Source organism: Salvelinus alpinus, chromosome 13 (genome assembly GCF_045679555.1).
Source record: "Salvelinus alpinus chromosome 13, SLU_Salpinus.1, whole genome shotgun sequence".
NCBI classification, from domain to species: domain Eukaryota; kingdom Metazoa; phylum Chordata; class Actinopteri; order Salmoniformes; family Salmonidae; genus Salvelinus; species Salvelinus alpinus.
In genome coordinates this window covers 23,251,841-23,498,965 of record NC_092098.1, presented here as the reverse complement: position 1 = coordinate 23,498,965, position 247,125 = coordinate 23,251,841, and the positions used below count along the sequence as shown (strand labels likewise).

The 247,125-nt window shown below is 42.7% G+C and overlaps 3 protein-coding genes and 3 long non-coding RNA genes across 14 annotated transcripts; 2 read left to right on the top strand and 4 right to left on the bottom strand.

Annotated features, from left to right (window-relative positions):
• Positions 1–4,334: 4,334 nt before the first annotated feature.
• On the bottom strand, positions 4,335–7,881 carry LOC139537418 (uncharacterized). 2 transcript variants are annotated; one of them, XR_011667529.1, is made up of 5 exons: positions 7,208–7,881; positions 6,996–7,058; positions 6,641–6,889; positions 6,422–6,486; positions 4,335–4,549 (listed from the first exon to the last, which is right to left on the bottom strand). It is a non-coding gene; the product is annotated as an uncharacterized lncRNA (long non-coding RNA). The 2 variants fall into 2 exon arrangements; XR_011667530.1 differs by having other exon boundaries at positions 4,335–5,385; positions 7,208–7,734.
• Positions 7,882–10,357: 2,476 nt separating this feature from the next.
• On the bottom strand, positions 10,358–77,125 carry LOC139537416 (ubiquitin carboxyl-terminal hydrolase 25-like). 5 transcript variants are annotated; one of them, XM_071338668.1, is made up of 26 exons: positions 76,884–77,125; positions 58,451–58,528; positions 57,873–58,074; positions 56,013–56,136; positions 55,585–55,747; positions 54,858–54,944; positions 53,327–53,464; positions 50,067–50,143; positions 49,696–49,769; positions 48,159–48,313; positions 43,741–43,868; positions 43,367–43,462; positions 42,991–43,155; positions 42,575–42,807; positions 41,224–41,294; positions 40,837–41,065; positions 40,204–40,461; positions 28,596–28,738; positions 28,208–28,363; positions 23,275–23,370; positions 22,691–22,869; positions 21,879–21,957; positions 21,493–21,572; positions 20,687–20,810; positions 15,996–16,188; positions 10,358–11,157 (listed from the first exon to the last, which is right to left on the bottom strand). In XM_071338668.1, exons 1-26 carry the CDS (start codon positions 76,923–76,925, stop codon positions 10,985–10,987), a joined length of 3,543 nt encoding a protein of 1,180 aa, XP_071194769.1. In that variant the 5' UTR covers positions 76,926–77,125; the 3' UTR covers positions 10,358–10,984. The 5 variants fall into 5 exon arrangements, with proteins under 5 accessions (XP_071194769.1, XP_071194770.1, XP_071194771.1 ...); XM_071338669.1 differs by having other exon boundaries at positions 50,067–50,140; XM_071338670.1 differs by lacking the exon at positions 58,451–58,528.
• Positions 77,126–95,876: 18,751 nt separating this feature from the next.
• On the bottom strand, positions 95,877–156,225 carry LOC139537415 (nuclear receptor-interacting protein 1-like). 2 transcript variants are annotated; one of them, XM_071338666.1, is made up of 3 exons: positions 155,952–156,225; positions 146,357–146,467; positions 95,877–102,621 (listed from the first exon to the last, which is right to left on the bottom strand). In XM_071338666.1, exon 3 carries the CDS (start codon positions 102,161–102,163, stop codon positions 98,306–98,308), a length of 3,858 nt encoding a protein of 1,285 aa, XP_071194767.1. In that variant the 5' UTR covers positions 102,164–102,621; positions 146,357–146,467; positions 155,952–156,225; the 3' UTR covers positions 95,877–98,305. The 2 variants fall into 2 exon arrangements, with proteins under 2 accessions (XP_071194767.1, XP_071194768.1); XM_071338667.1 differs by lacking the exon at positions 146,357–146,467.
• A 26,245-nt stretch (positions 156,226–182,470) lies between these two features.
• On the top strand, positions 182,471–201,302 carry LOC139537414 (uncharacterized). Its single transcript, XR_011667527.1, has 3 exons — positions 182,471–182,728; positions 197,735–197,794; positions 199,937–201,302. It is a non-coding gene; the product is annotated as an uncharacterized lncRNA (long non-coding RNA).
• LOC139537413 (uncharacterized) lies at positions 196,869–235,657 on the bottom strand. The gene is made up of 4 exons (XR_011667526.1): positions 235,557–235,657; positions 233,998–234,298; positions 231,603–231,695; positions 196,869–196,997 (listed from the first exon to the last, which is right to left on the bottom strand). It is a non-coding gene; the product is annotated as an uncharacterized lncRNA (long non-coding RNA).
• On the top strand, positions 226,235–246,189 carry samsn1b (SAM domain, SH3 domain and nuclear localisation signals 1b). Of its 3 annotated transcripts, XM_071338661.1 has the most exons (16): positions 226,235–226,336; positions 228,671–228,829; positions 229,257–229,303; positions 230,639–230,682; positions 230,981–231,061; positions 231,630–231,727; positions 232,974–233,036; positions 234,437–234,557; positions 234,773–235,182; positions 237,190–237,270; positions 241,264–241,398; positions 242,390–242,525; positions 243,154–243,311; positions 243,475–243,681; positions 243,940–244,090; positions 245,214–246,189. In XM_071338661.1, exons 1-16 carry the CDS (start codon positions 226,313–226,315, stop codon positions 245,399–245,401), a joined length of 2,103 nt encoding a protein of 700 aa, XP_071194762.1. In that variant the 5' UTR covers positions 226,235–226,312; the 3' UTR covers positions 245,402–246,189. The 3 variants fall into 3 exon arrangements, with proteins under 3 accessions (XP_071194762.1, XP_071194763.1, XP_071194764.1); XM_071338662.1 differs by lacking the exons at positions 226,235–226,336; positions 228,671–228,829; positions 229,257–229,303; ... (4 more) ...; positions 234,437–234,557; positions 234,773–235,182 and adding an exon at positions 235,708–235,933; XM_071338663.1 differs by lacking the exons at positions 226,235–226,336; positions 228,671–228,829; positions 229,257–229,303; ... (5 more) ...; positions 234,773–235,182; positions 237,190–237,270 and adding an exon at positions 235,708–235,933.
• The last annotated feature ends 936 nt before the right edge of the window (positions 246,190–247,125 follow it).

The following is a 247,125-nucleotide window of genomic DNA, read 5'->3' as shown; positions in this document are numbered from 1 at the left end:
ACATTGCCCAATTGTTTTTACAGGCAACATAGTTTGAATCCTGAGTGAAAGAAGTACAAGTCACTCCCTTTCCCCACTCTCTCTCGGTCAATACTCATGAGGGTGAAAGCTGAGGACATTAGAATCAAATCAAAGTTTATTTGTCACGTGCGCTGAATACAAACAGGTGTAGACCTTACAGTGAAATGCTTACTTACAGGCTCTAACCAACAGTGCAAAAAAGGTATTAGGTGAACAATAGGTTCACCTAACAATAGAAGCAGCACAAAGACATCAGTGCCCTTGTCTTCAAGGTTTAAACATGCACATCTACAATACCAAACCAAAAATATGGTGAAGATGGTGCCTAAACCACACATAATTACTGCCAGTAGAACGGTCCTAGTCAGTTAAAATATCAGTTTAAGGCAAGTTCAAATAATGCACTGAACAACAATATAAACTTAAGTGTTGGTCCCATGTTTCATGAGCTGAATTAAATACCCATAAAAAGCTAATTTCTCTTACATTTTGTGCACATCCTTGTTAGTGAGCATTTCTCCTTTGCCAAGATAATCCATCCACTTGACAGGTGTTGCATATCAAGAAGATGATTAAACAGCCTGATCAATACACAGGTGCACCTTGTGCTGGAGACTATAAAAGGCCACTAAAATTTGCAGATGTCTCAAGTTGAGGGAGCGTGCAATTGGCATGCTGACCGTAGGAATGTCCAACAGAGCACTTTCATTTCTCTACCATAAGCCGCCTCCAATGTCGTTTTACAGAATTTGGCAGTAGGTCCAACCAGCCTCAAAACCACAGACCACATGTAACCACGCTAGCCCAGGACCTCCACATCCGGCTTCTTCACCTGAGGGATTGTCTGAGACCAGCCACCTGGACAGCTGATGAAACTGTGGGTTTGCACAGATCTCGGCACAAACTGTACCGGGCAGATGGCAGACAGCGTGTTTGGCATTGTGTGGGTGAGTGGTTTGCTGATGTCAACATTGTGAACAGTGCCCCATGGTGGAGGATGGGTTATGGTAAAAACGAAAATCTTTTGACGAAAAGATTGGTTACATTTTTTAAATTTGTATTTTTTCAGACTTGCTGCGCTGTGCCATCCCCACGGCTTCCACAATGGATCAGTCCACTCAGACAGGCGCAAATCAGACAGGTGTCTTCTTTCTTTTGCTACTGCTCGACTAAAGAAATCTTGGTCGACCAACAGCCTATCGACCAAACAATCAACCAGTCGACTAAATGGGGTTAGCACTACAATGAACACAATTGCATTTTATCGATGGCAATTTGAATGCATAGAGATACTATGATGAGATCCTGAGGCCCATTGTCATGCCATTCCTCCGCCACCATCACTGCATATTTCAGCATGATAATGCACAGCCCCATGTTGCAAGGATCTGTACACAATTCCTGGAAGATGAAAATGGCCCAGTTCTTCCATGGCCTGAATAGTCATTGAGCATGTTTGGGATACTCTGGGTCGGTGTATGACAGCGTTTTCCAGTTTCTGTCAATATCCGCCAACTCCACACAGCCACTGAAGAGGTGTGGGACAATATTCCAAAGGCCACAATCAACAGCTTGATCAACTCAATGCGAAGGAGATGTGTCGCGCTGCATGAGGCAAATAGTGGATACACCAGATAAGGACTGGTTTTCTGATCCACGCCACAATTTTTTTTTTTAAAGGTATCTGTGACTAACAGATGTATATCTCTATTCCCTGGCATGTGAAATCCATAAATTAGGGTCTATCAATTGACTGATTTTCTTATTATGAACTGTAACTCTTTGAAATTGTTGCATGTTGCGTTTATTTTTTGTTCAGTGTATTTTGTTTAACATTGGATCAAACTCTTCACATAGATAGATGCCTAACATATTTCTATGAGATAAAATACATGGAAAGGTGTACACAACACAGTTTGATGATACTGATGAACTCCCCATTAGACTAGAGGTGACCGACTATCATAAACATAGGGGCCCCTGACAATGAGCATCCTCTGGTGCTGCATCCTGTTGCAGGCTTATCTGGGGGACAACCTGCTGCCTCACTTTCTACATAGAATGATTGCATGAACAGTGTGTAGGCAAGCATCCCTGGTAGCACTTTTATACTTTTTATTTTTTCAAGCAAGTTCCCGTAGTTCAGACAGAACGAGAGAGGGTGAAAGATGGTGGAGGAGAGCGCGTGAAAGAGGGAGAGAGTGAAAGAGGGAGGGAGAGTGAGAGCATAACCTCAGAGTACCACTCATTTCCCTCCTTCCTGAAACTGAGAAATAAGGTTGTTACTAATAGTTCACCAACTATGCTGATACACATAAGATACTGAGCCATTTAGAGGATAAAATTAATTCTAAAATGTCAATGATGCAAGAAACAACTCAAAACCAGGGGGCCAGGGAGTGAGAGACAGTTATCGGTTTCGAGACAGATGCAAACAGTCGTGATAGAGCAAGAGATAGAATAGACACAGTACAGAACAGACAGTGCAGATCAGACACAGTGCCGACCACTGCTTTGAAGAACGGCAATGCTGATTTCCCCGATCAACAGGATAACTAATACACACAGTGTAATCTACGTGAGCAAGGTAATATGCTGGACATAATTAATTACCGCAAGATGTAAATGACCTTCTTCCCCAGTAGTCAGTGAATGGCTGGGATGGACGCGGCGCAGCATGTAAGGAGCAGTGTGCCGGCCCGTGTAGCTAGATTGGTTGCCACCAGACTCCCAGTAACGGGGAAGATATAGACAGTGCCGCCTCGCTTCTTGTTTGTCCACTGATGGGAGTCTTGTTTAGCCCAGCTGCATCTCCATGGAAGTGGCACCTTGAGAGGCTCCACCGCCCCCCCCCCCCCATTCCCCCGTTTGCCCATGCAGGTTCCCAGCACACCCTGGTGTGAGGCAGTGTTTGTCAAGATACACCAGCCCCTGGCACAAAGCCCAGATGGCATTTTTCCCCCTGTGCAACTTTTATCCAACGTAAAACAGAAGCCAACAAGGACAGGGCTCTTAGAAAGCATCATTAGGCACTAAGTGAACAGACAGCAATTTGAGCCCCCCCCCCTCCTAGTCTTTTTTTTTTTGGGGGGGGGGGGGGGGGGGGGTTCCTTTCTCAAGCTTTATACCGACCAAAGAGGTGTCCGTTGATTGATATTCAGCTCACGGAAGAAAAAGACGTCCGTGAACAAAAAATGGAAAATATCGGTGCTGAATGGTTTTGAAAAGAATGTCCTCTGCTGCTTTCTATTTATACAATATCTGCAGATTGCCAGCGGCGTGAACCCAGAGTTGTCAATATTTTATTAGCCTTTTGCTCCTACAAAAGAGACCACCACAACTGGTGCTGCTAAGGGCTGAATTAATAAATCTCTTTCTTTGCTAACTTTTTAGCAAAGATGGAGGGTGACTCATGCACAAATATATGCAATAATAAAAAACTATTTTGAATCCTTGTTGAGCGGTTCAGTTTTTTGGGAACTTCAGTGTATGAATAAGAAGTGGTATCAAATTGTCAGACAGACAACAGAATAGAACACCTAAACTGTTTTTTCCTGTAATCTATCAACATCATGAACCATCTGCCTCTGTATGCTCCATTCTCTGGCCAATCAGTGCTTGGCTCACTGCGGCAGGGAGCAGCACAATAGGTAGGTTAGGCGGCAGCCATGATGCAGCCTGTCTGGTGGCCAATGTTTTGGAGCAGGTGGGCGACAGACCAGGGCTTATTACTGCTCATTTACTCAAACAGGAAGTGGTCATTAAAGGCCCAATGCAGCCATGTTTATATTCTGGGTAAAAACGAAGTTACCTTACTGTAATACATGTCCATTAAAATGGGCAAAAATAGTGTTTTATCAAAAACCTTTCTCAAGCAAGGAGACTGTCTGGGAGTGGTCTGAGTGGGGAAGGGAAAATGGAAAACTAGCTGTTATTGGCAGAGAGGTTTGGAACTCTGTTATTGGTATATTAATCAATTTACCGCATGGTGATGTCACCATGGAAAGCCAAAACTCCCCTCCATGCAAACCTGTTGATTAGAAGGTCCTGTGTAGATTGTATTTTCAACCAGCAACTATCAGGAAATAACACTGATCAAACTTTTACATTGTTTGTTTTATATCATATTGTACAACAGCTGATGAAACTAAGGAAAAACATAATTTTGAATACACTGGGCCTTTAAACCATAGCTGCCAAGTAGGGCCGGGACAATGCCAGTATCGCAATACTCTCGTGGCAAGGAAACAAAACACAAAGTGGATTTAACTTCATTAGGAAAACAGCCCTAATGTTGGACAAAAACATAATTATGTTGTCATCCAGTCACATTTATGTATTTATTTTCCAAGCTACAGTACACAATACTTTATATACAGCAGGTTTGCTAAAGGACCAAAGAGTTTGGTCTTCTTCGTGTTTTGTTTTTCTCCACGGACAAAAATATTGCGATACTGCCAAGTCTCTCTGTCTGACGGAGGGTCCTGCTTCATTGCATCAGATGAATTACAACGTGAACGTATTCACTCTGGAAAATAAACAGAAAAACAAGTGGCAGCCAGGAAGCATGCTCCACCCTCCTCCCACACAGTAGGTATTATTATTCAAAAACTCAGCCAGTAATACAAACCAAACATGTAAATGATAACAAAACCCTCAACAACAGGAAGTGTTCCAGGAAGTGTGGTTAATCCCAGACCCCATAAATGCGATACACAATCACTAGCGGCAACAGTGCAAAAATGATCTCTATATAAAACAGAGTAATAATAATGTCAATGTTTAACCACACACATAAAAGCACAACTGAATTGAGATCAAAGTAATTAAACAAAAAATGATTGTTTTTCACTGAAATTAATTATCACTAAATTCACAAAAGTAAAAATGTTTAACCAGCCATTTAGGCTGTTCAGAGAGCAGATAAAATCCCTTTCTGAGGTGGTTACTCACATACGCTCCTAGTGTAGACAAGTCAATCACAAGATAATTCTAAGGGTAACGTGAGTGCTTGGATGGGAGTAGCCTATAGATCCAATAAATATTCTGAGTATCAAGACAAGAATGTGTGTGATGCACGCTGAAATAAGATGAATGATGATTACATCATTATGTCCCTCAACAAATATTAATGGCCTTGTGAATGCACGCACGCACACACACAAAAACCCCTGGTAGGTTATTGTTTGAGGGCAGAGGGTAAAAGAACAGACCGACAGCTTGCATCTCCACCTCATATCAGTATTGGGTCTTATGACAACGGTCGCTGCAAGTCAGAGCCAGAGCAGTAGCTCATTGATTCTGAGACAGATGCCATCCACATCGGCTAGGGGATGGAACAGCGTGTCAGGTGTCACAGGACGTCTAGACGATCAGAACAATAGAATCATTGCCATGGAAACAGCTCTCTTATCAGCATAGTGTGGCGGTAAACAATGGGAGAGAAGTCATTTAACAGATACATTCTGTCTGGCCCTTTGAAACCCAGACCAATTTTAAAGAAAGCGCCCAGAAGGGATTAAAAGGCAATAATTCACTGAATGGCGTGATGGATGCTTCCGTTAACCTAATAGAGTTTAAGCAAGGTTACCCTTTCAGGATTATTTATGTTTTAAGTTTAATTTGAGAAAAACAAAATGTGACTTTGTAAGCTTGACCCTACCTCATGGAGTTGTCATTACAGTAGCCTAGACCTCATTGTTGCCAAAATGTGCTTTTTGGTGTTAATTTAAGGTTAGGCATAAGGTTAGCAGTGTGGTTAATGTTAGGTTTAAAATCACATTTTAAGAAGAGACATTGTAGAAATAGGTGGACTTTACGACTTCGTAGCTGTGGCAACCCTAATTGTAAAACCTTAACATGGTTCAATAAATGTTTTACCTAATATAGATTAGCTTGATAGGTAGGAAATCACATATTTTGTCCTTCCAAACTTCAAATATCAAAGCACTTCTACAAAAAAAGACATGACTTGAGAGATATGGCAGTGTAGCTTGCCCAGTGGCCACAATTACTAGGCCTAGCTAGCCAGGATATTGGTTACCTTGGTTAGTGTGGGGTTTTATAAAGGTTTTTTGACATGCTTAACTAACTATAAGCTAGTAGGGCTTCTTATGCATCAACATTAGCCTGGGCTTGGTTTCCTAAAAGCATCATAGCACTACGATCATCTTTAGTCCATTTAGTTAACGGAATTAAGATGATCTTAGTGCTACAATGCCTTTGAGAAACCCAGCCCTGGTATGTATCAGAGGTCTGTTTAGAAACACTTGAGATATGTAGCCTATTTCTTCCTCAAAATGTTGTTATGAGTCTAAACATTTTGCCACCAATTCAAACCTAGTCTAGAGTAAACTGCCCATAAAAAAAAAGTATGTTGTGTGCAGCCAGTGCTGTTTACCTTTCTCACGACTGTGCTCATGGTTTCAGCTCGTGCCATCTCATCCTCTCCACGTGTTACCACACCTGCACACCAACAACTATTTTTCATACACGAGCCTTTTTTTAATTAGAAAATATTTTGAGTAGTCTCATAATTATTGTTTAAACTATTGTAGCGACCCGTACAGACAGCGGTGTGTTAATGTGGTAGGCTATTAGTGGGTTGTGTTGTACTTACCAGTGTTCGCGGGGTCCGACATGCCAATCAACCTGCTATCTGCCAATCACGGGGATGCCTGGAATGTTCTGATGCCGGGCATCCTGGTGGTTGGCGGAGTGGCGTGGGGCAGGGGGATGGAGCATTGGATGTTAAGACCAGGTTTAGCCATTGTTGTCTCTCTTACGTCTGGGCTTCACAAGAGAAGGTCATGGTTGGCTTGTGGGGTATCTTTCGTTAATTTGGCCTGGGCAACGGTCAAACAGTAGCCTGTGTAAAGTTGGGTTAATAAACCCTCTGTCTGGACAATTGTTCCTTTATGATCTAGTTAGGTCATTACACTACAGTTAAAGCTGTCGACTTAATGCGAACTTACAGTGACCAATGGTCAGGAGAACATCACTGTTTTAGACTCGGCTGGTTGTAGCCATGAGGTGATCTGAAACCCACGCCAAAGAAATCAGTATCATATACAGTACCATAGCTCTGGGACACAAAATTGGGAGATACAGACTCCCAATGTTGTGTCCCAAAACTAACAGTACCACTGCTGCTAGCTGGACATTTCTAAAGTTTGAGTCACATTACCTCCGAATTCTTTGTCAGACAGGCAGTGCTTGACTTGGACTGAAATAGGTGTCGGTAGGCTACTCATTTTCTGCGGTTTACATTGAGGTGCAGAAGCTACACAATACTTATGAGCTTATATTCTATAAGACGAACAGGAGTTTAAGCAGTAGAACATTTAGGTGCTGGTACTCAGCTCTGGTGAGCTCCGGGCCAAGTCAAGCACTGCAGATAGGTAGCTTAAGCAGACGATGTTCTTCATGATTAACCCACAAACGAAGGATTTCTTTTCCCCATCACCCGGAAACTTGCCTCAATTGTATCCTTTAAAAAACATTTTTTTTTCTAAAGCTCAACAGAGTGCGTTCGTAAAAAGAGAGCGGAATAACTGATGAATTGATGAACGCTCAACATCAGTTGAATATGGCCGGTGTCAGTAAACGTAGGCAAAAAAAGCGTAATTAAATGGTGCCATCAGCACAGTCACCAACGCTCCAACATGGAAACAGCTTTACCAGCTCTGCTAGGTGGAGTAACATCGTCAGAGTGAGGTGTTATCTTATTTGTATCTGGAAGTAGCAAGCTAGGCAACATTAGCCACTTAGCTTGGGTGCCTGACTGCTATTGTGAGGTCAGAACACTCGAATCAACCCTACTCCTCGGCCAGAGCGTCGAGTGTGCGCTCTGAACCCCCCGAGAGCGAAACGAGAGTGCTCTGATATCGGAGTTACTAGCCAGAGCGAATTTACGAACGCACCCTTTATTACAACAAATTATGGAAACATTGAGGCACGTGATGTCACCGCAAAACTATAAAGCTCCACTTCACATTTAATTCTAAATGTCTGCTGCTTACAAAATATGTTTTAATCTATAATAATAATACTTTTTCTTTGTCGGACAAGGATTGTCCACACTTTCAAGAATGCCTGAATTGCTTCACCATGCTTTCTTTTCTGGCAAGTTTCACCATCCAATTATTTCAGATCTACAGGAGTGCAAGTTTCAACATGACATGGACCATGGCGATATATTGGCACATGAGAACGATTAGAATATGGCAAATAGGAGTAATTTTACCATGACATTGTTCAATGCTCGTTTCTAACTGGCTTGACGGACATTTTAGTGTGCATTATTTAAGCAATAAGGCCAAGGGGGTGTTGTATATGGTCAATATACCACGGCTAGGGGCTGTTCTTAGCAGGATGGAACGCCCTTAGCAGTGGTATATTGGCTATATATCACAAACCCCTGAGGTGCCTTATTGCTATTATAAACTGGTTATACACGTAATTAGAGCAATAAAAATGTTTGTCATAGGCTTCCAGCCAATCAGCATTCAGAGTTTGAACCACCCAGTTTATAATCCACAAATTGCCACCTGCTAAACCTGATGTTGAAATGCCTATTTACTCTGTTCCATTTCACTGCGCAATCCACTGTATCATCAATCCTGCCAGGCAATTTATAAACTCGATCTCCACTATAAAAAGCATCTAGACATTATTTCCCATTTCTTTGACTAGCATTTGGTTTTCAACAGGGAGATTTGTATAAACCTTGCTGTCTGTCTCTCCAACATTTGCAACATTGAAATTCGATCTCCAGCTGTCCCATAGTAATAAAGCATCAGCAGGACCAGACACAGGCAGGCAGCTGTTCTCAGCCTGTCGAAATCATAATTTGTAAATATATCTACAACGAAATGTCAATAGAAAACAGTTTTCTTTTAAAAAAGTTAACAAAATGCAGATTTGCGGTCATTCCAGCTTCAGTTTGAAGTGATTGTGTTAGCTGTGTTGTTGGCTAGCTCCTCTGAACAATAGTCAGGACGGACCAGAGAGCACTTTTAGTTTATGGATGTATCCAAATAAATGTCACTAGAAAACAGATTAAACAAACGCAAATGCAGTTACTTTGCTGTTATTCTGTCTGCACTGTTTGACGTGACTAAGTTAGCCATAGCTAGCTACCTAGCAAGCAAGGGATAAGAATGTTGCCAGCCAGTAAGGCAATGGAACATCATTATATCAAACATTATTAGAATTCAATGGCTTTAGTTCATTCTTAAATCTAACTAGCAAGTCTATTTGTTTGGTTACCAAGGCAACTACTGTAGCTATCTAGTCAACTTATTTGCTAGCTACTTCAGTGACTGTTGAACACAATCTAGTGGCAAATGACTTAAAATATAGCCATGGTATAATTAAGGCCTGAGGGGGTGTGGTATATGGCTAATATACCAAGGCTAAGGGCTGTTCTTATGTGCGGCGCCTGGACACAGCCCTTAGCCGTGGCATATTGGCCATATGTCAATAAGTGTTTTGTCATACCCATGGTATACGGCCTGATATACCATGGCTTTCAGCCAATCAGCATTCAGGGTTCGAAGCACCCAGTTTATAATTCCTAGCGCGTCGTGGGACACACCTTCCATGTCTTCATTATTTTCCATAGAACGCATAGCCCCTCGTTGATTATCCCTTACCTATTTATGCTGACTTTCACAGACTACCTGAGATATGAAACAGTTGGTGGGAGGGCATACAGGCTGTCGCTAATTTAATAATGCACAACTTGCCTAAATGGGTAATGTAAAACACTTCAACCAATGGAAACACCCTAGCAGGCAATTTCGCCAACTTTCTAAATGTCGAAAAGGAAAAGAAATCACCGGACAAGTTAATGGAAACATAACTATTGACAAGAAGCTACAATGTGGGGAATCGTAGGTGGCTCGTTTCAGCAAGTTTGAGCTTGTTCTTGATACCAGCTAGCTAACCAACAACTGTACCGATGTATTTTAAAAACAAGTCCTAGTTTTGCAAATGTATTTATGTTTTCAATAAACACTGAGACAAAATATTGTTTACATGTTGTCAACAATTTAAGCCAACCCTGTCTGTTTTGCCCCATTGTTCCCCACGCTTCGGTTTTGTTGCTAAATGAAAGACCCCCGTCTAAAGGCAGTTTCTGATGTGTGCAAGTCATGATCCGAGAAACCAAAACACAATAGCTGACAAAACATGAAGTGCATCCAAAAACAAACTCATAGAGATGCACATGATTGCATCATGATTGCATTATGGCACTTTAGGAATAATGGAGGACATTGTGGTGTTTAGTGTTAGTGCAGAAATAAAGACATTGGACATCAGACAAAGGAAATACGTATTTGGCCTAAAAGAGCCATAAATAAAATTGTATTCTCTCGATTTATTAACAAGCCACAGTGTGTCCATGGATGTCTACCACAGCACTCAAAACTTCTCATTTTGGTGCAGTCCCCAGACCCACTTGAGATACCTGAAGCCGCAGATAAATCTCATGGTTCTCATTTCGTCGCTTCCTTTAGAAAAAAAAACAATATGATAATACTGTACCAAACTGATGGCAGAGCAGCTGGGAGAAGGGGAAAAGGGATTTTTAAGAAAGGAGAGGGGACAAACCGAATGACAACAAAAAACAGCTACAAAAAAAACTAACTCAACCTCATTTAACAAAGCTTGGAGCAGCATGCGCTGGCTTTCAATCACTGCAGGATCGCCATTTTCACTACTTTTCCAGCTTCACTTTTTCCTTTTCCAACTGTCCGTTCATTCATACATTTTTCTGTTGCGTTTTGCTTAAAAAATATAATTGAAATTATTATTGTTAAAACCTTTAGCAGCAAAAGAGAAACAGAGGAATAACAGCTAGCGAACCCTGGTTTATAAGGAAGGCATGGGTTAAAAGAGGTCCATGAGTGAGTGCCCGGGGGGCCGTATAGGGCCGTGTGGCTGCTGCCCCCTCAGCTCATCTCCCGTCTGCAGGCACCCGGCTCAGGGAGGCCATGACACGGCCGTAGCGCTCAACCAGCTCTAGGGTGGAGTAGGTGGGCAGCTTGGGAGGGTCGTGGAAGCTTTTGATCTCTGTCGAGCAGTCGAGTAACTTGGGGAGGAAGTCCGTCAGCTTCTCCTGAAGGTTAGCTGCAGCAGGAGGGGGAGAACAATGACGGAGAAATGTCAGAGAAAAAGAAAGAATGATTATTTCAATGTCCTTGCTTGCGTCACTCTCCAGAGTCACATCCAGTTACCAAACAGAAATCATAGGCTAAATAGTTTCACTGTGATAGCACAAGCTCTTGGTAAGCATGCTCCTCTAGGAAAACACAGACTGAGTAAATAAGATGAAAGAGGCCCTAGTCGGTTGTTGTTCAAATCAGTTTTATGAATCCAATCTAACGTTTTCCTGGAGTAGAGGCTAGGACTCCACTGAACCACTTTATCTCAACTAACAATGTGGGTAAAATTCTGCCAACACAAAGTGGGTATATCCCTGGTTCTTATGGCTTGGCTGGTCTGGCTGCTAATATCAACTCATTTGACCATGTCCCTGACCACGCTTCATGTGCCTTCCAAATTAAACTATAGCAGAATAACAACCAAACAGTCAGTAGATCTCCAGTACCACAAATCTATACCCCCTGGCCTCTATGCTCTTGTACCCCTTTCACACTATTGTGCCAAACCATACTGTGCTGCCTCGGATATGTAATTTTCACATTGCAGCATGATTCAAGCAATTCCCAAGGCTGCCTAACCTGGACAGCACAGTACAGCTTGGCTCAGTAGTGTGAAAATGCTCTTAGTTCCTAGACTTTTATGGACTTGGAAGATTAGCCCCTTAAGCGTGTAATATGGGCTAAAAGAGATAAACAAACTAGGGCTGTTCCCAACAAACAAAAAACATCTTGGTCAGTTCTTTTGACCAATCCATGAAATGTTAAAATGTGTGTTTTTCCATATAAACTCAACAAAAAAAGAAATGTCCTCTCACTGTCAACTGCGTTAATTTTCAGCAAACTTAATATGTGTAAATATTTGTATGAACATAAGATTCAACAACTGAGGCATAACCTGAACAAGTTCCACAGACATGTGACTAACAGAAATTGAATAATGTGTCCCTGAACAAAGGGGGGTTCAAAATCAAAAGTAACAGTCAGTATCTGGTGTGGCCACCAGCTGCATTAAGTATTGCAGTGCATCTCCTCCTCATGGACTGCACCAGATTTGCCAGTTCTTGCTGTGAGATGTTACCCCACTCGTCCACCAAGGCACCTGCAAATTCCCAGACATTTCTGGGGGGAATGGCCCAAGCCCTCACCCTCCGATTCAACAGGTCCCAGACGTGCTCAATGGAATTGAGATCCGGGCTCTTCGCTGGCCATGGCAGAACACTGACATTCCTGTCTTGCAAGAAATCACACACAGAACGAGCAGTATGGCTGGTGGCATTGTCATGCTGGAGGGTCATGTCAGGATGAGCCTGCAGGAAGGGTACCACATGAGGGAGGAGGATGTCTTCCTGTACCTGTCCCGCAGGTGTGATGTTCGGACGTACCGATCCTGTGCAGGTGTTGTTATATGTGGTCTTCCACTGCGAGGACGATCAGCTGTCTGTCCTGTCTCCCTGTAGCGCAGTCTTATGCGTCTCACAGTACGAACATTGCAATTTATTGCCCTGGCCACATCTGCAGTCCTCACGCCTCCTTGCAGTATGCCTAAGGCACGTTCACGCAGATGAGCAGGGACCCTGGGCATCTTTCTTTTTCAGAGTCAGCAGAAAGGGGCGGCAGGGTAGCCTAGTGGTTAGAGCGTTGGACTAGTAACCGAAAGGTTGCAAGTTCAAATCCCCGAGCTGACAAGGTACAAATCTGTCGTTCTGCCCCTGAACAAGGCAGTTAACCCACTGTTCCTAGGCCGTCATTGAAAATAAGAATTTGTTCTTAACTGACTTGCCTAGTTAAATAAAGGTAAAAAAAAAAAAAAAAGGCCTATTTGGTGTCCTAAGTTTTCATAACTGTGACCGTAATTGCCTACCACCTGTAAGTTGTTAGAGTCTTAACGACCATTTCACAGGTGCATGTTCATTAATTGTTTATGGTTCATTGAACAAGCATGGGAAAGTGTTTAAACCCTTTATAATGACCCTGTCTTTACAAATTATCTTTGAAAGACAGGGACCTGAAAATAGGGACGTTACTTTTTTTGCTGAGATGTGGATGTATGTATGTATGTACGTATGGATGCACGCACACACACACACTTGAAGTCGGAAGTTTACATACACTTGGAGTCATTAAAACTCATTTTTCAACCACTTGTTAACAAACTATTGTTTTGGCAAGTACGTAAGGACATCTACTTTGCATGACAAGTAATTTTTCCAACATTTGTTTACAGACAGATTATTTCACTGTATCACAATGCCAGTGGGTCAGAAGTTTACATACACTAAGTTGACTGTGCCTTTAAACAGCTTGGAAAATTCCAGAAAATTACGGAATGGCTTTAGAAGCTTCTGATAGGCTAATTGACATCATTTGAATCAATTGGAGGTGTACCTGTGGATGTATTTAAAGGCCTACCTTCAAACTCAGTGCCTCTTTGCTTGACATCATGGGAAAATCAAAAGAAATCAGCCAAGACCTCAGAAAAAAAATAGTGGTTCATCATGGGAGCGATTTCCAAACGCCTGAAGGTACCACGTTATTCTGTACAAACAATAGTATGCAAGTATAAACACCATGGGACCACGCAGCCGTCATACCGCTCAGGAAGGAGACGCGGTCTGTCTCCTAGAGATGAATGTATTTTGGTGAGAAAAGTGCAAATCAATCCCAGAACAGGACCTTGTGAAGATGCTGGAGGAAACGGGTCCAAAAGTATCTACAGTAAAATGAGTCCTATATTGACGTAACCTGAAAGGCCGCTCAGCAAGGAAGAAACCACTGCTCCAAACCCGCCATAAAAAAAGCCAGACTACAGTTTGCAACTGCACATGGGGACAAAGATCGTACTTTTTGGAGAAATGTTCTCTGGTCTGATGAAACAAAAATTGAACTGTTTGGCCATAATGACCATTGTTATGTTTGGAGGAAAAAGGGGGAGGCTTGCAAGCCAAAGAACACCATCCCAACCATGAGGCACAGGGATGGCAGCATCATGTTGTGGGGGTGCTTTGCTGCAGGAGGGACTGGTGCCCTTCACAAAATAGATGGCATCATGAGGAATGAAAATGTTGTGGATATATTGAAGCAACATCTCAAGACATCAGTCAGGAAGTTAAAGCTTGGTCACAAATGGACAATGACCCAAAGCATACTTCCAAAGTTTCTATGGGAGGGCTTTGACCTCAATCCCATAAAGGCCTAAAAACCTGATTCAGTTACACCAGCTCTGTCAGGAGGAATGGGCCAAAATTCACCCAACTTATTGTGGGAAACTTGTGGAAGGCTACCCGAAACGTTTGACCCAAGTTAAACAATTGAAAGGCAATGCTACCAAATACTAATTGAGTGTATGTAAACTTCTGACCCACTGGGAATGTGATGAAAGAAATAAAAGCTGAAATAAATCATTCTCTCTATTATTCTGACATTTCACATTCTTAAAATAAAGTGGGGATCCAAACTGACCTAATTTTACTAGGATTAAATGTCAGGAATTGTGAAAAACAGAGTTTAAATGTATTTGGCTAAGGTGTACGTAAACTTCTGACTTCAACTGTACATACATACATACCCTATGTGTTTGAATAAAATCAACTATATGTAGGCTACTGAGCTTGTCTGATGCTTTAAGACACACAAATTACTTGAGTGAGCCAGAGATCCAGAAAGCCTAACCAGAAGCAAAAAAATCCTGTTCCTGACCCTCTTCCTCCCGCTAATGCTGGCCTTCGCAGATTCTGCTGTTACGCTCCTAATACTGTAGGTACACCAGGGGTCGGCAACCTTTTCCATTTGGAGTGCCAATTTATCTTAACATTTCTACCAATCAGCATGGCAGTTAAGATTTTTATATGCACATTTTCGTGGAATAGTTTCATAGAATTTATAATGAAGGCTTCGTATGGATGTATAACAGACTTTATTTATTTGCCGTTTGAGGTGAAGAAAAAATTACTTTCAGAAGTTACCACAGTGGTGGTGAGTTAAGACAATCAGAAATATTATCAGATCCCCAAATGGGCACATTTATAGGCCTACTTCTATGTATAAATCAGGTGCGTATCCTTACTCAACATTGACAGGAGTGCCACAAACAAACGACAATGAATAAATTGACTTTTACATTTGAGATTCTTCAAAGTAGCCACCCTTTGCCTTGATGGCAGCTTTGAGTCATTGTCCTGTTGAAAAACAAATGATTGCGTTTCGTGGGACTAACATTTGTTTTTCAACAGGACAATGACCCAACACACCTCCAGGCTGTGTAAGGGCTATTTGACCAAGGAGAGTGATGGAGTGCTGCATCAGATGACCTGGCCTCCACAATCACCCGACCTCAACCCAATTGAGATGTTTTGGGATGAATTGGTCCACAGAGTGAAGGAAAAGCAGCCAACAAGTGCTCAGCATATGTGGCAACTCCTTCAAGACTGTTGGGAAAGCATTCCAGGTGAAGCTGGTTGAGAGAATGACAAGTGTGCAAAACTGTCATCAAGGCAACGGGTGGCTACTTTGAAGAATCTTAAATATAAAATAGATTTAGATTTGTTTAACACTTTTTGGGTTAATACATGATTCCATGTGTTATTTCATAGTTTGTCTTTACTATTATTCTACAATGTAGAAAATAGTCAAATGAAAAACCCTTGAATGAGTAGGTGTGTCCAAACTTTTGACTGGTACTGCATATATTTTAGACTGCTCGACTAAAAAAATCTTGGTTGACCAACAGTCTATCAACCAAACAATCGACTAAATTGTGTGTGTGGGGGGGGGGGGGGGGGTCAGCCCTAAAACAAACAAACTCACGCTCCATCTCTTGTCCCAGGTAGGAGCACCAGCGGTTCCTCATGTCCTCCACAGACAGCAGGTCCTTCTCTATGTCGTGGACCAGCAATAGGGGGATGCATGGCACCACCAGCTCATTCATGATGCTCAAGCCGTTGCTCACCTCCGGCTCCTCACCAGACTCAAACATCCCCGCTGCATTCTCGTTCAGTTTCTAATGGGCAAAGCACATAGTGACAAGAAAAAGTATGTGAACCCTTTGGAATTGCCTGGATTTCTGCATAAATTGGTCATCAAATTTGATCTGATCTTCATCTGAGTCACAACAGACAAACAGTGTTCTTAAACTAATAACACACCAATTATTGTACTTTTCTTATCTATATTGAATACATAATTTAAACATTCACAGTGTAGGTTGGAAAAAGTATGTGAATCCCTAGGCTAATGACTTCTCCAAAAGCTAATTGGAGTCAGGAATCAGCTAACCTGGAGTCCAATCAATGAGACGAGATTGGAGATATTGGTTCGAGCTGTCCTATAAAAAACACTTGCAAAATTAAATTTGAGTTTGCTATTCACAAGAAGCATTGCCTGATGTGAACCATGCCTCGAACAAAATATCTCAAAAGACATAAGAATTGTTGACTTGCATAAAGCTGGAAATGGTTTCAAAAGTATCTCTAAAAGCCTTGATGTTCATCAGTCCATAGTAAGACAAATTGTCTATAAATGGAGAAAGTTCAGCACTGTTGCTACTCTCCCTAGAAGTGTCCGTCCTGCAAAGATGACTGCAAGAGCATAGCGCAGAATGCTCAATGAGGTTAAGAAGAATCCTAGAGTGTCAGCTAATGACTTACAGACATCTCTGGAACATGCTAACATCTCTGTTGACGAGTCTACGATACGTAAAACACTAAACAAGAATGGGGTTCATGGGAGGACACCGCGGAATAAGTCACTGCTGTCCAAAAAAAACATTGCTGCACGTCTGAAGTTCACAAAAGAGCAACTGGATGTTCCACAGCACTACTGGCAAAATATTCAGTGGGCAGATTAAACTAAAGTTGAGTTGTTTGGAAGGAACACACAACACTATGTCTTGAGATGAAAAGGCACAGCACACCAACATCAAAACCTCATCCCAACTATAAAGTATGGTGGAGGGAGCATCATGGTTTGGGGCTGCTTTGCTGCCTCAGAGCCTGGACAGCTTGCTATCATCGATGAAAAAATTAAGTTTATCAAGACATTTTGCAGGAGAATGTAAGGCTATCTGTCCGCCAATTGAAGCTCAACAGAAGTTGGTTAATGCAACAGGACAATGACCCAAAACACAGAAGTAAATCAACAACAGAATGGCTTCAACAGAAGAAAATACACCTTCTGGAATGGCCCAGTCAGAGTCCTGACCTCAACCTGATTAAGATGCTGTGGCATGACCTCAAGAGAGCAGTTCACACCAGACATCCCAAGAATATTACTGAACTGAAACAGTTTTGTAAAGAGGAATGGTCCAAAATTCCTGACCGTTGTGCAGGTCTGATCCCCAACTACAGAAAACGTTTGGTTGAGGTTATTGCTGTCAAAAGAAGGGTCAACCAGTTATTAAATCCAAGGGTTCACATACTTTTTCCATCCTGCAATGTGAATGTTTACACGGTGTGTTCAATAAAGACAAGAAAACGTATAATTGTTTGTGTGTTATTAGTTTAAGCAGACTGTGTTTGTCTATTGTTGTGACTTAGATTAAACTCAGATTTGATTACTAATTTATGTAGAACTCCAGGTAATTCCAAAGGGTTTACATACTTTTTCTTGCCACTGTACATATAGATTGACGACTTCGGGATTAGTTTGAAGTGGTATGCTAACAAATTTACCAGTATTAGCTACTCTGTCAAAACAGACTTAAGAGGACAGGCAGGTATTGCTAATGTATATGTATTTACATTCGAGACCACCTCTGTATGAAAGGCTGCAGCCCAGGTAAGTCACAGACCATTTGCATTACCCCTATCTGGTAGTCATCTATCCACACTGTCAATATCAGAGGATGTCAAGGCCTGTGGTACTGACGTGGGCAGTGACGTACTAGATGATGCAGACACTTCGCTCTGTTCTCCTTAGCCAAGTCCTGCTCTGCTGCAGACACAAACTCCCTGACCTTATCTGTGGAAAAGACCTTACACAGAGGCAGGCGGTCACTCAGGAATTAGAGGGACTAGGTGGGGACTCACAAAAAATCCCAGTACATTAACTGTGTCAATGTTAGCAGTGTTTTCAATTAAAACAGGGCAGAAGGTAAACAGCAGGGCTTGAGAGAGCGGGCCCGAGCAGGGAGCCAGGGGATCGTTCTGGCCAGAGATCTGAGATGGCGGCTATAACTCTAACTGTAACAGAGCCCTGACGGAGAGAGCAGAGGTTCGCTCAGGACACAGCCGTGTCTCACGGTAATGTGTTTACACTCGCTGGGCCTCCTGCTTCCTATTCCCACTTGGATGATTACATTAAGAGCACAATGCCGGTGTAAGGTTACTGAGTGCAGGAGCAGCAACAGGGCCGACGAGGAGGAACAGGGTCTCTCCCTCTCTCGGTTCAGACAAGACCAGTCACAGCCTGATCCGACCGACCGGGGAATCAATCCATCTAAGCCCTAACAGATAGAACCAGAACACAGCTTGGAGATGGGATAGTAAACAAAATGAAACTGTAGTCTGATCAGAATATTGAACTGATTTTTCCTCCAAACAAATACAGAGCCTTCAGAAAGTATTCATACCACTTGACTTATTCCACATTCTGTTACAGCCTGAATTCAAAATGGATTAAATATATGTATTTTCTCACACAATACCCCATAATGACAAAGTGAAAAGATGTTTAGACATTTTTGCAAATTTATTGAAAATGAAATATCTAATTTACTTAAGTATTCACACATGTTAGAATCACCTTTGGCAGCGATTACAGCTGTGAGTCTTTCTGGGTAAGTATAAGAGCTTTGCACACCTGGAACGTACAATATTTGTACATTATCCTTTTAAAAACTTGTTAAAACTCTGATCATTGCTAGACAGACATTTTGAAATCTTGCAGAAACTGTAACTAAGCCACTGAGGAACATTCAATGTTGTTTTGGGAAGCAACACCAGTGTATATTTGGCCTTGTGTTTTAGGTTATTATTCTGAAAGGTGAATTTGTCTCCCAGTGTCTGTTGGAAAGCAGACAGAATCAGGTTTTCCTCTGGGATTTTGCCTGTTCTTAGCTCTATTCTGTTTCTTTATACCCTAAAAAGACCTCCCTAGTCCTTGCCAATGACAAGCATACCCATAACCACCATGCTTAAAAATATTAAGAGTGGTACTCATGATATGTTGTGTGGGATTTCCCCCAAACATAACACTTTGTATTCAGGACATTAAGTTAATTTCTTTGCCACATTTTTTGCAGTTTTACTTTAGTTGCAAAGAGGATGCATGTTTTGGAATATTTGAATTCTGTACATGCTTCCTTCTTTTCACTCTGTAGAACTAGTAACTTCACAACACTAACTTAAATTACAATGTTGATCCATCCTCCGTTTTCTCTTATCACAGCCATGTAACTATTTTAAAGTCACCAATGGCCTCATGGTGAAATCCCTGAGCAGTTTCCTTCCTCTCCGGCAACTGAGTTAGGAAGGACGCCTGTATCTTTATAGTGACTGGATGTATTGATACACTAGCCAAAGTGTAATTAATAACTTTACTTTACTATGCCCAAAGGGATATTCAATGTCTGCTTTTTTCTACCAATACTGTAGGTGCCCTTTGTGAGGAATTAGAAAAGGTGCCCTTTGTGGTTGAATCTGTGTTTGAAATTCTCTGCTCGACCTTACAGATAATTGTATGTGTGGGGTACAGAGAGTAAGTAGTCATTCAAAAATCATGTTGAACACTATTATTGCACACAGTCTATGCAAATTATGTGACTTGTTAAGCACATTTTTACTCCTGAACGTATTTAGGCTTGCCATAACAAAGGGGTTGAATACTTTTTGACTCAAGACATTTCAGCTTTTAATTTTTAAATAATTTGTAAACATTTCTAAAAAACATAATTCCATGTTGACATTATGTGTAGGCTAGTGAGAAAATCTCAATTTTATCCATTTTAAATTCAGACTGTAAGACAACATTTTGAAAAAGTCAAGGGGAGTGAATACTTTCTGAAGGCACTGTAGCATCTGCTGAGAAAAGTTCTGTGGGAATCTTTATGGGAAATAAAAAAAGCCAATGTAATATCTCAGCTAGAACAGGAACAAGCCTGCATCAATTCTAGAGATTATGGGGTGGAGGGATAGTCTTGTTCGACATTAGTCACTGTGACCAGCGGGATGGCACAAATGAGTTAGGTGCTCAGAGACAGAGACTTGCTGATGATGAGACAGAGGATAGTGGTGTTCATTTTTCAAAGGGAATGACTTGAACTACTTCCACTGTGACCTATTGATTTGATTGGAAACGTGATGATCTTTAAAATACAATGGACTAACTTTGACCACTTTCCTCACATTTAGGGTGAAACTTTGACTCTTTAAAAATTGTATGTACCAAATGCTAAATCTGCTGAAGCATAAGAAAATCATACCGCATCTTACGTGAACTAACTAAATAAGATCAACTGACAGACTTCCAATAGAACAGTGTCAGGGTGAGGGTTGTCTCACCAGCAGGCACTCTCTGCGGTAGAGCCCTATGAGCTCATCGTCGTGACCTCGGTACAACCCTTTGACCAACAGCTCTCTGTTGTACTGGTATGAGTAGATCAGGTACATCAATGCCTCCACAAAGCTACAGAGAAACAGACACAGTCAGATACATTATAGTAGAATCAGGGTGGAACAAATTTAACCACAAGGGCTGCTTTCACACAGGCGGCCCAATTCTGTTTTTCCACTAATTGGTCTTTTGACCGATCTTTTCACATCTTTTTCAGAGCTGATCTGATTGGTCAAAAAAGTTTTAAAAAAGGTCAGAATTGGGCTGGCTACCTGTGTAAATGCTGCAATAGAGGGGCAGAGGACATATAAAATCAGTTTTAGCTGTGTCTACAAGGGATAGTAGAGCTGTAACAGTCAGGCTTTTTCATTAAGAAGATTTAAAACAGATGTATTGGAGGAAAAATTAACAGAAGAAACAGAGGAAATAACCAAGTACATGAACAACCATCTTGATCTATGCCAGACTGACTGAGCTCCAGATGTAAGGATGGGGGGTGTTAAGGGACCTGCTGCCCTCTACAGGTGACTTTAAGAAGTTCCCATGCTTAACAAAGCTGCACTATCAGGTGCTTCTACTAATAATGCAATAATCTAGAGATCATTTTAATCTACATTTTAAATGTTTTCTATACTGAAATGGTTGGGCAATGTGAGTTCCCATTTGTTTGCAGTAAGATATGGAGGCTGGAAATAAAAGCTCTGGGTCGTGAAGAGAAGAACGTGACAACAGTCCAGCCAATTGGCAGTCTCACCTTTTCTTCTGGAACAGCTCCAAGCCAATCATCAGGAAGATTGTTGTCTCGCGGAAATTCCTGTAGTCCTGATGCCACATCTGTGAACATTGTAGGGAACAGAGTTGACGAGAAAGAGCTTGAAAGGATTTTAAGGATAGATCTATAACATTTGGATCTGTACATAAAAGCTTAAATTGTTTTTTTTTCATTGGATTATCCATAGCAGAGTTTATATTGGGTCAGTTACAATTTAAAGACTGTAATGATTTAAACCTTATACTCAAATGTAAATGACTCTGATACTAGTTTATTCTGTTTCATTTCAACTGTCAAAACATCCTAATAAGATGTTCCAGACAAAACATTGTAAATCAGTCAAAACCAGAGTGTTTCAGAATGCTGACCTCATACTCCTCCATGTTGATCTCCTCTGGCTTAATGAGGTCTAGTTTGGCACGGGCCACCTTCATAATGCTCTTACACCTGAGAGGGGGGGGAATGAGGAGAAAGGGAAAGCAAAAGAGAAAGTAAAAGGAAAGAGAAGAGAAAGGGAGACAGAGTGCTGTTGGTATGATGAATCATACTGGTGAGGAACTAGCTACTCCAGGAGATGAAACAGTACACAGTGGTCCTGAGGCCACGACACACAGGCCCCATGAATGACTGCTTACTGCAGAGAAACACTACTACTGAACCACACACTCCTCTCCAGAGCTTCTGATTGAGGCCACATGCAACAAAGAAATCTTAATATAAACCGGGTAGTTTATATCCTGGATGCTGATTGGCTGAAAGTCGTGGTATATCAGACTGTATATCACGGGTATGACAAAACATTTATTTTTACTGTTACGATTACGTTGGTAACCAGTTTATAATAGCAATGAGGCACCTTTAGGTTTGTGGTATATGGCCAATATACCACGGCTAAGTGATGTATCGTACATAAGAACAGCTCTAAGCATTGGTATATTGGACATATGCCACACCCCCCTGGCTTTATTGCTTAATTATACCTGCTCAGAAGAGGAACATCTATTCACCGATGAAAGTGGATCATGGCTACCCTCTGCTGGTGAATTTGTGAAGTTCAGAGGTAATAAACTGGTGTTTTCTTTTTTGTTTTACCAAAGAATGATAGGACAGACTCATAATTCAAAAATTAACCAAATAGGAGTTACAGGAAACAAGTTTTGGTGGTTTAACCCATAAATACCGTTCATTAAAGCCCAGGTTTCGGTCAGCAAACTGCATGAGGAGGGTTCTCTCCAGGATCTTCTTGGGGGCCTGGTTCTGGATGAAGTAGACGATGACGTGCTGCAATCGGTAGTCATTCCCCGGGGCTGTGTCCTCCTGGGCAAACCTCAGCAGACGGGTGTACTCCACCTTAATGGCCTGACACACATAGATCGAGCATGGGGTGAATGGACTTTGATAGGCCAAACTAACATTAGAACTTCAGAGTAGGCCTAGATTAGAACATAAATAAACATCTGCAGAAGACAAAACCATCGTCTCCATGTAAGAGTTGTCAAGATCATCATCATCCTCCTCATCCTTGTAAACAAAACTCAAAGAGTTGATTCAAGTTCTCTTTGATCAAATGAACCTCATTGTCCAGGTGACACCAAGTCCAATTTCTGTAGGATGCTTTTGATGAGAACAACTGACTCAAAAAGACAGAACTAGTGAAATGCTAGGTAAAACGGGATGGGAGGATGGTTGTTGAGAGGCAGTAGAAGTACAGCATCACAGAAGGAGTGAATAAAGGTGTGAAAGAGAAATGAGATCGGAATGTACCTTGAAGAAGGCCGCTTCAGGCCCAAGCTTTTCAAACACAGTCCTTGCTTTGCCAATGGACATTATAATACCCTGCATGTTTGGAGTCATCATGGCCTGCAGTACCCAAGGAGTGGAAGCATGTTACAATAGTAGAAAGTAGATCCCCTTAGAATTGAACGAGCCCAGCAAACCCCCAAAATAATACACTTTTCTGGTACAGCACTATGTGAGCACTACCATACATCAGTCAGCAGACAATGCATACAGTCAAAAGTTTGGACGCACCTACTCATTCTAGGGTTTTTCTAAAAATGTTACTGTTTTCTACATTGTAGAATAATAGTGAAGACACCAAAACAGTGAAATAACACATATAGAATCATGTAGTAACCAAAAAAAAAAAGTGTTATTTTATATTTGAGATTCCTCAAAGTAGCCACCCTTTGCCTTGATGACAGCTTTGCACACTCTGCATTCTCTCAACCAGCTTCATGAGGTAGTCACCTAAAATGCAATTCAATCAGCAGGTGTGCCTTGTTAAAAGTTAATTTGTGGAATTTCTATCCTTCTTATATGGCCTCGACAACATTCCGCTGAAAAGGCAGAGCGCGAAATTCAAAAATATTTTTTAGAAATATGTAACTTTCATACATTTACAAGTGCAATACACCAAATTAAAGCTTAACTTCTTGTTAATCTACCCATCATGTCCGATTTCAAAAAGGCTTTACAGCGAAATCACACCATATGATTATGTTAGGTCAGAGCCTAGTCACAAAAACACATACAGCCATTTTCCAGCCAAAGAGAGGAGTCACAAAAAGCAGAAATAGAGATAAAATGAATCACTAACCTTTGATGAACTTCATCAGATGGCACTCATAGGACTTCATGTTACACAATAAATGTATGTTTTGTTCGATAAAGTTCATATTATATCCAAAAATCTCAGTTTACATTGGCGCGTTATGGTCAGTAATGTTGTGCCTCGAAAACACCCGGCAAATTTTCAGAGAGCCACATCAATAAAGATATACTTCTCCTTAATGCAACCGATGTGTCAGATTACGGAAAAAGCACACCATGCAATAATCTGAGTACGGCGCTCAGACACAAAAACAAGCCATACAGGTACCTGCCATGTTGTGGAGTCAATAGAAGTCAGAAATAGCATTATAAATATTCACTTACCTTTGATGATCATCAGAATGCACTCCCAGGAATCCCAGTTCCGCAATAAATGTTTGTTTTGTTCGATAAAGTCCATCATTTATGTCCAAATACCTCCATTTTGTTAGCGCGTTCAGTTCACAATCCAAACTCACGAGGCGCGGGCAAGTCCAGGCGAAAGTTCAGACGAAAAGTCCAAAAAGTTATATAACAGTTCGTAGAAACATGTCAAACGATGTATAGAATCAATCTTTAGGATGTTAACATAAATCTTCAATAATGTTTCAACCGGAGAATTCCTTTGTCTTTAGAAATGCAATGGAACGCAGGTCGCTCTCATGGCCATGCGCGTGACCAGCTCATGGCGTTCTGCCAGACACCTGGTTGAAACAGCTCTCATTCCCTCCTCCTTCACAGTAGAAGCCTGAAACAAGGTTCTAAAGAATGTTGACATTAGTGGAAGCCGTAGGAAGTTCAATTATGACCCCATAGACACTGTATATTAGAAAGGCAATGAGTTTGAAAAACTACAAACCTCAGATTTCCCACTTCCTGGTTGAATTTTTCTCAGGTTTTCACCTGCCATATGAGTTCTGTTATACTCACAGACATCATTCAAACAGTTTTAGAAACTTCAGAGTGTTTTCTATCCAAATCTACTAATAATATGCATATATTAGCTTCTGGGCCTGAGTAGCAGGAAGTTTACTCTGGGCACACTTTTCATCCGAACGTGAAATTGCTGCCCACTATCCCAAACAGGTTAATTCATTTGAGCCAATTAGTTGTCTTGTGACAAGGTAGGACTGATATACAGAAGATAGCACTATTTGGTAAAAGACCAAGTCCATATTATGGCAAGAACAGCTCAAATATCAAATACAATTGTACTTGACACATGCGCCGAATACAACAGGTGTAGAGCTTACGGGGGGGGGGGCAATGTGAATAGTCTGGGGAACCATTTGATTATATGTTCAGACGTCTTATGGCTTGGGGGTAGAAGCTGTTTAGAAGCCTCTTGGACCTAGACTTGGTGCTCTGGTACCGCACAGTAGAAGAGACAACAGTATATGACTACGTTGTCTGGAGTCTGACAATTTTTAGGGCCTTCCTCTGACACAACCTGATATAGAGGTCCTGGATGGCAGGAAGCTTGGCCCCGGTGATGTACTGGGCCGTAAGCACTACCCTCTGTAGTGCCTTGTGGTCGGAGGCCGAGCAGTTGCCATATCAGACAGGGATGCAATCATTCAGGATGCTCTCGATGGTGCAGCTGTTAAAAAAATTGAGGATCTGAGGACCCATGCCAAATCTTTTCAGTCTCCTGAGGGGGAATAGGTTTTGTCGTGCCCTCTTCACAACTGTCTTGGTGTGCTTGGACCATGTTATTTTGTTGATGATGTAGACACCAAGGAACTTGAATCTCTCAACCTGCTCCACTGCAGCCCTGTCGATGAGAATGGGGGCGTGCTCGGTCCTCCTTTTCCTGTAGTCCACAATCTTCTCCGTTGTCTTGATCACGTTGAGGGAGAAGTTGTTGTCCTTGCGCCACATGGTCAGTTCTCTGACCTCCTCCTTATCGGCTGTCTCATCATTATCGGTGATCAAGCTTACCACTTGTGTCATCGGCAAACTAAATGGTGTTAGAGTCGTGCAAACAACGTTTCTCTTTGCCAAAGAAGCAAAGAGAAACTGTCCATCATTACTTTAAAACATGAAGGTCAGTCAATACGGAAAATTTCAAGAACTTTGAAAATTTCAAGTGCAGTGACAAAAACCATTAAGTGTTATGAAACGATCTCATAAGGACCGCCACAGGAATGGAAGACCCAGAGTTACCTCTGCTGCAGAGGATAAGTTCAATAGAGTTAACTGCACCTCAGATTGCAGCCCAAATAAACGCTTCAGAGTTCAAGTAACAGACACATCAACATCAACTCTTCAGAGGAGACTGCTTGAATCAGGCCTTCATGGTCAAATTGCTGCAAAGAAACCACTACTAAAGGACACCAATAAGAAGAAGAGACTTGCTTGGGCCAAGAAATATGAGCAATGGACATTAGACCGGTGGAAATCTGTCCTTTGGTCTGATGAGTCCAAATTGGAGATTTTTGGTTCCAACCGCTGTGTCTTTGTGAGATGCAGAGTAGGTGAAGGGATGATCTCCGCATGTGTGGTTCCCACAGTGAAGCATGGAGGAGGAGATGTGATGGTTTGGGGGTGCTTTGCTGGTGACATTGTCTGTGATTTATTTTGAATTCAAGGCACACTTAACCAGCATGGTTACCACAGCATTCTGTAGCGATAAGCCATCCGATCTGGTTTGCACTTAGTTATACATTTGTTTTTCAACAGGACTATGACCCAACACAACTCAAGACTGTATAAGGGCTATTTGACCAAGGAGAGTGATGGAGTGCTGCATCAGATGACCTGGCCTCCACAATCACCCGACCTCAACCCAATTGAGATGTTTTGGGATGAGTTGGTCCGCAGAGTGAAGGAAAAGCAGCAAACAAGTACTCAGCATATGTGGGAACTCCTTCAAGATGGTTGGGAAAAGCATTCCAGGTGAAGCTGGTTGAGAGAATGCCAAGATTGTTCAAAGCCGTCATCAAGGCAAAGGGTGGCTACTTAGAAGAATCTAAAATATATTTTGATTTGTTTAACACTTTTTTGTTTACTACATGAATCCATGTCTGTTATTTCATAGTTTTGATGTCTCCACTATTATTCTACAATGTAGACAATAGTAAAAATAAAGAAAAACCCTTGAATGAGTAGGTGTGTCGAAACTTTTGACTGGTACTGTATGTTAGATTCACTCTACTAATGTGAGGTACACACACAGCTCGTCATGTGAAGGACACAATGGATGCTTTAAAATAAATTGCCATGTGAACGACAGTCTCTGTGAAAGGCAGCCCTGTGAAGGTCGAGGTCCTTATGGTAAAGACAGTCTCTACAGACAGCCCTATACAGTCCTAGTGTGGTACAGCAAGCAGACAGTCTTTGGTCTATTTAAGGGCATAGAAATTAAACATTGATTCTACTACAGCACTTTGACAACATTTTTCACCAGACTCTCTTGTAAATGACAAACCAAGCAAAACCAACTAATTTATTGATAGGAGCAGTGAGACGATGCAGTTACATTAAGCTTGTATTTTTCCATCCCAAAGGGTTTATATATGATACAAACACAGTATGTATGAATCAAAAAGGATGTTAGAAACAGTAAGACATAACTGCGCAAATCACATTTACATTTAACATTTGCTCCTGAGATGCGGTTTATTTCTCAGCAGCAAAAATAAACACTAGGCAATTGAGTCGCTGTTTAGGTGAAGTTTCTGTCCAAATATCTCTGTTGTAGAGTAGAGTGCTTCTGTTGCTAGATGCAAGTAGGCTTGACAGGGATAGGCTTTTCTCACAATATATTATTATAGCTAGCCCAAGGCTAGTTTCATCGTCTAGGATAGTGCACTGGCTGTAGTCTAATATAGCACCCTATCTTGGTCTGCCAAGAGGTTTGGTTGAAAATGTCAACAGTGACTTGCCCTGAGCTAACCATGACTCTGGTTTGAAAACTGCTCTGAATTAAGATTTACTCAGGTGTGAAAAGTCTGTAGGAGAACCAAGAGGAGAACATCTCCTCATCCTAATCACCAACAGGCAAGAGACTTTTTAGCACACCAAATAAGTCAGCTGGGTGAGCTGAGTGTCGAGCGCTACCTCATCACTTGTTACCCCCCCTCCCGACGACAAAGCTTCCCACCTGGGGGATGGCCACCTCTGCCATACGGTGGGCAGAGGGCTTATCCTTCACAGGGGGGTCAGAAGGAGGCGCGAGAGGGGTTTCAGGGTTCACCTTGATTTCAGGCTGGGGGGGAGGGCGTGGGGAGACACTCTCCCCACTGGACTGTGGAGAGAGCTAGAAAGAGAAGAGAAAAGGGGAACGAAAAGGGAACGAAAAGGGAAAGAAAGAAGCATGGAGGGCGAAGTTAAACAGAAAGAGAAAAAAGGATGAAAATAACTTTACTGGGGTTGAGTGGTAGGCCTACGTGGTTCTTTGAAGTGAGCGTAGAAGGAGCAGTTGTATAGCGTGTGTGTGTAAGAGGTGGAGTATGTGTGTGTGTGTTATCTGCTGTGCTATATGGTCTTACTGCAGTAAGCAGTCCCTCAGGGCTCCTCTCCTCCTGCTGCTCGGCTGCAGCCTTGGAGATGGCCCTCTCTGTGTCCTCCTGCAGGTGCCTGGAGAAGTCTGTGGGGGACGGCTGCTCCATGTACTCTGGGTCCTGCTGTGGAGCTGGAGGAACCACACACAAACCAACAACCAACATGAAATACACTACTACAGGCAAGCCAAATCTAGTCTGTCTAATATAATTTTTACACTGTTGTGTCGATCTGCACCACGCCCAAACTATGCTGGTCTGGAAATTTTATTTTTACACTTCCAGAAACTATGGTGGATGTGTAACCAGGCCAGCACTGGTGATGTGCAGTTCGCAAATGATAGGTTCTTATTGAACAACTGTTTTTATTGACTGGTCAGTCATGATTTGTATTTTTCAGGACTCGTTGATTTTAGTTGTTCATTTGACCTGCTGGCCCCCATGAACACAGTAGGATTAATACGTGTTCCTCAGGCTGAGCAGCTCCGGAGACATGCTCCGACCAACTGTCTATCATATGCGCGTGGAAAAAAATAGATCATCCTGCAGACAGCAGAGAGAAGAAAAAGACATTTAGCACTGGCGTAGCACAACCTCCCATAGCCCACACCACCCAAAATGTTCTTCTTTGGGGGGGGTTGGGGTCCCCCTGGATGTCAGGCCTCAATAGATACTATATTAACAAGTCAGAATTACAGGAAATTATCTTTAAAATTTTAAGATTTTCTCTCCACCTCAGGGCAAAATTTGTAGAATAGCAGGAAATTAGCTCAGGGATTCTCAGGAAGTCGGGACAATCCTTGCCCGGCAGGGAAGCTTCATTTTTATAGAATATTGTTTCGGTTTGTTTTCATTATTTGAGCTTAAAAATGTACATTTAAGGGAAAATATTTGTTTTGGATATTCTCAATACTATAAACGTCCATGCCGACTCCATGCCTGGAAATGCCCTTGTCAGGAGCAAAGCATCCCAATTTCCAAAACTCTCCAAAAAATGTTTACAATAAAAAGGCTAAAAATGTATATTAATTGAACAATTATCATATGTAGTTTCTTGCAATAGCCCTCTGTTACTTTAAATATACTTCTCTCAAAACTTCGATTCCTAAAAGATGTGTTCGGAGATTTGGTTTACTCTGTCAAATTTGTCTAAAATCCTAAATAAAAATCAGGAATCATAAAGCAACTGAGGGAAAACTAAATTGCTACTGAATGAAGATTTTACATTTTTTACATTTTAATTGGTCAACTGTGTAAAATAACAACTCCGTAAGACTTAAACTCTGTCAGAATACTGTAAGATTTGATAGAATAGTTGTTTTTATTGTGTATTCTAAAATGAATAATTTTCCATATTTTTCAAATGTTTGTATTGAACTTTTATTTTTAGAGACAAAAATATGTCTGTTTTGAGTGTCGTCAACTCCATCACTGATGGCTAACCCCCTTAAGATAAATGTTTTTGTGAATATTCTGAAAAACATATTGTAATCACTGTTCTGTAACATATGCTTTTGCACAGTATTTGCTGTGCTAGACCTAAGGGATAATGTTTGCATTTTAAATGTTTTATGTTCTAAATGTAGAAAAACATGCCAAAATTCTAACAAAATTAACCCTGGGCTATTAATAATTTAATAGTGAAATAAAAAAAAATTGAGATTTGTATAATATATTTGAATAATCTAAACAATCATTAATTATAAAAATGACTGGATTTATGATGTCTGACGGAGTTGACATAAATCCAGTCATTTACATTTTCTGAAAAAATGATTAGGTTGTTCCTTTATATGGTGTGATAGGTGATACTTTGGTCTATTAAAATATATATTTCAAATTTTGTTAAAAACGCCCACACCAGTAAACCTTTTTATTTAATTTTTATTTGAGCTGAAAGACAATAGCCAGAGCTTACCCATGATGTTGCACAATACATTTACAGTGCCTTCAGAAAGTATTCATACCCCTTGACATATTCCACATTGTGTTACAGCCAGAATTCAAAATGGATTAAAAAAGTATTATTATTATTATACAATGTAGAAAATAGTAAAAATAAAGAAAAACCCTGGAATGAGTAGGTGTCCAAGCTTTTGACTGATACTGTATAACTAAGCAATTTAGATAATTGATATATCGGTAGCTAGCTTACTGAAATGATAAACAGAGAGAACAAAGAATATAGCCATTTAATAATGTCCATGTCCAAATACTAATGATGTCTGGAGTCCGACGCGGTTACCTGGAATTATCATAACGGCAAAAGTCAGACAAAAGTCAATCATCAACATAGCTTGTATAGGCACGGTTTATTTCTATTTTTTTATTTAACTAGGCAAGTCAGTTAAGAACAAATTCTTATTTACAATGACGGCCTACCAAGAGGCAAAAGGCTTCCTGCGGGGGCTGGGATTTAAAAAAAAATATATATAGAACAAAACACAAATCACGACAAGAGAGACACCACAACACTACATAAAGAGAGGCCTAAGACAACACAGCATGGTAGCAACACAACATGAGAACAACATGGTAGCAACAACAGCAGCAGCACAAAACATGGTGCAAACATTATTGGACACAGACAACAGCACACAGAAGGTAGAGACAACAATACATCACGCGAAGCAGCCACAACTGTCAGTAAGAGTGTCCATGATTGAGTCTTTGAATGAAGAGATTGAGATAACTGTCCAGTTTGAGTGTTTGTTGCAGCTCGTTCCAGTCGCTAGCTGCAGCGAACTGAAAAGAAGAGAGACCCAGGGATGTGTGTGCTGTGGGGACCTTTAACAGAATGTGACTGGCAGAGCGGGTGTTGTAAGTGGAGGATGAGGGCTGCAGTAGATATCTCAGATAGGGGGGAGTGAGGCCTAAGAGGGTTTTATAAATAAGCATCAAGCAGTGGGTCTTGCAACGGGTATACAGAGATGACCAGTTTAGAGTTTAGTGTGATGATGTGTCCTATAAGTGACATTGGTGGAAAATCTGACGGCCGAACGGTAAAGAACATCTAGCCGCTCGAGAGCACCCTTACCAGCCGATCTATAAATTACGTCTCCGTAATATAGCATGTGTAGGATGGTCATCTGAATCAGGGTTAGTTTGGCAGCTGGGGTGAAAGAGGAGATTACGATAGAGGAACCAAGTCTAGATTTAACCTTAGCCTGCAGCTTTGATATGTGCTGAGAGAAGGACAGTGTACTGTCTAGCCATACTCCCAAGAACTTGTATGAGGTGACTACCTCAAGCTCTAAACTCTCAGATGTAGTAATCACACCGGTGGGGAGAGGGGCATTCTTACCAAATCACATGATCATTGTTTTAGAGGTGTTCAGAACAAGGTAAGGGCAGAGAAAGCTTGTTGGACACTAAGAAAGCTTTGTTGTAGAGCGTTTAACACACAACCCGGGGAGGGGCCAGCTGAGTATAAGACTATCATCTGCATATAAATGGATGAGAGAGCTTCCTACTGCCTGAGCTATGCTGTTGATGGAAATTGAGAAGAGCGTGGGGCCTAAGACCGAGCCTTGGGGTACTCCCTTGGTGACAGGCAGTGGCTGAGACAGCAGATGTTCTGACTTTATACACTGCACTCTGAGGTAGTTAGCAAACCAGGCCAATGACCCCTCAGAGACACCAACACTCCTTAGCTGGTCCACAAGAATGGAATGTTCTACCGTATCAAAAGCTTTGGCCAAGTCAATAAAAATAGCAGCACAACATTGCTTAGAATCAAGGGCAATTGTGACATAATTTAGGACCTTTAGGGTGGGTTGCACCAACATGGTTTAAATTAATCTAGGATTAGAGCTAATCTAGGTTTTGTAAATCTAGGTTTATAATTAAGCAGAGATGTGCTGCACCACTTAATTTTAAAATCATAGATTTACTGATCCAGATTAACGGTTTTAAACTATGATTAGTGACATGTTACACCAATATATGAGGTATTTCGTGAGTTGAAACGAAGTAGCTAGCCTACTTCACAAATGAGGCCAAAGTTGCTGTCCCTTAGTTATTATTTCATTATGTAGAACTACTGAAACTCCATCGTGAAAGTTGTCACGGTTGGCTGATTTGAAATAAAAATTCGTTATTTGCAAGTACTAAACAGAAAACTAATTAATTAGCTAATGTTAGCTACTGTAGCTAGCTAGTTTATAAACCAAGCATAAAATATAAGTTATTATAGACATTACAAAAACATTATTTATTATTTGTCCACTAGCCACCTGATCATGGCACATCAAAGAAAATTTCTCCCCTTACGAAAAAAAAAACTCCTGTCCGAGCTGATGAAGGAATTTAGTAACGTACATGAGGGGAGGATAAAAAGACAAACACAATTGTCAAAAAGAAGGAAGACACCTGGGCCATATTATGCGACAGATTCAATGGATCGACACGGATTAAAGAGAAGAGGGACCCAAATCGGATGAAGGAGTGCTGGAAAAACTTAAAAGCCAAAGCCAAAAAGGATGTGTCAGAGGAGAGGGGCTATTTCAGACCAGTAGGGGGGCCTCCATCCAGGGGAATTGATCCCATCACCCAGAAGATATGCGAGATAATTCCCCAGCAGTTTGCCCCTCTCCTTAACCCCTATGGTGATGACGAACAACTCGACCCACCAATATTTAGTAAGCATAAGTAACAGGTAAATATCAATGACTATAATGCACATTAAAACTAACGTTAACACTACTTCACTACAATGTTACCGTTATCAGCCCCGTCACAGCATGTTGCATAACATCATCATTCGTACCAAGGCTGGGCATATCATAAGCCCAGCCTTGTTGTACAAAATGGCACGTAAATAGCCTACTAATAATGAGTTAATTTTCTTTCTTTCCTTTAGTTGAGCTGACACCCTGTGTCGTAGAGAAACAGCAGTGCCTGGATCTTGCACCAGCAGCAAAAACACCAGACAAGCCAAGCAAACGCCCCAGAACTGACATGAACCAAGCTCATATTGATGTTTTGGAGCTGGAGAGAGAGAAAAATGTACTGCAAATTGACGTCCTGAATTTACCAAAAGAGCTACTGCAAATAGGAATGTGTGTAGTCTATTTTCCCTAGTACACCTGGGAATCTAGCTCTCCAGTAAAATCCAGCTGGTGTTTCCTCTGTAGGGTTGAACCTCATGTACTGATTCTTCAGACCGGCAATAGCACTGGACACTGACTAAAATCCTGCCGACGGTTGACTTGTGGAGTCCAAAGAGACCATCCACCATCTGGAAACATCTAGTTGCATAGAACCGTAGGGCCACCAGAAGCTGAAGTAGTGGGGGTACAGCCTCGTTCCTATCACTCCCAAGCTTAATTAATGGTTGGTCCAATCTTTCTTTCCAGTTGCATTACAGAGTCGTTGGAGAAGCGGTATCTCCTTGAAAACTCATCGTTATCATAAAACTCAACAGGATTCAACCTGTCTCAAATTATTCTGAGGAATTATGTTGTTCTGGTCTCTCCACAGTAGATATGCTGCCATTTTAATCAGTTAAACCATCTCAAGAGGCAGTTCAGAATTTCTTTTTAAAAAGGAGGAGCACTGGGGCTAGTTGCATTAGAAGGGGTGGGAGATGAGGAAATGTTGGACGGGCAAGGAGGCATGGCTGAGTCAAATAGGAATCCTGACTTAATGAAGTGGTGATAAAAGAGCTCAGTCATGTGCTCCTTGTCAGTAACAACCACATCATCAACATTAGGGGACATGGGCAGCTGTGGGGAGGAGGGTTATTCTCTAGGTCTTTAACCTTTTTCCAGAAATTCTTAGGGTTAGACCCACAGAGAGAGAGAACTGCTCTCTTTAAAGAAACTAACTTTGTTAGGCCTTCCGGATTGCCTGAGTGCACTTAATTCTAATTTATCTGAACGAGAGCCAGTCAGCCTGAGCATGCGTGTACCGAGCCTTTCGCCAAATGGAATTCTTGAGGTGGAGTAACTCTGCCAGATCACAGTCGAACCAGGGGCTGAACCTGTTTCTAATTCTCATTTTCTTTATTGGGGCGTGTGTGTTAACAATATAAAAAAAGAAAGCCCAAGCATATTCGACAGAGGGGATCATGCTGATTCTATACCAACTTACAAAGGAAAGGTCATGAAGGAGGGCTTGTTCATCAGTTAGTTTCCCGAAATATGCAGTCTACAAAAAAACAAGACAGTTGGCGCAGATCTATCATTCAGGCCATGTGCTTGCATTCATGATGAGATACGATTGTTAGCTTGATAGTTAGAACGTTTGTGACTAAAACCCATTGAGGCAATTGTTAATTCGAAATGACACAACGACAAGGTTCCAGTTTAACAAAGTTTACTATACTATATGAACACACTACAAGTAGCCATTACACTCGAGGCTAGGTCCAACAACCACCAGCCTTCCTGCGCATGCGCCCTCTTGACTTAGTGATAGCCCCGTAATAACAGGAATATAGGGATACTTAAAACATGAACTTAACAATCTCCCCCTTTTCTTTAAAGACAAATAAAACATCAACAACATAATTAAATGTCCAAGTATTATTCAAGATCCCCATTACAAATGGGTTGTGTGACAGTTCTTATTTGTATTACTCAAGCTGCCACTTTCCATTACTGAGAGCCTGTAGGAGCGAGAGCCTGTAGGAGCACAAGACCGGATGCTCCTTTTTTAGTCAGACAGTCAGCAAGCTGTTCCTTTGTGGTCTACCACAGAATCCGCTGGATTCTCTGTGCTTGAATAAGTTCCTTGATGCTGAGTCTTTTCTCTGTGACAGACTTGGTTGACTTCACAGCATCAACTAATAAGTAGTTGTCAGCGACACAAACTACAGGTAGAAAGTGCTGTTTTGTCTCACCAGTGGTAAGCTCTGAGAACAGAGTTGCAAGAAAGATAGCATTGTCAACTCCATCCCCAAGACCAAGGGTTTCTCCAGCAAGTCCGCTTCGGACAACCCTTGTGATCCTTTTTTTGACTGCCAACAGATAGGTGAGAATCTTCCTCCTTCACCCATTAACACGATTAGATGTCCACCTTGTGTGCCTCCATCTGTAAGGTTCCCTAGCGAAGCATCTCTGAAGACAACTAGTTTGAAAGAGTCATCTTATCCAACATGCTGAAACTTTAATATCACTTGTTGTGATTTCAGATTACCAACAACTTTGTTTGCCTCATGAATGGTTTGTACAGTGGCGTGTTTTGTGTTAGATGCCAAGTTGCAAACATCAAACATTACATCAGGTCTACTCTGTCTATCAACCCATAAAATTTGTCCTATCTTTGACCTCAATTTATCAGCTTCAATTCCACAGAGGGGAATTCCTTTGTACGGCTCTTGAAGAATCCATGTGGATGGGTTGAAGATTCTTGATATAGCTCTCCTGTTGCATCAGTATTTTGCCATCAACTGTAATAAACTCTATGCCAATATAACAAAAATGTATGATCATGCTCCTCACGGCCAACCTAGAAAACAGCTTTGAGGTGTGGAATCACAGTTGAAGCAAAGGTCTCTGAGCCACCCCAGATAAAGTCATCAACATGACAGGCAAGTACTCCAGTCACATTGCAGTCTTGATCAAGCCAATAGAAGACTGCAGGATCCACTTGTGACATTTTTCCACCTGTATTCAGCATTGTTGCCTTGACTTTGTTGTACCAGTAGAGTGATCCATCTGCCAGTCCATACACACACTTTTTTAGTTTCCACAGTGTTCCTTCGCTTTTAGCTTCAGGCGGAGGTCGGATGTGAATGTCCCTTGACAGCTCTGTTCCCTGCAAAAATCCAGATTTGATGTCTATGGAATTAAGTTTCCATTTTTTATGGCAGATCATTGACATCAGCCATCTGAGTGACTCTGAGGCGCATGTCGGTGAGTCTTTTGGGAGTTCTTTAGCAGCCAGCTCCTCAAAACCTCTAGCCACTAGACGTGCTTTAGGCACTATTCCAGTTAAGGATTCTTTAAGGGTACACACCCACCTTGTTGAGACGCATTTATGGCCAATGTCTTTGACTTCCTCAAACACTCAATTTTTCCTCCAATTACTGAGCTCATCTAGCTTAGCTGAGCCAAATGACACGTCCTTTGTTTCAAGTACATCATCATTTTGAATGTCATTCTGTTTTTCTCGATATTCCATTGATTAAATTCTGATATTATCTACAAGTGACAGGTCAGCTGACCCTGTTGTACCAGAAAGTGTAGCTGGTTCAGAGTACTGCAAGTTGTACCAGTTCTTGTGTTTTACTTTTCCTGCTCGTCCAATGACGGTTGCTGTATGTGGAATACCACTTTCTCTGTCCATGTATTTAACAGTTTGTCCTGTTTTCAGATTGGAATAACCATGTTCTCTTAACACATATGGCTGTTGTTGAATGTTTTCCTCATTTGAACGCTCAATAGTATTACCTGTGGCATGGTTAAAGGTCTCTGCTCCATTTCCTGTGTCAGTTTCAGTGTCCATATCATTGGATGTGACATCTGGTAGGTTTGTGTCTGTTACTGTGCCCTTTTTGTCATTTTCATTAGGAGACTGATTCTCAGCTACAGCCCCTCTATCTTGTTGATCATTTACTTTCCGCAATCTTGAGTGATGCACCCTGACAATCATGCCTTCGTGCCTCACAAATATCACCACACCATCTTGACCAATGACTACTCCCGGTCCTTTCCACTCTTGACAGTCAACTCGTTTGTAGTACACTTTGTTTCCAGTTTTGTACTTATCATCATCATTATTCCCTGAACTGCTGAGTAACTTCTGAAGTCTGTCAACTGTATCATGTCCAAACTGTTTGTAAAGCTTTTGCAATACTTTGTGTTTTTCTTTAGTGCTCATGTTCTCTGTGACTGTCAGAATCTCCATGTGCTCTGTGTCAGTCAGAATCTCATTTTTGCATGGACTCTGTGAGATGTCTTTGTCTAAAATGTTTACACAATAGTGACCTGAGGTAGTATGTTCAAGAGTCACTGGTTGTTTAAACATCACTGCCTTGTCATTTTCTATGTCTAGTACAGCCTCTGCCTTCTTGAGGGAAGCTTTGCTTAATAGTAAGGGGATATCTGTAGGGACCACCTCTGTTTCAATGTGACACTTAGTCTGACCAATTTTTGCTGGTATCTTAACTCTCTTGGTAGAATGGACAATTCTCCCATCTCCAAATTTGAAAGCTCTTTTGCTTGGTGTGTCAATCATATTTTGTACTTCTTTCATATTTAGTTCACTGACATAGCTATCAAGCCATTTTGCACCACACACTGTCCGTGTACATGCAGTATCAATCACAGCAGATCCTAAGGATTCAACTATAAAAATCTCAGTATCAGATTCATTTGAAAACAGTGTAATGTTACACTGCTCTATCTCTGTGTTTACATTTTCCTCTGTTAGTTTAACTTGTTCATTTTTATGAGGACAGTCTTTAACCCAATGGTAAGTGCTTTGACAAATTGCACATTTCGATCTCCTTCCATATTTGTCCAGTGGATTTGTGCCGGGAAATGGCGCCCTCTTCTGGTTGTCTTGAGAACGTGACTTGTTGGCGCCTTTTCTGTGCTGCTCGGTGTAATATGCTGCGTCACTCACTTGCATTCCATCTGTTATTGGCGCGACAGACGTCTTCTCACCAAATATTCTTTTTAGTGCCGACTTCATAGATGCAAAAGTCAGCACAGTACAAGCAGTCAAAGCCAACTGTTTCTCCCTACCATCTAGACAAGCAGTGTCTAGCAACTTGAACCCTAACACTGCATCTGGGAGAACCATGTCGTACTTGCGCATTCTATTGTACCTCTGTTCGAAATCAATGATGTAGTCCGCCATTGCAACCGAAATATCTCTCGTAACACTGTCAAAGTTTGAATATGCCTCGTAGGCACGGTCTTTCTCTTCTTTAAGAAATACAGAATCCAGTGCTGTGTTCAAAGTTCCCATACCGTCATCCTTGTTCAAATCCTCAACGGATATTTCCAGTGCTGTATCTCTCGCTCTTCCCTCGAGCGATAATACCACCGCAAGTGCTTGCTTTTTCGCGTCCAGATTAGTAACGCGTGTCCAGATTCCCAGTTCATTTTTCCAACTTTCGTACGACCTCTTCTCGTCGAAGCGAGGTGGCACGTTGTAGTTAGAAACCATCCTCTGCTACCAATGTTAACTCGAAATGACACAACGACAAGGTTCCAGTTTAACAAAGTTTACTATACTATATGAACACACTACAAGTAGCCATTACACTCGAGGCTAGGTCCAACAACCACCAGCCTTCCTGCGCATGCGCACTCTTGACTTAGTGATAGCCCCGTAATAACAGGAATATAGGGATACTTAAAACATGAACTTAACAGCAATTGTATTTTCCTGCATGAACATTTTCAGTCCCCAGCGCATGCCATTTGCAGTTAAAATATATAGCCAATACATTTTGTACTGCATAACAGTGTAATTTAGATTATGGGTTCAGTAACAAAACATTTTCATAATAAACAGCTAGCAAGTGCTTGCATAAGCATGCTTGCCATAAAGTGTTTTATGTGACTGTTATAAAGCACAATATTGAATCTACTCAATACAAGTGCTGCCATCTAGTGGTGTCTTTGCGAACTGCACGCTACTGCATTTCCCTACAGAGTTTGTGAACTTGTGAAACGTACAGTTTCATATTTACTCTGAGCTAAAGTTTAATTCATTCAGCCCTTCTGGTTTATTAGTGTGCTTGTGGTGTTTCAGCACAGACACTTCTGCATTTTTATCCACTGCCATAGATAGACAAATCTTTAAAGCTGCAATATGTCACTTTTTGGGCGAACAACTAAATTCACATAGAAAAGTGAGTTATAGATCTGTCACTAATTGAAAGCAACTCTAAGAAGTGGTAGATCTGCACTATTTCTATGCTTCCACTGCTGAAGTATTTTTGCATCTTTTACATTCGGTAAAAGATGCAACTACAAACAGCTGAAAACACAATATTTTTGGTTATGGAAAATATATATCACAGCGGTTTAGATGGTACAATGATTCTCCACACTATACTTGCTTGGTCACACTGAAATTAGGCAAACTATTATAATTTTAGCAACCAGGAAATGACGGAGTAATTTCTGTATAAGTTGTACCTAAGAAGGTAAACTGAATAAGGGTTTTGTATATACTTTCTTATTTATAGCGGATAAAGTTGCTTTTTGGTGGTTATAATGTAAACTACCAATAAAATGTTAATTCATGTTGTATAAAATAATGATCATTTTAATATTTAGTTAATAGCTCAATTTGGAGCACAACACCTCTAAACAAAAACATATCGGTAATCGGTGACTGTTGCCTCTCTAAAATTGGTATCGGACCCAAAAATCCTATATCAGTCAGTTCCTACATAGAATCATGATTCTTTTGAGTTTTTAGTTAATTGTTTGCTTGTAGGGGGGGGGATCCTGCGTGCTCAGAGCATTACTGAATCAAATGAACAAAAGGAGTCGAAGGATTCGTTCTTTTGACTGAAAGAGTTGAAAAAATCTGAGTCAGTAAAAAGAGCCGACCTTCCCATCACTAGTCAGCACTGCTCAGCTCAGAAGTGTTTAAATGGAATAGGTGACCATGCCTTGGCCCTCACCTGAGTTGTCTGGTGTACTGGGCTCTGTACTCATAGGCTGAAGGGATGTTGTTGTTGCTGTTTCTGCTACTGCAGCTGTTGCGGCGGCGGCCACAGCCAGGGCCAGCTTCTCTTGCTGGGCCTTGCGTGCCAGCAGTGTGTTCCACTCCTCCATCTCCTTGTCAAACAGGCCGTTGTCCTCCTTCACGTAGGCCTTCAGGTCCGGGGGGAGCTTATCCAGACCACTCAGCATCTGGCCCGTCTCCTTATCAAACTCCTCTGCACACACAACCAGGCAAACAGATCGTCAATATGGGAATTTATAAACTGGGTGGTTCGAGCACTGAATGCTGATTGGCTGACAGGTATGACTAAATATTTATTTTTACTGCTCTAATTACATTGGTAACCAGTTTATAATAGTGGTTTGTGGTATATGAACATCCTGTCCAAGTTGCAGCACAAACAGAGCCTAACAATAACTAACTACCTTGCACATGGCATGTCCTCATCATATACTCTGAGGACAGTGGTCATAATTAATGATGATCACAAGAAAGAAGAAAACAAAGCTGAAGTATACCACAAGAAAAGCAAGGTCAAAATAAAGATATGGGATAATGCTGATTGAGGAGCAGAAGAAGCAGTATCTACCTTCTATGAGGAAAGGCTTCTTGTCGTTGATGTACATGAGGCAGTAGGCGCTGGCGTTGCGGTAGCCTCCGAACGAGTCCCTGACCAGCTCCTCCCAGGAGGACTTGGTGACTGAGATGTCGTTGTACTTCATCCAGCACCGCTGGTGGGGGTCATAGATGTAGGCCCAGTAGTGTCCGGCATTGGCCTGGCCCTCATGCACCAACACCGCATGCAGCCGGTACGGAACCTGGGAGAGGGCAGGAGACAATGAGTGACCATCCGTAGTGAACACTGGTCATGGAAAAATGTGAGCGTTCTCAAATGGTATTTTTGTATTACAGCCAATGACAATGTATGGTATTTGTGTGAAGGTGTATTGTCAGGTTTAGGAAGGGAATCTTTTACCTGCATCATGGACTTGTCAGAGTACATAAGCTCAATGGTCCTGTGGATTCTGGATATACTGCCCTGAAGATCTGGAGAAGAAAAATCCACCCATCACTAGAATTCATACATTTTTGTGCATGAGATCATAAGAGACAGAGGTATAATACAGCATATTGGGTTTACAAGGCTGGATGAGGTCAGAGGTGATAAACAGTACCAGTCAAAAGTTTGGACACACCCCATTCAAAGGGTTTTCTTTATTTCTTTACTATTTTCAACATTGTAGAATAATAGTGAAGACATCAAAATTATGAAATAACACATATGGAATCATGTAGTATCCCAAAACAGTTTTACATCAAAATATATTTTCTAATCTTTCTAATCTTCCTCATAGTCTTGGCATTCTCTCAACCAGCTTCATGAGGTAGTCCCCTGAAATGATGTGCCTTGTTAAAAGTTAATTTGTGGAATTTCTTTCCTTCTTAAATGTTTTCGAGCCAATCAGTTGTGTTGTGACAAGGTAGGGGTGGTATACAGAAGATAGCTCTATTTAGATCAAGTCCATAGTATGACAAGAACAGCTCAAATAAGCAAAGAGAAAAGGCAGTCCATCATTACTTTACGACATGAGGCAATTAACTGCACCTCAGATTGCAGCCCAAATAAATGCTTCATGTTCAAGTAACAGACACATCTCAACATCAACTCTTCAGAGGAGACTGCTTGAATCAGGCCTTCATGGTCAAATTGCTGCATAGAAATCACTACAAAAGGACATCAATAAGAAGAAGAGACTTGCTTGGGCCAAGAAACATGAGCAATGGACATTAGACCGGTGGAAATCTGTCCTTTGGTCTGATGAGTCCAAATTGGAGATTTTTGGTTCCAACCGCTGTGTCTTTGTGAGAGGCAGGGTAGGTGAATGGATGATCTCCGCATGTGTGGTTCCCACCGTAAAGCATGAAGGAGGTGTGATGGTGCTTTTCTGGTGACACTGTCAGTGATTTATTTAGAATTCAAGGCACACTTAACCAGCATGGTTACCACAGCCTTCTGCAGCGATACGCCATCCCATCTGGTTTGCGCTTAGTGGGACTATCATTTGTTTTACAACAGGAAAATAACCCAAAACAGAGAATGCCAAGTGTGCAAATCTGTCATCAAGGCAAATGGTGGATACTTTGAAGAATTTCAAATATAAAATATATTTTGATTTGTTAACACTTTTTTGGTTACGACATGATTCCATGTGCTATTTCATAGTTTTGATGTCTTCACTATTATTCTACAATGTAGAAAATAGTAAAAATAAAGAAAACCCTTGAATGAGTAGGTGTGTTTGACGTTTGACTGGTACTGTACGTACCGCGGGTGTCGTTCTCCACCTCACTCCTCCAGCGGTGCAGGCAGCCCTCCAGCACCCTGAGCTCTTCCTCAGTGATGTGGCGTGGCGCCGGGTGCATGGGCAGGTCAGGGGGCAGTCGGGACTGGGTGAAGGGCTTGTGGATAGGCACTCTCTGCTGGGTGGAGGGGGCTGGGCTGGGAGCCAGGGCGGGGGCCAAACCCTCTGGAGGGGTAGAGGGACCCTGTTCGGCTGTGCTGTAATGTCGGGCGAGTGTGAATAAGTCAAAACCACAACTCAATACTTCTGAACCACACTAATTCAACAGCTTAATCAGACTGATTTGCTGACAAAAGCAAAGTCAGAAACATGCACACATGAAGACTTAAATCCTGACACAGGGAGACAGAGTGTGGCATGCTCTGTGTTTCATGACTTGCCTTGAAGCGAGCAGCAGCTGCCCTGTTGTGCCACCAGGGGGTGCTGATGTATCAATGTCCCCCACAGGAGAGGTGCAGACTGGCTTACTGGATGTAAACTCCATGGCGTACTGCAGGACATCTGCCAGAGGAAACCTCTTGGGGCCGGAGCCATAGCTCAGATACCTTGGGGACACAGAGAGAGAGAGCAGAACAGAGAGAGGATGACAAACCGTACTGAGAATGAGGACGCATCTTTCAGTGAAAGAGTAAAAGCAAAGCAAGATACTTGGTTAGAAGCATAACAGATATGGTATCTATGAACACCATCCCTTTGATAGTTGATCAACCTACGATAGTAAATAGAGGTGTGTGTGTGTGTAGCAGACCAGCCCACCTTTCCAGACGCTGTTGGAGTAGAGTCAGGTGCTCTTTCAGTCTCCTGATCTCCTCCCGTTTAATCCTGGTGATCTCTCGGTTCCTGTCCATATACCTGACAAAACAACAGAAATCATATAAGTTCCTTGGAAAACTATGGGTCTGAATCCCAGATTAAAGTACCACAACCCATGCTCAATGTAAAATCTCAATAATGTTTATTTTCTTTTTTCAAGCCCTTTAATTTGGAAGGGGCCTAGGAAATCCCAAATAATATGTTATTTAGGCTATGTGATGTGAATAACAGTTCATCTTAGCTGCTTACACCTGTTGAATTGAAACATTTTCCCTTAGGTACAGCTGGACTGGTAGGTGTGTTGGAGGTTTCCTTACCTGTCCATGTACAGCATGGAGGGGAACTCCAGCTTGCTGTGGATCTTCTCAGGTCGACCCAAAGCTTGGTTGAACTCAAATCTTGACAGTTCAAAGGTCAAGACAGGAGGTAGTTCGGTAAACCAGTGCTGAAAGGAATTCCAAAATGTTTCTAATGGGTCATATGAGTCATGCGGTATCCATAAACACATTTTTAATTGGGCACTAAGGAATCAGTAGTCTTGAGCAGCGTGTTTTGAAAGCATTCCTACATGACTCATGCCTGTTCCACTAATATTGTTGTGCCTTTAGTAGTGCCGAGTGACAAACCGAAATGTTATTTTTTGTATTTTAAACAACTAATTGACCAATGTCGGTTCAATTATTTGAATTTCATTTCGTTCCGTTTCTTTCTGTGAGCTCAATGCACAAATTGCGCAATTTCCCTAGAGATAAATCAGATCAAGATCAGGGTTGGGTTATAAAAAAAGATCAGAAACTTTGAACATCCCATGGAGCACCATTACAAAATTGAAAGAATATGGCACCACAACAAACCTGCCAAGAGAGGGCTGTCCACCAAAACTCACGGACCAGGAAAGGAGGGCATTAATCAGAGAGGCAACAAAGAGACCAAAGAAAACCCTGAAGGAGCTGCAAAGTTCCATAGCGGAGATTAGAGTATCTGTCCATAGGACCACCTCAGGCCGAACACTCCACAGAACTGGGCTTTATGGAAGAGTGGCCAGAAAAAGCCATTGCTTAAAGAAACAAATTGGTGTTCACAAAAAGGCATGTGTGAGACTCCCCAAACATATGGAAGAAGGTACTCTGGTCAGATGAGACAAATTGAGCTTTTTGGCCATCAAGGAAAAGGCTATGTCTGGCGCAAACCCAACACCTCCCATCACCCCGAGAACACCATCCCCACAGTGAAGCATGGTGGTGGCAGCATCATGCTGTGGGGATGTTTTTCCATCGCAGGGACTGGGAAACTGGTCAGAATTGAAGGAATGATGATGGCGCTAAATACAGGGAAATTCTTGAGGGAAACCTGTTTCAGCCTTCCAGAGATTTGAGACTGGGATGGAGGTTCACCTTCCAGCAGGACAATGACCCTAAGCATACTGCTAAAGCAACACTCGAGTGGTTTAAGGGAAACATTTAAATGTCGTGGAATGGCCTAGTCAAAGCCCTGACCTCAATCCAATTGAGAATCTGTGCTATGACTTAAAGATTTCTGTACACCAGCGGAACCAATCCAACTTGAAGAAGCTGGAGCAGTTTTGCCTTGAAGAATGGGCAAAAATCCCAGTGGCTAGATGTGCCAAGCTTATAGAGAAATACCCCAAGAGACTTGCAGCTGTAATTGCTGCAAAAGGTGGCTCTACAAAGTATTGACTTTGGGAGGGTGAATAGTTATGAACACTCAAGTTCTGTTTTTTTGTCTTATTTGTTTCACAATAAAAAACATTTTGCATCTTCAAAGTGGTAGTCATGTTGTGTAAATCAAATGATACACACCCCCCCAAAAATCTATTTTAATATCAGGTTGTAAGGCAACAAAATAGAAAAAATGCCAAAGGGGTGAATACTTTTGCAAGCCACTGTAGTAAGGAGCTGTACTTTCCAACAGGCCAACTTTCAACATGTTTTCTGCGCTAAACTATGCTCATTAAGTATAATGACCATAATCCATTGCGAGCCTACTTGTCCGTTCTGTGTTTCTTTTACGCCTGCTATGTTAGGCTACTGTGGGACAGACACCGAGAGGGAGAAAAGAAAACGCGATGGAGAGGGATAGAGAGCAGATGCTTCATGAAGTATCTCTACCTGAAAATACATGATCTGAGTGACAATAGTTGGTATTCAGCAGTCATAAATGTATGTGTTATTTACTTTGAAGTACTAGGCATGCTAAAATTGTGATTTTGTCACAGCAAAGGCAACAGCTCTATAGAGATGAGATGACTTGCAATGAAATAAAGTAATCAAATAAAACAATATCCGGCAGGGATATCCTTGTCTCATCGCGAACTAGCGACTCCTGTGTTTCCTCCGACACATTGGTGCGGCTGGGTTGGATGGGCATTGTGTCAAGAAGCAGTGAGGCTTGGTTGGGTTGTCTTTCGGAGGACGCATGGCTCTCGACCTTCACCTCTCCTGAGTCCGTACAGGAGTTGCAGCGATGAGACAAGACTAACTACTACCAATTGGATACCACAAAATTGGGGAGAAAAAAGGTAAAAAAATAATAATTTAATTTTTAAAAAAGCACTAAATAGCTCAGCTGTAGCCTCTATTCTATATTATTTTTGTCATTATTCCAAGCAGGCATTGATGGTGTTTGTTAGACAGATAGGTTGGATGGGGAGATCTAACAGAGCTTGAGAGGATCTGCAGAGAATGGGAGAAACTCCCCAAATAAAGGTGTGCCAAGCTTATAGCGTCATACCCAAAAAGACTTGAAGCTGTAATCGCTGCCAAAGTGCCTCAACAAAGTACTGAGTAAAGTGTCTGAATACTTATGTAAATGTGATATTTCAGTATTATTTTTCTTAAATTTGAAAAAAAATCTAAAAAGCTGTTTTTGTCATTATGGGGTACTGTGTGTAGACTGATGAGGGAAAAAACGATTTAATCAATTTTAGAATAAGTCTGTAACGTAACAAAAAGTCAACTGGTCTGAATACTTTCTGAATGCACGCACACACAAAGAAGTATGTTTCCCTCTTCAAATTAGTGGATTTGGCCATTTCAGCCACACCAATTGCTGACAGGTGTATAAAATCCAGCACACAGCCATGCAATCTCCATAGACAAACATTGGCAGTAGAATGGCCTTACTGAAGAGCTCAGTGACTTTCAATGTGGCGCAGTCATAGGATGCCACCTTTCCAACAAGTCAGTTCATCAAACTTCTGTCCAGCAATTTACAGTCAACTGTAAGTGCTGGTATTGTGCAGTGGAAACGTCTAGGAGCAACAACGGCTCAGCCACGAAGAGGTAGGCCACACAAGCTCACAGAACGGGACCATCGAGTACTTAAGAGCGTAAAAAAATTGTCTGCCCTTGTTTGCAACACTCACTACTGAGTTCCAAACTGCCTCTGGAAGCAACGTCAGCACAAAAACTGTTGGTTGGGAACGTCATAAAATGGGTTTCCATGGCCGAGCAGCCACACACAAGCCTAAAATCACCATGAGCAATGCCAAGCATCGGCTGGAGTAGTGTAAAGCCTGCCGGCATGGGACTCTGGAGCAGCGGAAATGCGAACTCCGGAGTGATGAATCACGCTTCTCAATCTGGCAGTCCGACAGACGAATCTGGGTTTGGCGGATTCCAGGAGAACACCATCTGCTCCAACGCGTAGTGTCAACTGTAAAGTTTGGTGGAGGGGGAATAATGGTCTTGGGCTGGTTTTCATGGACACTTTTGACTTAGGCGACCTGAAAAAACACTTATGGATTTCAATGGCTGAAAAATCCCTGAATACATTTTTTTTACAGATTCTTGAACCGACTCTTTTAAAATTGTTCACAAAATAAGTTAAGGATTATTTAGTATCTAATGGCAGCCTGCAGCACCCTTGTCGGCCTTCATTTTGAAATACTCAGTGAGGGGGGACAGCAATGAGCTAGCCTGCAACGTCACTTCCTGGATTAGTTTAAACTGCGAATGTTGCTTCCATGAGATGCCATCTTAACCCAACTTCCTTGGCTTCAAATGCGCTTTTGCGTCTAAGCATACGAATGAATGGTGTTACGTTATCGATGCATTAATGAGGTCGGGCACTGATGAAGGGGGATTAGGCCTGGCTCACAGTCTGCGTTCCAATTCATCCCAAAGGTGTTCGATGGGGTTGAGGTCAGGGCTCTGTGCACGCCAGTCAAGTTCTTCCACACCGATCTCGACAAACCATTTTTGTATGGACCTCACTTTGTGCACGGGGGCAGTGTCATACTGACACAGGAAAGGACCTTCCCCAAACTATTGGCACAAAGTTGGAAGCACATAATCATCTAGAATGTCATTGTAAGCTGTAGAGTTAAGATTTCCCTTCACTGGAACGAAGGGGCCTAGCCCGAAACATGAAAACCAGCCAAAGACCATTATTCCATGTCCACCAAACTTTACAGTTGGCACTATGCGTTGGGGCAGGTAGTCAGTCAGTCCCCCACATCTCCTGAATTATTCAAGCACCGTCTATTTTTAAATAGGCCTAGATGGGCTGTTTTAGTGGGTTACTGGTAACATTTGGTTGTCGAACAGAAATGTAATGGTACTTCCAGTATAATTCTGTTGCCTGTACATTTTGTGTGTGTCTAACTATAGGTTTGGAACATGTTTTGGAGTTTCATTATCCCTATTACACATGAATTACAGTTAAAACTCCAAACTCCAGTGTTAGTTGGTTTTTAATGAGCAGCAGCACTGACCTCTTGTCCAGACTTGGCAGAGTTCTCTGCTGATGAGTGCAGGGACTCGATCTCCCCCTCAATCATGGCCGCCTCCAGACACTCATGCAGGTCCTTAAAGCCGTTCACCTGCAGAGGGTACTGCCCAAACATCTCGGTGTTCTCAAACTTCTTTCCTGTGGGGAAAGGGAGCAGCAGCACAGAAACGTAAACAACATTTATGCACCAACACAAGCATTCCTCACACACCCACACATAACCACAGTTGGGGCCGCATTACCAACAACAACTAATTGAAGAAGCACTGGGATTTGGTAGAGGCAGTTGTGCCCTATTATGCAGTATTATTCCTCAGAGGTGCGGACCTAGCCTGTGTGTACCATATGGCGAGGAAGTGGGTCAAGTGTGTGTGAGAGAAGACCCATTTCACACTAATTTACAGCCAGGTTGAGTTCAGCATCAGTCATCATAGCCAGGCCTGAGTTCAAATAGGATTTGTTTGATTGAGCCTATTCGGTATGCCAGATGGGCAGGGTTTATACTTTCTGGGACTTCACCATTGGTTCCATTGCACCAAGCAAGCTCAATTAAACTCAGAAAACAAATACTTGAACCCAGGGGAAGATCACATCCACTAACTGACTGTAAATACAGCACAGCTTGCTCCCCTGCAGAGCCTTAAGACTGCTGTATGCTTCAGTTTGGCTGGCGCCTAGCCGAGTGTGCTCGCATACCTTTGACCATACCTGGGGCAATAGTACTGTTCGGCCATCTTGAGACATCTTAGCCAGTATACACCTTCTCAAAATAGTCAGAATTAATCTAAGATAACTCAAGAATTACATTTTTACGTTTTGGCCGAGGATATCTTAGTTTTACATCTAAGAGCATTTCTCAAGTAAAAAAATATGCAAAAAAATTAGTCGTCTCATAGCTGAATGACGAATACTACATTGAAGATGTCCTACTGCTGACCAATCACCAATGAAGGGGCTTAGACTTCAGCTTCCGAACTTCAGCTAGCCTCGAGAAAAAAATGTTGTGTGCAAGAACAGCCGAAATGAACAAAAATGTCTCAAAATGTCATCATAATATACGCACAAACTGTTCCGGATGGGAAGCATGCGGATGCCTTTAGCCAACCCACTGCACTGACTACAGCAGCTGAGTACTGACTGACAACAACAAAAAACAGAACCCAGAGAGGGGAAGATAGCGGTCATGCAAATGTGGCATTAAGGTCATTTAAGGATGAGAGGAGCAAAAGCTGCCTTGCTGGCCCAGCTTTGTGTCTGGCGGGCCTGGTCCAGTATTGTCATGCATAATAAGCAAAATTCCAATCAGACGTCAAGGTCCTCAAGGATCAATGCTCTGCAGCCCTGTGCTTTTACATGCGCCACATCTCATTAAAACAAGGTCACCTTTCATTATCGGGGGCAAGGACTCTCCCTCTCCTTGCTGCTGCTTCAAAGCAGGAAACTGACGGCTGAGCCTTAACTCTCACGTTACCTCTCCTCCTACCCAGGGACGTTCTAACATGCTTGCTTCCCTCTCTTACCTTCGAGAACACCAACAGCCAGGAACCGGCCATAGAACAGCTCCACCATCGGGTTTTTTGGCTTCTCACCCTCTCTGGGAACGGAGAGAGATCAGAGCCAAAACACACACACTCATTGGGGTGAGTCACAGTGTGCGACATACACAATGGGTGGAAGAGGACGCTTTGTCCTCTAAGCCATGTGAATAATGCTCCTAGCTTCTTTTTTTACATGGACTTTCATAAAATGCTTACTAAATTCACTACGATGCATATTCTGTATGAAAACACAGAAGGCATGATGTGTCCAGTCTCCTAAGGGGATGAATTACACAGTGTGTGTGTGTGTGTGTGTGTGTGTGTGTTGACGTTAGCAAGGTGTGTTGTCGTACCGGTCCTCCTCTGCCTTCATCTGGAAGGCATCCTCCAGCCAGTCCAGCAGCTTGTGTGTGAACTCACTCACATCCTGCTGTTCAGGCAACACACAGCGAAACAGACCAATTACAACAATACTTACAGGCAACACACAGAGACAGAGCAATTAGAACATTGCCTTCACTGTAGAACAGAAAGCCTAGATCTCAGATGTACAGAACATAACCTCCTTTCTATGTTTTAAACCTTGGTTAAGTGGGCTTATACTGAGGGACTTGGTAATTGTTGAGGTAGATTTGTATACACCAGAGTCAAGTCAAATGTAATTGTTATGCTTCAAAAGCAACCATCAGGACCAGAGGGTGCCTTACAGACGTCAGTTGTGCCCTCTAATTGGGGTCAACGCTTCTCTAACCTCAGACACACAAAGTGACCAGAGTAGAGTGGACTACGGACATGACTGATGAGTACAGTGGTCAGACGGGCAAACTCGCAGGACCTTAACAGAAATATAAGCTCAGCATTATCGGGTTTTCGGGGGGCGGACACCGAATGTTTTACAGCTTATTAGCGTACACCTAATATGTTCCCCCTGTTGATAATGTTCATTATATATTAAGCTTGAACCAAAAGATTACATGTAACAAAAATGAAATACGAAATTATTTGAAATAATAATGTATGTTGATGCTAATATGATGCACAATATTCCATTATGTTTCTATATGATAACAATAGAGTAATATATTTAATATGCCATATACAATTTTCTTAAGGTTCACTAATTAATTTTAATTAACTTACTCATTATAACACACCCCTCACTACTGTCATTGGTTACACTAATTGCACTGTTTGTCTACATAACCTGGTTCAAGTATTCATGACATTACCCCGAGGAAGGCACAGTGAGCCGAAACGTTGGTAAATACCCATTACATTTCTTGGAGATTATACATGGTGTGTGCGACATTCTTTATTTTGATAGTTAATAGTTTATTCGCCGTTAGTCAGCACCTCCACACAAACTATTATTCTGGGTGTGCGCCAGCTCATGTTTTTTTTCTTTTCTACTATTCGTCATATTAACATTACAGCATATTAGCATACAGGAGCTGATCCCCATCCGACATCTACAGTGGCTTACAAAACTATTCACCCCCCTTGGCATTTTTCCTATTTTGTTGCCTTACAACCTGGAATGAAAATAGATTTTTGGGGGGTTTGTATCATTTGATTTACACAACATGCCTACCACTTTGAAGATGCAAAATATTTTTTGGGGTGAAACAAACAAGAAATAAGACAAAAAAAAACAGAACTTGAGCGTGCATAACTATTCACCCCCCAAAAGTCAATAATTTGTGGAGCCACCTTTTGCAGCAATTACAGCTGCAAGTCTCTTAGGGTATGTCTCTATAAGCTTGGCACATCTAGCCACTGGGATTTTTGCACATTCTTCAAGGCAAAACTGCTCCAGCTCCTTCAAGTTGGATGGGTTCCGCTGGTGTACAGAGATCTTAAGTCATAGCACAGATTCTCAATTGGATTGAGGACTGGGCTTTGACCAGAGTACCTTCTTCCATATGTTTGGGGAGTCTCCCACATGCCTTCTGGCGAACACCAAACGTGTTTGCTTATTTTTTTCTTTAAGCAATGGCTTTTTTCTGGCCACTCTTCCGTAAAGCCCAGCTCTGTGGAGTGTACAGCTTAAAGTGGTGCTGTGGACAGATACTCCAATCTCCACTGTGGAGCTTTGCAGCTCCTTCAGGGTTATCTTTGGTCTCTGTTGCCTCTCTGATTAATGCCCTCCTTGCCTGGTCCGTGAGTTTTGGTGGGCGGCCCTCACTTGGCAGGTTTGTGGTGGTGCCATATTCTTTCCATTTTTTAAATAATGGATTTAAATGGTACTCCGTGGGATGTTCAAAGTTTGATATTTTTTATAACCAAACATTGATCTGTACTTCACAACTTTGTCCCTGACCTGTTTGGAGAGTTCCTTGGTCTTCATGGTGCCACTTGCTTGATGGTGCCCCTTGCTTAGTGGTGTTGCAGACTCTGGGGCCTTTCAGAACAGATATATATATATACACACACACACACACACTAGGATCATGTGACGTATCATGTAAAAAAAAAAAAGTTAAGTCCACCTGTGTGCCATCTAATTAATTATGTGACTTCTGAAGGTAATTGGTTGCACCAGATCTTATTTAGGGGCTTCATAACAAAGAGGGTGAATACATATGCACGCACCACTTTTCCGTTTAAATTATTATTATTTTTTTTTCATTTCACTTCACCAATTTGGACTATTTTGTGCATGTCTATTACATGAAATCCAAATAAAAATATATTTAAATTATAGGTTGTAATGCAACAAAATAGGAAAAACGCCAAGGGGGATGAATACTTTTGCAAGGCATTGTATATTTGTAGCAGAGTTCAGCGCAATAGCGCAAGAGGCGGAAGGGGGGGGGGGGGGCATGGCTGTTGCACAAGAGGGAGGAGCAGTGGACCAGCCACCTGGTTGGGACTGATCAACCCTTCAGAAGGTGTCATGAGAAGCACCAAAACACCTGATGAAGGGACTAAAATCCATCAGATGTAGGTAAATAAAACACTGAAGGACCCCTAATTACACTTCACATTTAGCAGATGCTCTTATTCAGAACAACTTAGATGCATTCATCTTCAGATATCTAGGTGGATCAACCACATAACACAGATGTAGTCCAATTTCTCCTCAAAGAAATGATGAGCAAAGTCAGTGCTAGTAGGAAAAGTCACTGCTAAGTTTTGGGGGATAAGAAACTCTTCAGAGGTAGGGTGTCATATATTCAGTAGAAGGGCAGGAACTCTGCTGTCCTAGAATCAGGGGGAAGCTGGTTCCACCATTGGGGTGCCAGGACAGAGAACAGCTTTGACTGACTTCCTGTATGGGTGGGACAGCCAAGAGACCAGAGGTGGCAGAACAGAGTGCTCTGGTTAGGATGTAGGGTTTGAGCATAGCCTGAAGGTAGGGAGGGACAGTTCCCCTTGCTGCTCCGTAGGCAAGCACCATGGTATTGTAGTGCAGGGTTTCCCAAACTTTAGAATTCATTTAGAATTTCTATTTCCACTTTACTGTTGGTTGCATTTTTTGGGGTCTAGGCCAGACTACTGTAAAGCCCTTTGTGACATCTGTTGATGTAAAAATGGCTTTACAAAGACATTTGAAGGAAAGGTTGATTGGTTTACCATAGCAGATTTTACAGAGTGATAGCTAGGATGTTACCTGCTGAGACTCGCTGGACTTGAAGGCGTCCTTGAGGATCTCCACGGCACACGACGGGTCCACGTACTTCCTCTTAGAACCCACCATGAGGGAGAACAAGTTCCTAAGCTCCTGCATGAAGGGTAGGTTTCTGTGCTCCTACGGAACGACAACCGGGAACCACACCCAGACACAAACACACACAGGGACGTTAGTTAACATAATAACCTGCCTTCTAAAGGAAGGGAATACGGGTTCCCAAATCGCAGTCATATTTCAGGGTTTTAATGTCAACCATCTTTCAGACCATAGAGACCGAATTCAAATTCGGGGCTTTATGATGGTGATGGTGTGCCCATCAAAATATGAGAGATGAGTATTTCCCCAGTTTATGCAAGGGAATGTGCTTTTCTATTGGAGCCTAGTGATGCTGAGCTGACCCAGTAAATCTGTGAGCTGGAGCGAGATGTGACAACCAGAGGGAGTTCTCCACTGCTCTACATACAGCAGGACACTGACTGGCTGCACCACAACTACTACCACTGAATGAACGAGTTCTAATTACACTATGGTGCAGGTTGAGAGCACAGAGGACTCATTGCTCAAGCCCATATGTGTGACAAAAAAAGGGACACTTATGTGACACTGGCAAAGGAAAAGCCTTGCTTTGAAGACGAGCCTCGTTGACAAACAGAGCAATTAAAATAAACTCTTGGATTAGTGCTCTCACTTCGAGCGTAAGGGTCACGGCTATTGACGACAGATCAGAGCCTAAGCCCTAGAAGAGTCCCTCCTCCGTTGGTTCTGGATATTAGACAGTGGGACTAGAGACTAAAACCCCAAAATGACTGGCGCTACATGGCAACAGCAGCAGAGGCATAGCCCAGATTAGCGGATGTGCGCTAACCATTGACCCTTAGGAGGGCTCCATGGGAAGCGGTTGGGAGAAATGTGCTGTCAAGATTTCAGTTGCAGCAACGGACGAGGAAGAGACTGCAGCTGCTGCAGAAAGACAGGGAGGAGAGGCTAAGCTGAGCTGGTGTGAGTCACGGGTCATGGTCACTGTCGGGTGTGTCAGAGGGAGAACCACTAGGGCTACAGTGTGCTTCATCACATCCTCTTCATCCACCCTCCTTGTGGCTAGGTGTAGAGGTAGTGAATCAACTGGGCAGTCGGGGGGCAGTGTGAACCAATGGAACCCGAGGGCAAGAGCAGATCACACTGCAACCAAATAGAGCTGTTGCTTGGTGAGGGCACTGATTTACAACCCAGAATGTCGAGTCTCTCATCAGAGGGCCAGGACCTCAGGGCCCAGCTCAGAGGCTAACAGGAAGGACAGCTGTCCAGCTGAGGAGCCATGGGTCTCAAAGGACACAAGTCAAATACTCAGGGGAGAGAGCTAATCGGACCTTTCCCTGGCTGTCGCCTATAAAACGGTTTAACCTGTGTTCCAGTGCCACTATCTCTGGAACGTATTGGTCAGGGGGATTTGGGCCTAAGCCCCCTAGCTGAGTGTTGATATGGATTGTTTGGATGGGTGGTGGTGGTTCACCTTCTGGTTGCGAGGCAGGTCCTGGACTCTGGCAGGAGGAGAGTAGTGTAGCACCAGCCTCTGGAACTCCAGCAGGTTGAACAGAGACTGGAAACAAGGAGACAGAAAGAGAAACGAGTCCGTTTTACCGAGTGACATTCATTTAGCTTTCAACCAGCATTAAACATTTTTGCAATATCAAAAGAGATCATGGAAGTTCCTATATAGTGAGGTAGTCAACATCGGTTTTACTATGGCTATCACCCTGTTACTGGTGGCTGTATTGATATGACGAATTACAAAAGAATGTTAGCAGAATGATGTGACTAAGTTCGAAGTTACAAACCAAACTTCCATTCCTTTTGATAAAAGGATTAAATAATTACAAAAGAAGAAAGATTAGTGGAGTTGTCACTTGATTTCATCATCTGCTTTTAGTAAATCTCTAATACTGGGATCAGAAGGAGCAGAAACGTGGGACTGTGCTGTCTCCTTAAGGAGGCCCAATACACACAGGGGCAGGGACCATGTGACAATGTATCCAGTGCTCATCCAGCTCACTTAACCCTCTACCAGGGAGTCTTTAGAGTAACAACAACGTAATCCCTACCTTATGACAGGCAGGGCTGGAGTCTCCAAGAGCTGTAGCACACTGTCATTATAAATACAGGGCCTATATATCTAATGAATTACATTGACATAGGATGCTTTGCGTTGTATGAGGGGTGTGTTTGTGTTGAGTCTCCACCTGGATGACGGCGCTGAACCAGCAGGTGTTGCCCACGTTCTTCAGACCCACAGGGCAGTTCTCCATCCTCTTCCTGTCATGGGGATTGGGCGAGTCACTCCACACTTCCGTGTGTGTCCGCTTTAGGCTTGCCTTGTTCTCTGCAATGCTGGCCTCCAGAACTCTGCAAAGAGCACAACATAACACGTTTAAAAATACACACACTTTAATCAAAGGACATTTATTATGTGCAAAACCCCCAAAAACCATAATGTTGACATTTAGCAACTCAACAAAACAAAGATTAGTAAGTCTGCACAGTGCCTTGTTCAACCTAATTCGAAAGAGCATTATGTTGACATGTCACCACTCAAACCTTCCAGCTCCCAGTATGCTCCTCCTCTCCCCTCAGCCCAGCCAATAACATTGTGGTGTTGAGCCCAGTCTACCTGCTGATGGCCTGCTCCTCATCAGTGATGCCCGTCTCCCTGAAGGCCCGGCTGGACTCCTCCAGGCTGAGAGCGATGGCCCTCTGGAGGTCATCCTTGTCATCGCCAGTCAGGTCAATCACGTCTGAAACAACACACACGTAGTCCTTTAATTCGTTCAAAAGTTTGGGGTCACTTAGAAATGTTGTTGTTTTTGAAAGAAAAGCATATTTGTTGTCCATTAAAATAACATCAAATTGATCAGAAATATAGTGTAGACGTTGTTAATGTTGTAAATGACTATTGTAGCTGGTTACGGTGGGAGGCCCCGGTGCACTGGCAGCTTCATTAAATAGTACCCGCAAAACACCAGTCTCAACGTCAACAGTGAAAGGCGACTCCGGGACGCTGGCCTTCTAGGCAGAGTTGCAAAGAAAAAGCAATATCTGAGACTGGCCAATAAAAAGAAAAGATTAGATGGGCAAAAGAATGCAGACAATAACAGAGGAACTCTGCCAAGGCCAGCATCCCGGAGTCACCTCTTCACTGTTGACGTTGAGACTGGTGTTTTGCGGATACTATTTAATTAAGCTGTCAGTGAGGTGTCTTTCTCAAACTAGACACTCTAATGTACTTGTCCTCTTGCTCAGTTGTGCACCCGGGCCTCCCACTCTTTCTATTCTAGTTAGAGACAGTTTGTGCTGGTCTGTGAAGGGAGTAGTACACAGCGTTGTACGAGATCTTCAGTCGCTTGGCAATTTCTCACATGGAATAGCCTTCATGTCTCAGAACAAGAATAGACTGATGAGTTTCAGAAGAAAGTCTTTGTTTCTGGCCATTTTGAGCGTGTAATCGAACCCACAAATGCTGATGCTCCAGATACTCAACTAGTCGAAAGAAGGCCAGTTTTATTTCTTCTTTAAATCAGAACAACAGTTTTCAGCTGTGCTAACATAATTGCAAAAGGGTTTTCTTATGATCAATTAGGCTTTTAAAATTATAAACTTGAATCAGCTAACAACGTGCCATTGGAACACAGGAGTGATGGTTGCTGATAATGGGCCTCTGTAGATATTCCATTAAAAAGAATCTGCCATTTCCAGCTACAAGTCATTTACAACATTAACAATGTCTGCACTGTATTTCTAAGTGACCCCAAACTTTTGAACGTTAATGTACATACAAGTCCTAATTCTATGCTGAAATCGAGTTAAGTGCACACATTACAAGTTAAGATTCAGGCCTTACTGACTTAATAATCCCTCTCGCATAAGTGTCAGGGGAAAGGGCAAACCAACAATATCCTTTTCATCACCGCTTAAAAAGACACAAAGGGAAGAGGAGAGCCTAAGTGTACAGTAGCCTTTAATGTTAGAAAAGCCTATAAAAAGATGAAGGTTAGTCATCAGAGTAGTTAATGGAGCACCATGGTTTTCCCCTCCTCCCAGACTACTCTATACCCCTTAGACTGGGTTAACTAGGTTGTTTTCCTTATTTGACATGTATCCGAGGAAGCGTGTAAGTTCATTAAATCAGGCCACTCCCGCATTAAAGTCAAAGGGGAGTGTCAGGATATATGACCTTCTCTGGTGGTCCTGAACAGAGAAGGATATGCCTCTGCACAATTTATCGTGCCATCTCAGAAAATTCCCCTGAAATGACACCATGTAATTTCAACAAAATAACCCCTTGTATTGCATGAGAGCCAGGAGGCATCCTGCTAACAGACATCCCACTCAGACCTTAATACTACGTTAACTGCTCACTTAAAGCTTCAATACCAAAATGAATGGGAACAACTGGAAAAATGTGATAGAAATGGAATCAGTGGAGATGTTTTCTTATGCATACACATGAGATGAGGTAGGTAGCGGTACTCACTAGTATCTCCCTGGCTAGGGACTGCCCCGGGCAGCGCTGGGTGAGGTAGGTACTCACTGGTGTCTGCCTGGCTGCCCACGCTGATGTATCTGTCGTTGCCCACCTGGGTGGTCTGGTAGTAGGTGGCCTCATCCTGCTGGGGCACCTTGGCATTCTTCTCCGTCAGAAAGGCCACCGCCTCCGCCAGGTCTCCATGACTGACCTGCAGGGACAGCAGGGTCACAGCTAGACAGTCAGAGATGGGTTGACTGTCAACATACCTCTTCTGGGAGATCAATAAAGCTTATGGGCTGATGAATTGGTTGAATATAAATAAATGTGCAGAACTCCCACTGGAGATTATAGAACATAAACACTAAACAGTAACATTTTAAACCGTGTCAAACCATTTAGAAATGCATCCCTGAAAATCAGTATCAGCTAGGGGAAAGATTGACTATTTTAAACAACCTTGTGTCGGACTAAATATCAACACAATCAGACATTGCAAATTGAGAGATTTTAAAAGAGGTGAATTAGACAGGGGAGATGTGTGAGTCACTAACATCACTGCATCCGCACCGCACTGTGTTTGTTACCTGCAGGGCCTGCTGAAGTAGCTGTACGTCTGTGGTGCCTGTGACCTCCCTCAGCTGGTTCAGCAGAGTCTGCTGATGCTGTCAGGAGACACACAGGTCATCAGTGAGACAGGTAGAGAGAGCGAGAGGGGCGCAGAGAGAGAGAGAGCGAGAGGGGCGCAGAGAGAGAGAGGCAGAGAGAGAGAGGCAGAGAGAGAGACAGAGAGACAGAGAGAGAGAGAGAGAGACAGACAGAGAGAGAGAGGCAGAGAGAGAAAGGCAGGCAGGCAGGCAGAGAAAGAGAGAGAGAGAAAGGCAGGCAGGCAGAGAAAGAGAGAGAGAGAAAGGCAGGCAGGCAGAGAAAGAGAGAGAGAGAGAAAGGCAGGCAGGCAGAGAAAGAGAGAGAGAGAAAGGCAGGCAGGCAGAGAAAGAGAGAGAGAGAAAGGCAGGGAGGCAGAGAAAGAGAGAGAGAGAGAAAGGCAGGCAGGCAGAGAAAGAGAGAGAGAGAAAGGCAGGCAGGCAGAGAAAGACAGAGAGAGAAAGGCAGGCAGAGAGAGAAAGACAGAGAGAAAGAGAGAGAGAAAGAAAGAGAGAGAAAGAGAGAGCGAAAGAAAGAGAGAGAGCGAGAGAGAGAAAGAAAGAGAGAGAGCGAGAGAGAGAGAGAGAGAGAGCGAGCGAGCGGGGCGCAGAGAGAGAGAGAGCGAGCGAGCGGGGCGCAGAGAGAGAGAGAGAGAGCGAGCGAGCGGGGCGCAGAGAGAGAGAGAGCGAGCGAGCGGGGCGCAGAGAGAGAGAGAGAGCGAGCAAGCGGGGCGCAGAGAGAGAGAGAGAGCGAGCGAGCGGGGCGCAGAGAGAGAGAGAGAGCGAGCGAGCGGGGCGCAGAGAGAGAGAGAGAGCGAGCGAGCGGGGCGCAGAGAGAGAGAGAGAGCGAGCGGGGCGCAGAGAGAGAGAGAGAGCGAGCGGGGCGCAGAGAGAGAGAGCGAGCGAGCGGGGCGCAGAGAGAGAGAGCGAGCGAGCGGGGCGCAGAGAGAGAGAGAGAGAGAGAGAGAGAGAGAGCGGGGCGCAGAGAGAGAGAGAGCGAGCGGGGCGCAGAGAGAGAGAGAGCGAGCGGGGCGCAGAGAGAGAGAGAGCGAGCGGGGCGCAGAGAGAGAGAAAGCGAGCGGGGCGCAGAGAGAGAAAGCGAGCGGGGCGCAGAGAGAGAGAGAGCGAGCGGGGCGCAGAGAGAGAGCGAGCGGGGAGCAGAGAGAGAGCGAGCGGGGAGCAGAGAGAGAGCGAGAGGCAGAGAGAGAGGCAGAGAGAGGGCAAGGCAGAGAGAGAGAGAGAGGCACAGAGAGAGAGAGAGCGAGAGGCAGAGAGAGAGCAAGAGGCAGAGAGAGAGCAAGAGGCAGAGAGAGAGCGCGAGAGGCAGAGAGAGAGAGCACAGTACAACAGCAAGCAGCTGACACTAATTGAGGAGTCCATAAACACAAACTTTTGGCAAAATTGGAAAAAACTGAAAAAATCTAAACAAGAGGAATTAGCGATACAAAATGGTGACATATGGACAACCCATTTTAAAACACTCTACAACACCGTTCAAATTGACACCAACGCAGAACAACGCCAAATTCATGAGAAGTTGAATGGATTAGAAAAAGCTATAAAGGACAATCAAAATCCATTGGACTCCCCAATTACTGACCAGGAGTTCTATAAGAAACTTCAGGCCCTCAAATTTAAAAAGCATACGGACCTGATGGCATCCTAAATGAGATCCTCAAAATCACTAGTGCAAAATTTCAATTGGCTATATTAAAACTGTTTAATTTGATCCTGAGTGTAGGTTATTTCAGTGACATCTGGAATCAAGGACTCATAACCCCAATCTTTAAAAACGGAGACAAATTGACCCTAACAATTACAGAGGCATTTGTGTGAACAGTAACCTGGGGAAGGTTTTCTGTAGTATTATAAATGTAAGAGTTCTAAACTTCCTTAATAAGCACAATGTCTTGAGTAAAAGCCACATTGGATTTATACCAAAACGTCGCACAACTGATCATATTTACAACCCTACACATCCTGATAGATAAACATGTCCACCAAAATAATACCAAAATATACGCTTGCTTTATCGACTTCCAAAAAGCATTTGATTCTATTTGGCATACAGGACTGTTCTACAAAGTTATTGAAAGTGGTGTAGGGGGTAAAACATATGACATAATTAAATCAATGTATACTGGCAATACGTGCAGCATTAAAATTGTCAAGAAAAGAACAGAATTCTTTAACCAGGGGCGGGGCCTTCGTCAGGGTTGTAAACGGAGCACTGCACTCTTCAATATTTACATCAACGAATTGGCCACTATTCTAGAAAAATCCTCAGCCCCTGGTGTTAGTCTCCACAATTCAGAGGCTAAATGCCTACTCTCCGCAGATGACCTATGCCTGCTGTCACCCACAGCACATGGCCTACAGCAGAGCCCTGGCAGTAAATCCCAAAAATACTAAAATAATGATTTTCCAGAGAAGATCCAGATCTCAGGGAATTAGACCAAAGTTCTCAATTGGTACAAAATATATAGAGTACTGCACACACTACAATTACTTAGGCTTAAAAATAATGAGGCAGTGAATGAACTGAGAGAGAAAGCACGCAGTGCATTCTACGCCATTAAAAAGCTAATTCAAATTGAAATACCTATTAAAATTTGGCTAAAACTAATTGAATATGTCATTGAACCAACTGCACTTTATGGCAGCGAGGTGTGGGGTCCACTTGCAAAACAAGATTTCCTCAAATGGGACAAACACCCCATTGAAACCCTGCATGCAGAGTTCTGTAAGATTATCCTACGTGTCCAGAGGAAAACTACAAACAATGCATGCAGGGCACAATTAGGCCAATATCCACTAATAATAAAAACTCAAAAAAGAGCAATTAAGTTTTGGAAACATCTAAAATACACTGACCCCCTCTCATATCACTACCAAGCCCTGCAATGCCAAGAGCTGAGCAAAAAAAAGAGTCCCCTCATCCAGCTGGTCCTGGGGCTGAGTTCACAAACCTGTTCTACTAACACACTGAAGCCTCGGGACCAGAACATCCAATCAATCAGGATAAACCAAATTACAACACAGTCAAAACAAAACTATATTGCTTACTGGGAAACACAAGCACAAACACAAAGCAAAATGCTGTGCTATCTGGCCCTAAATCGACAGTACACTGTGGCTAAATATTTGACCATGGTTACTGATCAAAACCTTAGAAAAACCTTGACAAAGTACAGGCTCAATGAGCACAGCATTGCCATCGAGAAGGGTAGACACAGGAAAACCTGCTTCCCTGTAGAGGAAAGGCTGTGCAACCACTGCACAACAGCAGAACCTGAGACGGAGCTGCATTTCCTGACAAAATGTCAAAAATATAAAACAATTAGAGAGTGTCATTTCCCTAAATTTGAAACCCGTATTCAATGTTTCAAAGACCTCTCTGATGAGAGTAGGCTACCAGTCCTGTTGGGGGAGGCAGAGAGAGCGAGAGAGGCAGGCAGAGAGAGCGAGAGAGGCAGGCAGAGAGAGCGAGAGAGGCAGGCAGAGAGAGCGAGAGGCAGGCAGAGAGAGCGAGAGGCAGGCAAAGAGAGAGAGAGAGAGAGAGAGAGAGAGAGAGCGAGAGGCAGGCAAAGAGAGAGAGAGGCAGAGAGAGTGAGAGGCAGGCAAAGAGAGAGAGAGAGAGAGAGACATGCTCAACATGAGCTCCTGATAAATTTCATATTTTTTCGTTTTTAGAATGAGATAAACACTCTAATCGAAAAAGAATTCCAGACAAGAAGTGATGAACAACAACTCTATTCATTCAGAATAGGAGAAAAACTTTGCGCCTCAAGTTAAGAAGTTTTCAGTCTAGCTAGCTAGCTACACAACAAAGACCTAGCCAGCAGACTAACAAGGTAGCCAGAAAAAACGAGCTAGAACAAACCTAGCAAGTGTGAGGATCTGTGTTTATTGCGCTATAACCCAATACTATATCACATGTGATTGAATATTAGCAACTGTTGGCTTGAGTGCCTGTGTGTGCTGGAAGTAACATTTTGCCCCAGATAGTGTGCTGAGAAGCTGTGGTTAACCTTGAGCGGGAACAGTATGCTTTCTATGCAGGTGCAAATAGCTCAAACAGTGTTACAGAACTGTCTGACCTCAGTCTCTAGGGTGTGGGAGCGTAATCTACACAGCAACAGCGCCGGACATCTGAAGCGCTGTGAGGCTGGGACCAGTCTGGGCGCCAACGCCAATGATAGGCCAGTAAGTCTAAAACCACACTGAGCCTCTACTGTGATAGAAGTAGTTCCAACCCGTCTGTTGGCCTATCACAGTATAATAACTGTTCTTTGTACACATTTTAGCAGTTCCCTGCTTTACCCTGCGTGGTGATACAGTGAACCCGTATATACGAAAATTGCATTTACCATTTATCGCTTTAGTTTAATAAAAATACTTAAAGTATATTCGGTGACTCTGAATCACATTTTATCCTGATACCAAATTTGAATTGACGCAACCATTGACACAAGGGGAGTTAATACAACTACATCAAACGACCAAACTGAGTGAGTAAACCACAAAGGAGCACGGACTAACTTTAAACATATCTTTTGTTTTTTGTGTAAAGATTTGTCACTCTTTTTTCTGGTTTTTGAACTAAATTAGAGCTAGCTAGCAACAGCAGCAGACAAACAAACCGGTTGCTATGGCAATGGGGCAGCGGAACAGAGCAGCAGCAGCAGTAGTAGCAGAGCCCACAGGCACCATGTTCCCACTCCCCCTCAGTGCTGAATCCATTCTCTACCCTCCAGAAGCCAAAAATGACACAACGAGGAAAGCTTTTAAACAGAAACTACTAAAGGGGAGGCCAGAAACCCTTTTCACAGACCTCTACAAAAACGGTGATGTGAGTAATCTCATCTTTCTCACTGACCAGCCAAATGCATGGCACTCAGCAGTCTGCTCTCACTACCCATCCATAAAGAAAGAGGGAATCTGTAATTGGTGGAACTGAAAGTCAAAGAGACAGACGACCCTGACAGCACCATGATAATAATCAACCTCTACAAGACTGGGACTGTCATGGTGCGTAAGGTAATATTAGGCTGTTTGAAACAGACTTTCAGACCATTAAGGAGAGAGCGGAGAAGGACACCACCAATGACATGCCCTCCCACAAGACAAACTCCACCAGCACCACCCTCACCCCTACTATCCCCACCCAAAAAGGCACATCCAGCACCTCTCTTCCCACCATAGTGGAGGACACGCCCCAGGAGGAGAGCGACCCCCTCAGTGCAGAGCAGGCTCAGGCCCTCCTCACCACCATGGCTGCCATGAGGGATGAGTTCACCAAACTGGAGGGGGAGGTGGTCCTGCTGAGGGAGAGCGTGAGCAAACAGCAACCAGACAACCACACCTTAGAGGAGCTCCTAACCAAGGTGAGGACAGAGCAGGACAGCAGCCTTGCAACACAGCTAAAAGAGGTTCAGCAAGAGAGAGACAGACTCAAGAGAGAGCTGGCTGATCTAACAAAGGAGGTGAGAGAGCTCCAAAAAGACAGGCAGAGCAGTAATAACGATCTGACCACACTAAGAGAGGAGCTACAGGAGAGAAAGAGAACAGAGGACAGGCTGAAGGAGCAGCTCTATGACCTTCCCTCACACAGCAGAGGAGCCCACCTCAACCAGCCAGGGTTCCCCAGCCCTGCCTGCTGCGCACCTCCTCCCCAGCCCACAGAACAGCCTCCCACTGACAGCGGCACCGGCACAGACCAGCACACCCCAGCTCCAACACCCACCAGCCCCCCCTCTGCCTCCTCCAGTCCAGAATAAACACTGGCTGACATCGTCCTGTTGATGGACTCAAATGGGAAGTTTGTTCAGGCGAATACATTTTTCCCTAGACACAAAACGAGAAAGGTGTGGTGCCCAACAACGCAGAGTGCCATGGAGCTGCTTGATAAGGCCCATCTTGGGTCGCCAAGCCACATAACCATACACACGGGAAGCAACGACCTGCGTGCTCAGGAGAGGGTGGCGACTTCACTACGGGGAGTGATTGAGAAGGCCTCCTAATCTTCCCCAACTCAAGAATCGTGGTATTAACCCTTCTACAGAGGACGGACTTCCACCCTGCCACAATCCAAAGGATAAACGCCAGCCTCTCCCGGGACTGTGCCCTGCGACCCAATGTACACCTGGCCCACCATCCCACCCTTTGATGGACTGTCTTTATGACCATGCTCACCTGTACAGGGAGACAGTCACCATCCTTGCCAAGACTCTCAAGGACGTCGCTTTAAACCGCAGCCCGACCTCTCCACCCAGGAACAGCAGAGCAATCTCCACCCCGCCGAGATCACCAGTCTCTAAAGACTGTTGACATCTAGTGGAAGCCATAGGCTTGTTTTCTGAAAAACGACGAAGAAAAATACCTTTTGGTAAGTGGTCTATGGAATCATGCAGTACTGTTTTGCGCGCGTGACTGTGTGCTCGCTCTTCGTTCTTTTTCCTTTCTATTGAATACGCTATTGTCCGGTTGAAATATTATCGATTATTTAGATAATTGACAACCTGAGGATTAATAATAAACATCGTTTGACATGTTTCGACAAACTTTACCGGTACTATTAGGATGTATTCGTCTGCATGTTTTGACCGCCTTTGAGCCAGTGGATTACTGAACAAAATGCGCCAACAAAATGAGTTTTTTGGGATATAAAGAGGGACTTTATCGAACAAAACAACCATTTATTGTGTAGCTGGGACACTTTGGATTGCCAACAGAGGAAGATCTTCAAAGGTAAGTGATTTATTTTATCGCTATTTCTGACTTTCGTGATGCCTCTTCTTGGTTGGAAAATGTTTGTATGCCGTAAAGCCTTTTTGAAATCTGACAAAGCGGCTGGATTAACAAGAAGTTAATCTTTTAACCGATGTATAACACTTGTATTTTCATGAATGTTTATTATTACTATTTTTGTCATTTGAATTTGGCGCTCTGCAATTTCACCGGATGTTGTCGAGGTGGGACGCTAGTGTCCCAATGAGCCCAAAAAAGTTAAACAAATGCTGAGTCTACTATGCTCACATTTGATAGGCCGAGGGTCATGGTAAGATGAGCACAAGACCTCCACCATCCTCACACTACATCCACCCAAGTGGCATGACACAAATCTTATCTTAAATGATAAACAAATTACATTTGCATAATAAGAGTTTACGTTAATTGAAAAATCCTATTTTAATAGTTCTTGTTGGATTGTGAGTGTTTGTCTCATTTTGAAGGTAAAGGAAAGAAAAGTGATGAAATATTTTTATGTTGCATGTTGGAATTTACAAGGCTTGAAGTCCTCTGCTTTTGGGCTAAAGACCAGAAACCCAATCTTCCTGAAAGAAATTGATGATGTTGATATTGTAGTACTACAGGAAACATGGTGCAGAGGTTATGTTTCCACTAGCTGTCCACTAGGTTATAGGGAGATAATCGTACCATCCACTAAATTAAAAGGAATCAGACAGGGCAGAGACTCAGGGGGAATGCTAATATGGTATAAATCTTATCTAATTAATTCAATCGAATTGATCAAAACAGGAGAATTCTTTATCTGGTTAAAAATCAACAAGGAGGCTATCTTGACAGATAAACACGTCTTCCTCTGTGCCACATACATTCCCCCCTCAGAATCACCCTACTTCAAAGAAGAGAGTTTCTCCATTCTAGAGGGGGGAGACTAGTCACTTTCAGGCCCAAGGCAACGTACTGGTCTGTGGAGACCTGAATGCTAGAACAGCAGAAGAACAAGACACTATTAACAGTCATGGGGATAAACACCTACCAGGAAGCACCAACCTTTCCCTCCCCACATACCCCCACAGAAACAACTATGACAAAGTGAAAAACAAAAATGGAGTACAGCTCGTGAAGCTCTGTCGAAAACTGGGTCTGTACATAGTCAATGGTAGGCTGAGGGGGGACTCTTTTGGTAGGTACACCTACAGCTCATCCCTTGGCAGCAGCACTGTAGACTACTTCCTCACCGACCTCAACCCAGAGTCTCTCAGAGCCTATCACAGTCAGCCCATTAACACCTCTCTCAGACCACAGTAAAATCACAGTGTATCTGAGAAGAGCAGAACCCAACCATGAAGCATCACAGCCCAACAAATTACATGGTACCAGACAGGCCTAAAGATGGAATGGAAACAGTACAGACATCTACCAAAAAAGCAATTAGTAGCTGAAAAATACAATCTCTCCTGGACAACTTTTTAGCCTTAACATTCTCCTACAGCAATGAAGGTGTAATTTGGCCGTTTGGAACATAAACTTTATATTTGACAAATTAGCCTCCTTGGCTAATCTAAAGAAGCATATGAGCAAACTGAAAATAACAGATAGGGAAAAATGGTTTGATAATGATTGCAAAAATCTAAGAAAGTCATTGAGAAACATATCTAATCAAAAACAGAACCAGACAAAAATATACGCCTTCAATATGGGGAAACACTGAAGCAATACAAACACACCCTAAGAACAAAAAAGGAACAGCACATTAGAAATCAGCTGGATGGAATTGAGAAATCCATAGAATCAAACCATTTCTGGGAGAATTTGAATAAATTCAACAAACCTTATCAGGAGGAATTGGCTATCCAAAATGGGGATATGTGGAGAAATCCCTTTGCAAACCTCTACAGCAATATAACAAAGAGCCCAGAACAAAAAGATATAAAAGAAAAATTACAAATCCTTGAATCAGCAGTCAAATACTATCAGAATCCTGTGGATACCCCAATTACAGAAGAAGAATTATTGGAAAAACTATGCACTCTCCAAACCAAAAAGGCCTGTGGTGCCGATGGTATTTTAAATGAAGTGATCAAATATACAGACCACAAATTCAAATTGGCTATACTCAAACTCTTCAACATTATCATCACTGCAGGTATTTTCCCCGATATTTGGAACCAGGGATTGATCACACCAATCTATAAAGATTTACAAATTTGACCCAAATAATTAGAGGAATTTGCGTTAACAGCAACTTGAAAATTCTCTGCAGTATTATAAATAGCAGACTACATAATTTCCTTGATGAACACAACGTCCTGAGCAGAAGCCAGATTGGATTTCAAAAAAATTATCGTACAACAGACCACATTTACACCCTCCACAGTCTAATTGACAAACAAGTAAACCAAAACAAAGGCAAAATCTACTCATGTTTTGTAGATTTCAAGAAAGCATTTGATTCAATTTGGCAAGAAGGTATTTTTTATAAACTAATAGAAAGTAGTATTGGAGGGAAAAAATATGTTATTAAATCAATGTACACTAAAAACAAATGTGCGGTTAAAATTGGCAACAAGCAAACAGACTTCTCTCAGGGAAGGGGAGTGAAACAGGGCTGCCCAATAAGTCTAACACTATTTAGCATCTACATTAATGAATTAGCAAAAACATTAGAAGAATCAGCAGCACCTGGTATCACCCTACACAACACTGAAATCAAGTGTCTGTCTGCTGTACGCAGATGACCTGGTGCTGCTGTCTCCCACTAAAGAGGAGTTACAGCAGCACCTAGATTGTCTTCACAGGTTCTGTCAGACCTGGGCTCTGACTGTTAACCTAAAAAAATATATAATGATATTCAAAAAAAAGCTCCAGAAATCAGGATGACACAAATATAAACACAAATATAAATTATATTTGGACACCAAAAACTACACATATCTAGGACTAAATATCAGCAACACATGTAGCTTTCACATGGTTGTGAATGAGCTGAGAGACAAAGCAGGAAGAGCATTCTATTCTATAGAATCTGGCTCAAAATTTTCCAATCAGTTATAGAACCAATTGCTCTATATGGCAGTGAAGTATGGGGTCCAATCTCTAAAAATGAATTTACCAAAAATGGGACAAAGATCCAATCAAAATACTGCATGCAGAGTTTTGCAAGTGCAAAGAAAAACTCCAAATAACGCATGTAGAGTAGAATTGGGCCAATACCCCCTCATTCAAATAGAAAAAAAGAGCCATCAAATTTTACAATCATCTAAAAACAAGTGACCCCAAAACATTCCATCACACAGCTCTACAGTGTCAAGAGATGAAACAAGAGATGAGTCCCCTCAGCCAGCTGGTTCTGAGGCTCAGTTCACTAACCCAAACCAACCCCATAGAGCCTCAGGACAGCAATCAGAAAATCTGTTCCAACCAAATCATCACAAAACAAAAAGAAAATATATCAACCTATTGGAAAGACACCACAAAAAATCAAAGTAAACTTCAATGCTATTTGGCTCTAAACAGACAGTACATGGTGGCAGACTATCTGACCACTGTGACTGATAGAAAACTGAGGAAAACATTGACTAGGTACAGACTCAGTGAGCACAGTCTGGCTATAGAGACCGGTCGTCAGAGACAAACCTGGCTGCCCAGAGGACAGGCTGTGCTCACTCTGCTCCAGGGGAGAGTTAGAGACAGGGATGCATTTCCTATTACACTGTGACAAATACTCAGACCTAAGAGAATATTTCTTTCCCAAAATTATAATTCAATACAAAGAATTTGAAACTATAAAAGATGAAGAAAAAATCTAATATTTATTGGGTGAAAAGCCTAAATGTGCAGTTTTGGCAGCCAAATGTGTGTCCTCCTGGCACAACCTGAGGGACAGCCAGTGAAAAGTGCAATGTAATGTCGATAATATTTCCCGTTTTGTTTTGTCTTTCATGTCATGTGTCTTCCCAGTCATGTTGACACTGGTCTACTACCATTGCTTTAATGTATTGTTGTTCTGATTAATATTGTTGTTGTAGTTGTTGTTAATGGTAATCCCATGTCCACTACTACTATTATTATTGCAGTTGGTCCCACCATTTGTTTGTTTATATATACAGTGGGGAGAACAAGTATTTGATACACTGCCGATTTTGCAGGTTTTCCTACTTACAAAGCATGTAGAGGTCTAATTTTTATCATAGGTACACTTCAACTGTGAGAGACGGAATCTAAAACAAAAATCCAGAAAATCACATTGTATGATTTTTAAGTAATTAATTTGCATTTTATTGCATGACATAAGTATTTGATACATCAGAAAAGCAGAACTTAATATTTGGTATAGGGAAAAAAGTATTTGATCCCCTGCTGATTTTGTACGTTTGCCCACTGACAAAGAAATGATCAGTCTATAATTTTAATGGTAGGTTTATTTGAACAGTGAGAGACAGAATATCAACAAAAAAATCCAGAAAAACGCATGTCAAAAATGTTATGAATTGATTTGCATTTTAATGAGGGAAATAAGTATTTGACCCCTCTGCAAAACATGACTTAGTACTTGGTGGCAAAACCCTTGTTGGCAATCACAGAGGTCAGACGTTTCTTGTAGTTGGCCACCAGGTTTGCACACATCTCAGGAGGGATTTTGTCCCACTCCTCTTTGCAGATCTTCTTCAAGTCATTAAGGTTTCGAGGCTGACGTTTGGCAACTCGAACCTTCAGCTCCCTCCACAGATTTTCTATGGGATTAAGGTCTGGAGACTGGCTAGGCCACTCCAGGACCTTAATGTGCTTCTTCTTGAGCCACTCCTTTGTTGCCTTGGCTGTGTGTTTTGGGTCATTGTCATGCTGGAATACCCATCCACGACCCATTTTCAATACCCTGGCTGAGGGAAGGAGGTTTTCACCCAAGATTTGACGGTACATGGCCCCGTCCATCGTCCCTTTGATGCGGTGAAGTTGTCCTGTCCCTTTGGCAGAAAAACACCCCCAAAGCATAATGTTTCCACCTCCATGTTTGACGGTGGGGATGGTTTCTTGGGGTCATAGGCAGCATTCCTCCTCCTCCAAACACGGCAAGTTGGGTTGATGCCAAAGAACTCAATTTTGGTCTCATCTGACCACAACACGTTCACCCAGTTGTCCTCTGAATCATTCAGATGTTCATTGGCAAACTTCAGACGGGCATGTATATGTGCTTTCTTGAGCAGGGGGACCTTGCGGGCGCTGCAGGATTTCAGTCCTTCACGGCATAGTGTGTTACCAATTGTTTTCTTGATGACTATGGTCCCAGCTGCCTTGAGATCATTGACAAGATCCTCCTGTGTAGTTCTGGGCTGATTCCTCACCGTTCTCATGATCATTGCAACTCCACGAGGTGAGATCTTGCATGGAGCCCCAGGCTGAGGGAGATTGACAGTTCTTTTGTGTTTCTCCCATTTGCGAATAATCACAGAAACTGTTGTCACCTTCTCACCAAGCTGCTTGGCGATGGTCTTGTAGCCCATTCCAGCCTTGTGTAGGTCTACAATCTTGTCCCTGACATCCTTGGAGAGCTCTTTGGTCTTGGCCATGGTGGAGAGTTTGGAATCTGATTGATTGATTGCTTCTGTGGACAGGTATCTTTTATACAGGTAAGAAACTGAGATTAGGAGCACTCCCTTTAAGAGTGTGCTCCTAATCTCCGTTCGTTACCTGTATGAAAGACACCTGGGAGCCAGAAATCTTTTTGATTGAGAAGGGGTCAAATACTTATTTCCCTCATTAAAATGCAAATCAATTTATAACATTTTTGACATGCATTTTTCTGGATATTTTTGTTGTTATTCTGTCTCTCACTGTTCAAATAAACCTACCATTAAAATTATAGACTGATAATTTCTTTGTCAGTGGGCAAACGTACAAAATCAGCAGGGGATCAAATACTTTTTTCCCTCACTGTAACTAGGGATGTACAATATATCAGTAAACATATCGGGATCGGACAATATTAGCTAAAAATGCCAACATCAGTATTGGCCCGATGTCTAGTTTAACGCAAATGTGCAAAACCGGTGTCAAAGCTGACGTGCATACCTATATAACGTAATGACGCCACGTAGAATTTTGCGCTACACGTGCAACACAGCATTCCTAACCTAGCCCACAATGTCTGCTGTGTGGATCGAGCAGTCAACGAGTCGAGCAGTCATTTGAAAGAGTAAGAACATTTCAGCGAGACAACTCACAGGCGAAATCCTTTGAAGCCAAGATAATGGATAATGCCCTTGACAATCAACCAGTCTCTGTCATGGGTGATGTTGGCTTTCGCGACTGGTCGAGCACCGGTACACACTACCAAGTGAGCTATTTTTCAGATGTTTTCCTACCGGAGTTACACAGTAATAGCGTCACTGCTATTAGCTTCACGACATACTATGGAACGCCGTTTGGGTCTTTGCGTGTCAAAAAAAGATACACGTCAAATTACACTATTGACAATAACACTATTTGACACGTTAAATAAGCTTTAAATTTGACAAGTCAAATAACAGTTGTACTATAGAGTGTGTTATTATAGTGTGTTCTGAATTTGCAAGTGCAAGCCAAGCGCCACCACTACTATCAGTAGCACTGTCAAAGCAGTAAAAAAAAAAATCTGCAAACACCGGCCACGAACGATGTGTTCACAATACCGCATTGGTAATAAAGCATTATTTGTTCGACCGCAACTTCTGGGGTAGCTAGCTTGGTACCTAGCTAGCACCAATACAACCAGCCTGAAAACAACGACCAGTAGAAACGGCAGTCATTTTCATTATTCTTAGCAATGATTTAGGAATCCTTGTGAGTAAGTATTAACTAGGTAGCCACTTGTTGTTCGCCTAATGAAATTTAATTTCAGTTCATGAAAATAAGTAGCGAGCCAGCTACTTACCCCTGTTGCCCAAAGCTAACGTTATCAGCAGCCAGCTAGCTTCATCTGGCTAGTGGGGCTCAACCGGACCCGGTTGTGTTGTGAAGCTAGCCACAATAAGGATTAGGCATTAGGAATTTGCAGTTTGTCTCTAAAATAAAAGTACATCTTTGAAAGTGACGCAGAAGGTTACAATTGGTGGAATCATGCCATATTTAGACTAGATAATGTTAAACAAGGTTGGATTGTGAAGCAATGAAATGGGGTATCAGTCTACTCGGTGACACCCACAGAACACAACTGTGAAGAGTTTACGCAAATATTAGCATTGTAGCTCTTATCGCGGGACTGTGACTGTGTGAAATCGCCTCCCCAGTCAGCCTATTGTGTGTATTGACATTGATATTGCACTGTACAGCTTTACCTAAGGATTGGGCATCAATGAAATGGGGTATCAATCTACTCAATAACCAAGATATTGTTTTTTAACGTCCTCCTCAGTGTTATCAGACTCAAACATCCATGCAGTGTTAATCCTCGGGAATAGTGTTCAATATACATAGGTTGACAATAAATGTGGTTCAATTCACAGTTTTTTCAGAGTCCCGCAATAAGAGCTACGACACTAATGTTCTCTCGGTGTCACTGAGTAGACTGATACTCAAAGCCATTGATCCACAATCCAAGGTTAAGGCTGTACAGTGAAATAAGTATGCCCCGAATTCAATTCAAAGGTATAATACATCCAGTGTGATTTCAGATTTGTCAAATTAACAAATTATTGTCTTTTGTTGATTTATATAACAACATTCCAACCTCATTGAGCATGATCTATTCAATTATGGCATAATTCTACTATTTCTATTCATTTGCATCACTGTCAATTATATACTTTTATTTTGAAGGCTAACCACAAAGTCCACCATTGTGGCAAATCCTTATTGTGGCTAGCTTCACAGATGGATCCAACCAACATTAATCAAATAAGAACTGTCTTATAAATGAGGGTTATTTTAGATAATGACACCTAACTATATAGTTAGCTAGCTAGCTATAACTACTGAAACAGATTGTCGTTTTGCTATGTTTATGGGGAAGAACATCTATTGCATCCATGAGCTAGCTTGTTTTTTTAATGACCAGCACTGTAGGTGCGTTAGACAACTTTACCAGCATCATAGCATACGTATCGATGAATCGTTGTGACATATGAAATACGAGTGATAGTGTAATAACTACGTAAAAAACTTATGAACGCATTAAATTATGTGACGTGCAGTCATATTCAGGTCCTGATTGGTCAACAAGCTTATTTGACACAAATAGTGTTACTTGACGAGTATCTTTTTTGACACGCAAAGACCCAAAGGCGTTCCACAGAAATCCTGGTTGAGAATGAAACGACTGAACAACGAAACAGCACAGCAAGTAAGTGAAAGAAATAGGTTTTGATTATGTTTTACTGGTAATGGGGACATACAGTTGAAGTTGTAAATTTACATACACTTAGGTTGGAGTCATTAAAACTTGTTTTTCAACCACTCCACAAATTTGTTGTTAAGGCAAGTCGGAAAGGACATCTACTTTGTGCATGACAAGTAATTTTTCCAACAATTGTTTACAGACAGATTATTTCACTTATACTTCACTGCATCACAATTCCAGTGAGTCAGAAGTTTAAATACACTAAGTTGACTGTGCCTTTAAACAGCTTGGAAAATTCCAGAAAATGATGTCATGGCTTTAGAAGCTTCTGATAGGCTAATTGACATAATTTGAGTCAATTGGAGGTGTACCTGTGGATGTATTTAAAGGCCTACCTTCAAACTCAGTGCCTCTTTGCTTGACATCATGGGAAAATCAAAAGAAATCAGCCAAGAAAAAAAATTGTAGACCTGCACAAGTCTGGTTCATCCTTGGGAGCAATTTCCAAACGCCTGAAGGTACCACGTTCATCTGTACAAACAATAGTACACAAGTATAAACACCATGGGACCACACAGCCGTCATACCGCTGAGGAAGGAGACGCGGTCTGTCTCCTAGAGATTAATGTACTTTGGTGCGAAAAGTGCAAATCAATCCCAGAACAACAGCAAAGGACCTTGTGAAGATGCTGGAGGAAACAGGTACAAAAGTATCTATATCCACAGTAAAAACGAGTCCTATATCGACATAACCTGAAAGGCCGCTCAGTAAGGAAGAAGCCACTGCTCCAAACCGCCATAAAAAAACCAGACTATGGTTTGCAACTGCACATGGGGACAAAGATCGCACTTTTTGGAGAAATGTCCTCTGGTCTGATGAAACAAAAATAGAGTTGTTTGGCCATAATGACCATCGTTATGTTTGGAGGAAAAAAGGGGGCGGCCTGCAAGCCTTAGAATACCATCACAACCGTGAAGCACGGGGGTGGCATCATCATGTTGTGGGGGTGCTTTGCTGCAGGGAAGCTTGCGGAAGCATGTGGAAGGCTACCCGAAACGTTTGACCCAAGTTAAACAATTTAAAGGCAATGCTGACAAATACTATTTGAGCGCATGTAAACTTTACCCACTGGGAATGTGATGAAAGAAATAAAATCTGAAATAAATCATTCTCTCTACTATTATTCTGACATTTCACATTCTTAAAATAAATTGGTGATCCTAACTGACCTAAGACAGGGAATTTTTACTCTGATTAAATGCCAGGACTTGTGAAAAACTGAGTTTAAATGTATATTTGGCTAAGGTGTATGTAAACTTCCGACTTCAACTGTACGTAAATGCCAACAAAATACATTTTTGGTCAGTGTGGTGTGTACGTGTAACCTATATTTAACTAGGCAAGTCAGTTAAGAACAAATTATTATTTACAATGACGGCCTACCCTGGCCAAACCCGGACGACGCTGGGCCAATTGTGCGCCACCCTATGGGACTCCCAATCACGGCCAGATGTGACACAGCCTGGATTCGAACCAGGGACTGTATTGATGCCTCTTGCACTGAGATGCATGCCTCTTGCACTGAGATGCAGTACCTTAGACCACTGCGTCCATGTGTGTGTGTTAACTATTTAACTGTAAAAGGCCGCTAAAATGTTAAATATCAGAAAGGAAAATGGCGCAGGAAAATATCGAATATCGGACAAAAGTGTCATATCGGTGCATCACTAAACATGACCATAACATACCTCCTGCTGTTCTGAACTAAGACAATAGAGAGTACGGTCTCTAATGTTGCCAAATCATATCATCAACACTAATCAAAGGATGTGGTGCTGGATGGTAATCTGAGGGATAGTAACACCCTCAGACAAATCCCATGACTGTAATACAGCAGCTAGGTAGCCATCTTACCTAAATAATTGAGTTAAGTAAACAGCTGCTATGGTATGAGGACTATACCGTCAGCAGCCAGCTCACTAAATCATTGTATCGTTTGCTTCATATAGCTAATGTTTGTGAACAACCGAACCTATGACTCAATCTGGACCTGTAACAACCTAATTAAAACGTTGAAGTAATGTTGGACTTCTTCCCCCAAATCAGATTGTGGTGTGGCTATGATGTGTATACCATTTTAAAATCCCGAGAATGATTCATAGCTATCTGCATAGTTGTACTAGATACGTGTTTGACAAATATATATTCGTCAACGTAACCGGTCAAAATTAGCCAACCCACTGCCTCTCTCAGCAAGTTTACAGTAATGCAGTTGCATTCAGACTCATCGTTGCCACTCCTGCCTGGCAGTCACAGCACGTAAACAAACATATCACAACAGTAATTTTAGTAACATTAGCAAACCACCTCAGGCACACAGACAGATCATGTGCTGGGTCAAGTGTGGCTGACTTGTATGACGAAACCAACAGTGACTTGCTATCTTATAACCCATCAACAGTCAACTAACCCAATGATTTCTAACGTTCGCTAGCTACCCCACAAAACGAGAAGATCACATTGGCCTAAAACTGTCTGAACTTGACCTAGCTAACATTTAGGCACCCAGTAACGACCTTGGTTATGTTAAATTGACGACATTAGCTAGCTACCCAGCAAGCTAACTGTTCCCCTCAAATAGGCGTGTCACTGTTTGTAAACTTACGTTAGTGGGGCTACCTGTAACTTTAGCGCGCTAGCTAACTTGTTGGCAATGTACCAAGCTAGACAACGTTAGATACGTTAGCAATCTGCCCTCATGACTTGTTTGACAAGGGGAATATTTAACGATGCATGTTTGTAAATACTAAGAGATCGTGCACTCGATTGGGAAAAGATCCAACAATCTGACACCACACTTGGAAAACAACAATTCACTTTAATAATGTTTACATACTATTTTACCCACTTCATAAGTTATATACTATTCTAGTCGAGGCCTATCCTAGCAATATAACTATTGTTGTACACACCTTTTCTATTAATATAACTACTGCCCATAACGTGTCTACACACCAGCATGCACATAGTATATATTGTTGTTATATCCTTATATCCTAGACTTTGACATTGCTCGTTCTAATACTTGTATATTTCTTCATTCCTTTCGTTTTACCTTTGGGATTTGTTGGTATTGTTAGGTTGGCGCTAGGAACATAACATAAGCATTTCGCTACACCCGCGATAACGTCTCCAAAATATGTGTACGCGACCAATTACATTTGGTTTGATAAGCTAGCTAGCCATCTTTCCCTGCCAGATTTGCTAGCAAGCAGACGGAGAACGAAAACATTGCCACTATGTAGACATACCTTCTGAGAATGCTGTTGGAGGACATTCTGCTCCACGGTCATGGCCGGTTGAGAATGCAAGGAAAATAAATTAAAACCTAAGCTAAAAAAACGAGTTATAGCCAAGTAAAATAACAGTTAAGATGTCCCCCAGTTATTCAGCGCGATAGCGGGCGCCATGGGAAATGCAGGCATGGAGGAAAACATAGGCAAGACCGTGACAAAACCTATGGAGTTGCTACCACACGATCGCTTTTCTGTTTTCGATTTGTACTGCCTTGTTGAACTGCATTTACGTCACGGATCTAGCTTTAGAATGACGCAATGAACAACTTTCAGTTCTGCAATGTTGAATACTTTCCATTTCCATTTCTTCCAATTCGAAAACAATCATTTCAAACCAGCTATTCTGATTTAGGCAACATGTCAGCTTCACTATTAAAGGTTTTAACATATTTGTGTCTTGTGTGATTACAAATTACTATAAATAGGGGTAATATTATGTGTGTTATTAATGAATAGAGCAGAATATAATAATTGTATTTTTCCCAGAGAGAGGAAGACAGCCTTGATAAGATTGATGTATTTGTTAGAATACATGTTAAATGCCCTAAATGTGTGGCTTAAGGTTAGGGACCAAACTCATAATCCGTTTCTATTATCAATTTGTTAACAACTTAACAGAGCCCACATGTGATATATTTGCAGATCACAACAAATACAAGGACAAAATGTTGGTAACGAATTCACTGGTATGTAAATTATATTAATTTTCATGAAAAAAACAGTATCACTGTTCAATTGGTTGTGTCATACTTTTCTGGCTTTGAAGTAGGGAGGGGCTTTAAGGTGGCAGCTCCGAAAAGCACTTAGAGAGACCCACAATGGAATATATTATTTTTGTTTTGTTTCAATAGGTACAGTAGGTGGCGGCAACACACCAATAGGTGTCGTCTGCCATAAAACGTTAAAGAAGAAGAAGAAGAGCCAGAGGAGCCACTGTAAGAGGTTTTCATTGGGCTGGAAATGGTGGCGAGTAGTGCGGACGAAATGGAGGAAATTGAGATAAAGTTGGTGAAGCAACAGTTGTGCTGGAATTCGAACAATGTGAGTGTCAGTTCTGATGGTATGAAGCGGGAGGACAAGGGTCAAGGACCGGAATGGCCGGTAGTGGAAAGACATAGGAAGTAGAGAGATCATTATACAGAAAGCAGTGGAGTGTCTAGTAAAGAAGCATAAAGAGGGCCAAGGTAGGAAGCAAGAGTAATATGTGTTGGAGTGGAAAGTGGTGATAGTGTTTGATGAGACCACAGGGCCTCACTTACACCCTATCTGACGATATAATGCAGTAAAGAAAGAGGTAAGGGAAGTGAAATTAGCTTGGTTCATTGGAAATGGTAGATTGTTAATATTTTGTGGTTGCCAGGCTCAGCAAGAGAAGATTCTGAAAATGGAAAAGCTTAATGGGAAGAAGATTAAAAGCCATGCCCCTGGTGCTTATGCTAGATTGAGGGGAGTCATCACTCGGGGTCCCAATATCTATGTCCACAGATGATATTAAAGAAAATGTGATTGGAGGAAGAGTGATTGAGGCCAAAAGGTTGATCAGTAGGAAAGGAGGTCAAAGAAGTGAAAGCCTATCAGTGCTGCTGAGGGTTGACAAGGTTATGCCTGGAAAGTACAGATAGGATTCCTTAGTTTCAATGTCAGAGAATTTGCCCCATCCCCATTGAGGTGTTTTAAATGCCAAAGAATGGGATATGTAGCTGTTCTTTATAAAGGAAGGACAAGATGTGCCAAGTGTGGAGGGGAACATGATTACGGTGAATGTGGGAGCAATGTGAAGATTAAGTTTTGTAATTGTTGGGGGGAACATAGTGCAGCATTTGGTGGCTGCCAGGTCCAGAGAGAGGCTAGAGAGGCTCAGAGATATAGAATTAGTCATGATGTATCGTATGCAGAGACCCTAAGACAGATTGGTGGAACTACAGTGTGGAATGATGGAGCTTCCATGGCAGCTCCTGTAGTAAGTGGACCTAATGTCGGGGCTGGTGTTTCTGCTGGTCCTGGCATTGTTTGGAAGCCTGTTCAGAAATCTTGCACTCATGAATGTGCAGTGTCAAAGGACACTTTGATAATTAATAAAGTTGACTTCATAGCTTTTATTGGTAAGGCGGCAAAAGAGGTATTGGGGTAACAGATGTTACTGTTGAAATGTTTGTTGAGATGCTGAACAATCCTAAGGGTGGAGTGTTTCAGCATGATATAGATCAAGTTTAATGGGGTAGGGGGGTTGGGGAGGTTTTTTGGGGGGAGGGTGTGGTAGAAGTTAGTAGGGATTATTATTATTATTTAAAAATTGGGCAGATCATGATTGATCGTACATTCCAGCACAGTAGGTGGCGGGCATGCACTTAAACGATTGGTTGTGGACCGCCATGATATCAAAGAAGAAGAAGAAACCCAGCAAGAGAGAGAGAGAGAGAGAGAGATTTAGCTACAGGTGATTGCAGATGAATGCATATATCTATCTATTCGACAGTAGGGCTTTTTAGACACTGAGTGGGCTGAGCTGTGTGGATAGCCTCCTGCTCAAAATGATGCTGTGACCTTCTGAGTTGTGTAAAGGTGCCGAACAGTACTGTACTATGCTACTTCATAACAGAGAAGTCCTTCCAGATACAAGACCATAGGATAAACGTATGAGGATTTATTAATTACACTGATAAGAATTTCTGACTGGAATTGCTTTGTCTTTCTCTATATGTAATGTATCACATAATGGTATGGTCTATATGTAGTGTGGTGGAAAAATATACAAATGCATGATAGTTTTTGGATAGCCCCTCAGGTGAGATACTAGAGTGTTTACCTAGGGGCCACATTTAGGTCTTGGTGCAGTTTTGCCTGAGCTTTGGATGGAGAATCGGGAATGCTGAAGCATGGCTGCCATTTCTGCATCCACTTTGACCTCTATGTCTGTCTGTAGGAATCAAGCAGAAACACAAAACACAGCCCTTCAGAGGCAGGTATGGAGTACTGAAGCCCACCTCGGGTACTAGAAAGATCAGGTCTCGTCAGTAGAGGGCACCACTTAAAACCTTCTCCTGTTACAACACACAGAAAACATGACATTAGATAAACAATTCCAAACCAATTCCAACCCCCCTCCACTGCTATGTTGTTGATAATTTAATGTATCTAGGACAGTGTGTTATTGGGTCTCGCATTGGCTCAACATCATAGAGTGTGGCATTGGTGGAATAAAGGCTCTTTAACATGTGCTATAGTCCCACTTCTGTCATAATTGTTCCTGTCAGATAGAATACATTATACTTTCAGCTCGGTCAATTGTTCCTCATAAATCAAGGCTTCTTACCTCAGAGAACTGGATCATGTTTCAAATGTTCCAGAACAGACTTGCTGGAATAGTCAAGTTCAGACTTGCTGAATGTACAAAATATTATGAACACCTGCTCTTTCCGTGACAGACTGACCAGGTGAATCCAGGTGAAAGCTATGATCCCTTATATTATCAGGAAGGTGTTCTTAATGTTTTGTACACTCAGTGTAAAGTTTCCCACCCTCCTGTAAGTCCATACGATTTGACATGAATTATCAGAGTCCTGACAAGATGGCTCAAGAGACAAAATATTATATTACATGATCAGGGAATATACAGGATTATATTATTTTTGTGATCTGCATGGAAAACTCTTTTACAATTGAATTAGAAATCATAGAACAAATATTGTTTTATTTGGGTCATTTATTTTGGTCCTAATCTTCACAAAAATATATGTTTTACAATGTTGTAAGTGAAGGCAAATCAAACCATACCCCCATAAACAAAAGTTTAAAAAGGTTGTCCAGCAGATGGCGATAGAGTATCTGATTTCACACTGCGGGTTGCGTAACGATATTTTGACATACCACCAAAGATAAATGAGGAAAAGGAAATGGTTAATGAAAATGATGCCACTTTGTAAATCAATTAGCATTATAAAACACGTAGTCTTGTTTCCAATTTTGAGCACCACTAAATCAATATTTGATATTTTTAGGTGCGGCATGCCGGATGCTACTGAAATATTGGCTGACCACCAGAGTGTGAAGGTTACTTAGAGCACTCTGAAGGCCTCCCTGAGAACAGCCTTTTTGTCAGGATACAGACACATGGCACAGTTTGACCTACAGACATGCATGCAGGAAGGAGGCAGAGACATCAGTCAGTCAGGGTATCTGGGAACTGATTAGGTCACCAATCAGTGATTAATTAATCTGTGAGTCAATCAGTGAATAAATGGTAAATAGATAAGGCCTTTCCCTTAACATACTATTAGCTGAAAGGAGATGGAGAGGAGGGAGTGTCACTGGATATGTGTTGTGTGTGATCTGCTTCAGTAAGACACTCAAATAGATCCCCAGCAGAAAGCAAGCCTGAGGGTGCAGAACGAAGGAACAGCTTTACACCAGGACATCCAGGGGACCATTCTGTATGCCCGTCTCATCCAGTTTCGGCATCTAGCCCTGCAAAATGTACATGACTGTCAGAGTTGCTTTTGTAATAACATATTAGATAGGAAATTGTGGGGGAACATTGTAAATGTCTTGTGTGACTGTAGGCCTACCAGTTCTGCTGTCCTGTCAGTACCGAGGGTATGGCCAGTCTGGCTCACTAGCTAAATGAGGATGAAGCGGTATCTGTCAGAGCCACTGTCCAGATCCAGCACATTACAGCCTTGTAGCTTCTCAGGAACCACCAGCCCACAACCAGAGTACCTACAGAACAGCATAGTAGCACCCATGATGGTAGACACTGATGCATTGATGGAAATAACCAATCAACCAATAGATCAATCCTGACTTCTACTGACACTGAGTGCAGTTTGGAATTGAATGGTAATGCATTTACAAAAAGTGTATTAGGGGCTCAGGTATTTTGATTGTTATTGTTATCATTACTGTTCAATTACTCAGTTACAACATCAGTTATGAAAATTAATTGCCAAATAGGATCAGGCATTAGGAACTGACAGTATTGAGTTGCAGTGTATAGACAATAGAGAGATACATTTTGGTGGTGAACTTGTCGAAGTGCATCAAAAGTGCTCTGGGGTATTGGGGTGGATGGTGACATGCATAATGCACTGGTCTTTAGACAACCACAGATCTCGGGTCGAGAGCCGTAGTATCGCTACAGTGAGGAGGATATTACCATAGTATTACAAATTAATCTTAATAATGTCTAACTCAGTCACTGATTTAACAGCAGATACAGTGCCTTGCAAAAGTTTTCATCCCCCTTGGTGTTTTTCCTATTTTGTTGCATTACAACCTGTAATTTAAATATTTTTATTTGTATTTCATGTAATGGACATACACAAAATAGTCCAAATTGGTGAAGTGAAATGAAAAAAATTACTTGTTTCAAAAAATAAAAATAAAAAAACAACGGAAAAGTGATATGTGCATGTGTACTCACCCCCTTTACTATGAAGCCCCTAAATAAGATCTGGTGCAACCAATTACCTTCAGAAGTCACATAATTAGTTAAATAAAGTCCACCTGTGTGCAATATGTGTCACATGATCTGTCACATGATCTCAGTATATATACACCTGTTCTGAAAGGCCCCAGAGTCTGCAACACCACTAAGCAAGGGGCACCACCAAGCAAGCGGCACCATGAAGACCAAGGAGCTCTCCAAACAGGACAGGGACAAAGTTGTGGAGAAGTACAGATCAGGGTTGAGTTATAAAAAAATATCAGAAACTTTGAACATCCCACAGAGCACCATTAAATCCATTATTAAAAAATGGAAAGAATATGGCACCACAACAAACCTGCCAAGAGAGGGCCGCCCACCAAAACTCACGGACCAGGCAAGTAAGGCATTAATCAGAGAGGCAACAAAGAGACCAAAGAAAACCCTGAAGGAGCTGCAAAGCTCCACAGCGGAGATTGGAGTATCTGTCCATAGCACCAATTTAAGTCGTACGCTCCACAGAGCTGGGCTTTACGGAAGAGTGGCCAGAAAAAAGCCATTGCTTAAAGAAAAAAATAAGCAAACACGTTTGGTGTTCGCCAAAAGGCATGTGGGAGACTCCCCAAACATATGGAAGAAGGTGCTCTGGTCAGATGAGACTAAAATTGAGCTTTTTGGCCATCAAGGAAAACGCTATGTCTGGCGCAAACCCAACATCACCCCAAGAACATCATCCGCACAGTGAAGCATGGTGGTGGCAACATCATGCTGTGGGGATGTTTTTCATCGGCAGGGACTGGGTAACTGGTCAGAATTGAAGGAATGATGGATGGCGCTAAATACAGGGAAATTCTTGAGGGAAACCTGTTTCAGTCTTCCAGAGATTTGAGCCTGGGACGAAGGTTCACCTTCCAGCAGGACAATGACCCTAAGCATACTGCTAAAGCAACACTCGAGTGGTTTAAGGGGAAACATTTACATGTCTTGGAATGGCCTAGTCAAAGCCCAGACCTCAATCCAATTGAGAATCTGTGGTATGACTTAAGATTGCTGTACACCAGCGGAACCCATCCAACTTGAAGGAGCTGGAGCAGTTTTGCCTTGAAGAATGGGCACAAATCCCAGTGGCTGGATGTGCCAAGCTTATAGAGACATACTCCAAGAGACTTGCAGCTGTAATAGCTGCAAAAGGTGGCTCCACACAGTATTGACTTAGGGGGGTGAGTAGTTATGCACGCTCAAGTTTTCTGTTTTGTTGTCTTATTTCTTGTTTGTTTCACAAGAAAAAATATTTTGCATCGTAAAAGTAGTAGGCATGTTGTGTAAATCAAATGATAACCCCCCCCCCAAAAAAAAAATTCATTCCAGGTTGTAAGGCAACAAAATAGGAAAAATGCCAAGGGGGTGAATATTTTTCCAAGCCACAGTACAGTGGCAAATATCAATTAAATTACTGTATTATAAAACAAATGGTATACCTGACCAAGTTCATGGTATTCCAAAGATTCCATGTTGTAGGCTATGGCTAGCTGGTTTACTTCAACTGTCGCAAAAACATCTTGCAAGTCAGCCTCAGTCTGACAGTCTGCTACTACTGTGTAACAGAGATACTAAACTGCACACCTCCTTTCATTTATGTTATTCCCTGCACATTTTTATTGACATAACAGTGAATTTTTCATCAAAATATAGGCTCCCGAGTGGCGCTGCGGTCTAAGGCACTGCATCTCAGTGGTAGAGGCTTCACTACAGACCCTGGTTTGATCCCAGGCTGTATCACAACCGGCCATGATCGAGTGTCCCAAAGGGCGGCACACAATTGGCCCAGCGTCGTCTGGGTTAGGGGAGGGTTTGGCCGGGGTAGGCCGTCATTGTACAATAAGGAATTGGTCTTACCTGACTTGCCTAGTTAAATAAAGGTTAAATAAAAATATAACGGGGAGTAGGACTGACAAAAATGACAGAGCTTAGCTGGCAAGAAAGATCTCTTCAGAGTTGACATTCCCCTTACCCTCTCCACATTTATTGAGATCTGACAGCAAGGTGGGTATTGATTTTATGACAACAGAATGAATTAACTAGTTAAAGCTATCTGGGTTTGGTAAAGGACACAGCTGAGGTTTATGTCCTGTAAAATCCTACAAAACTTGCAACTACCAGATTTAGACTGTTTGTTGAAACCTTCACTTACTCTCACTCAAGGCAACAAACTACAGTTTATGTTTTTCATGAATGATATCCTATGTTGGTATTTTTCTGTGTTATTTATATTTTTACTTTCAGGCACTTTTCTATGAAATGAACGGAACATTGTTTTCTGAATATTATGTTAGTCTTGAAGTATTGCTCGCCTGAGGTAGAGTACCTCCTGATAAGCTTCCGACCACACTATCTACCAAGAGAGTTTTCATCTATATTTCTCGTAGCCGTCTATTTACCACCACAAACCGAAACATGGCACTAAGACCGCACTCAACGAGCTGTATAAGGGCATGAGCAAACAAGAAAATGCTCATCCAGAAGCGGCGCTCTTAGTGGCCGGGGACTTTAATAAAGTCAAACTCAAATCTGTTTTACCAGAGGAAAACAACCTCTAGACCACCTTTACCGCATACAAAGCTCTCCCTCGCCCTCCATTTGGAAAATCTGACCATAATTCCATCTTCCTGATTCCTGCTTACAAGCAAAATCTAAAGCAGGAAGTACCAGTGACTCGCTCAAATACGGAAGTGGTCAGATGACGCGGATGGTACGCTACAGGACTGTTTTGTTCATCAGACTGGAATATGTTCCAGGATTCATCCAATGGCATTGAGGAGTACACCACCTCAGTCAAAGGCTTCATCAATAAGTGCATTGACGACGTTGTCCCCACAGTGACCGTACATACACATCCCAACCAGAAGCCATGGATTACAGCAACCGAGCTAAAGGCTAGAGCTGCCACCTTCAAGGAGTGGGACACTCATCCAGACGCTTATTAGAAATCTCGCTATGCCCTCAGACGATTCATCAAACAGGCAAAGCGTCAATACAGGACTAAGATTGAATCCTACTACACCGGCTCTGATGCTCATCGGATGTGGCAGGGCTTGAAAACTATTAGGGCCTACAAAGGGAAACCCAGCCGCGAGCTGCCCAGTGATGCAAGTCTACCAGTTGAGCTAAATGCCTTTTACCTTCGCTTCGAGGCAAGCAACACTGAAGCATGCATGAGAGCGCCAGCTGTTCCGGATGACTGTGTGATCACGCTCTCTGTAGCCGATGTGAGCTAGACCTTTAATTTAACAGGTCAACATTCACAAGGCCCCTGGCAAGTGTCTTCACTGACATTTTCAACCTCTCCCTGACCCAGTCTGGAATCCCTACATGTTTCAAGCAGACCACGATAGTCCCTGTGCCCAAGAAAGCGAATGTAACCTGCCTAGATGACTACCGCTCTGTAGCCATGAAGTGCTTTGAAAGGCTGGTTATAGATCACTTCAAAACCATCATCCCGGAAATCCTAGACCCACTCCAATTCGCATACCGCCCCAACAGATCCACAGCTGACACAATCTAAATCGCACTCCACACTGCCCTTTCCCACCTGGACAAAAGGAACACCAATGTGAGAATGCTGTTCATTGACTACAGCTCAGCGTTCAACACCATAGTGCCCACAAAGCTCATCACTAAGCTAAGGACCCTGGGACTAAACGCTTCCCTCTGCAACTGGATCCTGGACTTCCTGATGGGCCGCCCAGGTGGTAAGGGTAGGCAACAATACATCTGCCATGCTGATTCTCAATACGAGGGCCCCTCAGGGGTGCATGCTTAGTCCTCTCATGTACTCCCTGTTCACCCACGACTCCGTGGCCAAGCAACACCATCATTAAGTTTGCTGACTACACAACAGTGGTAGGCCTGATCACCGACAACGATGAGACAGCCTATAGGGAGGAGGTCAGAGACCTGGCATTGTGGTGCCAGGACAACAACTTCTCCCTCAACGTGAACAAGACAAAGGAGATGATCATGGACTACAGGAAAGGAGGTCCGAACACGCCCACATTCACATCGATGAGGCTGTAGTGGAGCAGGTCGAGAGTTTCAAGTTCCTTGGTGTCCACATCACCAACAAACTATCATGGTCTAAGCACACCAAGAAAGTCGTGAAGAGGGCACGACAATGACTTTTCCCCATCGGGAGACTGAAATTATTTGGCATGGGTCCCCAGATCTTCAAAACGTTCTACAGCTGCACCATCAAGAGCATCCTGACCGGTTGCATCACCGCCTGGTATGGCAACTGCTCGGGATCTGACCGTAAGGCGCTACAGAGGATAGTGCGTACAGCCCAGTACATCACTGGTGCCAAGCTTCCTGCCATCCAGGACCTACAGTGGCAAGAAAAATAATGTGAATCCTTTGGAATTACTAGGATTTCTGCATAAATTGGTCATAAAATGTGATCTGATCTTCATCTTAGTCACAACAGTAGACAAACACAGTGTGCTTAAACTAATAACACACCAATTATTGTTTTTTTGAATACATAATTTAAACATTCACAGTGTAGGTTGGAAAAAATATGTGAACCCCTAGGCTCATGACTTTTCCCAAATCTAATTGGAGTCAGGAGGCAGCTAACCTGGAGTCCAATCAATGAGATGAGATTGGAGATGTTGGTTAGAACAAACCTGCCCTATAAAAAACACTCACAAAATTTGAGTTTGCTATTCACAAGAAGCATTGCCTGATGTGAACCACGCCTCGAACAAAAGAGATCTCAGAAGATCAACATAAAGCTGGAAATTGTTTCAAAAGTATCTCTAAAAGCCTTGATGTTCATCAGTCCACGGTAAGACAAATTGTCTATAAATGGAGAAAGTTCAGCACTGTTGCTACTCTCCCTAGGAGTGGCTACTCTCCCTAGGAGTGGCAAAGATGACTGCAAGAGCACAGTGCAGAATGTTCAATGAGGTTAAGTAGAATCCTAGAGTGTCAGCTAAAGACTTACAGAAATCTCTGGAACATGCTAATATCTCTGTTTGTCACGTTCCTGACCTTATTTCCTTTGTTTAGTCTTTGTTTAGTTGGTCAGGACGTGAGCTGGGTGGGTGTAGTCTATGTTATGTGTCTCATTGGTTTAGGTGTGTCTGATTTGCCTGATATGGTTCTCAATCAGAGGCAGGTGTTTTACGTTGTCTCTGATTGGGAACCATATTTAGGTAGGCTGTGTTCACTGTTTGTTTGTGGGTGATTGTTCCTGTTCCTGCGTTCATGTTTTATATGTTCTCAAGTTCAGGACTGTAGCGTCGTTGGTTTCTTTCTGTTTATTGTTTTTGTTTGTGTTTAAAACTATTCAAATAAATATGGATACATACAACGCTGCGTTTTGGTCCGATCCTTGCTCCTCCTCAGACGAGGAGGATTACGACGTTCGTTACACTGTTGACGAGTCTACGATGCGTAAAACACTAAACAAGAATGGGGTTCATGGGAGGACACCGCGGAAGAAGCCACTGCTGTCTAAAAAAAATATTGCTGCACGTCTGAAGTTCACAAAAGAGCACCTGGATGTGCACCAGCGCTTCTGGCAAAATATTCTGCGGACAGATTAAACTAAAGTTGAGTTGTTTGGAAGGAACACACAACACTATGTGTGGAGAAGAAAAAGGCACAGCACCCCAACATCAAAACCTCATCCCAACTATAAAGTATGGTGGAGGGAGCATCATGGTTTGGGGCTGCTTTGCTGCCTCAGAGCCTGGACAGCTTGCTATGGAAAAATGAAGTTTATCAAGACATTTTGCAGGAGAATGTAAGGCTATCTGTCCGCCAATTGAAGCTTAACAGAAGTTGGGTGATGCACCAGGACAGCGACCCAAAACACAGAGGTAAATCAACAACAGAATGGCCTCAACAGAAGAAAATACCCCTTCTGGAGTGGCCCAGTCAGAATTCTGACCTTAACCCAATTTAAAATGCTGTGGCATGACCTCGAGAGCGGTTCACACCAGACACCCCAAGAATATTGTTGAACTGAAACAGCTTTGTAAAGATGAATGGTCCAAAATATCATCCTGACCGTTGTGCAGGTCTGATCTGCAACTACAGAAAACGTTTGGTTGAGTTTATCGCTGCCAAAGGATGGTCAACCAGTTATTAAATACAAGGGCTCACATACTTTTTCCACCCTACACTGTGAATGTTTACACGGTGTGTTCAATAAAGACATGAAAACGTATAATTGTTTGCGTGTTATTAGTTTAAGCAGACTATGTTTGTCTATTGTTGTGACTTAGATGAAGATCAGATCAAATTGTAAGACCAGTTTATGCAGAAATCCAGGTAATTCCAAAGGGTTCACATACTTTTTCTTGCCACTGTATATACTAGGCAGTGTCAGAGCAAGCCCCCAAAAATTGTCAAAGACACCAGTCACCCAAGTCATAGAATTTTCTCTCTGCTACCGCATGGCAAGCGATACCGGAGTGCCAAGGCTGGGTCAAAAAGGCTCCTTAACAGCTTTTACCCCCAATCCATAAGACTGCTGAACAATTAATCAAATGGCCACCTGGACTACCTGCATTGACCCCCCCCCCCCCCCCCTTGTTTTTACACTGCTGCTACTCACTGTTTATTATCAATGCATAGTCACTTTACACCTCGTACATGTACAAATTACCTTGACTAACCTGTACCCCTGCACATTAATTCGGTACTGATACCCCGTGTATACAGCCTCATTATTGTAATTTTATTGTTACTTTTTAAAAATGTTTTTTTTTTAAACTTTAGTTTATTTAGTAAATATTTTCTTAACTCTATTTTCTTAAAACTGTATTGTTGGTTAAGGGCTTGTAAGTAAGCATTTCACGGTAAGGTCTACTTCTGCGCATGTGACAAATAAAATGTGATTTGATTTGAATCACGTATAGCAGTGTGTTCTCCTATCCTCCAATGTTCCACACAGTTGTCGCTGACTCCACATCTTTACAGTTCAACAATAACCTATAAATATGCGAGCTATGTATGGTGGAGATTAATCAAGATCCCCTCTGAATACCAGATGCATTAAATAAAGTTGAGGCTCTGTCCCTCCCCTCAACCCTAACAACAGAGTTACATTTTGCATGTTTCCCCTAAATGGCAATTGGACTCCACCTGCACAAAATTCACATCTCAATCTGGTCTCAGCAAGACCGGCTGACACTGAACCGCCCTTTCTCATTCGACTGGGGTTTTTGATACATTTTTATTTGTGAAGTTCATGAGCCCATAGATCGGCACAGTGTTGTCATATGTGGTTGAACTACACAGCCAGTCACAAGAAAACCGTCTCCTTGAAAATGCTTAGAGAATGCTTTAAGAATTGGAGGTTACATAGGTCAAATCAATGTAATCTTACTTTTTTACAAGTGTTTCATTAGAATAATGGGGACACATAGCCACAATCAAGCACTGTGCAGTTTCCATTCTGGACAATTTTGAACTTTACAATTTGGTTAAGATAATTGTGGATTACCTAGCATAAACAATCTTTAGATGTTATTGAGTGCTTTTTCTAGGAATATACTCACACCGGAGAGCATAAATAGCAGTAAAGGGTTTGGTTGAGGAAATAATTCGATTTGAGTACTTTCCTGTGAGGAAGACATTAACAGACAGTAGAGTGACACCACTAGCTCTCCCCATCCAGTTTGTAAAACATTTACCCTTGTGCTTGTCTGACACTGCAGATGTCAGACATACTATTCAATGTCAGCCAAGATCCCTCAAACGGACAGGCAGGCAGGCTGCTACACTGAGGCTTTGACTGCTCTTAGGGATCATTCATATTTCACTCCCTCAGTTTACATGTATTCATTTGACCATCAATATGCAGGCTATACAAAATGTGTTATTTTTAACCTCATCAATAATGAACCAAATGTTAACTCTGTGTGTCTTTGAGACTGGTTTCATTGACACAGTAAACAGACTGTCTTAGTAAACAGAGTATTTATCCAGTAGTACTAATAGACCATTAGATGTTCAGTCGGCTCCACTATCACAATAATCACGGAACTCATCTTAAAACTCCACTCCACACATCAGGATAATTACTCATTTATGACATTAAGTAATTACCCAAACGTTTATGCGCCCCCACAGAGAGGCCTGGGGAGCAGAGAAGGTCAAAGGGTCAAAAGGCTATCAGGTGTGATTAAAAGAAAGAACTGAAATCATGCTGCCAGTTGTCATATTTACAGAGGCCCTTTGAAAAACGGGGTCATAAAGCCGATGGGGGGCCGGCTCACAGCTGCAGGGCAACACATGATCCTCGGCTGCCGAGAAACAGAGGGCTGTCAGGCCGAGGGGAGGTTCAGAGGTCATGACCTTTAGCGTTTAAGGCTCCAGACTTCACAAGAGGTACATCTTCAAAAGCCAAGGCCCCATTGGGGAAACTGGTTAGCGATGGAAAATGAACAGGATTTTCCTCGCTCAGTTGTTTGATTCTACTTTTTGTATTATTATTTATGTTGGTTCACTTCAAGTTTTACTTTCCAATTACATCCATTCATTGAAGTATTAAAACCATATAATTTAAAAGAGATTATCTATTATATCAAATTAAATACTTTTTATTTATTATACAAGAGACAAAATTCACAAATAGCAGAGTAATGTCTTAAGCGTAAAACTAATAATTACTCAATAATACATGCTTTCTGGGAATGCTATAAACTCCGGAAGTTTGCTGTCAGAAGTATTACATTGTAAATGTACTTTTAATCCGCCTGTCTGCATATTTCAAGACATGACATATGGGGGTGTAGTGAGATACCCGATGGGTTGGATAATTCTCTTATCACTCATCTTGAAAAAAAAGTATACTAAAAACATGGAAACCAATCAATCAGCCATCATTAACACAATGGAAAAATCTAAAGATGTATTATTTAAATATTGAAAGTGTGTGGGCTACGGAGAGAAACAAAATGGTGCAGTTTCAGGCCATGTGGCGGAAAGTGATGCGGACGCTGGAGATGGGGGTTGTGTGCTAATGGGTCTGGGCAGCTGTGATGTAGTTGATGTTTGTATGATGTTGTTGTTTGTATGTGTATGTTTTGTATTGTTTATTAAAGAGAAAACGTTAAAATATATATATATATTTTAAGGTATCTTGTTATGTTTACTCTTTTTTTCTTATTTACTTCTAATTGTAAACTTCTCATCAGGAGGAGCACCTGACACCCTTGGTCTAAATGATGTCACATGACACATACAATGTTAATTGCTGTGTGTGTTCACATAACATGGGAGGTCAAACCATGTGCTCAAAGTTCAAACACTAGTAGAGCTGCAAAGCTAACAGTAATTTACCAAAGTTACAGGAATCTTCTGTAATTTTGGTAATAAAACAGGTAATCTATGGCCGGGGTTCCCAAACCTTTTGGCTTCGTGACCCACCAATTGAGGTGTCTTTTATGTCGCAACCCACCATAAGGGTTGAGCGGTGAAAAAACAGAGCTCTGTTACCCGACCCGAGCCCAACGGGCCAGACACTATACATCGGGTTAGGGCCGGGTAAAATAAAGAATAATGAGTGTACGGCAGGGCTCGGGTATCACTAAATTGATCAATAACATTTTGAAGCTGAGCCAGTTGCTTGTGCTCTTCTGCACAGTACAGTCATATCTGACTAAGATCACAACATGGTGTCAGAAGTGCTTCATCCTCATCAAATATAAAACAGGAGAGATTATCTCACAGAAAATAATGTTCCTTGAGTTTTGACGGAGATGAGTGAAGAAAAGTAGCTGACAGCTAACTGCTCTCTCCATGTCTCTTCATTGAGCAGAGCAGCTCAAGCGGAGCTGTTTCTATGGATACTCACAGAATCAGAGATGCCATGAGCAGAGCACATGCACAGCGAGCTGCACCCAGGGAGCGAGTGACAGACAGAGAGCAGCTAATGGATTTACTAACGGAGGAAATTATTTCAGGCAATGCCGGGCCTTAAATTTGGCAGACGTAATCGGGCCTGGGTAGGGTAGGGCCTGAACGTTGCCGGCATGGGTGGGACCCAGGCTTAAAATGAATGCCTGTGTAGGGCTCTAAAAAAACATACACAGACCAAATCATATTTATTTTTTTATCTTTGCAGCGTAGCGAAAATGTTGCCGTTTCAAAGCTAATCTCCTGCAATTCCACACGTCCTGCCATGAAGCTGAAAGAACATTTTGCAGTTTTAAAGCCAATTTCCTGAAATTCTATAAATGTCACCATGGATCTGAGAGAAGTTTTTTTAACTAATTTCCCATAATTCTATGCATTTTTGCATGGCTAATGCTGTGTTCTTATGCTAAAACATGATAACAAAATCAATGGGGGCCTGATTGTCTAGCTTTTACTTTGTTGCTTGTAAATTCCCAAAGATTATATGCTATTATTGAAAAATACAGTCCATTGGAAAGTATTCAAACCTCCTGACTTTTTCCACATTTTGTTTATGTTGCAGCCTTATTCTAAAATGCATTAAATCGTTTTCCCCCTCATCAATCTACACACAATATCTCATGACAAAGCAAAAACTGGGTTTTATCAATTTTAGCAAGTTTATAAAAAACAAAAAATGGAAATATCACATTTACATAAGTATTCAGACCCTTTACCCAGTACTTTGAGTCTTCTTGGGTTTGACGCTTCAAGCTTGGCACACATGTATTTGGGGAGTTTCTCCCATTCTTCTCTGCAGATCCTCTCAAGGTCTGTCAGGTTGGATGGGGAGCGTTGCTGCACAGGTATTTTCAGGTCTCTCCAGAGATTGGGTTCAGGTCTGGGCTCTGGCTGGGCCACTCAAGGACATTCAGAGACTTGTCCCGAAGCCACTCCTGCGTTGTCTGTGTGCTTAGGGTCATTGTCCTGTTGGAAGGTGAACCTTCGCCCCAGTGTGAGGTCCTGAGCGCTCTGGAGCAGGTTTTCATCAAGGATCTCTCTGTACTTTGCTCCATTCATCTTTGCCTCGATCCTGACTAGTCTCCCAGTCCCTGCTGGTGAAAAACATCCCCACAGCATGATGCTGCCACCACCATGCTTCACCGTAGGGATGGTGCCAGGCTTCCTCCAGATGTGACACTTGGCATTCAGGCCAAAGAGTTCAATCTTGGTTTCATCAGACCAGAGAATCTTGTTTCTCTTGGTCTGAGAGTCTTCAGGTGCCTTTTGACAAACTCCAAGCAGGCTGTCATGTGCTTTTTACTGAGGAATGGCTTCCGTCTGGCCACTCTACCATAAAGGCCTGATTGGTAGAGTGCTGCAGAGATGGTTGTCCTTCTGGAAGGTTCTCCCATCTCCACAGAGGAACTCTAGAGCTCTGTCAGAGAGACCATCGGGTTCTTGGTCAACTCCCTGACCAAAGCCATTTCCCCCGATTGCTCGGTTTGGCTGGGCGGCCAGCCAGCCGCCCAGTGGTTCCAAACTTCCTCCATTTAAGAATGATGGAGCCACTGAGTTCTTGGGGACCTCCAATGCATCAGACATTTTTTGGTACCCTTCCCCAGATCTGTGCCTCGACACAATCCTGTCTCAGAGCTCTACGGACAATTCCTTCAACATCATGGCTTGATTTTTGCTCTGACATGCACTGTCAACTGTAGGACCTTATGTAGACAGGTGTGTGCTTTTACAAATCATGTCCAATCAAATGAATTTACCACAGGTGGACTAATTAATGAAAAAAGCATCTAATCAACAATTGCATTATTTTCAGTTAACTCTGCAACTCTTCAACAATTGACTTTTTTTTTGTCCCCAAAATATTTACAGCATAGACATAGTAAAATAAATAAAAGTAAAAGAGCATATTTCATGCTGAAACCCTTCAATTAAAGACAAGTGGTATTCACTAAGTTGATGGTTTATGTTTAGGATAATGTTTTACAGCTTCGTCATTCAATTTTTTTTTTAATCATCTTATTTGATTATTTTATATATTTCACGTGATAAGAACACACTGAGGGCGAGAGATAAAAACAGACACCTGTGATAATTTGAAGTACCCAAAGGGGACACTAGACGTCTTGTGAAAGATTAACATAAAATCCTTGAAAGTTACAAAAATTCTCGTAGTTTACTGGTAGACTTCGAAAGTTTCCAGTAATATACCCTCCCTTTGCAACCCTAAACACTAGCATGAGCGGGGTGACTGAACATCTGTGGGGAGATTCATCAGAACAATCACCATGACAACTAAAGACACATGTTGGTCCTGCATGGTCCCCATGTGAGTAAACAAAACCATTTGATAAATCAAAATAATACAGAAAATAAAAACAACAGTTTTAATGAGCATCATCCCAATAAAAGCATCATCCCAACAAAAACCATTTGTGAACTTTTGTACAGATGAAGTACCCTCTTGTAGTGGGAAGCTGTGCAGATCCTTGACAAAGTTTAGAATTTCATGTGAACAATGCTCTGGACCGAGTTTTGACCAAATATACACTACTGAAACAACCAATGCCTGGAACTTGTTTTTGAGGCTTCTGACTAGCCTATGAGAAATGCCAAGTTGTTTGACTCAATTTGAATCACTGGTGACCTGCTGTGCTGCATGCATCCTTCTGGCCCCATGTCGAGGTCAGGGAATCAAAGGGTGAAGCACAGACAAACAGCTGATTGTCAAGTTTTACACCTTGACCTCGGTTTAAACTTGTGCCTCCTTTATGCTCACTGCTGTTTTGGCAGTGGGATGACATTGAGGGGTTATTGGCCATTCAGGGCTTGATAAGGATCTTGGGAAGTAGAAGTTCACCCAGGGGAAAGGCTACTGAAAGTTTAAAGAGAGTGCAGCCAGTCATGGGAGGATTAAATAAAGGGAAAGCTAGTCAGGCTTGGACTGCTGCGGAACCGAGCAGGATTTCAAAAGTGCACTGTCTGCAGACGGACAAAAACCCGACTGTTCACCCACTGGACTTCAACGTTCAGAAAGTTTGGGTTGAACTTCCTTTCACCTTTAAAAAGCCCCTCTCCTCTTTCTCTTCCTCTCTAAGTACAGGCTGTTTTCTGTCCCTGAGCAGAGCTGTTGCTTCATGAAAGGGATCATCAGGATGTCTGAAAACAGGACTTCAGGTGTTTTATGGCGATAATATAATGTGATCTATTTTAGTCTGAGGGAGAGATGTGATGTGGATTCAGCTTCAAAGGGTATACCATGGTGCATGCATCCAGGGCACATCTACTGACCTCCACTCCTGTCCTCCTTCCTTTTAATGCCTTTCCTGCCTTTGTTAAGATCTGGCAGAGAAGTGGCCAACAGAGAACTCAGAATCAAAGTTATCTGAACTAGATGACGTCCTCAGGGCTTAGAATGCACCATGAATGAGGAAGCTGAACAGGAACTGACTCACACTGACAATATGTGTACGGGAATATAGACCAATTTAGGGAATAAACAATGAAATCAATCATATCAAATACCGTAGTATATATAATAAGTTATTATAGTTAGGTAAGGTGAATATCGTAAATGAAACAGGAGCATAACTCAGTCAAGCATTTTAGTACTTTATTTTGGAGATATCAGTGCAAATGAACACCCAAAAAAATGCAAACATAAAAAATGAAATAATGTTTCAGGTTGTCACATGGAAAAATGAAACAAAAACTTTCTTTTGCTACAAATGTATGTTTCAGATGCACAATGCCAGTAGGTCTATGATTGTACTTCATACCTCCGCTCTGTCATCAACCAGTAACAGAAAATAAAATCACAAAAATATTCAATGCACGTTTATTTTCACACGTTTTCTCCACTTGCTCAACAGTCTGTGGTTATTTAGGGACTGTTCATGTTCTAAATGACCGTCTCTCTCTCTGTGATAAAAATACCTATTTTAAGACTTGACATTTTACCCCATCACCAGTAGGGATACACAGGTAGTTCCCATGCGTCTGCATGCAACAGGCAGCAGTGAGGAGAGTCAGACAGTATTACACAACACAGCGCAGGATAGATTATCATTTTACCACATAGAGACACATGCAAAGAACAAACCAACCAAAAAATGGGCATAGCATCCTCTGTCATTTGTATGTATGTACACTATTACGCATAGAATTCATATTTACATTTTTCCGGGCATTAAAAACTAGGGTCATATATTTTTCTTCACCAATACAAAATAGTTATCTTTCATAATGAAAGTACTATTTACACAAATATATTTAACCATTGTGAAAATCTATTAATAATAGAAGAAACGTACTGAATATGTACTTCATATGTGTATGTATTAAAAAAGATCACATGTAAGACTAAATGGATGACAGCAGTGTGGGAAACTGAAACCAGAAACTGATCAAATACAGTACAATCCAAATAACGAGCTAGAGATCAGATAAGCCCTCAAAACACCAACAATGTCTCAATGATTATTGGGTGACAGGTTCACGTCATATCCAGCTGCTTTAAAATGTACCTGTGGTTTCCTCTTTATTTCCATGCAATTATTTTTACATTTTAATATGAGCTAAGAAACCTCCAAGAAAGTAAAAGGTGTCTATAAAGCACGAGAATCAAGAAACACAAGATAAGCTTTACAAACTGTCAAATTCTCAATGGATAACAACACTGACATTTTTTCATTACATGCCATAAACATATTATTTTTAAGGACACCAACAGCTCAACTTTGACAGTGCAAACTCAGGGGTACAATATCAAATTAGACTGCATTTTTTAAATTTCAGAATATGCATTTATATTTCAAAACCATTCATTTTGAATTCATTGGGAACAAATAGTTATGCAGATGCTGCAGTATTTTAACTGTTGCCCAGAACCTGTATACAACACAGGAGGTTGGTGGCACCTTAATTGGGGAGGACGGGCACGTGGTAATGGCTGGAGAGGAATATGTGGAAAGGCATCAACAACATCAAACACATGGTTTCCATGTGTTTGATCCCATTCCATTTGCGCTGTTCCAGCCATTATTATGAGCCGTCCTCCCCTCAGCAGCCTCCACTGGTATACAACTACTACTGCCACCCACAACTCACTGTCCTACAGGTAGGCTCGTCAAAGGTTTTTTAAATAAATAATAGCTGTATTACCATCTATTAAGACGTCACCCCGCATCTGCACTGTCAAAACGTAGCCCCAACAAGTTCATTACATATCAAAGCAAAATGCAATGCATTGTGACCACATGAGCCCTGTCTGTCAGTCGACATAGTCGACTCACTGATGATCATATAATAAATCAGTCTTGAGGAAAAGGTGCAGGAGCAACCAATACAGAGCCCTCTAACAGAATTGAACTGTAGGTACCTTTAGTAGATTTGATTATGAACATTGTTCACAGGGTCTTCCTTTAAACATGTCTCTATCGTGTATGTTTTAATGTACTGCTGTGCTTGCCCTGGTATGACTATATTTAGGGTTTGACCAAAAATGTATGCTCTCTGTCTATCTGAAAACTTCCTGTTGGGAAAATAAATAAAGATGCAGTGATTTTTGGAGTCATCAATAATAAAGGTAGCTGGAAATGTTCTTGATCAATGTTTTACAGGTGCCAACAAAGAGGACACAGAATAGTGATATGTGTGCAATACAGACACAGATCATTGGAGTAAAACCAGACAACTTCTTTGAAAGGTGCTTTCTTTCATTCATTTAAGAATGTGAAATACATACTGTATGGAAATCACCAGTGGGCATGTTCAAATTTGACAATTACCTAATTTTGGTGCAAGTGATTTGACATTCTGTTGAAGTAGAGCTACATCGTACCACCCATTCCGTAAACCGAGCCATCGATAATTATGATACAGTAATGAAAAGAATGCCTTGAATTCATTTGCTCGGTTCTTTTCATTCAAAATCCTCACTCTTGCATTCCTTGTTGTTATTTCTTCTCATCTAACTACAAATGAATTTGGCAATTTTTTATGTTTTAGTTAATGAAAGTCATTAAAACTACCATTTGTCAGATGAGTCGCTCAGCCTGTCGTTTTTGTGGCTGTGCTTGTTGTTATTGTAGGGAGGGGACAGGGAGGAGTGCTGGGTGGTGGTGGCAGAGCTCACTTTGTGTTCATAGGCATCATGGCCATCATTACCTGGCTCCTCCTTCACCTTCACTCCCCCTGGCCCTGACCCCTGGGTCCCCTCCGCCTGGTCCCTCCCCTCCCTCCTCAGCTGAGCGCTACCCTTTTGCAGCATGTAGTACAGGATGGGGTTGGAGCGGGTGAGCCGGGGGGAGTCTGGGCGCAAGTCACAGCCCTCCTCCTCCTGGTCTCGACCTGCCCACTGCACCGGGCTCTCCGGCTCCCGTTTCACCGGGGTGTGGTACCGTTTGGGCGAGTCCTGACGGGGTGGGGGGGCTGTGTGTCGCCCCCAGGGGGAGCGTTGACTGATGTCCCCTGTCTGGGGGGTGGGCAGGGGTCTGAGGTGGCTGGGTGGCCCTGAGTTGAGGGAGCTATGGGGGTGGTGCCAGGGCAGGGTAGGCAGGTTGAGGAGGTCGTGTTGATTGTAGCCTGACTGATTGAGGTTGAGGACGCTCCCGTTGGCTTTACCATTTGTCTGCAACACAGAGGGGACAGAGGGGCTGGGGACTCCCCGGGGCTGCTGGGACAGCTCCTTCAGACAATTGTCAGACAGGAGCAGTTGTTTGAGCACGTTGAAGCCCCGGCTCTCCCTGGGGAGGAGAGCTTCACTGCTGGGGCTCCTGGCTGGGGCCTCCTCCTCATTAGGGCTCCTGAGGCCCCTGTGGTAATCAGGCTCCTCCTGTATCTGGCTTTGGACCAGGCTGTTGTGGCTGTGGCTGCTTCCAATGTCCACCACGGCCCTATGAAGGCTGCCATTGTTCAGGCTCATAGCCAGCTCTGAGCAGAGCCGTCTCTTTTTAGGGCTGGGCCCCTGTTGGTGGTAGTCTCTCTGCTCCTCCTTCACAGGGACAGGGCTGGGCCAGCGATCTGTGTGTGGCTGTGTAGCGCTGGTGTAGTAGGTAGCGCTCTGCTGTTTTAGGAGCTGGCTGAGGAGGCCATATTTAGCAATGACCTCTGTGGGCCGGGGCTCTTTTTTTAGGTCCTGCTGGGGTTCAGAGAGCGGGCTGTGCCTGTCGTCATACCCTCCTTCTCCTCCTCCTCCCCTTCTCTTTCTGCTCGTCACATCCTGACACACTGTAGAGGACAACAGGCCTAGGACCTCTTCCCCTGGTTCAGTTTTAACCTTGAATTCTGCTGCCGAGGGCCCCTTGGATCTGTCACAGATGACAGAGGTGCCAGGGGGCTTCTCATAGCAGCTCCCCGCTGCCATCTCCACACTGCACCTCCCACCGGACCTGTCTCTGTCTCTGTGGGTGGCTGAGGCCACGGAGGAGGCAGAGGAGGAGCTCGCTCCCAGCAGGAGCTGCAGTACTGTGCGACGCTCCAAAAGGTTCTCGATCTGGGACGAGGTGGGCGACACCTCCCCACGGCGACCGAACGAAGGTGTGCCGCTGCCCGAGGGCCTGTCTGAGAGGGGGATAATTGTTGTGTTCCTCTGGATGGGGGCATTGAGCCTCTCCAGCAGAGCCAGAGGCCTGCCACCACCCACCTCCAGCTCCCGTCTGGGTACTTTGCTGGGAACCATGGGTGGGGAGGGCGAGGCGGTGCCGCACTGGGCCAGGTTCTGTAACAGTTTACTGGCGCTGAACGCCGGCTCATCTGCAGCTTTCTCAGCAGGGAAGGGTTTAGACTTACACAGATCCAGAGGGCTGGACTGGACATGGGGAGAGGGGTAGGGGGATGGGGTGCTGCTGGGGTCTCGGCTGAGAGAGTACAATGGAAGGCCTGATCTGTCCAGAGGGCTCTGTGTCCTTACTTCCTCCCAGGGGGCCAGTGATTTAAGTGGGCCCCGTGACAGACTGGACAGGGTTGCGTCATGCTGCAAATCTGGATCAACCACAATTTTGTTTACCTTGTCGTTATTCCTGCGCTCCAGAAGGAGCTGCATGAGAGTGACCCTGGGGTGGGACTTAAGGTCTGGGCTCATTTCAATCTCCTTCTTAACCTGGGGGACCTTCGGACCGGAGGGATCTGGCTTCCACTTGTTTAGCAGGGACTCAGTGAGTTTGTCTAAGGAGGAGGAAGAGGAGGAAGAGAAAGCAGTGGAGGAAGAGGAGAGAACGGTAGAGGAGGGAGAGAAAGTAGTGGAGGAAGAGAAAACAGTAGGGGCAGAGGAAAAGATAGCAGAAGAAGAGCTGGAGGAGAAAGCAGTAGAAGAGGAAGAGTAGGAAACAGAGGTGGAGGGGGAGGTGGCTTTAGGCCTGGTCTCTGGAGCTCTGGTGCTGGCCCTACTCCTCATAGAGAGGTCAATGGGAGAACAGGTGGAGTAGGAGCTCTCTGCGTCGCTGCAGCTCTCCTCTCTCTTGACCAGGCTCTTCTCCTGGACGGAGCACTCGCTGTCAGAGGTGACTGAGGAGCCGCGGCTAGGGGGCAGGACCCCACAGTCGTCCTCCAGGTGCCCGTTCTTAGTCAGCTGCTTCTGGTTGTTGTGGTTGTTGAGGAGCAGCAGGAGCAGGCTGCTACAGGTCTGGGGGGGCCTGGCGGGGCGTGAGTCAAAGCCACGTTTCTCAGTAGTGGGGGTTTGGGGTTGGGTCTGGGTGTCGGTGTGGGGGGTGAGGGGCAGAGGAAGAGGGGTGGGGCAGGGTGAGCTGTGAGCTGGCAGCAGGGAGGAGGGGCTCCGCTGCCTTGAGCTGGAGTTTAGTGCCAGTCGGGGGAGTGTTGTTGTCGCTGTTCTGTTTTGGGCAGTTAAGGAGCTTAGCGCGTCTGGGGTAACGGTGGTGGTGCTGGTGGGCGGAGCCTCTCCCACACTGGGCGGCCTCTTGTCCTGGGTCTGCTGCGTTGCCATGGCGGCCAGTCTCTCGCTGGCCGAGTGGCCCGAGTGCTGGACCTTGAGTGCATGCTCCCTACTGTACTGCTGCAGGTGGGCCTCACTGGACAGCAGCAGGGCCAACTGACTGCAGGCCACACTGGGCTTGGGCGAGGGGGCGGGGCTGGAGCGGATCTTTACCAGGTTGGCCACAGCCTTGAGCCGTTCTGCACAGGACTGAGCATCAGTGGAAGCAGCAGCAGCGGTAGGGGTAGAAGGAGGGGTGCTGCTCTGTACCGAGCAGGGGGACTCAGAGGGCCTGTCCTGGCTATGGCCGTGGCCTCGCCGGCTGTAAGGCGTGCTACTGTGGTTCTGCATCTTGCTCTTCCTCATCAGGCCCTTAAGGCGGCTGGAGGCCATGCCGTAGCAGGCGAGCCGCTCCTTGTCTGCAGCAGGAGGGGGCTCGGTGGGTGGGGAGCACTCGCTGGGGGGTTTGGTGGACTGCTGCGACATGGCTACATTCTGCAGTCTGGAGCTGAAGGACTGGAGCAGGGAAGCCAGCAGGGTGCTCTCCCCAGCGTGAGGAGAGCCCTCCAAGGCCCCGTTTTGCAGGTCTCCTCCACCCCCCTGGCTGGGCAGCTCCACAGGGGGGGAGCTCAGCCTCTGGGCTCCAGGCTCATTCCAGGCCCCTGAGCGGAGTAGCCGGGCCTTCTTCAGGTTCTGGGAGACCCCATGGTGCAGGGCAGGGCCGTTCCCGGCCTTCTGAACAGTGACGATGGCGGGACCGTGGCTGGGCAGCTGGAAGGGCCGGGCCATCTTGTTGACTTGCTCCACCTGGTTGCCGTGCCCTCGGTCAGCCTCTGATCTCCGGGTTGCCGTGGCCCCAGGCCCAGACGCCACGGGATGCATCAGTAAACCTTCCAGATAAGTTAAAACAGCTGAATCCGTGTGTGTCTCAGGGCCAGGCTCCTCCCCATGAGTCATGTTCAATACTAGGATCCCCTCGTATGGTTCAGCACTGCTACTGGGAATAATAAGGTCCACTAGGTCATCAGGTACTGTACTTTCAGATATTGATAAGAGGTAAGTATGCACAATGGCAGGTTCTAGTCTTTACAGATACTGGAATCCATGGGCTCAATGTAAAGTCATCCCTTATCCACAGTGTAAAAAGTCACTAATACACAGAAACTGTGGCCATGACGGGAGCCATTTGTGGGCTCTCACCCGGCCCTCGCTGCCATTCCTGTGTGCCTGTGAACACCGGATGCTCCCAGAATGCCCTGTATAGGCTTATTCAGTGAGCTGCGAGGAGTGAGTAGTCAGCGAGATTTCACCACCACAGTGATGTTGACGCATTCCGTGGCTGTTTGGGATGTGTGTCTGTCGGCAGGCCTGGGGGAGGTTCTCTCTGTGGCGCCTTTCCGCTCTCAGACGGGGACCTATGGGAGCAGAGAGAGAGAGAGAGAGCGAGATAGAGAGCGAGATAGAGAGAGAGAGAGAGAGGGATAGAGAGAGAGAGAGAGAGGCAGAGAGAGAGGCAGAGAGAGAGAGAGAGAGAGAGAGAGAGAGAGAGAGAGAGAGAGAGAGAGAGAGAGAGAGAGAGAGAGGCAGAGAGAGAGGCAGAGAGAGAGAGAGGCAGAGAGAGAGAGAGAGAGAGAGAGAGAGAGGAGAAACAGCGTGAGCACGGCAGTACTACATCACATTAATTTCAACACCTTGTCCACCATCCCTGTTACTTAGCAACATTTCAGTTTGACTGCACACATTTCTTTTTTCTTTCAACCGAACCGACAACGACAAATGTAGATTAGGGTCTGATTTTATTCAAATGGGAAATTCAAGCCCACCACCTCGAAAACATTCAGGTCTTCAAGCCGTAAACCCCTCGTGGCAATGTGTCTGCGCTGTCGTTCAAGAGTGAAGGGCCTGTGAGAGTTGTGCATCATTTCTTTTGCAGCTTGTCATTTCAGTGGATTATCCCCCTCCCTCCCTACTACCACTCCTCCTGTTCTTGAGCATATCACACTACCACTCCTCCTGCTCTTGAGCATATCACACTACCATGTCTCCGTTCTCACACAGCACCTGGGTACTCAGTGCACACACACACACACACACACACACACACACACACACACACACACACACACACACACACACACACACACACACACACACACACACACACACACACACACACACACACACACACACACACACACACACACACACCAGTGCCACAGAGGGTATAATGACTGAATGCTCTCCCACTGGGTACAGTCCTGGCTGCCCTGGTGCCTATAGAGAGCTCTGGCATTATCACCACCTGCCCAGCTAGATCCCTCTCCTGCCCCAGTTGATCCCTGTCTGGACAATATATAGACCACGCACTTCCATTCTAAGTGTCAGTGATATTTTTTAAAAAGCCCTGAAGGTATTCTAAAAACCAGAACTGCATTGACTTGACATGAGCCTGGTTATTATGTACAACGGCAGCACAGGTTCCCTCAGTACTGACATTGGCCTCCACAGAGAAGAGACAGGATATGGCTCGGTTGATCTGCCAAATGTGTGTGTGTCTGTGTGTATGTGTGTGTGTGTGTGGATCCGGTGCACCTGTCACATTGTGGCTGTGCCATGGTCAGGAGGGCAAGACACTAACACTCAGGCAACTGACCGCCGTTGCCGGTTGCCATGACAGTGGCCCTGAGAGACCAGCGGTATGAACCCTGTCATGCTGGTCTCTGTGGTTACGGGACACGTACCATAGTCAGGGCTCAGCCCATAAAGGTTAATTAATACAGAGATTTTCCAACGCCACCTCACCTCAGCTGCCTGATTGACCCCCAAAGTCTCTCCCTGAAGCGGTCTGCCTGTTCCACCTTTGGCGTGAGTGGACCTACAGGGCCACCGCGACAGGACAGCCCTTCATTATGATGACTGGAGGTCAGTGATGATGCAGTCTAACCTAAAATATGTGGGACAGGACAGAGTAGGGTCGCAACGAATGGACAGATAGGATTTAGCCTTATCCCTTAATTATGGAGGTCAGTGATGATGCAGACTAACATTGGTACAGGACAGTATAACCCATTATAATGACTGGAGGTCAGTGATTATGCAGTCAGTCTAACCTATATAATAATATGTGGAATGAAGCAGCCAGGGCTGACAACCACAATACAGTTGGCTGTCTATAATCTGAGTGAAATCCATCTCCTGGGATGGCCCCACAGGTTGGCACGACCGTAAAGGCCACCAAAGTGGCACCTTTAATGGCACCTTAAAAATGATCAAGGATTAGTTGTGGGATTACAGTTGATCAGATAGCCGAACTGAGAGCCTGCGATGAAATCCTGGGATGGAACAGGAAAAGGAATAAGAAGTGTCATTTCAAGTTGTCTGAGTCAAAGCCTTCTTGATGAGCCATCCAACCCCCAGCCCGTAACTCAAGGTTTAGAAGGACCACATCTGGCCAAGATAAGAAATGACTTAATTGGGGTTGGCCCATCAGCGTAGAATACAGTTCAAGGCCAGATTTAAACTGACCCAAATCTGACAACAACAACAAAAGCCAACCTGGTCACCTCAACCTGGACTGGAGCGACGGACAAGCTGACGTCTGCTGTCATGCTAATCTTAGATGGCAGGATTAGGGCTATTTTCCCGCCGTGCTGGCCGACCCAAGGGCTTAACTCAATTAAAAAAGGAACGTAGTGTTTGGAAGGGGCAGTAAACACGTAAACAAATGTTTACCATCAATATTGTTTAGTCACTTAGCTAGTGACCTGTGTGTGTCATAACATTGGGTTCAAGAACGAGACCATGGAAAAAATGTCCACAAATGTGGAAGTACCTGAAAATGAACTGGAATTTACTCAAAACAGAATCTAGTCTTGGCTGGTGACACTGTATTTTAGGCTTGACTCTGACCTTAGCTTTAAACCATCAAAATATTTTAATCAACTAAAAATATGTAATATAGGGTTATAAGGCCCATAAAGTGGAAAGTATAAAAAATGTAAATCTAAGTGTAGGTAGTGGCCCTGTCCTGTCTGCGGATAGGCAGGGTTAGCTGGGACTTTATGAAGGACAGGGCCCTTGACAGCAGCCATGACAGAGCTGAGGTCAAAAAGCCCTGGAATTTCAGTGGCAGCAGCAAGAGAAAGCGTGTGCTGTAGGGCTGGGCAGTAAACTGTAAAAAACGATATACCGGTATTCATTCATGGACTGGTTTGGATTTTTACTTTACTTTCTATAACGGTGTTTTAATGTTTGATTTGTTACATTAAATAATTCAGTAATTCAGTATCACTAGTAAGATACTGCTAACTTCACTGAGGTATAATAAGAACTAGAGACTGTGTCCAAGATGTTTGACCATTGTTTTCAACATAATTTACTCACGTTCGCATATGCTGATTCATGGACGTCTATATCCGGGTTGCATTCAGTTTACAGGGCCCAACTTCACATGCACACTACCACCCAAAAAACATGCCAGACATTGGATGAATATATCATTTTAATATCTTCGGCTGTGAGTGATGGAAAAAAAATTGGCTTCAGCGACAATTATTTGAATAATTCAATAGATGTTTTGTGCACGAAGGTGATGACTAAAGTGTGTTATTAGGAATTGTCTACTCTGATTTCTGTATGTGGCCATCTATGGAAATTGTCTTTCTGGGGAGGGCGTCAGTTAAAACTGCAGTAACGAAGCAAGACTGTAGGAGCAGTCGAAACCGCGCTTCTATACCGCAGCCCTGGCTCCTTGGCTAACTTGCTAGTGCAAGTCAACAACTTCAGTAGGGCAACCTTGCCAAATAGAGAAGAACTGCAATTGAAGTAAAAAAAAAATGCACAGTCAAAGAGGACAATAATTATTCTGTCAAGGAATTTTTGGGGGGCGAAATAGAGGCAAACTAAGACAAAAGAAAAGTGTGACCAAAAATAACTTCTGGACATCAGGACTGCGATTACTCACCACGGACTGGCAGAATCCTTTGTTTCCTTTCACGAGTCTGACGAGCTTGACGCAAACGATATACTGCTTTCTCGAGAACAGGCCCAGATCCCCGTGATTTGCGTGAAGAGGAGAAAAAGGAGCCGGAGGGTGGGTTGCCTCCGGCCCTTTTTCGTAGGCGATCGAATAAACCCCCACTTCCTTCCATTCTGCTAGCAAACGTGCAATCTTTGGAGAATAAAATCGATGACCTACGCGCATGATTAAACTACGAACATGACATTCAAAACTGTAACATCTTATGCTTCACGGAGTCGTGACTATCAACATACAGCTGGCTGGTTATATGCTGTACCGGCAGGATAGAACAGCAGCGTCTGGTAAGACAAGGGGCAGAGGACTATGTATTTTTGTAAATAACAGCTGGTGCACGATATCTAAGGAAGTCTCGAGCTATTGTATCTCATGATAAGCTGTAGACCACACTTGTCACGATCGTCTTGCGATGAGAGAGAGGACCAAGGCGCAGCGTGAGAAAAATACATCTTCTTTTATTAGACGAAGATGAAACACGAACTAAACACTTACAAACTAAACAAAACAACAAACGACCGTGAAGCTAGCGACGTAAGTGCATACGCAAGCATCAAACGTACAACATAGACAATTACCCACAAAACCCAAATGCCTATGGCTGCCTTAAATATGGCTCTCAATCAGAGACAATAAACCACAGCTGCCTCTAATTGAGAACCAATCTAAGCAGCCATAGACATACAAACACCTAGACAAGACACTGACCCATTAAACTTACAAACCCCTAGACAAACCAAAACACATACATTCCCCATGTCACACCCTGACCTACCTAAAATAATAATGAAAACAAAGATAACTAAGGCCAGGGTGTGACAACACTATCTACCGAGAGAGTTTTCATCTGTATTTTTCGTAGCTGTTTACATACCATCACAGTCAGACGCTGGCACTAAGACAGCATTGAATGAGCTGTATTCCGCCATAAGAAAAAAAGAAAACACTTACCCAGAGGCGGCGCTCCTAGTAGCCGGGGACTTGAATGCAGGGAAACTTAAATCCGTTTTACCAAATTTCTATCAGCATGTTAAATGTGCAACCAGAGAGAAAAAACTCTGGACCACCTTTACTTCATACACAGAGACGCAGAAAAAGCTCTCCCTTGTCCTCCATTTGGCAAATCTGACCATAATTATATCCTCTTGATTCCTGCTTACAAGCAAAAATTTAAGCAGAAAACACCAATGACTAGATCAATAAAAAAGTGATGAAGTAGATGCTAAGCTACAGGACTGTTTTGCTAGCACAGACTGGAATATGTTCCGGGATTCCTCCGATGGCATTGAGGAGTATACCACATCAGTCATTGGCTTCATCAATATGTGCATCGATGACGTCATTCCCACAGTGACCGTACGTATATACCCCAACCAGAAGCCATGGATTACAGGCAGCATCCGCACTGAGCTAAAGGCTAGAGCTGCTGCTTTCAACGAGCGGGACTCTAACCAGGAAGCTTATAAGAAATCCCACTATGCCCTCCGACAAACCATCAAACAGGCAAAGTGTCAATACAGGACTAAGATCGAATAGTACTACACCGGCTCTGACGCTTGTTCGATGTGGCAGGGCTTGCAAACCATTACAGACTACAAAGGGAGGCACAGCCGCAAGCTGCCCAGTGACACGACAATACCAGACGAGCTAAGCTACTTCTATGCTCGCTTCGAGGCAAATAACACTGAAACATGCATGAGAGCATCAGCTGTTCCGGAAGACTGTGTGATCACGCTCTCCGCAGCCGATGTGAGTAAGATTTTTAAACAGGTCAACATTCACAAGGCCGCAGGGCCAGACGGATTACCAGGACGTGTGCTGCGAGCATGCACTGACCAACTGGCAAGTGTTTTCACTGACATTTTCAACCTCTCCATGTCCGAGTCTGTAATATCAACATGTTATAAGCAGACCACCATAGTGCCTGTGCCTAAGAACACTAAGGTAACCTGCCTAAATGACTACCGACCCATAGCACTCACGTCTGTAGCCATGAAGTGCTTTGAAAGGCTGGTCATAGTTCACATTAACATCATTATTCCAGAAACCCTAGACTCACTCCAATTTGCATACCGCCCAAACAGATCCACAGATGATACAATCTCTACTGCACTCCACACTGCCCTTTCCCACCTGGACAAAAGGAACACCTATGTGAGAATGCTATTCATTGACTATAGCTCAACGTTCAACACCAGAGTGCCCTCAAAGCTCATCAATAAGCTAAGGACCCTGGGACTAAACCCCTCTCTCCGCAACTAGATCCTGGACTTCATGACATCCGCCATGCTGATCCTCAACACAGGGGCCCCTCAGGGGTGCGTGCTCAGTCCCCTCCTGTTCTCCCTGCTCACTCATGACTGCACGGCCAGGCATGACTCCAACACAATCATTAAGTTTGCCGATAACACAACAGTGGTAGGCCTGATCACCGACAACGGCGAGACAGCCTATAGGGAGGAGGTCATAGACCTGGCCGTGTGGTGCCATTGTCAAATACTCCAGCCACCCTAGTCACAGACTGTTCTCTCTGCTACCTCACGGCAAGCAGTACCTGAGCCCCAAGACTAGGTCCAAGAGGCTTCTAAACAGTTTCTACTCCCAAGCCATAAGACTCCTGAACACCTCATCAACTGGCTACCTAGACTATTTGTATTGCCCCCCCCCCCCCCCTCTTTTACACCGCTGCTACTCTCTGTTGTTATCATCTATGCATAGTCACTTTAATAACTCTACCTACATGTACATATTACCTCAACTAACCTGTGCCCCTGCACATTGACTCTGTACCGGTACCCCCCTGTATATAGTCTCGCTATTGTTATTTTACTGCTGCTCTTTAATTACTTGTTACTTTTATTTCTTATTCTTATCCGTATTTTTTTTAACTGCATTCTTGGTTAGGGGCTCGTAAGTAAGCATTTCACTGTAAGTTGTATTCGGCGCATGTGACTAATACAATTTGATTTGATTTGACAGTATGTAAATGATACGTTAGTGCAGGAAATTAAGAAATTAATTAAAATGCTGGAAGTGAATGCTGGAATTCAGCAAATAACTATGCAAATGGAAATCATTGGTCAAGCACAAGAGTAGAGTCTACAAAAGAGGATTTAGATTCCTATGCAATGTTCTACAAATATAACTACTTCACTGTCAGTTTTGTCCAGGTTTGTCCTCCTTGTCACGCCCTGACAAGGCGTGATTTCGGGTGGGCATTCTATGTTTTGTTATCTATGATTTTGGCCGGGTATGGTTCTCAATCAGGGACAGCTGTCTATCGTTGTCTCTGATTGGGAACCATACTTAGGTAGCCCTTTTTCCCTCCTTTCAGTGTGGGTAGTTGTCTTTGTTTGTGGCACTATAGCCCTTAAGCGTCACAGTCGTTTTGTATGGTTTATTGTTTTGTTGGCGTCATTTTAAATAAAGGGAAAATGTACGCTTACCATGCTGCGCTTTGGTCCAGTTCTTTCATCGGCCGTGACACTCCTATTATTTTAGATTTAAATGTGTTATACTTTCCACTTCATGGGCCTTATAACCCTGTATTACTTCTTAATTTCCAGTTGATTATAGTATTTTGATGGGTTAAAGTCAAGGTCAGAGTCAAGCCTAAAATCCTCTGGCCCTATCACGCAGCCCTAGTGTGCTGTAAATGAGCGTGCATATTGGACTGTGAACAAATAAATGACCTTAATAAATGGAGCCTGTCCTCTAAGTCTAATCCTTAAAGCCCAGACCCCCCTCTCTGCTTTCAGGAGCAGCACAGGTGATACAGGCGTGTGTATTACTATTACATTATCTCGCCTGTTGTACATATTGAAAATGATCTTACACATCTGTTAACATGTCATCTCATTCCTGGCCCCCAAAAGCCTGACCCCTCCCCCATCTCCATGGTGAGACACCAAAGGGCCAATGAGCCGCTCTCCATCGACTCCAGTTACCACGGTGATTGATTATCCATTATCTTTGACAATGTCACGCAATGACATCCAAACGTATTTTAAAGAGATTTTTTCTACAGTGGCCACGGGCAAAAGGGAGGCCAGCTGTGGAGACGAGAGCTTTATCATTCCCCGACCGACCGGTTTCTCTCCTCCTTTCTTATTTCCTCTCCTCCTTCCTCTCTTTCTGCTCTTTTCTTCTCCTCTCCTCTCTCTCCCCTCTCCTCCCTCTCCTCTCACCTACCTCTCTACTCTCCTCCTCTCCAGAGCCACTAGGAACAGGAAGGTTAGTGACCTTTCAGCCATTTCCTCTGTGGAATTACCTGAAAACTGTTGTGAATACAACCCAATGCAGATGTCAGGGATTAGATATCCAAGTCTGACCTTCAATCCCCCTCATTCACGTAGGGCGTCAGATTAATTGCAACATCCCCCAACCCCCCCCCCCCTTCCTAAATGACCTTCATTGTCAGGATTGGTAATCCATTTAACCCATTTAAAATGTAAGAGTCAAAACAAAAGAATGAACAAGGGGAAGAGCCACAGGAGCAGGCAGTTAAAGTCAAGGTCATTCATACCGCCCAGGCTTTCCACTTGACGCAACAGCTGGTGTCCATGCAAAGCTCTGGGCGTTAATAAAAAGTGACAATGCAGCCCAAGCGGTGTGTATCACTAATGTCTGACACCAGCCTGGCAGATGTGTTCTCCCTGCATTAAAGTGGAGTCAAGGTTAAAGGAATTGAAAAGGAGAGGCAGTGCCTAAACACCATTATATCATGTAATCTGCAGGCTAGCCTGCTGCACATACTCAACAGGGTACCTCACTTACACATGCAGTGTGACCGCCATTTGTAAATTCAATATGGCCAGGCCTGACATGATTAAATAAGACAAAAAAACAAGCTACAAACATGACAAAATGCAATCGTTTAAACCGAGAATACAAGTGAACTTACACGCGGTAGGAAAGTCAAATTAAAAGCTCTGTCTCACCTTGGCAGAGGTAAACAAGAGCATAAAAGGCCACTGAACAGTGTGAGATCACAACCAAAGAAGAGGGTTAGAGATAAGTCATTCAGGACCAAGTTACATTGAAAACGCACAAGCACACACAAACTAGGGCACTCTGACCCAATTCTAAGGATGCATTGACCAAACAACTCATGCATAGTGCACAGACTCCCCCATGCCCGCTCGCTCTCACACACACACACACACACACACACACACACACACACACACACACACACACACACACACACACACACACACACACACACACACACACACACACACACACACACACACACACACACACACACACACACACACACACACACACAAAAAAGGGATATTAAAATACCACAAAGCTGTACCTCATCCACACTCTACACACACCATCCTGCTGGAACAGTCATACTCCCCAGTCAGTCTGACACGTGAACATGAACATTGCGTGGTGACCTAACACTAACATCACTGGCTCTGACAAACAAACGTGAACAGAACAGAGTTCCCCAGTTACAGTTCGTGGCCTGTGTCAGGCCTTCACGGGAGGAGAGGAAAGGGAGGTTTAACTTCTGTACTCATCAGTACAAAGAGTTCTCGGGGGGAGAACAGAAAATAATTCATGCACATTGATGAGTCATCTAAGCGATTCAGAGCCTAGCAAAGGGATGAAGAGAGGCGGGATGAAGAGAGGAGGGGAGAGGAAAGGGGAGGACACAGCCGAACCCAGATGACCCTGGATGATATCACTTTTCCCCCCTGTGCCCTGGCCTGCATGGGAGCCAGACCTGAAATGGAGTGGCTGCCCCGGGCCCTGGGTCTACAACAGAACAGCTAAGCTTTCAAAATGTTTGTGTCCATAGTAAATATTTGTGCGGCGGTAGAAGACCCACCCAAGGGCTATTTCCTGAGAGAGAAAGAGAGCTGGAGAATTAGTGTGTTGATTAAAACACACACACAAGACATTCCTTTATCTTAATGAGCTGTGGCCACTATCAATCTAGACTAATTCATTCCTATTGGGCCTCCATGCTAATCTTATGCTAACGTTGTCTATTCAACATACATACTTTATTTTTATCGCCCCCCAAAGGAACAAGCCATTTTTCATGTGAAGCAGCCTCAGCATGAGGTTGGAGGAACTGGAAGCCATAACAGCTGATTAGTCCAGGGCCATGAAGCCAAAGGACACATCTAGTCATCTAGAAGCCCTTTGAAGGTATTTGAACCAGACCACTCTGGGCTGGCGATCATGATGATGGCTGAAGGAAATTGGCCACTTTCCTATTGAAATCATCTGTCCCTCCCTCTGACAGGCTGCTGCTGCCCAGAACATTGGCTACTAAACCATGTTAAAAAACCCTGTCCTTTAATGAACTATTTCCATAATATCCTTGGCTTCTATCCTAAACAGCTTCACTCTCTCTCTCTCTGTGTGTGTGAGTCAGCAGGATGGATCTTTATTGGGTTAAAGGAGTAGTCTGCTGATTATAGGATGAGTAATTCTGGGATGCTTTGTGAATAAGATGGCCAACTTGGGACAGAGGACTAAGTGACAGAAAAAGAGGGGACATCTCTGCCTACTCGCCAATCATTTTACCATTCATAATGCCTCCATTGACCTACTTCATCAGTAGTTTTTAAATCATTCTAATGCTTCTGCCCACAGTGAGCTCTGAAAAAGGCATGGGCGGGGAACGATTTGGGTACAATGTGCTATACCAGGACATTTTCTTTAGACTCACTCATCGGAATAGGCTCTGTTTTTTCCCTCTCTTTCTGCTCTTCTCCCTGTTCTGTTTCTTGACATAACTAAGAATACCATCTCATTCAAAGTCACACAATTAAAGGAATCTCTTTAATCAATTAAGTGCACTTAACCCACTAAAGGATAAAACGATTAAGTGTAACCTTTTGGGAGAAACTCTCAGGCAGGCAGCACAGTAACAGCACCAATCCTGTTGGCAGGCCAGAAGCCAGCATATGCCAATAAACATCCCAGGACACCTCAACAAGATTAGGACTACACCCTCCCCTAGAGCTCCAAGCTTGACCCAGTACTCCTTGTGCTCCAACTCGAGCTGAACCACATACTCTTTACTGCTATTATACTACAGTGCTTCTGCTAGCTAGCATCCCTTCATACTGTCCTGACCAGGGTTAGGGATCAATTCCATTTCAATTCGGGAAGTAAATGGGAAATTACAGTTCAAGAATGTGAAAAATCCTAATTGAAAATGAATAGCACAATTCAGCTGTTGAATTGGGAATTTCACAGAATCTCCTGAATTGAAATGGGATTGATGCCAACCCTGGACCTGAATCAGTTCTAATAATGCCAGTAAATGTCAGTCCTCCATGTTAACCAGGATCACCTTGAAATGTCCTCGTCCTCCTGCTGAGTCCTTCATCTAACTAGATCTGGATTACATGGGCCAGGGGGCAAGGCTGTAGGCTAGAACACCATAAGAACAAGTCCCCCCCCCCCCAACAATGTCCGCAGTGTCTTAATTGGCTCACACACCGACACACACATACACACGCATGCATGCACCCACACACTCAGTCCAGTAACTAGCAACGAGTAAGCAACCATTGAAGCACTGCAGTTGCAGGACAGCACAATTAAAAATGTGAAGGCTTGTTTGTTTGTTTGTCCTGAGCCTTTGAGATCAGGAAGTCACTAGGGATGTGTAAGTAGCAGGACTGTTGTCGTTTCCCGACCATTAGGATAGACAGAAGGAAAAGAACTGAACACCAAACACTGCAACCCACCCACCATGAGGCCTATTACTTTGTATTAATAGAAGGGGATGAGGGAGGAGAAATAGCAGACTAGGCTATGAGGTATTAAATAGGCCTTCAGTAGAAATAGCAACAGGATGATTCATTCAGTAGCAGTCTGTAGTGAATGCTACACTAAACAGTGCTCTACACTAGCTAACACAAGTCTTCTCTGATTGCGACGCGAACAGACATGCATCATGCTCCCCTACCTTGTCATCCTTAGCTGTGGAGGCTGATACAGGTAAAGTGCAGTAATCCATTTGCTCTACTGGCAGGAGCACTCCTGCAGAATAATAATCAGACCCTCTACCTCCTCCCCTCCCTCTCTCTGTTCGCCCTCTCTCCTCCCCCCCCCTCACTCACCTTTCTCATAACATGACACCTCCCTGCGCCCCAGATCTGACCAAATGCTAAAGAAGGGTGTCTTCTGCACAGATAGCTGCTGCCACTAATCAAGCCTACGTGCACCGGGCCGTGGGATTAAAGAGCTCACACAGCTTGACTCAGGGACTAAATAGCTGAGCCACACACACAACAGCACACACAGACAGAAACACCCACTCACCAACTCACACAATGAGGTGAAAATAAAACCTGTAGCAACCCAGAAGTGTCTCACGCTTCAAACACACACACAACCACAGACACACAAACACACACACAACCACAGACACGCAAACACACACACAACCACAGACACGCAAACACACAAGGAGGTCAAATGAAAAAGCTGCAGCAGGAGAACACTCTCTCGTTATAAAATAACTCACTCACCGCCCAACAACATTAGATCTACATTTACACCTTTAAACCATCTCTCTATTTCTCTCTCTTTCTCCCTCTGAACACATTTCACAAACACTGCTGCATGGTGTTGTATGTATTTCAAATGAAGGGGCACAAACTCAACAACCATGAATTGACATGAACAATCATTCTAATTCGTTTTCCTTTACAGAGATAGTTTATGAAGGTGTCTCACTCTTTTTCTCTGTCTGACTCCACAGTATCAAAGTTCCTAGTCTAGTGTGTCTCTCTCTATCTGACTCCACAGTATCAAAGTTCCTAGTCTAGTGTGTCTGTCTCTCTATCTGACTCCACAGTATCAAAGTTCCTGGTCTAGTGTGTCTGTCTCTCTATCTGACTCCACAGTATCAAAGTTCCTGGTCTAGTGTGTCTCTCTCTATCTGACTCCACAGTATCAAAGTTCCTAGTCTAGTGTGTCTGTCTCTCTATCTGACTCCACAGTATCACAGTTCCTAGTCTAGTGTGTCTCTCTCTATCTGACTCCACAGTATCAAAGTTCCTAGTCTAGTGTGTCTGTCTCTCTATCTGACTCCACAGTATCAAAGTTCCTGGTCTAGTGTGTCTGTCTCTCTGTCTGACTCCACAGTATCACAGTTCCTAGTCTAGTGTGTCTCTCTCTATCTGACTCCACAGTATCAAAGTTCCTAGTCTAGTGTGTCTGTCTCTCTGTCTGACTCCACAGTATCACAGTTCCTAGTCTAGTGTGTCTGTCTCTCTATCTGACTCCACAGTATCAAAGTTCCTAGTCTAGTGTGTCTCTCTCTATCTGACTCCACAGTATCAAAGTTCCTAGTCTAGTGTGTCTGTCTGTCTGTCTGTCTGTCTGACTCCACAGTATCAAAGTTCCTAGTCTAGTGTGTCTGTCTCTCTATCTGACTCCACAGTATCAAAGTTCCTAGTCTAGTGTGTCTCTCTCTATCTGACTCCACAGTATCAAAGTTCCTAGTCTAGTGTGTCTGTCTGACTCCACAGTATCAAAGTTCCTAGTCTAGTGTGTCTGTCTCTCTGTCTGACTCCACAGTATCGAAGTTCCTCTAGTGCGTCTGTCTGTCTGTCTGTCTGTCTGTCTGTCTGTCTGTCTGTCTGTCTGTCTGTCTGTCTGTCTGTCTGTCTGTCTGTCTGTCTGTCTGTCTCCACAGTATCAAAGTTCCTCTAGTGCGTCTGTCTGTCTGTCTGACTCCACAGTATAGAAGTTCCTCTAGTGTGTCTGTCTGTCTGACTCCACAGTATCAAAGTTCCTAGTCTAGTGTGTCTCTCTGTCTGACTCCACAGTATCGAAGTTCCTCTAGTGCGTCTGTCTGTCTGTCTGTCTGTCTGTCTGTCTGTCTGTCTGTCTGTCTCCACAGTATCAAAGTTCCTCTAGTGCGTCTGTCTGTCTGTCTGACTCCACAGTATAGAAGTTCCTCTAGTGTGTCTGTCTGTCTGACTCCACAGTATCAAAGTTCCTAGTCTAGTGTGTCTGTCTCTCTGTCTAGTCTAGTGTGTCTGTCTGTCTCTGTCTGACTCCACAGTATCAAAGTTCCTTTAGTCTGTCTGTCTGTCTGCCTGGAGGCAGGAGCAGTGCGTCCTCAGTCCCAGTGATGTGTGCACACAGAGACAGGCCATCTGTAGAGCACAGATAGGAGAGAGAGAACGCCACCCTATGCATCAGCAGGGATATTTCATTATGTACATAACGAGTGCCATTAATCGCTCTTAACAAGAGGACGCAACCTCACCTTGACAGTCTCACACGCACAGCAGCAGGGGAGGGGTGGAAGGGAGAGGGTGGATGGGGGAGGGGGCAGGAGGGAGGGGACAGGCGTAGAAATTAAAATTCAACACACTCAGGGATCTGGCATCTCCTGTGCTGCTGCCGCCTAACCGACTAATACCCCAGCCGAACAGAGCCGGAAGCCAGGCGCACCCGTAGTGAAAGAGAGGGAAATAGATAAATATATAAAGGAAATGAACGAGAGAGAGAGAGAGATAGAGGGGGGAGTAGGTAAATAAATAAATAAAAGAAGGGGAAAATGCTGCAGTGGTCGTGCCAGCGGGGCTCGTGCCCTTGACATAGTGACATGGGGCCACTGTCATGTGACACTCTGTCATCCGCAGCGCGGCCACCTGGCAGAGTCCCCACCTTCCCCCGACCTCATCCTCCGGTGACCCGACGCCGTTCGCTCGGCCCTCCCCGTTTGCTCGGCCCTCCCCCGCAGCAAGGTCGGGCGGGTCACCGTGTCCTCATCTGTAATTCACTGCCATTCGTCAGCAGCCCAGGCTGGAGGAGAGAAGAGAGGCAGCCGCTCCGACGAGTGGAGAATTCCCAATTAGGCAGCCGTCACACATGCACAGACAGACAGACAGACAGGCAGGCAGGCAGGCAGGCAGACAGACAGACAGACAGACAGACAGAGCACAGCACAGCACAGCAGAGCGGGGGAGAGCAGGGGAGAGAGATAGGGCTGGAGGGAGGCTGCAGGATCAGCCCACAGTCCACAAACATGGGGATTTGAGTTTGGTTGGGTAGGGAACTACAGGACAGCCATGTTTGTTTGTCTACATGTAATGTGAGAAGAGGCAGGCATGGGGCAGGGAGGGTTCTGAACAACTATTTGTGTTTAATGGCGTTTACTATCAAATCACCACCTATTCCATTCCCTCTTACAAACACTGGGCATTCTCAGAGCTCACTGACAGCCTTTCCACTGGGATTGAGTTTGACATTTCAACCAGTTCCCCCTCTCTGTTTCTCTCTCCCCCCAGGAGATGTGTCAATGACAATGTCTCCTCTCTATCAATAGCCTGCAGATGTGATGACATGATAAAGGAGAGGTAGAAGGAGACTAGTCTAGAGAGAAGAGCAAGTTACCCCAGGCTTTCTCCCTTGGTTGTAAGTTGATCGTAGGTTGTTCTTTATATCCCTAAAAACACCATTTAATGGTAGCTATCGCATAATGTATCCCCACTAAAACATCTTCCTAACAAGCCATGCTAGTGTGTATACGCCCATGGAGTGAGGAGAAAGTCTGAGGAAGACCCAACAGACAGACTGACTGACATAGGACTTTTCTGTGTGTTTTGAAGCCAGCCAGATATCAAATGGCTGACAAACAGCCCCTAATGGATAATTTATCATCCTCCCAACACATCTGTTTTGAGTAATGGGAAAAGTAATCAGCAGAAATGATACAGAGGACTGCCTGCCAGACAGGAAGCAGCAAGATTTATTCCCCGGCCAATCACCTCTCACCACTGCTCCTTATTGATTGTTTAGTCTAAATGTTTTTCCGCTTCATTAGAAGAAAGAGTTAAAGTGGTTCTATGCCACTTGGATGGGGAACAGGTGAGTCGGACTGAGAGGGGGGTGGGGTTCGGTTGCAGCACAAACGGTTTGCTAGTATGAAAAGTAGCTACGTTTGTTGACCTGTAGTTGAACATCTATAAACCTATTGGCGACTATTTTAATTAAGTATTACCAAATACTTTTTTTCTGCTTCTTGTCTAAGTAAGTAGCCTTGTTCGAGCCAGAACAGCCCATAGGGCAGGAGCTTATCTCCTGTTTCTGTATAGCTTGATGCAGCTTGATGTACAAGTAGACCCCCTGGACAGGATGCTAGTCTATCGCAGGGCCCTACCCCCAATCTCCTTAATGCTGAGTGCCAAGTAGAGAGGCATCGAGTCCCATTTTCTGTCTTTGGTATGACTCAACCGGGGATCAAACCTTCCAATCTCAGGGCGGATTTTAACCATAAAGCCACTGAGATGGTTATTTTTGTCTAAAGCCCTGCACAATGTGTCAAAGGTCGCTAAGGCTCAGTTGAACTTTAAATCCAGCTTTGAGGGGTTAGTGTTCAAACGGGTTGCATCACAAGATCTAGAGACATTTATCCAATAAATCCTGTCTGAGATGAAAGTTAAGGTGAGAAAAATCAAGTCCTGCTGATTGACAGGAGTGGTTGGGTTCACAACCTCTGATGGGGAACCTTTTAATTTCCCTCTTGGGCTCCACAGGTGGTATAGCTCATCCTATACACTCAACACAAGGTAGATTGTTGTACATATAAGAGTTGATTCTGTCTGGGTAGGCAAGGTTAATTTACTCTGTTTTGGTATAATGCTTCTTAATAATGGAGCTGCTTAAAAGAGAAAGAGCCTAGTCTTACTTCAGAAACATCAAGGTTTTTTGAAGCAAGAATAGGCACCCCGTTGAAGAAAGAATAGGCACCCCGTTGAAGCAGGGATAGGCACCCCGTTGAAGAAAGAATAGGCACCCTGTTGAAGCAGGGATAGGCACCCTGTCTTGTCAGCAGCTTCAGTCTGTACAGAGTGCAATGGATGGGTTATCTCTTCAACAATCTGACTCCTACCAGCCATAAAAAAGTTAACAGATGAGGATTTGAGGCCACCGCTGCTGGTCCCCTGTCTCATTAAATAACTTACTTTCCTATCCCTCACCTGATTTATCACACTAACATGGCTCTGTCTGTGTGTGTGGCTGGCAACAACAACAGTTGGATAAGTAGTCATCCAAGAATCTCTGGGCTCTGAGGCTCTGTGAGAAAAAGACACTCATTACAGCCCTTAAAACGCCCCGTGACCAACAAGGTTCACACCTGGGTCTCCTGTAGTGTATGCCAGAAGAGTGTATTAGGCCGCCAAGTCAACACCTTGGTTAATGACTCAGGGTGCCAATGCAACTGTTCAGGTCTCAGGCAAGGCTACTCATGGTGACCAAACCACCTCAGTCACACCCCAACCAAATCCACTCTAGACCCAAATGTTGTGATGTTAACTCAATGGAAAGATGGAGGGAGTTTATTTACTTTATTTTATTGAATATTTAAAACATACAATATACTTGCAGTGAAGCCGCTCAACAACTACATCACATTAGTCATCTAACAGACTCCCATCCAGAGCGACACACAGAAGCAACCAGGGTCAACGCCCTGCTCAAGGGCAGGTCCATAGATCTCCCACAAGGTCAAAAACAGGGACCCGAACCAGCGATCCATCAGCCACCGGCCCAAGCTTCCAACCACCAGGCCCCTAAGATCCCCCCCACGGTTACCCAATATCTGCCCCTCAACCATCTGAGACCCCCCCCTGCCCAAAAAATAATAATAATTCCATTCCCCACCACCAAGCCCTCGTCCCCAAGCCCTCGTCCCCAATGCACAACCAACAAAATGAACAAAAGAGAAAAAAGAGAAAGACAATAACAAAAAACAATAATGCAAAAAACAAAAAAGATCAAGGACAACAAAAATCATAACAGCAAAGGCCAACTGAATATGTTTGAGTGCATGTATGACACTATTTACATGCGTGTGTGTCTGTGTATGTGCACACGTGTGCATTTGAATGAGAGTGTGTGTATATGCATGTGTACAAACACCTGCACGGCATCAGCCTCAGACAAACAGGCATTAGCTGTAAAAAAACTAACACTGCCCCTCAGTGTCGTTCAAACATACTTTTTGTTATGTTTATTTTTACTATATTTTTTTTACTTTAATCTTTGACAGTAATTTTACTCACCAACTCAACTCCCACTTGTCTCCAATTCCACATCCCAACCCTCAGCTTCCCTCAGTCCATCCCACCTCTCTCTGCCGGCCAACCTCTTCAGATTTCTACTCACTATATAGCTTTCAACCTTGCTGTGATGTTTAACATACAATTTCAATGTATCTAATCGAATAGAATCCACAGATTACAAGTTGAAGACAAATACATTTACTAAGAGTATAGGTATATTAGTAATTGACTGACCCGGTCTCTCCAGATCTCCCAACAGTACTATTTCTAGGGTCCATTTTAGATCAACGTTATGACATTTTCAGCCATTCCTGAACCTGAGACCAGAAACAGGCTACCTGAGGGCAATACCAAAATAAATGGTCTATTGATTCTGTGTCCTCACAACAAAATCTGTAGAGATGCGATGATTGTATGCCCCAAATATTCAACATTTTGTTGGGAGCAAGAATTCTATATAATAATTTTAGCTGAAAAGTCTTAAATCTTGCGTCGTTATATACATCAACTCATACACCCTGTACCATGGAATCGGTACATCAAAAATCTCTTCCCAGATATTTTGCAATCTGTATGGCACAGTTGTCAACATCCTGGTCCTCAAATGAAACTGATATACTTTCCTATTTATGCTATGTTTATTCCTCTGCCAGTTTTGATCCTTTATATTGGGCAGACAGACCAGTTCCCTACCTCCTCCCGCTGCCACCCGCCTCCTCCATTTTGGGGCAATGCTGTAATCAGTTGGTTGTCATTTTGGATTGAGCAGACCTTTCCGTATAATTCTGATAACTCCATGAAATACATAACTCTACCATTCCAATTTACAATATAATTTAAAAACAAAATACCCTTTTCAAACATCTTTACCATAAATACAGGTATTTTATCAACCAGCACATTTGAGTTCAGCCATAATTGTCACGTTCCTGACCTGTTTTATGTTATTTTTTGTATGTGTTTAGTTGGTCAGGGCGTGAGTTGGGGTGGGCATTATATGTTTTGTGTTTCTTGTTTAGGTCACTTGAAATTAGCCTTATATGGTTCTCAATCAGAGACAGGTGTTTGACGTTTTCCTCTGATTGAGAACCATATATAGGTTGGCTGTTTCACACTGTTTGTTGGTGGGTGATTGTCGCTGTGTCTGTGTTTATTGCACCACACGGTACTGTCTCGTCTCGTTCGTTCATTCATTCATTCATTTTCGTTCGTTCTTTCCTGTTCGTGCGTTCATTGTTTGTCATGTTCACAAGTTCAGGTCTGTTTAACGTCGTTTGTTGTTTTGTAGTTTATGCAAGTATTAGTTTTTTTCGTGTTCGTCTTCGTCAGTAAATAAATCAATATGTATTCACAACCCGCTGCATTTTGGTCGAATCCTTGCTCCTCCTCTTCGGATGAAGAGGAGGAGAAGAGCCGTTACAATAATATTTGTTGTACTATTTGTTCTATCATTTCAGGGGGGTGAATTTGAAATTGTAGTCAGCTTGTTACATTTTCAATTAATCGAAAATGAGACATGGCAATCTGCATAAAGGCAAAAAAACAATTTTTAAACAATGGATGAGCTTTTCTTAGCAATCTACTTGAGAACCATTTAGGGTACATGTACACCTTATGAATAAGTGAAACTTTTAGAGAGAGGTTTAGTGCTTTTATATTTAATCATCACAATCCACCCAATTCATATTCATTATATAGATAGATTATATTATCTTGCCTGGTTTAGCGTCCCAGATAAAGTGAAATATTTTTTGCTCATATGATTTGAAAAACAAATATTCAGGAGTAGGCAGGGCCATAAGTAAGTGAGTAAACTGAGATATGACTAAGGAGTTAATCAGGGCAATTTTTCCATAAATAGACAGGTATTTACCTCTCCATGGTTGCAGAATCTTGTCTATTTTTACAAGTTTTCTAGTGAAATTCATTGTGGAGAGCTCATTTATATATTTTGTGATATGAATACCAAGTATGTCTACTTCACTGTCAGCCCATTTTATAGGTAAACTGCAGGGTAATGTAAAAGTTATATTTTTTAAAGAGCCAATACGTAATATTGTACACTATCATAATTAGGTTTTAGTCCAGAGTCCAGAAAAGTGACATGAGACATTGCAGGGATCTAGCTTGCGGGCTTAATATGAAACTTGAGTCATCGGCATACATGGACACTTTTGTTTTTAAGCTTTGTATTTCTAATCCTCTAATGTTGTTATTTGATCTGATTTTAATAGCTAGCATTTCGATGGCCATAACGAATAGATATGGTGACAACAGACAGCCTTGTTTTACTCCTCTTGACAATTCAAACTCTCTGAGAAGTAGCCGATATTTACCATTTTACACCTGGGATTGCTATACATTACTTTTACCCATTTTATACGAAAATCACTGAAATTGAAAAAAATCTAGGCATTTATAAATTAAATTAAGTCTTACTTTATCAAAAGGCCTTTTCAAAATCCACTTTTTAGATGTTTCATGATGTTCTATTATTTCTAGTAGTTGTCGTATATTATCTCCAATGTATCGTCCATGTAAAAAACCTGGTAAAACCTTTTTAATTCTGAGTGCTATGCATTTCGCTAGTATTTTTGCATCACAACATTGAAGTGTAAGAGGCCTCCAGTTTTTAAGATAGACTGGATCTTTATATTTGCCATCTGGGTCGTGTTTTAATAATAGTGAAATCAGACCTTACTGCTGAGTACCTGACAGACTACCATTTCTATGGGAGTAGTTAAAACAAGTTAACAATGGAGCTTTGAGTATAGCAAAAAAGGCCTCTACCGGTATGCCATCAAGCCCTGGGGGTTTTCCAGACTGAAAGGATTTTTAATAGCCTCAAAAAGTTATTCCTCTGTAATTTGGCCTTAGCACTGATCTTTCTGTATATTTGTTAATTTTCCATTTTTTTAATTATTTGGGAAGAATTCCTTACAGTAATCGTCATTCAGTGGGTGAAAATGAGATGGAAAAGAGAACATCTGCTTAAAATATTTAGTTTCCTCTAATATCATTCGGAGAATCATAGATGACTCTGTCTTCAGTAACGAGTTTCTGCAAATAATTTTTGTTAGCGTTCCTGTATGAGATTCAGAAAGAATTTTGTGCATTTTTATCCGTATTCCATCCAGTTTGCTTTATTTTTGTAATAGATTACAGTAGATTGTTCATGAATATGTTCCTCAAGTTCTTTTTGTTTTTCCTCTAACTTATTTTGTATCTCTTTAGTATCGTTTTCATTGCTATCTACCTGTACTATTAGTTCATGTATTTCCCTTGTTAGGAGTTTAAGGTTGTTTTCATTGTGTGGGTGGCTGTGTAAGTGATGATTTTCTATGCCCCCCCATTTGCTGTCATCCCTCCTCCTTCCTGTTTAATGTCACAGGGCTGGCTCATATGACCTTGAGAGGCATTGTTGGCACGGCGAGAGATCTGCCGCGGCCTCGCCTGAGGGCGTCCTTGAACTGGATCTGCAAGACCAAAAAAACTTCACGCTGCAGCCTGATAGACATCTCAGATCTCCTCCGTCCCTCTCTCTTCCCTCCCTCTCTCCCCAGCTCTTTTTTATTCAATCTGTGCTGCTCTTATCTGTCCCCCGAGGGGAAGATAGTTATCAGGATGCTGTATCTTTAACCTCCATATCAGACCAAGATAGAGACAGAATTTCAAAATGTCTGACTGGCCTGGTCATGTGGATGTATTTTTAATCCTCCCTCCACCTCCTCCTCATTCTTCTGGCTGGAGCACCCATGTAATTTCAGGAGAGTGTGTGTGTGTGTGTGTGTGCGCGCAGTGGGATAGCTGGCTGGCTGACCCACAACAAAGCAGCAGTCCACTTGAGGTGTTATTTACATACCAGGAAATCCCAGACTGTTTTCCCCCTTCCCTTCCAGGCTGTTGGCACAAAGGGCTCTGTACTGGAGCTCCAAACATGCCATTTGTCTCTATTTAAGAGATCTGACAGCCTTGTGTTGAATCATCACCTGAAGAGGCGGCCTCTCTAACTAACTTAGAAAGGGGAGGAGCCTCTTAACATTTAGCATTTTAACCAATAGAAGTAGGTTTTAACAGGCTGCTCATGGTGACTGACAGGAATGCTAGGTCATGGTGAAAATATGTGACATTTACATGGGTAAAAAACACCATGGTTCACTGTACAAAGTCCTTCTCTCATTCTTTACTATCATACTAGCCAATCATTACTTCTACTTTCACCTGAGCTTGGAACTCAACATAAGCCACAGTAAAGCACACAGATGCTTTTATCAACATGCAAATAAATAGTGCAGAGCATCGCTCCCTTTCAACATGATGCAAGAGCAGGTCAACCAGCTAATATTTACACTGCACCAAGAGACTGCTGGTTCAATATATGAACTGAAAGGAAATGCAGTGTTCTTTTTGCCTTTAATGCAAATACGACTTCCAGGAATCATGGTAGTGACTGTGTGTGTGTATCGGTGTGTGTCAGTGTTTGTGTTGAAGAGCAGCAGAAAGAGGCCTAGCCCTTCTCCTCACCACTGGCCCAGCCCCCTCCCCTGCAGCTCCCTTCATGCCTGACCTTTCATGACTGTAATGTTATCACATGTCCTATGCAGGCAGGGCTGCTGGAAACCATCTGCTAGCAGCGCCATGGCGGCCAGGCCCCTTCACTAAAACACTGCTCTGGTACTGGCTGGAGAGACCGGGTCTGGCCCTGTTCTGGATCTAACTGGTTTACTGCTCAGCATGTCTCACCTTCACACACATATACACACACACAAATATAGAAACACACACAGACTAGGGCTGGACGAAATGGTCAAAATATCATATCACAATATTTTCCAAATTTTGGACAGTATGACGGTATTTTATGTTTTTAAATAATAAAAGTTATACATTGGCTTTATGAGTTGTCCATGACCCTAGTACATACATTTGAAGTGATTTCAATAGGGCTTTCTACATTCTGAAGGTTTTATATTGTTCAATCAAACTTCAACTAAAAGTTGATTTCCACACTGGGCGGCATGATATTGACAAAACATCTAGGACTTATTTTTAAATGAACAGTGCAGTTAAAAACTTGATTTTCCTGTTTTCTTAATAATATTTCCACACTGAGGTTGAAATAACACTGAAATTGTGAAAATAATGATAATCTTTGTATAAGAGCTGTATTTTTTATTTATTTTTTAAGCCTGGAATTTCAGCCTGTTCTGGTGGGATGGAACTTTTGGCTCACATAATGATGTCACAATGTGATCTGATTACAATAGACCAATGACTGGTCATCTGGGTGAAGGGGTGGGCTCTAGACCCAGGCTGGTCACTAGAAATAGACGCGATTTAGGACATTTGAAAAGGTCTTGAGAACATCGATATATGCCTTCCTTGGGGCTCACAAAAAAAAGAAAAACAATCACCCAGCGCGAACCCATAAGGATCTGAGCCAGAGCGTGCTGCTTAGACTACGTGCTGCTTAGACTACGTGCTGCTTAGACTACGTGCTGCTTAGACTACTATTTTCTACAATGTAGAAAATAGTAAAAATAAAGAAAACCCCTTGAATGAGTAGGTGTTCTAAAACTTTTGACTGGTAGTGTATGTAGTATACATTATGTTAGTATGGGTATTCGAACACAGCTTATGAGATCTTGTTGATAGAGCTAGACCATCCTATCAGACAATCAGGGTTGTGTATGTAAATATATTTACATTTGTTTTTAAATGCACACATGATCAGACTGAGCATTTCTATGGCCAAAGGAGGCTCAGGGAAATATATGATAAAAACATATTTTGGTGTTATTTTCATTAAATAAACACACACAGTGATTTATTAGACAAACAGTGATGCTTTAAAAAAACTTCAAAATTAAAGACTACAGGGGGGCTTTAACCAAATATTGCAATTGCGATTTGACTATAGTTAGAATGTAATAGTGGGCACTTTGAAAACAGTGTTGTTTGACATGACAACTAAATGTAAAAGCCAGGGTGGCGTTCATAGAATTAGGAATTTAAATACTAATAGGATCTCTATGGAGGCATTATTGTGACATGGTGGTTAGTGTTTCCCAGGGGAGTGGGACCCTATAATCTTTTGCTACATTAAATGTTTTCTCTTACTTCATGTAGCTAACATATTCATGCTTTGCCAATTCCTCTCTGATTTAGAAGATACTGTTGCACAAACAACATGCTGATTTCAACCTCATTTTCAATATCTCCAGCACAATACCAGTGTCTACATATGTGAAAAGGGCACATTTCTATGTTTTGTAAAAAACAAATATGAATTTAAAAAGTTCTACCCGATGAAATCATCAAAAGTTTCAACATTTTAAAAACACTATGAGATTCGTGGTAACGTGGGGAGCATGAAAATACCCTCCCTAAAAGTTGTTTCACTTTGAAAATCACAGTGTTTTTTATTTTGAATCTTACCCTGTGATGTCTTAGAGAAGCAGAGACATCCCAAATCTCCGATCATTTTTTAGGAACATTTGATGTATTTTTCTAACCAAAGATAATAGAAACACGCTGTTTTCACATCATGTAGACACTGGTTTGGTGCTGGAGATAATGAATACGAGGTTGAAAAGTGATGGAATTGAACTTTAAACACTGTTAAACAGTTATAATAAACAGTGGAAAACAAGCACTGCTACTATATTCATCACGTTTCAACACAACACTTTAATACAAGATTCTCCTCAGACCTGGTGGCCAGCCTACTATAGATCCCCCTGTGGAGGCCCAGACTAAAATCAGACTACAGTGTAGAACCTATCCTCTACAATGCCTAAAATATTCATTACAAGCAGACCTGTTCCACATAGCGAAATATGACTGAGAGCTGCTGGACTGTCTGAATATTGAATTGGTTCAAAAACCCAATAAATGGATAAGCCCTGATTTCAAGTTCCAAGGTCCCAGCTCAGCTCAGCTCCCTACAAAGTCAGACAATTATTTTGCCTGGGCTTTTTGGAGACATAAAAGATGCCAAGTAAATTAATAACAGTGTGTTGAAATCAATACCAATAAGACCTATAGCGAATGTAGCACATATTTTACACGGTTTAAATGGGGATATGACAGGAATCAGTATGGGCTGGAATTGCTAACTAGTCAATCTCACATAACATTAAGGGCCTTCTTAATTAAGCCCCTCAATATAGAAATGGAGTTGGGGGGATTGCCTTGGATGTAAGATGATGACATCAGATGAAAGCTTACACACTACCTGTCTGTGTACATACTGTAGATACTGTAAATTCCATCATTCGTCACCAGCCAATTAGGACACTAAGTGCATTCTTGCAATTGGGTCATTTCAGCAAGACATGACACCCACCATCTCAGATTGTTCTGAAAATCGTTTCTGTAGTTAGAAACAGATAATATTATTTTCTTTAAATTCAATGTGATCTCTGAGAAGTTAATTGATTGCACAAAAATGGGCCATTTTCATTTGTAGAACTCATATAATATTCCAAAAATATAGTACCTAACTTTCAATTTAGACAATTTTTTTTTTTAAATGAGTAAGAAAAGAAGTGGTCAAAAGCCATCCACGGACCCTCCACCCTCCACCTCAACCCCAACAACGAGTATATAGTAACAGTTCTCTATGTTTGACAAGTAAACTCAGCAAAAAAAGAAACGTCCCTTTTTCAGGACCCTGTCTTTCAAAGATCATTTGTAAAAATCCGAATAACTTCACAGATCTTCATTGTAAAGGGTTTAAACACTGCTTCCCATGCTTGTTCAATGAACCATAAACAATTAACCTGTGGAACTGTCGTTAAGACGCTAACAGCTTTTAGATGGTAGGCAATTAAGGTCACAGTTATGAAAACTTAGGACACTAAAGAGGCCTTTCTACTGACTCTGAAAAACACCAAAAGAAAGATGCCCAGGGTCCCTGCTCATCTGCGTGAACGTACCTTAGGCATGCTGCAAGGAGGCATGAGGACTGCAGATGTGACCAGGGCCGTAAATTGCATTGTCCGTACTGTGAGACGCCTAAGACAGCGCTACAGGGAGACAGGATGGACAGCTGATCGTCCTCGCAGTGGCAGACCACGTGTAACAACACCTGCACAGGATCGGTACATCTGAACATCACACAGGTACAGGATGGCAACAACAACTTACACCAGGAATGCACAATCCATCAGTGCTCAGACTGTCCGCAATAGGCTGAGAGAGGCTGGACTGAGGACTTGTAGGCCTGTTGTAAGGCAGGTCCTCACCAGACATCACCAACAACAACGTCGCCTATGGGCACAAACCCACCGTCGCTGGAACAGATAGGACTGGCAAAAAGTGCTCTTCACTGACGAGTCGCGGTTTTGTCACACCAGAGGGGATGGTCGGATTCGCGTTTATCGTCGAAGGAATGAGCGGGATTGATTTTGAGGTGGAGGGTCCGTCATGGTCTGGGGCGGTGTGTCACAGCATCATCGGACTGAGCTTGTTGTCATTGCAGGTATTCTCAACGCTGTGCGTTACAGGGAAGACATCCTCCTCCCTCATGTGGTACCCTTCCTGCAGGCTCATCCTGACATTACCCTCCAGCATGACAATGCCACCAGCCATACTGCTCGTTCTGTGCGTGATTTCTTGCAAGACAGGAATGTCAGTGTTCTGCCATGGCCAGCGAAGAGCCCGGATCTCAATCCCATTGAGCACGTCTGGGACCTGTTGGATCAGAGGGTGAGGGCTAGGGCCATTCCCCCCAGAAATGCTCGGGAACTTGCAGGTGCCTTGGTGGAAGAGTGGGGTAACATCTCACATCAAGAACTGGCAAATCTGGTGCAGTCCATGAGGAGGAGATGCACTGCAGTACTTAATGCAGCTGGTGGCCACACCAGATACTGACTGTTACTTTTGATTTTGACCCCCCCTTTGTTCAGAGACACATTATTCCTTTTCTGTTAGTCACATGTCTGTGGAACTTGTTTAGTTTATGTCTCAATTGTTGAATCTTGTTATGTTCATACAAATATTTACACATGTTAAGTTTCCTGAAAATAAACGCAGTTGACAGTGAGAGGACGTTTCTTTTTTTGCTGAGTTTAGTATGGAGCTGCGGCTCAGAGTATTGTTTCTTTATTCTTATTGAATTTGGTTATGTTTTTCCCCCCCCTGTTCAGAGAAATTTGTCTTTGAAGTTGTTGGGTTTAGGTCCAATCTTGCATCCTGACATTCTGCTATCCCAGGGGGAGTGAGCATCTATCTGCCTTGGACCATCACCTATCCATCAGGAGCTTACTAGGGCTAGCAGTGAACATGGCCAACTGCACTGTAAATACCCTGACCTGAATGTGACGAGGGAGAGAGGAGATCTGGGAGAAATCTGTGTTATATTTAGAAAAATAACAATCTGAGGTCAGATGAAGAAAATGTAGAGAGCTTAATTTCTTCTGAGTGTGTGTAGCTTGGCTGGCTTGTCTGTGAGCTTGTCAGTTGTGATTGCAGTAATCAAACGCTATAACTGGAGACGGAGGGGGGAACAGAGGCGCTTATAGGTGGTAGTACTTCACAGACTCCCACTACTGTAGGCCCTCCCTCTGTGTGTGTGTGTGTGTGTGTGTGTGTGTGTGTGTGTGTGTGTGTGTGTGTGTGTGTGTGTGTGTGTGTGTGTGTGTGTGTGTGTGTGTGTGTGTGTGTGTGTGTGTGTGTATTTTTCTCTCTGTGTGATGTAGGGCTAAGGAGTGGTGAGGAGAGTTCCTCAGCGCTTAGCTCGGGGCGTATAATCTATGGTTCATTTGCAGCTTTTCTCCTCAGTTTGACAAGCCGTTTACAAAACGGAGCCTCTGCCGCTGACCCAGTTCTGAGTGGCTGCCTCTGCCTGCATCTCGCAACAGCCAGGGCCCTGCCTCCCCATCATGCCTTGCTCTGCTCTGCTCCCTCTTCTACAGTCTAACTGACGATCAATCCGCCATCCTCTGCCTTCATGAACTGTGGGAAAAAATAGGTCGCCCTGACCCACTTTTCTTCCTTTTTTTCTTCTCTCCCTGAGACCGTGCTAGGACTTCTGCAGCATACGATCAAGGGAGACAGAGAGAAAGAGTGGGGGCTAGGGCTGTGGTGGTCATGAAATTTTGTCAGCCGGTGATTGTCAAGCAAATAATTTCAGAAGAACAGAATAGAATACTCTGAGTTGTCCTTATGTTAGGCCCTGATCTGGCTATGCCACATGGCTGTGGGCTACACTAGTTCATTTAGCGGACAAGATTTTCTTAGAATTACGTGGCATTATTTTATAGTATGAAGAATACAACTGAACAAAGCTGAATAAAATAGAAAGGATATTTTCTCCAAAGATTTGAGGGAGTGCACATGCAGCTATTCTGTGTTGAGCGGTTAACAAAGAAACAGGTACTCCTATATGCCTAATTTATTTATTATTTATGTAGTTATTTATGTAACTTTAATTGTGATACAAATGTTGGGCTATATGTTTTTTGATTTTTAATATATTTTAAGGCTGCATGATGCCACTCTAATGGTGATTTGAAAAAAGTTGCATGAAAGGCATGAGCTCTGCTTTGTTTTTTGCACAGGCGGTACACACTTTATCAGTCTCTCACTTACAATTTGACAAGCACTTAATAATGCCTCGAATTTCCCTGCTGCATCCCCTTTGTGTGGCCGTAATGCCCCCTAAAAAATCCATGCCTTTTGCGGCCAGTGGCCGTTGTGCCCTTGGGCTGAAAATAATAATTAGAATTCCCTTCTTCCGGTTGCGTGCCGAAGCATCTCTCACTCACATGGCTCTCAGTCTTTTGACAAGTGACACATTGGGGTTGCAACTGCACGCGTTCCTTATCCAATTTCGAGGCGCATATTGAAGATATTGGAAGAACTGTCCACATTTACTTTTCGAAGGCCAACAAGATGAGTAGGCCTAATGAACAGCAAAAGCACTAGCCAATATCAATCTTCTATCCCCCATAGTACAAACGTTTACCTTTTCTATTCTGTGAAATAAATAAATATTCCAAACATAGTCTGGGACAGTTGTGGGATGCGATAGATCCCAAATTAATACAACCACCAGCATCAAAAAACCTGTTTTAAGCAATGAGCCTGACACAATTGATGAGAAAGTTTAGCTTAAAATATTGTTAAACTATTAGGCTATTTCTTCACTTCATAAGCGCAGCAATGCTCACACTGCAGTAGGCTATAAGCGCAAATGTTCCATTAGCAGGAAAACACCATTCTCAAAAGTGAACACAAATGCATGTAATGGTTTTATTATAAAATGTGCATTTTTGCATTTTTATGGTGAAAAGTATCTTCCCCAAACTTGAAATTCACATGCAGTTTATGTTCAACAGTTAAGCTCTACACCCGTTGTAACGTGGATAAATGTGCTTCATTTTAAGACGTTATTTGGCCACTTTAGATACAAACCATATCAGAAAAAAAGGCCTATAGGCTAGGTTATATGAGATGTGCGATTATGATTTGAAAAGTTGCAAAGAAAAGCATGAACTATTTCTTGCCTTAAGCTGGGCATCATTCACAAGTAATAATATATAATTCACAAATGATAAGCTAATATTGTCACCCATCACACTATTCTTGATTTAATCTTGTCTTTACATATACTAAATAATATATATGTGTGAAATTAGTTCAGATTTAGAATGGACCATTATCATGCACCTGTCTCAAAACAGGGGCAGAGGGAAAAAATACATGTCATCTATGCACTTAGCGAATGGAGGACGCTTTTCCCCTGATTTATTTCCATGCCAGCCAGGTAGGCTATACTCCTGTTGTAAAAATAAGCAATGTGATTAATTTTAGGAAAGTTGAGAAATAAATATAGTAGCCTATGGAAAGTTGATGGGATTCTCCTCTTTTTAATAGAGGCCATCACTCTGTTTTATCATGCAATTGTATAGCCTATAAAAATGTTGCGTAACATGAGCTCATGGGCTCTCATGAAGTTTGATTACATTTTCAAATCACATTTGCATTGATGTCAGAGTGATTAGAGGGACAATAGAGTGCTGTGTACCAGGCAGTTAGCAAGTTTGGTAGGCTACTAATGACCATCAGCAGCATCAGAGCTTGGGGAAGCCTAATTACCGTGACTAAACGGTCACATGGAATTTGACTGCCGGCATGACTCGTGACCGCCGGTGTGGTGGTAATACGGTCACCGTAACAGCCCTAGAAGGGACAGAGTGGGAGAGAGAGAAAGAAAGAGAGACAAAGAAAGAGACTACCCTCCTGAGGCACAGTGGTTGTGAGATCCCACTCCTGTGGCCTTTGAAACAGAGTTGACCCTTATCAGCTTGGCCTGGCCTGTATGTACAGTAGGCAGAGCAATCCTCCCACGCCTTCATTAAACAACTAGCTACTGCTCCTAAGGCACAAACATTAGCCAATCTACCGTGTTCACCAACACACACAATCACAAACACACAAGCAGACGCACGCACGCACGCACGCACGCACGCACACACACACACACAGGCACACACACAGACACACTCACGTACTCACCCATCCCACCCCTCCTCAGCTAAGAGGTGAACATTAGCTCATCTATTACTCAGAATGTTAAATGGGATCCTTTGCCTTATTTAAACACATGCTGTTTTTTTACTCATTTATCAACAGCCATTAAGGTAGCTATGGAAAATGTGTTGTAGGTGCAACATAAGACAAAGAAATGACAAGGGTTTGAGTGATAGGACTAACTTGTGCCTCCAAGTGGCCACACACCTCCTCAAAGTGTGCACATTTCCTAAGTAATTTCAATGCACTTTAATGACTCAAAGAAGAGTCTTCAACCAACTAGGGCTGGGCGATATGTCCCAAATATCATGTCACAGTATAAAAAAAAACTAGGGTGGCAACACATACACTACCGTTCAAAAGTTTGGGTTCACTTAGAAATGTCCTTGTTTTTGAAAGAAAAGCACATTTTTTGTACATTAAAATAACATCAAATTGATCAGAAATACAGTGTAGACGTTGTTAATGTTGTAAATGACTATTGTAGCTGGAAACGGCAGATTTGTTACGGAATATCTACATAGGCGTACAGAGGCCCATTATCAGCAACCATCACTCCTGTGTTCCAATGGCACGTTGTGTTTGCTAATCCAAGTGTATCATTTTAAAAGGCTAATTGATCATTAGAAAACCCTTTTGCAATTATGTTAGCACAGCTGAAAACTGTTGTTCTGATTAACGAAGCAATAAAACAGGTCTTTAGACTAGTTGAGTATCTGGAGCATCAGCATGTGTGGGTTCAAGTACAGGCTCAAAATGTCAAGGAACAACAAATGCGCTCCTTGAGTGAAAGGGGGCGGGGCTATGTCTGTGCGGAAAGCGGCATGAGAGAGAGTGAGAGCGGAGAGAGATGAGTAAACTATAAAAATGTACTTTACACACGGCATATCACATTTAACAAACCAAACATTCAAATACCATTATAGAAGGTAAAGTTTAAAGCCCAAACCGGTCCGTGCATCAATACTGGCACATCGTAAAGTACGGTATACCGCCCAGCCCTAACTATAAGGTGATTTTTTGAGCTCTCCTAGCTGTGCTGTTGAGGAACTAGAGCAAGCACTTGTAGTTATTTTGTTTGGGACACAACCCTGCATCTCTGCCATCACACAATTAATGTTGTTGTTTACGTAATCCAAACATGGTCCATTATAAATCAGAATCTTGGTCAGGTGGGCATCATTTGAAAGCTTGTTCTATTGTCAACATGACTAGGTAATTATAAAATACAATATTGCAGTGTTAGGCTTTCACAATGCAATTCAGGGAACAATATCATCATTTTGGTGCGCATGAGTGCCAGGGTCAAATTAAGAAATCGTAACCCAGGGTATGGCTCCTGAGTGCCGCAGTGATTACAGAAATTATTGCAGTTGATATGCAGCCATTGTCAATGGCCTACTTGAGTTGCGAGGTAATTTGCTAAATGAAGGACTGCAACCGCCATGCAAATGTGTAGAATTCAGGAAAATTAGCTTTAAAACTGCAAAATGTTCTCTTCGCCAACAGGAGGGGTGTGACCAGTTTGGGGTCGCATGGATTGCGAGGTGGGGGTTTGTTACTACGCCTTTAGTACATTATCCATCCATACTTTTGCCACCTAGGAAATTTGTGTGATCGGACCTTCTCAAATAGTACTTAAGTACCCCTATATAGCAGTTTGCAAAAAAAAACTAAAATAGATGAGAAGCATCTATTCCAAAGCTGCAGCTTGTGGTTAGAACACAAATTTCCATTTAATCAACCAGTCCATTTTGAATTTGTGATAAAGCGGTCGTGATTTGGCAAGGAATGTAGCTTGTCTATATCCCATCAGTTAGATACATTTTTATAGGCAGTAACTTGTGTAGGCCTAATGGAAGCTTGGGTGCGCAGCACGCGTGTCTGTAGCGGGAGCGGTCGGATAGAAATTGAGTGAGAGACATGTAATGGAGGGAAAAGAATGTAGGGAGAAGAACTGTAATCACTTGACTAGGTTTATTTTTTGTTGTGAATTGATAATACACATAACAAATGGAAGGAACACTAGAGTCAACATGAATTAACAGTTGTTTTAGGCACAAAATGTAACCTGCTACAAAGCAGATTCCAGATGCCTAAGCCTACTCTATGACTGTGGTATAACTTTATTGTCCCCTAACGGTCATTCCACACAATAGGATTTCACGTGGAATTTTATGCTATTTTCTTATGGTTTTAAGGGAAAACTGATTTAAATACCAAGAACATCTTTCTATTTGTTACATTCCTACCTGACACTGTCACACCAATGTCACTGTGGGTCGCGACAGCTCATGATATCTCCACCCACGCACACACGCAAACACACATACAATGCCCTTCAGAAAGTATTCATACCCCTTGACTTATTCCACATTTTGTTGTGTTACAGCCTGAATTCAAAATGGATTACAATTATTATTTTTTATCACCCATCTACACACATCCCATAATGACAAAGTGAAAACATGTTTTATAAAAAAGAAATACAGAAATATCTAATTTACATAAGTATTTACACCCCCGAGTCAATACATGTTAGTGTCACCTTTGGCAGCGATTAGAGCTGGGAGTCTTTCTGGGTAAGTCTCTAAGAGCTTTGCACACCTCGATTGTACAATATTTGCATACGATTCTTTTTTAATTTTGTTCAAGCTCTGTCAAGTTGGTTGTTGATCAGTTTAAAGTCTTGTTATAGATTATCAAGCCGATTTAAGTAAAAACTGTAACTAGGCCATTCAGGAGCATTCAATGTCATCTTGGTAAGCAACTTTAATGTATATATGGCCTTGTGCTTTAGGTTTAAAAAACCACCCTAGTCCTTGCCTATGACAAGCATACCCATAACATGATGCAGCCATCACCATGCTTGAAAATATGAAGAGTGGTACTCAGTGATGTGTTGTGTTGGATTTACCTCAAACATAATGCTTTGTATTCAGGACATAAAGTACATTTCTTTGCCAAATTTTACATTAGTACCTTTTGCAAACAGGATGCATGCTTTGGAATATTTGTAATCTGTACAGGCTTTCTTCTTTTCACGCTGTCAGTTAGGTTAGTATTGTGGAGTAACTACAATGTTGTTAATCCATTGGGTGGCAGGTAGCCTAGTGGTCAGAGCGTTGGTTTGAATCCCTGCGCTGACAAGAAAAATCTGTCGTTCTACCCCTGAACAAGGCAATTAACCCACCTGTAGGCTGTCATTGTAAATAAGAATTTGTTCTTAACTGACTTAGTGAAATAAAAAATCCATCCTCAGTTTTCTCCTATCACAGCCATTAATGAACTCTGTAACTGTTTTAAAGTCCCCATTGGCCTCATAGTGACATCTCTGAGCATTTTCCTTCCTCTCTGGCAACTGAGTTAGGAAGGACGTCTGTATCGTTGTAGTGACTAGGTGTATTGATACACCATCCAAAGTGTCATTAATAACTTCACCATGCTCAAAGGGATATTCAATGTCTGTTTTTATTATTACCCATCTACCAATAGGTGACCTTCACTGCTCGACTGAGGGACCTTACAGATAATTGTATGTGTGGGGTACAGAGATGAGGTTGTCATTCAAAAATCATGTTAAACACTATTATTGCACACAGAGTGAGTCCATGCAATGTATTATGTGACTTGTTAAGCAATGTTACCTCCTGAACTTATTTAGGCATGCCATAACAAAGGGATTGAATACTTACTGGCTCAAGACATTTAAGCATTACATTTTTCAATTCATTTGTAAAAATGTCTAAAAACATAATTCCACTTTCACATTATGTGGTATTGTGTGTAGGCCAGTGACACAAAATGTCAATTTAATACATTTTAAATTCAGGCTTTAACACAACAAAATGTGGAAGAAGTCATGGGGGTGTGAATACTTTCTGAAGGCACTGTAATTCTTCAATCTTCATTAAGCTGCATTCAGTCATAGCTGGGTTCTTTAATATTCCCCATGCATTAGCCATTTTCCTCAGTTAGCAGTAGTCACAACAGCAACAGACTCCTCTTGTTCCTTATTGTGACCCTCAGTTTTATCTCTGCTAACGTGATAATTTGTTTTCACAAAGCACTAATCGATACATTGCCAAACCTATTGATTCCACTCAGAGATGGAATAGCTAGCTATATGTTAGCATATCTTTGCCTATGTCTCGCCCCATGTTTCATGCAGTGAGTAGGCAAGCATACTGTATATAGAGACAAGAGTGATACCGGTGGATGCAGCAGCGCGGTTGCTATGCCATGTGGTTGCATACATACTGAATAGCATTAACCGTTACCTGACATCCTACTTTAAAAGCAGAGAGAGGAGGTTGACCTGGTGCTTAACTTTCAGCAGAAGTGCTAAGCCTCTGCATGCTAATGGTTACCTACTGTGCTGCTGCATAGACCTGTTGGGTAGCCTCAGAGACACAGTCATCAGAATGAAGCATGCTGCTGTTCCACTTTTCCCTATGCTTGGCCTAGCCAAAAACACAACAAGACACTTCCTCTCCAGAAAAAAAACATGAAATGTATCACTAATGTGAATGTGCAACATCAGCAGGTGAAAACTGAGGAGCATGGCCTTATTCTCTTGTGGGTTGAATGTGTGTCAGATGTGTTCATGGGGCCTGTGAGGGTTGAGGGGAGGTTTCCTAGGAAAGGCCAGTAAGTGGAACAGTCTAAACCTTTTTGGGGTGTATGTAGGTCAGGCCTGGTCTCCTCATAACCACCAAGGTCAATGCTGCTAAATGGAACAGCAGGTGTCTTACACAGAGCGAGACAAGAGAGCAAGAGGGAGAGAGAGGGAGATGGACAGACCTGGCTGGGCTAAACCACATCTCTCTCTCTCTTTGCCGAGTCGTTCCACCTAAAAAAGCACAAGAAAGAGGATTTCGACACCCACCATCTCAGATTGTTCTGAAATGGTTTCTGTAGTTAGAAACAGATAAGATAAGCATTCCTGCAACATTATTTTGTTGAAATATCATTTCAACGGTGAAAAATGTAAGTAATTGATTGCACCCAAATTGGCTAATTCAATTTATTAGATTTGTATAATATTAAATAAATATAATACCCAACGTCCAAATTTGAACCAAATCTTTTCTTAACAATGATTAAGATGTGAGGAATCCAAATAAAATGGTCAAAGGTTTTTCGGAGAAATTAACCATTGGAGTCGCTTGCATTTTCCCCCATAAATTAATGTGAAAGTACCAGGTTTTGCCCACTAGATGCACTGTTCCCTCTATTGCCACACACGTATACATTTTGCTGGTCTGTTGTGTTTATTAAATTGATCACAACATTTTTCTCTGGACAGGGAAAAAAATATCACCAAATTCACAAAAAAGACATTACAGAGTATGAATAAACAGATGAATGCGCACACAAACATAGAGAACTGATATTGTATACTGGCCATTGGGGTGGAATTGATTTGGGGTTTGGGAGGGTCCGTGCGTGGCGGTTGACCATTTATTTGGATTCCTCACGTCTTAATCATTGTCAAGTAGAGGTTTGGTCCAAATCGGATGTTGGCTACTTTATTGATTGAATATTATATGAATCTTATAAATTGTTTCATTTCTCAGAGTTCAAATTGTCTTTCAACAAGATAATGTTACTGGAATGCTTATCTTATCTGTTTTTAATTACAAAAACCATCTCAGAACAGTCTGAGATGGTGGGTGTCATGGCTTGTTGAAATTAAATGGAATGACTCAGCCCGGTCTGTTCCATCTCTATACATGTAAACACAGTGGCACAAGGACTGTTAGGCTGCTACAGCTCTCTCGTGCTAGCTAACAACCACAGGTGTGTGTGTGTGTGTGTGTGTGTGTGTGTGTGTGTGTGTGTGTGTGTGTGTGTGTGTGTGTGTGTGTGTGTGTGTGTGTGTGTGTGTGTGTGTGTGTGCGCATGCCTGTCTGTGTACGTGTATACAAAGCATGTTACACAAGCTGTACATTGGCATCAGTTTGTTAGCTACTCTAGCGCTAGCCCCATTCCCTGACATGTAAATACAGTTACACAAGCTGCTGTGTGTTTGTGCAACGCTAATGCTAAACCTTGACGGGAAACAAGGTTATACAAGCTAAGGGTTCCTCATGGCCTGCGAACCCTACATGTAAACACTTCTATTAAAATGTCTTTCTGTCTGTCTGAAAAATACTTAGGTTACATTCTGAAAATACCCCTGTACACACATCTGTTATAACTCAAGTATTACCTTAGGAAACACAGACGTTCCGCCAACTCTGTTTTTGTTTTGAACTCTTCATAAAGCTTCCCTTATTCCACAAAAAAGACTTCTAAATAAAAATCCAACCCTTGATACAAAGTCCAATAACCTCAAACCATCGCCTGCATATGTGGAGGTAAAGAAAAGGGAAGAGGTAAAGAAAAGGGAAGAGGAGAAAGAGAGGGAGGCAGAGAGAGAGAGAGACAAAATACTGAGAGTGAGAGATTCCTGCCTAATGTATCATTACACACTTCGTGGAAATCATGGAGTTTCATTGGGATGTGTTAATGTGGTGTTAACACAGAGATAAGGTTGATCCATTCACTAGGCAGAACATATATTAAATACATCAGAGGTGGGGAAAAACTATAATGACGATTAAAAATACTCTGAAAAGCAGTCAGCTCTATTAAAGAAAGACAGAGTATGGCAGGAGCAGGTACATTTTTATGAGTGGGACAGCTGCTGCTGCTGTAGCCGAGAAGAGGACTGACTCAAGGCAACTGCAATAACATGAATCCCCCCAGCCAGCTCATTGAGGACATGAATCACTTTAGTCACAGACTGACCTTCAAACTGACACATCCTGGGATCGGTGATCGAGAGTCGAGACGATGACTAATCCTGCCTGACCTGCCATTGGCTGCCATTACAATGAAGCATGCAGGCCCCTGGGCTCAGGGGGACTAGTGGGGCTGCTGTTTGTTTGCTCCAGCTCAGATCATGACAGGAGTCATCCGAGGGGTAGATACTAGGGGAAGCCATGTATCTGCCTGGCTCTGACACATTGGCCTCCAACCTGTTTGACCTTGGACTGGCGTGATTAGCCAATAGGACAACAACCCCTGCAGCTGCATGCTCTGCTTACATGCTACAGTCAGTCAGTCACCCCCTGCCCCCTCTTAGTCACATAAGGACTGTTAATGTTGGGAGGGGAGGTTGGGGTGAGGTTCGGTGAAGGATGTCACATGATTGGATCTCCTTCTGGAGAGTTACTTAAAAAGCCTCTTCAGCAATCAGGTCAAGGTCTTAATGCCAGAGGGAGAAAAAGAGAGAGGGGGGAGGGGGAGAGAGAGAGAGGGAGAAAGAAAGGAGAGAGAGGAGGAGGAGCGCTACAGTACACTACTCCTCTGCATTCACAGCGCCTGAAGAGGGAAGGAAGGAAGATCACTAATACACAGCAGCAGTGGTTATATTAACAATATTCATCTCTCTGCTTAGTGGACACTTTTATTCAAAGTCAGTTCCATGGTTATCAGTCTCACACATCTTTTTTACATTTCTATGGCTGCTGGATATTTACTGGCCAAATCCAGGTTAATTGCCTTTACTCAAGGGCAGAGGAGAACAGCAGAGTATGAGCCAGCAATCTTCTAGTCACCAGTCCATTCTCCCTAAGTAATAGGTCATAGCGCTCCCTACAGACATCTTTTCTACTCTCTCAAATGGCCTCTCTTTCTCTCACGCTGCAGAGGGCAGGCAGAAAGGCTTAGCCCTGGGTGTGTACCACAGCTCTCTCCCTGTCTGTTTACCAAGGCAGCCCCCTCACCAGGATGCCCACAATGACATTAGTATGTTAACATTAGTATCACTACTTTACTAATCAATGTAAAAGCCCAGATCAGAGGTAAAGCTCAGGATGAGGGGGGAGGGAACACGCCGGTGAAATTAAAGAATGCTATTCATCAGTGTGTGAGAGCCTATGCAGTCTGAATATTGTAATGTCATATGAACTCTTGTCTGAAAAGCAAGGGACAACATGTTATATATGTAATTTATCAATTATCACTACAAAATGTGTAATAACACATTTACTGGTTTGTAGTCAGTAGGCGAAGAACCTGTTTGGATAATTTTTTTAAACACCAAGAAACTGAAATTCTCCCTGGTTTTATATCATAGTACATGTATCTCTCAGTAGCATATCTGTGCGGTAGGCTATACTGTATCTCTTCTCCTAAACCCCGCTCCAGTCACCACACTCAAAAAAATGGTGCGTTGTTTGAATGGCCCAAGTGCTGGGTTGCAGTCATTGGGCCACTTAGTTGGGTCGTTTTCTTTAAAAAAATCTAGGTTGGGTTCTTGATGCTGGGTTATTGCAATATGACACAGCGGGTCAGATAAGAAAACTGTAGGAGTGGCTTAGTAGGGGTGTGGCGTTCAGATAGTTATTTTTGGCCATCCATGAGAGTAAATGTCATTCCGGTTAATCTGTTCTGTTGTATTGTTATCATATATTAAGGTTAAACACTGACACGTTTGTAGCTTTAACCCCACCTAGAGTTGACTGAAGCACTAAGTAACATAATAAAAAAATCCCCAGTTTTGCATTGCATCCGCCGACGTCGCACTTACGCATTTGTGGTGAAAGGATGAGACATTCCGAAAATCGGTCTACTTACGAAAACGTCTGTAGCATCAAAAGGGGAGACTCTCACGAACACGATGGTGTTCTCCGTTTTGCTCTACGACCCCCACAAGTGTCACTGGACTCGTCTGAAGGTAACCAGAACCAGTTTAAAATAATGAATGGAAGTATGAAGGTAGTTTTGTACCTACCCCAAACAGGGTTCAATATGTGTAAAAAAAGTATACAGTATATGTTTCCTGAGCTTTCTTATACCTCCTAGATATAGGACAAACACTGCAAAACCTTGTTTCTTCTTATTTATTTTTTGACTGTCTTTTTTGCCATTTATGAATGTGTTATTCAATGCGTTTCTCTGGTCTATTAGTAAAGGTCAAATTCAATATTTTATCAAATACTTTTTAAAATATCTTTTTTTATACCTAAAGGAGTCCTAAAATTCAAAATGAAATAGCTAAATTATCCATAGTATTGTAAGGGCTGTTGTCCTCCTCTTCCTCAGATGAGGAGAGGAGAGAAGGATCAGTGGACCAATACGCAGCAGTAGGGAAATAAGCCATCTCTTTATTTGAATACGACGGCAACACGAAAACAAAACACTTACAAAATTACAAAACAAGAAAACGACGTAGACGAAACCTGAACATGAACTTACATAACTAAACGTAGAACTCACGGACAGGAACAGACTACATCAAAACGAACGAACAGCCAAACAGTCCCGTATGGTACAGACATGGACGAAACAGGAGACAATCACCCACAAACAAACAGTGAGAACACCCTACCTAAATATGACTCTTAATTAGAGGAGAACGCAAAACACCTGCCTCTAATTAAGAGCCATACCAGGCAACCACAACCAACATAGAAACAGATAACATAGACTGCCCACCCAAAACACATGCCCTGACCTAAACACATACAAAAACAACATAAAACAGGTCAGGACCGTTACAGAACCCCCCCCCTCAAGGTGCGAACGCCGGGCGCACCAGCACAAAGTCCAGGGGAGGGTCTGGGTGGGCAGTTGACCACGGTGGTGGCTCCGGCTCTGGACGCTGTCCCCACACCACCATAGTCACTCCCCGCTTCTGTCTTCCCCTCCCAATGACCACCCTAAAACTAACATCCCCTAAATGAACGGCCAGCACCGGGAGAAGGGGCAGCACCGGGACAAGGGGCAGCACCGGGACAAGGGGCAGCACCGGGACAAGGGGCAGCACCGGGACAAGGGGCAGCACCGGGACAAGGGGCAGCACCGGGACAAGGGGCAGCACCGGGACAAGGGGCAGCACCGGGATAAGGGGCAGCACCGGGATAAGGACCAGCACCGGGATAAGGGGCAGCACCGGGATAAGGGGCAGCACCGGGACAAGGGGCAGCACCGGGACAAGGGGCAGGTCCCGGCTGAGGGACTCTGGCAGATCCCGGCTGAGGGACTCTGGCAGATCCCGGCTGAGGGACTCTGGCAGATCCCGGCTGAGGGACTCTGGCAGATCCCGGCTGAGGGACTCTGGCAGATCCCGGCTGAGGGACTCTGGCAGATCCCGGCTGAGGGACTCTGGCAGATCCTGGCTGAGGGACTCTGGCAGATCCTGGCTGAGGAACTCTGGCAGATCCTGGCTGAGGGACTCTGGCAGATCCTGGCTGAGGGACTCTGGCAGATCCTGGCTGAGGGACTCTGGCAGATCCTGGCTGAGGGACTCTGGCAGATCCTGGCTGAGGGACTCTGGCAGGTCCTGGCTGAGGGACTCTGGCAGGTCCTGGCTGAGGGACTCTGGCAGGTCCTGGCTGAGGGACTCTGGCAGGTCCTGGCTGAGGGACTCTGGCAGGTCCTGGCTGAGGGACTCTGGCAGGTCCTGGCTGAGGGATGGACGGCTCTGGCAGGTCCTGGCTGGACGGCTCTGGCAGGTCCTGGCTGGACGGCTCTGGCAGGTCCTGGCTGGACGGCTCTGGCAGGTCCTGGCTGGACGGCTCTGGCAGGTCATAGCAGGACGGCTCTGGCAGGTCATAGCAGGACGGCTCTGTAGGGAGGAGAAGGAGAGACAGCCTGGTGCGTGGTCTAGGCACTGGCTGCGCTGGAGAGGAGGAAACAGCTGGAGAGAGAACCCGGAGAGACAGCCTGGTACGGGGGGCTGCCACCGGAGGACTGGTACATGGAGGTGGCACCGGGTATACCGGACCGTGAAGGAGGACACGTGCTCTTGAGCACCGAGCCTGCCCAACCTTACCAGGTTGAATGGTGCCCGTAGCCCTGCCAGTGCGGCGAGGTGGAATAGCCCGCACTGGGCTATACTGGCAAACCGGGGACACCATTCGTAAGGCTGGTGCCATGTATGCCGGCCCGAGGAGACGCACTGGTGGCCAGATGCGTTGGGCCGGCTTCATGACATCCAGCTCGATGCCCAACTTAGCCCTCCCAGTGCGGCAAGGTGGAATAGCCCGCACTGGGCTAAGCACGCGTACTGGGGACACCGTGCGCTTTACCGCATAACACGGTGTCTTACCAGTACGACGCCTTCTACCTCCACGGTAAGCACGGGGAGTTGGCTCAGGTATCCTACCCGGCTTTGCCACACTCCTCGTGTGCCCCCCCCCAAGAAATTTTTGGGTCTGACTCACGGGCCCCCAACCGCGTCGCCGCGCTGCCTCCTCATACCAGCGCCTCTCAGCCTTCGCTGCTTCCAACTCCGCCTTGGGACGGCGATATTCCCCTGGCTGAGCCCAGGGTCCTCTACCGTCCAGGATCTCCTCCCAAGTCCAGAAGTCCTGGTTGCTCTGTTGAGCATTCCCTTGCCGCTTGGTCCTAGGTTGGTGGGTGATTCTGTAAGGGCTGTTGTCCTCCTCTTCCTCAGATGAGGAGAGGAGAGAAGGATCAGTGGACCAATACGCAGCAGTAGGGAAATAAGCCATCTCTTTATTTGAATACGACGGCAACACGAAAACAAAACACTTACAAAATTACAAAACAAGAAAACGACGTAGACGAAACCTGAACATGAACTTACATAACTAAACGTAGAACTCACGGACAGGAACAGACTACATCAAAACGAACGAACAGCCAAACAGTCCCGTATGGTACAGACATGGACGAAACAGGAGACAATCACCCACAAACAAACAGTGAGAACACCCTACCTAAATATGACTCTTAATTAGAGGAGAACGCAAAACACCTGCCTCTAATTAAGAGCCATACCAGGCAACCACAACCAACATAGAAACAGATAACATAGACTGCCCACCCAAAACACATGCCCTGACCTAAACACATACAAAAACAACATAAAACAGGTCAGGACCGTTACAAGTATGACCATCTTAAAACAATTCCACACTGTATGTCAGTTTAGACTTTTAAGAATGAATGAGTCTTACACAAGTATATGAGATCTAAAAGAGCCTATGCATATCCCAATGTTGGGAGAGTTACCATTTGTTACAATATGTACATAATAATGTCATTCATTGTATATTAAATATGTAATGTGAAAGCCACGCCCCCTAATAGGCCATGCCCCCTGAAAATAACCTATGGATTACATTAAATAAGACCAAGCATGAAAAGTCAACCAGGCATGAAAGTGAATAAAAAACCAACTGATGGTTAAATTAACCCGCGTTTAGGTAATCCAAATAACCCAACATAACCCAAATGCCTGCTCAAAATAACCAAGCGTGTGTTCTGTCCAATATTTACCCAGCGCTAGGTGACCAAATAACCCAAATTGGGTTGTTTTTAACCCAGCATTTTTTTTGGTGCACTCTCCACAGCACAGCCACCCGCACAAGGTGCCCTGTTGCCTGGCAACAGCCCGCCTCATCACTAAAATCCCCAAATCTCCCAAAAGTTATACAATTACAGTTGGTGGTGTGGAGGTGTTGGGGAGTACAGTACATAATAGGGATCGGGTTATAAAGGATGTGTGTCTAAAACAAGCAGTGAGTGAGTGACTGACTGAATGGGGAAATCCCAGCTAGCAGCTCCTACTACCACAAACAGACACACAGTCACTGTGATGTCATCAGGATCCTGCTCCATTTGAATTTGGCCCTAGCTCTGTTTTTCCACTCCCTTGGAAAGCCATATGACTCAGATTTCAGTCTGCCCATAGATTAAGACAACAGGGTGTGAGTCTGTGTACGTGTGAGCGTGTGTTAACATGAACGATAATCAAAATATTGACCGCCACACTGTGCACTATGAACTCTCTGGTCGGTGCGCCTGGTCTTGGAGCATTACAGCTACCTACTCTAAGGACAATGTTTTACACCATAAATATTTCCCGAACACGCCCCTTCTTGAGGTAAATAAATCTCTCAGTCACAATCCCACAGCACCTACTGTATAGCATATGCACCCCTTCACCTACCCTCCTCCCTCCTTCCCTCTACTGTCTTCCTGTGCAATATATCCATCATTTATTAATACATTCTGAAAATTCCTCTTTAGCTAATTGACTGGGAAATGTTCTTTCAAACAAAAGCTTTTAAAAGAGAAAGATATAATTAAGTTGCCGGGATCTCTCTGCCCCCTCCTTGTCCAGGGGGCCGGGCTGGGGGCCTGGGGGACGTGTGCTGCTCTTCGCTACTATATGTGGTGTCAGGGAGTCACATACACCCATGTTTAAAGCAAAGGTGAGCTGGGTAGGCAGGCAAGCAGGCAGCGTTACGTAAAGCCTCCCTCTGCACAGGCTTTTTGCAGCAGACGCTGTGTCCTTGGTTGGGCTGCTTCAAGGTTCCCATAAGGACAGGCTGTTAAGAAGTTGGGAAGGACAGGGCCCCTGTAATATGCTGGCTGGGAGGGAGCGCTGTGATGAGACTGCGCCTGCCTTGGAATTTGAATTCTCCGATAGACAGGCTCATGCATCAATCCCTCAGCTTACAAAGACAAACCACTAACCTTCACCAGGCCGGGGACTCGTCAGGAATGAGTGGCATTTTCACTTAGCCTGGACGGCTTCTCTCTCCCCCAGATCTAAGCTCTGCTCTGCTCTCAGTCCCTCCACATAACCTGGTTAAAATAAGACACAGTTAAGTAACACTCCCCTTAGTCCGCAAAAATCCTCTGGTGTTTCTGACATCCTAATCGGACTTTAACCTTTAACCCCCTAGCTGTGCTCTTCAGGACTGACCCTGATGACCAGGACACAGACAAAAACAGGTAGCCTAATGCATTAGCAGCTAACTAACTAGTAACTACACAAGACTAAGTAGCTAACTAGAAGACTTTGGGATAGTCATTATCAAATTCTGTAATTATCAAATGGTGCCATATTGTAAGTCATACTGTAAGTTGTTGAACAATGTGGCTTTGCTTACAATAACATTATCTTTCCTTTCTGAAGGCCATGTATTGGTCTCCTATTTTCATCCTCTTATTGTGATTTCAAACTGATTGTAAACACACCAGTAGCCTATTTGTTGTATCTACTTTGTAAAGCAATGTGAGTCATGTTTTGAGGTATCGTAGCCTATAACTACTTCAGTTAGAAACAATATATTTTTCTGTTTCATTTACAGTGCACCCACACACTACCATGCCAGTGGCATTAGCCTGCTTGTGATAAAGAAAGGAAGAGAAGAGACCTTCTCCCTGCCCAACTGGCAGTGCTGCAGAAGCCACACACAGTAGGAGAAGCCATCTGCAGCACCTCCACAGCCTGAGGCCACCATCTTAACTTCAGGAGCAGGGAGGGAAAGTCAACTCTGCTCTGCTCCTCTGTTGTGACCACCCCAACCAACCCAAGGAGACAGTCAGGTCTACTCACATCAGCCTGTAGGTTTGGGCTTCTTCAGACTACAACAAAACATGGCCTTTATATCTGAATATCATCAGTAGTAAGGAAAGACAGAACAATGGCCACTCACATTATGTTTGGCCTGTGTATGTAACAGTACAAGGTAACTGTGTTCTTCTCTCTTGTTGCCCCTGCTTCATTGATCATCACAGTTAGGTTCCACAGCTGTTGTTTCTGAAATGGGGTGCCATGCTTTCATGTGGGTGACATGCTTCATTTATCTGACCTGCATCTCTCCCCTCTCTCCGTGGATCACTTTGGGAGTCATTTCAGCAAAGTATAAATCATTTACAGCAATCGCAAACGGTAAGAATCAATGTGTGTGGATAATTGAGCGGCCCTGTCAGTGCTCCAAGGCCAGGGTGCAGGAGGGTGAGGTGGGGAGGGGAGGGGAGTAAGGTGGGAGGGGGGATGGGGAGGTGAGGTGGGTGAGGTGGGAGAGGAAGAGTTATCCAACAGATGAGCCAGACAGCCAGGGCCAGTCAGTATCTCAGAGGGCTGCCTGCCTGCTCCAGCCTCCCTCCAACTTTCATCCCTCCATTTCGTAATTCCACCCTGCCTGCCTCCAGGAGCCAGAGCAATAAAAAAGCATTTAGCTGCTCCTGCCATGTCATCAAAATGAGTCCCATTGACTTTGGTTCCATCCCTCCCTTTCACCCCACTCCCGGATTGGAGTAGATAGCCTAGGAGAGTTGGTGTGATGGGTTGAAAGCATGACCGACATGACATTGTATTTCTACATCACTAATTCAACATCTAGGCCTATTGTTAGCAGGGGTTGGAACCGGTTCAGGGAACAGTACCAAAAAACGGAAAATAACAACATTTTTAGAGGAACAGAATCAGAACCGGAAGTGAAAGTGATCTATACTATTCCGGAACAGAGCCGTCATTTTAAAAGCATGGGGACCAGACTTTCAGTCCCACAAAAAACGCAACAAAGCACCTATGCAAAGCCCTCACTCTGTCACTCAGAAACGTATTCCAGTGTCTGCCTGCCAGATGAAAATATTTGCCTGTGCGTGTGTAGGCTACCTGCCCCTCCCCCTCTGAAGCATAGGCTACTGTAGCCTATTGACGTTACAAGCGTGATCCAGAAATTAGGAAGAGAGATTTTACATTTTTACTTTTAAAACCTTTATTTAACTAGGCAAGTCAGTTAAGAACAAATTCTTATTTGCAATGACGGCTTACCCTGGCCAAACCCTCCCCTAACCCGGACGACGCTGGGCCAATTGTGCGCCGCCCTATGGAACTCCTGATCACAGCCGGTTGTGATACAGCCCGGGATTAAACCAGGGTCTGTAGTGACACCTCTAGCACTGAGATGCAGTGCCTTAGACCGCTGCACCACTTGGGAGAGAAGAATGGATTCACTTTTTCAATGCTAATTAAGGATACTATAGTTATCATGTTTCACATTGGATTTATAGACTACAAAAAGGTAAGACGTGTTTTTAAATCTGGTGTCACTCTTCATACACAAGCTTGTTAGCTAGCTAGCTAGCTCTGGGCCAACCTTAAGCCAAATCTCAGAAGTTCAAAGACATCGAAGGTTCCTCCATAGAAGTTGTTCCTTCGTACATAGATATAATTCTGAGGGCCTAATTCAGATAATGCATGTCATAACAAGATTCCCAGCGCTTCAAGCCAAGCCTCCTCCTCCACCCTCTCTTCCACCCACAAAATGTCCCTATATTTGTCTGTCCATCGTGTATGTAAACTATAGCTTGCCCGCTCCATAGCAAGCTGCTCTATCCGCACTGATTGCTGAAGTAATTTCATGTTGAGCTAAATGTAAAAAAAAAAGGTTTAACCTTTTAAGGCTGTGGGCTAAATCAGGGCCACACAGTGTTTCTTGCTAGTCTTAAACAAATCTACTTTGAAACAAAAGTATACACCTCAAACACATGGTTATGGGCTTTAAAAAAATAATACACCTGTACCATATCAGATATAGAGATGAAATGTATTACATTTTGAGTTTGCATCCCAATATTACAGTTTATATACATCATAGATGTCACGATCGTTATATGGTGGAAGAGAGGAGGACCAAAGTGCAGCGTGGTTTGAATACATCTTCTATTTTTAATGAAGACGAAAACGAAGAACACTTTACAAACTACAAAAAAAAAAAAAACGAACGAACGTGACGCTATAATCCAAAATAGTGCTGACACTAAACACTACACATAGACATAGACAATAACCCACGAAATACCCAATGAATATGGCTGCCTAAATATGGTTCCCAATCAGAGACAATGATAGACAGCTGTCTCTAATTGAGAACCAATCTAGGCAACCATAGACATACATAGACCTAGACTAGACACTGCCCCATAAACATACAAAACCCCTAGACAATACAAAACACATACATCCCCTATGTCACACCCTGACCTAACTAAAATAATAAAGAAAACAAAGATAACTAAGGCCAGGGCGTGACAATAGAAGACTGAAATATAACGAAACCATTTGACATAGAAACACCGGATTTTCTGCGTAATTTTAAACTTTATTTAATTCATTATAAAAAATATCAATAACAGTCCACCCATGTGCCACTAAGTCATTTGACTGCAGGAAAGGGCTACAAAGGAACAGAAAGGAATGATATAAACAGGTATTTTCTGGGGGATTCGAACTGGTTCAGTGGAACTGAACGAAAAACATTAACGGTTCTGTTCAGAACTAAACTAATTTCAGTTCCAACCCCTGATTGTTCGAGATATATTTTAACCCAAGCACATTTCTAAAGAGTAGCCAACTGTTGTAAGTTAAGAGGCTGGTCATTACAACACAATCAGCATTCTGATTCCATCTACAACAACCTTAAAGCCTGATACTCCGACCACATGTTCGCAATGTCCGAACAGAGCTATTGTGGACACATCATGACACCTGTCATATACAGTAGTTTACAGTATGCAGATTGTTGACAAACAACCTTACACTGTCCTGACACATGAGATTGGGTGTAATCCAAACACAGCTAGCTCGTTTCAGTAGCTCAGCATTCATGAAAACACAACTTAAGCGCACACACTCAAAGGCATGCATGTATGCACACACACACACACGCATATGCACACTCTCACAGTATAGGCTACACACACCTTCCTCTACAATTGACCCTTAATATACCTACAGGGGTATTTTATACTGTGTTATTTTAATTAGGGCTGTCCCGAGAAAATGAGTCATCCTGTTCTTTCGACCAATCGATCGGTCGAAATGTTTAAACATATTTTTCCATATATAGACAGACACACCATGTGTTTGAATAAAATCAACTACATATGCAGTGAGATTGTCTGATGCTTTAAGCACACTGTTTGATTAAATAATTAAGACACATAAATGACTAAAGATAGAGCCTGATAGTCACACTGCTCTGTTCGCGCTGAAGTTGCAACACCATTTCAGCCCTTTAGTTTCTTACTTGTATCTGACTGAAAAGTTCTGTCACCGAAATCCCTCATTTGTTTACGAAAAACATTCCCTATTCCCTCAACCCTTGCTCTCTTTATGTGAAACATGTAAGCATCGCATGCATGTGACCAATAGGGTCTGACCTCAAGCCTATCATAATCACATCAATAAACTAGTTATAACAAACTCCGAAACACAGTAACATGTGACAGCAAAATGTATGCGGAGGACGTGAAAAAGAAACTCAAAATGGGCAAATGTTTACTGGCTGCTCTGGAGGGAAAGGGGAAGTCAGATCTGTGGAAGACATTTGACTTAGTTGTAGACACTACTGGAGCTCAAGAAAATGGAGAGTATAGGAGCAAGCTTTACGTGAGTATTATGTGTGCCAAACAGTTGCTGTTAGATTACAATATTATATATTTTTCTGACCATTTGGAACAGTGTAAACAACACTAAATAAATAAGTGTACCAGAGAGTCTGTCCTAACGAAAAACAAAAGATATATAGAGTACAAGTCAAACGTTTGGACACACCTACTCATTCAAGGGTATTTCTTTATTTTTACTATTTTCTACATTGTAGAATTGTAGTGAAGACATCACAACTTTTAAATAACACATATGGAATCATGTAATAACCAAAAAAGTGTTAAACTAATCTAAATATATTTTATATTTGAGATTCTTCAAAGTAGCCAACCTTTGCCTTGATGACAGCTTTACACACTCTTGGCATTCTCTCAACCAGCTTCATGAGGTAGTCACCTGGAATGATTTCAATTAACAGGTGTGCCTTATTAAAAGTTAATTTGTCGTATTTCTTTCCTTAATGCATTTGAGCCAATCAGTTGTGTTGTGACAAGGTAGGGGTGTTATACAGCCCTATTTGGTAAAATACCAAGTCCATATTATGGCAAGAACCGCTCAAATAAGCAAAGAGAAACAACAGTCCATCATTACTTTAAGACATGAAGGTCAGTCAGTTCAGAGGAGACCGCATGAATCAGGCCTTCATAGTCTAATTGCTGCATTGAAACCACTACTAGAGGACACTAATAATAAGAAGAGACTTGCTTGGGCCAAGAAACACGAGAAATGGACATTAGACCGGTGGAAATCTGAGATTTTTGGTTCCAACCGCCGTGTCATTGTGAGATGCAGAGTAGGTGAACGGATGATCTCCACATGTGTGGTTCCCACCGTGAAGCATGGAGGAGGAGGTGTGATGGTGTGGGTGTGCTTTGCTGGTGACACTGTCTGTGATTTATTTAGAATTCAAGGCACACTTTAACAGCATGGCTACCACAGCATTCTACAGCGATACGCCCTCCCATCTGGTTGGCACTTTGTGGGAATGCCATTTGTTTTTCAACAGGACCATGACCCAACACACCTCCAGGCTGTATAAGGGCTATTTGACCATAAGGAGAGTGATGGAGTGTTGCATCAGTAGACCTGGCCTCCACAATCACCCGACCTCAACCCAACTGAGATGGTTTGGGATAAGTTGGACCGCAGAGTGAAGGAAAAGCAGCCAACAAGGGCTCAGCATATGTGGTAACTCTTTCAAGACTGTTGGGAAAGCATTCCAGGTGAAGCTGGTTGAGAGAATGACAAGCATGTGCAAAGCTGTCATCAAGGCAAAGGGTGTCTACTTTGAAGAATCAAAATCTAAACTTCACTATTATTCTACAATGTAGAAAATAGTCAAAATAAAGAAAAACCCTTGAATGAGTAGGTGTGTCCAAACTTTTGACTGGTACTGTATAAAGCCTTTATTACAGAAGACTAAAAACTGCTGCATGCATTCGTGAATTGCGATTGATTCATTGTTTAGCATAACTATCCAAAGCTCCCCTTGTAATTTAATTTTAAAACTAAAATGCTTGATTGAATTTAAATCATGAATGACTCATAATGCTGTGTGATGACATGAATGAATGATTGATACATTAGCATATAGAAGTATTGAAATAAAGGGCTAAGCAATGAAAATTACACTTATTGATGACGATCATAATAATAATTTTTATAATGACAATAAGAAGTAGATCAAGAAAAAGGAGGGTATAAGAGCATGAGCTACATGCATATTATGTGTGACAAACAGATGCTGTTAGATTACAATATTATTTTTCTGCCTGATTGGAACAGTGAAAACAACACTAAATAAATTATAAGCAATACCAGTCTGTTATAATGAAATACAATTGTAAAGCCTTTATTTCAGCATAGCAAAGATTAAAAACAGGCGAATCTGTGAAATTGCTTTATCTGCCATTTTGCCGTTGCATGAGGCTTGGTGCTCACGGAATCAGTAGACTATTAAACAATCACTCAAACAGGCAACATAAGCAAGATATGTCTTATTTCTGTACATTTTTATGGATGATTTATAAAGCCAGGCACATTTAAGAGTTAAGCTATTGATTATAGACCTAATTAAGTTGGGGTTTTCTCTCTCAATTTTCTTAGACAATTAGGCAAGGGCTGTTTCCTCTTCTCGGCTGCTGCTGCATCCACCGCATTGTTCTCAATCCCAATATGCTGGTTAACTTTCCTATTATGCACATAGCAACATAGGGAAAGGCGGCAATTTTCCACGCATTGAAGATTATGTTTCAGAACCGCGGACAGCGACCATATCCAACGCGGGAAAAAACGCATTTGTTATAAAATATGAGATATATTTGTGTTGCACCATTATTTTTTCATAATATAACCATATACAATTTCAGTATCACGTCTTAGAGTGATGGACTGTGCCATCCCTGTGGCCTCCGCAATGGATTAGTCCACTGAGACAGGGGTGAATCAGACAGGTGTCTCGTGCACCATGAAAAAACTAATTTGCGACTGCTCGACTTAAGAAATCTCGGTCAACCAACAGCCTATCGACCAAACAATCAACCAGTCAACCAAATTGGGTTAGCACTAATTTTAATACATACACTACAGCAAAGATAGTGCATTAATTGCAAAAACTGTAACAACACTGTTACAACACTGTAACATCCATTTTCGGGGAAGACAGATGGTTTGTTGTCCTGGGAAGACAGAACCTTGATCTGTTAGACCAGGGTCCAGAGTCCAGTCTTGTGAGCATTCAGTAGACGTAACATCATTTGCATATATATAATTTAAATATCCTATGATTCTGTGGCGGGATACTGCACATCAATCATTATCAGTGGCTCCCTAGACAACAACCCACGGCTACAGCAAAACAAGTTGTGTAGAGTACAGTACACTAGCTCAGTGTAGGAGGAATATGGCTGGCATGTGCACCAGATTAGCCTATTCAAGAGCAAGAACATGTTAAATGTGGAGGTTTTAGTTATCTATGGCTCCAGTACAGAGGACTATACGCAGCTACCGTTGAACATCCTGTACAAGATCAGGTCAAATAATTAAGTAGCTGAAACACTCCACAAAGGGAGGGCTAAAAGCCAGACCCCCAGACAGGCTGAGTATTTAAACTTTTCAAAAGTCAGCCAAGTTCACTTCAACAACGCTCAGGCCTATATTTGACTAATCCACCCAAGTTTGCTGCAAAAGTAGGCCTAGTACACAATTGAATGTGTTGATGTGTTCCAAATGATGAAAAGTAAACAGGTTTGTTGTTGGAAGGGAAGTTTTGCCAGGGTGGCTAAGCACACCTGAAATAACAGTGAGGTCATGCCCTCTCTCTCCCCTGTGACTCAGCTGGCCAACCTTCAACCCCTGACTTTTTGCCTCTCCAACGATCCCATGGTCAAATAGCCTCTGCAGAGTCCCCAACAATCGGATGTTCCGGTTTTCAGGGGAAATGGAAAGAGAGCCTGTGACAGGCCTTCCGCATTTGGAAGTTAACAAGGCGGCACTCCATATTAACTCCTCCTCCACATTTGCTGGATTTGTTGAACAGTGCAGAAGAGAACGTTCCCTGACATAATTTTTCTAATCAAGACAAGTATGTGGGGGATCTAGTTTAAGGTGTTTCTTTCATGCCTGCTACATTAGGTTAATGGTCAAATGCAGCGAGAGGACATCTGGTGATGACTACTCCAAACAGTGGAATAGTTCAAATCCATTCTGCCTGTCAATTGTCAGTAGCCTACTGCTGAAATAGTGAATTAAACCATAGCAAACTAAAGAATATATAAGATGTAACTCAATAACAATAATAATAACAATAATAATGCAGTAGTAATACAATGTCACCAGTACTTTCTGTGTAGAAATCCACAAGGCTAATTTACAATCTGTTTTATGAACTGAATAGTGAAAACTCGAGAAATGAAGTGACTAAACTTAGCTACTTGGGCCTACATTATTCCAGACACTGTGCCAATGATGAATGAACATTTGAGGCGTGCAAAGCCAAACATTTTGTCACCTTTGACAAGGAACAAGGAAGCACAACAGATTAATTGAAAATCATCAGCATCCAGTTTTAACTATGAAGCATTATAATGCATTTATAATGTTAAACTACACCAAACAAAACTCTGAAATTATGACTTATTTGGCTACAATGGAGCAGCCTACGAAAGAGCCAAATTGATGTTGACAGTCATAATATCAATACCGGGCCTATTTGCTAATGCTCATACTCATTATCTGTATTAGTAGGCAGTGTCTATGCGCCTTTTACTTAGTACTAGTCCTATGCAGCATTTTAATGCAGGTTAAACTGAACATATGTATTTGTGGCCTATCATTTTGTAGGCTATAATTTTTACACGTAGGCTAGACTACAGCGAGGACAGTGCAACAATTGTAACAACAAACACTATAACAACAAATTAACAGTGTCACAACAATGAATGGACAATGTGAGAAAAATACGGAATAACAAAGTAGCCAGCACGAACAATCTACATGATTCGTATTTGAGTCATTAGATTTAGGCGACATAACATTGGCGCTTTCTATGGCAAATAGATATTACATGTCTACGTGCGGTAATGCGTTTTTATAAGGTCGACAAGGAAATCATCTCAAACAGGCTATAATGTAATCCCGATGCCATTTAACAAAATGGAAACGACATTACCACAGCACTGGCTGGTTTATTACGACTTCTTTACGCAGCGTTCTCACACCGCTATGAGCCCAGAAACTAAGGCTCGAGACACAAACATCATTCAATCCTCAAAAACATGCTGTAAACATGTTAAATCCATGACACACACCCCGTTTGTGCCCTCGCGGATTTTCACAGAGTCATTCATTTCACAGCCTATTCTGTACATTTAGCTCGGCACGTACCTGCTTGGGTTTGTCTACCCCGCGCTGACAGTGGACCCCACTCAAGCGAAAAGGTGCATTATCATTCGAAAGGAGGAAATCCTTCGGGTAGTCTCGGTGAAAAAGTCGGATTTCTCGAACGCGGGTTAATTATGAAAAATTGATGATTTATTCCAAAATGCCTCGGGTTTTGATCGAAGTGATCAGGCTCTGCGACCTGTAGTCGAATCTGACGGAATTGCTTATTCTCGGAATCCCCTTGCTCTCGAGCACTCAGCAGAGGCGACACTCCTCCTCTCTGCCACTGACACCACCCTTAAAGGAGCAGTTTAAAGGAGCAGTGGCATTATCAACCTATCCCTGCCCCTCTCCATATGTATCGTTAGACTTCGTGAAAACGTTTGCGGTTTATTGTGTTTAAAAGTAGTATACAATCAGTTTTAGCCTATGGTTTATAGACACTTAAATAATGTGTTTATTAATGTTGTATACATAATTATCAAATAATTAACTGTCTATAAATTGGGCCTACTTACAAACTCTTTGCAACCTCTGAAAGACAGCAAGGATGAGATCAAGTGAAATAGAATGAAAATGTAACAATCAACAACAAAAAACTTGTTGCCTTTTAAAAATGAGCACAATCAGGTTTTTACATGAATGGTTGTATTACATTATACTGATAGTCTGGGCAGTTTAGTATGTTATAAATTTCCACTATTACTTAGCCGTAGCTCTTTTTTTCTGTGACATAATCTCTGTGGTATCTACTATGATGGCCCACAGACAGTCTTCTATCTCATTTGGCCTTGAACAAAATGTCTCAGAGGACCCGGGGAACATCTCTGTTTTCTGTCATGAATAAAAACACAACATAACCTACTTCTCTTCTGCACAGCCCTTCTTCCAGAGAAACTCTTTTATTTTTAGACTGGGGGCCTGGAGGGTGAGAGTGTGGGTGTGTAGGGGGGCAATGCAGTTCTCCCACCACACTGATTTTCACTATTGTTTTAATTCCATGTTATTGGTTAGACAGATTTTTAACAGGACACATACATACATGCACACAGGTGCACACGCAAACACACACACAGGTGCACACGCAAACACACACACACGCAAACACACACACACACACACACACACACACACACACACACACACACACACACACACACACACACACACACACACACACACACACACACACACACACACACACACACACACACACACACACACACCCACACCCACCCACCCACACCATTTAGGTTAACCAATGGATAATGTGCCTCATAACTGAATGTAACCTCGCCATAATGGTTAAACAGTCATTTAATTCAATGTCAGTTTAATAAACAGAACTGACACTCAACTTGTCACTGAGATAAATTGTATAGCACTTTAGAAGGTCATTGTTCACAGCATGTCTTACCTTTAATTAGCATTTTACAGTGTAACTGAGGTTAATGTAGGACTCAGAGACTAAAGTTCAGTCCAAATTGGCACTCATATCAACCTTGTATTGTCTAAATTGATGGCTTTATATTGTCACTGTCTGACTAGATACTACACATGAAAACAGGCTTAACTTTGATATCCTTTTGTGCTATTTATTTTGTCTAACTAAATGTGCACCATACATCTAGAATGTTCTTCTTGACCACTGAGATGTCAGCCTTTAGGTCCGGGGGAGCAAACGGCCTCAGCAATTTACGGTATCTACCCTCGTAACCTCTGAACTTAAGTGACCTTTCATCTTTGAACTTTGACCTCAAATGCCACATGAATGGAGATACAATATCCTCCCTTTTATTCCTTCCCCCACCAGAACTCCCCTGACCTCTGCCCCCAAGCTTTTCACAGAAATGTGGTTCACAGAACTTCCACCTTTGACCCTAAGGGAAGGACAGCCTGTGGCTGTTTTTGTGGCTGTATTAAGAAGTCTGCATGTAACACAGTAATCCTGAAAAGGATCACACACACACAAAACAAAGTCTCTGGTAACAGACACGATGCTTTGTGTGTTACATTCTACGGTGGAAGTGGTAAGGGTAAAGTCTGTCAGGGCAGCCATGAGGATAACTGTGAAGTTAGTAGAAGTGTGGCGATTCTGACAAACAACAAAAGACAGAAAAGAGGAGAATGCATGGCGCATTTAAGAGGGTTGGTTAACAAGGCGTTTAAGGGCCTTTTGTAAATGCACTCCAATGTTTTACTGGACACACTAGTTAAAATGTTGTTAACACCCAAGATTACTTACTCTGTCATGCAGAATAACCAAAAGTAGTAGGTTTGGATGTTGTATCATGAGACATTACCAGAATAACCGTGGTACCAAAGAAAGCAATACAAGAATGCTGAATAGCCGGTGTGATGCTGAACAATAATAGATTAATACAAAATTAAATAAATTCCCCAACAAATGTGGAAATCACATAAAGATTGGTATCCTCGTGTAGAATTGTATCAGTTTTTCTCTCATTAACAAACTGCCTGCTCATCAATGAATTAAAACTTGAAGAAAGTAGCCAAGCTACCAATGTCAAAAAGACAAATTCCTTCAGAAAATGAACTAGCCTGGTTGTTTTCCAAGTCTAAGCTGTGGAATTTCTCATCCATAAAATACTTGAAAATAGCCATTCAACTGTGATTCACCTTACACATGAGCAAGGGTTCAGTGAGCAGTTACTGGGGCAGATTATTATCAGAATCTGTTTCTCTTTCATCCAGGAATTAAATAATCCAATCAACCTCCCAGTCCCTCAAATGTTTTTATGCAATTTAATTCCAGCTGAACATTTCAATGAAAAGACAAAAAGAGACATAGAATGATATGAATCCCAGTGCAAAGTTCTATGGTGCTCCACGGCTGTTCTCCTGAACCCAGTAGTGCAAATAGAGGAGAGTTTAGATTCAGACGCCTGATTGTCTCTGAGGGAGAGAGCCAGAGTGTCAGCAGACATTAACCCATAACCTTTAACCTCTACTCCCCAATTTCATCCGGAACGTCTCCTAAGGTTTGGAGTGGAGGGAGGGGCTTTGGAAGGGCAGGCAGGTGCGAACTGGGATAGGAGCAGGACTGTTGGAAGTCACACTATACTGTAACCTTTGGACTCAAATGAGTAAATAATGGTTGTTAGGGTCTCATGTATAGAAATAGAATGGATAGAGCTGTACTTTGACCTTTGTACCTGAGTTAGAAAAAGCCTGGGTATGGAAATATAATATATTGAGGTACTGTTTAAAAAAAAAATAATTAAACAGAACCTATTTAAATTTGACTGGAATTCAATCTTACTGAGTGACTGACTGTATCAATTTCAAACCATTAAAAAAAAATTGTCACCCTATTTCTACAGTTCCAGATCCCACAAGGAGAGGATTACTCATTAACAAGTTAAACTGACTTTATTGGTGCAACAAACAAAGGACAGGAAAGGCTAGCCTCTGCTCAGAGTAAACACACAAAGATGATATAACACTGACTAGCAGAGATGCTTCACATTCATCTAGAATTTAGATGATCTGAATTTTTGACTTCTCCCTCATTGAAGTAAAAATGTTTTCATAGATACACTGACCAGCGTCCGATGAAGCAGATGCTACGCTACAGGACTGTTTTGCTAGCACAGACTGGAATATGTTCCGGGATTCATCCGATAAAATTGAGAAGTTTACCACATCAGTCACTGTTCATTAATAAGTGTATCAACGACGTCGTCCCACAATGACCATACTTTACATACAATTCCCAACCAGAAGCCATGGATTACAGACAACACCCACACTGAGCTAAAGGCCAGAGCTGCCGCTTTCAAGGAGCGGGACACTAATCCAGACGCTTATAAGAAATCCCGCTACGACCTCCAAAGAGCCATCAAACAGGCAAAGCGTCAATAGAGGACTAAGATCAAATCCTACTACGTCGGCTCTTACGCTCGTTAGATGTGGCAGGGCTTGCAAACTATCACAGATTACAAAGGGAAACCCAGCCGTGAGCTGCCCTCCGACGCGAGCCTACCAAACGAGCCAAATGCCTTCTAGGCTCGCTTCGAGGCAAGCAATACTGAACCATGCATGAGAGCACCAGCTGTTCTGGACGACGGTGTGATTTTTCTCTCCATAGCCGATGTGAGTAAGACCTTTAAACAGGTTAACATTCACAAGGCCCCGGGACCAAACGGATTACCAGGACGCGTACTCAGAGCATGCGCTGTGAAGTGCCTTCACTGACATTTTCAACCTCTCCCTGACCCAGTCTGTAATACCTACATTTCAATCAGACGACCATAGTTCCTGTGCCCAAGAACACCAAAGTAAAGATATATCAAATGAATTTGATTTATTCGAATGTATGTTTTAGCACAATATTTATTTTGAGTTTTTATGACTGTTTATGTCCGCTTGTTCTCATGTTGTCTTTTTGGTCTCGTCTCCTTCACTCCTTCTGTGCTGTATGCACCTTTCCATTTACTCACACACACCAAGCCCCTCTCCCTGCCACTCACAACTACAAAGATGAGAGCTCTGACAAGCGGTATCAAACCGCTATTTGCATTTGAGGTTTGGTCCAACATAATTGGTCATATGGACACCGAAACACATTGAGACGTTATTTTACTGTAATAGAGGAGAAGTAAAACTTTCTAACGATACCGTTTTTATGTCTCAACTACTCAAATTGCGAGCAGAGCAGACACTACTAAAAGAGGAGTATCAATGAACATTGATTCTGGAAAATTAATTCTCAGTTTGTCGTGTGTGTTACCACGTACCGCTTGCAGCATTTTAGCCAAAGACTGATATACCAGCTGTCTAGTTGTCACTCCCTGACCATAGAGAGCTTTTATTCTCTATGTTGGTAAGGTCGGGTGTGATTTAAGGGTGGGTTATCTAGGTGAATTATATGTCTATGTTGGCCTAGTATGGTTCCCAATCAGAGGCAGCTGTTTATCGTTGTCTCTGATTGGGGATCATATTTAGGTAGCCATTTTCCCATTGTGCTTTGTGGGATCTTGTCTATGTATAGTTGCCTGTGAGCATTATTCTGGCTTCACGTTTCGTTTGTTCGTTTTGTTGTTTTTGTTCTTTGAAGTTTTCTATTCCGAAATAAAGGATTGAAACATACCACGCTGCATCTTGGTCTACTCCTTATGACGAACGTGACACTAGTCTGTGTTTTATAAATGTGCAATATGCATAAATCACAATAATATAAGGAATTGGAAATTTGTTCTCATTTTGAGAAATAAGGTAGGCCACTTGATTTCAACATCTGAACAAAGTGGACAGGCTAGCATAGTGTTCCAACAGTTAGCGACAGACAGAAGGGTGTGTTAATAACAATTAAACTGTGCTACCTTGTTAGCTAACAAAAATATCCAAGTTGGCTAAACTTGAAATGTAAAGATAAGCTGGCTACTCACTAGCATATGGGCTTGTGCTTGATAAATTGTTTATGTGACTGGTGTTAATTTTCTATAATGCTGCTACAAGAAGTTAGTCATTATTAGTGAATGTGCATTATGCATGGCTCTGGTTAAATAACAAAAAGGGCATTTTCATAGACAGACTTGAAAGCCAGATCATTGATTATTGCAAAAAAAGCAGGTTAAACTATTTTGATAAAATAACTACATTATTAGTGGGTCTTATGGTTGTGGAAGGCTTATATTTAGCCTAGGTATAATTTCACAAGCCCTGAATTCATTAGATTATTGCTGCTGTTTGAAATGCAGTGTATTTGACCTTTAATTGTACAAGAAAGCTTATTTAGAGAAAACATATGTCACGCTGGTATAAAGGACTTGGAGACAGGCGCAGAAATACACAATATGGGTTTTTAATACACCCAAAACTGTCACGGCCGATGCTGGAAGAAGCGGACCAAGGTGCAGCGTGGAGAGCGTACATTACTTTTATTTTACTTTTATTTTAGAATGACGCCAACAAAAACAATAAACCATACAAAACCGACCGTGAAGCTGAAGGGCTATAGTGCCACAAACAAAGACAACTACCCACAACGAAAGGAGGGAAAAAGGGCTACCTAAGTATGGTTCCCAATCAGAGACAACGATAGACAGCTGTCCCTGATTGAGAAGCATACCCGGCCAAAACATAGAAACACAACATCATAGAAAACAAAACATAGAATGCCCACCCCAAATCACACCCTGACCAAACCAAATAGAGACATAAAAAGGCTCTCTAAGGTCAGGGCGTGACAAAAACAAACACGTATACAAGAACACAGGGCATTACCCAAACAAAAGTGCAAGGGGAAACCTCGTTGAACGACAAGGGACGATACCCGTAATACACAATATATAAAGCACGCAGGATAACAGCTGCACCAACGCATAGGTACTCACACGACCAACGGACATGGGAACAATAACAGACAAAGACAGAGGGAACAGAGGGCACATAAATAACATACTAATCAGGGGAAATGGGAACCAGGTGTGTGTAATCAGACAAGACAGTCCGGGGTTGATGATAATGAATCCCGTTCAGTGAAGCCTAGAAAGCCGGTGATGTAGACCTCCGGAACTGGTGAACAGAATGAGCAGCAGTACCGGGGGGGATCCATGACAACATAAAAATATAAAGATACAGTATATATCGGGAATCGCCCATAATTTTGAAAAAAATCGAGATATGATTTTTAGTCCATATTGCCCAGCCCTATCGCCCAGTAGCACTCACATATGTAGCCATGAAATGCTTTGAAAGGCTGGTCATGGTTAACATCAACACCATCATCCCAAACATCCTGGACCCACTTCAATTCGTATACCGCCCCAACAGATCCACATACGACGCAATCTCTATTGCACTCCACACTGCCCTCTCCTACCTGGACAAGAGGAACACCTATGTTAGAATGCTGTTCATTGACTACAGCTCAGCATTCAACACCATAGTGCCCTCGAAGCTCATCACTAAGCTCAGGACCCTGGGACTGAACTCCTCCCTCTGAAACGGGATCCTGGACTTCCTGATGGGCCGCCCCCAGATGGTGAGGGTAGGCAACACATCCGCCACGCTGACCCTCAACACAGGGCCCCTCAGGGGTGCGTTCTTAGTCCCCACCAGTACTCCCTGTTCAACTACAACTGCATGGCCGTGCACGTCTCCAACACCATCATAAAGTTTGCTGACGACCCGACGGTGTAAGGCGTGATCACTGATGACGATGAGAAAGTTTATAGGGAGGAGGTCAGTGTCCTGGCAGTGTGGTGCCAGGACAACAACCTCTCTCTCAACATCAGCAACACAAAGGAGCTGATTGTGGACTACAGGAAACGGAGGGCTGCATTCCCTGTCCTCCATATCATCTATTCCAGGTGATGTCACAGGAAGGCCCTAAAAATGGTCAAAGACTCCAGCCACCCAAGTGATAGACTGTTCTCTCTGCTACCGCAAGGTAAGCAGTACCGATGCACTGAGTCTGGAACCAACAAGACCCTGAGCAGCTTCTAGCCCCAAGCCAAAAGACGGTTAAATAGTTAACCAAAAGCTACCCAGACTATTTGCATTGACCCTTTTTGCGCTAACTCTTTTGACTCATCACATTAGCTTCTGCTACTATTTATTATCTATCCATTTGCCTAGTCACGTTACCCCTACCTACACTGAGTGTACAAAACATTAGGAACACCTTCCTAATATGGATTACACCTGTTTTTGCCTTCAACTCGTCGAGGCATGGACTACAAGGTGACGAAAGCGTTCCACAGGGATGCTGACCCATGTTGACTACAATGCTTCCCACAGTTCTTGACACACACAGGAAACTGCTGAGCGTATAAACCCAGCAGCGTTGCCGTTGTTGACACACACAAACCAGTGCACCTGGCACCTACTACCATACCCCGTTCAAAGGCACTTAAAACTTTTGTCTTGCCCATTCACCTTCGGAATGGCACACAAACACAATCCATGTCTCAAATGTAAAAAATCCTTCTTTAACCTGTCTTCTCTTCACTGCAGATCCTCTGTCCGGTTGGATGGGGAGGGTTGCTGTACAGCTATTTCTAGGTCTCTCCAGAGCTGTTCGATCGGGTGGCTGGGCCACTCAAGGACATTCAGCGACTTGTTCCGAAGGCACTCCTGCATTTTCTTGGCTGTGTGCTTAGGGTCGTTGTCCTGTTGGAAGGTGAACCTTCGCCCCAGTCTGAGGTTTTGAGCGCTCTGGAACAGGTTTTCATCAAGGTTCTCTCTGTACTTTGTCCCTGTCACATAGAGTAGGCCAGAAGGCTTAACTGAAAAACCTAACCTCTATGAAATAAAAAGATGGCGGAGCCGCAAAAGTACTTCTGTGCAAGGGTGTTTATTTACATAGTGAATCCGGGAAGAAAAACAACAGTACTGCCATCCAAAGTATACATTATGGGGACAGCATTAAAACAATGCTGCCCCATCAACAGATCAATCCAAAATGGTCCCCCCCTTGAACTGAAAGAGAGGCTCCTTTTGTAGTGAAAGCCCCTCCCATCAGAACATACCCAGCATTAATTCATTAAGAAATTACCTTCATCAATGCCTACATTTTCCACTCAGCTAAACATAATGAATTATATACATTGCAACACGTTTCTCATGATACAATATACCAATATAATATTTACAAAATCCCATCCATACTGACATGGAGTCTTCCAATATGCCCAATTCACACAAATGAGCCATTCAGGACAGGCACTACAAAGCCAACCCGATTACCGTAGCTCTGGTCCTTATCCCAGCATACCCAGAAGCTACAGAGATTGAGAGAGAGGAACAGAACCAAGCAAACAACGCACTCATCCATAACATTGATAAGTACAATAAACGTTGCTTAAATTAAACAGGAAGGCTTTTCTGTATATTCTTTATACCATAAACTGTTACTGACGGGAGGTAAGAATAAAGTGTGAAATGTATGTACTAAGATAGGGAAGTTAACTTGTGTGTCGACCCACATTGTTAACGTAGCTGATAACGGAGCTGGGAGGCGTGATGAATGTGTGTGTGTGTTCGTGTACCAAATGCTGCCCGCGACCAGTGATGGACTTCTCTGTCACATTACCTTCCTCCTCTCCTGAAGCGACCAGGTTCGGGAGCCGGGATAGGTAGTCCGCCGTGACGTTTTCTTTTCCTGCCTTGTGACGGACACAGAACCTGAGGGGCTGGAGCTCCAGATACCACCTGGTCACACAATAATTTCGGTCCTTCATGGTCTGGATCCAGGTCAGGGCTCTGTGGTCCGTGTGCAGATCAAATTCCCTCCCAAGAAGGTAGTACCGGAGGCTATCTAGTGCCCACTTTATAGCCAAGCACTCGTTCTCGATTGTTAAATACCTGATTTCTCTGGGCAACAGCTTCCGACTCAGGTACAGCACGGGGAGCTCTTTTCCTGTCTCCCCTTGAGCCAGTACAGCTCCAATTCCCACAGCCAAAGCGTCCACCTGTACGAGAAACCGCTTCTGAAAATCAGGGCTCTGGAGAACAGTTAATGAGCACATGCATTTTTTCAGCATCATGAAAGCTTCCTCACACTCCTCAGTCCACCTCACAGGGTTGCCGGCCACCTTTGAAGTGAGGTTAGTCAGAGGGACCGCGATGGTCGAGAACTGTGGAATGAATCTCCGGTACCACCCTGCCAGACCTAGGAAGGACTTCCCCTGTGTCTTGGTTCTGGGTTGAGGGCTGTTCCCGATGGACTCCACTTTGTCCACCTGAGGTCGAACTTCACCCTTACTCAGCTGGTAACCCAGGTACTTTGTCTCCTGTTTAGCACACTCACACTTCAGGAGGTTAAGTGTGAGGCCTGCATCATGGATCTTCCCCAGGACTCTGCTAAGATGCTGTCTGTGCTCCTCCTAAGAGTGGCTGTAGATCACCACGTTGTCCAAGTAAGCAGCACATCAATCGTCACAGTCCTGGAGGACCTTGTTCATCAGCCTCTGGAAAGTCGCAGGGGCCCCATGAAGGCCAAATGGCATAACCTTGAACTGGATCAGACCCATCAGCGTCCGGAAGGCAGTGTAGGCCTTGGATTGTTCGTCCAGGGGCACCTGCCAGTACCCTTTGCAGAGATCCAATGTGGTGATGTAATGAGCTCTACCTATTCTCTTCAGTAAGTCGTCAATATGGGGCATGGGGTAGGCATCAAACTGGGAGATGGCATTCACCTTACGGAAGTCCATGCAGATGCGCAAAGAGCCATCCTTCTTTGGGACAATGACAATGGGGCTGCTCCATTCACTTGAAGATGGCTCGACAACATCCATCTCTATCATGGTGGGGACCTCTTCCTTGAGGGCTACCACCAGCCTCTCAGGCACAAGGTAAGGATGCTGGCGGACAGGGTCTGGTCAGGCCTCAAACAGACTTTGGTTCTTCCTGGCCTCTGACTGAAGATGGCCGGATAATTGCCAAACAGCTGCTTCATCTCATCTTGCTTGTCTTCTTCCAGGTGAGCCAGTATGACCTCTGCTCATCCTTTCCATGCCTCTGTTACCCCCTCCGACTCGTCCTCCTCTTCTACTCTGTGGACCAGAAAGGACTTCCCCTTGGAGAGTTCCTCTCTCTCCTCCCAGGCCTTGAGGAGGTTCACATGGTAGGTTTGCTTCTCCTTACCCTTGTCAGGGTGCAGCAACTCGTAGGTTACCGGGCCCATCTTCCTCCCGATTAGGTATGGCCCTTGCCACTGCGCAACGAGGTTACTGGTAGACGAGAGAAGGAGGAGCAGGACTTTCTGTCCACTCTCTGTGGCGAGCTTGCTGGTCATACCCTCTCTTCTGGGCCTTCTGGGCTTGCGGAAGGTTTTCCCTAGCTTCCTCTCGGTAACGTAACGAAACAAAATGTGGAAAAAGTCAAGGGGTCTGAATACTTTCTGAAGACACTGCAGCTTTCACCTGGTCAGTCTATGACATGTCTATGTCCTAATGTTTTGTACACTCAATGTATATGGCCATATCTACCTCAATTCCCTTGTACCCCTGCACATGGACTCGGTACTGGTACCCTAGTATATGGCCAAGTTATTGTAACTCATTGTTTATTAATTATTTGTGGAACTAATGGATTATAGGCACTCTTGCAAACATGCTGTATTTTCCAGTTTGGACAAGGTAATCCTAGTTGCTGTACAGCTATTTTACACTTATGTCACCTCCTTTATCTGCCTCTGAAAAGGGGAAGGGGATGCATGTGAAGACATGAGATATTTCTCCTCCAGTTGACTGCGTATCTGAAAGGGAAAATATACCATCTACAGTGCATTCCGAATGTGTTCAGACCCCTTGACTTTTTTCACATTTTGTTACGTTACAGCCTTATCCTCTTTGGGCTGCAGGCGCAGTATTGAGTAGCCTGGATAAAAGGTGCCCATTTCAAACGGCCTCGTACTCAATTCTTGCTCGTACAATATGCATTTTATTATTACTATTGGATAGAAAACACTCTCTAGTTTCTAAAACCGTTTGAATTATATCTGTGAGTAAAACAGAACTCATTTTGCAGCAAACTTCCTGACAGGAAGTGGAAAATCTGAAATCGATGCTCTGTTCTAGGGCCTGCCTATAAATGTGCTTGATATGTATTAGTATACATGCACTTCATACGCCTTCCACTAGATGTCAACAGGCAGTGAGAGAAGAAATGGAGTGTATAACATGATCTGAGGTCGAATAAAAGCTCTTGGCATGACGTGACACCAATTTCCTGTTTTCTGGAACGCGCGAGAAGGGACCTGGTATTGCCTTCTGAAAAGCTGCCGTTATAGACGACTAATATCTCCGGCTTTGATTTTATTTGATAAATGTGACAATATCATCGTAAAGTATGTTTTTTCAATATAGTTTTATTAGATTATTGAATTTTTTTCGGGACATTAGGCGTGTTGCTTTTTCTGCGTTTGTTCACGAAGGAGAGCTTCGCGCCACTTTGCTAGCTTTCCGTGCTAATTGACTGGAGAAGAGGACATTCTAAAACCAAACAACGATTGTTCCCGACAAAGGACCCCTTGTACAACATTCTGATGGAAGATCATCAAAAGTAGGACCCATTTTATGATGCTATTTCATATATCTGTCGAACATGTGTACTAGTAGTTTGCGCCCAGATTTTGGGCACTCTCTCGCTATAACTAAGCTGGATGTCGTAATGAAGTTATTTTTAGAATTCTAACACGGCGATTGCATTAAGAACTAGTGTATCTATCATTTCCTATACAACATGTATTTTTTAGTAACGTTTATGAATAGTTATTTGGTCAGAATAGTTGAGTGTCATAAAAATATCCGGACATTCTGGGAAAAAGATGCTACGTTAGCACAATGTATAACCACTGATTTCAGCTCTAAATATGCACATTTTCGAACAAAACATAAGTGTATGTATAACCTGATGTTATAGGACTGTCATCTGATGAAGCTTATCAAGGTTAGTCAAAAATTATATATCTTTTGCTGGTTTGTTACGATCGCTAACTTTTGCTGCTGGTAAATGGCTTGTGTTTCTGGCTATTGTGGTACGCTAATATAATGCTACATTGTGTTTTCGCTGTAAAACACTTAAGAAATCGGAAATATTGGCCGGATTCACAAGATGCTTGTCTTTCATTTGCTGTACACCATGTATTTTTCAGAAATGTTTTATGATGAGTATTTAGGTATTTCACGTTGGTGTCTGTAATTACTCTGGCTGCTTCGGTGCTATTTCTGACGGTAGCTGTGATGGTAGCTGCAACGTAAAACTGATTTATACCTCAAATATGCACATTTTTCGAACAAAACATAGATTTATTGTATAACATGTTATAAGACTGTCATCTGATGAAGTTGTTTCTTGGTTAGTTTGGTTGGTTCTTGGTTAGTTTTGTGCATGCTACCTGTGCTGTGAAAAATGTCTGTCCTTTTTTGTATTTGGTGGTGAGCTAACATAAATGTACGTGGTGTTTTCGCTGTAAAACATTTAAAAAATCGGGACATGTTGGCTGGATTCACAAGATGTTTATCTTTCATTTGCTGTATTGGACTTGTTAATGTGTGAAAGTTAAATATTTCTAAAAAATATATTTTGAATTTCGCGCCCTGCACTTGAAGTGGCTGTTGTCATATTGTGCCCGGCTTCGGGCTTGCAGCCCAAAGAAGTTATTCTAAAATTGATTAAATAAAAATAATTCCTCATCAATCTATACACAAACCACCATAATGACGAAGCAAAACCAGATTTTTATAAACTTTGCAAATCTATTAAAAATATAAACAGAAATACCGTATTTATGTGAGTATTCAGACCCTTTGCTATGAGACTCAAAATTTTGCTCAGGTGCATCCTGTTTCCACTGATCATCCTTGAAATGTTTCTACAACTTGATTGGAGTCCACCTATGGTAAATTCAATTGATTGGACATGATTTAGAAAGTCACACACCTCTCTATATAAGGTCCCATTGTTGACAGTGCATGTCACAGCAAAAACCAATCTATGACTTTGAAGGAATTGTCCGTAGAGCTCAAAGAGAGGATTGTGTCGAGGCACAAATCTGGGGAAGGGTATCAAAACATTTCTGCAGCATTGAAAATCCCCAAGAACACAGTGGCCTCCATCATTCTTAAATGAAAGAAGTTTGGAACCACCAAGACTCTTCCTAGAGCTGGCCGCCCGGCCAAACTGAGCAATCGGGGGAGAAGGGCATTAGTCAGGGAGGTGACCAAGAACCCGATGGTCACGCTGACGGAGCTCCAGAGATCCTCTGTGGTGATGGGTGAACATTCCAGAAGGACAACCATCTCTGCAGCACTCTACCAATCAGACATTTTTGGTAAAGTGGCCAGACAGAAGCCACTCCTCAGTAAAAGACACATAACAGACCACTTGGAGTTTGCCAAAGGGCACCTAAAGACTCTCAGACCATGAGAAACAGGATTCTCTGGTCTGATGAAACCAAGATTTAACTTTTTGGCCTGAATGCCAAGTGTCACGCCTGGAGGAAACCTGACACCATCTGTACTGTGAAGCATGGTGGTGGCAACATAATGCTGACAGGATCTTGTTCAATGGCAGGGACTGGGACACTAGTCAGGATCGAGGGAAAGATGAACAAAGTACAGAGCGATCCTTGAGGAAAACCTGCTCCAGAGCACACAGGACCTCAGACTGGGGTGAAGGTTTACCTTCAAACAGGCAATGACCCTAAGCACACAGCCAAGACAATGCAGGAGTGGCTTCGGGACAAGTCGCTGAATGTCCTTGTGTGGCCCAGCCAGAGCCTGGTCTTGAACCTGATTGAACATCTCTGGAGAGACCTGAAAATAACTGTGCAGCGACGCTCCCCATCCAACCTGACAGAGCTTGACAGGATCTGCAGAGTTCAATAGGAGAAACTCCCCAAATACAGGTGTGCCAAGCTTGTAGCGTCATACCCAAGAAGACTAAAGGCTGTAATCGCTGCCGAAGGTGCTTCAACATTATACTGAGTAAAGGGTCTGAATATTTATGTAAATGCTATGTTAATTTTTTTTTTATACATTAGAATATTTTTCTAAAAACTTATTTTTGCTTTGTCATTATGGGGTATTGTGTGGAGATTGTTGAGGTAAAAGAAACAATGTAATCAATTTTATAATATGGCTGTAACATAACAAAATGTGGAAAAAGTGAAGGGGTCTGAATACTTTCCGAATGCACTGTATGCTAGACTAAGGAGATGATTGTGGACTACAGGAAAAGGCGGACCGAGCACGCCCCCATTCTCATCGACAGGGCTGTAGTGGAGCAGGTTGAGAGCGTCAATTACCTTGGTGTCCATATCACCAACAAACTAGAATGGTCCAAACACACCAAGACAGTCGTGAAGAGGGCACGACAAAACCTATTCCCCCTCAGGAGACTGAAAAAGATTTGGCATGGGTCCTCAGATCCTCAAAAGGTTCTACAGCTGCAACATCGAGAGCATCCTGACTGGTTGCATCACTGCCTGGTACGGCAACTACTCAGCCTCCGACCGCAAGGCACTAAAGAGGGTAGTGCAACATAGTCCCACTTCTCCCTCATCATACATGACAAATAGACCATCTAGGTTGATTCATGACTTAATATGACGCAATATGTTTCAATAGGCATTTACCATCACGAATTTGACATGCTCAAAAATACTGTAGAAATGCAAAATTGACTGGCCCGATGAACTCGGGATGGCCGGGCAGTGATAGTGGTTCCTCTCCATCGTTCGATGTGTTGATTTCATCATGTCCATTTGGTGATGTTATTTCACTGTTGAATCTTATTGAAAATGGACATCACGAATTTGACATGATCAAAAAACCTGCAGGAATGCAAAATTGACTGGCCCGATGAACTCGGGATGGCCGCGCAGTGATTCTGGTTCCTCTCCATCGCTCGTTGGTGTTGATTTCAGAATGTCAATTTGGTGATGGTCTATCACTGTTTAAACATATTGCAAATGGACAAAAGTCAGCCAGCAAGTCACCGTCCATCAGTCAATTAGATATCATTCTGACACCAAACTGATATCATCTGACACCACACCCACTTTTCCCAACTCGTTTAGAAGCCTACTATCACATATTTCAGAGCATGCCCAAAATTCACAGTGCCTTCAGTTTAAACCATAATAAAAACATAAAACACATAGTTATGTTCTAGCTGCGGGTCCAATTCTGACATTATGTGTAGGCCTAGCTAAGGCTCGATAGGTCATTTGGAGCCCGAGCAGTGACCTTAATTGGTGCTGAAAATCCACATTTTCCGGGCGTTGCTACGGGGTCATTGAATGAGCTATCGGACAGAAACGTTTGGGTCCGTCTCTATGGGCCGAGGCGGTTTCAATGCACCTAGTCTTGCGACTGGGACTTTTCTAAATGTCGTCATTTTTGTGATGGTCAAAATTAATTGAAGTTATTGCAAAGGTACAAGGCTGTTTCTCGGTCTGAGAACCTTCTAAAGCCACATAACTCACCGTGCACTATTGACTTGAGCTCTAGAACAGGTTTCTAAAGTTTCAGAGCGCTAGGTCTGACGGTTCTTTGATAGTTCGAACGAAGGTAACTATTGCAGGCTCTGTGTGTCTCTAAGCCCTACACTGTGTCACTCGGAAATCTGATGGGAGAAATAACTGATTTACAGTTCATGAGGGTTGCCTAATAACACATATGAAGTTTTGGAAAGATCTGACTTTTTTAACCCTTCGAAACAGCCCCTATGACCCCAATTTAAGGGACTTAATTGGGGTCATAATTAGTTAGGGCCATAATTAGTTAATTAGGGCCGATTTCAAGTTTTCATAACAATCGGAAATCGGTATTTTTGGGCGCCAATTTGTTTAATCCCAGAAAAATGGCCTTAACTCAAAAAGCGTTGAGGCCTCGACGCCATCTTGTTTCTGGGCAAACAGCCCATTAGTCCAAACCTATGCTCACCAAGTTTCGTCTTCGAAGTCTTTTCCGTTTAGGAGAAATGGCCATGTCGTGATTGGTGATGTTTTGTACATTTGCAATAAGATTCCATTCGCCATCTGGTGGAATTTACCGGGACAGCGGAAAAAGTACCAAAATGTGAAAATTTTATAAAACGGAAACCGAATGTCCGAGAGACTTCGTTCGATGACTTCCCGGAAGATCTGGCCCCGGTGCACGGCCCGCCGCCGTCACCAAATTTTACAAACATTCGCGGACGTCTAGTAAGGGACCGTACATTTGCAATATGGAGATTCTCATCGATCATACAGCAAATGCCAAAAAGTGCCCTTCATGTACAGTGGGGAGAACAAGTATTTGATACACTGCCGATTTTGCAGGTTTTCCTACTTACAAAGCATGTAGAGGTCTGTAATTTTTATCATAGGTACACTTCAACTGTGAGAGACGGAATCTAAAACAAAAATCCAGAAAATCACATTGTATGATTTTTAAGTAATTAATTTGCATTTTATTGCAAGACATAAGTATTTGATCACCTTCCAACCAGTAAGAATTCCGGCTCTCACAGACCTGTTAGTTTTTCTTTAAGAAGCCCTCCTGTTCTCCACTCATTACCTGTATTAACTGCACCTGTTTGAACTCGTTACCTGTATAAAAGACACCTGTCCACACACTCAATCAAACAGACTCCAACCTCTCCACAATGGCCAAGACCAGAGAGCTGTGTAAGGACATCAGGGATAAAATTGTAGACCTGCACAAGGCTGGGATGGGCTACAGGACAATAGGCAAGCAGCTTGGTGAGAAGGCAACAACTGTTGGCGCAATTATTAGAAAATGAAAGAAGTTCAAGATGACGGTCAATCATCCTCGGTCTGGGGCTCCATGCAAGATCTCACCTCGTGGGGCATCAATGATCATGAGGAAGGTGAGGGATCAGCCCAGAACTACACGGCAGGACCTGGTCAATGACCTGAAGAGAGCTGGGACCACAGTCTCAAAGAAAACCATTAGTAACACACTATGCCGTCATGGATTAAAATACTGCAGCGCACGCAAGGTCCCCCTGCTCAAGCCAGGGCATGTCCAGGCCCGTCTGAAGTTTGCCAATGACCATCTGGATGATCCAGAGGAAGAATGGGAGAAGGTCATGTGGTCTGATGAGACAAAAATTGAGCTTTTTGGTCTAAACTCCACTCGACGTGTTTGGAGGAAGAAGAAGGATGAGTACAACCCCAAGAACACCATCCCAACCGTGAAGCGTGGAGGTGGAAACATAATTCTTTGGGGATGCTTTTCTGCAAAGGGGACAGGACGACTGCACCGTATTGAGGGGAGGATGGATGGGGCCATGTATCGCGAGATCTTGGCCAACGACCTCCTTCCCTCAGTAAGAGCATTGAAGATGGGTCGTGGCTGGGTCTTCCAGCATGACAACGACCCGAAACACACAGCCAGGGAAACTAAGGAGTGGCTCCGTAAGAAGCATCTCAAGGTCCTGGAGTGGCCTAGCCAGTCTCCAGACCTGAACCCAATAGAAAATCTTTGGAGGGAGCTGAAAGTCCGTATTGCCCAGCGACAGCCCCGAAACCTGAAGGATCTGGAGAAGGTCTGTATGGAGGAGTGGGACAAAATCCCTGCTGCAGTGTGTGCAAACCTGGTCAAGAACTCCAGGAAACGTATGATCTCTGTAATTGCAAACAAAGGTTTCTGTACCAAATATTAAGTTCTGCTTTTCTGATGTATCAAATACTTATGTCATGCAATAAAATGCAAATTAATTACTTAAAAATCATACAATGTGATTTTCTGGATTTTTGTTTTAGATTCCGTGTCTCACAGTTGAAGTGTACCTATGATAAATATTACAGACCTCTACATGCTTTGTAAGTAGGAAAACCTGCAAAATCGGCAGTGTATCAAATACTTGTTCTCCCCACTGTATGTACGTGCAGTGGCCTTGCATCTTGTTGACCTACTTGGTGCTCTTTGACACTTTCCTGGCGGTTCTGCAGGTGGTGTGGGGAGGAGCTCTGCTCCGGGTTCCCCCGCATTTGAATATCAGATGGAAAAGGTGGGGCCTCACAGAAAAATTCTCTGAACTGCCAAGGGATTTGACTGGAACTCCTGCCAACACAACATGTAATGTTTTTCTGGCTCTTTCCCTACCAATCTCTCTTTCCCTCTTTCTACCCCTTTCCTCTCTCTTTTTCCCTCCCTCTCTCTCTCTCTCTCTCTCCTTTGTGGCAGCCAGCCCTTGTCTTGTGATCTCAACACCTATACTTCTTTTCCACCTATTTGTTAGGCTTGAATTGCAGCCATCTTATTAGCTGAGTTAGGTCTGATTCTGACACCACAGCTCACTACGGGAACTATATAACTAATACCATGGCATGTTTCCTATTGTGTTTATTCCCTCCCTTTTTCCCTGGCCTTGTTTACCAAAGGGTCACATGGCCCTCTCTCTCTCCTCGTGGGTGCTGTGTGTGTGTGTGTGTGTTAACGTGTTGGGTGTGTGTGTAGGTTGGCCACTGTGAGAGCGGTATGTACTGTAAATATTATATCCCACATGAACCAGCGTCTACCTAACCCTCAACACAGATAACCCAGCTACAAATGCTACCCTATCATCTTGCATGTAAAATGGGAGTTTTCTCAGTGACACACAGTGACCTGCTGTCTTGTGTGTGTGTGTGAGGTTTAATTACTTATGTTTGGGTGATTCAATTACTCTTTCACCTTGTGCTTTATGGCCTTCAACCTACTCACTCACCAGAGACCATTTGCAAGTATAATGAGCTATAGATATACTATTAACGGAAACATTGCCAAATCTGTCTTAAAGTCAATTGGATGACGCCTACTGTAGGTTAGCAACAATGAGTGAAAGAAAACGTTTAAAACATCCTTGTAGCTGTTTTCAAATAATGTTTTATTGAACTACTAGATTTGCCAACATAATTTTTTTACTTCAACATATTTTCAACAACAATATGTTATTTAACTTTTCTAAATGTTAACTTTGGAGGGATGTCAGCGTGGAGGGATGTTTAATGAGAGGAAGTGGTGAAGGAGAGGATTTCAGGGAAAGAGGCACCTCCCTCCCTCCCACAGACACAGTAGAGTGAGCACCCAGTGACTAAACTTCCCCAGCCCTGGCTGACTAGCTGGGGCCTCATCTCTCCTCCACCCACCCTCCAATCCATCCACTTCTCCACCCATCCCTCCTCCACCCACCAGCAGCAGTTCCCACGGGGCCATTAACTATTGACCCTGCTCAGTCATTATCAGATCAGCATTGGACACACACACACTGGGGCATTTTAACAACATGCAGTGCAGTGTACACACACACACACCCCATGGAACTTAAACAACACACCACAGTGCAGTGTATACACCCACTGGGTCCAGATAACTAACTGTGCTCCGGGAATGATTTGGCCTCATTGTAAAATAATAATACGTGCTCGTACTGTAATGACTGTAGGACGGACATGCTAATCTCCCTCTGTTGGGTTTTCATTCGAGGCTGAGCGATTCAGAGAGAGAAACAGAGACAGGGAGAGACAGACAAAACAGACAGAGAGACATAGTGAGTGAGAGGAGAAAGAGAGAGAGAGCGAGAGAAAGAGAGAGAGAGAAAGAGAGAGAAAGCCTAAAGGCCATACCACTAGCTCGAGTCTCCTCCACAGACAGTCTCCTTCAGCAGCACCATCTTCAGGCCCTGAGGGAATGCCAGTGCTTAGCAGCACCCCCCCTGATCATCATTACTAAACGTGTTGACAGAAATGTAGTGTGTCTCCTAATGAGCTGCTAGCCAGAATCCACTGTCATCCATCTAATAAGGGACTGACTAGTATAGTCAATATATAGTCAATATTATATTATATTATACTGTATGTGGCACACTTTTTTTTTATGCTCATTCTATTATGATACTAAGATTTTAACAAATGATTTAACAATTCAAGTCAACTGTGTAACAATAATGTAATAATGTGAAAAGAAACACTGAAAATGCTATCAAACACATTCTAATTCAGACAGAGGAATGTATTATGTGTGGTAATCAATTGAAATTCATGGCAGGTGCCATGTACTGCACTGTAATTCTCATGTAGGTCCACAGACTCTGTGTGCAATTCTAATGTTTATAGATACAATACATATTACCAAGGCTGTTATTATTTTAAAACAGTAGGAGACAGGCTTAGTTTCAGCGAGTGTGCGTGTGTTTGTATACAGTGTGTGTGTGTTTGTGTGTGTGCATGGCCTGCTGCATGTGTGTTTGTGTGTGTCAGACAAAAAGCAGATTAGTGAAAACACAGACGTAAAATAAGCAGCCTGACCTTCCTGTGAAACTGAAAGGCAATCCTCTGAATGATCCGCGGGTCACTAGCTTCGTCCTTCAGACAGTTAAAGTACTTCTCATCCCCCTCTCCCTGCCTATCTCTCACTGCTTCTTTATCCAAGCCTTGTGCTGCCTCTCCCTCCTTCTCTTCCCCCTCTATTGTCTGTCCCTTCTCTACAGCATTTGTCTCCCTTAGTATCTGTCCATCTGCATTCCTCTTCTCTCCATTTCTCCACCTACAATACCTATTTTTCTGCCATTCCCCCAATTTTCTCTCTATGCAAAACAGCCAGTGTCTACATGTGCCACTACAGAAAATAACGTTGGAGTAACATTTATTCAACAACTCTTTTGATACCTCTGTCTTCCTTTCATGTCAGGCTCCTTGCACACGCTAGTCTGCTAGTGTAATTTAAAGTTGCATTGCTGCCTGCGTGCGTTCCTCATGACAACACCGGGATGGCACTGATGTGTCTGATACCCCAGCGTGTTCAAAGCCCAGAGAACACTAGAGATACAGAGCAGACATTACAGTGACATTAAACACAACCCCGACTCTTTGAGTTGTGAAATGTCTGACGCTAAAGAAGGAAGCAGCTAAAGGAGTGGTGCCTTGCCAGGTGAGCAGCACATGCCCTTTGATGTATAGGATGCCTCAAAAGTTGCTGCATTCGCTGAAAATTACAAGAGTGTCAGCAAGTTCCTGGTGTCAGTTATGCAATGTCTAATTGCAGAGGTGCATTGCCAGTCCAATACTCACTGTGTGTGTGTGTGTGTGTGTGTGTGTGTGTGTGTGTGTGTGTGTGTGTGTGTGTGTGTGTGTGTGTGTGTGTGTGTGTGTGTGTGTGTGCACGTGAGCGTGAGCGTGAATGTCAGTTCCATGGAGATGAGATTTCAAACGGACATATTTCTGTTTATGGGAAAACATGTCCTGCGGTGTTTGGAATTTGCTTTAACATACTGTAAGTCACCTCTCAGGACAGTGTGTTGTGTGTTGGTCTTACCCTGTGCTGCTAACCAACCGCTGGGATCTCCTTGCTCAAGGGTAGAACAACACCAGCCAGGCAGCTACCATTGTCCTGTGATTCACCTCTACTACCATCTGGACAGCATTGTCCGCCCCTACTAATCTAACCTACCATACCGCTGTAGCTCCTACTGTTTAATCAATAATACCAGTGATTGAATGAGAGCTGAGGAAAACACAACAAGATTGACAAACATAATGTTCTATACAGTATGACAGGATTTGTTAAAGCGTCAGTGGTTAACCGGGGTAAACAAGTCACATGGTTAAGCGCTCTAGAATATTACAACACCTACTGTAGAGAGAGGATTACTATAGAATGTTATATACGGAAGATAAAAAAATCTATATATAGAGTATGAAATCCCATAAATATAGAATACATACAATATGTGGCCGATTTTGCAACTACAGGCTTTTTTTGTGTACCATGGGTGGATTTTTAAGAACATGTTTTATTTATATTTGTTCTTTTACACATATTAAGTAGACACCAAAATAACATTAAACTTTTTTTCAGCTTTAAATTTAGTTTTTTTAAAGTTTATTTTCTAAAGCATTTAACGTCTGGATTTCACTGTTTCGCACAGTTTTTGCCTTGTGTCACACCCAGACTTGATATTCTGCTATGTATAACACTTAAAAATATTAAACACACATGTTAGAAAAAGAGTGCATTTTTTAAATGATATAACTATTTGATGTGCATAAGCCATTTGTTACTTTTCTTTACACAAAATGCAGTCGTCTCACATTATTGTGCCATTACCATTACTCTGAAAAAGATTATAAATGATAGTGTTTTTTTCAACATTTTACACATCAAGTCACACAAGAAATGGGAAGTGACACTGAAAAACAAGGATATGATATTGTATGATATTATATCTCCACCTTCAAGAAAAGTCACTTTGAATATGTCAAGATAAGAGAATATTCTGTATCATTACCGCAATGGCTATAACTAATCTAGATTGTCCTCTATTTTAAATAATACATTTCATTATGTTGTGGTTGGAATTTATCAAATGTTAGCTGATCAGATTAACCAAGTAAACCTTATAACCTGGCAGTTAAATCCCCAAATGTTGCAAATTGTCATTACCAGCACTGTCATAACCATGACAAAATGTGTTGGTAATGACAATTTCCAGGTTATTTCCATCAGAAAGTAGCAACTTTTTGAATAAGTTTTGAATAAAATGGGTATATGCCTGCTCAATACTGCTAATCAAATGATATTTTACTGTTTTTATAGCAATCAATAACATTTTTACTGTCTTTACAGCAATCAATGATATGGTGATATCCATTTCCACCACAATGTACACATATTATTAATAAAAAATATATTTACACATTAGTTATCACACTTCTGTCTGCTTCAAGCGTAAAGCACTTACTTGTTCCCAACATAACTACTGTAAAAAGTATAAATGTATAACAATTTAAACAAGAAATTGCATTGTTGATGGTACTGTAGCTTTATTGTGTTATTTCTTAATGTGGTAGTATCACATCCTATAGACAGATAAACCAAATAATACAATAAAAACATAGTGTTTTTCATTCAGTGTTAAACAAAAATGTTATGTTCTATGATGCGATGGTAATGACATTTGCAGGTGTTTTGGGAGAACTGAGTAAAATCCATGTATTGTTGAATAAATAGTCACAGAAAATACCAGTGCATGGTTCCTGACAAAATTAGAAAAGTATTTCTGCTGATAAAGGTTTATTCAAGAAACCTTTTTGGGGGAAAGGCCAAAAGTGCCCCTCGTTGCAAAATCACCCATATAATACATAAAATGCACTAAAGAGACATTTTAAATGAATTAAAACGATCCACACATACAAGACATGTTTGAGGACATTACAGGACAGAACATGCTGAATAGATGGACAGAACTCATAAAAGTGAAATGTATGTTACATCTATGTTACTTCTTCACCCATCCCTACCAAAACCTTCCCTTTTGATACTTAGTATTTGCACAGGCCCGGCAATTGGTCAAATTTCCAGACAGATTTCCAGTAATTGGGGATTGACGCCACAAGACTTTATCTCAGAATAAATGACTGGCTTGCCGCCCCACCCCCCCTACCTTCCCCCGGCCAGGCACCATTGACACAGTGGACGTTTCTTTTTCTAACCCTGACCTTTATCCATGATGGCTATAGCTCCTGCAAACAGGAATAGACAGGATAACAGGATACAAATACAGCTTTGAAATGGCAAAGGAGATATAAGACGTACATAGATGTACATAGAATGCCTCGGATAGGTGACTACCATCATAAATTGAAGGGGAAAAGAAGATTCAGAACAGTTTTCAAAAGCACAATGTCTGCTCTGGTCCTGTTATGAAAGGCTAATAATGTGATATCTTAATTACATTACTGCAGGTAGCCTCTATAGAGCTATACATACACTACCAGTCAAAAGTTCGGACACACCTACTCATTTATTTATATTTTTTTCATTTTTACTATTGTCTACATTGTATAATAATAGTGAAGATAACACAACTATGAAATAACACATATGGAATCATGTAGTAACAAAAAAAGTGTTACACAAATCAAAATATATTTTATATTTGAGACTCTTCAAAGTAGCCACCCTTTGCCTTGATGACAGCTTTGCACACTCTTGGCACTCTCTCAACCAGCTTCATGAGGTAGTCACCTGGAATGAATTTCAATTAACAAGTGTGCCTTGTTAAAAGTTAAGAAAGAAAAAAAAATCCACTAATTAATGCATTTGAGCCAATCAGTTGTGTTGTGACAAGGTATGGTTGGTATACAGAAAATAGCCCTATTTGGTAAAAGACCAAGTGCATATTATGGCAAGAAGAGCTCAAATAAGCAAAGAGAAATGACAGTCCATCATTACTTTAAGATATGAAGGTAAGTCAATCCGGAACATTTCAAGAACTTTGAAAGTTTCTTCAAGTGAAGATGCAAAACTATCAAGCGCTATGATGAAACTGGCTCTCATGAGTTACCCAGAGTTACCTCTGCTTCGGAGGATAAGTTCATTAGAGTTAAATGCACCTCAGATTGCAGCCCAAATAAACACTTCACAGAGTTCAAGTAACAGACACATCAACTGTTCAGAGGAGACTGAGTGAATCAGGCCTTCATGATCGAATTGCTGCTGAGAAACCACTACTAAACAACATCAATAAGAAGAATAGACTTGCTTGGGCCAAGAAACACGAGCAATGAACATTAGACCGGTGGAAATCTGTCCTTTGAGAATTTTGGTTCCAACCACTGTGTTTTTGTGAGATGCAGAGTAGATGAACAGATGATATCCACATGTGTGGTTCCCACCGTGAAGCATGGAGGAGGAGGTGTGATGATGCGGGGGTGCTTTGCTGGTGACACTGTCAGTGATTTATTTAGAATCCAAGGCACACTTAACCAGCATGGCTACCACAGCATTCTGCAGCGATACGCTATCTCATCTGGTTTGCACTTAGTGGGACTATTATTTGTTTTTCAACAGGACAATGACCCAACACACCTCCAGGCTGTGTAAGGGATATTTGACCAAGAAGGAGAGTGATGGAGTGCTGCATCAGATGACCTGGCCTCCACAATCATCCGACCTCAACCCAATTGAAATGGTTTGGGGTGACCGTAGAGTGAAGGAAAAGCAGCCAACAAGTGCTCAGCATATGTGGGAACTCCTTCAAGACTGTTGGAAAAGCATTCCAGGTGAAGCTGGGTGAGAGAATGCTAAGAGTGTGCAAAGCTGTCATCAAGGTGGCGACTTATTATGATTTGTTTAACACCTTATTGGTTACTACATGATTCCATATGTGTTATTTCAAAGTTTTGATGTCTTCACTATTATTCTACAATGTAGAAAATAGTAAAAATATAGAAAAACCCTTGAATGAGTCGGTGTGTCCAAACTTTTGACTGGTACGGTAGGTGGAGCTGTGTCCTTTTATGTTAAAAAAGGCTCCATTGGAGGACCCCCCCCTCTCTCTCACACACACGAACACACACACACAGACGCTGACGCTGACACAGGGTGATGGATCGATTGCGGAGTGACAGAGGTGAGGAAATAGAGAGAGATTCAGGATTTACATCTTCCTCTGATAAAGCCCCCAATGATAAAGAGACTCCACACTGACAAGGACACACACACGGGCCTCGTTTGGCCGATGAGGAGTTAAAAGATTTGCCATCTTCTTTTCTAGCTCCTTTCGCTCCTTTTTTTTTTTTTAAAGCAGACTTCAACGCAAAACGAATAACCTTTGTGATTGATTTAGTTTATTGACCTCTGCAGAGATGTAATACGAAGGTCGTTTCCTGCTAGCAGACCGAGCGCCGGTGGGGTCCCCAGGTGACATGGGCAAGGTCGCCCATCTCCCTCCAGTTAACAATATATTTGTCACACGCAGTGTGTTAGCCCCCGACACAGTGCTACTCCCTTCCACTAGATTAGCGGGACCAATAAGGGCTGCCAAAGATAATAAAGTAGACATTGGCTTCAGGAGATATGTCAAATGTCTCCAGCATCTCTCCCTATCTCACACACACCAGATACGCACATACAGATACATGTGCACATTCACACTCCCCTCCCTCCCAACCTCCTCCCTGTTCTTGTTTTATTGTTTCCCAGATGAAGGTTAAAGGGAGATGCTGAACAGACAGAACAGCCTGGGGGCCTCGGAGGGCGGCTGAGCCATGGTTCTGGGGTGTGGCTGTGGGCATTATTACTGTCACCAGCTCAGCCCCCTCTCCTCTCTGCGTGGTGGTGTGTGTGTCAGAGAGGTGAGGCTGCTCTGCCACAGGGCCAAGGGGCCACAGCGTCCCACGCACATATGGGGCCAGCAGAGGGGTGCTGGTTCTTGACCGAGCCGTCACTGATAATAATCAAGGAGAGCTATCGAGCCTTTTTAGCCCTGCCATTTTGCCACGATGAAGCACCGCCTCGCAGCAGCAAACACAGGTGAATTATGGGGGAATGGTGAAATGCATTATGGTTCAGGGTAGCAAATAGTTTATGGCACAGTGTCGCAATTAAGTTGGGGCAGATTGTGAGGATAGAGGTGCCGGTAATGGAGGGTTTAAATCTTTGGGGCCGCTCGTGTCTTAAGTGCTACATTATTGATTTGAATGTATGAAAGTCCAGTGATAATGGAGGGTGTGTGTGTGTTTGGGTAGGAGATGACAGATGGATGAGGGTAGCAGGCTGCGCTGCTGCATGTGTGTGTCCTGTTTGTCCTCTGACTGACTGGACTACTTTGCATGACGAGGTCAGAGAAAGGTGGTGTTTACAGCTATATATGGGTAGTCTACATGAGACGGTAGCCTAAATGAGATATCATCAATATAATCACTCTGCAACATTTTACAAAACGCATTAGTATGCTTTAATATTTCATACATAAATAACAGGAGTATAATTTCAGTAAAATTGCTTCACAAATTTGTATCAGAGTAAAGGAATTACTGCATGTTGTTAATGTGTTGTCATGCTTATGTAGGTATTATCATGGGACTGGTGGTAGAGGATCAGAGACATGTTGAATAACCAACATCTGGCTTGATCTAGTGCCATGACATGTGAATGAGATTAAATAACAGGAAAAAGGGACACTGCAAAATGCCCATATACACTGCAAAATGCTCTATATTACAGTATGTCAGTGAAAGCATTTGAACAGTATCGATATCACTCCGAATAAACATATGGAGATGGTATTGCGAGACGGGAAGTGAAATTTGCATTAGCAAGAAGAACATTAGCATGATCTATGATCACACTGAAGAAAGACACAGTACATTCTCATTAAACCAATACATTTGGAGAGTCTATAACGACCTTCTATTCCTGACCTTCTCCCTCAACTGCCCACCATCCATAATGCTGCTGAGTTCTATCTATAAATCATTGTTCCTCTGCGATCATTTCTCTATCACTACAATTAGGCTCTCAATACTGGACATCATGTTTGCTAAATCCAGATTAACTCAGGCCACCAACACTTCCATAGAAAATGTGAAGAGGATTAATGAAGACAATAGTGGCTATCATATTTCAGACTGTGAACACCGCTACAGTAGATCTTAAGTACCACATTACAGTAAGTAGCCTACTGCTCATGGCTATACAATGAATGAATGAATGAATGAATGAATGAATGAATGAATGAATGACATTTTATTTTTGTGTCAAATCGCCAATTGGCAACCCATCTCTTATGGGATTAATTGACACATAAACAAACATTACAATAATTCACCATGGTAATTAAATGATCATTCTTCTTCCGGTGTTCTCTGCAGTGAGCATGGCATAAAGAGTGAAAAAAAAGTAAGGTAAAAATCAATACACGATAGTAAATAAGGTTATCCAAACAATATTTAAATTCCTAGAGCAGTAAAACAATATACACTAAGTTGAAGTCGGAAGTTGACATACACCTTAGCCAAACACATTTAAACTCAGTTTTTCACAATTACTGTCTTAGGTCAGCTAGGATCACCACTTTATTGTAAGAATGTGAAATGTCAGAATAATAGTAGAGAGAATTATTCATTTCAGCTTTTATTTCTTTCATCACATTCACAGAAGTTTACATCACTCAATTAGTATTTGGTAGCATTGCCTTTAAATTGTTTAACTTGGGTCAAACGTTTCGGGTAGCCGAAACTATATAAGTTATATAGTAAAACATGCAAAAGAGCAAATGTAAACCAGGGAAAAAACGCAATACCCTCCCCTGTGCCCAACAAAAAACTACACAAGACTCCCCAAAGCAAAAAGAATGTTTGACAACCCTCTCCTATTTTGGACCACCCCATCAACAAAGAATTGAAGCTTTCAGTTGGCACTGGTCCAGTGTGCCACTGGCACATTTATATGAATGTCAAACCCTGCAAGGGCATGCTAATTTAAAATATGGTTATTAGCCTGTTTCTGTATGGAATGCAGGTACATTATGGGATATAGGTCAGGTCATTATTGTCGCGCAGCGGTGAAAAATTGGTGCGACCAAATCATATGCTGGTGCCATCAACTGAAAAAGTTGTGGAAAGAGTTAGTCTAGAGCCCTGATTATAGAAGAGAAAATCATGACTGTGCCATAGAGCTTCCATAGTAAGATAGTGTTACTGTATATGGTATGTGGATAATACACCAAGGCCAAGGGAATTGACCACTAGCACTCACAATCTAAATCACACTATATGAACAAAGTTTATAAATGGTAGATGTTGTTCAATGTTACAGAGAAACACATATCAACTCTGTTTGCTAAAATATTGAACTATAAGCTGTCAGGCATGCAGGGTGATATTAATCTGATCCCATGCATTGGTCATGCAGCCAATAGCTAAGGTCAAACGCAGTAGTATTATTGGTCCATCATTAGGGCAGGAACCCTGTGAAGGCCACTATCGTAATTAAGACCTGAGACCTGCGCTTAACACTGGCACACTCTGGGTCTCTAGAGTGATAAGTGCTTGATCCTGATCAATAAGACACTGTTGCCACTTGCAAAATCAATATTGTTATATTTGCTGTTACAATAGGCTTGTCTTGTTGCAAATGAGGTCAGAGTCGCAGAGTTACTTTGGAAGTGTGGCCCTTACCCTAGAGGTCTGCCCCAGTCCACTTTAATGAAGAGGTCAATGATTATCTGCACTGGTTGCCTCTCCAGCCTCTATAGTATCTCTAGCCTCACTAGCCCCACTATACTGCTTCACTGGTAGCCTTTATCCTTGCTATGATGCTGGGGTTACCCAGAGGAGAGAGGACCTATGGCTTGACTACAGACTACAGACATGCCCCCAGCCTTCCTCTGTGTTGGTCAGACAACATGTTATTATTCAAGTAAACAATTATGGTAACTCTTATTGTAGGTGGTCAGTCATATTGCCCTTTCATAATAATCATAATAATATGAATGGCACAATCCATGCAATAGTAGGGCTATGCATGCATACCCATAGTAATAATACTTGTTTTACATGTAATACTAGACAACTTTGTTCTAATGCCAGCCAGGGTCAAATAAAGTGTTACCACTATTTTGATTAGCATTTGTAAGAGGAAAGACTATGTAACTATTGTGACCTCAAAGAAATAGAGAATGAAACTAATTGTATCCTCTATTGCCCTTTATACCACTATATACGCTTGCGCTTATTCCAGAAAGTATACCAGATATACCCTGGCATTATGTAGCTGAGTGATGAGGAGAAATTGAAATGTTTTTTTGTTCATTGTGTATTTCCGTTTGTGTCATATTTAGATAAAGCATGGAATAAAAGAAAAAGGGATACCTATAATTAAATTGTAAAAATATTTAGCTTCTATGTGGTAAATGGCATGTGTGTATATAGATTGTGTATAGGCTTGTCTCCCATATGAATCTTCTCTTTGTGCCAGACTGGGTTCAAATGACTTCTGTTTTTTTTCTGTATTTATTTATCTGTATATGTTATGTTATCTATGTATGTACAGTTGAAGTTGGAAGTTTACGTACACTTAGGTTGGAGTCATTAAAACTTGTTCTTCAACCACTCCACAAATTTCTAGTTAACAAACTATAGTTTTGTCAAGTCGGTTAGGACATCTACTTTGTGCATGACACAAGTAATTTTTCCAACAATTGTTTACAGACAGATTATTTAACTTAAAACTCACTGTATCACAATTCCAGTGGGCCAGAAGTTTACATACACTAAGTTGACTGTGCTTTTAAACAGTTTGGAAAATTCAAGAAAATGATGTCATGGCTTTAGAAGCTTCTGATTGGCTAATTGACATCATTTGAGTCAATTGGAGGTGTACCTGTGGATGTATTTCAAGGCCTACCTTCAAACTCAGTGCCTCTTTGCTTGACATCATGGGAAAATCAAAAGAAATCAGCCAAGACCTCAGAAAAAAAAATGTAGACCTCCACAAGTCTGGTTCATCCTTGAGAGCAATTTCCAAATGCCTGAAGGTACCACGTTCATCTGTACAAACAATAGTATGCAAGTATAAACACTATGGGACCACGCAGCCGTCATACCGCTCAGGAAGGAGACGCATTCTGTCTCCTAGAGATGAACGTACTTTGGTGCGAAAAGTGCAAATCAATCCCAGAACAACAGCAAAGGACCTTGTGAAGATGCTGGAGGAAATAGGTACAAAAGTATCTATATCCACAGTAAAACGAGTCCTATATCGACATAACCTGAAAGGCCGCTCAGCAAGGAAGAAGCCGCTGCTCCAAAACCGCCATTTCCCTTAGAAATGTAGAAAGTGTGGGGGGGGGGGGGGGGGGGGGGGTCTAAAGATGCAACAGCTATCATGGGTTGCTAATATGACTAAGATAATGCCTTTGGCTACTACACAATGAAAAAAAGGTTAAAGAAAACCAATAGAACAGGAGAACGCATACGAGGAAGTCTTTGCCACTATGTTTCTATGGTGGGATTTTGGCTATAGGCTACTTTGAAGCAAGGTAAGACATGCCTCATAATATGAAGTAAAAGGTCCAGGTTTTAAACAATTAAGGAACAGGAAAAATATAGCGATGCTAATAACTGTCTTCTGGTAGATGAACTGCTTTCCCAAATACCGATCCCGTAGAGATTAAAGACCAATATGGAATTTATAATTTTACTTCAGTCAGGGTGTATGCCATTGTTTCTAATATAATGTTTCACACAGGGCACCTTTCCTTTGCCGGGCGGCCATTTGGGACGTTTTTGGCAAGAATTGACTTTACCCACTTCTCCTGGCACCACTACACCACTGCCTCCACTGTCCAACATTCATAATGACAATAGCGGTAGGTGGATCGTTTGTCCAGATCTGCAATAGACTAACTAGCAATCATACCACACATAAAAGCATTCACAACTGCATCAATTTCCAATATGAATCCACAAGAACAAATAGGAATAGCTGATAGGCAGCGTAGAGGCCTGGTGCAAGATTGTGCATGAAAGAACAGCGAAGACGAGATATGCAGCTCAAAAAGCTCCCCTATTGATCTTGTTTGGGGACAATAAAACTATCCTACCTAGACTAGCCTACAACACCACAATGCTGTGAATAATTGCATTATTGTTTTAAAGTGAGTACAAAATCCTACTATAACCTGCAGTGAAAATATAATTTGAATACTGGCACAAAAGCCCTGTTATTTGAATGTTTCATCACATTTGGATAAGTTGTGGGTCTAGACTAGAGTGTTGGGCCAGGAACCTAAAGGTCGCTGGTTTGAATCCATGAGCCGGCAAGATGGAAAAATGAGCTGTTCTGTCACTGAATAAGGCAGTTAACCCCGAATAACTGCTCCCTGGGGGCCGATGGTGTCGATTAAGGCAGCCCCTTGCATCTCTCTGATTTAGAGGGGTTGGGTTAAATGTAAAAGACACATTGCATTCAGTTATGCAACTGACTAGGTATCCCTTTTCCCTCAACAGTTTATAAGGTCCAGAAATGCAGAGTAGACAGCCCGTCTGGCTGTATTTTTACTTCTGATACTGAAGTGGCAAAGTCGATTTCGATTTTTTAAATAAAAACAGGATCGCTACAGTTATTGTTATTTGTGGTCATAAACCTTATTTTGAGATAATTCTATGAGGAGGAGGGTGTGCAAAAACATTTTACGTACAAGGGGGCTGTGTCACGAATATCACCAAAGGTGGCTCCCCTTCCTGTTTGGGTGGCGCTCGGCGGTCGTCGTCGCCGGTCTACTAGCTGCTACCGATCCCTTTTTCCCTTTTCGTTGTGTTGGGTCTAATTGGTTTCACCTGTTCCTTGTTTGGGGTTTTGGGTTGGGGTTATTTAAGTTCAGTTAGCCCGCCTGTGTTCGTGCGGGATTGTTTTGCTGTTTTTGGTCAAGGAGTGTTCCTGTTTTTTGGATTGTCCCCTGTACAGCGTATGTGCCTGTGTAGTACATTATTGGAGTGTTGTACGCCTGTGTTCAGCGTCACCCTCTTTGTGTGCGGTGATTGTACGGAAATAAAGAGTTTTTTCCAAATCCTCTGCTCTCTGCGCCTGACTCCACACCCATCACTCTACGCACCGTTTACAGAATCCCGCACCCGCACTATGGAGTCAGCAGGAGCAGCGACCACCCCTCTCCCCACGATGGAGGAGCGTGTCCTTCATCACACGTCCATCCTCCATCGCATCGGATAAGCGATGGATCAGATGATGGAGAGGATGGATCGATGGGAGAGGAGTGGTCTCCCTACTTTCCCTCCAATCCCCCCACCTGCAATGCTACAACCTCCTCCAGCAGTATCCGGAACCAGCGCCCTGCGCATTGCGCCTCCGTGGGAGTACGATGGAGCGGCGGCGGGGTGCCAGCGATTCTTGCTCCAACTCAAGCTTTACCTGGCCACCGTTCGGCCGACTCCCTCGGACGAGGAGAGCGTGAGTGTTCTCGTCTCTTGCTTGACGGGTAGAGCCCTGGAGTGGGCCAATGCCGTCTGGAACGGGCCAGATTCGGCGAGGGGCCACTACCCGGAGTTCAGAGATTGTTCCATCTCAGGCAGGAGGCGAGGAGCGCACAGGACTTCGCGCTGGAGTTCCGGACCTTGGCCGCTGGGGCGGGGTGGAACGACAGGGCCCTAATAGACCATTACAGGTGTAGCCTGAGAGAGGACGTCCGCAGGGAGCTGGCTTGTCGGGACACTACGCTCACTCTGGACGAGCTCATCGACCTGTCGATCAGGCTGGACAATCTTCTGGCTGCTCGCGGATGTTCTGAAAGGGTCCTGTCTGTTCTACCTCCTGGCCCTCCCGCTCCCATACCTATGGAGGTAGGGGGGGCCGCATCGAGGGAGACCGGAGGAGGTGGCTCCTCCTGCACCAGCTGTGGCCGGAGAGGGCACACTTCCGGTCGGTGCTGGAGGAATCCATCTGGGGGTCGAGAGGGCAGGCAGAACACTTCTCGGTCACCCCAGGTGAGTCAGCACCACACTCACCCAGAGCTTCCTGTTGGTCACATGTTTTTATTAATTTGTTTCCTCAAATTTTCTCCTTCTCCCCAGCACAAGGCGCTAGTCTATTCAGGCGCAGCTGGGAACTTTATAGATCGCGGACTCGCCCAGAGGTTGAGGATTCCATTAGTACAGATAGATCCCCCCCTTCCCCGTGCACTCCTTAGATAGCCGACCATTAGGGTCAGGGAGGCCAGCCCTGATTACGCAGGGGGATCATAAGGAGAGGATTAGTCTGTTCCTTATCGATTCACCTGCGTTTCCGGTGGTGCTGGGGGGTTCCCTGTCTGGCTAGTCACAATCCTAGGATTTCGTGGAGACAGGGAGCTCTCCAGGGGTGGTCTGAGGAGTGTTCAGGCAGGTGTGTAGGAGTTTCCATCGGTGCGACGACGGTGGAGAGTCCAGACCAGGTTTCCACCGTGCGCATTCCCGCTGAGTATGCCGATTTGGCTATCGCCTTCTGTAAAAGGAAGGCGACCCAATTACCACCCCATCGACAGGGGGATTGCGTGATAAACCTCCAGGTAAACGCTGCACTGCCCAGGAGTCACGTGTACCCATTGTCCCAGGAGGAGACGTTGGCTATGGAGACATATGTCACGGAAGCTCTGGGACAGGGGTACATTCGGCCCTCCATGTCACCCGTCTCCTCGAGTTTCTTTTTTGTGAAGTAAAAGGAGGGAGGTTTGCGTCCGTGCATTGATTATCGAGGTCTCAATTCCATTACGGTGGGTTTTAGTTACCCACTACCTCTCATCGCTACGGCGGTGGAATCATTTCACGGAGCGCGGTTCTTCACGAAACTGGACCTCAGGAGCGTGTATAATCTGGTGCGTATTCGGGAGGGAGATGAGTGGAAAACCGCGTTTAGTACCACATCTGGCCATTATGAGTACCTCGTCATGCCGTATGGGTTAAAGAATGCTCCAGCCGTCTATCAATCCTTTGTAGACGAGATTCTCAGGGACCTGCACGGACAGGGTGTGGTGGTGTATATTGACGATATCTTGATCTACTCCGCCACACGCGCCGCGCATGTGTCTTTGGTGCGCAAGGTACTTGGGCGACTGCTGGAGCATGACCTGTACGTTAAGGCTGAGAAATGTGAGTTTTCCAAACGAGCCGTTTCCTTCCTGGGTTATCGCATTTCCACCTCGGGGGTGGTGATGGAGTGTGACCGCGTAAAGGCCGTGCGTAATTGGCCAACTCCGACCACGGTAAAGGAGGTGCAGCGGTTCTTAGGGTTTGCCAATTACTACCGAAGGTTTATCCGGGGTTTTGGTCAGGTGGCGGCTCCCATTACCTCACTGCTGAAGGGGGGGGGCGGTGCGTTTGCAGTGGTCGGCAGAGGCGGACAGAGCTTTCCTCCGTTTGAAGGCGCTGTTCACCAAAGCTCCGGTGTTGGCACATCCGGACCCCTCTTTGGCGTTCATAGTGGAGGTGGACGCATCCAAGGCTGGGGTTGGAGCCGTGCCCTCACAGCGCTCGGGTACGCCACCGAAGCTCCGCCCCCGTGCTTTTTTCCCCGAAGAAGCTCGGGCCGGCAGAGCAAAACTATGATGTGGGGGACAGGGAGCTGTTGGCTGTGGTTAAAGCCCTGAAGGTGTGGAGACACTGGCTCGAGGGGGCTAAGCACCCTTTGGACTGACCACCGTAACCTGGAGTATATCCGAGCAGCTAGGAGACTGAATCCTCGTCAGGCAAGGTGGGCCATGTTTTTCACCAGATTCAGATTCACGATCTCGTATAGACCAGGTTCCCTTAACACTATGGCCGACGCGCTGTCCCGTCTCTACGACACTGAGGATCGGTGCATCGATCCTACTCCCATTATTCTGGCAGCTAGGCTGGTGGCACCGGTAGTATGGGAGGTGGACGCGGACATCGAGCGGGCACTAAGGGGGGAACCTGCGCCTCCACAGTGCCCGGAGGGTCGTAGGTACGTGCCGCTTGCTGTCCGTGATCAATTGATTCGGTGGGCTCATAGTCTACCCTCGTTGGGCCACCCGGGGATTTTGAGGACAGTGCGGGGTCTTAGGGGGAAGTACTGGTGGCCCACCTTAGTTAAGGACGTGCGAGTCTATGTTTCCTCCTGTTCGGTGTGCGCCCAGAGCAAGGCTCCTAAGCACTTGCCTAGATTGGTCATCTATCGGTGGACTTTCTCACTGATCTTCCCCCGTCTCAGGGAAACACGGTGATCCTGGTCGTTGTGGATCGGTTCTCTAAGTCCTGCCGTCTTATCCCGTTGCCCGGTCTCCCTACGGCCCTACAGACTGCGGAAGCTCTGTTCACCCACGTCTTCCGGCACTACGGGGTGCCCGAGGACATCGTTTCTGATCGGGGTCCCCAGTTGACATCCCGAGTGTGGAAGGCGTTTATGGAACGTCTGGGGGTCTCGGTCAGCCTGACCTCGGGGTATCACCCGGAGAGTAATGGGCAGGTGGAGAGAGTGAACCAGGAGGCGGGTAGGTTTCTGCGGTCGTATTGCCAGGACCGGCCAGGGGAGTGGGCGAGATACATCCCCTGGGCTGTCTAGGGGTTTTTCTAGTCTAGGTGTTTATATGTCTATGGTTGCCTAGATTGGTTCTCAATCAGAGGCAGCTGTTTATCGTTGTCTCTGATTGGGGACCATATTTAGGTAGCCATATTCCTTGGGTATTTTGTGGGTTGTTATTCTATGTTTAGTTGCCTGTTCTGCACTAGCCATATTGCTTCATGGTTCGTTTTGTTGTTTTGTTTAGTTCTGTTCAGTGTTCTCTCTTTTATTAAAGAGTTATGTTCGCTTACCACGCTGCGCCATGGTCTCCTCGTTACGACGAACGTGACATGTGCAATGATCTGTAAGCTGCTCTGACAGCTGATGCTTAAAGTTAGTGAGGGAGATATGAGTCTCCAGCTTCAATGATTTTTGCAATTCGTTCCAGTCATTGGCAGCAGAGAACTGGAAGGAAAGGCGTCCAAAGGAGGAGTTGGCTTTGGGGGTGACCAGTGAAATATACCTGCTGGAGCGCGTGCTACGGGTGGGTGCTGCTATGGTGACCAGTGAGCTGAGATAAGGCGGTGCTTTACCTAGTAAAGACTTATAGATGACCTGGAACCAGTGGGATTGGCGACGAATATGAAGCGAGGGCCAGCCAACGAGAGCATACAGGTTGCAGTGGTGGGTAGTATATGGGGCTTTGGTGACAAAACGGATGGCACTGTGATAGACTGCATCCAATTGTTTAACCTTTAGTTGGACCAGCCCAAATAATAGTGAATCAGCAATTCAAAACGTTTGAGTTGATTTTCTGACTGATGCATGTTACATTTGGATTGGTTTGGGGTCTGCGGACCGATGCAGTCATATCTTAAACATTTGAATCTGGGGCCAATGCGTATATTGGTATTGCTGTCTAATATAGTACTGTGTTACAGTGGGGGGAAATCAAATAACTTTTCTGTTTGCTAACTTAGCAAGCTATGTAACTAGCTATGTAACTAGCTAAACAACTACCGGTAGCCATATCTATTACTAAAAGTAGAAGAGGTTTTACCATTGGAGATCTTTTGTATCTTGATTGTAAAGCTTATTATCTTTTAGTCCTAGATAGGGCTATCTACTAAACAGCAACCCTTACAAAAACGTACTGTACCATGGTACTACTATGGTACTTTCACTTATACCATGGTATAGATGTGAATCATGGAAATGTACCATGGTTTTAGCTTTGAAGTATGATGATACCGCCATGCACCTAAATAGTGCGTTACCATAGTACAATGGCGGTATAATGCATTACATATAATTACAAATAAACCCCCAAGGTCAAAAGAGGTTGGTTGGTATTATATTGATGAATTCACAGTTGAAGTCGGAAGTTTACATACACTTAGGTTGGAGTCATTAAAACTTGTTTTTCAACCACTCCACAAATTTCTTGTTAACAAACTATAGTTTTGGCAAGTCGGTTAGGACATCTACTTTGTGCATGACACAAGTAATTTTTCCAACAATTGTTTACAGACAGATTATTTAACTTATAATTCACTGTATCACAATTCCATTGGGTCAGAAGTTTACATACACTAAGTTGACTGTTCCTTTAAACTGCTTGGAAAATTCCAGAAAATTATGTCATAGCTTTAGAAGCTTCTGATAGGCTAATTGACATCAGTTGAGTCAATTGGAGGTGTACCTGTGGATGTATTTCAAGGCCTACCTTCAAACTCACTACCTCTTTGCCTTACATCATGGGAAAATCAAAAGAAATCAGCCAAGACCTCACAAAATAAATTGTAGACCTCCACAAGTCTGGTTCATCCTTGGGAGCAATTTCCAAACACCTGAAGATACCATGTTCATCTGTACAAACAATAATACACAAGTATAAACACCATGGGACCAATGTTTGACTCCCCGTACCTGCTTCTCATCCCCGGCATCGGTCCTTACACAATTGTACAGGTTAAAATCTTATTTCCTGCATTTTTATACATTTTGCCATGAGATGGTTACTTTTTGTTGCCATTTTAATGCACATTTTCTGCAATTCTACACATTTTGCCATGGGTGGCAGAGAACAATTTCCAGTTTTAAAGCTAATTTCCTGCAATTCTACACATTTTGCCATGTCTCATGTGTGTTCATGTGATATTTGAGTGACTCGAACATTACAACAAAATCAATGGGCTAAAAAAACTAGCTAAAAAACATTAGCTGACATGGGCTAGCTGATCTGGAAATTTATGACGCGCTATAAATAAATCAAATCAAATTGTATTTGTCACATGCACCGAATACAACAGGTGTAGACCTTACAGTGAAATGCTTACTTACAAGCCCTTAACCAACATTGCAGTTTTAATAAAATTACCTAAAAAATGAAAAAAATTCAAGTAACAAATAATTAAAGAGCTGTAGTAAAATAACAATAGCGAGACTATATACAGGGGGTACCGAGTCAATGTGTGGGGGCACCGGTTAGTCTAGGTAATTGAGGTAATATGTACATGTAGGTAGAGCAACTTCTTCGGGCTAGGGGGCAGTATTCAGAAGTTTGGATGAATGAAGTGCCCAAAGTAAACTGCCTGTTACTCAGGCCCAGAAGCTAGGATATGCATATAATTGGTAGTATTGGCTAGAAAAAACTCTAAAGTTTCCGAAACTGTTAAAATAATGTCTGTGAGTATAACAGAACTGATATGGTAGGTGAAAACCCGAGGACAATCCATCCAGATTTATTTTTTCTTCAGGACACCTCTGATTACAATGGCTGGGAATGGGAATACAAAAGGAACTCCTCCCAGATTGCAGTTCCTAGGCCTTCCACTAGATGTCACCAGTCTTTTTGTAAGAGTTTCAGGCTTGTTTTTTGAAAAATGAACTAGAATTTGTAGTTTTTCTAAGTGGCTTCCATTTTGGCTGTAGTGTTTGTAGCGCGTTCCGGTGAGTGCGCGTACTTCGTTATTTATCTCCGGTAATGGTCTCCATTATTCTCCGTCTTAAATTGTATTGTTTATTTACATAATAGGGTACCTGAGGATTGATTAGGAATGTTGTTTGACTTGTTTGGAAGAAGTTTATTGGTAACTTACGGGATTCATTTTGTATGCATTTTGAACGAGGGACACCGGTGGATTACTGAGTCAAGCGCGCCATTGAAACGTACTTTTTTGGGATATAAAGAAGGACATTATCAAACAAAAGGACCATTTGTTATGTAGCTGGGACCCTTGTGATTGCAACCAGATGAAGATCTTCAAAGGTAAATTATTTATTTTATCGCTATTTCTGACTTTCGTGACGCATCTGCTTGGTTGGAAAATGTATGGAATGATTTTGTGTGCGGGGCGCTGTCCTCAGATAATCGCATGGTGTGCTTTCGCCATAAAGCCTTTTTGAAATCTGACAATGCGGCTGGATTAACAAGAAGTGAAGCTTTTAAATGATCTATGACACTTGTATTTTCATGAATGTTTAAAATTCCGATTTCTGTCATTTGAATTTTGCGCTCTGCAATTTCACCGGATGTTGGCCAGGTGGGACGGTAGCGTCCCAATGATCCGTAAGAAGTTAAAGTGACTATGCATAGATAATAACAGAGAGTAGCAGCAGCGTAAAGGGGGGGGGGGCAGTGCAAATAGTCTGGGTAGCCATTTGATTAGATGTTCAGGAGTCTTATGGCTTGGGGGTAGAAGCTGTTTAGAAGCCTCTTGAACCTAGATTTGGCGCTTCGGTACCGGTTGCTGTGCGGTAGCAGAGATAGCTCTCTAAGGTCTGCAATGACTGACATGACAAGAGGAAAACTGCTGATGCACTATCCAATTTTGAAACTGCACCTAATGCATTCTACTATTACAATTTTCAGCAGTAAGTTTAAAGACAGACTGAGTTTGGAACCACTGGTTAGGAGTCCATGAACCTTTAGCTCCCACTTCCCTATTGTGAAATGGTTATTTGCAAAGGCTGTCAATGGTTTTACCAGTGGTGATTTTAGTATGTAAATCTTGGTGGGGCAAAAAAAAATTAACAATACTTTAATTATTCTATAACGGTGACAAACTGTGCCCACAAACTGTTAGGGCAGACTGGAAGGTGTACCAAAAGCAGAGCTTTCATTTCAGCACCATGGAGTGAATCCATACCACCACTACACATGGCTATCAGCGAAGCCTTGTCTGGCAGCGAAAGTTCATTCAGCCTCATTTACTGCCTTTTTTAAAAACATAGTTGATATGGCTGACTTACTTAAACACATGTGGTTACTACTGACAATTGAGATGTACAAACCATGGCATAAGGGAACGACGAGCAAATAAGAGGAAATCTGTAATTTCGATTAAGACATTAATGAGCGAGCTAGGACGGACGTAGTCAATATAACTATTTGTTCAGCACTTTTGAAATGTACAGCGACAGAATTCAGAACATGGGCCGTTCTTACAGTATTCTCCCTGTACACCAAGTCAGAACCATAGGATAAGTTATGAGGGGGAAAGGGACCAAATTATTAGGGTGAGGCACATGGACTACTAACAGCTTACTACACAACATACACTTAGTATTACTTTCTTAGCTACAGCATACATATCTCCCTGGCATATTACATAATTTGTACAGCAGCATACAATACATTTTTGGACTCACCTTGCTGTGCTGTGCTCACTTGAACATGAAGGTGGCGCGGCGATCCTTCTTGTGGGCAAATTTAGTCACCAAACTTCGTCATCAAAGTCTGGCATTCTCTGGATTTATGGTGCTTTCAAGACAACTGGGAACTCTGAAAAAAACAAGATCGAATCATAATGTCAGTGATCTTCAGGTCGAAGCTCTAGATAGAGGCCTGAGTTCCTGACTTGGAATTCTGAGTTGGATGACCTTTCAAAATGTATTTTCCCAGCCGGAGCTAGTTTTTTTCAGAGTTCCCAGTTGTCTTGAACTCACTGAAGTCTGAGATTTCCCAGTTCCGAGTTTCCACTTGTTTTGAATGCGGCAGAAATCATGCTGGATTGACAGCAAGGCCAATGTATTCAAACTTTTCTGGGCCATGGTGTTGCATGTGAATGTTTATCCTTTTAAGCTTGGAAAGGAGACCCTTAAACCCAGACTTGGACCACACACCCACTCGACTGAATAGCAGGTTAGTTATTGCAACGCTTGCAGTTAGCTACTGATTCCTTCCAAACCACTCATTGTTGAATTTGCGATTTCCAACCTGTTTTGTAATGCTTATGTCCAATGGCCGATGAGCACCTAGACTTTTTATTTATAATTTCTCTTCATATGACAAGGATTGAAAAGGATTTGCCAGTAGATTGTCAACTTGATTCATGATGATGACTGCTTGTCTAGCCTGCTAGCTAAGATTTTGAAAGTATGATGTTGACATGATCAGTCCAATCAAAGTTAAACATGATTTAAAGTAATTTTATCTGTGGCCAATGACCTTGAGCCTTCTTAAATGCAAATGAATTACTTAAAAATCATACAATGTGATTTTCTGGATTTTTGTTTTAGATTCCGTCTCTCGACATTGGAGTGTACCTATGATAAAAATGACAGACCTCTACATGCTTTGTAAGTAGGAAAACCTGCAAAATCGGCAGTGAATCAAATACTTGTTCTCCCCACTGTATATGTATATTATTTGCCTAGAAGAAAAACATTTTGGATGACAATGAATGTAAAGAGATGTCTCAGTACCAGATGAACAGTATTATGAGAAGAGACCATCCAAATCTCATGAATATATTTATCTACAGTTGAAGTCGGAAATTTACATACACCTTAGCCAAATATATTTATACTCAGTTTTTCACAATTCCTGACATTTAATCAGAGTAAAGATTCCCTGTCTTAGGTCAGTTAGGATCACCACTTTATTTTAAGAATGTGAAATGTCAGAATAATAGTAGAGAGAAAGATTTATTTCAGCTTTTATTTCTTTCATCACATTCCCAGTGGGTCACAAGTTTACATACACTCAATTAGTATCCGGTAGTATTGACTTTGAATTGTTTAACTTGGGTCAAACGTTTCGGGTAGCCTTCCACAAGCTTCCCACATTCCTCCTGACAGAACTGGTGTAACTGAGTCAGGTTTGTAGGCCTCCATGCTCGCACACGCTTTTTCAGTTCTGCCCACAAATTTTCTACAGGGTTGAGGTCAGGGCTTTGTGATGGCCACTCCAATACCTTGACTTTGTTGTCCTTAAGCCATTTTGCAACAATTTTGGAAGTATGCTTGGGGTCATTGTCCATTTGGAAGACCCATTTGCGACCAAGCTTTAACTTCCTGACTGATGTCTTGAGATGTTGCTTCAATATATCCACATAATTTTCATCCCTCATGATGCCATCTATTTTGTGAAGTGCACCAGTCCCTCCTGCAGCAAAGCACCCCTACAACATGATGCTGCCACCCCCGTGCTTCACAGTTGGGATGGTGTTTTTTGGCTTGCAAGCCTCCCCCTTTTTCCTCCAAACATAACAATGGTCATTATGGCCAAAAAAGTTATATTTTTGTTTCATCAGACCAGAGGACATTTCTCCAAAAAGTACAATCTTTGTCCCCATGTGCAGTTGCAAACCATAGTCTGGCTTTTTAATGGCGGTTTTGGAGCAGTGGCTTCTTCCTTGCTGAGCAGCCTTTCAGGTTATGTCGATTTAGGACTCGTTTTACTGTGGATATAGATACGTTTGTACCGGTTTCCTCCAGCATCTTCACAAGGTCCTTTGCTGTTGTTCTGGGATTGATTTGCACTTTTCACACCAAAGTACGTTCATCTCTAGGAGACAGAACGTGTCTCCTTCCTGAGCGGTATGATGCGTACTATACTTGCGTACTATTGTTTGTACAGATGAACGTGGTACCTTCAGGCGTTTGGAAATTGCTCCCAACGATGAATCAGACTTGTGGAGGTTTTGGCTGATTTCTTTTGATTTTCCCATGATGTAAGGCAAAGAGGTAGTGAGTTTGAAGGTAGGCCTTGAAATACATCCACAGGTACACCTCCAATTGACTCAACTGATGTCAATTAGCCTATCAGAAGCTTCTAAAGCCATGACATAATTTTCTGGAATTTTCAAGCTGTTTAAAGGCACAGTCAACTTAGTATATGTAAACTTCTGACCCACTGGATTTGTGATACAGTGAAATATAAGTGAAATAATCTGTCTGTAAACAATTGTTGGAAAAATTAGTAGATGTCCTAACCAACTTGCCAAAACTATAGTTTGTTAACAAGAAATTTGTGGAGTGGTTGAAAAACAAGTTAATGACACCATCCTAAGTGTATGTAAACTTCCAACTTCAACTGTTGCTCTGTCAGGTCACAAGACCTTGATAAGAGCATGGGAAATTAAACAAAACACACACCATGCATACAACCATTATGTGAAATAGCATATTATTGTAATAATAAGGGAACTTATTAGATATTTATTCTGAATGCGCTATTCAAAATGATACCTATGGGTAATCTCCTATTTTACTAGCGTCTCAATTTGTTTGTCTAGGAACACATCATTTGAAGGCATTTGTGAAACAAAGCTACTGGTAGAAGCAGGATGTTGGTCATAAAGTCTAGCTGTCACACTAAGAGGGAGCATATGTAGCTCAAGGTTCTGCTGTCAATCGTTAAACTCCAGAACCACGCAGGTCAATCAATCTCTCTCTCTGCAACCCTCTCCCTCTCCCCCCATCTCTCCTCTGTCCCAGATCACTGGAGGAGAGGAGAAAAGAAATCTATGGAGTAAAGTAATCAGTGGACGGAAGAAAAAGGGAAGGCCTCAGGCCCGCTTGGCTACCTGAGTTCCATTTCACGCATCAGCAGCTGCAACACAAACACACAAAACCCTACTTGCCTGTCCTTCCATCCTAAACAACACAAGCAGCCCTGCGCAACACACCCCTGTGACCTACTCCTCCCCAGAGGAAACTCCCAGAGCACACTGCAGCACACAAGTCTACTTGCTCCACTGCCTGGTGACTGTTATTGATCTCCAGTCGAACACATCAAACACCCCGATACACCAGGCTTCTCTATAGTATACTAGTGCACCGATCTCCTATAATGTCAAGAGGATGTGGTGCTAGACAACTGCCCTTCTCCTCTCCTTTCCCACTCCCCTACTATCATCATCAGCTAATGTACATGAGACAATCTATGCTGCATCTGGTCCGTACGTACTGTTCAATAGTGAAACGTTTTTTTTATGGCCCTACCGTCTGCAAAATGGTTCAGAGAGCCATTTGACAAATTAAACAAAATGGCTCCCCATAAAATGTCTCATCACACTCAGTTCAATGGTCCCTGGTACATCCGTGATACTATGGAGGAGTGATCTGTGTTCATTCAGTACTTTAGCGGTATATTTCTCCTCTTAGACCAGGGATGTCAAACTTATTCCATGGAGGGCCTAGTGTCTTCAGGTTTTTGTTTTTCCTTTCAATTAAGACCTAGACTACTAGGTAAGGGGAGTTCTTTACGAATTAGTGACCTTAATTAATCAATCAAGTACAAGGGAGGAGCGAAAACCCACAGACACTTGGCCCTCCGTGGAAAGAGTTTGACACGTGCCATATATCTAATATATCTATATCTAATTAAATCCTTTGGCTATTTAAAGTAAAAATGTTGGTTTTGAGTGTATTCCTTCTTGTAGTATGTGTTACAGTACCACCATGTGACTGGTTTTATCTTTAGGTGACATGGATGGCTAGTAATGCGTGCAGGGTCACAGTGGGTGGTAGAAGGGTGACCCATGGGTGGGTATTTGTTTAACAACTGTAAAATGTAAAGGATTGTATACCCTGAACCACTGCTGTACTAACAAAGGACTTGAGGGAGACATCAGCAGTGTTTACAAGGGGCCAGGGGAGGAGGGAGGATAGATGGCTTTGGCATTACATCTCAATTAGATGGATTTAAACACTAGATGGGTTGGGACTATCCATGGATCCTATGGAACAACAACAACACACATGATCTCACCGTTAATCTTGTTTCATATACAGTATCTAAACAGACAGTGCCAATAAAATGCCATCAACTGAGCGAATACAATGCAAGGGCATTATATGACGTCGAATTTGGAATGAACTTCAAAGCGACCAATGGAAACCAGGGTTAGGGTCAATTCCCTTCTAATTCAGTCAATTCAGGAAGTAAGCAAAAATATCAATGTTCCTCACTGAAGTGGAATTGACCCCAACCCTGGTGTAAACATCACATGGTAGCTTAGTCATCTAGTGACCCTCTAAACCAGCCTGTCATCACAGGTGTGACAGACAGACAGTGCGTCTTTGATCGTGGTTGTCCGAATGTTCCTTCCTGCCTCTTTTCACATGGTCCTAATGGGGCCTTTATGAGAGGGCAGGTGGACATCACAGGAAGCCCTGTCTCTCTAATCCCACTGACTGCTGTCAGGTCAGGATGGAGCTGCTGCTGCTGCTTTAATGAGCGTTTTGACCACATGGTTCCTCAGAGTCAGAGTCATCTCATTCTTCTGTGTTGTGGGACTGGGAGAGCAACGTGTTCTGTGGAGAGAGGTCGGTCGGCATCAAGGCCGACTCCCAGGGTTTGTGACGGTGGTGGTGAGATTACTCATTGGCGTAGTTTTGTTAAGGCTTTTCTCCAGCTTCAGCAGAACATGTTCCCGAGTGGCTTGCGCAGGGTCACCCTGATCCCTGCTTGCCCATTCTCTCCTCCTCCTCCCTCGTTCTCCTCCTCCTCCTTCGTTCTCCTCCTCCTCCTTCGTTCTCCTCCTCGTCTCTGTGTTTTTTTGTGATGTTATCTTTTCACTCTCCTCCCACTCACTGCTGTTCCCTGAAGCTGTCTCGGGATGAACAGCTCATTGTTTTTGTCCTTGTGCTGGTTTCCAACACAGCATGCCTAGTCAGGGTGTTTAGCTGTTTCCTACACAGCCCCCTTTGAAAGGAGAACAGGTCAGCAGCAGGCCAATGCCAACTTAAAGACAATTTATCCTCTCCCAGCAACACGCAGGCTGGAGCCTAAATGTCAGTGCTCATTGTCATACCAGGACTGAACAATACTGAGCCCTGTTAGCATGTGATTTATAGATCTATGCACGATTCATCTTCTTACTGTAAATAAAATCTACAAAACACCCTCCTGTTTATAGGCGAGACGTAACATAATGAAACATATGAACGTCTGAACACAGAAGGGTGTACAGCAGTTCAATTGCTTTGCTTTTCTTGTATTACTAACACAGGCAGGCAGTGAGCACAGCGTAGGCAGGGCCATGACAAGATAAAACAAGTCCTCTTTTCAGCTTCATCTGTTCACATAAGTTGTGGCACATAAATTGCGTCTTCTTTTGTCTTTATTTTCATTTTCATTCTTTACACAAATCAGGAAGGAATGCTTTGCAGATGGGTTGATGAAAGCAGCTCTCTCTGCTCGGTGGGGGGTGGAGGGGGGCTGAGTGATTGAGGAGAAATCATGTTACTCCTCATGAGGGCCCTAAAATGTATGTGCCCTTTTGGCGCTGCCAGGGGTGACCTTAAAAATCAGAAACACACGACGAAAGGCACGGCCACTATCTCAGCACTGATCAATCTCCATCCTCAGCTCCCCCTCTGTACCATTCACACACAGACACCGTTACTCAAATAATACAATCTGTTGGTAAAGCTGGTGGCATGTCATCAATAACAGGTTATAGCAACAGTCATGGAATCTGTTGATTCAGGTTAGCAAACCTGCTGTTAGCTTGTTGGGAGCTATCTATCTAGGCTGAATTCTCCAATAGCATTATGTCACCTTTGTGTGAAGGTACAGTACCAGTCAAAAGGTTGGACACACCTACTCATTCAAGGATTTTTCTTTATTTGTACTATTTTGTACATTGTAGAATAATAGTGAAGACATCAAAACTATGAAATATCACATATGGAATCATGTAGTAACCCAAAAAGTGTTAAACAAATCAAAATATATTTTAGATTTTAGATTCTTCAAAGTAGCCACCCTTTGCCTTGATGACAGCTTTGCACATTCTTGGCATTCTCTCAACCAGCTTCGTGAGGTAGTCACCTGGAATACATTTCAATTAACTCTATACTCTATATCACCATTCCGTTAAACATGAGAAATGTGAAGCACCACAGCAGTTTATTGTCCATAGCAGTTTAATCTAAATGAACTACTCCTGAGATTGACTGGCAATGGGCATCTGACATTGCAATTTGCAATTAACCACATAGGAAGGAGTAGGCTGGAAAGTATTTGGGGAAATAGAATCATACTATTTAGCCTGATGAGGACAGGGGGTGCTATTTTCACTTTTGGGGAAAATCGTATGATATTTAAACGGCCTCGTAATCAATTCTTGCTCTTACAATATGCATATTATTATTACTATTGGATAGAAAACACTCTCTAGTTTCTAAAACCGTTTGAATTATTTCTCTAAGTGAAACAGAACTCTTTTTACAGACCATTTCCTATCCGGAAGTGAGATTTCCAAAAGCGAAGTCTCTCTTCAAGAGCTTGTCTATAAAAGGGCATGTCACTTATGACTGTAGAAACACGTCATACACCTTCCCCTGGGTGTCATGCGGAAGTGAGAGCAGAAATGACTTGATTATCTCGTTCAGGGATTGTATACAACCTCTTGGAGTGAGAAGTGCGCACTTTATTTTTTTTGGAAGGCGCGAAGTTGGATCTGGAGTCGCCTCCTGGAAAACCGTCGTTATAGGTGAATATGATCTCTGGCTTCGATTTTATTTGATACATGTCACAATATCATCCTAAAGTATGTTTTTTCAATATAGTTTAATTATATTATTGAAATGTATTCTGGACTTTAGACGTGATGCGACGCAATAATTTTGTCAAGACGGAGAGGTTAGCACAGCACGGCCAGTGTGCTTGCTAATTCAAGAGGGAAATCGTTCGTTCTGGTTCCAAATAAAGACGGTTCTGAACAAAGGACCCCTTGGAGAACATTCTGATGGAAGATCAACAAAGATAAGGACCCAATTTGGGATACTATTTCATATATCTGTCGAACTGTGCTATCGCTAGCGTTTGACTAGAATCAATGCTGCTGTGTGTTAGCTATTGTAGTAAGCTAATATAACGATATATTGTGTTTTCGCTGTAAAACACTTCAAAAATCGGAAATATTGGCTGTATTCGCAAGATCTTTGTCTTTCATTAGCTATCCACCATATATTTTTCTGAAATGTTTTATGATGAGTAATTAGGTAGTTGACGTTGGTGTCTGTATTTACTCTGGCTACTCCCATGCGATTTCTGACTGTAGCTATGATGGTAGCTATGATGGTAGCAGTAATGTAAAACTGATTTATAGCTAAAATATGCACATTTTTCGAACAAAACATAGATTTATTGTGTAACATGTTATAGGACTGTCATCTGAGGTAGTTTTTTCTAGGTTATTTAGGTTGGTTCTATGTTAGTTAGGTTGGCTTGTGCATGCTACCTGCATGCTACCGTTGCTGTGAAAAACTGTCTGTCTGTCTTTTGTATTTGGTGGTGAGCTAACATAAGTATATGTGGTGTTTTCTCTGTAAAACATTTAAAAAATTGGACATGTTGGCTGAATTCACAAGATGTTTATCTTTCAAATGCTGTATTGGACTTGTTAATGTGTGAAAGTTAAATATTTCAATTTATTTTTTTTGAATTTGCCGCTCTTCCTTTTCAGCGGAACTCCTGGCCCAGACAGGTTAGCAAGAGTTTTCATCTATATTTTTCATAGCTGTCTGTTGACCACCACAAACCGATGCTGGCACTGACAGCACTCAACAAGCTGTATAGGGCCATAAGCAAACAAGAAAATGCTAACGTAGAGGTGGCGCTCCTAGTGACCGGTGACTTTAATGCAGGAACACTGAAATCCATTTTTCCTCATTTCTACCAACATGTAACCTGTGCAACTAGAAGCTCAAAAAACTCTGGATCACCTTACTCCACACATAGAGATGCAGACACAGCATTCCATCGCCCTCAATTTGGCAAATCTGACCCTAACTCTATCCTTCTTTCCTGCTTACAAGCAAAATCTCAAATAGGAAGTACCAGTGACGCACTCAATAGGGATGTGGTCTGATGAAGTGGATGCTAAACTACACAGACTGGAATATTTTCTGGGACTCAGTTGATGGCATTAATAAGGGAATTGATGACATCATCTCCACAGTAACCGTACGTACATATCCCAACCAGAAGCCATGGATTACAGGCAACATCCGCACTGAGTTAAAGGCTAGATAACTACCTTCTATGCACGCTTCGAGGCTAGCAACACTGAACCATACATGAAAGCACCAGCTGTTCCGGACGACTGTGTGATCACGCTTTCCGTAGACGATGTGAGTAAGATCTTTAAACAGATGAACATTCACAAGGCCGCAGGGCCAGACTGATTACCAGGACGCGTACTCAGAGTATGCGCTGACTAGCTGGCAAGTGTTTTCACTGACATTTTCAACCTCTCCCTGATCCAGTCAGTAATACCTACATGTTTCAAGCAGACCACAATAATCCCTGTGCCCAAGAACGCCAAGGTAGCCTGTCTAAATGACTATCGCCCCGTAGCACTCACATCTGTAGCCATGAAATGCTTTGAAAGGCTGGTCATGGCTCACATCAACACCATCATCCCATTCACCTTGGACCCACTCCAATTTGCATACCGCCCCAACAGATCCACAGATGACACAATTTCTATTGCACTCCACACTGCCCTTTCCCACCTGGACAAAAGGAACACCATAGTGCCCTCCATCTCATCACTAAGATAAGGACCCTGGTATTAAACACCTCCCTCTGCAACTGGATCCTTGACTTCCTGACGGCGCACCCCCAGTTGGGGAGGGTAGGCAACAACACCTCTCACGCTGACCCTAAACACGGGTGCACCTCAGGGGTGCTTGCTTAATCCCCTCCTGTACTCCCTTTTCACCCACAACTGCTTGGCTGCGCACAACTCCAACACCATCATTAAGTTTGCAGACGGCAAGACGGTGGTAGGCCTGATCACCAACGATGATGAGACAGCCTACAGGGAGGAGGTCAGAGACCTGGCAGTGTGGTGCCAGGACAACAACCTCTCCTTCAACGTCAGCAATACAAAGGAGCTGATCATGGACTACAGAAAACGGAGGGCCGAGCACGCCCCCATCCACATTGATGGGGCGTAGTGGAGCAAGTCAAGAGCTTCAAGTTTCTCGGTGTCTACATCACCAAGGAATTATCATGGTCCACACACACCAACACATTTGTGAAGACGGCATGGCAATGCCTCTTCCGCCTCAGGATGCTGAAAAGATTCAGCATGGGCGCTCAGATCCTCAAAAAGTTATACAGCTGCACCATTGAGAGTATCTTGACTGGCTGCATCACCGCTAGGTATGGCAACTGCTTGGCATTCGACCACAAAGCGCTAAAGAGGGGCCAAGCTCCATGCCATCCAGGACCTCTATACCCAGCGGTGTCAGAGGAAGGCCCTAAAAATTGCACTAAGTCTGGAACCAACAGGACCCAGAACAGCTTCTACCCCCAAGCCATAAGATTGCTAAATAGTTAGTTAACCAATAGCTACCCAGACTATCTGCATTGACCCTCTTTTGAAATCACCATATGCACTGCTGTTACTGTTTATTGTCTATCCTGTTGCCTAGTCACTTTGTCCCTACCTATATGTACATATCTACATCAATTACCTCATACCCCTGCACATTGACTCGGTACTGGTACCCCGTGTAGACACTGAGTGTACAAAACATTAAGAACAAATCAAATCAAATGTTATTTGTCACATGCGCCGAATAGAACAGGTGTAGACCTTACAGTGAAATGCTTACTTACATGCCCTTAACCAACAATGCAGTTTTAAGAAAATACCAACAAAAAAAGTATGAGATAAGAATAACAAATAATTAAAGAGCAGCAGTAAATAACAATAGCGGGACTATATACAGGGGGTACCGGTATAGAGTCAATGTGCGGGGGCACTGGTGTCAAGGTAATTGAGGTAATATGTACATGTAGGTAGAGTTAGTAAAGTGACTATGAATAGATAATAACAGAGAGTAGCAGCAGCGTAGAAGAGGGGGGAGGGTTGCAATGCAGTCTGGGTAGCCATTTGATTAGCTGTTCAGGAGTCTTATGGCTTGGGGGTAGAAGCTGTTTAGAAGCCTCTTGGATCTAGACTTGGCGCTCCGGTACCGCTTGCCGTGCGGTAGCAGAGAGAACAATCTATGACTAGGGTGGCTGGAGTCGGACAATTTTTAGGGCCTTCCTCTGACACCGCCTGGTATAGAGGTCCTGGATGGCAGGAAGCTTGGCGCCGGTAATGTACTGGGCCGTTCGCACTACCCTCTGTAGTGTCTTGCAGTCGGAGGCCGAGCAGTTGCCATACCAGGCAGTGATGCAAGCCGTCAGGATGCTCTCGATGGTGTAGCTGTAAAACCTTTAGAAGATCTGAGGACCCATGCCAAATATTTTCAGTCTCCTGAGGGGGAATAGGTTTTGTCGTGCCCTCTTCACAACTTTCTTGGTGTGCTTGGACCATGTTAGTTTGTTGGTGATGTGGACGCCAAGGAACTTGAAGCTCTCAACCTGCTCCACTGCAGCCCCGTCGATGAGAATGGGGGCGTGCTCGGTCCTCCTTTTCCTGTAGTCCAAAATCATCTCCTTTGTCTTGGTCACGTTGAGGGAGAGGTTGTTGTCCTTGCACCACACGGTCAGGTCTCTGACCTCCTCCCTATAGGCTGTCTCATCGTTGTCGGTGATCAGGCCTACCACTGTTGCGTCATCGGCAAACTTAATGATGGTGTTGGAGTTATGCCTGGCCGTGCAGTCATGAGTGAACAGGGAGTACAGTAGGGGACTGAGCACGCACCCCTGAACACCTGCTCCTTCTATGACATAGACCAGGGATCATCAACTGGATTCAGCCACGGGACAATTTTTTCTTGAGCGATGGTCAGGGGCCCAGAACATAATTACAAATAATTTGTAGACTGCATTTGACCGCAAGAATCCCAAACAGATACAGTGGGGAGAACAAGTATTTGATACACTGCCGATTTTGCAGGTTTTCCTACTTACAAAGCATGTAGAGGTCTGTCATTTTTATCATAGGTACACTTCAACTGTGAGAGACGGAATCTAAAACAAAAATCCAGAAAATCACATTGTATGATTTTTAAGTAATTAATTTGCATTTTATCTCTACATGCTTTGTAAGTAGGAAAACCTGCAAAATCGGCAGTGTATCAAATACTTGTTCTCCCCACTGTATAATATTTAACTAAAACATAATCATTTCAAGCCTTGTGTCACGCCCTGACCATAGAGAGCCCTTGTTTCTCTATGGTGTAGTAGGTCAGGGCGTGACTATGGGGTGATCTAGTATATTTATTTCTATGTTGGTGCTAATGTGGTTCCCAATTAGAGGCAGCTGTTTATCGTTGCCTCTGATTGGGGATCATATTTAGGTAGCTATTTCCCCACCTGTGTTTTGTGGGATATTGATTGTTTGTTAGTGTGTTTGGGCACTACGTCCTAAAGGTCTTTGTTAGTTATTTTGTTTTGTTAGTTTCACTTAAATAAATATGTGGAACTATACTCACGCTGCGCCTTGGTCCGCTCATTTCCAAGACCGTGACAACTTGTTACATTTGAATACGATCTCGTGTCTCTCTATTATGTGTGGGAATACTTGGGAACAGATTTCCAAAATTAAAATCACTTGGAGCTGATTTCCTGGTGTTTTTACAGTCTTTTATGTCCAACAATAAAATGGCCCGTGGGCCGCCAGTTGGGGAACCCTAACATAGACTGACCAGGTGAATCCAGGTGAAAGCTATGATTCCTTTTTGTCACTTGTTAAATCCACTTCAATCAGTATAGATGAAGGGGAGGAGACAGGTTAAAGAATGATTTTTAAGCCTTGAGATAATTGAGACATGGATTGTATATGTGTGCCAAGGGTGAATGGGAAAGACAAGGTGCACCAGTTTGGTTCAAGAACTGCAACGCTGCTGTGTTTTTCATGCTCAACAGTCTCTCCTGTGTATCAAGAATGGGGCGGCAAGTAGCCTAGTGGTTAGAGCGTTGGACTTGTAACCGAAAGGCAAGATCGAATCCCCGAGCTGACAAGGTAAAAATCTGTCATTCTGCCGCTGAACAAGGCAGTTAACCCACTGTTCCTAGGCCAGCATTGAAAATAAGAATTTGTTCTTAATTGACTTGCCTAGTTAAATAAAGGTAAAATAAAAAATAAGATAAAAAATGGTCCACCACTCAAGGGACATCCAGCCAACTTGACACAACTGTGGGAATCATTGGCGGGGGGGTGTCCTCAATGTTTTGTACACTCAGTGTATAAAAAACATTTATATTATTATTATTTTTTTCTCTCTGCATTGTTAGGTAAGTAAGCATTTCACTGTTGGTCTACACCTGTAGTATACAATGCATGTGACAAATACAATTTGATTTGATTCGAATAATCAAAAAAAATTCTCCCTGGCCTTGCGTTGCATTGTTACTCGATAATTACTGTGGTCCCTGGAGGATTCTCATTAGGGTGTTGACCTTGAGGAGGTTCATGCACAATTGACATTTTAACTAAAGACCGGAACACTCTTCATTCCATTCCCCAATGCACAGCTCAGGCAGGCAGGGACACACCGATCACATTGTCTGCTGTGAGCCAACTGGAGCGGAAAAGCCAGTGGAAGTCCAGGAAGCATGGATAAAAAACTCTGAATGTGATGAGGTGCTGCAAGGGCAAGATGTCTTAAATTACCCCCCTTCCCCTCTCTTTCCCCTCAGCCCCCCCTTTTCCCTTTTACCCTGACAGTCCCAAGCACCCATCCCCTACTCATTACTCTCTCACCCCCCATATCTATAGATTTATTCAACCTCTCCACCTGTTCCAACCCCCACCTCTATTTCTCCCCTCCTTCCACAAGTTTGTTTTTCTGTTATTGGCTTGGTGAGGAGGAACACAGTAGGTTGAGTAATTCTCCCGGTGATAATGCCTCCTGACCTTTCATTAAACCTTAAGCAAAATAAGGACTTTACCGCTCCATATCCGCCATGACTGCTCCTGGTGCATTGTGGGTCTGTGGCTGAGTGAGCCCCTGGAGTCAGGAGGGTCTGGGAAGGGGGTGGCTCTGTGCTGTCACAGTGTGAAGCGTCAGGTGGTGGGGTCAGAGGCTGGGGCCAGGGCCCCTGGGTGGCATACAGGCTTACAGCAGACAGACCTGCTATTTGTTGGCTGTAACACCTCTGAGCTGAGGAAGATGTCAGCCAGCATCACAACCGACGGGGCCATCACCTTTCCCCTCACTCCCACCCCCCTGCGGCCTTTGGATGTGCTCCGCCTATAATGCAATAAAGATCCTCAGCCTTCTATAGCAATAAAAACAAGTGACGCTTTGCACCTTATAATACAATGACCATGGCCCTTTGGATAGCAAACATGATTGGTTCACTGTACTACACCAACGTGATAAATAAACATAGGAGATGATACAATTAACATACCACATCCATCGTGAATTCAAAGTCCAGAGAGCAATGAACTAACCAGTGATATTATTTCATAATCCCATTCTACAGTATGAATAGTTTGGTCAGTCAGTGCTGTGACAACTAAGATCATTAAGAGTTTCCTGTGTCATGTGGTTCGCGATGGAGTGGATAGGAAGGGCTTGTCAAGTCATGACAACAAACCATATAGCCTCCACATAGAAAACAGTCAGGCAGCTAATTCATTAGACCCAACAGAACATATACAGAATATACTCTTTCACTAGCTCAGATAACTGAAAGGAGATGGTGCTGGTTGTAGAGACTGTTCAGAGAGACCCACAGGGAAGTGATTGGTAGTAGGACTGACTGGCAAGATAGAAAGTGGCTAGCTAAAAGCATTGCTGCCTGCTCTGGAAGAGTGAGTGGCCCGTGGGGGTTGGGGTAATCGACAGAGCCTGAGCAGAGGCAAGGCTGTATATACTGTATGTCACAGTAATACAAGGGAAGCAACCCCTTAATTTGAGACCCTGTTTACAAAGCCTCTTTTATGCAGCTTTTCCTAATTTACACCAGGCCAGAAGAATGAGTAATTGCAAACCAGAAAACAGGTTTATTTTGCTATCCTATTAAAACATACATGGTGACAATGACAATGTTCCTCTTCTGGAGAGAGATAAGCAGGGAGGCAGCACTACGACAACACGACACACATGGGTGGGACTCTCACAATTAGAACTGGGATCACATCCGTGGCACAACAAACATCACTTTTGGAGGGAATTGGGTGCCGTACGCTTGTGCCTTGTGCTCCTAATTTCCTCCCGGTCCCATAATAACAAACCCCTTTGTCAGTGATTGAGGCTTTGTAGATATTTACACGCCGGGGGAAATATGTTATTTTATTATTCCAAACAATGGGGCTTACACTGCGTCTGAAATGGGTCACAAACCGATTATAAATCGTTTTTTGTTTGTTTTTTGACTACTTTCATTCTCTATTTTTAGACATAGTAAGGAGGTGTTTTTAAAAAACATTTTTTTAAATCTATGACAGAAGATACAGTGGTGAGCATCAATGAACACTGTTTTTTAATTATTCTCCAGGAACATCTCATAATATGCCATTAAAAGAAAAATGTCTGCTGATCCCAAACCATTCATTGGCATACTGTGTGTGAAAGTGAGGACATTGACAGAGCATTATATTTAGCCTGGCTTACAGTGATAATTAGAAAAACATCAATACCCAGCCATTCCCCCTCATACATGGTGATCCCAAAACAAATCCAACTTGACAGCTTGTGATAATTTTCTAGTGAGTTAAAATGATGGATTTTAATGTGTCATTTTTTATAAATATTAGATGTTATGCTTTTAGTTACGCACACACACATACGGAGGTATTCATTAATAAATAATGAAGGCAACAAGAACACCACTAACAGAACACTAGACACTAAGGTGCTTTGTCATCCTAGACATTAGTAGTTTTACAGTCCTCCCAGGCCCACTGTGTGTAATTAGCCTGGCTGTCGCCACATCTCTGGGAATGAAAGGGCACCACACGACCCCAGGGTCATGCGGGATCAAAGGTCACAGTGGAGCCATCATGAAAACTGGTGAGCACACATCAACATGCACACACACTCAGGCATGCACACACACTGAAGCAGGCAGGCACACATTGGCACACACAAATGCATGCATGCATTTATCTTAAATGCATGCATGCAATGTCTTTAATGTCCTTAGGTGTCACAGTAAAATATGCAAAGCAAATAAACTAGCTTAATACCACACCCTAATAGAGTATTTTTCCCCCTTAATCATATCACAATGACTAGTTGAATATACACACCAATATGATACTTATTTGTACTACAACTTTTCTGAAATATTGATGCAATATCTCCTTAAATATGCACATAATTGCACATACCACAAATACATTTTTCTGGACACTGGATAAAGTCAACCTATAGATTTTGGTTTAATTTTGTTAAGAGACTCCAGGAACGGACTTATATAGAGCAGAATGTGGATATATACTTTTTTCATCTTTCTATCTGTAAAATACTAAAGCTGCATCTTTGGCGCATATTTCCAAAGAAAATATTATCTATAATCAAATTTTGACAACATATCAACAATTCCCTCGATACATGTCTGGAAAATATATCTAAGGATAACTCACACAATTTGGTGAATGCAGATGCTTATGAAGCTGAGATAAATTAGTTGGCTGTGGGAAGCGTCTGATTTTTGGGAAATGGCAGTTAAAGAGAAGTACAATGAATTTAGGCTACTAATCGCCAAATGCCTATTTAGACCCAATCTCTATAAGGTAAGTTACTACATATAGTCTAGTTTGTAGCATTCTCTATGAAATGGGCTTTTACATTCTGTATGATTAGACTGAACAAAAATATAAAAAGCAACACTCAACTATTTCAAATATTTTACTGAGTTACAGTTCATATAAGGAAATCAGTCAATTTAAATAAATTCATTAGGTCCTAATCTATGGATTTCACATGACTGGGCAGGGGTGCAGCGACCCACTTAGCAGCCATTCCCACCCACCTTGGAGCAAGGCCCAGCCAATCAGAAATACTCCTCAGCATCCCACCACCCCATCTCAGACGATCTCGCAGGTGAAGAAGCCGGATGTGGAGGTCCTGGGCTGGCGTGGTTACACATGGTCTGCAGTTGTGAGGCCGGTTGGACGTACTGCCCAATTCTCTAAAACAACGTTGGAGGCAGCTTATGGTACAGAAATGAACATTCAATTCTCTGGCAATAGCTCTGGTGGACATTCCTGCAGTCAGCGTGCCAATTGCACGCTCCCTCAAAACATCTATGCCATTGTGTTGTGTGACAAAACACCATTTGAAGTGGCCTTTTATTGTCCCCCAGCACAAGGTACACCTATGTAAAGATCATACTGTTTAATCAGCTTCTTCATATGCCACACCTGTCAGGTGGATGGATTATCTTGGTAAAGGAGAAAAGCTCACTAACAGGTATGTAAACAGATAATAATATTTTTGTGCGTATGGAAAATGTCTGGGAGCTTTTATTTCAGCTCATGAAACATTGGACCAACACTTTACATGTTGCATTTATATTTTTGTTCAGTGTACATGTAGTGAGCATAGTTATTATGGATTTATGTCCATTTGAATGTGTTAAAATTAATTACATTTATATGACAGTAGTAGGATAAACATAAGAAAATCAAAATTTACATCAAGTTTTTGACATTTACATTTTTAGATACTAATAATAAAGGACCAAAATACCCGCAAAAATCTAAATTCATAAGTTGATGCAAAAATGTAATTTCAGCCTGTGGTGCCTCGCCTCAATGAAACTAAGTAAGGCTGTCCTCTCTTTTACTTCATTACTGTAAGGTTGGAGGGTGAATGTGGCCCTTAGGACAGAGTCAAGGAAATGGTAACGGGTCGACTGTGAGTGACATTTCAGATGGAAATGACATAGATTGTGCCACCCACGTGCCCTGTGGCATGGCATTGAATGGAGGCAATGTCAGCCTGATCTTACTTAGCTACAAAAGCTGCTGATAAACACCCCACCCCCAATGACACACAAACATACACACGCATGCATGCTTGTGTATATGCTTTAACACACACACACGCATGTACACGTGTGCGTGCACATACACACACATCTCTGACACACGTGATTGTCAACCTTGTCTCACGTCAAGTGACAATTAACAAGACACGCCACCTTCCAGATGTGAATGCGCCATCCTAACCACAGGTCAGGTTTAGCTGCGAGAGGTTTTAGTGAAATACATTCAGTTGTCTCATCGCGCTGGATGTCGCAGTACTGTCTGACATGGGAATGGCTGAAGGTCAAGCTGTCCTTGTTTGTGTAAAACAATAGAGAACAGAAATGTGTTTGTAGAACTAGAAAGTCAGAATACTGTGATCACAATGTTCAGAACAAGTGAAGGTGCTTCTTATACCGCTGCCATAGCGAATATAACTATATTTCTAACAAAATGGGAACAAAACAAGCAAAACACTGAATTACAACTGTTGGGGAAGGCATTCACATCCACCTATAACCTCATAATAACAACAACAGAGTACAACATCCAATTACCTTATTCATACATGGAGCAACGACCTTTAGCTGTAACATTCAAATGGTCAACTCCAATATCACTCATACCGTAAAAAGTCACCATAAATAGTCCCCCCTCTAACAAAAGCTTATCTTGAACTGGGGCTATGTTTGATATGGGATCTGTCCTACATAAGTCATCTGAACTACAACTCCCAAGGAGAACGGAGATCAGATATGGAGGTCAAGCATCAAGGACAGTGAAGCTATTTAAAGGGGACGTTCTCAGTCAACGCAAAACAGAATGCCAATCTATCTTCCCTGTTTGCTATATCTCCCTGCTTCTTTTTTCATCCCTCTCTCTCCTTACCTTGCTATTTTAGGCTTTCCCCTGCTCTCTCTCCCTCTACCCCCCCCCGACATGCTGAAGAGGCAGCTGTGAGGAAGCAGGGTAATAAAAAGAAGAGCTAATGAAAGGTCGCAAGGGGTCAGCGTGCTCACATACCTTCACCGGACAAGGGGATGAGAGGTCAGCCATTCCAGGGAGACAAACTGTTTAACTTTTTGACTAGAGTGCGTCAAATGTTCAAAAGGTCGCAAGTAAGGGTGCAGGGTCATAACCCCTGGGTTAAGATTCTGAGTGCCCTGCGGGTCAGAGGTCAGAGAAGGAATGCTGGGTAATGGGGGGTTGGAAGTTTGGTCTCCATCCTCCTTTTCGACGAATGAACGAAGGCTGCAGTGTAAATGAACAGTTGTCTCTCCTTGTTTTACCTCAGTCTCACCAACATCACCATTTGGGACGTCAACATACGATATGATGAATTTGTCATTTCTAATGAAATATTTCAATAATGTAGACAATTCATGGGTATATTGCGAGTATCAATATACTGAAATATTTCCAAATCATAAGGAATATTTCATTGAATTTTAAATAGAAAATACTTCTCTCAATACGACATGCATCAAAGTGATTTCCCCCTGTGTTTTCTTGTGTTTTAACTGTATCTGAGACATGTGACAGTTCAGATCTGCTGAAAAGCAGTAGGGGTAACACTGCCATCTTGAGGAGAACATTACAAACAGACACCAACATGCAGTGTGGTGCAGGGGTAGAACTCCCAGTAGAGGGCACTGCAATGGCACCTACCCAGTCCAATTCAACATGATTTCAACCCACTGCTAACAACAGCATTTAAAAATCTATTTGAAATGTAAAGTCCTTTTAGGAAATCATGCTGTATAAGAGGTGACAGCACACACACAAGTTAAGTGTGTAAGTAAAGTCACTTGGGGTAATTGATATACTTGATACACGGTTGAATTCATAACATCATTTGCTAATTCTACTGGACTGCTTATTGGATCTCAACTGTAGTGAATAACTGGATAAAGCTGAAGAGACATGATACATCTGTGTGTTTCCGGTGAACTAGCCACCTCCTCCTCCTCCTCATCCCAGCTGTCCCATTAGATTCATGAATCAAATTAGCTGCAGTAGATGAGTAACACCGATATGATCGTTGGCAAAACATCAGATCAGGATTTGACCATGTATTCTAGCAACTCTATCCATGTCAAACATACTGTACCAGGGATTAGTCTGTTTGAACCAATGGCAGCTAACTGCCGGACAGCAGCACACTGTCAGTCTGCAATGCTCAGAGTGTGGCGTTATAGTAATGAATGGGTTTTAAAAACGAACCTACCATATGAACTGCACTCCTCAGCTGTATACTAGCCTAATCAGTAGTCACAACAGAAAACATAGTTAATATTGGGTTTATAAATTGGATTTTCATTGCAGTACTGTTAGCTGACCAATGGATGGGGTGCATTTTCTTTGTATCTGACATATTACAGTGCATTTGGAAAGTATTCAGACCCCTTAATGACAAAGCAAAAACAAGTTTAGAAAGTTTTGCAAATGTATAAAAAAAACTACGGAAAAATCACATTTACATAAGTATTCAGACCCTTTACTCTGTACTTTGTTGAAGGCCCTTTGGCAGCGATTACAGCCTTGAGACTTCTTGGGTATGACACTACAAGCTTGGTACACCTGTATTTGACGAGTTTCTCCCATTCTTCTGCAGATCCTCTCAAGCTCTGTCAGGTTGCATGCGGAGTGTTGCTGCAGAGCTGTTTTCAGGTCTCTCCAGAGATGTTAGATCGGGTTCAAGTCCGGGCTCTGGCTGGGCCACTCAAGGACATTCAGAGACTTGTACCGAAACCACTCCTGCATTGTCTTGGTTGTGTGCTTAGGGTCGTTGTCCTATTGGAAGGTGAACCTTCGCCCCAAGTCTGAGGTCCTGAGCGCTCTGAAGCAGTTTTGTTTCATCAAGGATCTCTCTGTACTTTGCTCTGTTCATATTTTCCTCAATCCTGACTAGTCCCTGAGTCCCTGCCGCTGAAAAACATCCCCACAGCATGATCATGCCACCACCATGCTTCACTGTAGAAATGGTGCCAGGTTTCCTCCAGATGTGACGCTTGGCATTCAGGCCAAAGTATTCAACCATGGTTTTATCAGACCAGAGAATCTTGTTTCTCATGGGCCGAGAGTTCTTTAGGTGCCTTTTGGCAAACTCCAAGCGAGCTGTCATATGCCTATTACTGAGGAGTGTCTTCTGTCTAGCCACTCTACCATAAAGACCTGCTTGGTGGAGTGCTGCAAAGATGGTTGTCCTTCTGGAAAGTTCTCCCATCTCTACAGAGGAACTCTGGAGCTCTGTCAGAGTGATCATTGGGGTTTTTGGTCACTTCCCTGAAAAGGCCCTTCTCCACCGATTGCTCAGTTTGGCTGGGCGGCCAGCTCTAGGAAGAGTATTGGTTCTAAACTTCTTCCATTTAAGAATGATGTATGCCACTGTATTCTTGGGGACCTTCAAAGCTGCATACATTTTTTGGTACACTTCCCCAGATCTGTGCCTCAACACAATCCTGTCTCGGGGCTCTACGGACAATTCTTTTTATCTCATGGCTTGGTTTTTGCTCTGACATGCACTGTCAACTGTGTGACCTTATATAGACAGGAGTGTGCCTTTCCAAAATCATGTCCAACCAATTGAATTTACCACAGGTGGACTCCAATCAAGTTGTAGAAACATCTCAAGGATGATCAATGGAAACAGGATGCAGGTGAACTAAATTTTTAGTCTCAAAACAAAGGGTCTGAATACTTATGTAATTTTTAATATATTTGCTATGAGACTCGAAATTGAGCTCAGCTGCATCCTGTTTCTATTGATCATCCATGAGATGTTTCTACAATTTGTTTGGAGTCCACCTGTGGTGAATTCAGTTGATTGAACATGATTTGGAAAGGCACACACCTGTCTAAAAAACAGTTTTTGCTTTGTCATTATGGGGTATTGTGTGTAGTTTTAGAATCAGGCTGTAACGTAACAAAATGTGGAAAATACTTTCGGAATGCACTGTATATACACTGAGTTAACAAAACATTAAGAACACCTGCTCTTTCCATGACATAGACTGACCAGTTGAATCCAGGTGAAAGCTATGATCTCCTATTGATGTAAATTGTTAAATCCACTTAAACCAGTGTAGATGAAGGGGAAGAGACAGGTTAAATAAGTATTTTTAAGCCTTGACACAATTGAGAAATGGATTGTGTATGTGTGCCATTCAGAGGGTGAATGGGAAAGATAAAAGACTTAAGTGCGTTTGAACGGGGTGTGGTATTATTTGCCTGGCGCACCGGTGTGTGTTAAGAACTGCAACGCTGCTAGGTTTTTTATGCTCAACAGTTTCTCGTGTGTATCAAGAATGGTCCACCACCCAAATCACATCCAGACAACTTGACACAACTGTGGGAAGCATTAGAGTCAACATGAGCCAGCATCACTGTGGAACGCTTTCGACATCTTGTAGAAATGTTACCTATTCTGTTAAAAACAACTTTTAATCCAATAACATTATCATATACCACGCAATAGACAGCATGTCTTACAGTATCTTGCCATGCAGTGAGCAAAGCTGCTGCTATGTGTGTCGGAGTGAGAGTGATGACAAAGGAGTTTGAGTCTTGCTCCAGCACACTAATCTAAATCCTGCCCCCCCAGGCAGAAGGAGCCTAGCGTGAAGGCCACGACACACAGACAGACATGCAACGCTCAGCTGAAGGAGTCATACACAGCTCCAATGGATTTACAAGCGATACGGCTATCTCTCTGAACCCTGACAAATGCATGCATTATGCATGAGTGGAAAAAGGTGACATAAGGTATATAACTGCTACATCACACATTACATTAGCCCGCTGAGCTTAAGCCTAGGCACCAGTTCGGGGAGCTACTGCAAGTGTCCAGGTCTCAAGCGACTTCCCAGCAAACCAAAATTGGTTCTGTGAAAGTACTCATTCTTTAGTCGTCCAGTCGTGCTGATGATTATATAATGTTTATATAAAACATTCACCTGATGTTGCAAAACTGTTTTCTAGAATACATTTAATTTGCTCTATATAAAAAAAATGTGGAGGGTACTGTTATCCCTTTTTCTCCCCAATTTCATGATATCCAATTGGTAGTTACAGTCTTGTCCCATCGCTGAAACACCCATACGGACTCGGGCTTCTTGACACATGCTTGCTAATCCCGGAAGCCAGCCGCAGCAATGTGTCGGAGGAAACACCATACAGCTGGTGAACGAAGTCAGCGTGCATACGCCCAGCGCCACAAGGTCGCGATGGGACAAGGACATCCCAGCCAGCCAAACCGTCCCCTAACCAGGACGACGCTGGGCCAATTGTGCGCCGCGTCATGGGTCTCCCGGTCATGGGTGGCTGCGACACAGCCCGGGATCAAACCTGGATCTGTAGTGACGCTTTGGACCGCTGTGCCACTCGGGAGGCCCCTAATCTGTTCTTTAAAGACTCCCAGAATGTTTCATTAGGTTGTGGGAATAGTCTGGTGAGAAAATTGTGGGGACATCACAAAATAAATTGTCCAGTTGTGCAGACAATTCTAGAATGTTTATTTTAGGGTGCACAAAACACTAACCTGATGTTACAAGAACACGTGTCATCTGTTCTTTAAAGGTTCCAGAATGTTTCATTAAGTTGTGAGAACCGTCTGGTGAGAACATTGTGGGATATCACAAACAATATGTTCCCAGAACACAAAAACTGTCAAGTTGTGCAGATGATTCTACAATGTTTCTTTTAGGGTGCAAAAAACATTCACCTGATGTTTCAAGAACGTTCCCAGAACACATTTAGTCTGTTCTTTAAAGGTTCCCAGAACATTTAATTAGGTTGTGGGAACAGTGTGGGTACATTACAAGTGATAGGTTCCCAAAACACAAAATATGCTCAGTTTTGATGACATTCATGCAATATTTAAGTTAGTTTGCAAAGGACATTCATATAATGTCATCCCCCTCTTCAAAGGGGGAGACACTCTAGACCCAAACTGTTATAGACCTATATCCATCCTGCCCTGCTTTTCTAAAATCTTCGAAAGCCAAGTTAATAAACAGATCACCGACCATTTCGAATCCCACCGTACCTTCTCCACTATGCAATCTGGTTTCCGAGCTGGTCATGGCTCAGCAACGCTCAAGGTCCTAAACGATATCATAACCGCCATCGATAAAAAACAGTACTGTGCAGCCGTCTTCATCGACCTGGCCAAGGCTTTCGACTCTGTCAATCACCGCATTCTTATCGGCAGACTCAATAGCCTTGGCTTCTCAAATGACTGCCTCGCCTGGTTCACCAACTACTTCTCAGACACAGTTCAGTGTGTCAAATTGGAGGGCCTGTTGTCCGGACCTCTGGCAATCTCTTTTGAGGCGACACAGGGTTCAATTCTCGGGCCGACTCTTTTCTCTATATAGATCAATGATGTTGCTCTTGCTGCTGGTGATTCTCTGATCCACCTCTACGCAGACGACACCATTCTTTATACATCTGGCCCTTCTTTGGACACTGTGCTAACAAACCTCCAAACGAGCTTCAACGCCATACAACACTCCTTCCGTGGCCTCCAACTGCTTTTAAATGCTAGTAAAACTAAGTGCATGCTCTTCAACCGATTGCTGCCCACACCCTCCCGTCCGACTAGCATCACTACTCTGGACGGTTCTGATTTATAATATGTGGACAACTACAAATACGTAGGTGTCTGGCTAGACTGTAAACTCTCCTTCCAGACTTAAGCATCTCCAATCTAAAATTAAATCTAGAATCGGCTTCCTATTTCGCAACAAAGCCTCCTTCACTCATGCCGCCAAACATACCCTCGTAAAAATGACTATCCTACCGATCCTTGACTTCGGCGATGTAATTTACAAAATAGCCTCCAACACTCTACTCAGCAAACTGGATGTAGTCTATCATAGTGCCATCCGTTTTATCACCAAAGCCCCATATACTACCCACCACTGCAACCTGTATTCTCTCGTTGGCTGGCCCTCACTACATATCCGTTGCCAAACCCACTGGCTCCAGGTCATCTATAAGTCTTTGCTAAGTAAAGCCCCGCCTTATCTCAGCTCACTGGTCACCATAGCAACACCCACCCATAGCACGCGCTCCAGCAGGTATATTTCACTGGTCATCCCCAAAGCCAACACTTCCTTTCGCCGCCTTTCCTTCCAGTTCTCTGCTGCCAATGACTGGAACGAATTGCAAAAATCTCTGAAGCTGGAGTCTTATATCTCCCTCTCTAACTTTAATCATTAGCTGTCAGAGCAGCTTACCGATCACTGTACCTGTACACAGCCAATCTGTAAATAGCACACCGACTACCTCATCCAAATATTATTACTTACCCTCTTGCTCTTTTGCACCCCAGTATCTATACTGCACATCATTGTCTGCACATCTATCACTCAAGTATTAATGCTAAATTGTAATTATTTTCACCTCTATGGCCTATTTATTGTCTACTTCCTTACTCTTCTACATTTGCACACACTTGTTCTCAACTGGCCTACCTGGTATAATAAAGGTGAAATAAAAAAAATACAAAATGTTGTAAGAATGTTGACAGAACACCTGATCTAAGTTCTTTAAAGGTACCCATAACATTTAATTATGTTATGGGAGTTTAGGATGTTACAAGAATATTCTTGTGATATTCACATAGGTTGCACAGAACATTCCCACAATGTTGCACAATGTTCCACAATATCCAAAATAGTCTGTATTTATGTTGTTGATAGCATCCATTCATGTTCACGCAATATACAATTAACCTTGTCTTGGAGGTCCTCAGAACATCTCAAAAACATTTAGTTAATGTTATATTTAAGTTTCACCGACTATTACTACAACATTCTCAGCATAGAAATGTGTATCTCCTTAAAGCATACTCTACCAAAAGAGAGGATGTCTTGATTTCATCCAGATTTATAAATCCAGTCAGATATGCAAATTTAGACTAACTGTAAAATGTTTTAACATTGTGTAAAAGTTGACTGTTAAAAAACACACCTAATATAATTCCAACTTTGAGACACTTGATATGGTCGCCCCTGTCTTATTTTTAATTATCTGAAAAGTACCTTGTAAATATGGGCCCAGAAGTATGCAGCATATAAAGACGATGGGTGAGTGATGGTGAATAACCCACTTACCAGTATTTCCCTGGGTTAGTTATGTAGAAGGCTAAAAAAGAAGCATGGAATTCCTGATGTTACAGCCTGGATTTAAAATGGATTAAATTGCGATTTTGTGTCACTGGCCTACACACAATGCCCCATAATGTCAAAGTGGAATTATGTTATTAGAAATGTTTACAAATTAATACAAAATTTAAGAGTTGAAATGTCTTGAGTCAATAAGTATTCAACTCCTTTGTTATGGCAAGTCTAAAGTTCATGAGAAAAAAATTGCTTAGCAAGTCACATAATAAGTTGCGTGGACTCTGTGTGCAATAATAGTGTTTACCATGATTTTTGAACGTCTACCTAATCTCTGTACCCCACACATACAATTGGCTGTAAGGTTACTCATTCGAACAGTGAATTTCAAACACAGATTCAACCACAAAGACCAGGGAGGTTTCCAATGCCTTGCACAGAAGGTCACCTATTGGTAGATGGGTAAAAATAAAAAAGCACACATTAAATATCCCTTTGATGAAGTTACACTCAGTCTCTACAAAGATACAGGCGTCCTTCCTAATTCAGGTGCCGGAGAGGAAGGAAACTGTTCAAAGATTTCACCATGAGGCCAATGGTGACTTTAAAACAGTTGCAGAGTTTAATGGTTGTGATAGGAGAAAACTGAGGATGGATCAACAACATTGTAGTTAATCCACAATACTAACCTAAATGACAGAGTGAAAAGAAGGAAGTCTGTACAGAATAAAAAATATTCCAAAACATGCATCCTGTTTGCAATAAGGCACTAAAGTAAAAACCGCAAAAAATGTGCATCATGTTATGGGTATGCTTGTCATCGGCAAGGGAGTTTTTTGGGGGATAAAAATAAACAGAATAGAGCTAAGCACAGGCAAAATCAGAGAGGAAAACCTGGTTCAGTTTGCTTTCCAACAGACACTGGGAGACAAATTCACCTTTCAGCAGGACAATAACATAAATCACAAGGCCAAATATACACTGAAGTTGCTTACCAAGACGAAATTGAATGTTCCTGAGTGGCCTAGTTACAGTTTTGACTTAAATAGGCTTGAAAATCTATGGAAAAACTTGAAAATGGCTGTCTAGCAATGATTAGCAAACAACTTGACAGAGCTTGAAGAATCTTTTCAAGAATAATGTGAAAATATTGTACAATCCAGGTGTGCAAAGCTCTTAGAGACTTACTGTACCCAGAAAGACTCACAGCTGTAATCACTGCCAAAGGCGATTTTAAAATATATTGACTCAGGGGTGTTAATACCAATGTAGATGAGATATTTCTGTATTTCATTTTCAATACGTTTGCAAAAATGTATAAAAACATGTTTTCACTTTGTCATTATTGGGTATTGTGTGGAGATGGGTGAGAGAGGAAAAACATACTTAATCCATTTCTAATTCAGGCTGTAACACAACAATATCTGGAAAAGGTCAACGGGTATGAATACTTTCTGAAGGCACTGTAATTTAATGTTCTGGGAACATTATCGGCAGAACTCAGAAAGGCTGTTCTATCAAAATTCTTGCAACATCAAAGGAATGTTTTGTGCATCCTGATTGTGAATGGTAGGAGAACATTCCAAGGACATTTCATTTAAGAGATAAAACAAATAAATAAAAAATGTTCATTATCAAAAACATTATTGGTATGTTTTTGTGATGTTATCATCCAAATGTTAGAAAATACCCTATCTAGAACTTAATGGGAATCTTAGCTAATGTTCTGGGTATGTTCCCGTTTTGCTGGGTTATCATACATATACAGTGAGTGTACAAAATATTAAGGACACCATCCTAATATTGAGTTTCACCCCCCCTTTTTCCATCAGGACAGCCTCAATTCGTTGGGGCATGAACTCTACTAGGTGTCGAAAGCATTCTACAGGGATGCTGGCCTACAGTACGTTGACTCTGTTGCTTCCCACAGTTGTGTCAAGTTGGCTGAATGTCCTTTGGGTGGTGGACCATTCTTGATACACACGGGAAACTGTTGAGCTTGAAGAATGCAGCAGCGTTGCAGTTCTTGACACAAACCGGGGCGCCTGGAGCCTACCACCACACCCCATTCAAAGGCTCTTAAATATTTTGTCTTGCCCATTCACCTTCTGAATGGCACACATACACAATCCATGTCTCAATTGTCTCAAGGCTTAAAAATCCTTCTTTAACCCATCTCTTCCCCTTCATCTATACTGATTGAAGCACATTTAACAAGTGACATCAATAAGGGATCATAGCTTTCACCTGGATTCACCTGGTCAGCCTATGTCAAGGAAATAGCAGGTGTTCTTAATGTTTTTTACACTCAGTGTATGTGTTATCAGTGCTGACAGCAAGACATGTTGTTTTAAATATTTCAGACCTAATTCTGTTGCAGTGACCCTGTCATAGCCAGATGAAAAATGGTGTTAATGTCTGGATTAAAGACAAAGGGGTGAGTGATGGCCAGAGTAGATGTCCTGTAAACAAATACAGCAGACAGATCTGGGTTCAAATAGGTCTGACAACATATACTGTACACCCATTCCCTTGCCTGAGAAGACAGTGACTTGAGGCAGATGTGGACAAGAGAATAGGAGGGATGCAGACCAGAAATTCAACACACATTTGCCCAGGAATAGAGAAATGTGCTGAAGTTGTTAGTGATGGAGCAGAAGTACAGTAGAGGACAGGGAGAGGAAGGATTCACAGAGGATTAACCCTGCGCCTCACATCAATAATAATAAGAATAATGTTATTTTTCTGAGGGCAATCCTCTACGGAACCTCTGCTTAGAGTAAATGAGCCATATAGCCTAGTGATTGAAAACAGATATGTGTCATATCTGTCCTTGGAATGGAGAAATAATATCACTTTAATGCTGACAATTGTATTTAGAGATTGACGGGATTTGTTTAAGAAAGATGTGGACAGTTTATCTGAGTGGATTGCAAATGGTGGTATCATATCTTATGCTTTTAGTCTTTTATGTTGTTGTTTCGTTTTATATTCAGTGTAGTGCATGACATGTCTGCTGCGTGTGTCTGCTAACATTGTCCACTATAACTATTGAACAACTGAAATCTAAACATGAAGAATTAACATCAGGGTTTATAAGAGATTATACAAAAGATGGATTTAATATCTGGGTTTGCCCAGTCGCAAACACATACCAATTAACTTAAAATGTAAAAAAAAATGAACAGGCCTGCAATGTTTGGGTGGGGAAAATATTTTCTTGATTATTTAAATGTTTTGTGCCCTCAAGAAGGGTATAATATTGCAACAAATGTAAATACTGTTGTTTTTTCTATAAATTGTCAAATATAATTTATGAATAAAATACCTTTGCTAAGTGTTCACTCAGGAATATTAAAAAAAAATTAATTGGCAAAAGTAACCATCTTAACACTTATATCACATATATCACTAAAGCCTGACTAAAAGATCACAACCCCATCACGTCTAAATCCCAGTAATGACAAAAACATCCCATAACAAAAGCAACGTGAGCTGTAGCACTGTTTGTTGTGTGCAGTTAGCCAGCCTGAGCCAGCGCCTGCCTGCTGAGAGTGTGATTATGGGTGGCCGGCCTGGCCTGTTTGTGAGGGTTGTCTTGGACAGTAATGGTTCACTGCTTCTATTGGATTATGAGAGGGATTTTAAACTGGTACTAAGCCGCAGGGCTGTAGACAGCCTGCGGAGCTGTGTGTTTGGGCATGTGTATATAGGGGTGTGTGTTTGTGGGTGTGTGTGTGCATGTGTGTGTTTGTGTGTCCTGGAGTCCCTAGCAGTCAGCTTGTCTCTACTGTTTTCCATTGTCTGTGGCCATAGGTGGAGGGAGGCACAGCATCTGAAATATGAACCTATTCTGCTTCTCTCTGGTAAGACACACGCTTGCTTTAATGAACCTTCTCTTTCTTGTATTTTTAATATTTTTTTTGGTGTCTCAAAAACTCTACATCTCAGACAGGGTTGCGGATGTTTACTTCCTGAATTGAATGAATTAAAATGTAATTGACCACATCGCCAGGACAGACTGTCTTGTCTCTGCGTTCCCTGTCCAGTCCCTCTCATAATCTGGCAGATTGGTCAGTCAGGGAAAGGATAGGTAGCACAGAGACTCTCTCAGAAGGAGACATAAAGGAGATTCAGCTTTCACTTGTACTATGCTTTAGAAAGTTATCTAAAGACATTTGTGTATTGTAGTTGTTTGTCACGTCGGGTTTTAGAGCTGACAGATCATTTTAATAGGAGGATTCAATGTTCTGAATTGATGAAGCGGCAAATGTTTTATTAATTGGTCCTAAAATACCATGTATCTTTGACAAAGTAGGTTTCTATTCAAATACATACTTTTAGAGGTTGACAAAGAGTCAAGCAAGACGACAGTATGATGCTTTGAATTTAACATTTCCTTTGTAATGTAACTTGAACTTTGAAGAAAAGTTTAAAATAGTATTCTTTGAATACTGTTGACATAGGGGGGTTATGAAAGTGGTTAGGACACAGTTAGAGAGTCCATTTTCCCTAAACACATCCTGGATGAGTCTCCCAAAACTGGTTAGCAACCTGTAACAATAGCCCACATTTAAGAAAAAAAGCATTACATTTTTTTATAGAATGGACATTAGATGTAAAATTTAAAATACCTTTAAAAATAAGAAAAAGTTCATGTTTTTTGCATAAATGTTTTTAGCCTGTTTGGGATTACTGGGTGAATGTGGTCGACATGGAGCTTCATAGAACAGATCACGGATCACCAGGTTATGTAGAGAGGAACATGTCCTATTCATGGATTAGGCCAAAGTAATCACCCCAGAGTCAACATTTAATCCCCCATGCTCACTGTGTAAAGTGTCAATGCAGCTACTTCATTTGTTGTTGGCATGTTATGTACACTACACACTTCAGAACTTGACTTTTACAGCAGGTCTGACTGTAACCCAAGGTAGGATTTAAGACACAGGTAACTAGGTTGGTTTAGCACACCATAGGGATTCATAACAGACTTTAGGGGTTTCCGAGACTAACCAACCCCGAATATGAATACAAAAATTATAGTACTAAAGTAGTGCTCAAACCCACTCAAGGGTCAAAGGTCAGAAGGACCGTGTCTTACTGTGTGTCATACTGTAATCAGATGCATTTTATCAAGTCTCCTAATCTGACCTGGCTAGCCGCATTCCCCGATTGGAAGAATCCAGCATGTCATTCCTATCCAAATAACACTTATAGAACTTGCAACTAGACAGTGAACTTGGTGAAATGGCTTGTGTGTTAAGATCAGAAAGAAAAAGTATGGCACTGCAACTTAAAGATTTGACTGTTTTCTTTCATCACCTCATGCTTATGACAACCAATATAACACAGTAACAAGTCACGAAACTTGGCAAAGCATGGATTTTGATGATTGAGTATATAAACAATACCCTATGGAATAGTCTATTGAGAACACAAAGCAGGGGTTCTCAAACTGGGGTCCGCCGAGGTACTGCAGGGGGTCTGCGGCCAGATCTCAAAATATACAAAATATAAAAATAAATAAAATAATGAACATTATAATTTTTTTACATTAATATCACTAACAACAGATATAACGAATTCTGGCCAAGGGATCTGTGGAATAAATTTAGAGGGTGTAATACAATACAATACAATACAATACATCTATAATGTATCTTCATAACTCTGGGCAACATGGGCCTGGGAGGCTCACAGGGATATTGGTATCCATAGTACTCCATTATACATTTTTCAACTTAATACTTCTTGTATTCCCCCAAAAAGTTTAATTTACTTTTTGTTTTACATAAATACACTGTAATTTAAGCTTTAAAATGGCAAAATTATCTCCCTGTTTCATGGCAAAATGTGTAGAATCGCAGGATATCATCTTTAAAGCTTAAACAACAAAAAATCTCTCTGCAAAATTCTCTCTCTGATGCAAAGAGGTGGGACTTTAAAATGTTACTTCCCAAGGACCGAAACTTGGTTTGTTCGGCCATGCACTGCCGAAGTCATAATAAACCTCTTTGTATGCTAATTTTCTTTGGCTCGAGTTATTAGGGTGTCCCTGGTGAATTTGCTATCACAAAAGATGTCCTCGACTCCCAAAAGTTTGAGAATCCCTGCTGTAAACCACAGCATTCAATGTGTTTATACTGTTTTATGTCTTTCCTGTCCCTGATCATGTTGCTCTCTTTCCTCTGGTCTAGGAGGGCTCGACAGACAGCCTGTATGAGCCTGCTCTCAACAAACACCCAGTCATCCAAGAACACAGTTGTAGAGTTCCCAGTCGACACAACAGCCGACACAGCAGCCCTTCTCTGAGGGACAGGACTAAGTGGAGAAGCTCAGATCCATGTATACCCACAGTGAGTTCTACCAAATATTTAACTAAATATCAATACACTAACTAATGTACTCCCTAACCCTAGAAAATTGTTGCACATCAACACAGTTGCAGTTTCTAGATTGAGCATATATAGATAATCTATAGGTGACTATCCAGATAAAGCGGGACCTAAAGTAGACCTCATACCTCATATCAGGCCAACAGCTTCCAACACACTGACGTTAGTCTCCAACAATAACAAACCAGTCAGACATTGCTGGTGACCTGTGACTGCAATCTGCTGCTGAAACTTCAGGTCATTGGATGGGTGCCTGAAGACCAACTTTTCTGTGTAATCCTAAATCAATCTCTAAATTTAATCAGGGTATTTGGAGATGGCCTACTTGTGCAATACATTATGTGTGCCAGTTCAATGCAGTGTTACGTTACAATTATTTTATTCCCAGGAGCTGTCCGAGGCTCACAAATCCCATTTGAAAAAGAAGAAGAGAAGGTATGAAAGTTTGCATTGTTTACAGCTGTCAGTCAATAAATGCTTTGGTTAAAGAAAGAGTGAGGGGTTTAGTTAACCCCTGAAATGGATACTAAGGCGTGCTGCTTACTGTACACCTCCAGGAGATAATGAGTTAATCAGGAGTTCTCAGCAGGTCCACCGTTAATGTTCCTGTCCTTTCATGGTGGCCTTCACTCTCTAAGCATCCAGGGAGCTGTCTGTTTGGACCTTGGTCCATTGCTCAAGTCCATTAGAGGGCACCTATTCCATAATTTTCATATCGGAACAAGGTCATAGTTCATAGTCTGGTTTGACCGAGGATTGGATTTTTTTTAAATGACCCAATAGAGGTTGAAGTTCAAGGGGGTTCCTAGAGATGTTTATTTGTAATGTTAATTCAAGCAATTACACACTGAAAGCTGAAGTCTTTTTCTATATATTTGACAAATTATAAGCAGTCTACCTGATCTCCTTCACTTAATTTTACTGTAGTAAACAATTAAAGATGGAACTCTTTTCTTAAAGATGTACTTCTCTCCAAAGATCCACAAACAAATTGGCAAGCCCAGTCCATTTACTAACGTAGGTGGAACATAAAACATGTTTACAGGTGTAAACATGGAGCCTATAGCTAGCCTGTGGTTGTGTTAACTATGATATTAGATCAATGGTGTGTATTAGGTGTTATGGTGCAATTTCATGAGAGTTGGGTGGTATTAGGATTAGATTAATTGGGACAAGAGTTGGGATAAATAATATTCTTTCTCATTTACATTTATTGCATGTATTCACCTACTGTAAGTCTAAAACGTAAGATAAAAGATGTGATTTATAGCCACATTTCACAGAATGTTGTTGGAAATACAGTACCTTGGATTTGGATTTCCCAGAATTTTATTTAGGCTAGTGGTTTACAGAATGACACAGACCCAAACTGTTCAAAACATTGCTATTGCATGCAAGGAGAATTGTACTGTGGAAATTACTTGTGTAATTTTTGATTGTGAGTGAATCAAACAGTTGTGTTATGACAAATCTTATCAAGCACGTCATTGTTGTTGAAAGATAAAATCCAGTTAGTATTGTGTGTTTCATGTGTTCATATTGCAACCCTAGCACCAGACTTCTCCTGAGGTGCTGTTCCAGCCATAATATGTCACATATTATGTTCCAGCCATAATATGTCACAATATGCCCGTTAGAGACATTTAACTAATATGGTTAAACAACAACATTCTGACAAAATGTCTGCGTATTGAGTGAATGCTCTGCTGGAGACAACTTGTAGAGACAACCTCAACATTGACAGGAATTTATTTTAATTTGTAATTTCAGATCACATGTACCAACAACGTCAACATCGGACAATGAAACCATAGGTTAGTACAAAAAAAAATATTGCAATACACTGATACATTTGACGTACTCAGACGTGTTTGAGTGAGCGTAAAATCACAGGCTTCTTACTAACTTTGCTTTGATCCTGCTCTCTAATTGATCTGGAGCTGTATAGTGTGCACACAATGCTGCACTCAGTATTAGTAACCTACTTGGCCGTGCTAGACCTACTGGCTTCTGTACTCTATTTGATTTCACTTGGCTCCCTCTTAGCCTTGCTGCCACTAATATAGAGACCTTAATGGCCTCTGTTTTCTTCCCCTGACCCCTCTATTGCAGATAACACAGACACTAATGTCTACTGGCAGTCACCCAGAGAGAAGCAAGATTTTGTTCACATCAAGAATAATCACAGCGAAGGTAAACGGCCAGAAACATATGTCAGCCAAAGAACATAAACCCCATGTTTCATTTAGGGTATGCTTGCTAAGGCCCGAGAGAGACACTATGTGTGTGAGACAGACTTGTAGGATTTAGTTAATGATGACAGATACAGAGAGACCTACTGATGCTCCCCATGCTTTTCCAAAGTCAGTGAGGAAGGAAAAAACCTATCGCAGTGTTTTATGAAGAAGGATTATGTTGAATGAGACAGCTGAATGAGAGCAAACAGGGTGTCTGTTGGCTGTAAAAACGAACTGAGGCTGAGACAAATGGCCCAGACAGTTTCCTTTGGATTCTGGTTCATGAGGCATAGTTACAGTAGGTAACCCTACACCTGCAAATCTACATCTAAACAAGTCAAGATTGTGGTGTGTGTGTGTGTGTGTGTGTGTGTGTGTGTGTGTGTGTGTGTGTGTGTGTGTGTGTGTGTGTGTGTGTGTGTGTGTGTGTGTGTGTGTGTGTGTGTGTGTGTGTGTTACTGACAACAACCTACTGAGTACCAAAGAAGTGGTCTAACCTTGCATTCTTGCCTGTGGTTCCTCAGAGATGGGTCAAGGTCCTTGTCAGGGAAGCGTGCTGGCGGTAGAGGACAGAGTGGAACAGCTGAACTCTGAAAGAAGAGAAAAAGAGCCCACAACTCAGGTAATACTATACATATCATCATCATCATCATCATCATCCTCATCAACATCATCATCCTCATCAACTGTTGGACAAAACATAAATTGTAGACTAGCACGATACCACAAATTCGATTAGAGATATTGGACTTCACTTTTCAAATGACAAAGGCAACTAGATAAACACTTTTCCCCTGAAATGAGCAGCATTAGCTTAATTTACCCAAACAGGTGAGCTCAAATCACCTGGCCTTGCTCATTTCATCAGTGTAGGATATTGGGTACACATGCAATAATCTCTAGGTAAAAGTCACATATTGAATTTCCGACAGGCTTTTTCTAAATTCTCCCCTCTAACGCCATCCCAATCACACATAAATCTGTAAAACGTTGTTTTTCACTTTCTGTTTGAGATATAATCACTTCCTGATTGAAATGCTCAATCATTTTACTAATGAATTCCCCTGACACAGAGCTTTTTGGTTGTGTAAACATTTTGGGTCATCTTGAAATACAGAGAAAGCAATCTACAGTCCCTCGATAATTAGCACCGTAGTCTACATTAGGCCTACTACAGCCGCAAATATTTAAGGACTTGGTAATGGTTGTGGTGAAGTCCACCCTAGGCTCCTATCCTCTTACCACAAATGTGTTCTTTGTCTCCCGCCAATTCGGGTGCATTAATTGTTTTATTAAAAGGTGAATTATCTGTTTATCAATTCCTGCGATTGCCGCTAAATTTACCGTTAATCCCCGCCATTTCTCAATAATCTAGAAAGATAGTGTTTGGATAATGTATTATTATTCACGGAATGTATTATCATTCTTGGAGCTGACCCGTTTCCAGAGCTCACAAATCACGATACACTTGTGAGAAATACGTTTTGGAATATTTCATTTCATTTAAGACTTTTCTGTCAATTTCCAATTTTATTTGGAGAGCTCCACGTTTGTTTGCATGTGTCTGGTTCCTTCATCCCGCCAAAATGTTCAGTGATCACACATAGAAATACACATGCATGTCACGTTTGGGAGTCAGTAGGTCTATTGTGAGTTGAGATACATTTGGGAATAGAGATAAATTTGTGAACAGTCATGAAATAGTATGATTAAGTCTGATTTAGATGAATTTACCAACGTAATGAATGATATATAAATTGCCTTTTATGTAGTGCTATGTTGAACATTAGGCCTAACCCTGGTTTTCACTAAAAGCATTGAGGATATAAGTAACTCATTAAACTTGTATTGTTATTTTGTTTATGCAGGGGGTGAACTTCGAGGCCTGGAACCCAAACTATGAGCCCCCTGACAGCCATCAGCATAACATGGTGAGTGTTATTGTCAGCAGGGGCAGCCAGAGACCTCATGCCCATTGAAACTGATGGTGTACCTTAATACATTTTCAGCATTTATCTGAAAGATATACACAAGAAATACAAGAAATATTCTCTTGTTTCATGCAGTGCTAAATACTGACCGTATGCTATAATAGACGACACAGTAATTGTCGATTGGAGAGAAGAACAATGCACTATGGCATTAGCACAATCTCCTGTGGGACAAGCAGGCAGCAATCACTTTAGCAGCACAGTGATAATTATTAGTAATGCAGTGCAGATGGCAGAGCATGGAAATGGTAATCCCTCACCCACATGGCCCCTGAGCTGCACGCGGATCGGTCTCTCTGTGTTAGTGTGTTTGTCTGGATGTGAGACGCGGATCGGTCTCTCTGTGTTAGTGTGTTTGTCTGGATGTGAGACGCGGATCGGTCTGTGTGTTAGTATGTTTGTCTGGATGTGGAATGCGGATCTTTGTGTGTGTCAAGACATGTGCCTTTATGTTTGTTTGTGAGACCAGAAAGGATGTAGCAAGCTCTCTCTGTGCTTCTTTCTCTACATATAGTATACCCAGCAAACCGGCAAGGGGAAAGTGAGCACACATGGGTTATTACATGTTGTGTCCGTTTATATGGTTCTATCTATTTGAGATTTTGGCACAAAAACCGTTGCTGGTGCTGGCATATATGTATTTATTGGGCTCCCGAGTGGCGCAGCGGTATAAGGCATTGCATCTCAGTGCTAGAGGCGTCACTACAGACACCCTGGTTCGAATCCAGGCTGTATCACAACCGGCTGTGATTGGGAGTCCCATTGGGTTGCGCACAATTGGCCCAGCGTCGTCAGGGTTTGGCCGGTGTAGGCCGTCATTGTAAATAAAAATGTGTTCTTAACTGACTTGCCTAGTTAAATAAAGGTTACATTTTTTTTATTATTATCGAGTGAAATGTACCTTTGCATTTTATTTTGGTGAGGTTTAAAAATGTCCCGGTCCATCCATTCCCTCATCCTTCATCCCGCCAGTTGAATTACAACTAATAGATCAACCAACGTCCTCAGGTGACTGGGAAGGCACCATGTGGTACAGTTAGACCTACTGCTCTGCTGGCCAGGTTTGTCAGGGTGGTTGGGGTGAGGAAGAGGTAGGCTGTGAACTGAGGGTAGAAGACGTCAGGTGTGTGTCTGTGGCGGCGGCCATATCACAGACACTCCTCCACTTTAATCTTCTTGCTGACTCTATAACCAGTGCAAAACTAAAGACAAATAAAAACAAGACGAAAACATGGCATGTGAAGTTTTCACTTGACAACTTGAGAGTACTAGGCATTACATAATGCACACTGATATTATGGACACTGATAGCCTACCCTACCCATATTATTCTACTGCAGACTGGGGATGCGGAGGCTGACATGGCTGAATCTAAGGGAAAGCTGAAGAGGTTCCAGAGGCTAGTGAAAGTGAAGAAGGGAAGCCAGATGGGACTAGATGATGGAAAGACTGACAGCAATTGTGAGTTCTAATGGATGCACCTTGGCTCCAAATTCAAAGACAGAGCTGCCTGCCTGCTTGATACACAACAAATCCTATGAAAACAAAACCCTAGAATAATAGGGGCAACTCTCATTAACAATTGAAAGCTGATGATTTTATTGTTCTTTATAGAATAAATTATGTATCTATGAATGAATAGGACTAAAAAGCCCTTTATTTCTCTTCTTGTCCAGGTCACTTGGCAGACTCTGTGTTCAGTAACGACAGTCCCGTCATCACCTGCATCGGGCTGGGGAAGAAGACAGAGAAGAAGTCCTCGAAGGCTGACCCACCATCGCCACAGAAGCAGCAGACTAAGGAGACCAATGGGAAAGCTGTGGAAGGACCTTGGAGCACTGGGGTTCACGACCACCACTGGGGCCTCACACAATTCCCTCCACCCTGGGATGTCCCCTACCACACCTGCCACCGGCCCCCAGGCGAGCCCCGGAACTATGGCTTTGACTTCACCCTGCCCCGAGCAACAGCTTGGGACCGCTTTGAGAGTCTGGTCCAGGAACTGGACAGCAAACAGACGCCGCCAGTGTTCTCACACCAACGGGTCATCCGCTCGATCACAGATCTGGACATCTCAGAATCCACGGTAAGATACGGTTCACTTAAAGGAGCTTACATACAGGTCTGACAGAGGTATTGTGGGAAGCTGTGGGACTGGTGTTTCCTGAGAAATGATTGCTTTGTAGGGCACACTTCCCCCTACACAGGCAAATCTCTATTTGGTATTCATTTAACAATAAACAAGCTTATTAAGGTAATAGAACGGAAACTGCAATATACAGGCTTTGTGGTAATTCACCCCTTCCTGTGCTCACCAGTCGCTTGGCCACTTCCTCATAAGTAATTTTTCTGGTTACAGTGAACTATCAAAAAAACTATGAAGACAACAGTTTGTGACATAGTCTGAAAAGTATTTCAACCTTAAAAAATTGCAGTTATGGCAAAAAACGAATTACTCACATTATTACAACCCCAATCCAGCAGTCATCAATGAGGCTTTCTGGGTGCACTGAGGATTATTCAGTGTCTGTAGCTTGTTGACCAGACTTTCCACCTCCCACCTAAAAGTACAACACATGCATGTCTTTCATCACAGATAAACAGACTGTGTAGATATAGTCACATCCTGGCTGCCGTAGAGGAAATGTAGCTGCTCTGCAGAACTGTTGCAGTACAGTAGGTTGTTGATATGATGATTGGTCAAATAAGCAACAGCACAGTTGTTTTTTATCAACAACAAAAAAACTGACCAGCAGTTATTCAGATTCAGCACTATGCTTCAGAGGAAACCGTCAAATGTCTCAAACAAAGACACAAAGAGCAAGACAAAACCAAAGGTGAGATGATTTAAAAGTCTTTTTTTTTTTTTGTGTAAAATGTGCTTTTCGATTTGCTGCTGTAATAACAAAAAACAACATTTTATATGGCTGGGCATTTTGTTTAAACATTTTTTAACTTAAAGTACTTGTTGTAATTTAAAATAAAAGGAAAAGTTCTAAAGCATATTTGCCAAACATTAGGCTGTATTACAGCGGTAACTCAGGATATTGAAAATGAAGATTCACTCAAAAGTTTGAGTTCATTATAAAAGCAATACTAGCATTTGTTGCTCTTACTATTTGACCATTATTTCTGTTAGAAATCATTAGCTTTCCCCAGTAGGTGACAGTGACTGCAGCCAGCCAAGGTTCACGGTTCACTAACGGTCAGATGATCATTGCGGGGCCACGCGCCAGGGTTTAATGTAACAGATGTTGGATGAGAGCCTCAGAATGACCACTAAAACTAATCTAATGGGCCGCCAGTGAACAACGGACCATTGCTTTTCACACAGTCACATTTTTTATGACGTTTATGCAGATTATTATCTTTCAATTAGCATAGTGCATATGAGCAGATGACAGGTTTAAGGGCGAACAGCAGGATGTACTAGAATAATAAAATCCATAACAATAACGCTATTATATAACAGGAATACAACACACACACAAAATTGTAGCACAAGAATGACATGAAATACTATAATATTCAATGTATTACATTGGATTTAGTATAAGAGATTTACATTACATCACTTTATGGCAAACAGCCGACCATAACTGATACAAACCTCAGCTGTAGTGAAGCTGAACACCACTCAGTACTCATCCATTACCATACAGAAGTACTCATAATATTCATGATATCAATAGTAGTAGTAGTACAAAACAACAATACTACAATGACAAGGTTTGGTTTGGCAGCTTTAGAAAATACATCTGTAGAGTTCAAACTGAACCTGCAGTTATATCATCACATCCAATCTTAGTCAAATGCAACATGACACAATAAGCACAAAAAAGATTAGGAGAAATCTCATAAAATGCCATAATGGAGCCTGGTGGTAATACAGACAGTACTATGTAAATACATGACCAGAGGAACAGCCAGATTAGATGTATGGTTTACAAGGTATAGGCCTACTACAGACGTTACTTGTTTGTATTGTGCTGCTTTGAGTTCAACATAAACACGACAGACAGACAACATGTGTCCTGCTGTTACCATCCCAAACACGTTTTAATCTGTAAAGTTAATCTCTCATCTCACCCAGCGCTCCACCAGTTTTGGCCGATTTGACTCACTCAGACACCAACCAGCCCCAGTGAAGCCAGAGGAAAATGGAGGTGCTTTGGTACGTGAAGCATCTGTCTGATTTTGTCGGCTACTTCAACAAGTAATTCCTTATAAGTAACACTGTAAACTTTCTTAATTGTTTCTAGGGATGTGACGGCATGGAATTTTGGATTACGGTTATTTGTCAGCCAAATGACCGTGGTCACCGTTATAGCCGTTTGAATAGCAAAAAAAATGAAAAAATAAATTTTCTCCTCTCCTCTCCTCGGCTCATGACCGCATGTGCTGCCATAGAAATAGAATGACTAGAACGGTAGTCCCCATTAAAATCAATGATGGCATACTGTGTGGACTGGCGGCCATTGCAAGCGTACCCATAGCAGAGATCATTTTGAGAAGAGGGGAATCTCACTCGAATCCTATTAACACCCATTGTGTACGTTTCCCATGTGTCGACAATGGGCAACGCGGTGCATTATGGGTGATTATGGGACAAGGAGATCACTCCTTCAAGAATGGGAGTCAATTGGACGCTAAACTCAAAAAACAGCATTAGCATGAATTACTTGAACAAGAAGTACAACATTACGAATCTTTTCCGAGATGTGAGATAATTAACTTGTTCTCTGTAATATCGTACAGCTTTGAAATCGTGACATTACGTACTTTCGAGGAAAATAGGCAGGTTTCTCGACTCATATCCACAACATGAACGCTATTGGTCGACAGTCTGCTGGGTGGGGCGTTTATACGTGGTTCCATTTATTGGCCACTGGGATTCATATCTTCTCCTTTCTAAGTATCTCTGCCCATAGGAGCAAAGCAGTAAGTAATAGCAGGAAGTGTACCCATCAATATGTGCAGTAATTTTTTTGATTAAACTCAACTGACATTACTTAGGTGATAATGCAAACCGTGCCAATATATCCATCAAACACCGGCTTCGAGGGCATAATCACTTTTATACAATGAGTTATAACAACATATTCAAATAATGATTCACATATTTTCATAAAAAACATTATTTTGATGAATTTATTCATACTATTTCATCCTCCCACAAGATATAGTCCTGACATAAATCTAAGGTTGATACCCAATCCGACTGGTCGTTCGTTCTATTGGTTCGGTTGACAGAGTAGTTAAGTCTTTTTGTTCTGTATCTATGGACGCGACCCAGTCGTTCTTTCTAAATGTTCCATTGCCACACTGGCTGGCAACGTTCTTATGCCTTTCTTGCTAGCTAGCCAACTACGGCTAACTTACAGTCACGTCAAACAGTGCAGTCAGAATAACAGCAAAGTAGCTGCATTTGTGTTTGTTTAAGCTGTTTTCTAGTGACATTTATTTGGATACAGCCATAACAATGAGCTAATAATGCGCGATTTCGCCTGCATAGAAAATGTGCTCTCTCGTCAAGACACTGTTCAGAGGAGCTAGCCAACAACACAGCTAACACAATCACTTCAAACTTAAGCTGGAAAGACTGCAAACTAGCAGCATTACATTTAGTTTCACCTGTTTTCTATTGACATTCATTTTTATATATCCATAAAAATGATGCCAGCTGATTCATGAGTTCGACTAGCTGAGAAAAGCTGTCTGCCTGTCTGTCTCGTCCCGACTCCCTACACCTTCATTACTATGGGACTGCTGAAGATCGAATTTCAAAATGTAAACAATGTTGCAAATGTCGGAGAGACTTACAGCAAGGTTAATACAAATCTCCGCAGTTGAAAACCAAATGCTAGTCTAAAAGAAATGGGAGATAATGTCTAGATACTTTTTATAGTGGAGAATTGCCTGGCTGGACTGATGAGACAGTGGATTGCGCAGTGAGATGGGACAGAGTAAATAGGCATTTTAATGTCATAGCTTTAGCGGGTGGTAATGTGTGGAATGAACACCGGCTGGAATGCGATTTTTTAAATAATCATCATCCAGGATTAGATCCACCCGTTGTATAATAAAAATATATTCCATTGCATGAGCCACATAAATTAAATGAACATTCCAAACTCAGCAAAAAAAGAAACATCCTCTCACTGTCAACTGCGTTAATTTTCAGCTAATTTAACATGTGTCAATATTTGAATGAACATAACAAGATTCAACAACTGAGACATAAACTGAACAAGTGCCACAGACATGTGACTAACAGAAATTGAATAATGTGTCCCTGAACAAAAGGGGGGGGGGGGTCAAAAGTAACAGTCAGTATCTGGTGTGGCCACCAGCTGCATTAAGTACTGCAGTGCATCTCCTCCTCATGGACTGCACCAGATTTGCCAGTTATTGCTGTGAGATGTTACCCCACTCTTCCACCAAGGCACCTGCAAGTTCCCGGACATCTCTGGGGGGGAATGGCCCTAGCCCTCACCCTCCGATCCAACAGGTCCCAGACGTGCTCAATGGGATTGAGATCCGGGCTCTTTGCTGGCCATGGCAGAACACTGACATTCCTGTCTTGCAGGAAATCACATACAGAACGAGCAGTATGGCTGGTGGCATTGTCATGCTGGAGGGTCATGTCAGGATGAGCCTGCAGGAAGGGTACCACATGAGGGAGGAGGATGTCTTCCCTGTAACGCACAGCATTGAGATTGCCTGCAATGACAACAAGCTCAGTCCGATGATGCTGTGACACACCGCCCCAGACCATGATGGACCCTCCACATCCCAATCGATCCCGCTCCAGAGTACAGGCCTCGGTGTAATGCTCAATCCTTCGACGATAAATGCGAATCCGACCATCACCCCTGGTGAGACAAAACCACAACTCGTCAGTGAAGAGCACTTTTATACCAGTCTTGTCTGGTCCAGCGACAGTGGGTTTGTGCCCATAGGCGACGTTGTTGCCGGTGATGTCTGGTGAGGACCTGCCTTACAACAGACCTACAAGTCCTCAGTCCAGCCTCTCTCAGCCTATTGCGGACAGTCTGAGCACTGATGGAGGGATTGTGCGTTCCTGGTGTAACTCGGGAAGTTGTTGTTGCCATCATGTACCTGTCCCGCAGGTGTGATGCTCGGATGTCCCGATCCTGTGCAGGTGTTGTTACACATAGTCTGCCACTGCGAGGACGATCAGCTGTCCATCCTGTCTCCCTGTAGCGCTCTTTTAGGCGTCTCACAGTACGAAACATTGCAATTTATTGCCTTTGCCACATCTGCAGTCCTCATGCCTCCTTGCAGCATGCCTAAGGTACATTCATGCAGATGAGCAGGGACCTTGGGCATCTTTCTATTGGTGTTTTTCAGAGTCAGCAGAAAGGCCTCTTTAGTGTCCTAAGTTTTCATAACTGTGACCTTAATTGGTCTTAACGACCGTTCCACAGGTGCATGTTCATTAATTGTTTATGGCTCATTGAACAATCGGAAACAGTGTTTAAACCCTTTACAAAGAAGATCTGTGAAGTTATTTGGATTTTTACAAATTATCTTTGAGAGACAGGGTCCTGAAAAAGGGGCATTTCTTTTTTTGCTGAGTTTACATTACCATGGAAATTATAGCATCACAATACCAGGCAGCCATTGCAAATGTAACCATGAGTTTACCAGTCAAATTCCAATCCCGTTCTATTCATTCTATTTCCATGTGTGCTGCTGCTGAAGTGAAGGGGGCTTTGCCTAGGCAACCAAAGACTTGTTTGCTACAACACCTTGCTTTTGTCAGCAAGGAGCAACAAAGTTTCATCACATTGTAAAGAGTTCATGTTACCGCAGAAACAGATTCAACCGCATGAATGCCTGGCCGTCCTGTCTTCAGATTGTTCCACAAAAAAAACAATGGTTTCAAATGGTTATGACGTCTTTTTTTTGGGGGGTGGGGGGGGGGGTTGATTGGTCTTCATCCATAATTGGCTGTTACACAGTACGGTTATTGTCCCAGCCCTAATTGTTTCAACATTAGTAGATTTTTATTTCTTTTTCCAAAATAAACTGATTCATGTTTCAAGCCAGCAGGGCTGACATCTTTTTAAAATGATGTTGCTGTATCGTAGTTTAAGCATTTCAACTATGTAACAACAAGTGTATGTTGATATGTGTGCAGTCTGCAGAGGGAGAGCAGGTTAATAGTGGTGACCAGATCAGATCAGGAGGTATAGGCAAGAAGATGAAGGCCATCTCACTGACGATGAGGAAGAGGATGGGCAGGCAGTACGCTAAAGCCCTGTCAGAGGATATGGTGAGTGAGACGAAGCACGTTGTGGCAAACAGATCAACTGTGTTTTCTTTTCTTTATTTTTTAGTTTGATTTTGTTTAAATAGATTAATAAAATTATTCAATATTGCACTTAAATTTTTACATTGCAATTACCATTGTACAGTTTTTCTTTACATTGAAAACAAAACCGACAAACCCCCCAACCTCAACTGTATTTTTTGACATTCAGTGTGCCACAGACCTCTGATAAAAGCCAAACGAATTAAATGAAAGTTGAACTAAAAGAAAGTTGATGTCTGAATGCAGAGGTATAGGCTGATATGTAGGAAATGTACAGTAAGACCAAGTCCACATAAATGAACAATATAAAACCAACAGAACAGGAACCTTGGAAGTGAATAGTACAGAATGATAATACAGTGATCATAGAGTGGTAATATAATACAGTAATAATACAGTGCATGGCTCATCAGGAAGTAAAGAAAGGAGGACTATAAATTATGACGAACAAGTTGGTCTCTGGACTAAAAGCCTAGCCTAACATGTCCAAACACTGGTCAGTACAGGACAAAGACTCATTAACACGTCACCTGGTAACCAAGTAATTTGTGAAGCTAAAAAGACACAACCCTTCTCTCACAAAGAGAACGAGGGAGGTACAGTCAGAGCCTATGGAGCAGGTATAGGGGGATTACACACAGCTCCTGCCTATGTCAAGTCTCAGTTATAAATGGCAAGGCAGCTCTGTGTGGATTAAGGACTCAGAGAGAGAGGAGAGAAGCTACTCTGTGTTCTTGCACAAACTGCCTGGGATACTGAGCCGTTTTGGCACACGGAACATCTTAGAACCCTGCCCCGACCCGGCCCTCTGATTAGTTTAGCTTTCTCCTTTCCTTCCTCCTCAACCGCCATGCTGTGAGAAGAGATGAGATGGGGAGTGACGGCATAAAGAGAAAAGGAGGGCAAAGAAAATAAAAAAACATGACCTGTTCTGTTGTTTTTTTACTGGTAGTGCGACGAGACGGAGAGAGATGAAGAAGGAGAAGGGGATGTTGTTTACGGCGTCCATTCATTTCCAAAAGGACACAGAAAGTCCAGTCACTCTCTGGAAAGCCTCTACAGTCTCAATAGTGGACAAAGCTCCTCCAGTAAGCACACAGCCAACATCTTACTGGATTCAACAAGTTCACTCTCTTTACTAATGCAATTTTAGTTTACTCTGCAGTTGATAAAAATCAAGTGTGTAGTCTCATCTGCTAAGGCATGTTGTTGGACCTTGATTTACCCAACAAAGGATGCCTGACAAACATAATCACAGTCAAAATTCTAAACTGTCAATATTTAATTCACCGCCATAACCATCATACTGTAACTTAATATTATAATTGTTAAGTAGACTACTGTTAGACCAGCATCAATCATAGGAGGCTGCTGAGGGGAGGACGGCTCATAATAATGGCCGGAACGGTGCGAATGGAATGGCATCAAACAACTGACAACCATGTGTTTAATGGATTTGATACCATTCCCCTAATTCCGCTCCAGCTATTACCACAGGCCTGTCCTCCACAATTAAGGTGCCACCAACCTCCTGTGGCATCAACCCTCATGAATAGACATCGCATTAAGGAGTAAAAAAACTACCTCACTATATAGCATGATGTATGACAACACCCACAATGCTCACCGTAACACATTCGGCCCTGTGTTTGTAAAGGTTGTTGTGAAGCTAACATGATGTCTGTCTCCTACCAATCCAACTGTGCTGCGCCCTAGGTGGGGTTACCAGTGGGTCAGACGGCTCCAGTAACAGAGACAGTCTGAGGCTGGATGAGGAGCTGCCTCTGTCCTACACAGGCCAGTTCTGTGGCAGAGCCCGGGTCCACACTGACTTTGTCCCCAGTCCCTACGACACTGAATCACTCAAACTTAAGGTAACCTACCTGACTGAACCACCTGACTGAATTGTCAAACCTGTCCTTCAGCACATCCTCGTGGATTTTTAAGCAGTTGAGATAGAGCCAATGTCTTGCAAAGTAGCTTGTGTAGACCTAATACATTGCATTGCTCAAGTAAAATGCCAATTTCTTCTTTCAGGTAGGGGATGTGATTGAGATCATCAGCAAACCTCCTATGGGGATATGGACAGGCATGCTGAACAACAAGGTGGGGAACTTTAAGTTCATCTACGTAGACCTCATAGTAGAGAAGGTTCCTGAACCGCCTCAGAAGATGACACACAGGAGGAGCAGGAGACCCCGGCCCAAAACGCTACAGGAACTCCTAGAGCGCCTCAATTTGGAGGTAAACTGACTCTCTCTCTCGCTCTCTCACTGTCTCTCTCTCTCACTCTCTTCTCTGTCTCTCTCCTCAAACCTGCTGTCACAAACAATCGTTCTCAAACAAACTTGTTTCCTGCATTCTTTTAAAAAAACTATAAATTGCATCTTTAGAGAACCATACATTTCTGATGTCAACACAGTGATGACAGACAGGATTGAGATGTTTTTGTTGTAACATGATGGCTTGCTTACCGATTGGTATTGTTTCTCTGTGTTGTAGGAGTATGCCTCCTCCCTGCTCCTTAATGGGTACCAGACAGTAGATGACCTGAGGGAGCTGAAGGAGCAGCATCTGGTGGAACTCAATGTGACTGATTCTGAACACAGACATCGTCTGATGGCTGCCGTCGAGTGCCTCCAAGAACCCCAAAGTGAGTCAGGGCAGTCTTTTCCCTACTTTGATTTCCAGGTGGGATGCAAAGGCACTCAAGACAACACCTGGGCCTTCTGGCATCAACATTGCCAATTTAAACCAATAACAATCCAAACTCTTAGGTGAGGCACTCCAGAGCTGCTAGTTCTGACAAAAACAGTAGGTGTGGAGGAGATCATAATTCCCTCTAAGCATATGTACTGTATTTAGATTGCCAAAGGTCTGGTTTTAGATGTCAAGCGGATAAGGAAGGGTATACCGTCAGCGGAGGAAGTGCTGTATCAGGGCAGTGGTATCAGGGACACAGATAAAAAGGCTAATGATAACTGGATAACCACCACTTACAGCAGAGAACACAACAGGACAGTTACCACACATAATTCAACACAGTCACAACCAATCATTCAGGACAGTTACCACACACGGTTCAAAAGAGTTACAATAAACAATTCAGGACAGTTACAGCAAACAGCTCACAACAGTTACCAATCACAGTTTAAAACCATTAACAATACTGCTAAATTGGCAAACTGTCTATTATAACAAAGTAATATCACGGCAAGAAGTGAACTTCAGAATACAACATTAATTGAGTGCATCTCACAGTGTGTGTTAATAACAGGATATCAGCCATCTTGTCCTGGCCATAGCTAGATAAAGAAGATGTATTACACTGCTAATACCTTAAGAGTCAGTTGCTAGAAGGACATGAAAGGAAAGGCTGAGTGGTAGTCAAGAAACATAACATTGAGGGATGCAAGACAAGACAAGCTACTAACAGGAAATGTCATTTTCAGAAGCCACTGTGGTTTGGGTGTTGCACTAGCCCATATATCTTGTTTTTCAATCTTATGCAAACGCTTTGGATCTTTTGAACTTCACTTTTAGCTGCAGTAACCAAAAGTAACAAGGTCTCGGACTCAGAGATTCAACAGCCTACATAAATATTGAAACATACCAGCTACAATAGGCATAATATTTCAGTGCTTGAGAGAAAAAGGAAACAATGAAAACAGTTTTTTCTGCAACTCTGATATTGTGGGAGCATATCAGATTTGTGGACATAACATTTAAATAGACCACAATAAGCTCTCTAAGCCCCCATGTCTGTTCTATTCCAGGTGATGGTCAGAAGGAGGGAGAGTTAAACAAGGAAGCCAAGTCCCCAACTGAGAGTATTAAAGCCGACCTGAACTGCCCCAGAGACTCTGGCTGCTACATGCCTTCTGACTGCTCAGACAACAGCAAGGAAGAGACAGACATCCACGTGCCAGCACTGCACCATCATTCTCCCATGGCTCAGACCTAACTGCCACCAGCAGATAGACACTCCTAAGGGTCTTTCAGAAAAACTATCGATGTGGATCCATGCAATAATTGTCTCATGCGATAGACCCTTTACGTAGGACAAGAGCACTCCTCTTTGCTTTCATACTGCATTCAGTATCAGTAGCCTATGTGGCTGGCATTGCAGTTGTTATGCATTAACCCACTATTTGCACATAATTTCAACCCAAAAAATCTGTGATGACAGTGAATCAACTTCTAACCTAAATCCAATGACAATGTTGATTTTAACGTTAAATTCACATTAGTTGACAACTCAACCAAATGTAAATCAAAACTAGATGTTGAACTGAGGTCTGTGCCCAGTGGTTATCTACTGTACACCAAAGGCAGACCAGGCATTTCCTGAGTTGGCTTGGGTGCTGGTTTGTAATTGTTGATGATGTATCCCAAGCCTTTACAGTTATTCCTCAAGTCTCGTGAGTCATCCTGTCATTGGACCTGTGAAATCATTGCAGTAGGCTAGGCTTTGTTTTTAGCATAATGTCAACATTACTGTGTGTGGGTGTACAGTACATTTTCAGAGGTGCATGTGGAAGAGGGAGATATTAAATGAGGGTCTAAAGCATTTTTCTACTGTATCTCAGATTTATGGTATTATTGAACATTTTGTTAAAGTGATTTGAGAGTTAGCAGCTTACTGACAGTTTTTTGAAAGCTCTCCTTCATTCTAGCAATTGTTTTACCAATGTACCAATGAAACGACTATGAAATGCAATATTTTTCCAAAAATAAAGTATTATAATTTTCTGCAGCTGTTAAATCATTTCTGGTGAGAATGGCACAAGGGGATACATTGTTTTTCTTCTGAATTTTCATCAGGAAGAACAACCAGCAGAGGTATGGCAATATAGGCCTACAATTGGTTGGTAAAAATTCTTCATAATACAGTAATATATTAACATTTCCATAGGCATGAAATAAGCACACTGGATACATTTACATTCTTTATTTAAGCAAGTCGCTGATTTCAGATGGAAATCTGAGCGGTACATCACTCCACCCTTACTTCAGAGCAGGAGTCCACATGGTGGAAGTGTTGTCCAAATCTCTCAGTAAACACCATATATCCTGGATTGGGCCTAATCCAACACAGGCCTATTTATTCCTAAATGTATAATCCTAAACTGAACAGATTTGACCATTCTGTTGTTAGCAGTGTGCCATTTATAATGGATGGAGAAACGTTTATAATAGCACAATCATGACTCTTTTAAGGAACAGATCTGTGAAACACTGCAATTTAAAAATATACTTGTTTTGCCAACTCACACAATTATGGGGTTTAAACTCGACTAGAAACACTTTAAAAATTACAGTAAGTACATTTGCACATGGTAAAAATAAAAGGTAAAAATAAAATCCAAAATATCCATAGTATATGATGTACAACTACACGGTCGTGTTTCCCCAAGATAAAGGGACACATCTATTGCTTTATTTCCACATATGATCCACATATAGTTCAAGTCAAAAGTTCTGACACACCTACTCATTCAAGAGGTTTTATTTATTTTTACTATTTTCTACATTGTAGTATAATAGTGAAGACATCAAAACTATGAAATAACACATATGGAAACATGTAGTAATCCAAAAAGTTTTAAACAAATAAACATATATTTTATATTATAGATTCTTCAAAGTAGCCACCTTTTGCCTTGATGACAGCTTTGCACACGCTTG

Excerpts from the sequence above, each read along its gene's own strand:
- samsn1b (XM_071338661.1), top strand. The coding sequence starts at position 226,313 with ATGAACCTATTCTGCTTCTCTCTG. Across the intron at positions 228,830-229,256 it reads CAGATCCATGTATACCCACA|GAGCTGTCCGAGGCTCACAA; the intron begins GTGAGTTCTACC and ends TTTTATTCCCAG. Across the intron at positions 233,037-234,436 it reads ACAGCCATCAGCATAACATG|ACTGGGGATGCGGAGGCTGA; the intron begins GTGAGTGTTATT and ends ATTCTACTGCAG.
- LOC139537415 (XM_071338666.1), bottom strand. The coding sequence starts at position 102,163 with ATGACTCATGGGGAGGAGCCTGGCCCTGAGACACACACGGATTCAGCT.
- LOC139537416 (XM_071338668.1), bottom strand. The coding sequence starts at position 76,925 with ATGACCGTGGAGCAGAATGTCCTCCAACAGCATTCTCAGAAG. Across the intron at positions 22,870-23,274 it reads CTGAAGCGGCCTTCTTCAAG|GCCATTAAGGTGGAGTACAC; the intron begins GTACATTCCGAT and ends TATGTGTGTCAG. Across the intron at positions 16,189-20,686 it reads ACCGCAGAGAGTGCCTGCTG|AAACTGAACGAGAATGCAGC; the intron begins GTGAGACAACCC and ends TTTGCCCATTAG.